Genomic DNA, 288,358 nt, shown 5'->3' on the forward strand with positions numbered 1-288,358 from the left:
AACTATTTCTCTAATCGCTTTCTTATTTTTCCTTTTCTTTTTCCCCTCCCGCTTATCGTGAGCGGTCGCCTTACCATTTTTCGTTTTGATTTTTGATTACTTGAATTAAGACACAAAGTATGTATAGATACTGGGTGCGACTGCGCATTGATTTAAATCAATGTGGAAAGTTGAAAATTTATTCTGGATCCGGGATTAAAATCTGCTTATTAGACACATAACCTGTCTACATTTTTTATTTTAATCTTTTTTTTCGCCTACCCACTCAGCCACTCTTTTTAACCATGCAAACTATTTCTCTAATCGCTTTCTTATTTTTCCTTTTCTTTTTCCCCTCCCGCTTATCGTGAGCGGTCGCCTTACCATTTTTCGTTTTGATTTTTGATTTTTGTTTTATTTTGTTGCATACATTTTGTTGTCATACAATTTAAAGCAAAGTTAAGAAGATTCGAACCTGAGACACTTCTATTACCAAACTACGTTGGTATACATGTGTTGTGTGTGACAGCACTACACTATATTAACAAACAATATAAAGCAGAATACAATCAAACTGAGGCCAACCTTCCAGATATACAATACAAGAACGACGACAACTCGAAAACATCAATAAATTAAACGCAGCCCGGTGTCAACTCTACACAGTGGGTTTCGGGTATGTCTTTGTAGAATACATTCATGCTCAATTTTCCATTTCGAGATTCAAATCTCAATCCAGTATCAGCTTTTCCGGTGCTACCCATTTGCATGCAAGACCCATGAATACAGTAAGTAATTAGTAAAGGTCTGACGATATCTGGAAAGATGGTTGAAATGGCTCTGAGCACTATGGGACTTAACTTCTCAGGTCATCAGTCCCCTAGAACTCAGAACTACTTAAACCTAACTAACCTAAGGACATCACACACATCCATGTTCGAGGCAGGATTCGAAACTGCGACCGTAGCGGTCTCGTGGTTCCAGACTGTAGCGCCGGCCGGCCGATATCTGCAAATGGATTGTAACTGATTGTGTCGTTCCTATAAGAAAGTCCAAAAGTCAAACATATTTTGAGACCATCCTAAAAAAGGTAGTCAAAGAAAGTCCTCTGATCCATTTAATCGAATGTGTCTTTGACAGGAGAAAGCAGATCGCAACCAGGTGGAGGATCCCTCCAGGAGGTATCACGTGGGGTGGAACTCGGAGATAGAAGGCAAGAAAATCTCGATTTAGAAGCCACACATCTGCAGAAGGTGCGCATTCCAGGCGGCGTTCATCCATGTCTGTCGCACGACACCACATGCACATTGGGGAGTCAGCTAGAGCAATGTTGTGCAGTCTTTGTCTCGTTGGAAACTTTTCGTTAACGATGAGGTACCAGGTGGCGCGGATCTCCGTCGTAAAATATCGTTGGTGGATCGCTAGCCACACCATAGGCCACGCCACTCCTGGCAGGCATTTTTTCAACCACATCAGCTAATCGTATACATCACGCGCCGTAGGAACCATCGTACAAGGGAGATTCGTATGCTCATAGCTGTAATCGACAACAAATGTTTTGATGTGGGAGAGCTCAAGTGCAATGTGAGCGAGAGCAATAGGGGGCAGGCAGGACGGAGGCGCCAGCTCACCAGTCAGGAGACTTGTGAAACGATGTCGATGATAAGTCCACATCTTGATCGTGGTGTTGATATAAAGGGCCGTTGCTTGTGCTCGAACTTTGATAACTCCCAGTCGTCCACTGCGAAGGGGAGAGTGAGGGCTTCATATCGGATCTTGAAAAGAAATGCATTACTAACAAAGTACCCAAAGGTTGCCTGGATAAACAGTGCCATCGCCGCAGCCGTCAGCAGTATCTGCGGCAAGTGAGATATCCGACACGCCATGTGTGTGTTAAGGCAACGGCCTTGCCGCAGTGGATACACCTGTTCCCATGAGATCACCGAAGTTAAGCGCTGTCGGGCGTGGTCGGCTCTTGGATGGGTGACCATTCAGGCTGCCATGCGCTGTTGCCATTTTTCGGAGTGCACTTAGCCTCGTGATGCCAATTGAAGAGCTACTCGACCGAATAGTAGCGGCTTCGGTCAAGAATACCATCATAACGACCGGGAGAGCGGTGTGCTGACCCCACGCTCCTCCTATCCGCATCCTCTACTGAGGATGACATGGCGGTCGGATGGTCCTGGTAGGCCACTCGTGGCCTGAAGACGGAGTGCATGTGTATGTTAATGAAGGCCACCCTTTGGACCCACATCTAAAGCTCGGAGGAGGTGGCCTCAGACGCCCGTGTGAAGAACTTGTAAGAGGCATTTATAGTTCATTGCCATTGAACGGCGGACATCATTTGTAAATAGAATGCCCAAACATCGAATTGTGTCCATCGTCCACAGTGGGGCCACAATCCTCTATCGGAGCCCTCTGCCGATTTCCACAGTACAGTACTTGACCATGTTCATGCCGCTGCCTACCACATTCCTATATTGCCCAGTCCATCCTATTGTCATCTGTATTTCCTCCTCATAACGGGTGAAAAAGGCTAGATCATCTGCATAAGCGCTGCACCGGAATGTGTGTCGTATGAGCGTGATACCTGAAAGGTCTTGTTTCAAACCACATACTTACAGAAGCGTCTCCGTCATTGCGAGAGGACAGCCCTGTCGAACTGAACGTAAGATGTGTCCATCCACCTAGCATTAATCATCACCCTCGATGGAGCACCATCGAGAATGCTCATGATCAGGTGGGTAGAGGCAGCTGGGAAGGCCATCCAGGAAAGAACTGCTCACCTTATCGAGGAGGTGATCAAAGTCCACGGAGACAAAGGTACCATGCAACACAAGGGCGATCACATTGTGACTGTCCCTAAGCGCCTCCTAGATAGTACCGTTCTCCTCCAAAGATGTTTGTTCATACGAGATAAATTCGTGCACTACTCGCTTAAGGCGCATCGACAAAAGTCTGGTAAAGATCTTGAAATCACAGTTGAGGAACATGATTGGATGGTACTGTTCAATCCGTGTACCACCAGCTGGTTTGGGCACTGGAGTGACAAGACTTTCCATGAAAACTGGCGGAATGGGGACCACTGATGGCAGAAATTCTTGGTACGTCTCCTTCCACCACAGGACCATCAGATTCTTAGATACAGTAGAATTCCAGCGGAAAGCCATCTTGTCCTGCTGATTTATTAAGTGCCCCTTGTCAGGGGGGTCCATGACATCACAGGCGATGTCTGCCTGGGGCGTCACCAGCCTACCATCTCGGATATTCAGAATGTGCACCAATTTTTGACTTCTTGGTCGTCGTTCGGAGACAATGTGGTTCTTGTATGGAAGTTCTTCACCGATCCTGTCCTGGGATCTCGTTTGCATCACAACACCTTCAAGCCTATGGCGGGTAAGGATGAGAATCTTCGATTTGACCTGATGGATCTCCGTCTGGCAATCAGGAGATGGTGGAAGTGCCGTAAGTTCCTGGAGAAGTGCATAATAGAAGTCCATCATTTGTTGGTGACAGAGCAGTCTTTCTCCACCATAACTAACCAGTCCATGTCGTAAAACTGGTTTGATACATTCCAATCACCACTGAAGCTGTGATGAATACCGCAGCGGTCGATGTTCACATGAGACCCACGTACTCGCTATGGGATTCCTACATTCCTGATCGTGTAGGGGTGCCACATTCTGTTTCCATAAATCCTGACTTCTCCAAACCGTCTGCCACCAGAGGTCGGCCATGCAGGTGTATGCACTATGGTCTGAGAAAGCCGTGAGCCATTGCTCTGCTGCTAGAAATGCCATTGCAAGGTCAGAGGAGAAATAGGTGCGATCGATTCTACTGGGTGAGTGACTGGTCACGTAAGCATAGCCAGGGCTATCACCATGTAATAATTCCCAAGTATCAACAACACACAGGTCTTGTATCAAGAGGTGCGGTTCGGTGCATGAAGTGTAGTTTAGTTGTTGGTCTTTCTGGGACAGCAATTATGATGTGGTTATAATGGCCTAAGAAGGGAGGCGTAAGTTCTGCCACACAAAAACGTAACCAGTCTCTCCTTTTATCGGTCCCAGAAGAGGCGTAGACATTAACAGCTCGAGTCACCTGCATATCGAAAGCCAGTCTCAGTGACGATGGCAAATACACTCCTGGAAATTGAAATAAGAACACCGTGAATTCATTGTCCCAGGAAGGGGAAACTTTATTGACACATTCCTGGGGTCAGATACATCACATGATCACACTGACAGAACCACAGGCACATAGACACAGGCAACAGAGCATGCACAATGTCGGCACTAGTACAGTGTATATCCACCTTTCGCAGCAATGCAGGCTGCTATTCTCCCATGGAGACGATCGTAGAGATGCTGGATGTAGTCCTGTGGAACGGCTTGCCATGCCATTTCCACCTGGCGCCTCAGTTGGACCAGCGTTCGTGCTGGACGTGCAGACCGCGTGAGACGACGCTTCATCCAGTCCCAAACATGCTCAATGGGGGACAGATCCGGAGATGTTGCTGGCCAGGGTAGTTGACTTACACCTTCTAGAGCACGTTGGGTGGCACGGGATACATGCGGACGTGCATTGTCCTGTTGGAACAGCAAGTTCCCTTGCCGGTCTAGGAATGGTAGAACGATGGGTTCGATGACGGTTTGGATGTACCGTGCACTATTCAGTGTCCCCTCGACGATCACCAGTGGTGTACGGCCAGTGTAGGAGATCGCTCCCCACACCATGATGCCGGGTGTTGGCCCTGTGTGCCTCGGTCGTATGCAGTCCTGATTGTGGCGGTCACCTGCACGGCGCCAAACACGCATACGACCATCATTGGCACCAAGGCAGAAGCGACTCTCATCGCTGAAGACGACACGTCTCCATTCGTCCCTCCATTCACGCCTGTCGCGACACCACTGGAGGCGGGCTGCACGATGTTGGGGCGTGAGCGGAAGACGGCCTAACGGTGTGCGGGACCGTAGCCCAGCTTCATGGAGACGGTTGCGAATGGTCCTCGCCGATACCCCAGGAGCAACAGTGTCCCTAATTTGCTGGGAAGTGGCGGTGCGGTCCCCTACGGCACTGCGTAGGATCCTACGGTCTTGGCGTGCATCCGTGCGTCGCTGCGGTCCGGTCCCAGGTCGACGGGCACGTGCACCTTCCGCGGACCACTGGCGACAACATCGATGTACTGTGGAGACCTCACGCCCCACGTGTTGAGCAATTGGGCGGTACGTCCACCCGGCCTCCCGCATGCCCACTATACGCCCTCGCTCAAAGTCCGTCAACTGCACATACGGTTCACGTCCACGCTGTCGCGGCATGCTACCAGTGTTAAAGACTGCGATGGAGCTCCGTATGCCACGGCAAACTGGCTGACACTGACGGCGGCGGTGCACAAATGCTGCGCAGCTAGCGCCATTCGACGGCCAACACCGCGGTTCCTGGTGTGTCCGCTGTGCCGTGCGTGTGATCATTGCTTGTACACCCCTCTCGCAGTGTCCGGAGCAAGTATGGTGGGTCTGACACACCGGTGTTCAAATGGTTCAAATGGCTCTGAGCACTATGGGACTCAACTGCTGAGGTCATTAGTCCCCTAGAACTTAGAACTAGTTAAACCTAACTAACCTAAAGACATCACAAACATCCATGCCCGAGGCAGGATTCGAACCTGCGACCGTAGCGGTCTTGCGGTTCCAGACTGCAGCGCCTTTAACCGCACGGCCACTTCGGCCGGCACCGGTGTCAATGTGTTCTTTTTTCCATTTCCAGGAGTGTATATCCCATAGGTTATCTCTATTTCTTCTCGCCCAAGGGCAGCCGTTTCACTGCCTTCCATAACAGCAGGGGTGACGTAAGTAACAAACCCGTAGAATGTGACTTGTATCTGTTTGCAGTGCCGCTACATATGTGAGAATTAAAGATGTTGAGGTGGTGGAAGATATCAGATCCGTTGCTCGGAGCTGGACAGTCTGTCACTGCAGACACTCTGAACGTTGCTCTCTTTTCCACAGCCCCAGCAGGTCTTTGGCTGGCCATCATATATAACGCTCGATCGCCCCTGATGTAGAGATGGAAAAGAACATGCTTACTGTGTTCAGTTCATACAAGATGCACTTAATTCAGTATAAGGCAGGTGGTATATTGTGCCCACTACACCGTGACGTGGCTGTGAATCGTTTCATAGGGCCTAAGTGCAGCCCCAGCATCGCCTTCCAACACTTCAAATAGAGGTTCGAACATGCGAGACCCCCTCAAGATCCACAGTAACTGGGCCGATGTTGCGTTTGAATATGGGAACTCGAGCCCGTCTCTCCTCTTTCCAAAAAATGCGTCGCATGCAGCATCAGTTACTAATTTGAAGTAAACCATGCTGCTCACAAATGAGAGGTGGACTTCAGCAAGATCGGTAGAAGAAAGCTTCACGTCGTCTTGAAGAAATGGTTGTGTTTGAAACACTTTGGGACATGCATATTCATTTGAGAAACAGAATTTCAGTGCCGATTTTCGGAAGGAATTGGCCGTTTACTTCGACAGACACTCTCTCGCGCGAAAGCCGCTGTAGCACATAAGCACGTAGAAAACGCGCGCCGCGGCGAGGACGTAAACAGCCCCGTCCGCGCCGCACTGCCGACGACCACAGGCCACTAAGCCACCCGGAGACAGTGGCCATCGCAACAGCATTGACTACCGTAACACTCCTCCCATCAGGTCCAAATTCTCAATTTATTCGCAAAGTACGAATGTAGCGCCCCTTGTCCAATATCTTCATCACCTGCGGCATTTCGCGGATTCCCGTAAGAGTTTGAGCCTGGTGTGTATCCGTACTCAAAAGATCATTGGCCGCTATCAACTTCATTATGCCCGTCCGAAATAACACATGCCTCATATAAATACTTGAATACACGTTTTCTTTCTTCCCAGTTTTATTAGTGATACAATTTGTATAATACATATGTCTGTCGGAATATTGTTTTACAGTTACAACTTAATGCTTCAACGAAATTACACTTGTAATTCCTGAATGTGATATGAAAATGAAGGAAAGCCATAGGTTGCTAGAATTGTTGAGTGAATTATTGTGTGTAGTATCTAACAGGTCTGAACATGGTTAAAAAAACACTTTGGAGTATAGATAAGCAATTGCTAGCGCTACAATGCTTTATAATCGATCCTGCTTTAAAGTTCAAGTAAGATTCTATTTGCATTTGCACAACTACAAACTGAGAAAACAATATTGTTAACAATTCTAGGAGCGTAGGAAGAAAGCTTCGCCAGTGGGAAAGCGAAATACCACAACAACACTGAAGAGCCAAAGGAACTGGTACACCTACCCAACATCGTGTAGGACACCCCGATCACGCAAAAGCCTCACAACACGACGTAGTATGGAGTCGACTAAGTTCAGAAGTAGCGCTGGAGCGAACCGATACCATGAATCCTGCAGGGCTGTCCATCAATCCGTAAGAGTACGAGGTGGTGGATATCTCTAATGAACAGCACGTTGCAGTGCATACCAGATATGCTCAATAATGTTCATGTCTGGGGAGTTTGGTGGACAGCGGAAGTGTTCCTGGAGCCACTCTGTAGCAATTGTGGACGTGTGGGGCGTCGCTTTGTCCTTCTGGAACTGCCCAAGTCCGTCGGAATGCACAATGCACACGAATGGATGCCGGTGATCAGACAGGATCCTTACGTGCGTGTCACCTGTTAGAGTCGTATCAGGGGTTCCATATCACTCCAACTGCACACGCCTCACACTATTACCCCCGCCGACATTGAGTCATAATGTTGTCTCCATACCCGTACACGGCCGGCCGCGGTGGCCGTGCGGTTCTAGGCGCTGCAGGCCGGAACCGCGGGACTGCTACGATCGCAGCTTCGAATTCTGCCTCGGGCGTGGATGTGTGTGATGTCCTTAGGTTTAAGTACTTCTAAGTTCTAGGGGACTGATGACCAAAGATGTCAAGTCCCATAGTGCTCAGAGCCATTTGAACCATTTTTTTAACCCGTACACATCCATCCGATCGACACAATTTGAAACGACACTCGTCAGACCAGGCAACATGTTTCCTGTCATCAACAATCCAATTTTGGTGTTGACGTGCCCAGGCGAGGCGTAAAGCTTTGTGTCGTCCAGTCATCAAGGGCACACGAATGGGTCTTCAGCTCCGAAAGCCCTTATCCACGATGTTTCGTTGAATGGTTCGAATGCTGACACTTGTTCATGGTTCAAATGGCTTTGAGCGCTATGGGACTTAACTTCTGAGGTCATCAGTCCCCTAGAACTCAGAACTACTTAAACTTAACTAATCTAAGGATATCACACACATCCATGCCCGAGGCGGGATTCGAACCAGCGACCGTAGCGGTCGCGCGGTTCCAGACTGTAGCGCCTAGAACCGCTCGGCCACCCTGGCCGGACTTGTTCATGCCCCAAGATTGAAATCTGCAGCAATTCAATGAAGGGTTGCACTTCTGTCATGTTGAACGATTGTCTTCAGTCATCCTTGATCCCGTGCTTGCAGGACCTTTTTCCGGCCGCAGCGATTGCGGAGATTTGTTGTTTTATCGGATTCCTGGTATTCACGGTACACTCGTGAAATGGTGGTACGGGAAAATCCCCAATTCATCGCTACCTCAGGGACGTTGTGTCCCATCGTTCGTGCACAGACTGCAACACCACGTTAAAAATCACTTCAATCTTGATAACCTGCCATTTTAGCACCAGTAGATCTAACAACTGTTTTATATAGGCGTTGTTGACCGCAGGGCCGTATTCCGCCTGTTCACATATCTCTGTATTTGAATATGTATGGTTGTAGCAGTTTCTTTGGCGCTTCTGTGTAGTATTTGTCCGTAGCGTAAAGAAGGACAAACGAACATACCTGCAAAATTACTGACGAATATTCTTAGCATCGGTCGGAAACGGCTATGTTAGACAACGGATGTCTGGCACAGTTGTTAGATCGGTTTGCTGCTGCTGCAATACCATGTTATTAAGATTTAAGTGAGTTTGAACGTGGCGTTATAGTCGGCGCACGAGCGATGGGACACAACATCTCCGAAGTAGGGATGAAGTTGGGGTTTTCCCGTACGACCACTTCACGAGCGTACTGTGAATATCGGGAATCTGGCAAAATATCAAATTCCCGACATCGCTGCCGCCGGAAAAATATCCTGCAAGAACGGGATCAACGGCGACTGAAGAGAATCGTTCAACATGACAGAAGAGCAAGCCATCGGCCAATTGCTGCAGATTTCAGTGCTGGGAGATCAACAAGTGTCAGTGTGCGATCCATTTAACGAAACATCATCGATATTTGTTTTCGGAACCGGTGGCCTACTCGTGTACCATTGATCACTGCGCGACAAAAAGTTTTGCGCCTCGCTTGGGACCATCAACTCTTTTGATGACTGGAAACAAGTTGCCTGGTCGGACGAGTGTCGTTTCATATTGTATCGATCGGATGGGTGTGTACGGGCAAGGAAATAACCTGATGAATCCATGGACCCTGCAGGCCAGCAAGGGACTTTTCAAGCTGGTGGAGGATCTGTAATAGTGTGGGGCGTGTGCAGGTGGAGTGATATGGGACTCACGATACATCTAGATACGACTCCAACACATGACACGTACGTAAGCATCCTGTCTGATCACTTGCATCCATTCATGTACATTGTGCATTCCGACGGACTTGGCCTGTTCCAGACGGGTAATGCGACACTCCACACGACCAGAATTGCTAGACGGTGGCGCCAGGAATACTCTTCTGAGTTTAAACACTTCTGCTGACCACCAAACTCTCCAGACATGAACATTATTGAGCATATCTGGAATGGCTTGTAGTGTGCTGTTCAGAATAGATCCACTCCATCGTACTCTTCCGGATTCATGGACAGCCCTCCAGGATTCATGGTGGCCATTCCCTCCAGAACTACTTCAGACATTAGTCGAGTCCGTGTCACGTCGTGTTGCAGCACTTCTGCGTGCTCGCGACGGCCTTACACGGTACTAGTCAAGTTTACCAGTTTCTCTTGCTCTTCGATGTACCCTCACAAAACATTTTCTGACATTTAAGTTTACATTTGATATTAACAATTTTCTTTTTTTCAGAAAAGCTTTCTTGCTGTCAAAAGTCAATATTTTATATCCTATTAATTTCAATCGTAGTCAGTCATTTTGCTGCACAAGTAGCAAAACTAAACTACTACTTCTAGTGACACTTTTCCTGTTCTAGTGCCCTCAAAACCTCCTGATTTAGATCGACCAGTGTTCTAACTCTCTTGTTTCGCTGTTGTTGATGTTCATCTCGCAACCTCTTTTCATGACACTATTCTTTTCATTCAACTATTCTTCCAAGTCCTTTGTCGTCTCTGATCGAATTATAATCTCTACAGCGAACAGCAAAGTTTTAATTTCTTCTCTTTGATGTTATATTCCCTTTCCAGTTTTCTTCTTGGTTTCTTCCACTGCTTGCTCAATGTACTAAAATTCATATAACTTCTGGGATAGGCTACAAATCTGTCTTCCTTCGTTTCCGGTAACGGTTTTCCTTTCATGTGGCTCGTCTCTTATAACTGCAAGTTTGTTTCTATACAAGTGACACATATCTTATTGCTATCTTACATCTAAATTTTTGGTTTTGCAATGAGCAGCACTTTACAATTTGTGTTGTGGAAGTATAAATTCATAAAAGGGTCGTATTAATGGTCACATTATGCTGGTTTGCAATTGGTGACTTCGTGTTATTTATCAACTAAAAGTTTAAGCAGTGAGCGTAATTTTAAGGCTTGAGCTGTAGAGATAGAAACTTAGGTAGATCGTAGTAGTAGCCGCAGTATACCGATTTCCAGCTGGTTATTTTGAGATAATTATGAAAGAACTATATGTTTTTCACTTCTAAGCCGGTGATATTAAATTGACGTTTTAATATAACTGTTTGGGACATACTTGTTCAGCAGCTGTACTTAAGCCCCATGGCATTTAATATTAACATCTACATCTACATGATCACTCTGCAGTTCATAATTACGTCCCTGAAGAGGATTTATCGAACCACCTTTAAACTACTTCTCTACTGTTCCACTCTCTTTACGTGTTAGCTCTGTTTTCTCGAATTTTATTGGAATAATCATTTCCCCCTATGTAAGCGGGCACAAAAAAAAATATTTTCACATTTAGAAGGGAAAGTTGGTGACTGAAATTTCATGACCAGGTCTTGCCAAAGTGAAAAATATCTTTCTTTTAATGACTGCCACCCCAATTCAGTATCATATACCTGCCATTGTCTCCATTATTTCGCGATAATACAAAACAAGCTGCCCTTCTTTGAGCTTTTTCGATGTCCCCCATCAATCCTATCTGATGTGGATCCCACACCGCACAGCAATACTCCAGAAGATTTGCCTCCACTTCCACTGAGGTTTGACAGATATAATAAATTAATACATAATGCTTTATGTGGTGTGAGTGAACATTCAATGAAAAGAGCAGCAGAAGAAGCAGTAATCTTGTCTGAGAATACAGACATTGTAGCAGCATTTGATGGATCTTGGCAGAAGAGAGGTCACACTTCTCTGAATGAGATTGTAACTGCCACATTTATGAAACTGGTAGGATACTATATTATGAATGTCTAAAAAAAGCACTGCCAGGGTAGTTCAACTAAATTTATTGGCACCTATGTTTGTGTAAAGAACTTTGATGGACCATGTGGAAACATGGAAACGAAAGGAGTTCTAAACATTTTTAGAAGATCAGAGTTTAGCCATGGTATGAGATATGTAGGCTACCTTGGGTATGGAGACTGTAAAGGCACACACAACTGTTGTTAATGACAGACCATATGGGGACACTCTGATAGGAAAACTTGAATGTGTTGGGCATGTACAAAAAAAGAATTGGAGCTTGGCTGGGAAAATTATGTAAAGACTTCAGTGGAAAAAAACTGTCAGGTGGAAAACAGGTCATCTTACTAAAAGTGAAACTGATTCTTTGACTCAATATTATGGACTAGCAATAAGGAGAAATGTAGTAGATTTGTAGAACATAAAACGAGCTGTTTGCGCAACATGGTTTCACAGGGTGTCAACAAATGAGATCCCATAGCATTGTATGTGCCCAAAAGTGGAAGATTCGTGGTGCAAGTACTGGTTGAGCAATGCTGCAGGAATATAATATACCCACAAGCATTCCTCATCATTTGCTGTAATGGGTCAATTAGGCCTATACATAGGGAACTGACAAATAAAAATCTACTTAGGAAATGTATGCATGGTCTCTCTCAGAATGCAAATGAAAGCTTCAGCAGCTGTATATAGTAGAGAATACACAAACCTGTATTTGTTGGGCTGACAGTGCTGAAGATTGGTGTAATTCATGCAATAATAACATTCGATGATGCTGCAGTTTCAAGGATCATCCAGATCATCCAGATGGGAAAGAATATGGCATCATCTCTAACTGCTATTGATAACTGGCGCTTAACCGAAGCAGAGAGAGTGGCAGAAGCTGCTACCAAGGAGTCAAGGATAAAGAAAAGAATGAAGAGAACTAGTATATATAAAAATATTATAAAATAAAAATATATAAAAAAAACTTTTGGTAAATTCAATAAAAGGGAACCGTTTACAAAGGATCAGTATGGGAAAATATTGACCAACAAAAGTGACATACAAAACAGATGGAAGACATACTTTTCACAACTTCTCAACTGCAATGACCCACACTCTTACTTTAAATTCGAAGAACCTGCTACAATTGACACAGCTGATGCAGTAAAGGAAATACAGCAAGCAATAAAGAAATTAAAGAATAACAAGGCTTGTGGCGAGGACAAGATATACACTGAGTTATTAAAGAATGGAGGTCCACAACTGGAATTAGAAATAAAGGCGTTAATAGCAACAATTTGGGAGACAGAAACCATTCCTGCAGATTGGAAAACTGCAATTGTCTGCTCCACATTTAAGAAGAATGATCCACTTGTTTGTCATAACTACAGAGGAATTGCCTTACTGAATGTCACGTACAAAATCTTGTCGAGCTGCCTATTAAACAGGCTGATACCAATAACAGAAGAACTGATTGGGGACTACCAATGCGGTTTCCGCAGAAACAGATCCACTTTAGATCACTTATTCACCCTAAGACAAGAAAGTGAGAAGGCGTGGAAATTCAATGTAAATGTCCACATATTATTCGTAGATTTTAAAAGGCCTATGATAGCATACACCGACAGACGCTCCTAAATATGATGAAGGAGTTTAAAATAACTTCAAAATTAATCAGATTAGTTAAAATGTGTATAGATGAAACTTTATGTCGCATAAAGACACCGGTAGGAGAAACTGAATAATTTATGGTGTACTCTGGGCTGAGACAAGGAGATGCCGTTTCAACTATTTTATTTAACCTTGTCCTAGAGAAGATCGATAGAGAATTTTCTAAAACCAGTCCACAAGGGATCCAGCTACAGGATGTGAACATTACAAGACTTGCCTATGCAGATGATGTAGCACTAATAAGTAGATCCAAAAGGAAATTAATCAGAATGATGCAAAGTTACTACAAAATTGCTGAGAAAACAGGATTACATGTTAATGAAGAAAAGACAGAATACCTGCCCATAAGTAAGAAAACCAGAAAAAGATGCACCTCTGACTGTATATGGATTCAATTTCGAGTCCGTTTACCACTTCAAGTACCTAGGAAGTCTTTTTAGTAATAACAACAGAACAGATATAGAAATAGATGTCTTTTTATCAACAGTAAATTAGATACTTTTTAGTTTCATCAAAATTCTAAGAAAAAGATCACTTAACAGTAACTTCAAAATCCGCTTATATCAATCGACCATTATACCTCTGATGTTGTATGGGCGTGAAACATTAACATTTAGAAAGAAAGATGAGGACGAACTGTTAATATTCGAAAGAAAACTACTAAGGAAAATTTATGGACCTGTATACGATGAAAATAACATGGAATGGAGAATAAGAAGAAATGAAGAATTAAGAGGGCTGTACAAACACCATAACATCGTCGAAGTGCTCAAGAGGTTGAATTGGGCAGGCCATATAGCAAGAATGACAGAGAATAGACTACCTAGAATGGCATTCAGCAGAAGAACAATAGATGGAACGAGAGGAAGAGGGAGACCCAGAATTAGATGGCGGGATAACATTCGGGAGGACACAACTAGGATGGACAGCAACAGCAACTGGACAAACAGTGCATTGGACAAGCAGAAGTGGAAGAGGCTCATAGAGCAGACGTATGGTCGATAAGGCCATTGCCAGATGTGAAGTAAAAGTAGTTAAGTAAGAAAGAGTACGCAGGATAAGTGAACAGGAGGACAACTGGAGTTGGCTACTGGAATGTTCTAAACGAGTATAGTGGTAAGTTAATAAATCTGTAAATCTTCTTTTGCAATTTACCGAAAACTTGAATTTTTATCATTCAGGTACACTTTTCTCCTAAATGACTGAAGTTAAACTCACAAACATTGGTACAGGTATTTAGAATTACCTCTTCTACCTCTCTTGTCAACTATTTTCTGAAAAATTTATAACATGATGATGATGATGTTGGTGATATTTGAGCTACATTTTTAATATTTTTGTTGTAGTAAAATAAATTACTTGTCTTTTTTCGCAGATCAGCATCAGGGAACGAAACTGGAGGCATAAAACACTTATGTGAATGTTGCCTGTACTTTCTTTTTCCAAGCTGTGCAGTCAGTGGTACCAAAGAAAATTGTACCGCAGTGAAATAGTGTTCTGTTTTTTATACTATTATAAATATTATTGTCAGTATCAAAATATAATAAATATCTCAATGATTTTTTGGGAAATGCTTTGACTAATGACCTTAATTGCGTGTAATAATTTTGAGCTATCTCTCATTTATAGATCAGTTGCACTATCAGGGTGAAGATAACGCTAGAAATGCAGCCCGTTCAGGGGCGTGTTCCCTTAATGGTCATGGGGATGACTTCACACTTTTAATGATTTAGAGTCGACTGCCACATTTTGCACCATACAGATATCTTGTATAGAAAGTTTTGCAATTCGTTTTGATCAATATGATGACTTTACATGACGGCATTACCTACAAATAGTAGATAAGGAACAAAAGACTACCCATGATTTTCTATCAGTTATTACGATCTGTGAACTTTCTGACAGGAAATGACGAATCCAACATCACATTTAAGACGATATTCCATAGGCACGCAGTTTAATTAGAAGTCGTTTATAATGAACTACGTCAAAAGCCATCTCGTAAACTAAATACACCTTGTCGATAACACTCTTTACTTCGTGAGAGTAGAGCTGATTGTGTTTCACTAGAATGATATTTTCTAAATCCATGTTTACTTTTGTCAGTAAATAGTTTTCTTCTAGGTGATTCATAATGTTCGAGGGCAGTATATGTTCCAAAATCCTACTGCAAAGCGATGTTAGAGAAATGGGTCAGTAATTCAGCGGATTACTCCCACTGCCTTTCTTTGGTACTGGTGTGATTTGCGTAACTTTCCAGTCTCTGCGTACAGATCTTTCTACGAGCGAGTGATTGTATATGATTGCTACGTATGGAGCTATTGTATCAGCATATTCTGACAGAAATCTCACTGATATAGAAGCTGGACCCTAAGCCTTGCCTTTCTTAAGAGTTTTAAGCTGCTTCACTACACCGTGGATATCTACTTATAAGTTACTCACGTTGGCAGTTGTTCTTGATTCTAATTCTGGAATATTTACTTCGTCTTCTTCTGCGAAGGAATTTCGGAAAACTGTGTTTAGTAACTCTGCTTTAGTCGTTCTGTCTTCAATAACATCACCATTGTTATCGCGCAACGAAGATATTGATTGTACCTTCCACTGGTGTGCTTTACATGTGACCAAAATCTTTGGGTTTTCTGCCAGATTTAGAGACAGAGTTTCGTTGTGGAAACTATTAAAAGAATTTCGCATTTGAAGTTCGCCCTAAATTTCGATTTCTGTAACTTCAGAGTTTTGCGTTCTTTTAAATTTGGCTTGCTTTTCTCGTTGCTTCTGCAATAGTGTTCTCAACTATTTTGTGTACCATGGGGGATCAGTACCATCTCTATTTGGTATATATCTCTCAATTTACATCGGTATCATTTCTTTGAATTTGAACCACATCTAATCTACGCTTACACAGGTTGAAAGGATTAGACACTAGGTTTTAGGAAGGTGTCAAGCGAATTTTTTTCTTCTTTTTTAAATATAATATGCAGGATGTTTCAAAAGTGATGGTCAATATTCAGGGATATGACAGGAATGATCATTCGAAACAAAAAAGTCAAGAATACATGTGATCTAAAACGCATACCTTAAGAGCTATAACCAGTTCTTGATCTTCGACACCATAAAACAAATCTCTTCTGCTGCTAGCTCTTTGCTTTCCATATTTTGGGAAGCGGTAGTATGGACCAAAACAAGAAAAGAATGTCCAGTGTACATCTGTAACACATACCTTAAGAACTATGAGCATTCATTCATCTTCACTATTTTGAAATACAACTCTTCTAAGGAACAACTGCTCATAACTTTAAAGGTATGCATTTTAGACCAGATGTTTACTGGACATTTCCTTTCTTTTTTTGATCCATACTACCACTTCCGAAAATATGGAATGCAAAGAGCTTGCAGTAGAAGAGATTTGTTTCACAGTATCGAAGATCAAGAATTGCTCATAGCTCTTAAGGTATGAACTTTAGTGCCCATGCTTACTTGACATTTTTGTTTCGAATGATCATCCCTGTCATGGCCCTGAATACTGACCATCACTTTTGAAACACCTTGTAACAGTGTGATTCACGAAGATATGCAAATATTTTAATATCTTATTCTACAAGTAAAACTAAAGAAAAAAGTTCATATAAACATAGGTCCGCAAATGATCAGTTACGGAGTTAAGGCTAATAAAAGATTTTGCGTCAAATTTAGCAGATTCGCTAATATGAACCCATCACAAAACTATACGAGATTAAATAAAGCACCATTTTCATTTATTTTGTTGTTATTGATCTGGCGAATCTAATGAAACATGCCCCAGACGTGTATCTGCAGTAGCTTTCCATAACATCCAGAGGAGCAAAGATTATTATACAAGTAAATTTGTTTACTCTCCATTAATAATGTAGAAACGTTTATGTCATTGTTGGCTACCTTTAGATAATTGTTTCAGTTGTTTCCTAACCTTGACACGAGTTAGTTTTCTGTACCACTTCCTTAACACTGAGCTTTGTTTTTTCCGGTTTAACTTGAATTCACGTGTTCTATTTTATCAATAAAAGCACATTATCTGACACATTCATACAGTTTCAGTTAACGTTATCACCATCCTTTTTCCAAAATTAAATTCTCTGCGACTTCCGTTGAAAACTTTGTGCAATTGTCTGGAATTTAAAAAACAAAATGTGCCAAGTAGGTTATAAGTTAGACAGTTTACGAAATTACGTCTTTGCTTCTCTAGATGTTCTGGAAAACTAATGCAGATACACGTCTGGGACATGTTTTATTAGATTCACCAGACCTCTTTGCTTCTCTGGATGTTCTGGAAAACTACAGCAGATAACATCTGGGACATGTTTTATTAGATTCACCAGACCAATAACAACAAAATAAATGGAAATAGGTCTTTACTTTAAGCTCGTACAGTTTTGCGATGGCTTCATATTAGCGAAGTTGCTAAATTTCGCCGGCCATTGTGGCCGAGCGGTTCTAGGCGCTTCAGTCTGGAACCGCGCGACCGCTACGGTCGCAGGTTCGAATCCTGCCTGGGGCATGGATGTGTGTGATGTCCTTAGGTTAGTTAGGTTTAAGTAGTTCTAAGTTCTAGGGGACTGATGACCTCAGATGTTAAGTCCCATAGTGCTCAGAGCCATTTTTTTTTTGGTAAATTTCAGGTAAAATCTTGTAATAGCGTAACTCCGTAGCTAAGCATTTTTGGACTATGTTTATACGGACTTTCTTCTTTAGTTTTACGTGTAGAATAACATATAAAAATATTTGCATATCTTCGTGAATGACCTAGTATAATCTGTCTCTCCCTCATACAGTTTAGTACGAGGGCTATCCACAAAGTACATAACGTTTTGGAATTAAAAATAAATAAAGTATTGGAAATTTTTTTTATTATATACAGATGAAAGCCACACTTAAATACTACTTTATAACATAGTTGCCATTTAAATTAAGGCACTTATCATAGCGATGGACGAGCTTGAAAATTCCTTCGTCGTAATATTCGGCCGCCTGCGCCTTCAACCACGTGGTTACCTCTTCTTGAAGCTATGCGTCGTCATGAAAACGCTGCATAGCCAACCACTTCTTCATTGCTGGGAATAAGTGGAAGTCGCTCGGTGCCAGGTCGGGAGTGTACGGCGGATGAGGAAACAACTCCCACTTAAAAGCTTCGAGAACTTCACGAGTGGCATTTGCCGTGTGGGCCCGGGCGTTGTCGTGAATCAGCAAGATCTTTGAGTCCAACTTTCCCCTGCGCTTGTTTTGTATTGCTCCTCTGAGGTTGTGCAGAGTTTGGCAATACCTTTGAGAGTTTATTGTAGTGCCTCTTTCCAGGAAATCCACAAAAATCACACCTTTTCTGTCCCAAAAGACAGTCGCCATCACCTTCCTTGCCGACATTTTCTGCATGCATTTCTTGGGTTTTTGGGGGGAATTTGTGTGCCCCCACTGCATTGACTGCAATTTTGTCTCGCAATTCACATGCTTAACCCATGTTTCGTCACCAGTAACTATGCGATCGAGTAATGAGTCGCCATCTTTCTCGTAAGCGTCCAAAAACGTTAACGCTGCAGCCATTCACTGATTTCTGTGAATCTCGGTCAAGATTTTTGGTATCCATCTTGCACAAAACGTGTGGTAACCAAGCATTTCGGTAATGATTTCGTGCAACAAACTTCGTGAAATTTGTGGAAAACTCAGAGAGAGTTCCGTTATTGTGAAATTACGGTTTTCACGGACCGCGGCATCGACTTTTTCGACAAGTTCGGCAGTCACTATGCTGGGTCTTCCACTTCGCTCTTCGTCGTGAACGTTAGTTGGGCCATTTTTAAATTTTATGACCCATTGATGCACTCCACCTTCAGTGATTATGTTGTCCCCATACACTTCACAATGCTGCCGATAGATTTTTATCGGTGTACAGTTTTTTGCAGTCAGAAACCTTATTACAGCATGCACCTCACACTTCGCGGCATTTTCAATTAACGCTGACATTTCAAACTGTCACAGTAACTCAACGGAGTACAGCACGAACCTCTCACTAGCACGGCAGGATGCCGACTGAGCGGCGGAATGACATGACACCAAGATGGCCGCGCAGCCCCGCCCCTAACGGACACAAACGAAAACGTAATGTACTTTGTGGATAGCCCTCGTATAACAGTTCTGGAAACCAAAAGTACTACTGCTGATAACATTTCTCTACACTCATCGAGATTTCAAAATTGGTCTGTAACAACTTGTAATTTAGCGACAAAGTTACGGAATCAAAAATGAAATAATGACTTTAAGACGTGTCTGTGAAATACAGACTGGAAAGACGTGCACCACACACTTGACGTCAATTTAAAGTGTAATGTGTTCTGGAACATACATTTCACTTTCCTTATTATATAGTATTTGAGGTACGAAGATACGGAGACCTGCTGCTGAACATTTCAATAATTCTCCATGGCAAAGTATCACATACAGTTGTATTCCAAATACTGTTTCAAACAGCTTCATTAATTGCTCGTCTGTGAAGGAGTCGAAGTGAGAGGTGGATTGCAAGCGATATCGCCGCCAGAGATCCATTATTCATCTATTTATTTCGCCTTTAGTACTGCAACCACAGTCTAATACATACAGCCACGACACTCTCTGGTGCGAAAGTTGTTACCATTTAACACAGCTGGAGCGACGATAGCGCTTCAAGCAGACAGAAAGCAGGCATACACATGCGTCGTAAGAGTAATGTTTGTTTTTAATAATTTCCTACATAATTAAGAAAACAGATGCTGCATTTTTGCGTTCCAAGCATCAGTAAATTATCAAGACACACGAACAATCATGAAATACACTATGTGATCAAAAGTATCCGGACACCAACAAAAACATACGTTTTTCGTATTAGGTGCATTGTGCTGCCACCTACTGCCAGACACCTGGGTAGTCATTAGACATCGAGAGAGAGCAGAATCGCGAACTCACGGACTTCGGACGTGGTCAGGTGATTGTGTGTCACTTGTGTGATGATACGTCTGTACGCGAGATTTCCACACTCCTAAACATCCCTAGGTCCACTGTTTCCGATGTGATAGAGAAGTGAAAACGTGAAGGGACACGTACAGCACAAAAGCGTACAGGCCGACCTCGTCTCTTGACTGACAGAGACCACCGAAAGTTAAAGAGGGTGGTAATGTGTAATAGGCAGACATCTATCCAGACCATCAAACAGGATTTCCAAACTGCATCAGAATCCACTGCAAGTACTATGACCGTTAGGCGGGAGGTGAGAAAACTTGGATTTCATGGTCGAGCGGCTGCTCATAAGCCACACATCACGCCAGTAAATGCCAAACGACGCCTCGATTGGTGTAAGAAGCGTAAACTTTGGACGATTGAACAGTGAAAAAAAGTTGTGGGAGTGACGAATGACGGTAAACAATGTGTAGGCAGGGGTGGGTATGGCGAATGCCCGGTGAACGTCATCTGTCAGCATATGTAGTGCCAACAGCATGCATAGGAGCCATTTTTTATTTATTGTCGATTTTTATGTCACTGCGCACACTCCCTATCATAAAAACTATGTGGCAAATCAATATAAACGTTAGTATTCGCACTCATCGTATATCACATTCAAAGGTGTGGCTTGTTGGCTGCTTGGGACGCTGCTTTCGAGTCGTAGTGTCGCGACTATTATGTCAGACTATGAGTGCAACAGCGCGTACGTGAAACACTTTGTAAAACCTGTGACATCAGTGTATGGTGATATCTTAGCAGAATAATTATCTTTGACAGCTCTAACAATTCCAATATAAATAAAAGTCTTTGGGTGAGCGATGTTTTAGATTTTTTTATGTCCTTCACTCTAGAAATGGAATATTCTCAACAGAGGTAAGCTAAAGTTATCTCATTTAATACAAGATTTAAAGAAGTATACAATTTTGTATTGTGACTCAAAGTAAATGTTTTGGACAGTACCAAGGAAATTCCATCCCATAACATTGCTAGCACGCCAAACAATAACAAAAACTTTTCCCTTACGACAAATATAACTAGACAAATGAACAAAGAAGTTTTATATGGCTGGCAAACTTGATAATAATATTAAAGTATGACTGAAGGTGACAGGACATTCATAGACCTCATCGAGCTCCGTAGAGAGCTGATTAATATTTTATTGACTATATAATACCGTTATTTTCGTTGACAAAGACTCGTTTACTGTCTCACATCATTCCACTGAGGATTTAATTTCCGAGGACATTGTCTTATTACGTTTCATATTTTAGTTTTAGCTGTAAGATCTTATTATCTTCAAAACGGCTGCAATGAATTTTAAATGTGCATTTAAGTCGCATGCCGCTGTTGGTAATGGTTCGCGCAATGAATAATAGGAGTTAAACGCGATGAGTTTTGTGTCGGAAGTAGGTAGCCAATGAAATTCCCGTTTGTAATTTCGTTTGCTTTGTAAATGAAATTATCGGATATTTTGTTTCACTCGTAGGAAATTAATTTGCCGATATTTTGTTTCACTTGCAGGAATTTAAGCTGTGCTATTAAGTTCGTGGCTAACGAAACCTGATAAATCGTGATATATTAGGAAAAAGCAGTTACATATTTGTGACAACCAAGACTATAAATTTCAGCCTTACCACACTCTCGGAAATTGTGATATTCGGAGAAAAAACAGCCAACTGTTTGTGAGAGCCAAAATTGTCAGATCGGGTGATTCTCACTGGTTGCGACATACTAATCACCTTATTGACTACGACCATCGTTAACAATTTGGCACCAACAGCACGCAACGAAAGTCCAGTGACACCGTAAAAGCACATTATCTCTATGAAATTGTAGGCTAAACGCAAAAGAGCCTACAGAACTAGGGACTCGAACATTAGAAACATGTTAAACTAATATCTGAAACTGATAATAATGTCAGAACCTGCAGGGCGGCTGTGTTTTATTTGAATGTGATAGTCCCTCACACACACCTCCTCTCCCTTCTCCCTCCCCCTCATCCCAAAAATTTGGGATGTTGTGACAGTCTGTTCTGTCGTGTATTTCAGACCTTGCTATCTCTAATCTGGGGATGGTGTAGGTTGCGCATTGATGCAATATTTATTTTAGTTCTATGGGTTTCTATCAACACAGAAGTAGAAGGGTCGTTTGCGTTCCATTTGTATGCCAAATACGTAAATTTTTCATTGTTTCTTGTGTGTTTTGTTGTAATTGTATGCGTGCAAGAGATGCTGAATCAACTGAGATTTCACGTTGTCAGATGTACCCGACCCTCTGTTGTTTACCTGGCACGTGTGTTTGAAATGCGTCTTGCATTTTTCTGTCCTAAAAGGTGCTGAAAACTATGCGTAAAGCTAAACAAACGCATCTGTAATATAAATATACATGTGTATGTTAAGACACGATAGCCAGGAACCAAGGGAACTCACACCTGCAGAAGACCTGTTGTTCTGGTGTCCAGTGGAGTGAAGCTCCAATAATTTCCACGTTCATGCAAACAGTTATAGAATTAGTACCTGGCATTGAGGGATGTAGTCTAGTGAAGAAAAACTGAGCGCATTAAAATGTAACATAAGTTACTGGCGCATATTGCTGTATCAACAGCTGCTGCTCTTTCTTGTTACCTAGACGGACAGATTTCCTTTCACAAATCCAAACTACCCATATTTACCTGAAGTTCTTGTGCTGTTACGTGACTTCAGCCGTGGAGGAAAAGTATCGGATTACATGTTCAGTTAAATGGAAAAAATCATTTCCATCCATAATGTTTTGTTTCCGTTTTTCTTCCTTAGAAACCATCCACTGCTCCGTGATTGTTGGGAAAGCTACATTGAAGGTCCTATCCCTTCAGTTTTATTATGCTATTACAGAAATTCTTCTTTGGATATTGTCAGCGTCAGTGAGACAGTTCCCTAACACCCACCTGTGAGGAAGCAATTGACCCCGATGTGGCCGGTTCAAATCCTGGTGACGGAAAAAATTTCTCCACCAGCAAGTGTAGGAGAGGTGGTGGTGCAACTTTCCTGATCAGCAGAGTTTGCGCCAGTATCCTGGACTAATTCCCAAATCTCTATGCGGTATCTCAGTAATCAGAACATGTGACACCTGTCAGATGGGAGCCGGCCAGAGTGGCCGAGCGGTTCTGGGCGCTACAGTCTGGAACCGCGCGACCGCTACGGTCGCAGGTTCGAATCCTGCCTCGGGCATGGATGTGTGTGATGTCCTTATGTTAGTTAGGTTTAAGTAGTTCTAGGGGACTGATGACCTCAGCAGTTAAGTCCCATAGTGCTCAGAGCCATTTTTTTGTCAGATGGGGATGTAGAGTTTGTTGTCTTCCTCCTTTATGCTATTCGAGAGGAGTAGGTTCTATAATGTATGCCAGCAACTGGTTCGACCCTCACCTTTCCTCGTCATTGTATGAGAAGCGATCAAAAAGTTTCCGTTTGATGGCATTGCTGCAACATGTAAACAGTATAGCGCGACTCCGATGCGGGCGTATAAGCACCAGCATGTAGGCATTCGTTTCTTTCCGACGTGCCTGCGGTGAATGCGGAAACGCGAACTATGGTGACATTATTAGCAAAGGCGTCTAAACAAAGCCAGCGTTCTCTTATTCCTTTCTTGGCTGCTGAAGGACTAACATCTGTAGACATCCATCGAAAAGTGATGAATGTGTATGGTGCTGCATGTTTGTCGAAAACCACAATTGTAGAATGGTGCACCAAGTTTCGTGCTGGTCGCGATTTAACACAAAACGCGTATCGATCTGGGAGTTCAGCCATAACTGGGAAGCACAAGTGGGAGATATTCCAGCAGCCGGCCTATTGTCCTGATCTCTCCCCATGCGAATATCACGCCTCCGTTCCCTTAAAGAAGGCCTTGAAGGGTCAATGATTCCTGTCAGACAGAGATGTGCAACAGGCAGTTACGGAATTATTCACAAAGCTGCACACGGTTTTTCACGAAACTTTTGTCTTCAACTTGGTGCGTCACTGGGATGTTTGCCTCGATGCTCATGGCAATTTTGCCTGATTGGCATACCGATTCCGCGCTGAACGGCCTTCTAACTGAAACTTTTTGTTCGCCCCTTACACAACACAAACACTTTGTGCACACCCTCGTTACAATCACTTAACCTCAACAGATACAGTTTAAACACAACTCTCAAAAATCTTGATGAAAGTTGGCCTTTTCCATTAGTCAGCTGAACCTACTCCCCTTCGTATCCCAGCCTACAGTGCCACAAGATTCTATCCTTTCTTTTTCTAAATATTAACACTACAACTTAAAAAGTAAACAATTTAATGTATTGCTTATCCTTATTTCCTACAATTACATGTGATACATGGCGTGCCTGTATCGAAGGTGGGTAAATTCGTCTTTTCGTCAGTCACTATCTAAGGTGTGAACGAGTCAGCAAGGTGGTCTTTGAAGAGAAAAGAGAGGAATCCACAACTTAACATGGATTATGAACCATGTTGCACCAGAAAATTACTAGGGATAAGATTCTTTTAAGTGGTAGAAAATGCCCTTTTATCAATCTGGTATAAAATCGCAAATTGTTGGATTGTTCAATGATGCTTCAGACCACAGTATCTGTTGTGTGGTCTGTATCAAAATAAGAAGCCTTGGGTTACCTCCTTCTACACATAGATTGTCGCACATGTCGTAGATTTTCTCTGCTTCATAAATAATAAACCCAAAAACTAGGATGGGTACTTCTCATTGTATTTTATACTGGTGAACTGGAAACTAAATCAACTTTTTTACACCGAGCGAGGTGGCGCAGTGGTTAGCACACTGGACTCGCATTCGGGAGGACGACGGTTCAATCCCGTCTCCGGCCATCCTGATTTAGGTTTTCCGTGATTCCCCTAAAATCGTTTCAGGCAAATGCCGGGATGGTTCCTTTGAAAGGGCACGGCCGATTTCCTTCCCAATCCTTCTCTAACCCGAGCTTGCGCTCCGTCTCTAATGACCTCGTTGTCGACGGGACGTTAAACACTAACCACCACCACCACCACCACCACCACCACCAACTTTTTTACCTTCACCAACATATCTGTGGCAGCCGTTTTAAATGTTTTGGAGTCTTTTCGATTTAAGATTTGTAATGTAATTTGTTTTGGCTGCTATATGTGTTGTCAAGTGATCATGAAGAATATCTAGTAGATGGGGGGAAACACCTTCCATAGAATTCATAACGGTCTAAAATGTCCACTCGCTGATAAAGGCCCAGCCAACATATATTACACAGCTGAATAGTCTATGAGGCCAACCGGTTTTTGTTACTGTAATAGCTATACTAATGACACAATTGTGTGCATATTTACTTATAATTAGAATACCCATTTCTGAAGAAAACAGGTACTGGATGTGAGCGAGTGAAAACGCTTGAGCCAAAAAGGAACAAATTTTGGTTGCTAAACATTGGTAATTATTTAACAGGAAAATCAGAAAGGAAAGGTAAGCACACACCCTGCAAATGAATAGAGATACAACTATACTACGAAATTTTCTGTCATTCCGGTCGTGTAGTTCTGTTAGTAATGACTGAAAGTAAGTCTTTCTCCCAGTAACCAAACACGCTAACTTTTCTGGCAGTTATTATTTATTTTATATAATTCAGTTACATGTAACACGTATAAAAATGATAACATAAATGCAGAACATACAATGATACAGTTTCATGAGCAAATGGAATAATTAAAATAGCAGAGGATAATACAGAACAACCGACTGACATAGAAAGGCCAGAAAGCCTCTGTAAAGAGCTCTCTCGTGATGCCTCTACTCAGAAAGCTGTTCTTTGCTGCTTATGAAGATGTGTGCAACGTGGAAAGACGTGTTGTGCGTGCGATAGACAGTAAAATCTCAGTGCAAGGCGTCATCACAGACTCGGCTAGCTAATAATCACAACCTGTCTTTTAAAGTGAATTCTGTGAATGTAACGCCTCACAAGGCAGATGCTTTAGACATACACCAGCTGGTAAGGGTAGCAATCTGCAGAGATCAGTTATATGAGGCACTTCAATGCTTATCAAATCAAAACCGGCAGTTCGCTCTCCACAGATCTCAAAGCATTACTAGCGCGCAAATACTATATTTTGATTAAACTATTGTTCTACTGATTATAGACAACGCAATATTCTTCTGAACAACTGACGTTGAGGTGAGCTTAGGTAGGCAACACTGTTACTTAACATTCATCGGTGTGTTCGATCATTATAGCTTATGCTTTGGCAATATCAGGCATGCGCCACTTTTTACCCTCAATTATTTTTGTATTTACACCTGTATGGGTCATTAAAGCAAGAACAGTAATTCACAAGTGCAAATGAGCATCTGTAATGACTACTTCTTGGTGGTTCAACGGCGCATTAATTAGATAAAACACTTCCCACTGACGTTTAGATCCCAATGTTGAATCTCCTCATTGACCAGGTAACGGCGATGGAGCTGTTATACTCACTGCTTCAGTGGATAATCGCACGCTATTGTGTTTATGGACTTGTTTTTTAAGGGTCCGTTCTATTTGCTATCACAGTTTATTTTTCGTTATTTCAATTCTAAACCTGGTATTAGTGCGCCTTCACTTTCTTTAGTCCTTAAACATTCCTATGTCTTAGGACTCTGTAGTAGCTATATGAAGCAACTTGTACGTTTTTGCGACCTGTAAACGATTCATCAGGTCTGTGCCAGGACTCTTGTTTGTACAGTATCTATTCCTAATTTACGGTGAAAGACATCTGAATCGGAGGTGACAACTTAAGCATTGGCAGTGATATTTTAATAGTACATTAGCGGTCTTCCCTGTGGATGCCATAGACAGTCGCCAGCTAAGGTTCTTTTATTTTACGCGATTTGGATTCCACAACATATGTGTTACTTAACAGAGAAATACCAGTTCTTGATATGGTAACGAAGAAACGAGTAACGCGCCGAAAGCTGTGTAAGTATTTGCGCTATCTTTCGGTAGATATACTACTGTGACTTAAATGGTACTGGCTTCTGTAACTGGTCTCCATGCAGATGTTTCCCGAAAACTTATTAAGGAAAACATATCAGAAGTAAATGTGCGATAAAGCCGAGAAAATTCTAACTTCGGATCCAATATGTCACGGGAAAGTGTTGCATCGTTTTATGACGCTGCATACGGTACGTAATTAGGAATTGCTAGTGATTACGGAACACTGCAACCACTCGTTGTTACACAGAATCAACTGATGCTCTCGAACCAATTGCGCGAAAGGCATATTCCGTTTTGGGTATTTCCCTTATCGGTTGCTTTCGGTAGTGAAAGTGGAATGTCACGGACAGAATCCGGTTTTGTCACCGCAGACAACTTTCCACTACCGGAGTGTATATAGAGCGAGCAACACGTGAAAGTTGTCACGCACAGTCTGAAGAGAGTTTTCCGGCAGGGGGCTTTCGTTATGCGTAGGAACTCCCAAGATGGGCTGGGCATCCAATAGGAAGTGGCTGTCTTATAGTGCGACCGGAAAGGGACTATCAGTGATAATTACAACTTGTATAGCAAATTCAAGCGATGAGTGGCACAGCTACTGAACATTGCCTTTGCATTAGACCGCATTTTCGTTAGGATGACGCAGGAAGAATTAAGTTACCTCTTTACAGTTGTCTACAGGTGCAGTTCGTCAAATTCGTGTTCTAAGTATATCCTGAACATAGTACTCATGGTTGCCTATTACAGATTACGTATTATAAATTTTTGAAAATATTTTTTTTCTAGGCGGTGAGAAAGTCCATTGCGCGCTCGTCCACGCGTAGAGAGCTCGGTGGCGGCCGTGTTGTGGCGGCGGCTGCTCAGTCGATGGTGAGCTTCCGGAAGGAGCCGTCGACGCCGAAGAGGTCGTCGTGCGTCTTGGGCCGGCCGGGGCGCTTCGACTCGTCGGCGATCATCTTCTCCTGCTCCTTGAACCACGGAGTGTACGACTCCATCTTCTTCACCCAGGCCTCTGCGGGCAGAAGAAAGACACACAGTGGCATAGATCAGTGTCCTCTCTACGTTACGAACCTGAAGACAATTAAGATCGATTCACATTGACAGAACGGAGAAATGGTTCAAATGGTTCTGAGCACTATGGGACATCTAAGGTCATCAGTCCCCTAGAAATAAGAACTACTTAAACCTGACCTAAGAACATCACACACATCCATGCCCGAGGCAGGATTCGAACCTGAATGGTAGCGGTCACGCGGTTCCACACTGTGGCGCCTAGAACCGCTCGGCCACAGCGACCGGCTGACAGAACGGAGAGGAAAGCGAAAAAATTTCACAATACATTTGAAGTGGCAGCTTTTATCGACGGAATGGGACGAGACGTCATCGGCACTGTTTCTCGAGATGGAAGTTCTTACGTTGATGTTCGTGGGAAACAGTGATGTCGCCTCTAACATACCAAGTAATCCAATTTACGGTGGATTTCTGTCGAAATGGACAAATGGGATATCAAAGCGACCATCTTGATATCTAGGTTAAAAAAAAAACTGAAAGGAAATAATCTAGGTTCTTGGAATTACTCAGGGTAATTGAGAAATAATTAATGATATCAGAGAAAACTGGAATATTTCATTAACGGCTACTAATAACTATTAAAAGACGTGTACGACTTAGATATTACGCGCATATAATTACATTCATGAAAAAATTGCGGAATTCTCTTATTTCTGTTGCAAAAATAAGATAAATATGAAATTGCAGCGTAAATGGCTACTTCTCTGCTTTCTCTTGGTCTATACACTTTTAATAACGGGGTGTACATAAAGTCCGGGAACACTTTCAATGTTTTATTGCAGAAGAAACAAACATTGTACACATAACATACATATGTCATTTTGAAGAGAAACCCTGAAACCTTTTTTTTTTTTTCATATATTCCCCCTCAGCGTAGTTTGGTAATTTGCCGCTAGTCAGAGCTAGTTGCAAAACATGGCGAGTTCAGGTGCGGAGCGAGCTTTCCGTGTGTTGGAGTTTGACAAAAACAAGTGTGCTACAGCTGTTCAATGGATGTTTAGAACCAAGTACGGTAAAAAGCCACCAACAAGAAAGGCCATTTTCTACTGGCACAACAAATTTGTTACGACGAATTGCTTGTGCCCGGCAAAGAGAAGCAGACGTTACAGTGTGAGTGAAGTGAACGTGGAGCGCGTACGAGAGACCTTCATAAGTAGTCTAGAGAAATCGGTGCGTCGTGCATCCTGTGAACTCAAAATGTTTGTAAAAAAAACTTTCAGAGTTTCTCTTCAAAATGCAATATGTATTACATCTGTACAATGTTTAGTTCTTGTGCAATAAATAATTGAAAGTGTTCCAGGACTTTATGTACGCCCTATAATAACATAAGGCGCGTAAGAAAGAACTATACAACTTTGGAATGATATAGAAATTTATTTAGTTCAGTGTGACTGCCATTTGTGATGCGACGAACATCTCACCGGTATTCAATTTTATCCCATACTCGTTGCAGCAAATCGGGCGTAACTTGTGCAACGGCAGCGTAGATTCTATTTTTCAGGACGGCTGGTAGGGGAGAAACTTACACACAGGCTTTAATGAAACTCCAAAGAATGAAATCCAGTGGAGACAAGTCTAGGAAGCGAGGTGGCCAAGCGACTGGCCCTTCACGGCCAGTCCACTGATCTGGGAAGCGATTATCGAGCAAACCTTGAACTTCCGTCAGAAAATGGAGTGGTGCACTGTCTTGCCGGTAGTAAAGCACGCCATATAAGTCATCGTCATCGATCTGTAGAATCAAAAAATGTTTTCAAGTATATCCATATACACATCGAAATAAGTGTCCAAGGAATAGAAAAGCAACTGGAATCACTCAACAGAGGAAAGTCCACTGGACCTGACGGGATACCAATTCGATTCTACACAGAGTACGCGAAAGAACTTGCCCCCCTTCTAACAGCCGTGTACCGCAAGTCTCTAGAGGAACGGAAGGTTCCAAATGATTGTAAAAGAGCACAGGTAGTCCCAGTCTTCAAGAAGGGTCGTCGAGCAGATGCGCAAAACTATAGACCTATATCTCTGACGTCGATCTGTTGTAGAGTTTTAGAACATGTTTTTTGCTCGAGTATCATGTCGTTTTTGGAAACCCAGAATCTACTATGTAGGAATCAACATGGATTCCGGAAACAGCGATCTTGTAAGACCCAACTCGCTTTATTTGTTCATGAGACCCAGAAAATATTAGATACAGGCTCCCAGGTAGATGCTATTTTCCTTGACTTCCGGAAGGCGTTCGATACAGTTCCGCACTGTCGCCTGATAAACAAAGTAAGAGCCTACGGAATATCAGACCAGCTGTGTGGCTGGATTGAAGAGTTTTTAGCAAACAGAACACAGCATGTTGTTATCAATGGAGAGACGTCTACAGATGTTAAAGTAACCTCTGGAGTGCCACAGGGGAGTGTTATGGGACCATTGCTTTTCAAAATATGTATAAATGACCTAGTAGATAGTGTCAGAAGTTACATGCGGCTTTTCGCGGATGATGCTGTAGTATACAGAGAAGTTGCAGCATTAGAAAATTGTAGCGAAATGCAGGAAGATCTGCAGCGGATAGGCACTTGGTGCAGGGAGTGGCAACTGACTCTTAACATAGACAAATGTAATGTATTGCGAATACATAGAAAGAAGGATCCTTTATTGTATGATTATATGATAGCGGCACAAACACTGGAAGCAGTTACTTCTGTAAAATATCTGGGAGTATGCGTGCGGAACGATTTGAAGTGGAATGATCATATAAAATTAATTGTTGGTAAGGCGGGTGCCAGGTTGAGATTCATTGGGAGAGTCCTTAGAAAATGTAGTCCATCAACAAAGGAGGTGGCTTACAAAACACTCGTTCCATCTATACTTGAGTATTGCTCATCAGTGTATGATCCGTACCAGGTCGGGTTGACAGAGGAGATAGAGAAGATCCAAAGAAAAGAGGCGCGTTTCGTCACAGGGTTATGTAGTAAGCGTGATAGCGTTACGGAGATGTTTAACAAACTCAAGTGGCAGACTCTGCAAGAGAGGCGCTCTGCATCGCGGTGTAGCTTGCTCGCCAGGTTTCGAGAGGGTGCGTTTCTGGATGAGGTATCGAATATATTGCTTCCCCCTACTTATACCTCCCGAGGAGATCACGAGTGTAAAATTAGAGAGATCAGAGCGCGCACGGAGGCTTTCAGACAGTCGTTCTTCCCGCGAACCATACGCGACTGGAACAGGAAAGGGAGGTAATGACAGTGGCACGTAAAGTGCCCTCCGCCACACACCGTTGGGTGGCTTGCGGAGTATAAATATAGATGTAGATGTAGATGTACACAAGACCAGAGACAGTTTTCTCCACGAAGAAGAAAGGGTCGTATACATTCAATTTGCTAAGGGCTGTCACGAACATGTTCCAGGGTTGCATGTGGATTTTCGCTTACCCGTATTCTGCAGTTGTGGGTTTTCACCATGGCACTGATATGAAATGTTGGCTCATCGCTGAAGATTATTCTGTTCAGGAATGTCTCGTCACCCTCTGTCCGTTCCAACATTCCCCCACAGAATTCCCTTAGACCAACCCTATCTGCATTACTAATGTGATGTGCCATCGCGAAAGAGTCTTTTGTCGAATGCCAGTCTCACGAGACCCACAACGCGTTGATTTCTGTGAACTAGGGGAAAGCTCTCCCTAACCTGTTCGACATAATTATCAGCACGCGAGCAACCTGGTGATTTATCTTGTCGCAGTGAGCTAATCGTCTCAACAAAGTTATTGTGCTAAGGGTAAATTGTAGGCTTGCGTGGAGATATGTAGCACATTCGGTGCGAAATTTACCTCGAAGAGTTGCTGCAGAGTTAGTTTCATGAAACCAAAACACACAGCGAGCGCACTTCGCACCAGTCAAAGTAGTCATTTTTAACTGTGGACTATGCTGGCGCCCCTGGTATCGGAATGGAGTACTGATGCATGTTTGAATAAAGCTTGAAGATTTTTGCCACAAAATGACATCGACCGACACTGTAAAAAAGAAAACAGATCACAGAAACATTTGACGCACCTCTTTTCCTGTTCATAATTTGGAACATCAAAGGCACATGGAATATTTCTCTAATCTACGAGCGCTGTCCAGAAAGTAAGCTCCTATCGGCCGCGAAATGGAAACCACTGCGAAAATCCGGTAAAGCTTTGCACAGATGTTTTGGGCAGTGTCTCTAGTATGCTCGTCGATCATGTCGCGTCGCTCTTTTCAGTTTTGAGTGAACAGTGAGCACTTAAAGATGCGTAGGGAATAGCGTCTCCTGCCATGTTTGAGGGCCTGGTTAGAGATTTCGCCTGTGGCATGCAGCCCACATGACGCAACTGTGGAGCAGTTCCTTCTGCATGCCAATTCTCGGCCGCACACTGCAGGGGCAATGAAGACGCTCCTGCAACGTTTGCAATGAAAAGTGTTTGATCACCCACAATACAGCCCGTAATTGGCTCCCCCTGAGTCTCATCTCTGATCACAAAAACCGCTGGCTATGAAGACAAAATTTTTCAACAGACAACGAGCTGCAGACCAGTGCAGATAACTGGCCGTAAGCACAGGTGGCTGCTTTCTATGACAAGGATATTCGAAAGTTGATACAACACTGTGACAAAACTCGAAGTTTGAGGGGCGACTATGTAGAGAAGTAGGTGGAAGGTGTATCTAACTGTTGCAAATAAAACGTGTTTGGTTTTCACAGTGGTTTCCATTTCGCGATCGATCGGAACTTACTTTCTGGACAACCCTCGTATATTATTTTTTACTTTTAGACAAATTGTATGACAGAACATATGAACGTCTCTTCCTTAAAAAATAATGTTTTCTTTGTCTTCATTTTATCGTCACCTTTCTTTTCGTAATAGATGCTGAAAGTCCCATGACGAATTTGACTTTTTTCTAGGGGTTTTTCGACAAAAGAGGACAGATACCTCAAAGCGAGAAATGATTCACATTTTCAATAAATACACAAAGAAGAATCCTACACTGCGACTTAAAATCATGTACTGGCGAATCAGTTTTTAATTAATAACATGGACTTTGCTGAGGTGTGCCGGATTTATTATTGTATCAATACAGATAGCCGTACTGTGGAAGCAGACACAGCGGAGGAATGTCTGTGGAGAGGCCAGACAAACGCGCGGTTACTGAACAGCAGCCTTTTCAATATTTGTAGGGCAAGAGTCTGTATGATTAACTGATTTAGCAGTGTAACATTTAGCCAATGTGACTGGATATGTTGGTAATGTGAACTCCCGAAAGAAAGCCGTAGCTTTTCCCGACGTCATGCAATTCTGCTGTACGGCTTCATGATGATGACGTCCTCTTGCGTAAAATATTCCGCAGGTAAAACGGTCAGCCCACAAGTATCTCTGGTCGAGGCCACACAGAAGGATGCCATCATTAAGATATAGAGGCTTTTTAAATGTGATTTTGGAGAAGAATGTTAAGAATTAGATGGGTAGATCGAATAACTAATGAAGAAGTACTGAATCAAATTCAGCAAAAATAAATCGATGGCATAATGTGACTAAAACAAGGAATCGGTTGACAGGACACATCGTGAGGCGTCAAGCAATCGCCGTTTTGGTAGTGGAGGGAGTATAGAGAGTAAAAATTGCAAAGGGAAACAAAGGCTCGAATACAATAATGAGGTTCGAATGAATGTAGCTTTCAGTAGTAATTGCGAGATGAGGAAACACGCACATGATAGCCTGACGTGGATCAAGCGATGTTCATACTGAAGACTGCAACAACAAAAACAACAATAACAATGACGATAGCAAACTTTTCTTGACAATGAAGAAGTCAGCTCTATTGAAGGAGAAACTTACTGTTGTTTTTGACGTTATTTAGTACATAGGAGGAAAATAAAAACAAAAGAGAAGGTTAAAAATGTCGTATTGCCTTATGTGTTTGTATATGTCTAAGTATGTTTTCTCTAGCAAGTGAATATAGATTTTCTGAACTGTTTTTACGACACTTTTCCTATCGTTTCACTTCTCAGCGGCTTACCATACAAACTTTATAGTCTATGGAGCTTTCTGTAGCCATTAATAAATTTCAGCATTGCTAATTACTTATTTCTCCAATATTATTCGGACATCTTGTGTCGAGAATGGCATCTCAGAACCTCAGTTTCACCGTTCGACTGAAGTGACGTTGGGTTGGCGTTCCGTCTGGTGTGAACACACCACGATTAGACGCTGAATTAAACGTGCGTTCTGTTCTGTCCCATTCACGTTCTGTGAGAATCGGCTTTTCATCGGTCATAGAAGGATCACAGAGAAATTCGGAAAATGCGAAATACACAAACGACAGTGTTTTTGATAACGAGTGCAAAAACAGTGGGAACAAAAACAAAAATGGTTCAAATCGCGCTGAGCACTATGGGACTTAACATCTGTGGTCATCAGTCCCCTAGAACTTAGAACTACTTAAACCTAGCTAACCTAAGGACAGCACAAACATCCATGCCCGAGGCAGGATTCGAACCTGCGACCGTAGCTGTCGCGCGGTTCCAGACTGTAGCGCCTAGAACTGCTCGGCCACTCCGGCCGGCTTGGAAACAAAAGGAGAACAACTTACGTCAAAAGATCCAAGCCATCACTTAAATATATTACCATGCACCAGTGATTCTCAGTCTGTGGGGCATGCCCCGCTAGGTGGCGTGATAACACTAAATGGAGGGCACGAGTTCACAGGAAAGAAAAAAATATGAATTAAAAAATTGATTAATTTACTGAAAGGAAAGCAAAGCAAAACACATTCTGACATAATAAAAAATTAAAATTCACAATTACACTGATATAATGCACTTATAAATAAGACTGCGTTAGTGTTGCACAATGCTATTAATAAGTAATCTTTCAATACTAAACTGAAAACAAGTATAATAATTACTAGAGAATCCCTTGGACCTGGATTGCAGGGCAAAATTTTTCGACTAATGTTAACAGTAGACACTCTGAGTTCTTTTCCTATGTTTAGCTGAGATCTATATATTGTCTTCAAAGCAGTCAATGCCAAAAATCCGGTTTCGCGAACGTGGATGTTGACAATGCTAATAGTACACGAAATGCTCGTATTCGGTGCAGAAATCTCATCATCAAGCCTTGACGAAATTCGAATATCGGTTCCTTATTGCATTGTCTTTTGATTTCATCAAATGCCATGAAGTCTATAAAGATTTCTCCTTCGGCAGTTGAGAGACCTTGGGGGATAATTTGGGGCGGAAAAAAAGAGGATGGTGGTGGGAGGATGGCGATGAAAATTATTCAATAAAATTGGGTCGCAAATACTGAGAGATTGAGGAACGCTAGCTTACATGGCTCAGAGAATACAGAAACAAACGGATCATTACAACAACGAATACATAATGAAGCAAAATTGGACCAAAGAAGTAAGGTTGACGGACATTTTTATATGTATTTTACAAATCTCATAGAATATTTGTTTCCAATGTGTTTCTATTGGCTCCTTCTGCGACCGATTAGAGATCGACTCACATAGAACGAAAAAGGAACGGAACACAACGGAAGGTGGCTACTGAGCGGGTGGTACACGAACAGACATCCAGATCTTTCCATGTGGAACTTGGATTACACAGGCGATAATTTTGATGATACCGATACTGTACGCGATGGTTTCTTTCTACGGGATCGCGGAGGATTCAGGACTCACCTCGTAGACGAATGCAGCTTGGAAAAAAACTGATAAAAACTAACGAGCAAGGGAGTGGGCATCTAACCGAGCAAAATTTTTTAAACATCCGTGTCATAAAACAACAGCTAACCCTCGACGAGCATACGGAAGTTCGTTCGATAAGCGAACGTGATTGGGTGGATCTGGCAGTGCGGTTTTCTCCGACTAAGCTGATATACTTGTCAGATCATTCATGCTCGCTATACATTACCAAAAATTCTAGTATGTGGTCTTTAGAATCCATTATTAATAACATTGCCCCTTACAGTATCACATATAAACTATTTTACTGTAATTCTGCTCCTCTTATTGTTGCTCGTTTTATAATCTACCTTCACACTGTAAACATCATGGAAAATTCGCGAATGATCACCTGTGGATGGGAACTGAACGTTTTCCCACCTTTCACTTATCAGCCGAAACCGTTATCTTTAACTAATTTAATTACTAACTGCTTTCTTTAGCATAACAAGTATTAGCCGGCGTAGGCTGGATTAAATGAACACATTTCGCGCGCTCGTTATTGGTTGGCTGTCGTTTTGTGGCTCTAGCTACTCCGACGGTTAATTTGCGATTTATGACTATTTTGAAACTTCTGTTCGTTTCGACGTTCGACGTTCCCTGTCGTGCTCTTGCCTTCTTGTTTGGTTCTTTTTCTGCACCCGCTATTTTAAATAGCAAAACAATTCCGAACACTGTGTGAAAAGATATATCTTCCGACCTACTTTCTACATATAATTGCCTTGGTAGTCCTCCTCGTGATCTAAATCTGTAGTCACTGAGAAGAGATTAACAGAAATGCCATTCACTTATTGTGCGCTTGATAGTCACATCATTAATAGAGCAACCCATAACTGTGAATGTCATGTTGTTGTTTGTGATAATTAGCTATGCATTACACATGGTTAACCAAAGCGACACACATCCACCCCAACGTTTCAAATATTTTTCATTCTCTGAAACTGCATTTTCATGTTTAGTACCATGTAATGTATCTTATAAGTCACAACTGTTTTGTGGTTTTTCTTTACTTTTAGTGAAAAGCAGTACTCACGGTGGATGACATCAATGGGTCCTGCGTCTCCACCGTACTCTGCAGGCAGCATCTCCTTGGGCACGTAGTTGTACAGCGTATCCAGCGAAGTGTGCACGAAGATCTGCCAACACACCACACAACATTAGCCAACAGGAACCTCCCAACAGCCTTATTTCCAAACACGACGCCAATAAATACACTGACATTCAAATCGTACATTCACTGATGAGCCAAAGCATTATGATCATCAGCATAATAGCTTGTTTCTCCGTCTTTGGAACGAAATTCTCCTTGTCCCATGTTAGACAAAAAGTAGGCACAGCAGAACATTATACGCACTATCTCCTCTGCTGATATCTTCTTGCTCATTTAGACATTTTGGCTTACAAATTTCACCAGAACAAAAACAAAACAAATGAAAAACTATCCTTAGACCCCTATAGGATTCTAAAATATAGACGCGTTAGGCCCTTTTGATTCCGACACACAGTGAAATTTATTTAATAATCACAAATTTCGACTTAGAGAAATTATAGAGGAACTTTAAAAAGAATAACTGCTTCGACGTTACCAAAAGGGGATCCACAACTAATAGTGGAGTGCTAATCCAATTTACGTCTTTCTGTGCATTGTGCTGTCAACCACCTGGGAACAAAATTGTTTGTGTGACTCTGACTACTAATGGGACAACGCATATAGCTAGATTTGTGGTCGTTATCTACGCATTTCGACAGTGGTTTTGTTAGAGTTCATCGAAAAATCAATCAAAACCCTCTTGCTCAAGTACACAGTGACTACGAGTTAGAAGTCCTATGATAGTTACTCAAAACGAATTCCGTTTAGTCTTGCAAGAAAGATAAGCTGACACTGATAGAAAAGATGAAGAAACATTACATTAGATTCAATCAAAAATACATTTGAGCGTATGGTTAATAAATAATAAATAATCCCAGTGAGAAGCCTTTCGTAAATTGTTGCTGTTGATAAATTTCATCAGACAAACAGCAAGTCAGTCGAAGTTATATACGTTTATCTAGAATACTAAATATAGACAAAGTACATGGAATGAATGCTTAAAATTTAACTAAAATTTATGTTTCTTGCAAATTATAACAATATTTAATGACGTACCGTAGTGAACGAAACTATTGAGTAAGAAAATTTAAATCTTCAGTAAAATCTGCTTATTATGCCACAAGTACAAAGTGCGTGGATACTGAAATATCATCCGTTCGATGAAAAATGTGGGATCATTTAATGATGAATTGCTAATGTTATTTAGTATTAGTTTTCTAAAATGATGGAACCATGAATCACATGAATAGCCGTACTCTACATAAGTAACCAAGAAACAAAAGAGTTACATTATCTTGAGTATTTCTTCAACAATATGATGCCTGTTGCAGGATTGGGAAAGATACGCAAGTTACTCTTTCGTTTTCGCCATATTCACCACCTCTCTTACTAAACAACTCTCCTGTTCTTGAACACATTACTTTAAATTATGACTGTAGCTTCTGCGAATACTGGTTTGGTGATTTGGGTGATTCGGTTGATGTCTGCTTTGACTGAAGTATCTTACTTTCCGTCACGTTACTGTTATCGTAAGTTTCACCAACTGTTAAGTACAACCTCCTGAATCCTGGAATACAAAATGAGCAAAACACATAATTCAGAATGAGTTCGCAGAATAGACGACGACGCTGGTGAAAACAGTTTTCCATTGTTCTGCGTGAACTCACGATCTCCTCGGTTTTAGCGAGACGGAAGGGATGGGACTGGTTGTTCAGACGTATTGTGACAAGGTGTAGCCTGTCACTGCGTCCCGTATTAATAGCAGACCCTCTCCGAGTCCTCTGCTATTCGCAGCACTCCGTAATTACAGCAGAGTACCACTACAGTAGCACGCTGCGTTGCTTAATGTGGGGGTCTGTGACAGCAGCGACCTGAGAAACAAGAAAGCGGCTCGTGTGTGCTGTGTCTGAAACAGTGTATACACGGCAGTATAGTCGCTGTCCTCTGTTGATTGTATTTCGCAAAAAGATAAGATAAGTACAAAAATACAGAAAAAACCTTTTCCTGCGCTCTTTCAGTGGTTATTTATTATATTTTCCATACGCGATCTAGGTCTCGAGTTATTATTCCTTTGTCTAACATTACTGGCAAAGATGCTGTAATAGTTGTTAGAAACGTAAATAAACAAGAATCATTTTGAATAGCTGCTAAATGAACAATCAGATGTCAGTTACTCTCTTGTTGCCAATATTGCCAAAATGGACAGCAAGAAAAAGGGTGATTGAGCGCCTCATCTTTGTTCACCTATGTCCCATTAATGTTTACAAGTTGTTGTACATGTCGAATATTATATTTGTTCGTCACATCTGTTGCAAAATATTGCACAGAGGTTGTGGATGTTGCTTGGTAATGACTATGATGTCGAAATTGGCCTACAGCAAATAAACTGGGAATTTTACGCCCCATGACACACGACGTTTCTTTTGAAAATGTCCTGCCGGGTTTGAAGCCGATTGCTATTGACAAGACGTGACCCTCGTCTGCATTCGCTATCAGTTAGCAAAATGGCTGCCAGTGGCACATCGTTCTTCGCAAATACGTTTGACGGTCCGTGTTGATACACTAACGAAAACAGCAACTCCATTCACGTTGAGGTCATCGGTATGTCCAAACATGATAACTCCTTCCTACCTCTCTGTTGCGTCTGCACGTGGATCCATCTAACCTCTCCGTTTGCAAACAACCTATTGGCACGTACATCCTCTGCCATGACTTAGCAGTAGTTGCCAAAATGTGCCTACGGGTTGGACAGTGGGTGGAGTCGTGACAGAAAACGAGAACGAACCACAGGTAAACTGCAAGGTGAGGTAACTGCGGTGATCTCTACACTATGTGGATGGAGAACTCGATGCTTGGAGTATAAAACTCTCGCCTGCCAAAAGATATCTGTCGTCTGGATAAATAAACATATCAGTGTTGTGTAACACTAAAGGCCTCCGGTTGTTGATGTACAGGATAGAGGTACTGATCCGCAAGGGAGTACAGGGTGGCGCAGACCCGACTGGCAAAGTCCTACCTTGAACATTGGCCATGTGCATTAGCTTGTATTGGGTGACAGAGAGGCGAAGGGTGAAGGAAAGAACGCCATTTCATACGCCAGTAGTAACTGAGGCGTTGGAGCGTACTACATCGTGTTACCTCAGTTCGTCGCCATTTCCGCTTAGCTGAACTGTTTTGAAGACAGTGTTCAATGCGAAGTATGGAGCTCCGAGAGCAGAGAGTGAGGGAAGGAAATGTAGTCCTCAACGCTTGGTGCCCCTGCAGTCTCGCAGTTTAGGAGTGAGTTGACGAAGTTTATAATGAATGCTTAGGAAATCAACGTTCATCGTTACAAACTGCAAATTGTTCATAAACGTGATTCCAGACCCAAGGAAGTAAGAGTCACTTTTTGCACTGCCATAATCAATCTAGTAACCGAAAAACCCTGCTTCCTTGTATTATTCGTTCATATCCACCGAAGCCAGTGTCCATATTTGGGGTCTTGTCAAGAAATCGAACACGCGGTACTGGTCTTCCGTGAATCGTAAAGAGTTGCTTGAAAAGCCGTTGCACTCTCTCAAAATGACAGTTGGTGTAGATTCGGTGCACTGGGACTGTAGGCCCATATTTTTTTTCAAGAATAAGATGGAAACATAGCGTCTGTTACTTCGGAACGTAATGTCTCTATGTTGGAAAACTTTGTTCACTCTAGCTTACTTCGGCTTGACACTGATCGGAAGACACTTTACTTTCAGCAAGATGGTGTAACAGCCCACACTGCGCGCAACAACATGGCCGTTATTCGAGAAATGTTTGCAAGCGTTATCACTCTCGTTTCGGAGACACCGTTTACCTCTTCGGTCACCCGATGTTACTGTCCAAAATTTTACAATGGGGTTTCTTGAAAGAGCGTTTCAAACAAGCAATTGCTGATGAGGTTGAGGCAATTCTCGATACCCATGGAGGCACATGTACGATAACTTCCAGAAGAGCTTACAACAGTTCAATGATTTAAATGGAGGCCATTTTTCTGATGCAATTTTCAAGAAATAATTTCAGAGCAATGGATAATAAACGGCATATTTCAGAGTATTTATAAACCATTTCGTCTTGTTTTCTATACCATTTCATAATCTACGATCATTTTAAATGTTCAGCTCGGCGCCACCCTGTATTTAATGCACTAGCATGACAATATATTACTCTGATTTTTAATTTCTGTTCTAGGTTTTATTTTAAAACGGAACCAGTTTTGTTATCCTGTCTAGTGTAACCGTGTGATAGTTGCTGTTCCATAGAACACTATTAATTTTGATCGGGAAGAAATGAAAATGTAACACTGGAAGAACTAGCTACTTACCCTGTTCCTAATCTTCTCCTTTAGGAAGGGCTTGGCGAAATTGATGATGGTGTCCACCAGCGGGTGTACGTTAATCACGTGTACTTCCTTCAGCTTCACTGGGTATGCTTCCTGAAAGCAAGAAAAAGAAATCAGTAACATTAAGGGAAGTGTAAGGGAAGGTACGTTGAAACGGACATTCTACTTGCTTTCAGTCACGAATCCACCTCATTGCAAACTTAGAGAACTCTCAATGAAGCTACAGTCATTAATTTTGTTCCAAGCGCAGTACGAAATTGGAAAAGCAAATCCGTAAATTTTTGTTTGATTGCAGACTTCAGTATTATTGAGGTGTTGCACAAGTGTTGGATGAAGCACCTTCTAATTACCACATCTGTCATTAGAGTCTCGAGATCGAATTGGGAAACATATGAGATGTCGAGCGAAAAAAAGTACGAGATGAAACTTTAATGTGATCCAGGATAAGTTAGTAATGCATGGTTTCGAGTCTCCGTACAACAACTTATTTTAACTTGTTGCCAGTTTTCATCACGGAATATATGTCCCCAATGAGTAGAAAATTGTCTTGTTGACATACCCTTCTCTCTCTTCTCAGTGAAATAAAGTTACCTCGTGCATTTGGTCTACGGTAACTTACAATGCGTAAAATAGGACTTTCACTCACAAGTAAACAGTATGCACATCTTTTTCTTATTAGCCAGCCATTCGCTCTGCGTTGAGGAAATAGCAGAAGACTGAATTATCTCGAATTCACGTATTGGGCGTGGTGACCTATGGTCGTGAAAATGGCAACTGAAGTTTTCGCTGACTGATGTGATGAGAGATGACTCGGTTTGAACAAGTGGAACATCTCAGATCCAACGTTATTTATCGAAGACGAATTAGAATGTACATCGAAGGAATTACGAATGTGTTGATCCTGTTTAATGATGTTATCCATGCTCTCTTTCAATGCGTAAATGATGGTAATTGTTATACCTGAGCCAAGGTAGCCCCTGAGCGCCGGCAACCCATATTACACGACAGAGGATGAGGTTGTCTATGCCCAAGGCGTACTAAACGCGCCATGGTAAACACCGGCTATTTACATACAGTACATGATAATGGAAACAGACATTCCGAGCACATCTTCCTGCAGGGGGAGCTCGAGCCACGGCCTGCAGGAAGTATCACTATGCCAAAACCTGATTGGCTGAAGACAGCTATATAGGGGCTAGAACCAGCCCCGAAGTTCAGTTCCCACCGGATGCCGACCGCGTGTACTGCGACCGTTGAAGATTACGTCTTCGTCTCGGAATTGGACTGTTACTAGAGTGTGAGTGTGTTACCACGAACCTTTGTGGAAAATTAGAAGAGAACTTTTGTTTGCCTCAATTTGGAGACTTTTACTGGCATCGTTATTGTTACCTTTCGTTTGTATGTTCAGTCATCAACCTTGTGAACCTACATCAATAAAAGTTGTGTTTGTGAAAAATTGCGAATTGTCAGTTACAACAGTAATACGTCGCACATATCTGAAGATGTTATAAATACACACATAACTGTTAATCACTACTTATGGCCACCTGACAGTCACCCACACTCAACAGCGACATTTAACACAAGGACATCACACTTCGCAAAGGAGCGGTCCCACTGTGCGCGAAGAAAGAAAAACCTCTCCAGTTAGGAGGCTGAACATACCCCTCGGTGACTCACAGCCATCATTGCCATGCGGGTAAAGCAGACAGCAGATTTAGGCCATTTGAAATCCGCGGATCAATAACTTCAGTTGGAGCTAAGTAACGAATAAAGCATTGCTAATAGAAACTTGCCTCGAAATGCAGTGCTTGGGCGTCTACATTCATGCCTACCATTCATGTCGATAGCGATCTGTCTCAAAATGGACCCTGTGGACGCAAGTTGACGATTGTTCGTAATATACACTTTGAAAAATAGAAAAAAAAGACGCACCACGAAGGAATTATCTGAATGGCACGAAAATCGGTAGATGTGATCCAAACGCACACACAAAAAATGATTTCAGTGTCAGAAAAATTTGATGATTTATTCAAGAGTATGAGCGTCACAAATTGAGCAAGTCAGTAAAGCTTCTGACCCTTATTCGGCTTGGTCTTGATTGAAACAGGTGTTGGATGTCCTCCTGAGGGACGTCCAGGCAAATTCTGTCCAACTGGAGAGTTAGATTGTCAAATTCTCGAAATAGTTGGAATGCCCTGCTCATTATGCTCCAAAATTTTTCAAATCGATACAGATCTGGTGACTTGCCAAGTCGAGGCAGGGTTTGACAAGCGCGAAGACAACAGAGGAAATTCCCATCGTGTACGAGTGAGCATCATCTTGCTGAAAAGTAAGCCCAGGATAGCTTGCTATGGAGGGCAACAAAACTGGGCTTAGAAAATCGTCAACAAGCCGCTATGCTGAAAGGATTCTGTGGATGACAACCAAAGAGGACCTGCTATGAAAAGAAAAGTTTGTCACCACAGACCATCACCACTGTATGTCAGGCCGTATGACGGTCGATAGTCAGGTTGGTATCGTACCACTGTCCGGGGCGTCTCTAGACACGTCTTAGGGCTGGAAACTCAGTGACTAGAGTAGATGATAAGTCCAGCTTCGAACTGGCCAGAGAAGAAATATCTTCGGACGACTCAGACAGAGGTGGGATACCAAGCTGACTGTCGTTCGTCACGTGGCTAGCAGCCAGGAGCGATGGTCTGGGGTGTCATTTCTTTTCATTACAGGATCCCTCAGAGCATCCTTGCAACACAGCGGTATGTCGACGATATTCTACGCCTCGTCTTTCTGCCATTTATGGAAAGCCATGAGAGACTCTATTGCTTGTCTTCGTTTCTTGCCAAACCGCACTGTAGCGACCAAGGTCGCCATATCTCTCCCCATTTGAGACTGTTTGGAGCATAATGGGCAGAGCCCCCAACGATCCTGGGATTCTGTCGACCTAACGGGCCAACTGTATAGAATTTCGCACGACATTCGTGAGGAGAACATCTAACGACACTTTCAATCAATACCAAGCCGAATAACTGCTTGCATAACGGCCAGACGTGAACCAATACGTTATTGACTTGCTGAGTTTGTGACACTCTTCCTCTTGCATAAATTATACAAATTTTCTGGAATGGTAATCATTAGTTTGTCTGCCCATGTAGGCCAAACCTATCGATTTTCCTCCCGTTCGGATAGTACCATCGAGGTGCATTCCTGGTGGAGCGTGAATCATACTCGTACCTGGACGCAGACGAGGAACTTCTTGACCATGGAGGGGGTGAACTTGGCGAAGTAGGCGGGTGTGGCGACCGACGCGTCGAGCACGTAGACGTCGCCCGCGACGCCTGTCTGCTCCTCGAGCAAGCGGATGTCGCCCACCATGAAGATGAGCTTCATGCCGTCCGCCACCAGCGGGCCCTGGTAGTCCTTGGTTTTGCCGTTCATCACGATCACGCGGCGGCCGTTCGGCGTCAGGCCAGGCAGCGGCGGGAAAGCTCTGCAACCAAAACAACATCCGTGCTAAACGCTTGAAGACACGGAGGATTCAATGTCTGTGTCACATTATTATCACGAGTGCCTGGTAAACACCTGCAAAGCATCACAAACTGTTTGCAGATGACGATGCCGTTTACTGTCTAGCAAAGTCATCAGAAACTCAAAACATATTGCAAAATATTTTACACCAGATATCTGGCTCATGCGAAATGTGGCCATGGACTCTGAACGATAAAGCATGTGAGCTCCTCCAAGTGAGTGTCAAAACTATTTCATCAAATTTAGTTTTGACTATAAACGTTGACCATAAACAAAACATTAAGGAAAGGCAAACCTACATTTCTAGCATTTGTAGACTTAGAGAAAGCTTTTGACAATGTTGACTGGAATACTCTCTTTCAAATTCTAATGGTGGCAGGGATAAAATACAGGGAGCGAAAGGCTATTTACAATTTGTACAGAAACCAGATGGCAGTTATAAGAGTCGAGGGACATGAAAGGGAAGCAGTGATTGGGAAGGGAGTGAGACAGGGTTGCAGCGTGTCCCCGATGTTATTCAATCTGTATATTGAGCAAGCAGTAAAGGAAACAAAAGAAAAATTCGGAGTAGGTATTAAAGTCCATGGGGAAGAAATGAAAACGTTGAGGTTCGTCGATGACATTGTAATTCTGTCAGAGACAGCAAAGGACTTGGAAGAGCTGTTGACCGGAATGGACAGTGTTTTGAAAGGAGGATATTATATGAACATCAACAAAAGCAAAACGAAGATAATGGAATGTAGTCGAATTAAGTCGGGTGATGCTGAGGAAATTAGATTAGGAAATGAGACACTTAAAGTAGTAAAGGAGTTTTGCTATTTGAGGAGCAAAGTAACTGATGATGGTCGAAGTGGAGAGGATATAAAATGTAGACTGGCAATGGCAAGAAGAAGAGAAATTTGTTAACATCGAGTATAGATTTAAATGTCAGGAAGTCGATTCTGAAATTATTTGTATGGAGTGTAGCCATGTATGGAAGTGAAACATGGACGATAAATAGTTTGGACAAGAAGAGAATAGAAGATTTCGAAATATGGTGCTACAGAAGAATGCTGAAGATTAGATGGGTAGATCACGTAACTAATGAGGAGGTATTGAATAGAATTGGGGAGAAGAGGAGTTTGTGGCACAACTTGACAAGAAGAAGGGACCAGTTGGTAGGACATGTTCTGAGGCATCAAGGAATCACAAATTTAGCATTTGAGGGTAGCGTGGAGGGTAAAAATCGTAGAGGGAGACCAAGAGATGAATACACCAAGCAGGTTCAAAAGGTTGTTGGTTGCAGTAAGTACTGGGAGATGAAGAAGCTTGCACAGGATAGAGTAGCTTGGAGAGCTGCATCAAACCAGTCTCAGGACTGAAGACAACAACAACAACATAAACAATACAAATTTAAATGTTTTTGGTTCAGCTTAGGGATTACAATAACGAACAACTTAAATTGGAATCATCACATAGAAAATGTTGTTGGGAAGGTGAACAAAAAATTTCTTTTCATTAGCAAAACACTTAGAAAATGCAATACATCTGCTGAAGATATTGCCTTCACTACGCCTGTCGGTCGTCTTGTGGAGTAGTGCTATGTGGTATGGGACACTTACCAGATAAGACTGACGGACAACATCGAAACAATTCAGAGAATGGCAGCTCATTTTGCATTTGGACGAAATATGGGACAGAGTGTCACATATATGCTAAGTATGTTACGTGTCAATCATTAAAACAAGGAAACTTTCCGTTTCGGCGAGGTCTTTTAGCATTACTCGAAATGTCTAAATAATTTGCTGTCTCCCACTAACATAGAGAAAAATAATAACCAAGATAAAACATGAGAAAACGGGGAAAGATTTCGGCGTTCATTCTTTTCCCGCGTGCTATGCGAGAGTGGAACGGTAGAGACGTAGTCTGAAAGTGATTCTGTGAAACCGTTGCCGAATAGTAAAGCATGAATTGCGAAGTTACCGGGTACATGTAGAAAAAGGATGGTGAGATAAATATTCAAATCGTGTGTGTCGCATCTTACATATAAACTACGAGTGATTACATCCTCGGCTCTCTCAAGTAAACGAGTGGTCCAGAAATAATCTTTCGTAATCTTTCACTCTGTACAGGAGTGAGTTACGGTTCGAAACTTTTTCGCAGATTAAAGGTCGAATGACAGTGGAGGCCAACGGAATGGATCAGAAGTAAACGTGACCGTCAAATGGTGGTGTATTCACAAAAAACGCAACGTCACTTTGCGTAGCGCAGCAAAAAAATCTGGTAGTCCGGTTATTGTACGTCTACCATCTGTGATACAAAAAGTCAGAATATAGTATCAGAATTAAGAAACTACCAATGATAGGGTTTTTTTATGCCCGAGGCAAAATTTACAACCGGTGTTGTTGACAGTTGACATAGGTTGTATGGTAAATTTTCACGCTACAGAGAAATCAGCAAACAAGAAATGTGACGTCCAAATATTTCAAAGCATCAGCATTTATTCACTCGATAAAATATATACGAAGGCCATTAAAAAAAGCTTGTAAACAGAAACTAGTATCTTTATTTCAGAAATATTGCCCAGCACTGTAGGGCTATTTGTCCCACTGTGGCACAAGGCGGTGAATGGCCAAGAAAAAAGTGTAGATATAAATGAGACTTTATAAAAACTGGGAATATTTGTCAAATAGGAACATCCGCGATCCTTATACAGATTCCATACAAAATTATCTTAATTTTCTCCAGTCTGCAGACCGCTGCAGCAAATTAGACAGTTTTTAGGACAAGAGTCACGTAAACAGCCAAAAAAAAAAAAAAATTACTCTGTCGAAACAAACACGCGTAACAGAAGTTCGTAGTTAGTAACGTGCCGATTAAAACTGCAAGTCAACGGCAGTAACAGAGTAACTCCAAGGGATGAAAAGAGACATTGCTAGGGAAATTAATTTTTGAAACAAAAATCTGCAACATAAATCTTTCCACATTCAGTCTACAACCTGTTCCTACACTAGTGTCTATTTCCAGACTGAATCAGAGCATAGTTATATCTTTCAAATGAGGGACCGTACGCGGTAGAATTCGTAGAGGGCCGGCCGGAGTGGCCGTGCGGTTCTGGGCGCTACAGTCTGGAGCCGAGCGACCGCTACGGTCGCAGGTTCGAATCCCGCCTCGGGCATGGATGTGTGTGATGTCCTTAGGTTAGTTAGGTTTAATTAGTTCTAAGTTCTAGGCGACTGATGACCTCAGCAGTTGAGTCGCATAGTGCTCAGAGCCAATTCGTAGAGGAACAATTCGGCTTGGTGTTCGTTATCACGAAGAGAAACTTGTACAGACTACCATTCCGTTTTTCAGCAAAGTGTCAGTGCGACGTGAGAGGATGTGTAAACAATGACAGTAGCTTATGTGTAAGCAGCTGTTACGAAAGAGATAGTAAAGACTTGGAGTCAGCTGTGCTGGAGATCGGAAAGTGTATGGCGTACGCTAGACCAAGGAAACCTGTGTACTACACGAAAAGTGAAAACGTACGGTAGTAGTCTTCGATTACAGCTTTAATAACCAAAATTAGCCTGAAAAACAAGTGCCACCAGCCACTTGCGGAGATACGTTAGTATTTGTCGTCAGTCTACTAAAGAGACTGTCTAAGAAATACTTGCGAGCCTTATACTGGATTACTGCTCAAACGTGTGGGCTGCATAGGTCGGACTAATGAAGAAATCTGCCTTATAGGACGAATGACTTTGCAAACAGTCACCGGGATATTTTCGACGCGTAACGAATGTGCCGAAATATTTCGGATGCTTGGTACTTGATGAAAGATGTCTCCCCAAATATCATTCACGAAGTGCTCGTTCCACCGCCCCCCCTCCCAACCCCCCCCCCCCCACCCCCACCCCCCGGCCGTTCAAGAGTGGAACGGTAGAGAGACAGCTTGAAGGTGGTTCATTGAACCCTCTGCCAGGCACTTTATTGCGAATAGCAGAGTAATCACGTAGACGTAAAAGTAACACTAGAGGTATATAAGTAGTCATTTTTCCAACTCTTCAGCCGTGACTAGAAATAGATGTAACTCAACAATACACCATCCGTCCCAAAAGACTGATTTTATTCCTAGCCTAACTACAGTGGCAAATTGAACTAACACCTGTGAACAACAGATCTGCATTCAACCAGTCAATTGTGAACAGGCAAGTATTACATAGTGCACATGCGACCGTAGTGTGTCAGTGTCGTTGTGTCACAAACTTCGATGGAGCAACAACTCTAAATGAAGTGTTCAAGACATTCTACAGAATGTTCTCAAGAAGATAATAATGAAATTACAATGAAATGAATACCCTTAGCTGCATACAGGCGTTGATATAAGTCAACGGGGACAGCTGAAAATGTGTGCCCCCCCGATCGGGACTCGAACCCGAGATCTCCTTCTTAGATGGCAGATGCTGTAGCCATTTTTTTTTCAAATCTCATTTTGTTCGTTTTCGTTCGTTGCATCTGCTCGTGGCGGACGTCGCAAGACACCCGTTCATTATATATATATATATATATATATATATATATATATATATATATATATATATATATATATATATATATAATCGACTTTTCGTCACCAAACGAAAGAATCAGCACCATCACAGTGAAATCAGCCAATAAATCCTACACAATAATCAACGCACATGCACCGACTAATGACTACAACAGGAAAAACCCGGACGGAACTGATGACTTCTGGACGACAATGGAAGAAACTATCAGAAAAATTCCTGCACATAGAGTCAAAATAATACTGGGAGACTTCAACGCCAAACTCGGAAAAGAAAAGATATACAGACATATCACAGGAAAACATACTCCACACAAGGAAACCAACAAAAACGGAAAACATCTGACAGACTTTTGCAAAAGCCACGACCCCGCCATTATGTCAACAAAATTCAAGAAACCAACACGAAAACTTAACACATGGAAATTCCCCAGCGGAAAGCAAGAACTACAAATCGACCACGTAATAGCGCAGAAAGACTCACAAAAAGAAATTTTGAACATAGACACCCGTAAAGGCTACTTCGACTCAGACCACCACCTACTACAGATCAGGATTCGTCTTTTGCCCAAGAAAAAGCTCCAGAAGAATAAAATTGTTAGACCAGATCCAGAATACGTTACTTTAAACCAGACACAAATATTACACAAAATTAAAATGGAGAAAACGACAGACTGGACACAACTTTCACGAAGAATCCGAGAGGCCATGAAACTAGCACAAGCACCACGAACACGGAAACACCGTTGGTGGAACCACACATGTGACCAAGCTATTGACCAACGAATCAGTGCATGGAAAAAATTTAGTAGCCATAAATCCCAAGAGAATTGGATGAACTTCTTGAAAACACAGAAGCAATCAAACAAAATCATTCGCAGTGAAAAAGACAGTATGACAAACGGCGACTGACAAAGATCGAATCGGACTTCATGAAGAAAAATACAAGAAACTTCTACAGAACGTTCAGAGAAAATATGACTGGATATCAACCACCCAACTTGTGCTTCAGAAGACCGGATGGAACCCTAGAAACCAATACCAAAAACAATTGTGATATTCTGGCAAAGTACTTTGAAAAACTGCTCAACACCGACCCCCCCCCCCCCCCCCCCATGGAAGAAATGATGACAGAAACGAGCACATACAATCCAGATAGTGAACCTCCAACTCTAGAAGAAGTTAAAGAAATAATAAAGTCACTCAAGAATCGTAGAGCACCAGGAGAAGATGGCATCATCGCGGAAATCTGGAAGTTGCAAGACCCAGAACTCACCAAAGACATCCACAGGATCTTGGAAGACATCTGGAACACCATGAAAATTCCTGGCGACTGGAAAACTGCCCTGATACACCCACTACACAAAAAAGGTGACAAGACTGACCCGAACAACTACAGAGGAATATCCCTACTACCGGTCACATACAAGATCCTCTCTAAAGCTTTACTGAACAGACTAGAAAGCCAAACCGAGCACTTGATTGGGGAATACCAAGCAGGCTTCCGTAAAGGGCGGTCTTGTGCGGAACAAATTTGGAACCTGAAAATGATTTTACAACACAAACAGAACCTGATCATTACCTTTGTTGACTTCAAAAAGGCGTACGACTCTATCGACCGGAAAACTCTCTTCATAATTCTAGCAGAATACAAAGTAGACAACAAAACACGGGCTATCATAGAGCAAACTTTAACCAACACGACCTCCAAAGTAAAGTTCTGTGGGGAACTATCAGAGCCCTTTGAAATTCGCACAGGTGTCCGACAAGGCGATGGCCTCTCACCTCTCCTTTTCAATCTGGTGTTAGATAAGGTCATAAAAGAATGGGAAACATCACAACAGGGGATAACCTTAGGAAACCTACAGATTAAATGCCTGGCTTTTGCAGACGATTTGGCGATTGTCACGAAAGGTATAAAGGAAACAAAAGATGCTATTGAAAAACTGCACGAAATCGCTTCCAAAACTGGACTACAGATCTCTTACGAAAAGACACATTTTATGAGCACAAAGAAACTCTCATCTCTGAACACAAAGTATGGCACGATTTACAAAACGGCAAACTTCAAATACCTCGGTGAAACACTACAAATGAGTGGACATAACAGAGACTCAAACGAAGAAAGAAAGACTAAACTGGACAAGGCATACAAAGTAGTGTGGAATCATTACAACAAGAAGTCTATCTCACAAAAAGCCAAATTACGCCATTACGACACGGTGGTGCTCCCCGAGGCACTATATGCAGCAGAGACCGCACTAATCCTAGGGCATACACGTACCAGACCATTAGAAAAAGTAGAACGGAAAATACTTAGGAAAATATTTGGCGCAACTAACAACAATGGAATATGGATCAAGAAACCTACAGAGGAACTGTACAAACATACGGAGACAATCACAGAAAAGATTAGAAAACGCAGACTACAATTCTATGGACACCTATACAGAATGCCATCACACAGGCTGACCAAACAGATCTTTGAGTGGGTAACCACTAGAAACAACAAATGGGTGGCAGAGGTAGAAAACGACCTGAACCAGCTCAACATACCAGCAGACACAATAAACGACAGAATAAAGTTCAGAAACATCATTAAGAAAAGTAAACTACATGAGATACAATGCGACAAACGAACAGGCATAAAATGGACCGAAGAACGCAAGCAAGATCACAGCCAGAAGATGAAAGAAATATGGGCAACCACAAAGGCAATCAAGATGAAGCCGAAGACACAAAGCCGACAAGAAGCATGGACAGAGGACCGGAAACAGAAACACAGCGAGCGAATGAGGGAAGTTTGGGCAGCAAGGAAGGCAGCAAAAGGAACTGGCCATGTAGTTTAGTCCAAATGCGCTCTTTAAGGGCAAAACACCAATAATAATAATAATAATATATATATATAGTCCCGCACTATATTCATAGTGCCCCTGCCCATCATACTCATTACTCGCGGCTTTACCGCCGATTCCCGTAAGAGTTCGGGCACTGTTTGTGCATCCGCACAGAAGAAGATGGTCATATATGACGATAATAATGTTTGCAGAGTTTGTCCCGCACATCTTGACTCTGCAAACAAACTAACGTAGCCTGGAAGTCAGCCATGACTTGATTGAAACGCAAAACGCGGACAATCCTCTTCTAGAAATAAGCACCACGTGTGACTAGACTTGGTGTTATCAGTACGAACCTGCCACTAAACGACATAATGCAGAAACTCGCATGATGAGTCAACACTGTGACGACATAACAGGCCTTCTAGCTAGTGTGGCGGGCGAATGTGTCTAAAGGAATGACTTTTATAGTAGTTTCACATGGATGTATGAAAGTTACGTGTGTTGTACGCTCGTGCGACATCTTGTCAAAAGTATCCGTAAACCACCATGTCGTGCGGAATCAGCTAAATCCACGAAAGGCGGACCCGCAAGTATAAATGGTAGCAGCGAGTGTCGTGTTGTCGGTAGACAAGCAGTGACATTCCTATGTAGAATGGAACTGGCCTCTGCCTGTCGCAAGACGCGACGCACCGCCATAAAAGAAAACGTCGAATATCGTGTTGACAATAGAGTAGCAGTGACAGCGGAGTAGGTCGGTTAAGAGAGCTCAGTGACTTCGAACGTGGAGTAGTCATTGGATGTCACCTGAAGTCGAGCAGGGGCATTTCAGCCCTTCTAAAGCTGCTCAAGTGAACTGTTGGTGATGTGATTGTGAAGTGGAAACACGAAGGAACAAGCACAACTACACGAAGATCAAGCAGACCTCACGTACTGATGGACAGAGAGCATCGAGCATTGCGGAAGGTTGTTGTGAAAAGTCGCACCAAGTCAGTGGAAAATATCACTCATAAGTTCCAAAGTGCTGCCAGCAATCTAGCTAGCAAGGTCGAGCGTAGTGAGTTAAGCAGAATGGGGTGGAGTGGTGGAACAGCTCCACACATTTCTGTAGTCATTGCTAAGTGACGGTTGAGTTGTTGCAAAGAGCACCGCCACCGTACAGTCGATGTCCGCAGACGAATGATTTGGAGTGATGAATGGCGCTTTAGTCTGTGGCATTTTGGTAGAGGGCTTTGGGTTTGGCGAATGCGAGGAGCATGTTACCTTCCATAATATCTAATGCCAACTGTGAACCTCCTCCATACTTGGAGGAGGTGGTGTTACTGTATGGGAGCGTTTTTTATGGTTACGCTGTGTATCTTATTGCACTTAAGAAAACACTAAACTCGGGAGGATATGGACAAATTTTACAGCCTTGTGTAATGCATACAGTAAAGGAAAAGTTCAGAGACGATGGTTGTTTGTATCATCACGACAAAGGTTGGTTGGTTGGTTTGGGGAAGGAGACCAGACAGCGTGGTCATCGGTCTCATCGGATTAGGGAAGGATGGGGAAGGAAGTCGGCCGTGCCCTTTCAGAGGAACCATCCCGACATTTGCCTGGATTGATTTAGGGAAATCACGGAAAACCTAAATCAGGATGGCCGGACGCGGGATTGAACCGTCATCCTTCCGAATGCGAGTCCAGTGTCTAACCACTGCGCCACCTCGCTCGGTCATCACGACAAAGTACCGTTTCATAAGGCAGCTTCTGTTAGGCGATGGTCTGTGGACAATAACATTCCTGGAGTGGACTAGTCTGCTCAAAGACCCAAACTGAACTCTATGGAACATCTTTGGAATGAGTGATAACGTCGTCTTCCCTCCAGAGCCCGACGTCCAGCATGACTATCTTCTTGGGTTTCGTCTCTTCAGGAAGAATGGACTGTCATTCCGCCACACGCATTCAGACACGTTACTGTAAGTGTCCAGGTACTTTTCAGCAGATTCTAGACTACCTAAAGGGGTGTTGCGATGCGTGCAGACACTTACACGTTGTCGAGGATCTCCTTCAGCTCGGGCCGTGTGACGTCGCGGTCGGTGAAGAACTCGGGCAGCGCGGCTCGCATCGTGAAGTACATGTCCAGTTTGCGCTTCGTCTTCTCCAGCGAGAACTTGCACCCGCGCAGGAACGTCATGATGCGCTGGTCATCTGCAGGACAAGGAATAACGAATAAAAGTAACCGAGCATCGTTTATATAGTCTGTCATGATGTTGGTATCAGTGATATAAATTCCAGTTAACACTAACGGTAATCATATACACATTGTACAAAAATTTGTTAGGCAAGGGAGATATTACAGTCTCTAGCTTTGATAACGGCCGCAATAAATCACCAATTTTCAAACGGTGTGCCAAATCCACCTGAAGCCCTTGATAGATAATTCATCTCGTAGAGATACCTCAGTGCGGAGATATTAACTGTTAAGTTTCACCCGCTGTTCAAATTAGTCGCAGAGACTCGTCTTGGGGTTAAGAGTGGCTGATTTACCAGGCTAGTCGAGGTGAGGAGCAAGCCTGACTTTGCGTTAAACTATTAAGCTGGTGCATAAGTTAGCAGCGTTTTTGTTTTACATGTTCGCATTACGGTTGCTATGGTTTTACTTACCAATTGCCTTTTTTTGTAGTTTACTGTTGCCATTTGATTTTACGTATTGACATTTGGTCATTTGCAGATACGAAGTGGCGTTGTGGACGCTAGAAAATGGAGTGTCAGATGGAGAAATCGGAACATTTCCGACATATCCATCTGTTTTTGTTGAATTGGCGGCCGCTGTGGCCGAGCGGTTCTAGGCGCTTCAGTCCGGAACCGCGCTGCTGCTACGGTCGCAGGTACGAATCCTGCCTCGGGCATGCGTGTGTGTGATGTCCATAGGTTAGTTCGGTTTAAGTAGTTCTAAGTCTAGGGGATTGATGACCTCAGATGTTAAGTCCCTTAGTGCTTAGAGCCATTTTTCTGTTCAATGGAGGGATGATAGCAACGGAGGCAACTAGAAACATTTGCGTCATGTTTGAGGATAATGCCACTGGACAGAGAATGGCAAGAAAATGGTTTTCTCGTTTTAAGGAGGATCTTTCTGACATTAGTAACTCTCCACATTCAAGAAGACCTACATGGTTTGATGAAGATCGTTTAGACACATTTATACACAATGATCCCCCGTGAGTGTACACGTGATGTGGTAGGTGAGATAAATCATGATCTCTCCATCATCGTACGACACTTCCATCTAATGGCGGAGTTTAAAAAATCGGGTTATGGTCAGCCTATCGCATTCCCTACACAAAATCACAAAAATCACTGGGTTGCCACATATGTATCTCTGCTTGCTCATTATCAAATGGTTCAAATGGCTCTGAGCACTATGTGACTTAACATCTGTGGTCATCAGTCCCCTAGAGCTCAGAACTACTTAAACCTAACTAACCTAAGGACATCACACACATCCATGCCCGAGGCAGGATTCGAACCTGCGACCGTAGCAGTAGGGCGGTTCCGGACTGAAGCGCCTAGAACCGCTCGGCCGCTCTGGCCGGCCTGCTCATTATCACTGGCTCATGAACAATACCCACCATTTCTATCCTGTATCGTTACTGGTGACGAGAAATGGTGTCTTCATACTATCATAAAGAGAAGAAGCAAATGGTACCTCCCTGTACAAAGACCTGCACGCATCCACTAAAGATAATGGTATGCATCTGGAGAACAGTGGCGGTGTGGTGCACTAAGAATTACTTCACCGCCCCTGGTAACTGAGTGGTCAGCACGATTAAATGTCATACCTAACGGCCCGGTTGCGATTCTCGGCTGGGTCAGAGATTTTCTCAGGGACTGGGTGTTGTGTTGTCCTTATCATCATCATTTCATCCCTATCGACACGCAAGTCGCCGAAGTGGCGTCAACTCGAAAGACTTGCACCAGGCGAACGGTCTACCCGACGGGCGGCCCTAGCTACACGGCATTTCCAATTTCTTTACCGGTGTGTAACCATCAACGCTGACATTTATTATCAACATCTGTGACGTCTTGCAGACGCAGTCCAAGAAAAACGACCAGGAAGGCTGCGTGAAGTGATGCTAATCCACGACAACGCCCGCCCGCATTCTGCTAGAATGGGAGGAAACCACTATAAAGGCGTTGGGTTAGGAAGTCATTGTGCACACCTGATCTTGCGCCATCAGATTTTCACTTTTTCCGCTCTCTATCGAACAAGCGTCCTTCCTTTCCAGATGTAAATGCGCTCCGAACACGCCTCGACGAGTTCTTCGCCTCAAAAACTCGTGATTTCTACAGTCTCGGTATCGAAAGGTTACCCCGGCGTTGGCAGATTACATAAACAGTGAAGGAGAATATATTACTGAAGACTGAAGTCTCTGTTACGTATATCTGATTTGTTTATCAGACTTACGGAGAAATGCTACGCACTTAAGTAGCAACCGAACAGACTGTCAATAATTTAGTTACAGAAGTAATATACTACAGCAGTTACTAGTGAATGTATAACCTGACTCACTCCACAACCTCGAGAGCTCATCTTCATGATGGCGAATGAAGAAATGTTAGGGGTTATTATATCGACTGATATATGCAATTAAGATGCCCCTGGGTACCAACCGACAGAAACAGGCAGCAAGAGGTATCTCGTTGGTAAGGTGCTCACAAGTTGCTCTCCGATCAGAGCAGAGCTGGGAAGTTTTTCACAGACAAACTATCTAATGTGGAACGTGTGGGAGGGCTTATCAGCATCCGTCTATTCTGTTCATTTCAATGGCACATTGTTTTGGTTCAACAGACAAAATCAGCAAAAGGTCATTAATAAGAAAGAAATGTTTGCTGACGTGGAAAAGTTAACTGTGTTGTAACATTAGTCCATGGAGAAGTGCTGACCGCCAAAGGACGCATTTCTAGCAATGGGATGTATTACCACAAACCACGCTGGAAGGCCAGAGTCACAGTATTGAGATATGTTGTGTTTGCTATCGTATGCAAACATCCACACCCTATCCACGATTGTCGTGTGAACGATTGAGTGACATCATTCATTACATGCACTACCAGCGACAATCCTTCTGGTGTGTCTTACATTCTTACTATATCCTGTAAGTAGGCTGTTTAGGTTTTTATGTTGGTAACGCCATGTAGCGCTCTGTATGAAAATCACTGGCGGTGCTGTGTGCAGTCTGTGGCTGGTTTGCATTGTTGGAATTTGCTATTGTAGTGTTGGGCAGTTGGCTGTTGACAGCGCGTAGTGTTGCGCAGTTGGAGGTGAGCCGCCAGCAGTGGTGGATGTGGGGAGAGAAATGGAGGAGTTTTGAGAGCGGATGATCTGGACGTGTGTCCATCCATTGTAAGACTGGATGTCATGAACTGCTATATATATAATGACTTTCGAACACTATTAAGGTAAATACATTGTTTGTTCTTTATCAAAATCTTTCATTTGCTAACTATGCCTATCAGTAGTTAGTGCCTTCAGTAGTTTGAATCTTTTATTTAGCTGGCAGTAGTGGCGCTCGCTGTATTGCAGTAGTTCGAGTAACGAAGATTTTTGTGAGGTAAGTGATTCATGAAAGGTATAGGTTATTGTTAGTCAGGGCCATTCTTTTGTAGGGATTTGTGAAAGTCAGATTGCGTTGCGCTAAAAATATTGTGTGTCAGTTTAAGCACAGTCATTTATAATTTTTCTAAGGGGACGTTTCAATCCTTACGTGTAATAGTTCCAGGGCACAATTTACACGAATACCCTGATCCTGACTAATACGTAGCTTTGTGTAATCAGCTACGTACCGTATATGCATAGTATTATCAACTGTTAAGTATTTATTCCATTGACTCGCATTGTGTCGGTGCTCTCGAAGTTCTTTTACCTTTTGGACGTAAGTGTTCATTACTATGTAAGTACATAATGGTATTGCGTATAATAGTTGGGCACGAAACTATATTGACATATACGCATAAGAACAGGGTTCATGAAGCACACGATCTGCTTTCTGGGAGGCGCGGTTGCAGCGAATTAGAGTCGAATTGTCGCGTCCTCCTGTGCGGAAGGAATTCCTAACGCGATCGTCGTCTGCACTGGACTTGATGTGAAACGATGTGCAATCGGTTTTGAACTCAGTGTTTGTGTTTTCCGTTCGGTCTATTGAGTAGTAAACGGTGCCAAGGAGATGAGAAGTCATCAGCTGGTGTCACAGCAGTCTGAAACAATTAAACTGGAGCGGTTGGTTCCAGCTGACAGGAGCAAAAGAAAGCTAACTCCACCATTTGTATTCGGTTTTGTTGGACGGGTAACTCGTGTAATCGGCTCACGACTTGTATCCATTCGCGTCACATTTAACGAGTTCTATCTTCTGATACACTGTTACGTATAAATCTGAGCCATAGTCGCCAAGGTCTCGCCTTTTCACGCAATGCAAATCCATCTTTAACAACAGAAACGAAACTCTTCACTCACGCGAACTTTCGACAGTCATAGACACTGAAATGTCGCACTTATTGCACAGCCCTCGTCCTTCCCAGAAAGGACACCAAGTTGCAAAAATACAGTTTCTTTTTCCAACAGTACTGCTGAACGGCTTCGCCTTCGTTTTCTCAGCTAAGAACAGCACATTAGAAGTAGGATACATTCCAGCATATGTTCTTCATTTCTTTTACTACACACTTACTCAAAACAACGCAGAAAACTAAATTGTTCAAACACTCATTACGGCTGTAAGCAAGATTCGGTTAAACATTGAGCACATTCCTACACGGCCTGCAAAGCTCACACTCAATGTTGACTCAATGAACATCCAACAAATAATATTTTGTAGCTTTGTTTCGGCTACATATTTTGTAGATAGATAAGGTAGTTAGTGTGAAGGTCATGTTGAGGACCATTCTTTATTATTGTCATTGATAAAACAAGTTATGTTTCGTTTAATGGGAGGAAAAGAAAAGCTCGGCAACACGAAATTACTTCCAAGGAAGGTATCTGTTTACTTAACAAATAGTAGAATTTTTTGAGTTTATTGGATTCTGGTCTCTTACTACTTTGTTGATGATCCTTTACCGATAACAAGGAATTAACTGCAGTACAATACTGATGAGTGGCAGTTAGCCCTAAATCAGTCAAAATGTGATTTAATACAGATGTGTAGGAAAAACAATCCTCTAGCGTTGTAATACAGCGTTAGTGGTGTGATGCTTGACGCTGTCATATCGATTACAAATCTAACCGTACCGCTACAAAGCGACATGAAGTGGAACGAAAACGCAAGTTTGACGGTAGGGAAGGCGAGTGGTGCACTTTGGTTTATTGGGAGAATTCTGTGGAAGTGTAGCTGATCTCTAAAGGAGGTCGTGCACAGCACAATCATGCAGCCCGTTCTGAAGCACTGCTCCAGTGCTTGACACCCCCAAGAGGTCAGATTAAAGGGAGACAAGAAAGAAATTCAAAGGCATCCTGTTAAATTTTTTACCGATAGGCTCACTAAACATGCTAGTATTTCAGAAATGCTCTCTTAACTCAAATAGTAATCCCTGGAGGGAAGAAGACATTCTTTTAGCGAAACACTGTTGAGAAAGTTTAGAGAACCAGCAGAGCTGCAACAGACTAAAGAACCATTTTACTGCTACCAACATACATCTCGCGTGCGGGTGGCGAAGCAAGATAAATCAGGACTTGTATGGATGGAACCATATAGACAGTGGACCGTCCCTCGTTCCTTTTGTGAGTGGAGCAGGAAACGGAATAACTAGTAGCAGGTACAAGGTATCCGCAAATACAGGAGGTTCGGCGGTAGTAAAACGCCCCACTCGCCTTGGAACAACTTCTCTACGGGACGCCAGCCGTGGCTCAAACATCATCGTTTCTTCTGTAGTATGAGCTGAACTCTGTTTCTTGCTGCATTATTTGTATTGAATCTTCGTTCTCTTGGTGAAATATAAGCGGAGTTAATCTTCTATTTACTGTGTTCACTTGTTCTCTAATCATTTCTGCTCCTGTCCAGCTTTCCTATGACGACATTTGCCACGCCACTCTGTGGCCCGCCTATTCCTACCAGTGTGTACTAAGAGGTACAAAGTACCCTCCGCCATGCACCGTACGGTGACTTGCGTAGTATGTATGTAGATAAAGAGAGAGAGGGTTGTACACTTTTATCTGTCTTCACTTTAGTTGCACTGATTTTGCAATGAGCCTTTTATTTTTGCTGACATTCTGAGGAAGTGTTTGTCACGAAGCACGATAAATCTCTTTAAATACTATGTTTTCAACAGGTTGTCGAATATTTCCTTTTGTCACTCTCTACATGTTTCTATATTGTGTTTAAATCTCAGAGGAATACTGCACACAGAACTCCCTGTTTTATCCGCTGGTGAATCTTATAGGTTCCAGAGAAAAGGAGTTCGTTCTGAGTAAGAAATGACGTGGAAATATCCAATATTACTGGTTACTGGTCCATTCGTTCAGCCCACAACTTTGGACAACATTTCTCGTGACAAATTGAATGTGACCGGGCCTTGTAGCAAGACTGAGTACAATTAACAATATTTTAGTACGATTTTTTGTACTATATTGGAACATTTACTTCGAGAATTGTTACGAAAATAGAACCTGCACTTATGGCCATTTTGAAGATTTCTTCCACAACATCAAAACAATCGTCCCTCAGCTTTGACTAAACAGTTACACGTGACTCGATAAATACACGAACCAATATGCTCAGCATTTCGACATTCACTTTTAGGTTCCCATGTAAACACAGGCAATTGGTGAATTATATACTTGCATTAGCGAAATGTGGTAACTATTAATTATTGGCTCTAAGCAATATTGGACTTAACATCTGAGGTCGTCAGTCCCCTAGACTTAGAACTACTTAAACGTAACTAACCTAAGAACATCAACACATCGATGCCCGAGGCAGGATTCGAACCTGCGAACGTAGCAGCAGCGCGGTTCCGGATTGAAGCGCCTAGAACCGCTCGGCCACATCGGCCGGCTATTAGTTATTTATTGTACACATCAGCTGGTGCACAGGTCGTGACTTAAAAAAAAAGCAAATGCTGGTGGTGAATAAACGTAGTCAAACTGAGTTTTACACAAAGAGAGATAACGCCTAGAGGGCGTGAGACACCATACTCTTGGCCTCACGCAGAGCCACTGCGTACCTAAACCTCTGTTCACGTTTAATTTCATTACGCTAACGGACAAGGCGTCTAGCTTCAATAGACGGGAAGTTTTCAGCTAAATCCCAACGAACAGGAGATGGACCAGGGGATTCTCAGTTACATACATTCGGGAGAGGCTATGATAGAGGATGTGTGATACAACATGAAGAACCTAGTAAATTATTCAGTATGTTTTATTTACATTAACTCAGTCAGCTATTCCGAATGACTTAACAAAAAATTAGTATGAAATTATTAAAACATTAATTCTTGCGACAACTGTCGGTCCAGTTGTCAATGGCTATCCTTTTCTGGTCACTGCCTGCCGCTCTAGCGGTGCCCTGGCTTCAACAACGTACACTGTTGTGCGTGACATAAGACGAATGTTTTAATTTTGACAGCTAATTCACTACTCTTCTAGTCTGTTACGTACATGTCATTTCATGAGAAAGAGACCACTGACATTTTCATACGTATGTAATAACCTATCTGTAGAATTATATAGGTTTACCTGTTTTTTCTATTATATTATACCTGACACTGTGTATTACATTTGTTTTGTCTATACTCCGCTGCATAAATGCTTTCCAGATATGAAGATGGAAACATTGATTACAGACACCGGTTGCCGAGAATAAAAGTTATTGAGAACGAAGCCTTTCGCGACGGCACTGTTGTATAAAACAAAAATGGTTCAAATGGCTCTGAGCACTATGGGACTCAACTGCTGAGGTCATTAGTCCCCTAGAACTTAGAACTAGTTAAACCTAACTAACCTAAGGACATCACAAACATCCATGCCCGAGGCAGGATTCGAACCTGCGACCGTAGCGATCTTGCGGTTCCAGACTGCAGCGCCTTTAACCGCACGGCCACTTTGGCCGGCTGTATAAAACATCCTCGGACTTCTTTCAGCTCAGGGTAAAACATCGAGCTTTCCACGATTACCACCACCGTCTGCGTCAGGAGCAGCTAATTGTCAAAACTGCTTCTGCGCTGGCCTTATATAGCCCAAAGAGGGCTTCTGATTGGTCGGCAATTATGTAATGCTGTCGCAGATGGTGTCAACGTCTGCGCTAGTGGCGCCACAGCTCCCGTCGTAGCGTAAACATTGTGACGAATATCTCTGGATCTTCTCTACATCGAAAGCTCGCATCCATGCAACGTTAAGATTATATCTGCTGCCACTATTGAAGAGCTTCTCACATGTTCTTATTTCTACAGCGTCTTTAATTACAGAGTACCAGTATATGGGAGCCTGGGACAAAACTTTTGCTTCGTCAAACAGTATTTTGTGTTTGCTTGTGAGTTGTGCTCAGCAACTGCAGATTTATCCAGTTCTCGATTTTTAATATGTCTTTGATGTTCTGCACAGCGGATGGACTGACCTATATTATTGCTTCCGCAATGACAAAGGATGTTGTAAATCCCAAGAATCCTGAGGCCGAGACTGTCCTTAACAGGGTGTTGCATCACTTTTCTCTTCTTAGGAGCCCTGAAAATACATCTGATACCTCGGCTTCCAAGAACTCTGCCTACTTTGCTGGATATTGCTCCGCAGAAAGGGAGGAATACAATCGGTGGCTCGTCACGTGAATGTTCAACATTTTAAAGTTTCCCTTTCTTAATTTCGGAATCCACGCGGTCCTCGTAATAAACGGTTTTTTCTCTGTGTACCAATCTATTTAAATGTGCTCTTTTGTGGACGGAATGGTGAAAACTCTAGGTGCTAAGATGCAAATCAGCGTGCGTCGGCTAGCGGTGCAATGAATGGCCGCTACGTCCATCTGACTATCGATGCTCCATAATAACTAAAAACGGCAGCCGTTCCTCTTTCTCCGTCTCCACAGTGAGCTGCGTATTTCGGTGTATGCTATTCACACGTTCCTGGAAGTGCTCAAGTGCTTCTACGGCGTGTGACCAAACCTCAAAATGTTCCACAAAAGAATTTGCTGGAGACAGCGGAGAGTTCATATCCACTCCCTCCGTTATTTCTCCTCAAATTTACCGCCGTACAAGAAGTAGGTGGTAGTCAGAACATATAGGAACAACTTTATCGTTTCAGGAGGAAAATGCTCTGTCAGCAGTTTCAATGTGTCCTCCTCAGGAACTTTCGTAAATCGTGAGACCACATGCAGGCTGGCTAAAATATGGTTTGGGCCAATTGTAATCTGTTTGATCTGTTTCCACAGTCAGCTTATCCTAATGAAGGTGATGGAGATAATAGTCGAAAGCTCGAGATTTCACCCTTAACGGACGCGCCAAGAAGTCCGAGAATGTTTTATACAATAGAAGTTATTATTAGCAAGCTTGGCAAAGAAGTTTATCTCCACTTAGATATTATCACAGATCGATCCTTGCTTCTCAGAATGAGTAAAATAAAGGGTATCGCTATTTATCGAAAAGTGGCTCCATCGATACTTTCGGAAACGTCGCCAATTCTGCAATGAGAAGGTGCACGCTGCGCTGAGGCGGCATGACGGACGTACCCTGGAAGTCGGGGAGATGCGGCTGCTTGGCCAGCCAGTCCTTGATGTGCTGGAGCGCGTCCTCGCGCGTGTTCACGTCCTCGTTCAGCTCCTTGCGGATGTGGATCTGCAACTCCGGGCTCGGCTGTACCAGCGTCATCTGCAAAACAAACCAGTGGTCACGTACAGGTAGGAAAGACGTGACAAATAAATGCTAAAATGTCACATAATTAATCATCATAGAAGATTTCTACATCACAGAAAAAGTGCAATCAGAAGGAGGCAAGGAAGATTAGGGTTTTAACTCCCCGTCGAGGAAAATGTCATTAGGTACGGAGCACTATGTCGAGTTAGGGAAGGAAATCGGCGGCGTCATCCACGGTTTTCCTTACGCAGTTTAGAGAAATCACAGAAAGCCCAAATCTGGATGACGTCCGTCTAGGATTTGAGCTGTCCCCATTCTGATGAGTCCAGTGTCTTACGATTGCGCCGCCTCCCTCCTTGATGCCGTTCGTCAGGACCCTTGCGTAATCACACCGAAAAAACAAACAACACGTGCGAGTGGGAATAACGTTCTGAGGGTTCCTTACCAACCTAATCGTTGTTGTTGTTGTGGTTTTCAGTCGAGAGGCTGGTTTGATGCAGCTCTCCATGCTACTCTATCCTGTGCAAGCTTCTTCATCTCCCAATACCTACTGCAACCTACATCCTTCTGAATCTGTTTAGTGTATTCACCTCTTGGTCTCCCTCTACGATTTTTAACCTCCACGCTGCCCTCCAATACTAAATTGGTGATCCATTGATGACAGTTATATAGAGAGCTCATCTTTAGGTTTCGATGAGTGAGTTTGCAAATATCGAAATATGAGACATAAATGCTCGTATTCTTTGACTAGTGTTTTTATACTTCCAGAGCACCGTAGACTTTAGTACGTGTTCTAAATTTCAACATGATATCTCTGTCCCTTCCTAAGAAAAAGAGAGTTTGAGTGAACGGACAGACAGACGTGTAAAAGAGTGAGCCTATGATGATGTTTGGTTTGTGGGGCGCTCAACTGCGCGATCATCAGCGCCCATACAAAGCCACAGTTTTTACACAGTCCAGTGGAGCCACTGTCACGAATGATGATGATGAAATGATGAAGACAACACAAATACTCGGTTCCCGGGCAGAGAAAGTCCCCAACCCGGTCGGAAATCGAACCCAGGACCCCGTTTGCCACATCTTTTTCATCTTTTTTGTCGTATTTGGTTGTAGTGGACGTCACATGACATCCGTTGAAAGTTCGTTATTGACCCCTTCACAGAGGCCAGACCAGACCTAATGCGCTGACCCACCGTGCCGGCCACTAGGCCACGAGCTGCTTGTGAGCCTATGAGGGTTCCGTTTATACCGACTGAGGTATGGAACTGCAAAAACTAATATTTTTGGTATCTATAACAATAAACTTGTTGGAAAATGTAATCAATAATGAAAGCTGTGAAAACAACAGTAATAAAATATTATACAAGATGGTCAGAAACAGTCTGAAAAACTTGTAAGGATTTTAAAAACTAGGTTGTGCTAGGATAGAATTCTTAAGAAAAAATTTGATACGCTGCGCCCTTTTGTGCGTTAATTATCACTGAAATTAGCCAATCAGGCTGTTGCGCAGGCAGATTACAGCGGCCAGCCAAATGAAATTAGTGTCAATTGTTCTCAGAGCGTGGATGACTGCACGCGAGACCGCTCTGCCTTTGGCTACGCTTCGACCCTTACTACCGTCCCACGTTAAGTTTTTGCATGGTTGTCTCGTTAGGTTTTAGGAAACCAAACGAAGCACACGTTTGGTGACACCGTCTCTCGCGGGCCACTTGAATTTGCTCCCACAATCGCCACATTGGCTAACTTCAGTGCTAATTAACTCGGAAACGGTACAAAGAATTGATTTTTTTCCTAAAAATTATTTCTCAGCACAGTCTGTCCTGCAACTGCCTTACAAGCCTTTCAGAGACTGCCCGGCATATACATGTCTTGATCGCAAAAAAACACTTTTATTCTAAGTGGCGACCGATTTCGACCCGACCTGAATCATCTTTGGACTATACTCTAGTGATCACGTGCGGGTACTAAGGAAGGAAGCAGGAACGGGATATACCAGCTACTGTTGTTGACATGTAACCTATTGCGCACAATTTGAGTCGTAACACGACGTTCTGTGATTGCAAGAAAAGCATTATTCAAGATGGTGGCGTTGCTGCCAGGGTTCCTCCGGGTCATAATCCGTAGGTAGCGGTCATCCACTGCAGTAGTAGCTCTTGGGTGGCTTGGGCGAGGCATCTCGCCGACAGTCCCTTCTCTCTGTATCTCCCCCATGTCCTAACAATATCGCTTCGGTTCAGTCTTAGTTGCCTGGACACTTCCCTTGGTGAGAGCCCTTCCTGGCACAAAGTAACAATGCGGACGCGATCGAAATGCGGTATCGACCGTCTAGGCATGGTTGAACTACGGTCAACAAGGGCCGTGTACCTCCTTCCTGGTGGAATGACTGGAACTGATCGGCTGTCGGACCCCCTCCGCCTAATAGGCGCTGCTCATGCATGGTTGTTTACATCTTTCGGTGTGTTAGTGGCATCTCTGAAGAATCAAAGGGACTGTGTCTGTGATACAAAATCCACAGCCCACGTCTGTCTTCAGGAGTACGGGGAACTGGGGTGATCCTAAACTTTTTTTTGACGTGTGTAGTTACATAGCTATCGCTGCTGCGCCCGATATTGTTACAAAGATTATCTGTGAAAACAATCCCACCAGCTTTTTAGACGAAACGATGCTTCAGTTTCATGCTTGTGAGCTTATGAATCTGGCGACATCCCTAATGTATTAGTATCTTTCTTTTAAACAGAGGCACAGTTCCTATTACAGATTACTAGGGAATGTAGAGGGGGCTTAATAGACAATGTTTTGATAATGGGTCGATGCCCAGAAATGCGCCGTTTGGAAATAAAATAATTTTGGACTAAGACAATGGTTCTGAGAAAATGGCACTTTGGCAGCTAGGAGTGTTGATTGTGGTGCTCCATGGACGCACAACAGGGTTTGCGGGCCGTGTGTGAGAGCAGGCGTTGCAGATACACCTTGTGCAGCGAACAACAGGGTCACCACGTGGAGCGTCTCCTGTAGTACGTCAGAGCTGCCTGCTTACCGCGCAGAGAGAGATTTGGAAGTGATGCGAAATTCAAACTTACTTTACTTTCAGACGATACATTTCCGGACATGGGTTCCCCATGAGTTCTGTATCTACTGAGTGCCTTCTACAACCCCTAGAATCTTGTAATAAGAGTTGTGAAACACCGTGTATAACTAAAATCACCTTTAGGCTCTAACACGTTTAAGTGGATGAAAGTAGCCGATATCGATTGACAGTGCAACCAGTGAGTTCTGGAATCAGTCACCGGTTTAAAGTACAGTATATGTTCGGAGCGACTTAAGGTGAAATAATTGCATAAATGTAACCGAAGGTAAGAGAGATATCAGACTTACTTCTATTGGGAGAATCTTAAGAAAGTGGAATTCTGGCGCGAATGAGGTCGCTTACAGAAACACCCTTCGACCAAAACTTGAGATAAGCATCGTTCGATGCCCTGGTACCAAGACTGACAAACAGAAATAGAAAGGATTCAACGGACGCTACGCGCTTCTTTGTGTTTTCGTTTAATCACCACGAGAGAGCTGAACTACTCAACAAGCTGCAGGGGAAGACGCTAAAAGAAAGAACTATTGTCACAAAAATCAGAGTAGCTACATCCCAAAATACATCAAAAATTGTATTACATGCTCCGACAAACATGATATGTAATGACAATGATCGTAAAATTCATAACATTCGTCCTTATGCATGGAAAATTCGACAGTCTCTCTTTTCACGTACCATCCGTGAAAGAAACTGGAATGTAAGAATATGAATCATGTACACAACACACACTTGGCTACACGTCTTATGGTGATTTAAGCTGTATATACAGTATGCAGCTGTTGGGTCAGTAAAAACTCATTGAGACAATAGACGTCAAACGGTGCAGCAAAGATTCATCTTCCGCTGTAGCTGGTCTTCTGCTGTGGTCAATCTCGGAAGTACTTCGAGAGGATATGATATCGCTGCTGTTAAGGCAGATGTGAACTCGTTGTACTTACGTTATACCAGGTAGCTTCTACAAGCAGACGTAATGTCCAGGGTAATGACCAAATCTGCAGCTTTCTGGTTCTTTAAGTGAGCGTTTGTCAATGCTACTTGCCGTCGTTTGCTTGAGCAGCACGTTCAGGCAATAAGTTTACCGTTGAAAGTATGTGAGACGTGCTCGCTTAGTGTTTCGTCTGAGAGGCTGCTCCACCAGTCACTCGCAATCAAGTTCTGAGTCGCTCCGACCAGCTGCTGCCCCCACATTAGCCTTACGAATGACTTTATGTGCACATTGTATCTCAGTTGTTAACGTAGTGAAGTAACAGTCTTTCAAGACCCTGGGAAATAAATTAACACTAAGTCCGTGACTGACAAGGGGCCTTACGAACTTTTCCTCAGCGATATGATTGGTATTGACAGGGTGTGTAGGGCACGCGGACTTTAACATGTGTAAACAGGAGGAAGCAACTTTCAACCGCTTTCGAGAAGATCGAGTATGAAAATTTTATACGTCCTTATACACTTTGTATGAACACAAATATTCAAGCAGTCTGCAGTTGGGGGAATAAACGTGCAGTGGCAGACGCGCGAGCTCTCTAGATCGAAATTCGCTGCCCGTACTTTTTCTTCATTCCCAAGTATTTATAGCACCAGCTTCATTATGACACCGCATACTATCAATATTCGACAACACATTTATTATTTACGTAGTATTTATCCTGGAAAAGGAAAAAAAAATATTTTTTCGTAAAGAGATAGGCATCTCAATTACGTATGTACCAAGTTTCGTATCGTCCACCATTGCCTGTGATTCTTGCTGTTCCTTATCAATTGTCAAGCAGTGTAGATGTACCATAGAATCGGGCGGGTAAAACTATAGAAACTTTGTATTACACAGAGGGCTATCAAAAATCTTTCTTCCCACATACAATTCGCATATGGAATAGGCAAAGGGGAGGGGAAGGAGAGTGGAGGTTTACGGCTCTGCTCCCTGCGTACTTTCAAAGCCCACCACACATTGGCTTATACTGTAGCTCTTGATTGAACGGCCCCAGAGATTTGCGCGGACGTAATGGAGTTCCGGGTGTAACACGTGCGGTATACTTTCATAACAGAGAGCGCTCTCCTCTCACTTATAACTGGAAGCAAGCCTGAACCCGTCCGGTGAGTTCCTTGTTCTCTGCCATGGTGGATCAGCTTGCGGCGCACTGCCTGATCACCTGGGCAGAGCACGAGCTTCATATCTGGCGGTGAAAGCTGAAAACCCGGAACCAGGACTCCAGTCGGAAAGATTCTGCGTACAGCGAACAGAAGCATGCAACCAGCAGGGCATTATGCTCGGCTACATTTCAGGCAGTTTCTTAGAAAATAAAGGCTGTCGGAAATTTCCATCTTTGCCTCGGGTATTCCTGTGGCGAAACTGCTTCTACAGACTGTGTTGCCACAATAACTACATCTACGTTTAACTCCGCAAAGTACATCGCACTGTTTGACGGAGGAATCATAGGTTACGATAACTGTTCGTTCAAACAAAGCATCACCAAGGAGAAAAACGTACACTTCCAAGATATCCGCGCTGAAATCGATCCCTCGTGACTATTGGGTCGTTATTCTGATAGTACCTAGTTATGATGTTCTGAATGTACAATTTATAAACTTCGCTCGCCCTGGTCGTTTGTCATTCACTCACTTCACTGCAGCTGCCTAATGCCCCAAGAGCTAACAGGGGATATCTCTCGGCTCTAGCGAGAAGTTGTATTTAAACATTCGTACACAGACTCATCTCACATTTCTAACGACGCCTGCGAGGGCGTGTCATTATGTTGCTCTTGCAAAAAAATGGCTCTGAGCACTAGGGGACTTAACATCTGAGGTCATCACTCCCCTAGAACTTTGAACTACTTAAACCTAACTAACCTAAGGGCATCACACACATCCATGCCCGAGGCAGGATTTAAACCTGCGACCGTAGCAGTCACGTGGTTCCACACTGAAGCGCCTAGAACCGCTCGGCCACATGTTGCTCTTGCACCGCATGCAGTCTTTATATATTGCAAAAAATTTACCAAACTATTGATTGTAGGAGCCTATTAAATACCATGTCTGTCCAAAAAATTTTGGACCATCCGTAATTTCGCACCAATGGTGTTATTGATTTGGTGGAAGAGACCAAACGCATCGGATTAAGGAAGGATGGGGAAGGAAGTCGGCCGTGACGTTTGAAGGGAACCATCCCGGCATTTGTCTCAAATGATTTAGGAAAATAACGGAAAACCTACATCAGGATGGCCGCACGCTGGATTGAACCGACGTCCTCCCGAATGCGAGTCCAGTATGCTAACCACTGCGCCACCACGTTCGGTGATAATGGTGTGTTGGAGCAAACCTTGTTAGGCATCCCTGAACACGTCTGTGTTTAATGTGTAACTGTGGGAAGTTTCATTGTTGTATGTCTGTTAGTTATTGTGCAGTGTGTATTGAGTAGGCCGGAGAGTCATTGTCCAAAGTGAGGGCGCAAAACAGAGCACAAGCCAATCGACATTAGGCCGAAACCCACAATAGTACGCTTGACAGTTCCAACGGCTGTGCACACTTCGAAGTATGTTGATCTTTGGAAAAGACATTCGTTAGAATAGACTCTCACTTAGGATGCCTTTAAAGAGAGAACTATCTTACGAAACATTGTTTATTCATAGTATAAATTCATCGATTGGCGTGATAACTATTTTCAACAAACAATTGGATTGCCGATTGTAAAACCACAAGCTATCAAATACAAGACTGACTTTGAATGAAATGCGCCGAAGGGACAAGAATGACGAAAGATAGAGATACTTCTGCACTGGACTTCCTGTTGAAGACCTCTGCCTTAGACGGCTGTACACCATTCTCGCTTGAGATTTCTTAGTGACTACTTCTGCGCAACACTTAGTTAAAGATAGTACTGAGAAGACAACTAATCCTCAGTAATATCAATTTTGCGAATGCATTTTGCCTCCGACGCTACGGACCTCCGCTGGTATGTCTGTGCAATAATTCATATTTTGCAAGACAGTCCCAACAGTCCCATTATCGTTTGTTTTCTGTAGAAGCGATCGATAATATCAACAGCTACAGCTGTAAGACGTCATTGTTATCCGTTATTGACGGTGTGCGACTGTATTTGTTAGAATGTGCAGTGCGCTGGAGAAGATAAATGTGTTGATACGTCCAAAGACTAAAGGTGGCAGCGTGTTTATCTTCCTGGTTTTCCCCTTAATTACACGTACAACTCGCTTCCACTACACCAGCAGCTGTCTTACACTTCAGTCATTCCTGTTTCGTTTACATAAACAGTGATCACTCACGTAATCACGGAAAGCTGCGAAACGTTGTTCTAGCACACTGCATTCATCGGAATGTTCTCTCTGTGTTCTGAAATCTATTTGTGGCTAAAATGGTTCAAATGCCTCTGAGCACTATGGGACTTAACTTCTGAGGTCATCAGTCCCCTAAAACTTAGAACTACTTAAATCTGACTAACCTAAGGACATTACACACACCCATGCCCGAGGCAGGATTCGAATCTGTGACCGTAGCAGCAGCGCGGTTCCGGTCTGAAGCGCCTAGAACCGCTCTGCCACACCGGCCGGCTATCTATTTGTGCATTAAATATTACATAAATAATATTCGGTACAGAATCTGTTAATGTTTCTCTTAAATATATCTAGAAGTGTTCCATATTTATTTATACTTTATTTTCTCCCATAAGTGACGGTGTGCCACATGACTCACATTAAATTTCCAGGTACGTAATACTTTGGTCTAACCGTAGATGACAGGAAAATCGCTAGAAGTGTAAACCGTACACAGTACAGCGCTATTTCCCAACAATTCTCATTAGGGGAGCGTGACACATAGAACGTGATCATAAATGTGGTATCGATAGTTCCGATGCCATAGCGTAGGTTGGCACTACGAGAGCGGAAGATCTTCGCCGACCATAGCGCCCTCTAGCCGGCGCTGTGCAGCTCTCGAGCGTCGCTCCACTTTCGCCGAGTTCATGTAGAGCAGATGGCCGAGAACCACCGCTTTAGCTTAGCTTGCTATTGAGACTTTCTTATCTGGACTTTTGCTGCACACCTATGTGCTCATTTCCTAAAGTTATGTATCCAAGTGTATAATTCGGGTTGGACTATAGTAAAACCACTTATACCTTACTGCAGTACCGAAAGCTTTACCTCACCTGCTCCTACTCACTTCCTACATTCGGCTTCTCTGTCAGCTTTCAGGAGCAGACCCATGCGCCTCCTTCCAAGCGCGTTACAGAAATAAAGGACAACGCTGGAAGCCGTGGTATCTGTGGAGATATGGTGTTAACACTGCGGATATTCATGAGCCATTGGTGGCAGTGCGTTGAGAGTGTGGACCGTCACGAAATGTGCTCTTGCAACATGATAGTGCTCGACTCCGGGGTGCCATTCCTGAAATGCGGTAACACGCACTGTCACACCCAGTGTGTTCTCCTGGCTTTGCCCTGTAATGATTACCACTTATTCGAGGCTGTGAAGAAACCTATGTGCGGACATCATTTCGCTGACGTCCAGGAATCACGAGCAGCTGGCCTATGGTGGGTGCGACAGAATCAAAGAAATGTGTCAAGGGGGGCCTACAGAAGTTTAAGGGGCGAAATCAGGAGAATGCGGTGGGTGTGGCAGTACGTGGAACTTCATTTCAGCGAGGGCAGTCGTGGTTTTCTGATACGCATGATAACGAGCGTTGTGCGGCAATAGCGCTTTTCGTAATGGTGTACGCTCTCCACACACTGCCACCATTCGCCTGTGAATGTCTGCACCGTTTACAGCCTCCTTCGACAGAAACCTCGTCTACCACCGCCATTCTTGATGATCACCCTCCATGTTGTCCACACACGTAATGACAGCAGTTGGGAAATTGGACTTTACTGCCTAGTTATTCTCCTGCCACCTACGATCAGACCAAAGTACAATAACTTGTATGAGGAGTCAACAGGTCCACCAGATGGTTCAAATGGGTCTGAGCATTATGGGACGTAACATCTGAGGTCATCAGTCCCCTAGAACTTAGAACTACTTACTGGGCGCTACAGTCTGGAGCCGAGCGACCGCTACGGTCGCAGGTTCGAATCCTGCCTCGGGCATGGATGTGTGTGATGTCCTTAGGTTAGTTAGGTTTAATTAGTTCTAAGTTCTAGACGACTAATGACCTCAGAAGTTGAGTCGCATAGTGCTCAGAGCCATTTGAACTACTTAAACCTAACTAACCTAAGGACTGCACACATCCATTCCCGAGGCAGGCTTCGAACCTGCGACCGTAGCAGTAGCGCGGTTCCCAACTGAAGCGCCACAGCGGCCGGCGGTGCACCAGAAGCGGGGGAAAAAATGAAATGTAAATAAACATGGGACGCGCCAGACAGTATGTAGATAACACAACGCTTATTACAATGAGAAGCGTAGCAAGTAAACATGTTATAACGCTACAGCTATTTAGTGCACATTTGATTAACAAACTACGTGAATAAAATTTAAGAATATGCAAGACGTAACGACATTCAGCACTTCATTTGTTTTCCCAATGTTGCGAAAATATTCTGCTGAAAATTTCAGTCAATTCGTTTCTGTGATTACTAGAGGAAATTGTAACTTGCGGAGCGTACCAAGAAAACTGCAGAACATGCTGTAGCGAAATGTGATAATGAGCGGCCTCTAGTTTTTAGATTGTGGACTCTACATTACGAATTCCGACTTCTGCAGACGAAAATTCAAGGCATGCGCAAACCTTCTCCCATAGCTCCTGTGAGCTGAACGGCTAAAGTAGTTTCTAATACCCGTGGACGCGGATAATGGATTTTCATATGAGGTACAAGGTCGCAGATCTTTGCACATGAGTTGGTTTGAAGTATTTGCTTTGCGGAAGATATGTGTCCAATGCAGCAATAGTAACTGCCCACGGACTACTCATTAAAAACATCAGTGCACCCATCTAGAAACGACTGCAAAATGAATAGTCTATGGAACACCGATTTAGTTCTTTTTCTTTTTCTACACTTCAACGTACAGGCACTTGTGCCCGTTCCGCCTTCATTTCTCACTGCAATTTAGTTCTGGATCTTCCTACGTCCCCTCTTCCACTTGTCAGGTAAAGCATGGCCTTATCTGGCATTCTCCCTACACTCTTTCTCTGTAGGTGATGTTCTGCCAGTACTTCGCCTCCTACCTTCCAAACTTCACAGAAGCTTTTCTGCGAACCGTGCAGAACTAGCACTCCTGGAAGAAAGGATATTGCGGAGACATGGCTTAGCCACTATCCTTTCTTCCAGGAGTGCTAGTTCTGCAGGGTTCGCAGAAGAGCTTATGTGAAGTTTGGAACGTAGGAGACGAGGTACTGGCAGAATTGAAGCTGTGAGGTCGGATCATGAGTCGTGCGTGGGTAGCTCAGTTGGTAGAGAACTTGCGCGCGAAAGGCGAAGGACCCGAGTTCGAGTCTCGGTCCGGCACAGAGTTTTAATCTGTTAGGAAGTTTCATATCAGCGCACACTCCGCTGCAGAATGAAAATCTCATTCTGGAAACATTCCCGACTCACTGCCATACAGCAGCACCGGTGTAGTCACACTTTCATAAAATTTTAACTTCGTTTACTCCCGCATTTTGTTTTGGAATGATTTGTGTATCATTCTGCATATAGACTGATATTTTTAATGTGGTTTTGTATATCCTTGTACTTAACATATCTTATATCACGTTCCAATACATTACATCTATAGAACCTATAAATACTATTGTTTTTGTTGGTAACTGAACGTGGTGATAAGGCTGATGAATTGTTGAACCTGTCTGCCCTCCGATTCCCAATCAGCTGGAACCTTCTAACTCGCTTTTGGCTTGACCATGGCCGGCATCGAACTCCATTTCGTCTAGCAGAGGTTTCCGATAGCTAAAAAGAACATTTGTAGGAGGCAACAGGGGAATTCTACAGATAAGAAATATTAAAATAAATAAAAATAAAAAAATTCTGGTAAAAATTGAAATATATTGTTTCAAAATCGCATTGAAATGCGACGTAGCCTGTTGCAATTTAAAAACGGGTTACTCCACTCACAGTTATACCAAATTTGGGATAAAAAAAGTCTTGCTACACGTCAAGACAAAACAAGTAACTGAAGCATAAACGAACGTCTGAATAATTCATCTAGCTCCTGCTCAAAGCGTCCGCTGAGAGTTGCGTAAAAATGATTAGTAGCCAAGGGCACCGAGATGACTGAAACCCAGGTAGGAGCGCCACAAATTGCCTAAAAGGAAAACCATGCCTATGTTTACCACGAGTATCGGTCGTGATGCTAACGGTTGTAAATCACAACCGAAATACTCGCGGCGGTGTTGCGGATCTGAGCTGCTCTAACACGGGCTGTGCAGTTCCTGATGCTACCAAGAGCCGGAACTGCGCACACCGAAATGAAGAAGGCGGCAACACCGGGGCTAGGGAGGATAAACGACCTGTTCCAAACAAGAGCTGCAACCGAGTGAGACGGCGAGCTCCTCTCTCTACACTTTCGTTAGCGCGGACGCCGCACCACAGTATGCATCCTCCAGCGGAAAGAAGGAACCGTAGCCGATTTAACCAGAGTGGCAGTGACGATTTCTTGCGGCCAGCGAAGCGGAACCTCATAGCTCAGATACTGAGAGGACATTGGAGAGGCGGGAGTTCCGAGAAGCGCGGGATGGTCTAGTACTCCTCCGATGCAAAGTAGCCGTGGTAGGAATTTACAAGTAAGGATTCGCTCATCCTTTGCGGATTTTCGCCATATCGTAAAAAAAAATCTGGAATAATTAATCCGGGGTTCCGTTAAGTTACTCTGACCGCACGAGATGACAATCCTCTGATTACGAAAACCCGTGGCGGCCTTTAATTTGCCGGTAAAATTGGTTTGATACCGTTTATTTCCTAATTAATCGCACAGACTTTTGTAATAATAATCAGACCAATCCGTGATCTTGCTCTGAGCACTATAGGACTTAACACCTGAGGTTCAAAAATGGGTCATCAGTCCCCTAGAACTTAGAACTACTTAAACCTAACTAACCCAAGGACATCACACACATCCATACCCGAGGCAGGATTCGAACCTGCGCCTAGAACCGCTCGGCCACAACGGCCGGCAATCCGTGATCTGTTGCGATCGATTCGTCATTTTGTGGGCAATTCGAATCTGCGATCGGAAATGGAAATTATTTTTCATTTTATCACTCTCTCTTTGTCAGAAAGCTGGACTGGAGAGCAGTCATTTCTTCTGCGCTCCTTGTGGTAGGTTAGAGTAAACTGTCTGCTCTACAACCTGCTGAACTAGGGTATCGTCTGTTGTTACTATTCTTGAGCGGGTATGGTGTTTCCTTTGATAACCAACGATTTTAGTTATCTTTCCCTTTTAGCTAATTAATGTACTTTATACATCTCTTTTGGTAGATCATCTTCACATTCTTCCGAAACTGGTAAACCATATGCATAAATAAGGGTACTAATACATTTATTTCACTTAATCTGCATACCTCGACTTCTTTCTTGTTTCCAGTTCCTAATCAAATCATTCGTCTATACATTAAACAAAGTGGGCTACAGCCCTGTTTAAGTCCCGTTTAGTTCCAGGTTTTAAATACCGAGATGAGATCTCAATTAAAGATGTCACCAGAAAAATCGCTCGAAATGGTTCAAGTGGCGAGTGACTGTAGGGGGGATTCTCTTTCCTTAGTTAACTGCCTATGTGGCTGCTGCCTCGTGTGCGAAACTCTCCAGGCCTTGGTCCACAGAAAAACAAAGCTTGGCAATAAACGAGCTGTTCTGCTGTTTGCTGACGCTGTGATAGCACTAACGAACAGCACCTGCCTCGGGAATAACGCTATAACATGCGGGCCGCTCATTTATGGAATTTATTTCTGGTATATTTTAGTTTCTACTGAAAAACGGAATGTAAATTTATATTCTGCTATTGCTACAATGTTTCTTCTACGTTCTGTGACTGGTCCAACTTTTAAACAGATAACGATGATATTAAAAAAAAATTCAAGCTTATATCGAATCGAAACATGCACAAAGAAAGGGAGAGTATAGTCCGGTTTTTGCAGTTTCTGTCAAAGTAAATGGTCGAAATGTGCTTGGAGTTTTCTAAGCGGGCTCTGAGAAAGTTTAATCGAGTATACAAGATCTATATAACGTTCACTAACATTTTGTATTTCTCATAAGTTTAAAACTACTTTAGTTAATAGAGGCACACTGTACTCTAGAAATAACACGATCGCCTTAGTTGTAGGAAGCATTTGAATTAGTTAATCTAACTAAAACATATTTCAAAATACCGGGGTGGTAACTGAAACAGCAGTTATTCAAGAGCGCAAGGTTGACACTGCAGGTAGAGGATGTCAGAGTTTTTCTCTGTGAAGAAATGATGCGCAAAGTAGCCTATACAAGTCCATGTTTGGTACAGACGCAGTTTCGTTGATGACAATTGCTTGCAAGATCTTTGTTACGTGATCACAATTTAATCACATATTTTTTAGTTAAGCATTCCTCCTCTCTAATGCCGCTATGAAACTCTCAGTCATTACAAACAAATTCATCTCTAAATCAGCGTTCTTCTTTCTTAGTGAAAGCTCCTCTAAACTCTATGTTCCTTTATGGATTTCACGTTCATTGAAACGTTCCTCCTTTTCTTCTGTTGCGCTTGATGTGCTATCATAGCCGCCGCTATTGCAAGGCGATCTACACTATGGAAATGCATCACTCTTAAGCATTCCTTTGCGTCGCAAATTTAGCAAGTCGGTGATATAATCAGTTTCTTTGAAATGTCAGTAGCATATCCTAGAATCTTGCAGACTTGCATGGGAGTGAAAGCAGAAGGCACCACTTCGGATCCCTTAGTGTTACGATTGTTAGACTTACACCCAATACCATCATAAACCGCCACTGCTTGCACACACTCTAAAACACTTTCACTTGCAAATCACTCGCAACAGAAGAGTGCCAAGGCGAGAACAACTCTCACGTGATCATACAGCCTCCAACATACAAATATTGGCACGCAGTTTTCAGTTCCGACGTCATGCGCACAACGGCAAAAACGCGTTTGCTTCTGCGCAGCGTTTCAGCCCCCCCCCCCCCCCCCCCCCCTTCCACCGCCCCTAGCCGTCCTGGCACAGGTTCTTGTCTCTTAACATGCCCGCGGCGCCGGGCCTTGAACTTTCCTGTGCGAGATGAAGGGCGGGCAGCCCGCTTTTTGCCCACTGTGACGTCACACAGAAGTTCCCCAGCGTCACGCGGGGTGCGTCGACATCGTGTTCTCGCTAGCTGAGGACAAGTTTCTCCAAAGTAGTTCCCACAGCCTGTTTTACTCACGAATACGTTCCATCTTAATGCGGCAGTGCCAGGAGGTTCAAAAATGGCTCTGAGCACTATGGGACTTAACATCTATGGTCATCAGTCCCCTAGAACTTAGAACTACTTAAACCTAACTAGCCTAAGGACAGCACACAACACCCAGCCATCACGAGGCAGAGAAAATCCCTGACCCCGCCGGGAATCGAACCCGGGAACCCGGGCGTGGGAAGCGAGAACGCTACCGCACGACCACGAGATGCGGGCTGTGCCAGGAGGAATGGGCAGCATTCAGGAATATGACAAGAACGATAATTTGTAGCAAAAAACTTCGTTTGGACATAATGTCCTATTCCGAATGTTTCCGAGATAGAGTACATTTCATGTACCTTGTTTTTGTATTATTGAGACATTGACAGGTTTGCACACGTACAACTGCTACCAAACGTCACAGCATATGCTGTTCAAAATATCAATTGAAAAATACGTACTTTTAATGCATTCACCTCTAAACATTACCATACACATCACACGACAGCTGTCGCACAGCTCGCAATAAGTGTTCGAATATCCCACAGTTAACTGCAATGCAAGTTTGCTCTCTTGGAAGAACATCTTGTTTTGGTTGTCTGAGCACCTCTGCACGTTTCCTAATAAGAGCAGCATCGTCCATGATGCGACCAAGCTCTCCATCTTTCACCTTTCGTTTGAAAACTTCAAACTTCATTCAACGCCATAAACAAAGTTCTTATGATGCAAGGTCTGGCGATCTTGGTGGCCAGCTAACTGTACTACATAACCGGTCCAGCGATTATGATAAGAGCGGTTGCAATGTACCCTCACACATCTGGGTAGATGTGTTGGGGCTGCGTCAAGCTGGAAGTGCATTCTGACCAAGAGCTAGTCCTCAAGGCTTACAAGAAACGAATTTTCCAAAAAAATGCAAGCAATTCTTCCCTCTCATTTACTGTTTTAAAATGGCTGGACCTAGCAACAAGTTACCGATCAAGCCGCGCCAAACATCGATCGAATAACGAACTTGGGAACTGTCTCCACGGTAGCATGTTGATTTTTCTGTGACTATCAGCGAATGTTTCGTGTGTAGCTGATTCCATTCTGTGTAAACGTGGTTTCAGCGGTGAATAGTATTAATGGAGGAAATGACGATTGCTATTTAACCGGTGACAAAATACAAGTCGTGTGGCATTGACGTCAATGTGACACGCTATATGTGAAATGAGTACTAGTTTTTCGCATGTAATGCACTGCAAGAGTATCCTACCAACAGTACACTAACATGACAGCCGCGAGTGAGATGGGCAAGACACTAGATGTTAGTCTTTCCGGGGCAACCAGATCGTGGTTGCACAATGTACAAGACCCTTCAACTCCGAGGTGGTGCAGACACTTGTGTTTTGACGTTCCATCCTGCCAAAAATGTGCTGTAATTACACTCATGTTCATAAATTAAGGATAATGCTGATAGATGGCGAAACAACGCTCTGGTGGGCGGTTTGCGGGTTTAAATCACCTCGGGGTATGACCATGCGGTGCATTTGACCTGCGGTCGTCGCGCAGTGGCACTGGCAGCAGTCCACATACGCAGAGGTGTGTCAGTGTATGTCAGAGTACGGTGCAGCGAGTAAGTGTGCAGAAGTTAAAAGACGTGCTAGTGGTGACTGTGTGTTGAAAAAGGCTCAAAGAACACATATTGATGACGTTATGAGGGGTAGAATATTAGGGCGACTGGAGGCTGGTCAAACACAGTAGGTCGTAGCGTGGGCCCTCTGTGTGCCACAAAGTGTGATCTCAAGATTATGGCAATTATTCCAGCAAACAGGAAACGTGTCCAGGCACTACAGTACGGGAAGTCCACAGTGTTCAACATCACAAGAAGACCGATATCTCACCATCAGTGCCCGAAGACGGCCACGGAGCAGTGCAGGAAGCCTTGCTTGGGACTTTACCGCAGCCACTGGAGCAGTTGTTTCCTGACACACAGTCTGCAGATGACTGAACAGACATAGTTTATTCGCCCGGAGACCTGTAAGGTGCATTCCACTGACTCCTGGTCGCAGGAGAGCCCGTAAAGCCTGGTGTCAAGAACACAGCAGTACTTGGTCTTTGGAACAGTGGTCCCTGGTTATGTTCACGGACGTGTCCAGGAATAGTCTGAACAGTGATTCTCGCTGGGTTTTCATTTGGCATGAACCAGGAACCAGATACCAACCCCTTAATGTCCTTGAACGAGACCTGTATGGAGGTCGTGGTTTGATGGTGTGGGGTGGGATTATGATTGGTGCATGTACACCCCTGCATGTCTTTGACAGAGGAACTGTAACAGGTCAGGTGTATCTGGACGTCATTTTGCGCCAGTATGTCGGCCTTTTCAGGGATGCAGTGGGTCCCACCTTCCTCCTGATGGATGATAACGCACAGCCCCACCGAGCTGCCATCGTGGAGTATTACCTTCAAACAGAAGATATCGGGCGAATGGAGTGGGCTGCCTGTTCTCCAGACCTAAACCCCATCGAGCACGTCTGGGATGCTCTCGGTCGACGTATCGCTGCACGCCTTCAAACACTTACGACACTTCAGGAGCTCCGACAGGCACTGGTGCTAGAATGGGAGACTATACCCCAGCAGCTGCTCGATCACCTGATCCGGAGTATGCCAACCCGTTGTGCGGCCTGTGTACGTGTGCATGGTGATCATATCCCATATTGATGTCGAGGTACATGCGCAGGAAACAGTGGCGTTTTGTAACACATCTATTTCGGGACGGTTTTTCGAACTTATCACCAATACCGTGGACTTGCAGATCTGCGTCGTGTGTGTTATCGTGTGTGTTCCCTACATGCCTCTGCTATTAGCTCCAGTTTTGTGTAATGCCATGTTGTGTGGCACCACATTCTGCAGTTATCCTTAATTTATGAGCATGAGTGTAGTTACGCTCGCGGAAAACCGCCCATGTGAAAACCATCTCCTTTGGGCAACAACGTGCTGACGACAGAGCATTCTCTCGACTGACATGGAGTGTAACAGCAAAGACAAGGAGCGCGGTGCACCAAATACATTTACCGGTTGTGTGCTGCACAACAACCTGGACAGGGCCCTTCTATCTAGCCTTAGTCTGGAGTACAGAACAACCACCTCAAATGTGTCCTTGGCTCACTACTGTTTAAAGAGATCAGTATAGAAGCAGGGACATCGCTAATTCCCCCCCCCCCTCCCACCAAAGCATGGCCTGGTGAGATGAAGCAGAAGTTTTCCACTGTTAATTACCAATAGCAGGTTAAGAGTACATCGTGAACCACAGAAGATAAAGCTGCTCGCTTACCAACAGGGCATGAAAAAGTTAAGAAACTTCGGCTTTAAAATCCAGAAGGCGGTGATATCTAGAGAACGATTATGCGCTCGGATTGGGGAAGGAATCATCGTGTAATTTGCATTCATCGAATGTAGGAAACCATGGAGAACCTAAATCCGGAAGACCGGATGCAGATTTAGATTTTCTTCCCAACTGGAGATCCAGTGTCTTCACAAAAAAGCGGCCTCGCCCGGGCGTTGTTCGGGCAGATGGTGGAGGTATACTCGTGTGACAGATGTTTACACTATATAAAAGTGAGGCCCTGGATATATCTGTGTACTGTTCAGCGGTGAATGACGCAGGAATCGACTAGCTTATCATGTGCATTCCTTCTTTTGTCTACACTGGTGTCAAACACGTGATACGTACCAACAGCGAGGCAACGCGTCACGTCAACACTCTATCACTTGTCATACAGGTTTCACGAGCACTTCACAGAGATGAGCGTATGTGCTTGCATGGTCCCCACGTCTTCTGAGCTCAATCGTATTGAACCCTTCTGGCATGTCATGACACGAGATAAGTTCTCATTAGGTCCAGCTACGCCCTAAATCAGAACGTTATGGGCAACGGTTTACATATCTTGAATCAAAATTATTTTTTAACTCTCGTTGGTTCGTAGATTTTCAGCTCTTCGCGTCAGGGCGAATGAGAGTGCTACTTGCTAGTAATTAAGTGTCTCTGATACGATTGCTACCTGTGCAGTAAATGGACTTTCGCAGAAAATGCACTCTGCATACCTTACGCTTGAAATATCTCTCACAGAAATAGCATACGCTAGTAGGTCCTAGAATATCGGTATAAACTTGTGGTGTCACCGCCAGACACCACACTTGCTAGGTGGTAGCCTTTAAATCGGCCGCGGTCCATTAGTATACGTCGGACCCGCGTGTCGCCACTGTCAGTGATTGCAGACCGAGCACCGCCACACGGCAGGTCTAGAGAGACTTCCTAGCACTCGGCCCAGTTGTACAGCCGACGTTAATAGCAATGGTTCACTGACAAATACGCTCTCATTTGCCGAGACGATAGTTAGCATAGCCTTCAGCTACGTCATTTGCTACGACCTAGCAAGGCGCCATTATCAATAGATATTTAACTTGTGATGCCTGTACCGTCAGACCGATGTACACCACTTACGGATTAAAGTTAAGTATTACATCAACTACGTTCTTTATTTGCTACTATTAATTCCCTTAACTGTTCCAGACCTCGCGCCAGCCTGCGTGAGCTTAAGCGGGTGCCTTTCGGCTTCCTCTCATAGTCACTTGGCTGTCTTGCCAAGTCACAACAAAACTGTTCATAAAATTTTTGCGCCAACTTTATAACTGCGAAGTTTATGTGCTTGGATTCAACGGTAGCTGGGAATGAAATAATAAGCCTCACTAAAGCAAGACAGTAAGCAGCGTACGGGCAGTCTGCTCAGAAGTGCACTTCTGTAGCTTCGTAACATTCAGTGTCGCGTTCTTCCATTTTAAAACGACTGGATCCTCTTTAGCACGCTTTTCTCAAAATATTCTAGTCTTTGTTCCTCAGTGTTGTTCCAATTCTCACCGGCGAGCCTCGTTAAGTCGTTTAGTCGTAGAGATGGCCCTAGCAACGACTCATTGCAAGCTGAAATAGCTCCCAATCATGATCAATGTGCTTCATGTGAGCAGATACCGGAGGCCATTCCATCCGGTTGATTTCTACCTCCTGGAGATCGTTATGCATGTGGTGAGCGCTGTGGCCTGCTCATTATCTACATGAAACATGAACTTATCGCCAAAATATTGACAGTAGGGCATTACATATTTCGTCTGAACAACTACCTACGTTAGGAATCATCACGCGGATAAAACAGACAGGTCGTTCAATCAGAAGTATGATTAACAGTGGCCGTTAAGGGAATTCAACTGACGGAACGTATTTTTACAAATAAGAGTGGAGATATGATTGAGACGTTAAACGAAAAAAAGACTAGAAATTTTTGCTACAACTACTGCGAAATTCAAGACATTTTCTAGTGGAAAAAATTTTGTCTGTAATGGCGAAATACAGAAGGTTAAGCTAGGAATGTGTCTTTAACGCAAGTAAAGCTATACCACGACTGTTGGTGATTTCTAACAAACGCTATGTTATAGGTCTTCGTACTGGATAAAGACTATCGAATAACGTATTCTCGTTTAGCTTTCTATGCGTTTATTTTACTCATAGACATCAAGCATGAAACATTTACACGAATTTGCACATTTATGTTCACATTTGGGTCATGTTTTATATCCATGTTGCGTAATTGGACCACATTACAAAAATATACCGGGTGTTTGTTTTCACTGGAGACAGTTAAGTGACTCGAAAATTTTGCATCGTACGAAATAAATGTTCAACGTGAAAAGTCAACATTGGTAAAGGAGACATCTGTCCGTGCCACAACTGGCCGTATCCTAACCACCCATCCTTTCATTTTCAAATAGGAACTACCAATTTTTATTGCATATTCGGATTCTTCGCCAAAAAATACGTCCTGTTTACTCCAACCACTGTTTCACATTCGCGGTAGATAGCTCTGTAATCGACAAATTTCAGGTGTGCTTGTTTTTGCAAACAACAGACGCATTTGATTCTATATTTCATTTTCGATGTAAATGTAAACCTTTTTATTCAAACAATTGACATTTACATTAGAAATTTACTAGAGTGTGGCAAATTTAGTTGTACAGTTCAATATAGTCGTTTCAGTGTATGGTAGAAACTACGTTTAGCGTGATCCAGGGACAACGACTTGGATGTAATAGTTTGGTGTTCACATCGGGATGCCTCATTTCGGTGAGTCCCTTTGCCCTCACCAAGTGGGAGCTTGAATGTCATGGAAAATGCGCCTGTCGCTATCACTTCACGCATATATTGCCTTATTACAACGGTTGTGCTTTGTATTGTGCCTGTAGTCGCAAGTCGCATAGCGGCCAGCGTTGAGAGTTCACGGTGGTTGAATGGAAGCTCACAGTCTGACGGCGAGGTTTGAGGGCGGCCACCGAAATCAACAATGTTTGGGGACTCGCCACAGTCAAATCCGTGGGAAACAGAAAACGACATTTCCATACAAGTAGCTTATTTGTTAGAAATGTCAACGTCTAACCCTATTATATGTACTGTACAATCACATTGGGAAACTAAAGTAAATTTAGAACACAAGTATCAACTGTCAGAACACAAAGGTTTACACTTACATCTTAAATGAACTGTAGAATTAAATGGGTCGGTTCTTTGAATTGCAGAAACATGCGCACTAGATATTTGCCAATTACAGCGCCATCTACCACGAGTAGAAAACTATGGCTTGAGTGAACCGTACGTATTCTCTGGCGCAGAATCCGAATATGCAATGAAAATTGAGAGTTCCGATTTCAAAATACAAAGTTGGCCCCGATCACAGAGGAGGGACACTTAGGAGGTGGGCAGTTGTAGCACAGAATGCTGTCCCCTTCACAAATATTGACTTTTCACCTAACACATTTTTCTCGTACGATGTGTCGTTTTCGAGGTATTTAGTTGTCTCAAGTTAAAGCAAACACCGTGTATAATCTCCTTCAGATCCAAAGCGACACATATCCAGAACCAATGCAAAAAGACAGATCGTTAATTTTGTGAAGTAGCGAAACATTAATTACTCACGAAGAAGAAGGGCCGTCACGACGGCACGGCCGAAATGCGTCACGCTGATTCTATTGTTCAACTGTCACTGAAACAACAAACTCTGTTTAACTTATTATTAGTACCATTTCTAATGTCAAGTTGTTATTACGATCAAGTTGATTCAGATTATTTCGTATTCCAGTTATTTAGTGATTGGACTATATTCCAAACAATCTGTTTCAGGAGGATCTTAAGACATGTGATTCGAGAAACGTTGGCGTCATTTACCTCCAATGCAAATCAGCACGCCATTAGAGCTGAAGATGATAGTTGATTTTGAAACAAGGTGGACAAAAAGCTAGTGCAAGAATTTTAGGTTTCTGTGTAAAGTTTATATTGCGCTTCTTCAGCACATCAAATGTTCTTACGACATCATAGCGCCTGGTTATGAAAAAACTTTGAGTCTCCTATAAGGAGACTGTTCCATAACAGACGAACTTTTTCGGCGGGCTAAAGCGCGGATCGGAGCGAACAGAGACGGTGGCCTCTATTCTCTGTGTTTCCTTTCTACCGCTGCTTTTTATTTACTATCCCTACGGACCCTGTGAAAGCCGTTAACCACTTAGCGACAGAACGATAAACGGCAGTAACGGTCTTCTAGGCACACTATGCGTGCCTCGCTTCTTAGGCTGTGACAGTGAGTCTTACCTTCACTTAGGGAGTACAATGGATTTTGATTGTAGGAACATTCGTCACAGTAAAACAGTATAAGAAATACTTTTCAAGTATAGTATAAAAGTGCTAAAAACAAAGCTCATAGGTGAGATATTATTTTATAGATACTAAAATGAACTGATGATGAACGATGTTCTGAAAAACTTAGCCACATCACGTGACAGCAATTACACTCCCGAAGGAAAGTGCGTTATTTACATTCAACATTATTGGATTCTAGCTCGTAGCCGAACAGCATTTAGTTGCAAATTACCGTCTACACTTAAAAACATTTCATTATATATATTATAGACACACACACACAATCATGAACAGATTCCAGTCAACTACCAAGACAGCTTCCAGAACTATTTGCGGTACGTTTTTTATTTTATCTAACCCACTAGTAGGATAGTTTCTTCCCATTACTTCGTTTCTACTTCTCTGAGTGCAAAATCAGCTTTTCCCTTTTTTACAGCTGAAGAACAAACATAGAGAGAATTTTTTCAATCAGGCTAAGACGTTAGGAGGAAGACACAGCGGAAGCGGAAGCGCCAGAGCTGGAAGTAGCTACATTATGTGATCAAAAGTATCCGGGCAACTCCAAAAACATACTTTTTTCGTATTGGGTGCATTGTGCTGCCATCTACTGCCAGGTACTCCACTTCAGCGACCTCAGTAGTCATTAAGACATCGTGAGAGAGCAGAACGATGCGCTCCGCGTAACTCACGGACTTCGAACGTGGTCAGGTGATTTCGTGTCACTTGTGTTATACGTCTGTACGCGAGATTTCCACACTTCTAAACACCCCTAGGTCCACTGCTTCCGATGTAATAGTGAAGTGGAAACGTAAAGGGACACGTACAGCACAAAAGCGTACAGGCTGACCTCGTCTGTTGACTGACAGAGACCGCCGACAGTTGAAAAGGGTCGTAATGTGTAATAGGCAGACATCTATCCAGACCATCACACAGGAATTCCAAATTGCATCAGGATCCACTGCAAGTACTACGGCAGTTAGGAGGGAGGTGAGAAAACTTAGATTTCATGGTCGAGCGGCTGCTCAAAAGCCATACATCACGCCGGTAAATGCCAAACGACGCCTTGCTTAGTGTAAGAAGCGTAAACATTGGACGATTGAACAGTGGAAAAACGTTGTGTGGAGTGACGAATCACGGCAATGGGTATGGCGAATTCCCGGTGAACATCAACTGCCAGCGTGTGTAGTGCCAACAGTATAATTCGGAGGCGGTGGTGTTACGGTGTGGTCGTGTTTTCCATGGAGAGGGCTAGCACCCTTGTTGTTTCGCGTGGCACTATTACAGCACAGGCCTACACTGATGTTTTAAGCACCTTCTTGCTTCCCAGTGTTGAAGAGCAATTCGGGGATGGCGATTGCATCTTTCAACACGATCGAGCACCTGTTCATAATGCACGGCCTGCGGCGGAGTGGTTACACGTCAATAACATCCCTGTAATCGACTGTCCTGCACCGAGTCCTGACCTGCATCCTATAGAACACCTTTGGGATGTTTTGGAACGTCGAATTCTTGCCAGGCCTCACCGACCGACATCTATACCTCTCCTCAATGCAGCACTCAGTGATGAATGGGCTGCCATTCCCCAAGAAACATTCCAGCACCTGATTGAATGTATGCCTGCGAGAGTGGAAGCCGTCATTAAGACCAAGGGTGGGCCAACACCATATTTAATTCCAGCATTACCATTGGACGGCGCCACGAACTTGTAAATCTTTTCAGCCAGATGTCCGAGTACTTTTGATTACTTAGTGTATGTACATCCCGGAGCGAGAAGAGATTTTCGTGATGATTTGGCCGCAAAGTGCAGTACCGTTCATGATGACCAATCATATGTGGTATAAATCCAGAACCTCTCAGCAGTTCTCGAGAAGTAAGGGCATTGTCGAGTCGCAACGTGAAGTCTGGCAGTCTCCTTTATGCTGTTCAAGAGGATTATGGCTATCTGCCGATATATGCACAAAAATGAAACTACATTCTAGATGTACTCATCGCGGAGGAAAGAACACTCAAGTCGCGTAGGGAAGGTAACCCAAGTGAATGAAGGAAGAGTTTTCAATGCTTCAGATTTTTTTTATTCGCCAGCACAAAGCCGGACGTGTGCAGTTTTATGTATTTATAGATGTAGTTTTAATGTGTCAGGATTTTTCATCCGTTCAAAAATTTGTTTTAAGACAGTCAGTGACGTGAGTGAGAGATAAGTGTTTGGAGCACATATCGTGACACATGGCTCTTGGCTGCACTTCAGGTGATATTGCAAAAAGGCCTCTTCTCGAGACAAGAAGTGAAGGCGGGGGTCGTTAAATTCAAGCGTGGCGGAGAAGACAGATAATGTCAGTCACAGATCTCGCTCTTTTAGCACTAATGGCATCGGCTGTTTTGAGCCCTAAAAAAGAGGGTGTGGTGCAAACCTGGAGATATGAGGGCACTTAAGAGTCAAATTTTTGTGTCGTTTTTGAGGAAGGAGCGAACCTACAATACCAGCTGTGTTGTCAATATACGAGAGGCCGTGGCAGGAGGTTATTTGAAGACGACCTCCTAGAATAGGTCAACGATATTCGTAGTAGGACCGGAGATCACTGCAAGACGGGCAGCGTTTGGGGGGAGACTTGTCGTACGACCATCTCCGTGAAGTATGGGCCACCGTTTCCGATGCTGGAGTCCGCGCATACCAGTGTGGTTACTTTAGCCACAGCAGACAACGCTGCAGTATGCCGGCAAACTCTCCGTGCGAAGCGAAACCCTGACCCAGAGGTTCCTCTGATTTCTCCCACTCTCAACGGAGTTCTGTGCGTTTTAACCGTCATAGCTTGTGCAATGAAATTCATTAAGAACGTGTGCAGTTTTTACCAGGGTTCATTCGTGTGTTCATGAATTATTTTACACGGCGAGTCCAAACAGCAAACTATGAATTGCTGTCTGCACATTACTTGCAAGTCTGAAATCGATCTACTGTCCCACTAACGCTGTCCAACCCTGGAAGTGCGAGGAATTGCTGGAAGTTAATACCTCCGAATTTTTTACTGTGCTCTCCCTATCGGTTGAAGTATTCCATGTCACTCACATTATTCGGTCCAATTTCTCTCTCTCTATAAAGGGTTCTGACTTTAGTGTATAAGATGACAGTGTGTAATGTAACTGTGTCGCGGCGTGAGCAGCAGCTTACTGTAAGCGCATTTCTAACGGCAGAAAACATGCCTCCAATTGAAATACATGGAAGAATGAGAGCTATGTACATTGATGATAGCATCGCCTTCAGAAATGTGTGAAGTTGGATAGTCGTGCTCGTAATGACGGAAACTGTGGTGCTATGTTCAATGTGTGTGACAGAGCTTGCCGGCCGCGTTGGCCGTGCGGTTCTAGGCGCTGCAGTCCGGAACCGCCGGACTGCTACGGTCGCAGGTTCGAATCCTGCCTCGGGCATTGATGTGTGAGATGTCCTTAGGTTAGTTAGGTTTAAGTAGTTCTAAGTTCTAGGGGACTGATGACCTCAGATGTTAAGTCCCATAGTGCTCAGAGCCATTTGAACCAAGCCATTTTGACAGAGCTTCATCTGTTTCTAAAATTTAAAGAATACCTTCGAGGACTTCACTTTGGTAGTGATGAAGCTGTGCAGGTAGAGGTGAGGTTGTAGCTCCGTCACCAGAGTTAACCATTCTACAGCGAAGATGTCAACAAACTGGTCTCTCGTTAGGAGAAACGTGTTCGTCGCCATGGTGACTGTGTTGAGGAATAAATATGTAGACATGAAGAATAAAGATGTGGAATTTTAATAAAGTTTATTTTATTTAAGATTATTTATGAGTTTCCACATAAAAAAATCGGATCCATTACTTTTCAGCACTCCCTCGTGGGATCTAACCAGTGCCCTTTGATTACTACTTCGATTAATGTGAGCCGATACTCTTTCGGAGAAATCGTCGAGTAACATTAATCTGAGGACCGTCTGTTATTTATAAGCATCAGCTAGCTGTACACGAGTAGTGAGCTGAAGTAATCAATCAGCCATGAGCGTTCGATTAACGTCAGCCAACGATTCATCACAACTATTTCTCTTTCGTTGCAGTCTCATGTTAGTCCGCCTCCTTGGTTGTCAGTAGATTGTTCCTGCTGCAGTTAACGCGTTTGAGCATGGTAGTGCAGTGGTTTAGACATTTGAATCACGATTGTAAGAAGCAGGGTGGAAACCTCTGTCCGCACCTCTGCACACGAATTTCCTTTTTTTTCTGTGTCACTTCAAATGAATAGCCAGAAATCAATATGGTTGCTCCAAAAATGCCACTGCTTATTTCCTCTCTTATCTATGTCCAAACGAACGAGCTCTTTCCAAAGATACTGACGTCATTAATCAGCTAACCTCTTTGCTTAGTTTCTTAGGCAACAGATGCTTTCATACAATCATTGATTGTGGTTAGGGTCCGAGTAACCACTATCACACAATCTTTCACTAAATCCATCCTTTTTTAAGTACCTCAAGTAATAGTATAGAAATGTGCAGCGACAGTAAAGACATTAAAGTTAGCTGTTCTGAGTATGAACATCTGCCAGTACCAATGTGTATGTACCCCATCTTCGCAACGTATTGTGCATTCTTCTGTCGACGACTGTTTTTGCAGTCGACGTTACCATAAAAACAGTTCGGCGTATCAGTGTCAAATGTTTCCAGCGCCAAGACAATCTCTTAGCTCTGGGATGTGCAAGACGGAAACGACTATAGAGAAATCATCGCGTCGTGAGAACGATACAGCAATCACTGTAAGTTGATGCCGCTTTGGTTAATAAACGGACAATAACTTTACAGCATTCAACAGTGAAATTCTAATAGTGACGTTGGTTAAAAACTTGGGCTACCGTTCAAGAGGAGTTGGATTCAAACCAACATTCGAACGACTTGATTTACAATTTCCCCAATTATTCTGCTGAAAAGTTCTTTCAGGTAGACCATAGTCGAATTAAATATTCGTCTACCTCTGTGTTGATGTCTGAATTCTAACTTACCTTCCATACTTATTAGAGGATGCGACAATAAATTTACGGGGGAATATGAACTTTTTGAATCTGATATTGAAAACAGACTTGGGAATAATTTCCTTGCTAGTGAATTAGATGAAGGCATCACTTGCTTTGAATTGGATTTGTAGAATCAGTGAACACAAAATCTTTAGAAAAGTCTAAAGGTAAATAAAACGAGGTGGAATAAATAGCGAGGGTTTCAGAAATAGGAACAAATAAATCCAAATAAACTACTGTTACTTTCAAAGAAATTATCGGAAAACCATCGCGTAAAACGACTATTTTGGCCGCGCGGAGTGGCTGCGCGGTTTAGGGTGCCTTGTCACGGATTGCGCGGTTCCTCCTGCCGGAGGATCGAGTCCTCCCTCGGGCAAGGGTGTGTGTGTGTTGTTCTTAGCATAAGTTAGTTTAACTTAGTTTAAGTCGTATGTAAGTCTACGGACCGATGACCTCAGCAGTTTGGTCCCTTAGGAATTCAGACACATTTGAACATTTGGACTGTTTGGCAAACGCATCTGTGCCTATTGTAAGTTACCATGAGGTATAAGACACCTTGCACTGATGGGTGCAGTATACTAAAAGGCTTATCAGTACGAAATAAGGAAAAATCCTCCGTGTAAAACTAAGAAGTTCTCTATAAAATTTTCAACTTAGTATTTTGTTAGCTCTTATTAAATGGTTCAAATGGCTCTGAGCACTATGGGACTCAACTGCTGAGGTCATAAGTCCCCTAGAACTTAGAACTACTTAAACCTAACTAACCTAAGGACATCACACACATCCATGCCCGAGGCAGGATTCGAACCTGCGACCGTTGCAGTCGCGCGGCTCCAGACTGTAGCGCCCAGAACCGCTCGGCCACTCCGGCCGGCTAGCTCTTATTACACTTGTATTGCCAGTTTATAGGTAAACGCTAATATAAGGAAGGAGGTGTGCAAATATTTCTGGCTTTAAGGATGCAAAATAATTACAGTTACAGCATTTATCAGTTCCACTTCATTTATACTGCGGCAGCACCATCGCCTCAGAGTACTCCACGTCAGTACTTTTCACTGCCGTATGAAACTGGGGCTCATATAACTTTGTTAAAAGGTGGTCACTTTCTGAAATAATAACTTGAAAGGAAAAATTCTGCCACAGAGAGCGCGAGGGTAATCGATGGGTGGCAATCGATACTGGCCAAAAATAGATGACTGTGGCTCTAAGATTCGATGTTGCGACATATGACTTTGTCGAACAAAATTACCAGCTGTTTTGAATGTTAAGAACCGTAACGTACCAACAAGAATAATAGATTTCGTTATGATACATACCAGAGTTCAACTTACACCTACAATTACCATTATGTAGATTTTGAACTACTTAAAATATTCGCCGTTTCAACATGGTTTTCAAGGGCGCAAAGGTTTTGCATCAGTATTATTTAATACGTACATGTTACTGGGGCGTGAGAAGATGAAAAGGTACCTTACAGAATAAACCGGTATTTGAATGGTTATCAAGAGCTAAATGTAATGAAACTCGTACCTTAAGAATGTACTTGCATTTCATCATTTGTACCATACACGAGTTACTCTTAAGAAGGAATAAAATATGAGTAGTCTTTGATATACCATCGAAAATGACCGCCCGTTAACGGACGTAAAGGCTATTCCAGTGCTATTTCCTTTGCTAACTCTTGTATATTAAGAAGGCTCGACGTCGTATTCATGGGACTAATCCTACACTAACAGCGAAACTATTAGAAATAATGAGCTACTCTATGAAACACATAGATACTTATGTGGGATAAGTTCACTATGATTGATGTACAACACAGAAAATTATTTCGTATATATATATATATATATATATTGTTTGTATTTCCTAGTTCTGCACCAAAACACATGTGTTTTCAATGACAGCTACATCTACTTTCTTAAATAGTGAATAGAGCGTCGAAAACAGCTCAGGTACGGTAATGTACTTCGAAAGTGCTCGCACTTCACTGCTTGAGCAATGAAGGCGCGATTGCAGACCAACTTTTAAATGAATAAGTACAGTGTAATTTTTGCGATGAAGCATTTCAATCGCGCAACACCGGGTTGTGGTTAATTTTCTGGAGGATACTAGCGTCTTTAATTATTTCGCTCGCCGTGGATGTCGTAAGATCGCCCAGTCTTGCTCTGAATATTTCATGCCGAATGCTTCGTAAGAATATTTCGAGGATAGGCTTCATTCAGACTACTGCCATGGTGTTATGGTATTACACTGTCCTCCTCTGGAACAAGCTATCGTGCACTTTGCACACATTTCGATATCCTACTGCATTTAAGAAGCAGCTGAACCATTTCCTTCTGTCACTCTCACTACTTATACCTAAAATAGTAAACATATGGCGAGTTTATCTCTGTCAAGTAAATTCTTCCATCTTACTTCTTTCTCTCTTAGTTTCTCAATCATTCGAGCCGCATTCTTCATCTCCCTTCATTACTTGTATACTCTCATATTCTTTCCCCGCTCGTCATTACTTCTATGCTCTCATATATTTTTTCTTTCCGCCTTTCGCTTTTGTTCTCGTGTCTACTGCTGCCGGTGCTTTCAGTGGAAACTAACCTGCTTTTGGATACATACTTCTCCATGTCCTACGAGTACTAATGTAAAATGGTCACAGGTGTTCTGTTTCAAACAATGAGTACATATCACTTCCACTTTAGAGTAACTAGACTTTTATTTTGAAATGGAATCAGAGTCTGATTCATGGAGATAGATACGTAAAACAGGGCTGAAACTTCAGCAACTGGATACATAATCCAGCCAACGCTTTCGGCCATTTACCTGCAGCGCTAAGTATTGAGTTTGACTTGGTTTTATGCACGAGACTTTATGTGACAATCCTTTACTCTTTCCCAGTTCGCGTAATTTTTTCTACAGCATTATTCTGTTAACATAACTGAGTAAGCTAATTGTTAAGCTCCTCTCTCGCCTAATACGACAGACATCACTTGTTATCTCCGTATTATACCACATCAATATGTCTCCCGTGCATCAGTTTTATAGATCCAGTTGATCACACAACAGACTGTACGAGTAGTTTAACTACCTAACAGTATGAAAAGAAGAAAGAAACCAAAAAAGCTATTACAGACGTCATTGCATGAAATCGCATATTTTATATTCGTAGAACACTTAAAAACACCGCAAACGTCTGTCTACATTTTTTTATTTATTTATTTTTCAGTCATCAGTTTCTGACTAGTTTGGTGTGGCTTGCCACGAATTCCTATCCTCTGCCAACTTCTTCATTTCAGAGCAGCACTTGGAACATACGTCGTCAGTTATTTGATGGCTGCATTCCAGTCTGTCTTTCCCTACACTTTTTACAGTCTACAGCTCGCTCTAGTATCGTGGAGGTTAATACCTGATGCCTGAACACATGCCTGTCAACCTTTCCCATCTTCCTGTCTGTATTTTCCACGCGTTTCTTTCGTCGCCGACTCTGAAGAGAACGTCCTCATTCCTTATCTTGCCAGCCCACCTGATTTTCAAGACTCTGCCGTAGCACCATATATCAAACGATACGATTCTCACCTGCTACTGTTTTACCGCTGTCCACGATTAACTACCGTACAATGCTGTGCTTCAATCGTACATTCTCAGAAATTTTTCCTCAAATTAATGCCTACGTTTGACACAAGTAGACTTCTCTTGGCCAGGAATGTCCTCTTTGTCTGTACTAGTCTGCTTTTTATGTTCTCCTAGCATCGTCGATCATGGGTTACTTTGCTTCGAAGGTGGCAGAATCCCTTAACTTCTTCTACTTTGTGGTCACCAGTTTTGAAGTTTTTCGCTATTCTCATTCCTGCTACTTCTCATTACTTTTGTCTTTTTCCGGTTTACTTTCAATAAAATATTATATGGTATGGTTCAATTACCACATCCAGAAAGTAACAGCAGAGGAAAAGCAAGTGACAAGTGACCACATATATACAGAGAGCAACTCTACTAGCTCTAGCAATGTCAAATAATTAACACTCACAACAAGCTGGCTAAAACCAAAACAGCAAAAATTTAGAGTAAATATAATTAAATTTTAAAAGTGAAGAAAAGAAGCCAGGCGGAAAGTAAGGAAGCGGTTAAAGAACGTGCTTCACGCACATTCATTACAATATATATATATAAACAATGAAACCAGTGACCATATATAGCACAGTACCATTCAACAGAACGCAGTAATACAGCAGAAAAACTTACAATTTGCAAGCTGTGATAACAAATACATGAAGTGCTGTAAAGAGAAAAGCTTCCTTATCATAAACACAACATCACATGCAGTGCAGTAGCAACAAATTTTGTAAGCAATGTACACACAAATATACATGCATAATGGCTGAGAGTACAAGTGCTTGTAAACTACGATTTGCACCTTAAAAATCCAAGAACTGCATATATGCAGATCACAAAAGAAGAGCTATGATAAAATGAGGCGAAGTGTTTATCGCAGAATATAAATTGAATTTACTCAGATGTACATAAAATATCCTCAAAATAGCCAGTAATGCAGATACCACCATTTGATTTCATTTTCCTTTAGGACGCCTAGTTTTTTTCTTATCTGTGAGGCTTCAATAAAGCTCTATTTGTAGTTGTTTTATAAATAAACTGCTCTTTATTTGCTGAGATATAGTTCAGCAAGTTTATTCCACATTTTAGGATCCAGTAACCATAACTAGTTTTTAATAAGGTACTGATTTTTAAAGTACTATGCTCCTGAACACTGTACGTTTGAGGAGAGGCTGTATGAGTGTATATGGGAAATAACAGATAACGTCAACATCACTGCAGAACAGACAGAATGCTCACGAACAAATAAATATCTTTTTTAGCATCAAGATAGTAAAAAACAAGGTTATCTTAATAGATGGCGAATTATTAGCGGACTTCCTTCGGTAGCGTATGTGGTATTTGACTCATATGTTTGCACCACTGTCGAAAAGCAGTACTGAGAGCTGGGCTCTGTGACTGTGATGGATGTCCATCAATCTCCAGATCAAATATTGGCAGCTCCAGATGACAGTTTGTAAACAATGAAATCTCCTCTAAATTCCATCCACATTATTTTATGTTTGGCAGTTAATTCACAAATCGGGAACAGGTCTTCTGTAAATCTTTGTTGGATGCTGGAGTCGGCACTGTCGTTGATCATCTCTTTCATTACATTGATATCAATCTCAGGGACAGTTATCGAAAGCGTGTCGGCATCTGTCACATTTGATGGAAGTCCTCTGTCGTTATGCTTGTTGACAGTCGACTCCAACGTGGCATACCATTAACTGTTTCCTTGCCGTCCCGAAAGCGATTGATTCAATTGCGTTCTGCTCATGGTTTCTGTTCTGTATACATCAAATAAATCTTTATCGCCTTACCTCAGATAACAAACCTTTACTAGTTTCCTTTTACTGTATTTCTATATATGTTGATAAAGTCACTATGTCCGTCTGCCTGAAGCAAACTTATTTGCTTCAGCCTGTAATGTTTCCGTCTGAGGAGACAGAGACACTGATTCTCCTGGAAATGACGATCTAAATCGGTTGCCAAAACCACTGTACGGGCAGTAGGCCCAGGTGGACATCCAACATGTTGTTAGCCTGTAGCGTCAGCAACGACGGTAATAAAAAAGAAAGATTGAGGTGTGCGATGAAAATTCAGTGTGAATTTTCAGTGATATGATTTTATGATGACACTGCTACCCTCGGTGAAACTGAGAAAGAATTGCAGGACGGGTTGAATGGAATGAACTACCTAATGAATACATGATGTGGACTGAGACCAAACCGTAGGGAGACGAAAGTAATTAGTTGCAGATATTAGAGTAGATATAAACTTAGTATTAAAATTGGGGACCACGAAAGAGACAGAGGACTTCTGCAACCTTGGAAGCCATATAACACACGACAACGAAGCAGAGAGGACATAAAAATTATACTAGCTCGTGCAAAGAGGGTATTCCTCGCCAAACGGAGTCTGCTAGTATCAGATATTGGTTCTAATTTGAGGAAAAAGTTCTGAGGGTACGTTTGGAGCACAGCATTGTATGGAAGGGAATCATAGTCTGTGGAAAAACCGGAAAAGAAGAAAATCGAAGTGATTGAGATATGGGGCTATAGAAATATACTGATAATTGGGCGATCTGATAAGAAGGTAAGAAATGAGAGGTTTTCAGCAGAATCGGTGATGAGATGAACTTGTGGAAAACTTTAACAAGAAGAAGGGACATAACCACAGGACATTTACAGAGACATCAAGTAAAAACATCCGTGGTAGTTAGGGGGAGCTATAGAGGGTAAAAGATGTTCAGGATGACTGAGCTTGGAATAGATCCAACAAATAACTGAGGTGGAGAGCTTGACACAAGAAAGAAATACGTGGCGGTCCGCATCAAACTAATCAGAAGACTGATGACCCAGAAAACAGCAGAGGGCAGCCTCAATAGTACCAGTGAGGTGTCAATCGAAGTCATCTGACAGAATTTAAGAGCGTGGGATTTTTCAGATACTGGCTAAATAAAACTTTATTGAAGAATAGGCCTTTTCTTAGAAAGAATCGTGCTTGGCAAGTATTAGTTTTTGGCGTGTGAGAGGTGGGCGTTGTCATATAACCCTGCCCCTTTACCTGTTGATTCACGTATGATACGCAGAAAAAAAGCTGCTCCGTAGGTATGCTACTGTGAAAGAAGTTCTCTAATTTTTTCCATCTTGATCGTCACGCGATGTATAAGATAGGAAGAACAATAAATTTTTCTACTCTGGATCGCGACTCTGAAGTTTGAGAGTAAGGCTCATTACGATGCAGTGTGCTCTCAAGTTGATTAAACAAGGTCGTCGCGAAATGCGTGACTACTCTTCTAATCTTTTATTTTTCCTCCGTCAGTCCAATTTTGCAGTGGTCTTAGAAGGGCGATTAAAGCAGAGGAGACACCTTCATGCATTGGGGCTGTAACTAGAAAATAATAACACAGCAGCTTTATAATAAAAATCAAATCATGAAAAGTCTTCAACAGGAAGATGATGTCGAATGTTTTACATATTCGCAGGACTGCACACTCGTAAAAGTGGAGGTGTCTCATCAGACACGCCCATTGCTGTAGCTTTCACAGTACACAGCATTCTGTCTCTGTACCAAGTAATGTACGCGCAAAATCTAAAAAGAAACCATATCACCCTGAACACAATTTGTAATTTAACAATTGTTGTTTCTTTTTTCGAGCTTGAAACAACAACTGATTTTTTCTAACACACATAATTTTTGCTTCTCAGGTGTATTTTCTACAGGAAAGCGCTTTTTTTTAACTACAGATAACGATTAATGACATTAATTTATTTAGTTTCTTTCTCAGCTAGATAGTCCTCTATTAAAGATGTCCGTTTACGTTTGTTGATGACTTGCCTAAAACTGCTACTCGAGTATTTGAAAGCGGCAGTTAATTTGCTGTCAAAGTTAGATAAGGCAACATCCAAACAAGGAAATACGTTTTGCCGTCTGAACAGAAAAGTCATAAGCGAAGGACCTTTCGCAAGGGACGCAAATTACCTACGTAACTATTCTCTTTGTTGCTCGTGATGCGGATCAGGTAATGGCCGTCTGTATGCCTAAATCACACAAAGACGCTTGATAGAAAAGCGGTAACTGAACAAGAAAATGAAATTATGGTCAATAAAGCGCCAGTGCCTTTCCGCATTATCGTAATCTCGTACGTAGAAGCGTCCTCGTGGAAGTCCGTCAAAGTTTCGGATCACTATGAGTTCATCAATAAAGTAACCGCCTGTCAACTTTAAGCAAAGTCGATGTTTCCACGAAGTAGACCTCGTAGCTCTTTACTTAGTATTGCGAATACGTCATTAGCGCTCATTTGACGGCCTGATCGTTCAGTGTAAGGCTCAGCGCGCTTACTTGCAGGACCGGGAGTTGGTCTGGATCGAATCCACTTCCCTCACTACCGTCCGCTAGTCTGGTGCACCGACCCGCCCAAGTCTGGCTTCCGGGCGGTTTCCCCACGTCCGTCAGCAGAATGCTCGACTGGTTCCCCATCTCCGCCTCAGAAACAAAGCACACAAACAGTCAAAACACGGGAATGCTCACTACAATATTTACATGCTTTGAGGTTAGGTGGCGTGATCAACTTTCCTCCAGCCTTAGGTGGCGAGAGGGAGAGTACCATGGCCACAGAAGAACAACAGTGTTAAATACTGATAGAACATCATCAGAGACCTAAGTTAGGAGACAAGAATTAGACTACATTCAATACTGTCCGTGTTTGTTAATTTGTTATAATAATTTATAAAAGTGGCAGAAAGATGAAAACCGAACTCCCACCAGAACGGGATGATGGAATGGTTCCATTCAAAAGTAATCACCACACGCTTCAAGATATTTATCCCAATGGGAGACGAGCCGATCAATTACTGTTTCATAGAAAGCTATCGGCTGCTGACGAATCCACGTCCGCACCTATTCTTTCACTTCCTTGTCCAACTGAAACCTAAGTCCACACATGTCTTTCTTCAGGTCGTCTAAGATTTCAATGTCACACCGTGAAAGATCCGGGCTGAGCGGTGGATGTTGCAGTGTTTCCCAAGCAAATCGCCAAAACGTACCTTCGTCCAACTGGTACTGTGGGTGCGGGTGGTATCGTGGTCTGCTCGTCGAGTTCCTCGACCGTGGAACAACAATCACTGCGACGCGCCATAAGTCAAAACGCCCGGGAATGCTGTCGGACTGAATCATCCTGTTGCGCGATAACGCCCGCCCTACAGTGCCAAGCGGACGAAGATTATGCTTCATCGATTTGGTTGCGAAATAGTGTAACATCCTTTTTAGAGCCCGGGTCTTCCACCGTGTGATTTTCACATCTTTGGTGACCCGGTGAAATACCTGCGAGGACGCTGGTTTCAGTCGAATGAGGATGTGCAAGAGTGGGTCCGGTTGTGCATCCGTCAGCGGCCGACTGCGTTCAAGAAACAGGAATTGATCGTGTCGTCTCCCAGTGGAATAAAAGACTTATGATGTGTTGTGACTACTTTTGAGTGGAACCATTCCATGATGTTGATGATATTGGTTTGTGGGGCACTCAACATCATGGTCATCAGCGCCCATACAAATTCCAATCTTTCCATTTCCAGTTTCACCACTACCCGAATGTTGATGAGATGATGAGGACAACACAAACACCCAGTCCCCAGGCGAAGAAAAATCCCAGACTCGGCCGGGAAACGAAACCGGAACCCCGTGATCCAGAAGTAGCAATGCTAGCCACTAGACCACGTGATGCGGAACCATTCCATGGTACTATTGTGGCGAGTATTCGGTTTTCATTAATGTGCCCATTATACTTCCGCACTGTAGACTCCTAAATAATGTATAAGTAAATAAAAGTGAAATCGAATAAGAAAACACACGAACATAAAATGAAAAATCAGCTTCCCGAAATAACGTTCCCATGTGAATCAATTTGACGGAGGAAAATAAATATTTTTATTTAGCTTTCTTTTGTCTATTCAGCCGTACTTTTTTTTTATACTTACAGGTTATCGATTTTTAAAGTCAAAAGGCTCCATCTTCAAGACTACAAAAATGTGGGAATGGGTCTACCTCCAAAACATACATCTGCTCCTATGGACCCAGAGTAAACTGTTTACTATTTATCAACAAGTCTTAATTCACATTAGTTGAGGCTGATACATGAAAAAATGTTCCATCACCGTCGCTATAATGAGATGGCATTAGTATATTGGGAATATAGATCGGGAAAAGATGTGAATAAAGATATTGATTTTCCTCCGTGAAGCAGTGTTCCTCTCTGCTGCGCAGTTGTTTAAGGAATGTTCCATTTGCAACGTCCTTCAAAGGGCAAGGGGTGTTGCTGGTTATGAGCTTCTGGTTATACGTCGATCCGTGGTTAATGTGGCACAGTTATCGTGATGTTGCTATCCAGTGAAGGTGATGAAAATTTCAGACACCTAATGAGATACGTATGTATTAGCATTAGGCTGCTAAAAGAGAATACCTTCCTGACGTAGTAGAAACAGCAACGCAAGAGACTGGATCAGGTAATTCATGTATTCTATACTGTTGAGAGATCACTCGACTAACACGACAGGCGTGCCGAGCAGATGACCTTGTGTCATCACTTCATCCATAGTGCCCAAACATTGGTCCTGTACGTTGCTGCCTGATATACTCAAGTAGCTGCCACTCCATTCGTTGCTCTGGCAGACGATGCCATGGCAGAATATGCTCTCACCACCAATTACAAAGCTGCGTTCAGTCACCCTTCCAGTTACTTCCTTCGTTACACCATAGGACGCGGGCTGGGTGGCAGCGAGAAGAGAGAAAGCAAGAGCCAGTAACCCAGCTAGAAGGAAAAGATTCTTAACTGTGCTAGTTGATACTCTTGAGCACAACGTTGGTTATAATTTGTGCCACAATTACCATGCGATTAGCAACATCTATTTCTTTAAAGCTGCGACCCAAGTCTGAGGCCATTATGTCCACATTCAGGATGGCGAGGATGTACACCTTTCTCGGCCAACCAGCACTGGTCCACAGCTGATCCATCCAAGCCAGAATATGGTGCTATTCCTCAGAAGTGTCATCAAATCATCCGGAAGTCTACGAAATGATCTCGCTGATGTGTAGCTAAAACGGCACTGCTTGAATGAGTGAAATACCGTTGTCAGTAGCTCAACGTTTTTAAGTTTGATACATGTTTTCTACTACGTCCACAGCACAGCGTTTTCAGTCATTTTTATTTGGCAGATTCTCATATACAGTGCCTCATCCAGTGCCGTGTTTCCACTCTACGTCTTCAAAGGCGTACGTTTTTCATTTTTCTGTAGTGCAGAAAGCCGAATGGTGTACCACAAGCACTGGAAGTTAATCCCAAGGTTCCCATTCAAAATATTCCTGGTTCTTGATTTTTTTCTGTATACAATGTCTTTCATCCGGACGTCATGTTTCACTGTACGCTCATATTAAAAATCTGGCTGAGGTGTTACTCAAGTAGCGTGAAATAGTTCTACCAAAAAAACAGTGGATTCAAGTGCTAATTTACTTGAATATGAAAAAAAATTAATGTAAAAAAGTAGTCATATGTGCCAAGAAGAGAAATTTGCTCAGTAGTTGAAACGTACTGTGCATCAATTATATAAATATACTGAAACAAACAAATATTGCACTGCAATAACAGAAAATTAATGCACTTGTAGTAGTTATAAGTTTTAGTGGTTAACAAAAACATCAATCTGTGCGGTTGATCCCTGCGGAGGTTCGAGTCCTCCCTCGGGCATGGGTGTGTGTGTTTGTCCTTAGGATAATTTAGGTTAAGTAGTTCAAAATGGTTCAAATGGCTCTGAGCGCTATGGGGCTCAACATCTTAGGTCATAAGTCCCCTATAACTTAGAACTACTTAAACCTAACTAACCTAAGGACATCACACACACACCCATGCCCGAGGCAGGATTCGAACCTGCGACCGTAGCAGTCCCGCGGTTCCGGACTGCAGCGCCAGAACCGCTAGACCACCGCGGCCGGCCTAGGTTAAGTAGTGTGTAAGCTTAGGGACTGATGACCTTAGCGGTTAAGTCCCATAAGATTTCACACACATTTGAACATTTTTTGAAAAACATCAGTAAAGCTTCCAAGCAAACTTCTTGTGGTAGTTTGTATTGGATCTGTGACTGCGCTTTCTTTGTAAGAGAGTCTGTGGCTGGTTGGACTCGTTGTTGGAAGTTAATCGCCAGTAGTGTTGGGCAGTTGGAAGTTAGTCGCCAGCAGTGATGTATGTACTGTTGGGCAGTCGGAAGTCAACAGCCAGCAGTGATGGATGTTAGATGTGAGAAATTAGCATTGATTGAGGGTAGAGGTCTGCAGTGTTAGTGTAGGCTAACGATCTGTACATGTTCGAATTGGAGATTGAATATTATTCATGATTATATACCTTTGTACTAGATGACAAAGACGATTTATGTTCGTGTTTGAACTGAATGTCAGATAATTAAGGTAAAAAATACATTATTTGGTTTGCAACAAAATCTTTCCTTTGCTAACCACATGCCTATTAGTAATTAGTGGCTTTAGTAATTAGAATCTTTTATTTAGCTGGCAGTGTTGACGCTCCCTGTATTACAGTATTCGCGTAATGAACATTTTTATGAGGTAAGTGTTTAATGAAATGTATAGCTTATTGTTAAGATTTCTTTTTAGTCAGGGCAATTCTTTCGAATTAATTGCACTGCTGGCCATTAAAATTGCTACACCACGGAGATGACGTGCTACAGACGCGAAATTTAACCGGCAGGAACAAGATGCTGTGACATGAAAATGATTAGCTTTTCAGAGCATTCACACAAGGTTGGCGCCGGTGGCGACACCTACAACGTGCTGACATGAGGAAAGTTTCCAGCCGATTTCTCATACACAAACAGCAGTTGACCGGCGTTCCCTGGTGAAACGTTGTTGTGATGCAGCATGGACTATCAGCTCAGAGATCATGGCTGCGGTTACTCTTGACGCTGCATCACAGAAAGGAGCGCCTGCGATGGTGTACTCAACGACGAACCTGGGTGCACGAATGGCAAAACGTCATTTATTCGAATGAATCCAGGTTCTGTTTACAGCATCATGATGGTCGCATCCGTGTTTGGCGACAACGCAGTGAACGCACATTGGAAGCGCGTATTCGTCATCGCCATACTGGCGTATCACCCGGCGTGATGGTATGGGGTGCCATAGGTTACATGTCTCGGTCACCTCGTGTTCGCATTGACGGCACTTTGAACAGTGGACGTTACATTTCAGATGGGTTACGACCCGTGGCTCTGCCCTTCATTCGGTCCCTGCGAAACCCTACATTTCAGTAGGATAATGCACGACCGCATTTCTGGATACAGAAAATGTTTGACTGCTGCCCTGGCCAGCACATTCTCCATATCTCTCAACAATTGAAAACGTCTGGTCAACGGTGGCCGAACAACTGGCTCGTCACAATACGCCAGTCACTACTCTTTATGAACTGTGGTATCGTGTCTAAGCTGCATGGGCAGCTGTACCTGTACACGCCATCCAAGCTCTGTTTGACTCAATGTCCAGGCGTATAAAGGCCGTTATTACGGCCAGAGGTGGTTGTTCTGGGTACTGATTTATCAGGATCTATGCACCCAAATTGCGTGAAAATATAATCACATGTCATCTCTAGTATAATATATTTGTCCAATGAATACCCGTTTATCATCTGCATTTTTTGAGCAGTCAGATTGCGTTGCGCTAGAATATTGTGGGTCAGTGTTGATATGATAAGAAAAGTAAAGAGAAAATATTCTCAGTACATTCAGCTTTACTCAGCTATTTCAGAGTCAAATAACGTAGAAGTATCATCTTCTCACTCATTCTGCAATTTGAGTACAGACACACTCATTTAAATAAAGACGTTTCAGTTTGCTGAACGTTTCGATAAGAAAGATCATAGCTAAGGAGTGGTGGTGATAGTGGTGGTGGTGGTTGCGTGTACCGTGACAGAGACGCAGCAGCAGCAGCAGCAGCAGAACCGGTAGTCCGGTCTGCAGTTACTGGAGAAAGTGGCGAGCTGCGCCGCGGGCCGGCCGCAGGCATGCGGCTAAGCTCGCATCCGGTTCCGCCGCGGCCACGCACGTGCGGAGAGAGTGACTGGGCATACTCACGCACAACGCTCGCGCATACACGCGAGCCGGTCCGCGGCCAGTCGCGTGAGAAAGTTACGTGCCACCGACTGCCTGTGTAAGAAGCTGCGAACTTCCCGTCTGCACCTATACCGATGAACCGAAATAATATGACCGCCTACTTAATAGCTCATTTGTATGTCTTTGGAAGGAAATACACTACTGGCAATTAAAATTGCTACACCAAGAAGAAATGCAGGTGATCAACGGGTATTCACTGGACAAATATATTATACTAGAACTGACATGTGATTACATTTCCATGCAATTTGGATGCATAGATCCTGAGAAATCAGTACGCAGAACAACCACCTCTGGCCGTTATAACGGCCTTGATACCCCTGGACACTGAGTCAAACAGAGCTTGAATGGCGTGTACAGGTACAGCTGTCCATGCAGCTTCAACACGATACCGCAGTTCATCAAGAGTAGTGACTGACATATTGTGACGAGCCAGTTGCTCGGCCACCATTGACCAGAGGTTTTCAATTGGTGAGACATCTGGAGAATGTCCTGGCCACGGCAGCAGTCGAACATTTTCTGTATCCAGAAAGGCCCGCACAGGACCTGCAACATGCGGTCGTGCATAATCCTGCTGAAATGTAGAGTTTCGCAGGGATCGAATGACGCGTAGAGCCACGGGTCGTAACACACCTGAAATGTAACGTCCACTGTTCAAAGTGCCGCCAATGCGAACAAGAGGTGGCCGAGACGTGTAATCAATGGCACCCCATACCATCACGCCGGGTGATACGCCAGTATGGCGATGGCGAATACTCGCTTCCAATGTGCGTTCGCCGCGATATCGCCAAACACGGATGCGACCATCATGATGCTGTAAACAGAACCTGGATTCATCCGAAAAAATGACGTTTTGCCATTAGTACATCCAGGTTCGTCGCTGAGTACACCATCGCAAGCGCTCTTGTCTGTGATGCAGCGTCAAGGGTAATCGCAGCCATGGTATCCGAGTTGATAGTCCATGCTGCTGCAAACGTCATCGAACTGTTCGTGCAGATGGTTGTTGTCTTGCAGACGTCCCCATCTGTTGACTCAGGGATCGAGATGTGGCTGCGCGATCCGTTACAACCATGCGGATAAAATGCCTGTCATCTCGACTGCTAGCGATACGAGGCCGTCCAGCATGGCGTACCGTGTTACCCTCCTGAACCCACCGATTCCATATTCTGCTAACAGTCATTGTATTTCGACCAACGCGAGCAGCAATGTCGCGATACGATAAACCGCAATTGCGATAGGCTACAATCCTACCTTTATCAAAGTCGGAAACGTGATGGTACGCATTTCTCCACCTTACACGAGGCATCACAACAACGTTTCACCAGGCATCGCCGGTCAAGTGCTGTTTGTGTATGAGAAATCGGTTGGAAACTTTCCTCATGTCAGTACGTTGTAAGTGTGGCCACCGGCGCCAACATTGTGTGAATGCTTTGAAAAGCTAATCATTTGCATATCACAGCATCTCCTTTCCGTCGGTTAAATTTCGCGTCTGTAGCAGGTCAACTTCGTGGTGTAGCAATTTTAATGGCCAATAGTGTATTATCCTGTACACAGTAGCCTGCGAACCCTACCTTCTATGAAGAGTGGCGGACGTGCAACTGTTTAGCGCCTATTAGTAGTTTCATTGTCCTTCTACCTGTTCCCCACGACAGTAGCACGTGAACATTCGACCAGTGTCGCCGTTTTCGAGATACTCCTGCACAGGCTCTAAGAAATAATAATTTGCCCTTTGTCAAAGTTGCTTATCTCGATGGATCTCCGCATTTGCAGCCTATATCTTGGCTACGGTGCTCCTCCGTCCCTGTCCGCTCCGCTAACATACTTTTGCTAGCGTATCACGGGCCCGTAACGCCACCTGGTAGCATTCAATGTCGCGGTGGACAGTGGTCATAATCTTTTGGCTCGTCAATGTATAAATGACTCACCGAGTAACTTGACGCAACAGACAACAAACTGGGTGACGTTTCCGTCAGACTGGGAAATTTTTCTTTTTGCGGTGGGTCTTAGAAAGTAGATCACGTTGTAGCATCTAACATTAGTCCAGTAATAGTAGTAGCAGCACATAAGATCCACCCCTGCACTTCTAATTTAAGAAAGTACGGTTCGGGAAAGACAATCAGAAGTGGAGCAGATTTTATAAAAAATATTTAGGACTGCAGAGTTGATACAGGATCTGGGAACACATGGTTTGTAAAATAGTAATATAATATTCACTGTACCGATTGCCTTTTATCTCTCTTGAAGGCTCGCACAAAAATATCTGAGTATGCTGCGTGTTATCTTTCCTATCATTAACATTATCATACTTGATCAATATCAGTTAGATCCGCCTATTGGAGTAGACTATTACAGTGGGGTCTACCGACTATTAACATCGGCTTTTCTCTAATGGGGGAACAGAACTTTCATTATAGGCTCTCTGTACAGACTGCAAATTAATACTGCTCGTCTTGCACTGCGGAAAGGAAAACATTCAAAGAACGAAATTCCGTGAAATCTAAACGTCCAGGAAATGGCAACAAGTCTAGAAAGTTACGAGTTGTGCTTCGCTTCCTAGCTACTCGCTTGGGGGCTTACGGTTTGACCGCTTGCAGAATACATTTCAACCAGGAAGAAGAGGCCGTTCACGTCATGACCACAGCTGTTCCCAAAAATTTCATCTGATAAATTTCGTTGGTCCACAGGTACAATCGATAAACCATATGATGCTGATTAAAACAAAACAGAATGAGACTTCCTGGCAGATTAAAACCGTGTGCCGGACCGAGACTCGAACTTGGGACCTTTGCCTTTCACGGGCAAGTGCTCTACCAAGGTAGGAGACGAGGTACTGGCGGAAGTAAAGCTGTGAGGACGGGGCGTGAGTCGTGGTCAGTTGGTAGAGCACTGAAAACAGAATGAGGAAAATCTCTCCACTAACAACGACAACAAAGACTAACTTTCGCGAATGTAGGCAGAAATGACGCGCCCTTATCTAGCTTCCACACCTATCTTCACAATCGTAATGTTAAACAAAATAGTGGTAATGGCTGCACTCAATGATTTTATATCTTATGGATTTTGGAGGTGTAAAAGTTGTGATAATTTTTTGCTATTATAGATCTCAAATTAACTGCGTGGCAAACGTAAATTTAAATTTTTTTGGACGAGTACCTTCCAAATTATGTTTTTCCCTGAACTATACCTTCTTGGAAGTTATGTCAAAACAATGTACTAAACACAAGCCTGATCAAAGTATTATTATTACAGTAAATTATTATTGTTATTATATAAGATTGACTAATACAAGTATCAATTAATAGCAATATATTGCAGTATTCCTACCATTTTCTACCAAATCCCTCTCTTCAGTGCACCATCCTAGCTTACACCGCGACGCTCCATTGTTTCGTTGACGCGGTCTTTCCAACAGCATCTTGGTCTGCCGTGTTTAAGTCCCACAAGTCATTTCCTCTCAATTATTTTCTTTCGCTAATCCTATCGGTGTTTCAGTTGTATTCATTGTAGCTCTTTCTTCATCAGTACATTTTTTTCTCCATTCTTGATATTCTAACACAAGGTGAGTGCGATCTCCCGTTAATGATACCATAAATATGACAAATGTGCACTACAGATGATTCTATCAAAAACCGAATAGTTGGTAGTGAATAGCGACACAAGATTTGAAGTACACATCAGTGACGGAGCAGTTATGAGACAGGTAAAATACCTGAAGTATCAGGGGGAATATATTGACAAAAGTTGACTGGACAATACGAAAGTAAAATGCAAAGCACAGCTAAGGAATATCAGGAAGGGAGATGATAAACTAAATGGCTGAATCTGTCCTTTGATACGGATAAAAAATTTGGCTTTTAAATGCTCACAAATAGACCGATAATTCTCAAAATTGGATTATTTATTGCAGTATATTAAAACTATTTATATATCTAGTTCTTATTATCATTAAATCATAGACATCTGTACACTTTCTGACAATCTAAATTGTGTTGAGAGGGAGGGTGGGGAGAGGAGACGTCCCCCTCTCCAGAGCCGATTACTGGGGCCCACCTGGAAGAAATATGGAGCCCAATTTGCTTCAATAGTAAAGAATTTGGCACTCTTGGCGATTTACGTGCTTCAAAGCAGCGTATAAAACGAAGTTCAAATGGTTCAAATGGCTAACCACTATGGAACTTAACATCTGAGGTTACCAATCCCCTAGACTTAGAACCACTTAAACCTAACTAACCTAAGGACAACACACACATCCATGCCCGAGGCAGGATTCGAACCTGCGACCGTAGCAACAGCGCAGTTCCGGACTTAAGCGCCTAGAACTGCTCGGCCACAGCGGCCGGCTCAAATGAAGTCACCCTAGTCATAGGCTACATGATTCACTATCAGTCAGCACGTCGTTGTGATGGTGGACTGTTGCAGTAGGCTTTTCATACTGGGCAACCACGTCATGTAACGAATAGGTTTTATTCTTAACTGACAAGGTCAAATAATGATTTAAATGTTTATAAATGAACTTTTCAAGGAAAGGAAGGTACTTCCTAATTTAAGAAACACATTTCTCATACTTTTCCTTACCGCTGCAAAGGGGTCTCGACATAAAGGGAACAACACTATAAACGCAAGACGCCGTAGCTAGTAAATTACGTTTACAACATGGGAGTCGCAGTTGGCCTCGTATATTCTGAGAACCGGGGGCTCAAAATCCTATCGGACAGTCTACAGTTTGCGTTTTCTGAGTTCCCTAGGTTAGGCCAGTTTCCTCTCCTATAATCCTCCTATGGTGCTAGTGATTTGTCTCTGACTCCACCATCAATGAAACTTCTTTGTACTCACCAAGCATTTAATTGAGATACAGTGCTACTTTAAGAAATCCCAAAGCTACTTTAAAAAATCACAAACACTTTGAGAAACGCAAGGAAATGATAATAAACGTATCGAGCATTCGCTTTTGGTTGGGAAAGATTAGAATTACAGAGTGGTGGGACACAATAAGGCGTTGCGATTGAGTAGCAATGATATAAGTTAAACAGATTAAAATCGTATCATAGTTATATGCCAATTTCAATCGTTACATTACTTTCCTACTGAAGTCCGATTCGTTTAGACGTTAAAAATGCATTGTCGAGGAATAATGTTCGTAATTTACATGTCTGCCTGTTTCTAGTTTGAAACTTAAAGGATAGTAAAACAAGAGGTTATTATAGTCTTCATTATAACTGGTTCTTTGAAATTTTGATGGTATGCAGCATATTTTTCTGCCTGATGTTTCCTATGGTATCGCTAGGGACATCCACAAAGGCTATGAATACTGTTGGTTGATTCTACGACGTTATAAGCTTTTAGAAAGGGCAACACAATGCTCTTTACATCTCTTAACTAGCTGAAGCAGTAAACAATCATTTTAATCTAAAAGAAACAGTCAAGATCACCTTGTAAAAGGGAAACACATTTAACAGATGCACTAAGTATATCACAGAATTAAGACACTTGTAAAGTTTAATAATTTGATAATCGAGGCATTATTTTCATTAAGCACGTCTGGAGAGATATTTCCTATGGGGAACGCTAGTTCACGTGATATCCACACCTCCTACTCCGAATGACAGACACGATTTCTTCTATAGGATGCCAGTAACCTGATACGTCATACACCGAAAAAATTGGTATTTACGACGACATCCTCATTTTGTTCGGAAACCAATATCTCTAAACACGAAACTCGTTGAGAAGCTATATGAACTGCTAGTCGTCAAGATCGCATACAACGACCTATCGTATTCATGCCAAAAATGGCTCTGAGCAAACCCTACCTCGAAAACACACTGCTCTAGCTGCACAAACAGCATACAAACACATGTGAGTCAATACGTCTACGAAAAAAGAGACGATACACGGCAGCAACGGTTAATGATTTCAGATTGTCGAAAATAAAGTCTTGTCGCCGCAAATTACTATATAGTGTGTATAGTACTATGAAGAGCACTAATATTTGCTAAATAAGATTGACAACGATTGGAAACAAGTCGTTACCTCTGTCGAAACCCCCGGTACCAGCATTATCCGCAAAAAATGTCACGTTGCTGTGCCTACGTCCTCAATTATTTGTTTGATGTATTCTAATTTCTGTCTTCGTCTACAGTTTTTACCCTCTGCGACTGCCTCTAGCACCGTGGAAGTTATTTCCTGATGTCCTAACAGATGTCCTAACATCCTGTCCCTTCTCCTTGTCAGGGTCCACGTATTCCATTCCTCGACGATTCTGTGGAGAACCTCCTCATTCTTTACCATGTCAGTCTACCTAGTCAACATTCGTCTGTAGCACCACAACTGAAATGCTTCGATTCTCTTCCGTTCCGATTTTCCGACAGTCCATGTTTCATTGCCATACAATTTTGTGCTCCAAACTATATCTTCAGAAACTTCTTCCTCGAGTTAAGGCATGTGTTTGATATTGATAGACTTCTCTTGGTCAGGCATTACCTTTCTAAAAGTACTAGTCTGCTTTTTATGTCGTTGGTCCATCCATCATGGGCTATTTTTCTGCCTAGGAAACAGAACTGCTTAACTTCGTCTACTTCGTGATCCCTAATTCTGATGTTAAATTTATCGGTGTTGTCATTTCTGTTACTTCTCATTACTTTTGTCTTTCTTCGACTTACTCACAATCCGTATTTTGTACTCATCAGACCGTTCGTTCTATTCAACAGAGGCTGTAATTCTTCTTCACTTTCACTGAGCGCAGCAATGTCATCAGCGAATCTTAACACTGATGTCCTTCTACCTGAATTTTAATCCCACTCTTGAAACTTTAGGGGTGAAAGAGTACATCCCTACCTTACATCCAACATCCATTTTAGATCTAGTACTTCGTTCTTCGTCTTCCAGTCTTATTGTTTCCTCTTGTTTCCTGTACGTATTGTACATCATCCGTCTTTCTACATAGCTTCCCATATTTTTTGAGACCCGCTTCAGTAGACATTAAGATAGTTGTGTCCACTCTTGACTTTCATGAGGGCGGGAATACTACTGAGCACACTTCCACTGAGGTACCTGAACAGCTGTGTAAGAATCGTAGCCCATTATTCCTCAACAACCGAGACCAGAGACGGTAGTAATTTGGACGCTCAGGCCTGGAGCCAAGTCGACGTTCTAACTCACCCAAAAGGCGTTCCATTGGGTTCAGGTAGAGATTCTGCGCTGATCAGTCCAGGAATATTATTATCCGCAAACCACCGTCACACAGATCCCGCTTTATGACAGGATGGACTGCATGCATTGTGACACAAACCACCACCGTCTACGACCTATTCCTCTAATGTACGCTGTGCACAACGCTGCAGAATGTGTTCATATCTTTCCGGCTTTAACGTGCTCGTTAGCGCAAAAGTGGGACCACACTCTAAAGATGACAAACACAATGCCGTAATACCATTTCCTCCGTACTCCACTGTGGCACAAAACATGGCTGGTAACGTCCCAATGCATTCACCACACCCAAACCCTTCCATAGGACGCCACAACGTATAGAGTGATTCCTAACTCCAAATCACTCGTTTCCAGTCACCCGCTGTCCAGTGACGTCACCCTTTGCACCACGTCAAGTGTCTCGTAGTATTTATCACAGAGATGTGTGGTTGATGAATAGCTTCTCGACTATTGTACTCCATTCATTTTAACTCCCCACGCGTGGCCACTGTGCTAGCTGGACTGCTGGTGGTATTTTGGAACTCACGAGTCATTTCTTCCGCTGATTTCATGCGATTTTGTACACCCACTATTCGCAATGCTCGACGATTCCAGTCCGTCGCTGGGTGATGTCTGTCTAATCTTCGGTTAGCTGCGGTTGTTCCTTTTCGTTTCCGCTTCACAGTCAGATCACCAACACTCGGATTGGGGAGCTTTGTAAGGATTGGAATGTGCGTCTTGGATTTGTTACTCATGTGATATTCAATAACCAGACCTCGTCAATGAGCTCTCGTAACCTCTCCATTCTGGTATTACTACTTATCTGCCGAAAGCCTCTTAGCCACAAATAATCCTGATCTAATAGAGAGCGTCATGACGAATACAAGGATTAGTGAACACAAGGTCATTGTAGCGAGGCTCAAAACCATATCAACCAAAACCACTAAAAATAAAGACAATATATATATATTTAAAACAGCAGAAAAAAATTCGCTTGATGCCTTCCTCAGAGAGAGTCTCCATTCCTTTCAAGCTAATTATGTAAGTGTAGACCAGTTATGGCTCAAATTTAAAGATACAGGATCGACAGCAATAGATAGATTCATATCGCATAAGTTAATAAGAGACGGGACTGATCCACCATGTTACACAAAACACGTCAGAACACTGTTGCAGAAGCAACGAAAAAAGCATGCCAAATTCAGAACACTGCGAAATTCCCAAGTCTGGCCAAGTTTCAAGGAAGCTCAACATTTAGTGTGTACGTCAATGCGAGATGCTTTTAATAATTTCCACAATGAAACATTGTCTCAAAATATGGTAGCAAACCCAAAGAGATTCTGGTCGTGTGTAAAGTACACCAGTGACAAAAACCAGTCAATACCGTCACTGCGCGATAGCGATGGAAATGTTACCGATGATGGTGCCACTAAAGCGAAGTTACTAAGTACAGTTATCCGTAATTCCTTCACGAAAGAAGACGAAGTAAGTATTCGAGAATTCGAAACCAGAAAAGCCGTTAGCGTGAGTGACATAAAAGCAGATATCTTAGGTGTTGCGAAACAACTCAAATCACTTAAGAAAAGCAAGTCTTCCAGTCCAGATGGTAAACCAATCAGGTTCCTTTCAGAGTATGCTGACACAATAGCGCCTTTCTTAGCAATCATATACAACCGCTCACTTGACGAAAGGTCTGTTCCTAAAGACTGGAAAATAGCACAGGTCACACCAACAGTGAAGAAAGGAAATAGGAGTAACCCATTGAATTACAGATCCATATCACTGACCTCAATTTGCAGTAGGATTTTAGAGCATATACTGTACTCGAACATTATGAATCACCTTGAAGAAAATGTCTTATTGATACATAACCAACACGGATTCAGAACATATCATTCTTGTGCAACACAGCTAGCTCTTTATTCCCATGAGGTAATGAGTGCTGCCGACAAGGGATCTCAAATCGATTCCATACTTCTAGGTTTCCAGAAGGCTTTTGATACCGTTCCTCAAAAGCGACTATTAACCAAAATGCGTGGATTATGGAGTATCGTCTCAGTTGTGTGACTGGATTCGTGATTTCCCATCAGAGAGATCACAGTTCGTAGTGACAGACGATAAATCATCGAGTAGAACAGAAGTGATATCTGGCGTTCCGCAAGGTAGTGTCATAGGCCCTCTGCTGTTCCTGATTTACATAAATGATCTAGGTGATAATCTGAGCAGCCCCCTTAGACTGTTTGCAGATGATGCTGTAATTTACCGTCTAGTAAAATCATCAGACGATCAATTCAAACTACAAAATGACCCAGAGAGAATTTCTGTATAGTGCGGAAAGTGGCAATTGGCACTAAACAAAGAAAATTGCGAGGTCATCTACATGGGTACTAAAAGAAATCCGATAAATTTTGGGTACACGATAAATCGCGCAAATATAAGGGCTGTCAATTCGACTAAATTACGAGCAACTTAAATTGGAAAGACCACACTGATAATATTGTGGGGAAGGCGAAACAAAGACTGCGCTTTGTTGGCAGAACACTTAGAAGATGCGATAAACCCACTAAAGAGACAGCCTACATTACACTTGTCCGTCCTCTGTTGGAATACTGCTGCACGGTGTGTGATCCTTACCAGGTAGGATTGACGGAGGACATTTAAAAATTGCAAAGAAGGGCAGCCCGCTTCGTGTTATTGCTCAATAGGGGTGAGAGTTTCACTGATATGATACGCGAGTTGGGGTGGCAGTCACTGAAACAAAGGCGGTTTTCTTTACGGCGAGATCTATTTACGAAATTTCAATCTCCAACTTTGTCTTCCGAATGCGAAAATATTTTGTTGACACCCATCTACGTAGGGAGAAATGATCATCATAATAAAATAAGAGAAATCGGAGCTCGAACGGAAAGTTTTAGGTGTTCCTTTTTCCCACGCGCCATTCGAGAGTGGAATGGTAGAGAAGTAGTATGAAAATGGTTCGATGAACCCTCTGCCATGCACTTAAGTGTGAATTGCAGAGGAACCACGTAGATGTAGACGTAGAACATAGTACCTTCTGGCCTCCTTTAGTGGCCACAATAGTGGAATAGGGAATTTCAAGATAAATCTTGCGACAATATGTATCTTCGCGGTACATTTACGAGAAAGGCAGAGCCGCGGGAGACAGGACACTGGGGACTTTCAGCGCGGTAAAATGTCCTGATGCTTTTTTAACACGAGTTGCGTGACGGGAGGTCGGGGAAAGGCCGTCCCCGGCTCCCACTTTCTCTCTGGAGCCGCCAGACGCCGTCGCTGCGCCTCACGTTTGGGATCTCGCCTCCAGCGTGACTCACGTCGAGAACATTCCGCAACACTGTCTACTGTGTACCAGCACAATCTCCCGTGTCGTTTCAGGGCCTGGGAAGGTCGAGTGAAGCTCCAACACTGATAAATACTAGTCCTTACTCAGCTCCATCTATCGGCACCCGCGTCAACCATGCAGTCAGTTTAAAAAGAAAGGAACACGGTTGAGTTTTCTACACGATAGCTTCATAAAAGAAAATACATGTTTTTTTAATAAATCGCTTTTCAGTGATTTTCAGGTTTCACATGTGATGTGACACGATCTCCATCTGTTTTACTGCAAAGGCCGCAGTGAATTGTGTCGCAGAGGCTGTGCAAATATGCTTCTCAATGTAATGGAGACGCCTACACCCGGAAGAACATCATCCTTATATTACATTTAGGAGATAAAAGTAATGGGGTAGCGACATGCACATATACAGATGGAGCCAATATCACGTACATGTGGTATAGAAGGGCAGTACATTCGCGAAGCTGTCATTTGTACTCATGTGAAAAGGTTTCCGACGTGATTATGGCGGCACGAAAGGAATTAACAGACCGTGAATGCGGAATAGTTGTTGGAGCTAGGCGCATGGTACATAAAATTTCGAAAGTCGTTAGGGAGTTCAGTACTCCGAGATCCGCAGTGTGAAGAGTGTGCCGAGAATACCAAATTTCAGGTGTTACCTTTCACCATAGACGATGCAGTAGCGGACGGCCTTCACTTAACGACCGAGAGCAGAAACGTTTGCATAGAGTCGTCACTGCTAACATACAAGGAACACTGCGTGCAATAAACGCCGAAATCAACGTGGGACGTACGGCTAACGTATCCGTTAAGACAGGGCGGTGAAATCTGGCTTTAAAGGGCTGTGACAGATGACGACCGACGCGAGTGCCTTTGCTAACAGCACGACATCGCCTGCAGTGCCTCTCCTGAGCTCATGATCATATCGGTTAGCCCCTAGACAACCATAAAACCGTGGCCTGGTCAGATGAGTCCTGATTTCAGTTGGCAAGAGCTGATGGTAGGTTTATAGTGCGGAGCAAACCACACGAAACCATGCACCCAAGTTGTCAACAAGGCACTGTGCAAATTGATGGTGACTCCATAATGGTGTGGACTATGTTTACATGGAATTGACTGGATCCTCTGGCCCAACTGAAACGATCATTGACTGGAAACGGTTATGTTCGGCTACTTGGAGACTATCTGCAGCCATTCATGTTCTCAAACAACGATGGAATATTTATGGATGACAATGCACCACGTTACCGGACTACAGTTGTTCACGCTTGGCTTGAAGGACATTTTGGACAATTTGAGCGAATGATTTGGCCACCCATATCGCTAGACATAATGTCATCTAACCTTTATGGGACATAATGGAGAGGTCAGTTCATGCACAAAACCCTGCACCAGCAACACTTTCGCTGTTATGGACGGCTATACAGATAGCAATATTTCTGCGGGGGACTTCCAACAACTTGTTGAGTCCATGCCACGCCGAGCTACTGCACTACGCTGGGAAAAACAGATATCCCATAGCTTTTGACACCTCAGAGTAATCATCCACATGCTGTGAATGTCATTAATTCAGTGACAGGAATACCGGCAGTGCTGTAGGAACCATGTGGCATCTGCCTATGCACACGTGGATAACAGATAACAGCTCACATGTGCGGCACTGAAGGAGGAGGATGTACCAATATTGTCGAGCACCGTGTAGTCTTATCGTAAGCAGTCATATCCAGGGAAGAGTAATGCTGAACGAACAAAATTTGGGAAGAATCTATGGACTTGTGCTAAAGAAATGCACACACTCGCCAAAGATCGCAGAATTGGCTCTGAGCACCATGGGACTTAACTTCTGAGGTCATCAGTCCCCTAGAACTTAGAACTACTTAAACCTAACTAACCTAGGGACATCACACACACCCATGCCCGAGGCAGGATTCGAACCTGCGACCGTAGCGGTCGGGCGGTTCCAGACTGTAGCGCCTAGAACCGCTCGGCCCCCCCGGCCGGCGATCGCAGAATTGTAGGTGTAAAATTTTTGCAATTGTTATCAGAAGCAGTAATTCTACAAACTAGTGTCATGGGGTTAAATCCAATATCTTTTTGCATCACTGCTCTAATCTTATCTTTCTACAGCTGCTAATGATTCACTTCTTTAACACCTGAATTTTTGTAAAATTTTGGATACATTCGATTCTCGTAATCTAATTTCAAGTATCTTCTGATTTCAGCAACGGCTAACTGTACTCTTTTCTATGGAGTTAAAAATGGCGATTTGGCAAACAGAGGTGAGATTATCGCTGTGAATATGTTTCACTTTAACCTTAGCATCGGGGTCGAGTGTGACGTTATACGCCTTTCTTTCATTTTTTCTGTGTCACAACTTTCATTCGCATACTTTTCGCTCAAAAATTACATCTGTTTCATCAAAACTGTAATACAAGGGAAGTAAGTATGTATATTTTATGATTCACTTTCGATTTGGCCAGTCTGAGCGCTACAGTCTGGAACCGGGATCCGCTACGGTCGCAGGTTCGAATCCTGCCTCGGGCATGGATGTGTGTGATGTCCGTAGGTTAGTTAGGTTTAATTATTTCTAAGTTCTAGGCGACTAATGACCTCAGAATTTAAGTCGCATAGTGCTCAGAGCCATTTGGCTAGTCTGCTTCTATGCGGTTTACAATTAGCAACAAATTTCTACGTCTCTCCTCTGTTTATTCCCAAATAACTATTAAAAACACAAGAACTACATTTTGTAAACGTAAACGCCAGTCATTGGTTAGGTCTTATGCCTGTTTCGATTGGCCGACTGCTGCGTACAAGGCAGCTCGAGGAGCGATCTGTGATCGTTGAACATGTGATCAGCGTGTCGCCAGCCCCTTCAGCCGTTATTGACAGTAGGTAAACCCTGACGATGTCGCTGCCTTGTTATTGAAGCAGATCCTCATTCGTTTGTGATACGTTGAACACCGTATAAAAACTAAGAAAACTTTTTGTGTTATATATATTTTTCATTTCTCTTGGGAATGATCTATGATTTTAGTCATTTGGACGAACTACATTAAAAGCATTTACTGTGCTGAATTTCAAATATTTATCACAAACTCCCTCTCAAATTCTGAAGGTGACCAAGGGTAAAATACAAGGAGCGAAAGGCTATTTACAATTTGTACAGAAACAAGATGGTAGCTGTAAGAGTCGAGGGGCATGAAAGGGACGCACTGGTTGAGAAGGGAGTGAGGCAGGTTTGTAACCTATCCTTGATGTTATTCATATGTATATTGAGCAAACAGTAAAGGGGAAAAAAAAGAAAAATTGGGAGTATAAATTAAAATCCATGGAGAAGGGACAAAAACTTTGTTTGCCGACGACATTGTAATTCTGTCAGAAACAACAAAGGACCTAGAAGAGCAGTTGAACGGAATGGACAGTGTCTTGAAAGGAGGATATAAGATGGGCATCAGAAAAAGCAAAACGAGGTTGATGGAATGTAGTCGAATTAAATCAGGCAATGCTGAGGGGATTAGATTAGGAAATGAGAAACTTAAAGTAGTAAATGAGTTTTGCTATTTGGGGAGCAAAGTAACTGATGATGGTCGAAGTACAGAGAATATAAAATGTAGACCGGCGATGGCAAGGAAAGCGTTTCTGAAGCTGTGAAATTTGTTAACATCGAACGTAAAGCTAAATGTTGGGAAGTCTTTCCTGAACGTATTTGTCTGGAGTGTAGTCATGTATGGAAGTGAAACACGGATGACAAATAGTTTACACATGAAGACAATAGAAGCTTTCGAAATGTTGCGCAATAGAAGAATGCTGAAGATTGGATTGGTAGATCATGTAACTGATGAGGAGATACTGAACAGAATGGGGAGAAAAGGAATTTGTGGCATAATCTGACTAGAAGAAGGGATCAGTTTGTAGGACACATTCTGAGGCATCAAGGGATCACCAATTTAGTAATGGAGGGCAGCGTGGAGGGTAAAAATCGTAAGAGACCAGGAGATGAATACACTAAGCAGATTCAGAGAGGTAGGTTGCAGTAGTTACTCGTAGATGAAGAAGCCTGCACAGATAGAATTGTATGGAGAGCTGCATCAAACCGGTCTCTGGAGTGAAGACAACAACAACAACAACATCACAAACAAAAGCTACGACAGAAACACGACATCAGCCACATATCATACGAACGGCGAGCCAGAGTATCACACGTTGGTGTCCAGGCTCAGAGCTTTCAATATTTCAAAGGACATTTTCAAAGCCGCTATCTAAGACACGTCGAAAGCATAGCAGTTTAACGTCAGAGGTGTAGAGTTGCACAGCTGGATGAACTTTGTTTATCGTCCAGTGAATCTCGCGACACCCCGAGATGGAAAACGACAGTGCAGGATTTGTGATTAATACGCGGAACTGCGCAGCTGTAAAAAGCAGGAAATGCTGGTCACCTCTGGTAATGAGTTATCACGCATTCGTTCCCAGAGACGCTGCCGCGTCGTGTGTAAGAAAAGCGGCTAGCCAGAGTACGGTACAGGCGGGAGCGAGGTCTGGCCTTGGTGTCGTCCGCTTGGAAGCCTCCCAGGAAGTGTGCCGCGCCGCTCGTCAATGGGCGAGCCGCAAGGACAGCCCAGCACACGTGCCCTGTCACCGACTACAGACCCCACAAGCTCTCATCCGCACTCTGCGGTAGCTTAGGTGCTTCTTCCTGCCCCTTATCTGAGCGATAGATAAATAATAGCCATCCGACTGTTCAAAGAAAAGAACGTAGAATTAAAGTAGACATCACCGTCTCTATTACATTATACATTAGTGGGAAGTGAGACGAGACTCCACTGCCACTGAAAGGCAAACATGTTGCTTCTTTTCGATTCTCGGACGCTTCAAACGATTACAACTGGTTCATTGGGCATGATGCCTACTCAGAACATACGCGTAGAATTTAAGCAATGGAGCGATACAGGTGTGATCATGGTGCAGCAACAGGCAACTTTGATCACACCTTACTGAAATGTGCAGTTTGTGGATCCCTGATGGCAGAAGGGAGGTACTACTGCAGGAAACTCCCGACTACGAGGTGCTGCTTGATGAGACGTAATCCGCGAATGCATCAGTCGCAGTTTTCTCAGAAACTGTCGAAAACCAATGTGTTCACCAGACAATGCGTACCTACGCCCGAAATACACCACGTGCTATGGAGAAACTTAACGAAACTAGATGTAGAGTACGTCATTAATTACACAGATGGGGAAACTGGAAATGATTCAGCACAGTACACCGCCTACGTACCTTTGGATACACTATGTGCATGAAGCTTGTACGAAATTAAAATTACATGCGAAGTACCATTGTCAACGAAGACAACAGTTACTTAGTAAGAACGTAGTTAATGATGTTAGCTGTCTCTGCTACATATTTTGATAATAGTGTAATAATTCTCTTTTATTCCTTAACTATTTTTCCATTTCTCCCTATTTCCTCCCTCATCCTTCATTTATCATCATTATCGTCACCATCGTAATCATTGTCACCGTAATTATTATTTTCTAACGTAATATTAAGTAGTGGGCTACTTAAAGGGTAAACGGTCAATATATGCCGTACTTTGAAGTTTATCTTAAGAAAACTGCCGGAATGATTATCTATCGACAGGGATCGAGAACTTAACACCAATCTAATATCGGAACTAACTACAAATAAAATGTTCTTATATATGTACTGCACGTCTTAGCTCGGAAAAAAAGATCTTATGTAAGAACTTACAATCCCTATTAGCACTCTTAGTGATGGACTTCTTTAACTATAAGTAGAAGAAATGAAAAAAATGTGCTATGTATGCAAAGCTGTGGATTATCCTTACAACACTCCGTATGCCACAGTTTTCTTTTGTAATTAACGAAACGTATTTGCATCATTTTCTGTGGAACATATTCGCAATACCGCTTGCTACCGTAGGAGCCCAGATTTCTCTAATTTTATGTTCGTGATCCTTATGCCTCAAGTACGTTGGTGATAGTAGGATCGTTCTGCGGTCTGTCGCAAACGGCAGTTCTATTAATTTTCTCAAAAGAGTTCTGCGGAAAGAACATCGTGTTCCCTCCAGGGATTCGCATTTGAGTTCACGGAACGTTTCCTTACTAATAGCCTATTATACGACAGTAACGGTGACAAATCTAGCAGCACATCCTTCGGTTATTTGGATGTCTCCATTCATCCTATTTGGTGGTGGTACTAATCACTCGAACAGTGCTCAGTAATGGATCCCACAAGTGTTTTGCATCCAGACTCCTTTCTAGACTGAGCTATACTTTCGCAAAATTCTCCCAATATACCAAAGTCGACGATACCCAAATACATCCACTGTTCTTAACGTCCGCGCACGCCTGTAGCTACTGGGAACTGTCGACGCGCCACACGTGCTGCCCGGCACGTTCAGGGCAGGCTCCTGCTGGTTCTGAGATACGATTCCGTCCACGTTACGGCTGCTCAAGGCTGTGAGGCACCCTGAGGCCAGACAACTGGATTCGCTGTCCGTACAACGTGAGCGGCGTCGCGCGTGAATGGCGACGCTTCACGCGTGCAGAGGGTATGTCTCGGTTAACAGAGCCGCTCGCTTTAGTGGTATGTCTTGCAAATGATCTCCAAAAACAGTTCATGTTATGCAGAGTGAGTTTTTCACTCTGCAGCATAATCCACGCTATACGTGATTGCTTTAAAGTTCAAACAGTGAATAGTTTTTTTAAATTTAAATGTAAATGTTAAAACTATTAAAATAAAACTGAATGAAATGTCCTGTAGTGGCAAAATCCGACACGCTCGTGTACATTTGCACACAAACACAGTAGCTGACAACATAAAATACGAGCGTCCCGTGTGTTTTCGTAGCGTGTGCTGTGGCTGGCGTCCAGGTCACAACAGAGCCCAGTACTTTCGTGAATAACATCTACGATGGGTATTTTGTTGCTTGGCATAGGCCGACAAGAGCATATTTTTAATCGGAAAGTGTACAATTTGCGACTTAACACACACCTGATATTCATCATTAATGATGGTCTTTTTATCAATTAAGGATGCTTTGTTTTTATCAAATGCGAAGGGGAGAAAACTTTACGTAACCACGCCAGCTGTTACTCTGTGGCATTCTGTAACCTATAACATGACATTTGTATTTTTACAGAAGACGTAACGTAAAAGTTGCGAAACCGGTTGTGTGGGTTTATACGTGACCTGAACAAATCAGCTACAGCGGACATTTCTTTCAGTTTTCCTTTAATAGCTATAACACCTGTACTTAAAAAAAATGGTAAAGCAATAAGGTGTAAACATTTTAGCTGTGGTAGCCCCAGTTTAAAAATTATCTGTATAGTCTGTATTGTTCTGAAACTTACGGACAGATTAAAACCTCGTAACATACTGGGAGTCGAACTCAGAACCCAACCGCTCGTGGGCAACGTTCTTGACTTCTTAAGTATCCAGGTACGACTGAGGACTTCGCTACCCATTGCCCCTCCTCCTCCCCGCCCTCTCCCCTCGTTTTCACACATTTACTTCAGACAGGAAATTTCAAAATAGCAGGCACTAAGCTGTATACATTCTGAAGATAATACTCTATATCATGGCTCAGCCATTTCTCCGCATTCATTCTGGAGTGCAAGTTCATGAAGCTGTTCAGGAGACCTTCCGTAAAGTTGGAAAGTAAGTGAGAGATAGTGGTACAGGCAAAGCTGTACGGACTGATCGTAAGTCGGTTAGAATATTACCCGAAAGGGCAGTTTCCAAGTTCAAGCCCCTCTCTAGCACAGAGGTTTCGAATCAGAATTTCTTGTATATCAAACCTAAAGGTGCTCTCCGCCATGGCTTTCTAGTATTTATATATGCTGCCTATCAAAAATAAGAAGCACACACAAGACACGACCGGATATCAATGTAACTTCGTACACGTTCTCACCATAGGCAAATATGTAAATGATTGGAGTTGCAACTCTGTGTGACAGGTAGAACGGTAACCAGAGTCCATTAGCGTTGTTCGTGTTTAGTGCTGTTACCAGACCTGCTAAGGTATATAAGGAGCGTGAAGAGCACCAGGTATTGATTGATGACTCTCAAGGAGACGGAAAAGTAACCTACACGTGTGAGACAGCGCTGTAACCTCCGGAAACTTCGAAGAAAACTACTGAGAAAGTTTAGAGAACCGGCATTTGAAGCTGACTGCAACATTCATTTCGCGTAGGGATCACGATGATGAGATACGAGAAATTAGGGTTCCTACAGGGGCACATGGTCTGTCGTTTTTCCATCGCTCTATCTGCGAGTGTAACAGGAAAGGAAGCGACTTGTTGTGGTACATGACACCCTCCTCCACGCACCGTACGGTGGCTTGCGGCGTATCTGTGTAATTATAGATGTAGATGTAATAAAAGCCGGACTCACAAACTGATGGTGAGGTGACTGGAATTCTTTCACTCTTTAATTTATTAATCTACTGTAAGACATTGCAGTACTTCAGGATAGAGGATGAGGAGCTTGGACTCCGAGTTCGAGCGTGCAGTACATGGTCTACACAAGATTCCAAGTTTCCGCAATGAGCTACTTGTTCCTATACCAGCCCTGCATTGCTGCTGACTGAATTACCACCTTCTGCCTTCAACAGAATATTAATAAATTTATCGGATACTGTCTTAATACGTTGTTGTAATTTTTCTGAAGATATTTGCCAGAAAAATCCAGGAGACAATATAGCATCATGGTCCAGCACTTCTTCTACCACTGCATCAGGGACGCATTACGCTGTTAGAAAGAAAATAAGGAAACGTAAATAAGAACACGTAGGATATATTACTTAGTAATAATATTAATACTACTGATAATGGATGGACAAATGCTTTCTCTTCTTGTTATTCTGACTGCAAGTTGATCTCTCTTGCTGATGGTGAATCATACTGCTCCCTTCACTATGGTGAACAGACCCTGAATGACGATGCTCATGGCCGGCCAGGGTGGCCGAGGGCTTCTAAGCGCTACAGTCTGGAACCGCGTGACCACTACGGTCGCAGGTTCGAATCCTGCCTCGGGAATGGATGTGAGTGATGTCCTTAGGTTAGTTAGGTTTAAGTAGTTCTAGGGGACTGATGACCTCAGAGGTTAAGTCCCATAGTGCTCAGAGCCATTTGAACCATTTGAACGATGCTCATGCAGTTAGGTTTATGATGAGGAAAGGGGTGAGGGAGGAAGTGGGGCGGTTGATTCTTTGATTCTTATTGACCCATGGGCAAGGTTTCCCGCCCACCTATGACCTTGGTACCTGTCGGCCTCATTTTCGTGCTATGTTTGATAGGGGTATCACTGTGGGTCTCCATTTGGGCGACTCATCGATAGTGAAACATACAGGTATTTGAGAAATTCGAATCTGACAGTGGCCCGATGAACTGCATGAAACATGAGGGCGGGTATTCGTCCCGTTCGTATTGACAACGTCTGACCATCACGAGGGTGGATCGCTATATTGTGCAACATGCACACCATAACCTCTTTTCACATGCGCTTGAGATCCGAGGATAAGTAAAGGACTCCTGTAACATCCTGTATCATCCCGCACTACTGGTCAGAGGCCAGCAACAGCCGGCAAGTGGATTACAGTCCGAGGTACAGCCTGTCGTTAGCAGATCAACACAAACTGATGCGTTTGGAGCGATTCCGCGACCAGGAAGCATGGACTGCTGATCAGTGGCATCCATTGTGTCGGCGATGAACTGTGCTTCTACACTACCCCAGGCCACCATCGTCTGCAATAATGGAGGCGACTCGTGGAGACATCCCATTCTGCTAATGTTTTGGAGCGACTAAGCGGTGTTGCTCCTGCGTCACAGTATGTTAAGCAATCGGGTATGACTTGACTTTAAGGCTGGCAGTGATGGAGAGAACTCTCACGGCAGAACGGCTCGTGACGGATATCCTGCTTTCTCACGAGTTACTTCTCATGCGACAATATCGCGGAGCCGGCCGGTGTGGCCGAGCGGTTCTAGGAGCTTCAGTCGTGAACCGCGCGACCGCTACGGTCGCAGGTTCGAACCCTGCCTCGGGCATGTATGTGTGTGATGTCCTTAGGTTAGTTAGGTTTAAGTGGTTCTAAGTTCTAGAGGACTGATGACCTCAGATGTAAAGTCCCATAGTGCTCAGAGCCATTTGAACCAATATCGCGGAGCCATTTTTGAACAGGGCAATCCATGCGCGTGTCTTTACCAACTGTCTTTTAATGTTTAGGTACATCCCGCGGCCAGCATGATTCCGCGATCTGTACCCGATAGAGAACGTGTGGGACCAACTCGAACTTCATCTCCATCCCACAGTATCTAGGTTATCATGGAACAGTTATAACAACTGCCTGCCATCTTGCCTCAGGAGAGAATACAGTGGCTTTATGACACCCTTTCCTGGCGAATCAGTACATGCGTAAAGGGCAGAGGGGATCCAGCGTCATACTGATAAGTGGGCTAATTCTGCCAAGTTTTTGTAAATCCGACTTGGTAACGTGATCACTGAAATAACATCACTTACCCTGTGACGTTTCATTTCGTTTCCTGCTCCCCTTCTTCTTACTCCACATTTTGTCACACTGTGTAGATGTAGCGGCCAACGGCCTTGCCGCAGCAGTAACACCGGTTCCCGTCAGAACACTGAAGTTCAGCGCTGGGCTAGCACTTGGATGGGTGACCATTCGATCTACCGAGGGCTGCTGGGAAGCGGGGTGCACTCAGCCCTTGTGAGGCAAACTGAGGAGCTACTTGACTGAGAAGTAGTGGCTACGGTCACGAAAACTGACATACAGCCGGGAGAGCGGTGTGCTGACCACATGCCCCTCCATATCCGCATCCAGTGATGCATGTGGGCTGAGGATGATATGGTGGCTGGTTAGTGCCGTTGCGCCTTTATGGCCTGTTCGGGTGGAGTTGAGTATAGTTTGGTAGATGTAGCACTCGCTACACTAGCTCGTTCTGACCTCACTGAAACGCATAAATTTCTGGGTAGGAAAACAATATGTAACACAAGAAAGAAAGAATTGGTGACTGTTACTGCAGGCATCGCCCTTTGGTTGTGGTGCTGTTACTGCAGGCATCGCCCTTTGGTTGTGGTGCTGTTTCTTTGGTTCCAGTAACCTGCGCTATCCTTTTATGACCTCGAAGTCTGTGCTACGATATCATTTACACTGTCTGCTATTTGTTCTGTGCCTCGGTGTTGTTATTGCCTTTCCTCTTTTTACAGTATCCTCGTCTGTCTAAAGGTTTGCTTGCTTTTACGAATTTGTATGTCGTTTATCGTAGTCGACGAAGCGATGTCAGAAACGATTGCAACGTTTAGTTTAACCTCGATGAAGTTTGATAGTACTGGAACTATTGACTGGATCTCGAAATTCCATTAGCTTCTACGATTCTCTGCAGACGAACTTTTCTTTTACTGGAAGGCGGTATCACAGGACAATTGCTACAAACTACTGCAAGGCTTACAGGGAAACCAACTCTTGGAGCTAAGACTCGTACCTGACCTTTAGCATATTAAATGTGTCATGGAACACCTGCGATATTTCTTTTAGCAGGCCGTCGGCGGTAATTCATAGACTTCCCCAGAATGTACAAGCACGTAGGAGCGTTCGCACAAAACAATGAAAGGTGCAACAGTTACGTGAATTTGCTAGTACGGAAAATAAATTTCCGATGGCGTTCACTAGAAAAAGTCTAACGCTCGACAGTTCATCTGCAAGGGAGATAACTCAACGCTCACTGCATTTTAGGGTGCAAATTATGCACGAAGACACTGTTTTTTTAAAAGTTCTTTTCCGTTGGCGTTTTGGCTAGTTTCGAACACCTAGTCTCATCTTCAGAAGGCGACATTCACTTTTTACACGCTGCGCGACATTGGCGACATCTCCTCTGTTTCTATGCTGTCTGAGAAATGCTTTCATACAGTAAATATTTCTAATGAGTAAGAACTGATGAATTAATCAGAAAACGACTGCATGCAGTACATATGACGATTCCTACTGGCAGAAAAGGCAGTTTCACAGGAGAAGCCGATTTATCTTCTCTCGAGTTGTCGCTAACGTTAGAAATATTTGTCACACACCCCAGACGTAGACTGTTTAGCTCTAAATGTAATGGTACGAATATAGGCGCAGGTGACCTCCCATCGCTTCAGTAAAATAAGAAATTTTGTAAAACAATCAGTGACATGTTAAACAATAAATACGGCCACGAAAACTTAAAAAGCTTACAGGGTGTTTCTTGTTCGTCTTTCCTGGACATTTTGCAAGTCACATTGCCAATAGAAAAGGACAGAGCACATACGAGAAATTACTGGTTACTGTATATTTGGTTTTCGTGTAGGGTGTACACAAGAGCTGGCGTACTTCATGCTTATACTTGCGCTACTGACTTTCTATGTCACATTTTCAATCACTTTAAGCACTTCATTCTTTCGGTTTAGTTTGACTGCCACAAGCACGACCAAAGACGAAATTTTGTAGTTTCGAAAACGAGAATATGAATTAAACACCGTCATAGAAATAGCTGAATGGATTATTCAGTAACAATATATTAATGAAATATAGCTAAACGCCCCTAAAGTTTCATCAATTAACGTGAATCACACTGAAATTTCGCAGCTGACTCGCACAGCACACAGACTGTTGTCTATCTGATGCTCAAGTATCAGGTTCAAAATGTAGAATGCCGACTACTTCAAAGATACTTCTGAAGAAACTAATCTGAACCTGCCTTCCGTATTGAGCGACTTAAAAAGTAAGAAGTAAATAATAAATTCTTTATTCAACATTTCTTAAAAACAGGCCACCAGCTTAGCTCTACCTTTAGGAAGTGGCCTTTGTGCTATTAATACACTCTGCTCTGTAGTAGTAACAATGTAAGGTCTTTGCCTTGTTGGACAGAATTCCTGTTATAGAAAGTCTCCAGAAAGCTAACAAGCTGTGTGATGGAAAAGCGGCGAGCAAGCTAATGTTAACTATGTGTCTCATGCCGGAAGCATTAGGTGTAAAAGTATCGCGGGAGATTAGTATCCTTAAAGGAAGAATTTTTCCGCGCGCAGGAAGTGACGAAGCACAATACTTCCCAGATTTCTTTATCTCGTTCTTACCTAGCGCTGCGGAATGGCTGAATATCGCAAGGTAGCGTGGAAGAGAAATTTCGGAGCCTGACGCAACAGCTCTGGTTAAGGAAGAAAAAACAGTGCTTGTGTAAAAGAAAGCGACAGCTGATGGTTGGACAAGTCGGGCCGGAACCGCTAGAGGACTTTCCAGAAACGGACCATGGCTGCTGAGCTTTCACTCCACACCTCACACACGCACTTCCATTTCTGCAATATCTGCCGACGCAGCTGCCATTCATGTCTGGCTACTGTGACGTTTGTGACTAAACATTTTCAGTTGGATAATACGAGTAATTTTGCGACTCGAAAATAATTTGTGAGGTCCAGGCTGTAGGCCTATCTCTTCAACCTACTGCATCCCAATAAGAGGTAGTCTTCCTGGCATTTACATTTCAGCGTGCGACTACCACTATCAAAGCCATTGCTACCATATTATTTCTTTTGGAACACTCAACTCAAACAATGCAAGCAGGGGTAGTAGTGACGCACGCACCTGAAGCGAGGAGGTAATTTCGCAGAAGATCAGTAAAGCGTTAGAAACGATTAGTAAATAATGATCATTGTACCCGCTCGTTAGTTGCTAAAATGTCTGGTAACTGCTTATGCATTCGACAGACAGGTGATACAAGGACTGGCCAAGACGTTACGTGAAGGCATCCTGACACGAATCGGTCGTCGGCAGCTGAAGCCTATGTGGAGATTTTGTCCCTCTTCAATTCTGCTGGAAATTAGAATCGAAGGCGATCTGACTCTCAGACTGTTGATCCCCGCCAATGACTGCAGAGGTGATGTGACGTCATTCGTGTTACACAGTTGTGGCCTTGCAGTGCGGTGGGTTGTGCGTTTGGGACCATTGCCTCTGCGATACTGAAGAATCACTCTAGTTGCTGTTGACCTCCAAAATCCGACTTCTTTTGCGAGGGGTGTTCATAAAGAGACCGAACTTTAAAAATTGTGCTACGGCCACTTGAGTATACCTCGTGGTAAGCTTACGCAACAAACTGCCGTTAGTCTGGTTTCGCTATGACCGTTAGATGCCGAGCTACGGTTGCCGAAGTGAGCTAGTGCTGTCCGTCAGATTGCTGACAAAGTAACAGTGAAAGAACATGAAGAACTATGTGTGTATGTGTTACTAAAAAGATGCCAAAACTCTTACAGAGGTCTCTCTGTTCAGAAAAAGCGCACGTCGGTCAACGACCAATCTCATGTTGGATGGTTGGTTGTGTTCGTGCGTTTTTTATTTTATTTTATTTTATTTTTTCTCCCGCTAGGGAATTTTCCATCAGAAGTTTCTACCACCTGGTCAGATGGTAAACAAGGATGTCGGGCAACTAATTGTAGCGCGTTTGAGGAATGTTTTGCACAGGAGGCGACCTGAATTCTGAAAAAAACAGACTTAGATGTTGCCTTATGGCAATGCGAAGGCTTACAAGTCTCTCCTTGTCCGCAATATATGGCAAAACATCAGATTACCATCCACCTTATCTTACGGAAATAGACTTTTTCCTATTCCCAGACTTCAATCCACGTTCAAAAACCGTCGTTTCCAAACCACGGAGGATATTCAGAGCAGCGCTACAAGAGACCTGCGTGTCATCCCAGAATGTGCGTTCCAGGAGGCTTTCCAAAAATGGAAGAAACATTAGGAACGATATACTGCCAGTGGGTGTAGTGGGGACTACTATGATGAGAGCAGTTCTTAAAATATAGTGCAATGAGTAATAAGGAAGTTACAAACAAAGTTTGGCCTTGCTTTGAACAGCCCTCGTGTAAACTCCGATACGCTTTGACTCATGCGTCTCGTATCGATTATCGTGGCACGTGCAATGTCAGTTAACTAGCAACATGCTGTCATGTTCACTACACACCTATCTGTAACAAACTGCTCTGCTATCTCGTCTTCACGTGCTCCAGACGCCGCATCAAACCGAAACATCAGGGTGTCACACAGGACACATCTTCAAATGGGACAACCATCACGCGACTTTTAGGAAATGATTCAAATGGCTCTGAGCACTATGGAACTTAACATCTGAGGTCATCAGTCCCCTAGAACTTAGAACTACTTAAACCTAACTAACCTAAGAACATCACACACATCCATGTAAGAGGCAGGATTTTATGTTGCGACCGTAGCGGTCCTGCGATTCCAGACTGAAGCGCCTAGAACCGCTCGGTCACAACGGCCGGCCGACTTTTATCCTTTCAGGATGTCTCTTGTTTTGAGGGGTATTTATTTTTCCCAATTTTACGCTTATTGAAACTTGGCAGGCAGCCGAAGTCAATTCGCAACGTTGAGCGGTGCTGCCGAGTAAGACGGCAGTGAGCAGTATGCCGATTCCCATGGAGGTAGAGGTAGCAACCGGTGCACATTGCGTGATTTCGAACCATAAGCCGTGCGAACGGATTCTACTAGACAGAAAAGATGCAGGGAAACCAATAATGTTCTGGTGCGAAACGTCGACTTTATTTTATTAAATAATAATTATTTAAGTCCTCTTTTGACGTAATTGGTACTAGGAGGAGGCTACAGGTCTCCAGGCTTCACTAAAATGATAACGCTATTCAGTAAACCCATAAATTCAATAAAAAAATGAATATTGTTAACTTACCGAAGATGTACGAAGGACTACGAAGAGTTTTGATGTGAGCAAAATGTTTCGGCTGCATGCCATGCTCGTCAGTCCGCGGTAGGACGTACTCTGAGCCCTTTCGTATGTGAGAGTAGGTGACAGAATGTATTCAGATAATGTTCATATGTAATATTCGGCATTACCACGCCCTCGGAACTTCTAAACTTTGTGGAAGGAATCGTTTCACGATACTAAACTCTTATTGTTTTATGGTGTTCGCAAATGAACGCATTGTAATGGCATCCCGGAACTTATTTCATAGAAACTACTCGTAGATACCCAAACCACTAATTACAATCACAGGTCACCCGTTCACCTCTTCTGAAGAATTCGTTGCGCTACCAGATCTGCTTTTGGGGACATCATCTGTAAGATCTTGACAGAGTACAGGTACGACTAAACCTCACGTGCCGATTCACTAAGGTAATCCAAGGAAATACCTTATTAACTGGCGGAGTTTCCGGTGGGAAGAATTGACCATCATACTGTACGTCACCTGTACCACTTTCTACGGAATCGCAACAGACTGAGAAACTTGTATGGGGGTTCAAATACGCGAGAGGAGTTTGCAGTGGTCACCACTATCCAGCCAATACTAAAACTTGAATAGTTATTGTACTAATTAAATGTTATTTATTATTGCGACATTACCATTCACGATTTCGTGTGGTTTGACTTTTCTCTGGATGCCTGCTGAGGGATAAAGGAGAAGGAACGTAAACCACAGATCTTACAATGCGCATTTCAGAACCATTAGGTAACGATATGCTGCTAAATACTTGGGCATAGTTTCTTGTTTGAATCGTGGAGGAAATATTACAAATAAAAGGAAAAAGATGTCACAGTGAAGCTGCGCAAGTGACAGTGACAGAAAGTAAACAACACAGAAGAATCTCAAAACCGAATTTCACAGCATCTGCCATAAGAACGAAATAAATAACAATACATTTCAAGCAGTGAAGCTGTAGGTACTATAATCAAGACATTAGCATTTTGAATCTGGTAAGTTGGAATAGAGGAAATTAAATGGTTTTGTTCGTTGAGAGGCAAAATTTCTCAAGTGATTTGAGAATAGGAAAAACAAGAAGCAGAGTAAAACAGAAGAATAAATTATTACTTTTTCACAGAAAAATTAATTTCTAGGCGTCAAAACTCGTGATAGGAATCAAAAATATTCTGATGTTACACATTTGGAATTCAGTGAGCCGTGTACGTAAAGCACCGTACCTGGATAAATTGGAATGAGGAGATTCGAATCGTTTGAGATGTCGCGCTATGAAAAGATGTTAAACGTGAAAGAGACGAATAGATGTAGAAGGGACGAGGAGCAAATAAAGTTTTAAATCTTCTCCAGGAGAAGCGAAAGGGAAATTGAGCAAGTCATAAAGTACTCCCAGGCAAGTTAATATGGTAACAGTAAACGAAGTAAACAGTATAAAAGGTGTTGATAGATGACATAAAACGCAACATAAACCATCATTAAGGAAGAACTGCATTGTGGAGTTGTTGGATGACAAGTTCTCTTCCGGATTTCTCTTCTCAGTCGGAAATATTTTATTTATTTGTTTGTTCACAGTTCAGCCGCAAAAATGAATTTATAAAGAGTGTTGTTATTTATTGTTTGTTGATAACGGCGGTAGACGGGGAAGGGCGAAATTTGATGGTGGCACATGGGCTATAGATCTTGAATACCATCAAGCGATGTCTGGCAACTATGCAATCATTGAACGAAGAATGTTACACACCCTCTCTCCGTGGTAAATTATAGAGACGTTTGGAATTTAACCCTAGGGTATACAGGCCGGTGATCAGAAAAAGTACGCCATCATCGCTGTTCCTTTAAGGACCAAATTTTAGAGACGAAAATTTCTTCCACAAGCAGTATTCGAACCAGCTACGGCCAGGACAAGCGCAGCACATCTAACGTGTGTTAGTGATTTCGGTTCAGGAGGCAAAGAAATACTGCAGATGATGTTTGTAGTTTAAAAGCATTCAGAGAAGAAGAACAATATTCGGGGTATCGTGAGATGTGGAGTTACGTGAAAGAAGTTGAAAGACTCAGAGTACGACGACGGGAAAAGAAAGATTGCGATTTAACATCTGTCGGCTACGGCGTCAGTAGGTTCGAGGTACAAGCTAGAATTGCACAAGTATGGGACGGGAATCGATTTTAGTCTTTTCACAGGAACCAGATCTTTGTTGATTTTGGGGAATCAAGTTAAATTTAAAACTGGACGCTCTGACTCTCTTTCCAAATGGGTCTCAGTTGTCTTGACGACTTCATCAGGAACTGGATATCACTGCCACTAGAGATGAAAATTTCTCCTACAGCTAAATTTCGAAACGGCTGCAACTAGATCATGTGTCACGACTTCAACGTGTGTTAGCGATCTAGTCTGCCGACAAGTGTACACACATCAAAAAAAGCTTTGCATCACCCCGGATCCCAGACCTCCAGAAGACAGACGTTGACTGTGGATATCGTATCACAGACGCAGTCCCTTTGACTATTCAGAGATATCACTAAACCCTACCTGGGTGTTGTGTGATGTCCTTAGGTTCGTTAGGTTTAAGTAGTTCTAAGTTCTAGGGGACTGATGACCATAGCTGTTAAGTCCCACAGTGCTCAGAGCCATTTGAAACCCTACCAAAGATATAAACAACTATGCAAGAGCAGTGCCTATTAGGCGGAGGGGCTCCGACAGCCGATCAGTTCCAGTCATTCCACCAGGAAGGAGGTACACAACTGGTGCTGTCTGTAGTTCAACCATATCTAGACGCTCAATACGGCGGTTCGATCGCGTCCGATTGTTACTTTGTGCCAGGAAGGGCTCTGAACAAGGAAAATGCCCAGGCGTCTCGGTCTGAACCAAAGCGATGTTGTTCGGACATGGAGCAGATACAGAGAGGAACTGTTGATGACATGCCTCGCTGAGGCCTCCCAAGGGCTACTACTGCAGTGGATGACCTCTACCTACGGATTATGGCTCGGAGGAAATCTGACAGCAACCCCACTATGTTGAATAATGCTTTTCGTGCAGCCAGCCACAGGACATCGTGTTACGACTCAGTCTGTGCGCAATAGGCTACATGATGCGCAGCTTCACTCCCGACGTGCATGGCGAAGTCCATCTTTGCAACCACGACACCATACAGTGCGATACAGATGTACACAACAACACGCCGAATGGACCTCTCAGGATTGGCATCACGCTCTCTTCACCGATGAGTGCCGCTTATGCCTTCAACCAGAGAATCGTCGGAGACGCGTTTGGAGTTAATCTGGTCAGGCTGAACGCCTTAGACACACCGTCCATCGAGTGCAGCAAGGTGGAGGTTCCCTCCTGTTTTGGGGTGGCATTATGTGGGGCCGACGTGCGCCACTGGTGGTCATGAAAGTCGCCGTAACGGCTGTACGATACGTGAATGCCATCCTCCGACAGATTGTGCAGCCATATCGGCGGTATATTGGCGAGGCATTCGTCTTCTTGGACAACAATTCGCGCCACCACCGTTCACATCTTGTGACTGACTACCTTCAGGATAATGGAAATGGGAATGAGCGTATGGCATCGCTGGCCGGGAGGCCCCTATTCGGGGAATGGCATCTCTCGACCAGAGTGGCCAGCATATCCTCCAGACATGAACCCTATCGAACATACCTGGGATTGATTGAAAAGGCCTGTTTATGGACGACGTGACCCAACAACCACTCTGAGGGATCTACGCCTAATCGCCGTTGAAGAGTGGGACAATCTGGACCAACAGTGCCTTGGTGAACTTGTGGATAGAATACCACGACGAATACAGGCATGCATCAGTGCAACATGACGTGCTACTGGGTATTAGAGTTACTGTTGTGTACAGCCATCTGGACGACCACATCTGAAGGTCTCGCTGTGTGGTGGTACAACATGCAATGTGTGGTTTTCGTGAGCAATAAAAAGGGCGGAACTGATGTTTATGTTGATCGCATTTACAATATTCTGTACAGGTTCCGGAACTCTAGCAACGGAGGTGATGAAAACTTTTTTTGGTGTATGCAGTTGGATTAAAACAAAAAAAAAAATGTCTTTGGGGAAGATTTGTCAGGACGGAAAGAGACAGAAGGATGACAGTGAAGAGTGATGCAGATGGTTGAGATCGAAGTGAGGGAGAAGTTTCTCACAAAACTACTAGGGAACAGTCGTGGTTACGTCGAGTGCGTTGCGGTCCGGCTGTGATTGTCGCCGCGTACAAAGCGTCTGCCCGACGCAACGCTCCTAGGCGACGCCATGTTGCGCAAGCCAGGAAGAGAAGCAGCCGCTTTCTCCAGTGGATGACGCAACGCAGTGCCGCCCCTGGCCGAGTTCCAGGGCTCCAGGTGACCGGTGGCCGGTGCTCCGGGGATGGGGCCTCTCGGCCCTCCAGCGCTGACCCGCCAGCTCCACAGGCCGGTTCCAGGAAAATCCCAGCCGCAAACAAAAACTGCTAGTAGCAGCTGACGAGTAGCACTGTTTAGTTGTTCAACTGCTATTACGAAATAATGTTAATCACAATGGTAACTGTAATGACAGACTTTTTTTTAATTTATGAGGCATTATAAGAGTATTATACTTCTTTTATTTTACTGGGAATTTAATCAGTTGTGATGAGGTCCATTCAGTATGAGGAGATTCTTGTACAAACAAGCATCGACAGTGACATACAATCAGCCATTGCAGCGTCAAACCGAAAGCCTCGAACCCTGGCTGAGAGTCACATTAACATTCATTTGTTTTTATTACTTTAAAGTGCACCTGTTTGTCTGCCGTGACACGAACGATCCCGGAAGAAGAGTCGTGTTCAGCTTTGGTAAACAGCGCTGCTAATCAGATATTACTAGTAATTGTGTTTGTGGCTGGGATTTCCCTAGTGCCGGCCTGTTGCCATCACCCCGTGGATCTAGCGAGCGTTGTTGATAGTCAATAAACAGCACAGTGTAAGTGGGTGATGAAACTGGGTGAAACGCTCCATAATTGTGACAGAATCCCTTTCGTCAGCAGGCCAGTGTGGCCGTGCGGTTCTAGGCGCTTCAGTCTGGAACGGCGTGACCGCTAGGGTCGCAGGTTCGAATCCTGCCTCGGGCATGGATGTGTGTGATGTCCTTAGGTTTAAGTAGTTCTAAGTTCTAGGGGACTGATGACCACAGATGTTAAGTCCCATAGTGCTCAGAGCCATTTGAACCATTTTGAACCCTTTCGTCATGGACCAATTCAATTGGCCTCAGATTGTTCGGGGAGTCGACCTCAGGACCACTGGGTCAGCAGCCAATAGACCTAAACATTAGGAAAGCAACTAACAATACCACAGCATATAATGGCAACAGTCAACCAACCGCTACCATGTGAAAAAGTATCGGCTTTATTAGTACTAAAACTTAGTACTCCTCCTACGAAAACACATGTTCCATCCACAGCAGTGAAAGAGCCAGTGCCTTTCAGCTTCACTTTATTCTTGGTAACTACAGATGCTGTAGTAAAAACAACGTTATCAATGGCTCCTTGTCTCAATCAAACGATAATAAGCTGTAGTATGCTAACTTATTTTGTGCCAGGAAAATGTGCAGCAGTGTGTCATGAAGAAGTAAAAAAGATACGAGCATAGAGTTTTGCTATATATAGGATGTGTTGCCAAACGAGTGACAACTGCAGTTTTCGTAAGATAATGTGAGATTCTGCTTGCGATGTTCGACTAGTTTAAAAATAAAAAAAAGGTCAAGCTCTGTCGTCAGGAGCCGAGACAAGTTGTGAGCGGTCAGTGGCGTCCAGGTCCTGCTGACCCGGTTGGTGGCACCTTGAGAAGGCCGAGGGTGATCAAAGTGTATTCAATCGTTCTATAAGAGTACCGACTAGGTATTTTAGAAAAAGGTACCAACTAGTAAATCGATGACACATTTAAATCAGTTTACTGATCATTGCCACAAGCAATTTGAAACCGAAACAGATCGCCGTCTCTGTGTGATAACACTGGACATACTATCGGTGGCAGTGCTGCTGGAGCAGAGTTATTAAACGCAGCCTTCCGAAATTCCTTCACCAAAGAAGACGAAGTAAGTATTCCAGAATTCGAATCAAGAACCGCTGCCAATTTGAGTAGGGAAGCAACTTGAATCACTTACTAAACGCCAGTCTGCCGGTCAAGACTGCATACTAGTTAGGTTGCTGTCCGGGTATGCTGTTGCAATAGATCCATATTTATCGATTATATACAGCCTCTCACTCGATGAAAGATGCGTACCCAAAGACTGGAAAGTTGCAAAAGTCACACCAATATTCAAGAAAGCCAACAGGAGTAATCCACTAAGTTACAGTCCCATATCATTAAGGTCGATTTGCCGCAGGATTTTGGAACGTATATAGTGTTCGAACATTATGGATTACCTCGATGAGAACGGCCTTTTGACACTCAGTCAACGCTGATTTAGAAAACATCGTTCTTGTGAAACACAACTTGCTCTTTACTCACCGAAATGTTGAGTGCTATCGATAAGGGATTTCAAATTGATTCCTTATTTCTAGATTTCCGAAATGCTATCGGCACCGTACCTCACAAGCGGGTTCCAGTCAAATTGCGTGCTTATCGACTATCGTCTCAGTTATGCCACTGGATTCGTGATTTCCTGCCAGAGAGGTCACAGTTCGTAGTAATTGATGGGAAGCCATCAGCTGAAACATAAATGAGTTCTGGCGTTCCCCAAGGTAGTGTTACAGGCCCTCTGCTGTTCCTTATCCATATAAACGATTTAGAAGACAATCTCAACAGCCGTAAAGGCATCAAAAGATCAGAACAAATTGTAAAACGATTTTGAAAAAATATTTGTGTGGTGTGAAAATTGGCGACCGACCCTAAATAATGAAAAGTAAGAGGTTATCCACGTGTGTGCTAAAAGGAATCAGTTAGACTTCGGTTACGCGATTAATCAATCAAATTTAAAGGCTGTAAATTCAACTAAAAACCTAGGAATTACAATTACGACCAACTTATATTCGAAAGAACACATAGAAAATATTGTGGGTAATGCGAACCGAAGACTGTGTTTTATTGTCAGAACATTTAGAAGATGCAAGAGTTCTACTAAAGAGACTGCCCACACTACACTTGTCCGTCCTCTGCTGTGCGTTGTGGGATATTTACTAGATAGGATTAACGCAGTACATCGAGAAAGTTAGAAAAAATGGCAGCATGTTTTATATTATTGAGGAATAGGGGAGAGAGTATAGAGGATTTGGCGTGGGCATCATTAAAAAAAAGACGTTTCTCGTTGCGGCGGGATCTCCTAACGAAATTTCAATTACCAACTTTCTTCTCCGAATGTGAAAATATTTTTCTGACGCCGACCTACGTAAGGAGGAACGACCATAATAATGGAATAAGGGAAATCAGATCTCGCACGGAAAGATACAGGTGTCTGCTCTTTCCGAGCGCGGTTCGAGAGTGGAAGGTGGTTAGACGAGCCCTCTGCCAGACACTTAGGCGTGAATAGCAGCGTAGCCATGTATAAGTAGATGAGGATGTCTTAGGATGGCTGCAGTACACTAAGTCAGTGCTGACCATATTCCATGCATTCTTTAGTGTCACTTCTTTTGCTGGTGGGTAGATCGGAGTGGGGAGGGGGGAGGGGGAGGAAGGTACCAACAGCCTGCCGCAATGGTAACACCGGTTTTCATCAGATCACCGAAGTTAAGCGTTGTCGGGCTGGGCTAGCACTTGGATGCGTGGCTATCCGGTCTGCTAAGCGCTTTTGGCAAGCAGGGTGCGTTCAGCCCTTGTGAAGCAAATTGAGGAGCTACTTGATAGAGAAGTAGTGGCTCCGGTCTCGTAAACTGAAATACGTCAGGGAGAGCGGTGTGCTGACCATATGCCCCTCCATTTCCGCATCCAGTGACACCTGTGGGCTGAGGATGACACGGCGGCCAGCCGGATTCCTTTGGACCTTCATGGCCTGTTAGCAAGGAGCTTAGTTTTAGGGGGAAGGGCGACAGGAAGGACTAACCTTGCCAGATTCGTAGATAACCATGCCGGCGCTGCGCCGTTGTGGGACAAAGGTCCAAGCAAGAGAAGTTTCTAAGATGCATGAGCTGTTAAACTGATTGTGCAATGGCACAGCGTCCTTTAATTTCTACCATTTCGGCATTCTATGCAAACACGCCAAACTAACGTTTTTAACGGATCAGGGTGTGTTTGAGGGTGTATATTACAGGTTAGGAGTATTTTTGTTACTATTCCGCCATCTTCAGTCATAATATTTTGTTTTACTATTTTAGTCCAACGCATTTAGGAGCTACAACATCCTTTTTAAGAGCAACATTGATATTTTTCCGCTACGGCTGGTTCTGTTTATCATCATCCACCCATGAAACTTCTACATTCTAATTGGGTGAGCTGATATATGAAACAGATGTAACGCCCAGAAACGTATATTCAGTCTTCGAAAATGCTGTTTGAGCTTCGAAACGCTTTGGACAAAGATATGAAAGTATACTATTTTCACTTGAAAGTTGTCTGTCAAATACACACTTTCGGTAATCAATTACACTATTATTTTATTTCCCAAGTGAGTCATTGACTGCAAACGGTTTGGTTAAATTGTATAGTCTTTCAAACTTGCGGCAAGTCACGTGTTCAGTTCCGGTTCCATGTGAGTTAAACGCACCGTTCCCCGCCGAGCGAGGAAGATAGCATATAATTTGGGATGGTCGCTCGTATGGTGTTAGCAATGGTGTTGTTTTAAATGTTTTAAATGGAGCCTGCAGCTGTGTTTGATTTTTGGTGAGGAAGTTCATGTTAAAATTAGCCATAGGCACTGTCCATGTCCAAATTTATCTCCTTGTGCATTCGTGAAGCACGTATATTTCACGATGAAATTTTCACTGATTTACCTGGAAGAGTTGCTATGAACGCCACGAATGGGGATAGATCCCACATGCAGTTTCAAACGAAGACTGATACAGAATCCAAATGCAGTCATTTGCTCCGAAGCTTAGTTCGATCAACTCAGTCACGTTTGTAGTCAGTTTAGCTTATTAAATATTTTGTGCTGTGTATAGGAATAGATTCACGAGATGTTTGCATACTTGATTAACGTACCACATGACTTTGTGCTGTTCTGATGCCATGTGTTTTCTGTTCATTTCCTTTCTTCTTTTTCATTAATTGTACAGTGTGGAAGCTAAATACTTTCTCTGATTTCCACTCCCCTAATTTATGTACGTAGAAGTTGGCGTAATCTTAACTCTGCCACTATTACATGATCACGTGTAGTGAGAGGTAACCTTTCTCTCTTACAGTCTGATGCATTTCGTCTAATTTTTCGCATCTCAGATGGCATCCTCTACTTTAGACACTATTTATCCTAGTTCTTTACATTAATTTCTTAGGTAATATTGTAGGTGTTGACGCCGAAGCTTCTCGAAGAGACGCTAACGTGATTTTATAGAAGTGTATTTGTTCAGTTTTACACGTTTGACTGTCATATTTATAGTATTGTGTCTATATCCCCATGGCAGTGTGAGCAGCTCTAAGTTGGATTGCTATAACACAACTACCGTTATCGTATTATGAACTGTTTTTGGGTTCAGTTTAGTTCAACTTAACTGACACAATACCTGCTATTTTTACTTGTAGCCGTTAATGTGCAATCCGCTAGATTAACTTTCCTTTCTCATGTCATCGTCAGAAGTTGTTAAGTAATTTACAACAGAGGTTATAACTTCATAATATGGCGTAGTTACTTCAAATCAGAGCATGATGGGCTTACTTGACACTAATAAGCCAAATTGTAAACAGAAGAGACATTTCACAGACTAAAGACGTCGTATTATTAATAAAGATATGCATAAGTATCACTAAAATGTGATTCAAGATAACTTTTCAAGATACTTCCTACTTTCAGCCAAACAGTCAAGCAAATTTAAGTTAAAAAATATGATACCAACTATACACAAAGAGAAAACGAAATCCACGAACTCTCAACATCGATACAAGTAAAATTCCTTACTCAGCAGTGAAGTGAAAGAGGGTCATACTTTATAACAAACATGGGGTGAACCAGCTTCCTCGAGCAGGTTGTCGGTTTTTTTAAAATGACGTAACATACAGACGCGTGCACTACTGACGTGGAATTCTTTTCTTTTAAGACATTATTGATTGTTTCGTGCTTTGAAGTTTGTTTTTTATTCATTGTCATTGATTTTACGCTGGACGGCGTAGCACACGCTATAGAATCTACACCAAATCGTAAATACGCCAAGCTGTGTCTGTGCATTTGTTCGTAATGTACTCGTAGTTACATTGCTATCTATACCTAACATTTCGTATTCTGATTTGATCTTGAGGCGTAATTGTATTAGTAGCGAATGAGACTATGTTCCCCTCGCTTCTGTGTATACCTTTACCTGTAGGACCAATTGTAGTAAACCTATGTGATGCTCAAGTCAACCAATTCATTGATTAATGTTTTACAGTTACAAATAATTCAACAGTATACTATTAGAAACGGTTTGTTACTTAATTTTTACATTTACGCAGTTTATTAAAGTACTTTACAGCTACATTTTTCTATTCCTGACTTTTTTAAACAAAATACCCATCACGATCCTCAGAAGCGATGTGCCTTGTGGGTTACTGCCTGTACGAGAATTTTAGAGCATTTGAAGCAATATTCGATAATCGCTGCTCGTATCAAGCCTAAAATCGAGTATGCGACGACACTGGAAAACCCTTCAGGGTTTTAAAATTATGAGATATAATTTCATTCATGGTAAAGTTTAAAATCCCTCAAGATGTGTCTGTCTATATATCTCAAAATCCTCGTCTCCAATGGAACAGCGTAAGACAAATGATGTAATCGGTAGTCAGGGGACACAGATATTTCTGTCACCACTGAGCGTTACCTGAGAGGTTTGCAAGAATTAATTGCTCCTTAGCTGCAATTTACAACAGTGGTAGCTATTTATTCATGGTTCAAGTATCAAACACACGGTCGACTCGATGATTACTGTATCCATGAAACAATTTGAGACGTACTAATTTTTCATTTTCTTGACTGTTTCTTGTTCATCTGTTCTCTTCAAAAGCCCACTATCCGAAATGGACTACTTTCTCTTTTTACCTGCTTTCCATTTCCTGTCATCAAGGCAAAAATACTATTAAAAGGGTGAGACGTCTCTACACACGAACGTGGCCGACGCTATTGGAGACGACATGCTACGGTGTTTAACTGCCACTCTTCAGCAACGCACAAAAAACTGCCCGGCATGGGGACCGTTATTCGACAGACAACGTATTGAAGCACTGAGCGGTAACCGGGATTTTTAAGACCGCTATTTGAGCTGCTGAGATACAACAGACATTCTAGTTGGTACCTCTAGCTTTGAACTCAAGGTAAACTAGTGACTTCACAGACGTGTATCATCTTCTTTCTTCCTTGACACAGAGGACAGCTTGCAGATAAAGGCATGTACCGCGCTCCGCTACAATAATTGATGAAATGTATTCGCAGTTGCGAATATAAAAAACCGTCAGCCTTATAAGGGAATGACAACAACGAAAATCAGTGCCGAATCGGGCCTCTAGCCCGGATTTCCGCTTAACGCTAGCGGTCGCCTTTAAAGCTTTGGGTACACGGCCAGACCCAAACTTCCTGCGTCACAACCTGTACTCGCACCCACATTATATAATTCCCGTGCGGGGGACGATATTTGAATTGAAAGTCGATGTCTGATACCGGCGGATAAATACGATCTACATCTACATCTACATTTATACTCCGCAGGCCACCCAGCAGTGTGTGGCGGAGGGCACTTCATGTGCCACTGTCTTTACCTCCCTTTCCTGTTCCAGTCGCGTATGGTTCGCGGGAAGAACGACTGCCGGAAACCCGCCGTGCGCGCTCGATTCTGTCTAATTTTACATTCGTGATCTCCTCGGGAGGTACAAGTAGGGGGAAGCAATATATTCGATACCTCATCCAGAAACGCACCCTCTCGAAACCTGGACAGCAAGCTACACCGCGATGCAGAGCGCCTCTCTTGCAGAGTCTGCCACTTGAGTTTGCTAAACATCTCCGTAACGCTATCACGCTTACCAAATAACCCTGTGACGAAACGCGCCTCTCTTCTTTGGATCTTCCCTATCTCCTCTGTCAACCCGACCTGGTACGGATCATACACTGATGAGCAATACTCAAGTATAGGTCGAACGAGTGTTTTGTAAGCCACCTCCTTTGTTGATGGACTACATTTTCTAAGGACTCTCCCAATGAATCTCAACCTGGCACCCGCCTTACCAACAATTAATTTTATATGATCATTCCACTTCAAATCGTTCCGCACGCATACACCCAGATATTTTACAGAAGTAACTGCTTCCAGTGTTTGTGCCGCTATCATATAATCATACAATAAAGGATCCTTCTTTCTATGTATTCGCAATACATTACATTTGTCTATGTTAAGGGTCAGTTGCCACTCCCTGCACCAAGTGCCTATCCGCTGCAGATCTTCCTGCATTTCGCTGCAATTTTCTAATGCTGCAACTTCTCTGTATACTACAGCATCATCCGCGAAAAGCCACATATAACTTCTGACACTATCTACTAGGTCATTTATACATATTTTGAAAAGCAATGGTCCCATAACACTCACCTGTGGCATGCCAGAGGTTACTTTAACGTCTGTGGACGTCTCTCCATTGAGAACAACATGCTGTGTTCTGTTTGCTAAAAACTCTTCAATCCAGCCACACAGCTGGTCTGATATTCCGTAGGCTCTTACTTTGTTTATCAGACGACAGTGCGGAACTGTATCGAACGCCTTCCGGAAGTCAAGGAAAATGGCATCTACCTGGGAGCCTGTATCTAATATTTTCTTTGTCTCATGAACGATACTGCAGTGTCTCTGTTGTTAAGAAGAAAGATGCACGCATGTCCGAAGGAACAATGCATCGTTCTTCTTAACAACAGAGACACTGCAGTACCGTAAATGATCGTTCAGTTAGTGTGAGACAAGCTAAGCCGCCGAACTGGTATACGTTTATAAAGTAAAGCCTTCTTCCCACGCTAAGACAATTGCACAACAAGAGTGGCTCGTTGTCAGAAGAGAGTGCATGTTCTGCGCTTTCTGCAGAGAGTTCCGCTGTGGCACGGATAATAAGTAAATCACAATGTGCGATTGAAATGATTCAGCTACTGGAAATTTACTCGAAAGTTGAAGTACCCGGTACAGTACTACTCACGTGGGCAAAAGCGCAAATTACACAAAGATTCACCGTTAAATTCTGACGGTACGTAAACCAAATGCAATGTCGCGCCCAGCTTTAGTGAGACAGTGCCAACAATTTGACCAACGCTGCACAGACGTGAGTATAGAGCACCGACATCGCCCATAGACGACAATATCTAGGCAGTCGAGGAAGAAAATCCGGCGGAAAGAGATTTTCCGACGCTCCCTGACCACGGAGCGGATTTCTGTAGTCGAGGAAGTGACCGACTAGTAAAACGTTCAAATAGTAGTTTACAGAAGCTAGTCGACTCTGTTGAAAAGTATTACTATACACTAATGGCCATTTAAATTGCTACAGCAAGAAGATGACGTGCTATAGACGCGAAATTTAACCAACAGGAATAAGATGCTGTGATATGCAAATGATTAGCTTTTCAGAGCATTCACATACCAAAAAAAAAAAAAAAAATGGCTCTGAGCACTATGGAACTTAACTTCTGAGGTCATCAGTCCCCTAGAACTTAAAACTACTTAAACCTAACTAACCTAAGGACATCACACACATCCATGCCCGAGACAGGAATCGAACCTGCGGCCTTAGCGTCGCGCCGCATTCACACAAGGTTGGCGCTGGTGGCGACACCTACACTGTGCGGACATGAGGAAAGTTTCCAACCGATTTCTCATATACAAACACCAGTTAACCGGCGTTGCCTGGTGAAACGTTGTTGTGATGCCTCGTGTAAGAAGGACAAATGCGTACCATCACGTTTCGGACTTTGATAAAGGTCGGATTGTAGCCTATCGCGATTGTGGTCTATCGTATCGCGACATTGCTGCTCGCGTTGGGCGAGATCCAATGACTGTTAGCAGAACATGGGATCGGTGTGTTCAGGAGGGTAATAAGGAACGCCGTGCTGGATCCCAACGGCCTCGTATCACTAGCAGTCGAGATGACAGGCATCTTATCCGCATGGCTGTAACGGATCGTGCAACCACGTCTCGATCCCTCGATCGGGACGTTTGCAAGACAACAGCCATCTGCACGAACAGTTCGACGCCGTTTGCAGCAGCATGGACTATCAGCTAGGAGACCATGGCTGCGGTTACCCTTGACACTGCATCACGGACAGGTGAGCCTGCGATGGCGTACTCAAAGACGAACCTGGGTGCATGAATGGGAAAACGTCATTTTTTCGGATGAATCAAGGTTCTGTTTACAGCATCATGATGGTCGCATCCGTGTTTGGCGACATCGCAGTGAACGCGCATTGGAGGCGCGTATTCGTCATCGTCGTACTGGCGTATCACCCGGCGTGATGGTATGATGTGCCATTGCTTACACGCCTCGGTCACCTCTTGTTGGCATTGACGGTACTTTGAACAGTGGACGTTACTTTTCAGGATAATGCACGTCCACATGTTGCAGGTCCTGTACGGGCCTTTCTGGATACAGAAAATGTTCGACTGCTACCCTGGCCAGCACATTCTCCAGATCTCTCACAAATTGAAAACTTCTGGTCAATGGTGGCCGAGCAACTGGCTCGTCACAATACGCCAGTCACTACTCTTGATGAACTGTGGTATCGTGTTGAAGCTGCATGGGCAGCTGTACATGTACACGACATCCAAGCTCTATTTGACTCTATGTCCAGGCGTATCAAGGCCGTTACTACGGCCAGAGGTGGTTGTTCTGGGTACTGATTTCTCAGGATCTATGCACCCAAATTGTGTGAAAATGTAATCACATGTCAGTTCTAGTGTAATATATTTGTCCAATGAATACCCGCTTATCATCTGGGATTCTTCTTGGTGTAGCAATTTTAATGGCCAGTAGTGTATATGTGTGTCTTTTTGAAATGCAGCGCAGCATTCAATAAAAGTTAATTGGCCCGCCGCAAGAATGTGTAGCTTACTTCTAGATTTTCCGTCTTATAGCAGAATTGTGCAAATCCAAGTACCATACTGAACTGGACTTCATGACAAGAGGATATCGAGAATTTGTTTGGCCGTTCTGATTTAGCTTTACTCAAATAATCGTACGGAAGCCAGGATGGGTATTCGACAGTTAGGCAGCAACCTCATCCTCAGTCTCCGTAAATCTCCTACCCCACCCTCAGTTTATCCTCGACACTAAATGCATCGTATACAGAACTGTCTCCTTGATGTCAATAGAACGCTAAGGTCTATTTCTCATCGTCCCATACTTCAGCTAAAATATCGATAACACAGTAGTAAGTGCCAAGCTTCCGTGCGGGAGACGACCTTCGGATCAAGCGAGTATCGAACAGCAAAGGCGTCGTGTGACCTTTAGGTTTGCATCTGAGCGTATCTGCTAGTGTCTACAAGTACAGTGTACCTTGGTTGCGTCCTGCATTCACCAGTAGCTGCTGTCAATAGTCAAGGAAGGGAGCTTGTAAACCCTACGTTTAAACTACTTCCTCAGTGAAGGAAAAAATTTAACTCCAGAATTAACATACTTGATCATTAAGTACAAAAGATTGCTCTTATTTGCCATACAACGTCCAACCTATTACGTAAACACCTTATATCTCCCCGTCGACAAATTGGAGATCAATGATTCGACATTAACATTGTTTTTACAGATTTCGCCTGGAGCAGAAAGTGGAAAATGCATTAAAAAAATAAGCTGGGCTAACCACAACAGATTTCTAGTCACTGTAACAAGCAACTTGTAGTCTCACGTTTAATCTCCAGCGGAGGCAATGTGGTGGAGCTCTTTCGGTTGGAAAGAATCAACAATGTGCGCAGTAGCCGACATAGTGTACTCGTGTTCAGAAAAAGTGAAGTCCTGGACTCCTTCCACATCTATATTTCTCCTCCGCAAGACATCTGACGGTGTGTGGGGGCGGGTACTTCTGGTACCATTACCTTATCGCCCCTGCCCTGTTCCGTTCGCAGATAGCGCTTGGGAAGAACGATTGTTGGTAAATCTCCTTATACGCTCTACTTTTTCGAATTTTCTCACTGTGGTCATTTCGCGAGACGTATGTGGGAGAAGTAATGTGTTGTCTGATTCTTTCTGGAACCTACTGTCTAGGAATTTTAATAATAAAACTCTCTATGGTACATAACGCCTCTTACAGCGGTTACCACCGGAGTTTCCTAAACATCGTAACGTTCCCTCGCCGGCTCTACTATCCCGTGATGAAACGTGCCGCACTTCGTGGGTTCTTGTCTATGCCTTCTATTAATCCAACTTGGTAAGTGTCCCAGGCTGATGGGCAACACTCAACAATCGGCAAAACAAGTTCAAATGGTTGAAATGGCTCTGAGCACTATGGGACTTAACTTCTGTGGTCATCAGTCCCCTAGAACTTAGAACTACTTAAACCTAACTAACCTAAGGACATCACACACATCCATGCCCGAGGCAAGATTCGAACCTGCGGCCGTAGCGGTCGCGCGGTTCCACACTGTAGCGCCTAGACCCGCTCGGCCACCCTGGCCAGCGCAAAACAAGTTTTTCGAAAGCCACTGCTTCCGTTAGTGAATTACATTTCCTTAAGAATCTTCCTATGACCGTGTCTGGTATCTGCTTTTCCCACTGATTGTTCTATGGGCTCTTTTCGCTTAAGGTCGGTCCAGATGGTTACGCTTAGATATTTTATGGTAAATACTCTTTCCAATAACTTGTCATCAGTAGTGTACTTCTACGGTAATTGATTTCTTCTACAACGTATGCGCCGTAAGTTACATAGCCGCCAGAGACTGCACCCTTCACCAATCCTCTGCAGCTCATCCTCCAGTTCACTACAGTCTTCTGGCGTTTCTACCTTCTCATAGACAACCTCATCATCTGCAAACAATCTCATAGAACTTCCGACGTTATCCATTGGATTATTTACACACGTTGTAAACAGGAAAGGTCCACTTATACGTCCTTGCGGACTCTTGAAACTACCTAAATATGTATCGATTTTGTTGTATTGAGAGTGACGTGTTGAGTTCTGTCTGCAAGAATATCTTGAACACAGTCATAAATCTGGTCCGATGCTCGGTAGCCTCGTTTTATTTTTTTTTTTCACTGAAAGGCAGTGCACAACTGCAACAAATCCCTTCCTGAAGTCAGGGAACACGACATCAACCTGGGCCCCGATGTTTGCGGCACTCTACATCTTATAGATGAACAGAGCGAACCGACTGTCTCAAGATCTCTGTGGAAACCTAATCGTGGTTACTCTAGATCACTTCGGAAAATCGGAAATGGTCCTTAAAAATAACACAGGCGCCTCTTTCCTCTATTTTTGTCCAGCTAAACACACGAACGAATGACACGCCAATGATAAGATTGTTTAAGATGGAACACAAGGTTCGGTGACGTTAGGCAGACACATCGACCATATCGTTTTAGAAAGAAAATCCTAGCTTTTCTTTGAAACAATTGAGTAAAACGACCCAAGACTTAACTCATAATGGTCAGAGTCCAGTGTTTTCACCTATGTGCCGTCTCACTGACACGAACCATTATTCGAATATTGAGGTAGCATTTTAATCATGCAACTGTCCTTTCAACACTGAATGAGTTTTACGACCTTACTGTTTGTTCGCACAGAGCACAATGTTCTGTTTCCTGATACCACACGGCCCCACAGTTTCGACTATCTGTTACTGACCGTCATCGCAATGGCTAGCGTAGCGTTATAATGCTCATTAGCATTATTGAAGCCAAAAGCTGAGATGTTTTTCAGACACAAACATATTATCAGTTTCCTCCCCGAGATGTGGTATAATGAGAAGGATTCAGCTGAAAACTACCCTAAATCAAAATTCTATGCCTATTCTGTCTCTCCTATATCGAAAAAAGCGTACATCTTCCAGACCAAGTTCAGAAATTGTATGTAGCCTACAAAAATGGATTTCTCAACACGTCTTGAAAGATGTAGAGAACTAATTCATCACACAAAAAGGAAATAAGATAAGAAATAAAAAGTTAGCACTGTAACTGAAAAATGATCGAATAAAAGGGACAAAAAATTTTTCGATGAAGCACTAGGAACAGGAAGGTCTTGGGGAGTGAAGTGTGAAGTACAAACTGAGAGGTAAAACAAAACCTACCCCTATTATACGTTAGTTGACAAACTGCACGTTTTGGTGCCAGACACGAAGATGAAACCAGTAGTCAGTAGTAAAAGAAGAGACCCAGACGACGACTGCTTGTTTATTGTAAGAATTAAAATCTATAGAAACAGGTAAGATGACGAACGCCTCATCTTTCCTTATAGCGGGAAGTACAAGTTGCATTTTTCAGGAATACTGCACGACTTCAAGGCCCAGTGCACTTCCGTCTTGTAAAAACTTTCGCTGTGATTGCAGTTTCATATACAATTCGTTTAAGTTTCGCTGTTATATAGTCAGTTACTCTTTATTATTTTCTGTACTTAAGTGCAAAATTAGTGCTGAGTATACATCACAGGGGCCTTCCAGATTCCTGCATTGCATATGCAGTAGGAAAAGATCTTTCAGCAATATTGTGACTATTTTCGTCTACCACTTCCTGATGATAACGGCTTTCAAATTAAAACTCTTGAATACTTAGTGCTCTGCACCTTGTAAATATTTCTTAAGTCACGTCTTGTAAACACATCATTTGACAATTATCTCCAACTTGACCAAGGAACGTCACCGTTTGAGTTTTGACAGCAGTAACGTACACAACAACTAGTGTACTCTTAGATGACCATCAATTTGTACATTATAAGGAATTGAGTAACAAGCATGTCATTGACACAGAGATACATAACATACGCCACTGACCATGAGTTCTACACTCGAATACCGATTTGATTATCAGCATTTTAAATACAATTAACTGTAGTTACGAAATACCCTTTATCAAAATGATTTCAAATTAGCATCCACGTTTTGCAAATACGTAAACCATATTAGATGTATTGCTTGAATTTATTTAGGTACTATAGTGAAGACATTAACAACTGTTTACGAAAAATAACACAGGAGAGCTTCTGTAAAGTTTGGAAGGTAGGAGACGAGATACTGGCAGAAGTAAAGCTGTGAGTACCGGGTGTGAGTCGTGCTTCGGTAGCTCAGATGGTAGAGCACTTGCCCGCGAAAGACAAAGGTCCCGAGTTCGAGTCTCGGTCGGGCACACAGTTTTACTCTGACAGGAAGTTTCATATCAGCGCACACTCCGCTGCAGAGTGAAAATCTCATTCTGAAAACAGAATATTTGGCAATTTCGGTATGGAAATGTTATTAGTGAAATGGGAGTGTAATCACGAAACGTAAATATATATTTTACAATGGTTTGTATTCACGGTGTCCTAGAGACTTGCTGAAGTTGATGAATGACACACACATGTATGCAAGGCTGCCCGTTATAGCGTTTATTTTTATTTTGGTATGACCGGTATTGTGTTTGCTTTATACTACCAGCGATGTATTTTGTCGTCAAAGACACTGGTAATGTCTGTTAGACGAACAGGTGCTGAAAGCTCGGTGAAAATTAAACTTCAAAAAAGAAAAGCCTGCTAAATTTCTTTGAGATCACAATAAGAAATCAGTAAATACTGTAGTACTTAAAGCAAAACTGTGAACACGTTCCATAGCATACAGAATTTTGTATATGTTTGAGTGTAACTTCCATAAGATCTCTGGAGACGGGCATGTGACCATATACCGGTCCATCCAAAATAACAATAAACAATGACACAAGGGGTCTTGTATAGATATAGTCATTTATCAATATTTTAGAGTATTTGTGAGGTCACTTTTCAAATTGTTTCATGTTTCCTCCATTACATCCTCTCGATACGGTCGTATATTGTTTGGACATTGTTAAAATGGGAATAGTACTTAATAAAGATATATTCCTGCAAGCAGAACATGATGTTCTCTAAACAGTATATACAAACTGTGAAGCCTTTAGTCAAGAAGTTAAGAATATATCAACTTGTTTCACGTCTTCGATTAACTTGAGAGGAATATTGGGCCACAAATTAATATAGGATTTCAAATGCTGACTGCATATCAGTGTCCCAATAACAAATACCTAGACGTATTGCAGGTACTAAAATTAATAGGTCTGATAATAGTGATGGTAATAGTATTATCAGTGATAACTTCCTTTAATCATAGTCGTCATTTTCCGGATCTTGTACATTAACAACAACAGCAAAACACGGCTTATTTTGAACCAGCCCAGTGCACACAACAACTACGAAGAGGGTAGAAAGACTTTCAGTCACACTGTTCATGAATGAGAATATCCCCTCCCTCCCCCCTAACCCTCAAATGCAGTAGCAAATATTTGGTTTTTCTTGATCGGAAAGGAGGATGATTAAGGTTCTAGTCCAGTCGACGACGGGATGATTAGATACGGATCTTTGGTAGGCATGGGGCACAGCAGTTTCCCTAACTCACAAAAAGCTCAGTAAAATTAGCTAATTGTGGCTACGTTAGCGTTTTGCAGGAAGAACGTGGCGGCGTCACGATATCTGTGTTAGCAAATAAACGCCGGGTGCCGGTGTGTTCGGTTACCAAAGCAGTGCGCGGTGAAAGTGCTCCTTTCGCACTCTCGCATTCAAGTCTCCCACTGGCGGGCCGTTTCACAAGTTGTCATCACGCGACCGCGTAACTAGAAAGCTGTGAATGATATCGCGAAATGTGCGCTCTAAATGCGAGGCTTTACGTGGTGACTGACACATTTAATAGTTATTGTACGTGGAAACTGAAACATATATATACAGAAGGGTGTCCCGAAAAAACAGTGATCTTGTTTTATAAAAAGATCACAATATTTTTAATGCTATGACTGTTTCCAGCTGAATTCGATGTAAAGACCCCAGATAACTATTTCCTATTATTAATAACGTTCAATGAACTGGCATAAGTGGAGCTCCCTGTAGTTGTAAAAGTAACATTTTTCAGATATTTGCAACAATATCACTTAGCATGTTTAAACAAATGAAGAGATTTTGAATTACTTCCATGTCATGGTAGAGGTGAATCGTAATTAATTGTTTTCAAGGTAGGAAGGGCATTAACTTTACGTATAGGCCATGACTATAGCCTAACTCTTAATAAACGAGTTGATACATCAAACGGATAGGAGGATGTAAGATGAACATCAACAAAAGCAAAACGAGGATAATAAAATGTAGTCGAATTAAATGAGGTGATGCTGAGGGAATTGGATTAGTAAATGACACAAAGTAGTAGATTAAGTTTGTTATTTCGGCAGCAGCATAACTGATAATGGCCGTAGTAGAGAGGATATATATAATGCAGACTGGCAAGAAAAGCGATTGTGAAGAAAAGAAATTTGTTAACGTCGAATATAGATTTAATTGTTAAGAAGTCTTTCCTGAAAGTGTTTGCATGGAGTGTAGTTATGTATGGAAGTGAAACGTGGATGATAAAGAGTTTAGACAAGAACAGAAAACCGAGCGGGGTGGCGCAGTGGTTAGACACTGGACTCGCATTCGGGAGGACGACGGTTCAATCCCGCGTCCGGCCATCCTGATTTAGGTTTTCCGTGATTTCCCTAAATCGCTCCAGACAAATGCCGGGATGGTTCCTCTGAAAGGGCACGGCCGACTTCCTTCCCCATCCTTCCCTAATCCGATGAGACCGATGACCACGCTGTCTGGTCTCCTTCCCCAAACCAACCAACCAACCAAGAACAGAAAATAAGTTTTTGAAATGTGGTGCTAAGAAGAATGCTGAAGAGTAGGTGAGTAGAAGATGTAACTAATGAGGAGGTACTGAACAGAATCAGGGAGAAGAGGAATTTGTGGCACAACCTGACTGGAAGTCGACAGGACACATTCTAAGACATCAAGAGATCGACAACTTAGTATTGGAGAGAAGTGTAGTAGGTAAATACTGATAAGTAACTCTGTCCGGAAATGTACAATTTGGGTATAAAATCAGTTTGATGGTCGTATCACTTACAAATATCCCGCCTTACGGTACGCACGCATCACACGCTATTTTCTGCCGACTACAACAACGGCGGTTAGGAAGTGGTACATTCACAGCTAGGAGGGTTGAGCGTGGTGCTCCATGGACGCGCCGCACTCTTCATTTGAAGGGGACATCCTTTGTCACGTGGAAGATATGTACTCGAAACTTTGCCCATGCTGCGGCCTCCTGAAGAGCACTCAGGTCAGATTTTACTGTCTCCACTGTGAGCGTACCTTGAAGTGGAAGATTTGAAATTGATCCGTTGTTGAAACTTACCTTGCATCCAAACGGTACCTTTCCAGATGTGGGTACCTTATCATAACTTTATCTACTAAGTCCCCACCTAGAAGCCTGTAATGGGAACAGCGAAACACCCTGTATTTGCAGAAGCAATCAGTGCTCAGAGGTTAAAAAAAAGGTCTGCTGTGAATTAGTCGTTACTACAAAGGACTAGTAATCACAGGGAACAAGGTTCAGACATGAGCCAGTCCTCCGCGCCTAGATTCTCCTTGATTTACTTAACCACGTCTATTAAAGAAGGCCACGACCTATATTTAGTGTTCTCGACAATTCTAGTAGTGGTTCGTATCTTCTGACGCTACAGACAACTGAACGTCGCATAATGAGCTGAAGATCAAATGTCTTGGATGTTACCGAGTGAGATGCAGCAGTACTTATAGCGTTCGCACTGGTAAAGGCCTCTCGATCATTAGCTAACAAAGAAAATATAAAAGAGGCAGAATTGAATTCATGCACTGAAATTTGACCTATGACATTTTGTGCATTCATTAAAACGCGAGTTCTTCACTCCTCCATACAAATGCACTGACTATCACTACCAATCAGACTTGCTGGAATCCGAGGAGACTAATGTGTATTCCTCTCGTAAATCAGAATGTTGCCTCATCCGAACGAGTGTTAAAGTATCCACCAATAGTGACGCCAGAGGAGAATCAAGACGGTAGCCGAATGAGCGAAAGGAGATTGTACAAGTGGAAGAGACTCCACTATTTTTATAAGAACATTTTAGAAGATAAGTAGAAATGTAAAGGAGAAAGGACAGATACTGCAGTGGCATAAGAGTCAGGTTGTTACACTTAAGATACTCGATTCATGTGCGGAACGAGCAGACTTTTGGTATCCCATGATTTCCATAAACCATCTCAGGCTATATCCGGGGTCATTGTCTTAACAAGACATCGGACAATTTCCTCAACCCTGTTCGTCCCTCTGAGTTTGCGCTCCGTCCGTGATTATCTTGAATTAGACCATACAACCTCTGCTGTCAATTATCTAGATCGTTCGGTGAATCAAGGATAGATTATAATAGCAGAAGTGATGTTAGAAAAACAATGAACTTCTATGAAGAACCATCTAGGAAAAATCTGAATTATAGGTTGACCTAGTCTCCTGATTGCTAGACCAAATTGTCAGCTGCTGAATTAGCAATCCTCAAATACGAACTGCCACAGCACAACGCTAACACTTTTTTCCGTGTCTCATAAAGTCACTCCGGAAACCTGTCAATTAGCAGGAGAGTTTTCCTAACGAAGCAATGTCATCCTCAAATCTATATACCTCTTGTAAATAAAGTATTAACACTTTCGGAATATTCCGTCGGTACTTGAACGAACGTGGACATATTAAAATATGAAATAAACATATCTGATGATCCACAATAATATTTATACCATAGGTCGTTGTGAACCGGCTTTCCGCTTTTTAAGTTGTCTAAGGGTGGCCTAGAAAGCCGAAAGCCGGTTCACCACGAACTGCAGATTAAATTTTTTGTGGAACATGAATACTGTATATTTGGGTTTTTAACGAAAGGATTCTTTAAAGAAAATAACTTTTTCACATGATATCGAAAGGCTTTGCACAGGTAACCCAGGAATGTAACTGTAATGTTTTGCAATGTCCATTTTTGCAATAATGAGCACACTGTGTATTGTGTGGCAGAATACAGTCGCACACATTTCGCATCAATAGTTTGATACATTAAGTGATTTGGAAAGGAGGAAATTAGTTGTTCAAATGTGCACTAATGCTCCAGTTGGCCTGTCAATTAATAGGTGAAAAGTTTTCTTTTATTTGTATTATTTCAACATGTCTACACACGCCTTCACACTCGTGTTGATTAAAGATTTAGATGGCTAATAAAGTTGCCACAATTATTTTTGTTTCTATGATAAATACTTAACAATTGTGAAAAAGCCTGTAATGTGGAATCACGAAGACGCACAACAGAAAATACACGGTAACGCAAAAACCGTCAGGTGCCAAACCACCACGATGTTGTTACTGTTGGTGCGGCAGCAGCTCAGCGTAGGGTCATTGTGCCAGATGTCCACTGTAGTTAGTTAATCCACAGAGGTGCACATCGGCCAAATCTTCATCAGAAAACATCACCATGCTGCAGTGTTTCACAGTCAGCATAAAACTAACGCTGGCAGGAAGACAACTCCGAGACAGAACCGAGCAATACGGACTGAAAGCTTGAAGGAGAAGAGTAAAGTGGGCATTACTGTTGTCGACACCAAGTTTCAGTGCAGTACAGATACAAAAACAATAGGAATAAGAAAGCAAACAAGATGTAACTACATTGTAACGAGCACCGGAGGCCACGAGACATAACAAAATACTCAGAAAATATCGCTGAATAACCTGAGAAATTTTTGTAACTGGAGTTTTGTTCCATGTTATAGTGGGTGCCATCCTATCAATTGCCTGTAGTCATTTGGGGTAACCACTGAAAAACTAAGTCAGAATACCCAGGCAGGAATTCGAACTCCCCTATCACAACAAGTGAACCACCTTGGTCGGTGGCATCTGCCAACATGAGGAATTAAGACCCACAGTGCAAGTATTTGGTGTAAGGCAATATCTCTAACAAAGAGAAAGAGCCCGATGGAATCCAACTACGAGATAAATGAAGAACATCTTGAGCACATCACATCATGTAAGTTTTCAGGCGGTATGAAATGGGACGATCGCAGAAAATTTGTGTTAGGGAAGAGACAGAGAAGATTTGCATTTGTTGGAAGGCTCTGGGAAGAGGAGACGCTTCTGTAAAGGAAGTACCGTACAAGATACTACTGCAACTTCCTGTAAAGTATTGTACAAGTATTCGAGTCCTCATCAAGTTGGCATGACAACAGAGATCGGACGAATTGATAGACGCGCCGTTTGCATCGTAGCAAGCCTATATGACTCATACAGCAGTGCAACAGAAATGCTTGGGGAACTTAAATAACAATCCTTAGAAGAAAGAAGACGTATAGTTCTCACTAAAGCTTGAACACTAAGTAAAGACATTAATGAAATATTTTAAACATACAACTGTTCGTAAGTTAACGCTAAGATAAAGGTATATATTTCTACAGGGTTAAATTACGAAACATAAACTCACTGGCACAGTCAGCTAACAAACCCCATCACATCTGAGATTAATGTATTATATTATGTAACTGTAATGCACCTGATGATGGAAGCATGCTGCTGAAACGCTGCTTGATAATAAATATTAGTAAAAAGTGACAGAAGCAGTAAAAAAATATTTCAAAAAATTTATAATACATTTGCTGACCGAAACCATTTACATTCAATATGAATAAATTAAAGTATAAATCTAGACATCTACTTTTCGAAGAAAATTGTGCGACCGTCGCACACCTCCTCTAGAGATCATGCGAATGCCAGAGCTTACGGCATCTACAGAGACATGTAGGCAGTCATGTATCGAAAGAATTATCGATAATATTATCGATAACATTGGTACGAAGAACCCTGCACCAGGTATTCCACAGTGGCTTGTGGAGAATTTATGTAGATTTAGATTGCTTAGCCCATTCACAAATCCAGCAAGAGTCTCAATTACTGTTACGTCTTAACGCCCTTTTCTGTCCATAGATCACGAAACACAATGGACCCCTTTGATCTGTGGCTTCCGCAAATGAATCTGTGCTAGCTGATCGTCCTCCAAGCACACTTCTTACCTTACCTTCTGTTGAAGTACTTTGTGGTATAGTGCCTGATGATGAGTTTGCGTTTGAAACGTGGAGCGTTGTAAGACAGTGTGGCGGATCTCTGGTATTCGTATCGGATTTTCCTGTACTGAGTGGCTGGGCAGGTACGGGCCTTGCCACTGATGGAAACACGTACCTTTGAGGTGTTGGTGTGCTCGCCGTGCCTTGGACTGGTGCTGAGGGCGTGAGTGCAGCAACGCGCTGGACTGCCGGGCTGGGACTGCTCGGAAGACGCTCTGTGCGGGCCTTGATGGCTGGGACGTTCTCCCCCTACCTCTTCCCCTCGGCGCTCGTTCCTACCTGGCAGCTTTCTCCGCCGGCACGACGTGGGAGGAGTGGGGAGTGGAGAGTACGGAACCCTGGCCTTGCTGGTCTGCCGCTTCTCGGTCTGCTGGAGGCGCTGCCCTCCCGGGTTTACCCAGCCGCGGCAGGAGTCTGCTGACGGGCTCGGCTGCGTACAGGGCCTCAGGGACCTCACTCTACTTCCGGTGCCTGGTACCTACCCACTGAATGACGTATGCGGTGCACTAGTTCAGGTGGACATGCAAGCTGAAGAGGGAATACTGCATCTGACGATACCTTTGACCCCCAATGTCCAGTAACAGTAGAATATCTACATCAGCATCATCTAAATCTACATCTCTACTCCGCAAGGCCCCGAAAATTGTTCCAGGATCATTAACGTTCATTTAGTGTACCAATGGGCCTCCACACAATATTAATTCACTACTGGCTATTAAAATTGCTACACCAAGAAGAAACGCAGATGATAGATGGGTATTCATTGGACAAATATATTATACTAGAACTGATATGTGATTACAAATGGTTCAAATGGCTCTGAGCACTATGGGACTTAACTTCTGAGGTCATCAGTCCCCTAGAACTTAGCAGAACTTAAACCTAACTACCCTAAGGACATCACACACACCCATGCCCGAGGCAGGATTCGAACCTGCGACCGTAGCTGTCGCGCGGTTCCAGACTGTAGCGCCTAGAACCGCTCGGCCACTCCAGCCGGCGACATGTGATTATATTTCCACGCAATTTGGATACATAGATCCTGAGAAATCAGTACCCAGAAAAGCCACCTCTGCCCATAATAACGGCCTTGATACGCCTAGGCATTGAGTCAAACAGAGCTTGGATGGCGTGTACAGGTACAGCTGCCTATGCAGCTTCAACACGATACCACAGTTCATCAAGAGTAGTGACTGGCGTGTTGTGAGGACCCAGTTGCTCGGCCACCATTGACCAGACGTTTTAAATTGGTGAGAGGAGTATGTGCTGGCCATGGCAGCAGTCGAACATTGTCTGTATCCAGAAAGGCCCGTACCGGACCTGAAACATGCGGTCGTGCATTAGCCTGCTGAAATGCAGGGTTTCGCAGGGATCGAATGAAGGGTAGAGCCTCGGGTCGTAACACATCTGAAATGTAACGTCAACTGTTCAAAGTGCCGTCAATGCGAACAAGAGGTGACCGAGACGTGTAACCTATGGCACCCCATACCATCACGTCGGTGATACGTCAGTATGGTGATGACGAATACAAGCTTACAATGTGCGTTCACGGTGATGTCGCCAAACACTGGATTCATCCGAAAAAATGACGTTTTCCCATTCGTGCACCCAGGTTCGTCGTTGAGTACACCATCTCAGGCGCTCCTGTCTTTGATGCAACGTGAAGGGTAACTGCAGCCATGGTCTCCTAGCTGATAGTCCATGCTGCTGTAAACGTCGTCGAACTGCTCGTACAGATGGTTGTTGTCTTGCAAACGTCCCCATCTGTTGACTCAGGGATAGAGACGTGGCTGCACTATCCGTTACAGCCATGCGGATAAGATGCCTGTCATCTCGACTGCTAGTGGTACGAGGCCGTTGGGATCCAGCACGGCGTTCCGTATTACCCTCCTGAACCCACCGATTCCATATTCTGCTAACAGTCATTGGATCTCGACCAACTCGAGCAGCAATGTCGCGATACGATAAACCGCAATCGCGATAGGCACAATCCGACCTTTATCAAAGTCCGAAACGTGATGGTACGCATTTCTCCCCCTTACATGAGGCATCACAACAACGTTTCACAAGGAAACGCCGGTCACCTGGTGTTTGTGTATGAGAAATCGGTTGGAAACTTTCCTCATGTCAGCACGTTGTAGGTGTCGCTACCGGCGCCAGCCTTGTGTGAATGCTCTGAAAAGCTTATCATTTGCATATCACAGCATCTTGTTCCTGTCGGTTAAATTTTGCGTCTGTAGCACGTCATCTTCGTGGTGTAGCAATTTTAGTGGCCAGTAGTGTAGTAACCCCAGACTTTCCGTAAATTACATTATTTTCTCTAATTAAATACTATCTCCAAAAAGCTGCATAATCATTCAGTCGGATCCTGCTATGGTTACAAAGTGATACAAAGATTGGCAACTAGCCATAAATGTTCAGAAATGTAAAACTGTGCACATCACAAAAAGAAACCACTTTTAGCATCCTGCTATAAAATCAGTCAGTGAAATCACGCAGGTACGTGGGAGTAACAATTTGTATGTGCACGAAATGAAAGGATCGTGTAGATTTAGTCGCCGGTAAAGCCACAGCAGAATCCTGTGCATTGGTATAATACTAGGAAAATGCAATCATTGTACGAAAGAGATTGTCTACAAAATATTCGTGTTACACCCATCCTTTAATATTTCTGAAGTGTACTGGGAGCGTACCAAATAGAACTAACAGACAATATCGTACTTATGCAAAACAGGGAATAACGAACTACTGCATGTGCGTTTGACTGGCAGGAGAGAGTCAAGGTGTTGCTGGCAGAACTGATCTTGCAGACGTTTGAAGATGGACACATACTATTATGAGGAACCCTATTTAGAACGTTATATGAAACAGTTTTGGATGAGGAATTTGAATATATAGACTGTAAGGAAAAAAATGACGCTCCACGAACGAATTGTCCAAATAGGACGGAAATCGGTAGACGTGATGTACGTGTACAGATAAACAAATGAAAACAATTTCAGAAAAAGTGAGTGGTTTATTGAGGAGAAATAGACTCAGAAATTGAGCAAGCCAGTAATACGTTGGTCCACTCTTGCCCTTATGCAAGCAGTTAGTTGGCTTGGGACTGATTGGTAGCGATGTTGGACGTCCTCCTGATGGATATCATGCCATATCCTGGTCCAAGTAGCTCTTTAGGTCTTCGGAATTCCTAGATGTTTGGGAGGGGGAGAGGAGGGGGGGGCTGCCCGTAACGCCCCTAAAGTTCTCAGTTGGGGAGAGATCCATCGACCTTGCTGGCCAAGGCAGGACTTGGTCATTACGAAGACAAGCAGTAGAAATTCTAGCCGTATGCGGACGGGCACCATCTTTCTGAAATATAAGGCTAGAATGTCTTGCCATGAAGGGCAACAAAACAAAAATAATGTTCAAGTGTGTGTGAAATCTTATGGGACTTAACTGCTAAGGTCATCAGGTCATCAACCTAAATTATCCAAAGGACAAACACACACACACCCATGCCCGAGGGAGGACTCGAACCTCCGCCGGGACCAGTCGCACAGTCCATGACTGCAGCGCCCCAGACCGCGCGGCTAATCCCGCGCGGCAGGCAACAAAACAGGGCGTATAATACCGTCACCGTAGCACTGTATTGTAAGGGTAGCGCAGACGACAACGAAGAGGGTCCTGCTATGAAAACAAATGGCACCCAAGACCATCACTCATGGTTTTGGGCACTCAGTCCAATCGAGCCACTGTCACGAATGATGAGGATGATGATGAAATGAGGAGGACATCACAAACACCCAGTCCCCTGGCATAGAAAATCCCCAACCCGGCCGGGAATCGAATCCGGGACCCTGTGATCCAGAAGCAGTAACGCTAGCCACTAGACCACGAGCTGCGGACGAGTAGGTCTATTGATGTTCGCAAAGCGAGAAATGACTCTGCCTGCAAACATTTCGATCAGGACTCACATGAAATGGCGCGCAGTATCGGCTGTTGTCCAACCTTGGTGGAACAGTTGGTGACGATGGGGATTGACTTCATCGCGCAGAAATGTTTGCAACGAGGCTATACAACCCTCAAAATTTACCGTTACATTATGGCTCCCATTTTTAAAAAAATTACGGACTAAGAATGCACCCGGAGATAATGGCGCCCAGTACTGCCACATTTGCACTACGCATAGGACGCTCCAGCAATTCACGAGGGGTGTGTGCAGCCCAGAACCTGTAGTTCTCTTCGTTTACATACCCAAACGAATGGCCTCATCTGACATTATTAACCAGTTCAGAATGTCCTATTCAACGTGTAGAAGCTCCAAGAACTCCTTGTAAAAGTGGAGACTCGTCGTCTTGTGTTTTCACTGGTGTTATAGAGGATTTGGATCTTGTACTCACGGTAGGGCAGATCTTTCTGCGGGACATCCGTCGACTTAAGTGCGATACCTTGCCGGCGAGCTGACCGTGGAAGATTATGCAAGATCGCATCCTGTACACGATTTGCATTTTTCGCTGTGCGTACCGAACGAGGATATCCTGTAGGTCTACTGTCCCTCACAGTCCTATCTTGGCGCCATTTCGATAGCCATAGCAACAGAGTATTGTGAGTAGCGGTATCACGTCGACCAAACGTGAGTCGAAAGTTGCGTCGCGCAGCGGTGATAGAGTCTCCCTTAAAGTGCTGTACCGCCGTAATGCGGCATTCCACGGGCCAGCGCTCCATCTCAACTGAACTCCTGACAACATGTTCAAATTGGTTCAAATGGCTGTGAGCACTGTGGGACTTAACTTCTGAGGTCATCAGTCCCCTAGAACTTAGAACTACTTAAACCTAACTAACCTAAGGACATTACACACACCCATGCCCGAGGCAGGATTCGAACCTGCGACCGTAGCGGTCGCGCGGTTCCAGACTGTAGCGCCTAGAACCGCTCGTCCACCCCGGCCGGCTGACAACATGTGCTCTGGCTATAATACTGTGTAGTGCCGCGTGGTGTATATACTACGAATGAGAGAGTTTCGAAATAGTCATTTGCTTGTGGCGCATCCTATGTATTTTTTTTAACAGTAACGGCTTTGTCTCACTTCCTTGGGATGCTCCTGACATTATCTTTACCCATGTAGAATTTGATCCGTTAAGTTCCACCTTCAAATAAGTCCTGAGTCTAGCAGCAGTTCTGGTCTGGTACTCGGTAAGCTCGTATTTGGTTCGCGACACTGCGGAACTGCGTCGAATGCCTTCCTGGAGTCAAGGATCATGGAATCAACTTGAGTTCCCACGCCTTCGGTGTTCTGTATCTCATGGACAAACAGAGCAAGCTCAATTTCGCAAGATTTTCGTTTGCAGAATCCGTGTGCAAAAAAAAAAAAAAAAAAAAAAAAAAAAAAAAAAAAAAAAAACACACCACTTACATAGCTCGTCATTATGTATTCTTCATCAAACTGTGCAGTCCATTAGAAATAAAGTACACCAGCTTGAAGTTGAATTAGTCTTAGAACAGTACGATGGTACGAATTACAGAGCACTGGTGTAATGACAATGAATTGCAACGTAAGGTGCTGTCGTAATATGAATCAGCAACTTGCTAATGTAGAACTGTTTTAAAGTGCGGAGGTTTTATATTAGGGACGTCAACATTTTAAAGCTATAAGAGATCTGACTACAATTGACGTAAATAAACATTTTGAATAGGCAGCCTCTGAACTAACAAAGTTAGACATTTACACCACGTTCCTAAATTATCCGTCCAAATTAAAGCAGGAAGTAGAGAACATCAAAGCAAATATACGCTGATGGGAAAAACACCGCGACACCAAAAAATAAGTAACGTAGAGTAATAAAATTTCGGGATACGTTTTTCTGGGTAATATATTTAATTGACCAATATTGCAAGATCACAGGCGCGAGATAAGCCATTGTAAGCGTGAAATGCCAGTACATTAATTACCGGCGTAATTGCAGAAATGTTGAATGAAAGCGTACAAACGCTATGCACTGTATTCCACAAGTGCCGAATATCGGTTTGTGGGACGGTGTTGCCGGCCAGAGTGGCCGAGCGGTTCTAGGCGCTACAGTCTGGAACCGCGCGACCGCTACGGTCGCAGGTTCGAATCCTGCCTCGGGCATGGATGTGTGTGATGTCCTTAGGTTAGTTAGGTTTAAGTAGTTCTAAGTTCTAGGGGACTTATGACCTCAGCAGTTGAGTCCCATAGTGCTCAGAGCCATTTGAACCATTTTTTGGGACGGTGTTCCATGCCTGTTGCAGTTGGTCGGTCAACACAGGAACGTTTAATGGTGTTTGAGTATGGCGCTGTTGTTGTCGTCCGATGATGTCCATTATATGCTCGACTGGAGACAGGTCTGCTGACTGAGCAAGCCAAGGTAACATGTCGACACTCTGTAGAGCATGTTGGGTTACAACAGCGGTATGTCGGCGAGTTTTATCCTGCTGGAAAACAACTCCTGGAACGCCGTGCATGAATGGCAACACAACAGGTCGAACCACCAGTCTGACGTACATATTTGCAGTCAGAGTGCGTGGGGTAACTACGAAAGTGCTCCTGCTGCCGTACGAAGTCGCACCTCAGACCATAACTCCCGGTGTAGGTCCAGGGTGTCTCAGAAGCAGACCGGTTGGTGGCAGACTACTGACCTATCCCTAACAACCACACGCCGATGACTGGCACCGATGCAGAACTAGCTTTCATCAGAAAACACGACAGACTTCTACCCTGCCCTCCAATGAGCTCTCACTTGACACCACCGAAGTCGTAAATGGTCGCCTGGGGTCAGTCGAAAACAACGCACAGGGCGTCTAGCTCGGAGCTATCCTTGAAGTAACCGATTTGTAACAGTTCGTTGTCTTCACTGAGGTGTCAGCTGCTACTCAAACTGCTGCTGCAAATGCAAGACCGCTACGGTCGCAGGTTCGAATCCTGCCTCGGGCATGGATGTTTGTGATGTCCTTAGGTTAGTTAGGTTTGAGTAGTTCTAAGTTCTAGGGGACTAATGACCTCAGCAGTTGAGTCCCATAGTGCTCAGAGCCATTTTTTTTGCAAATGCAATACGATGCGGCAGAACATTACGCCGAACACGATGCTCTTCTCTCTCAGTAGTGCCATATGGCCGTCCGGTGCCCCGTCTCCTTGTGACCACACATTCTCGTGAGCACCGCTGCCAGCAATAATGTACAGTGGCAACATTCATGCCAAGTCTTTCTGTAGTGCCGTAGGAAGGAACATCTAGCTTCTCGTAGCCAAATTACGCAACCTCGTACAAACTCAGTGTGGTGTTGAGAGTGACATCTTTGTCACCTTAAAGGCTTTTTTGATTAACAGCAACTCGCCACGTCCATTCGCAAAGCTAAATAACGCTCACGACCATTGCTGCGTGTATTTTAAGCACACCAGATCTGATTTATCATAGTAGCGCTACTAGCAACGCTTTTATGGGACTCGTATGAAATCTGAATAGACATCATTTTTCAAATGTAAAAACGCCGGCCGAAGTGGCCGTGCGGTTCTAGGCGCTGCAGTCTGGAACCGCGAGACCGGTACGGTCGCAGGTTCGAATCCTGCCTCGGGCATGGATGTGTGTGATGTCCTTAGGTTAGTTAGGTTTAACTAGTTCTAAGTTCTAGGGGACTAATCACCTCAGCAGTTGAGTCCCATAGTGCTCAGAGCCATTTGAACCATTTTTTCGAATGTAAAAACACGCCTACCAAAGTTGGTTTATGTCGCACAACTCCTTCTTGCTGTTCCGATTCTTTTTTTTTTCAGTTATGGTACATAAGGTCACTGACGTCAGTTTCTGATACTAGGGACGATTTACACAGAAGGTAGTTTAATGCACGACCATTGGCCTGCACGCGCGCAGTAAACCGTCGGACAGTTCACTATAATGTCTATTCGAAGATTCCTGGTATGTCATGCAATAGTACCAGCGGCAACGGCAATTTCCACAGCTGTATCGTACACCAGCCGCTTCATATGCCCACAGAGGACGAAATATGGACACTTGAGGTGGGGCACTATCGATTCCTGAAGGTAGCTCTTGGATTATTCCTCACAGCAACGCTGAAATGGGTGGGCGCCTCATCGTGCTGGAAGTACATCCTCCAGCAGTTCTGGAAACTCGTGTTCCAAGCAGATGCGATATCTCCGTCCGTTTAGGCGGAATGGAAGAGTGTATGATCCAATGAGCCTATACTGAGAATGCCAGCCCTCACATTAATACCAAATCACTGTTGATTGGTGCGAGGTCGAGTACATTGTGGAGTTACATGTGCCCAAACATGCTAGTTGTGAACATATGCATGTAGGTACACATTCGCAATCAGCCACACCGACACTACGGCTTACGTCAGCTGAAATGTTCTCTACCATCAGAAGTTAACCTGGGATAATTATTATGTTCCTTATCGAACAATATTTTTGTTTTAAGGTTCTCTGTCTCCCGTATGGATTTGAAGGAATAGTTTCGGAACACTCTGTATAAGAAGTTAATCATTTTGTGTGTGTACCACTCACCCAGTAGTGATGTGGGCAGTTTATTCAATAAACTAAATGAAACCTTGGAAAGATCTCAACCCACAAAACTAACCCAACAATGAGTGGAGACACGAATGTTAACACAGATCTTGAGGGTGAACTTACTAATAACTTCCTAAGCATTCTAATCACTCTTTGCGTAACAGAAATGGTAAATACTACTTCTTGCGTATCAAACAGTTTAGCGTCAGTCTTATAGCAGGTACTTACAGATATCAATACGGAAAATTGTAACGTATTTATATCAGCCTTTCTCATCATTGCTGTCAGATAATGAAGCGAAAGACAGGCTTGGTAAAACCCGCAAAACTGCAGTGCTACAAAAGGATCTTCTCGGAACGTGAAATACATACTTTTTCTTGACTACTGGTAAATCAAACCTGGGATGATCTGAATATGGAAAACAATGTAGATAGTAAGGAATAATTTTCAAAAGTAGCCATATTCACAACAGAAGGTAAGGAAGACAGATGGATAACTGGGCATCGTCGAAAGTTCTCCCAGACACTTAGATTTTTCACTTCTTTACGAAAGCAGTACTCTAGCAGTAATCTAGCCCACACTTCTTAGATTACTGTCACAGGTATAAAAAAGGAGAGTGCTGTTTGCTGCAGATAACTTATTCAATGTCAAAAGAGTACATAATACAGAAAATAAAAGCAAAGTAATGTGGGATGTCATAGAAGAAGAATCTGGAAAAGACAGGCTCAAGTGTAACGACATAAAAATTAAAGATGGGAGTAGAATGATAGAACATCCTCAGGAGTTTGCAGATTTTGTAAATGACTACTTCTCTGGTATTGCGGAAAATTTTTAACCAGATCTCCCTAAAACACACGCAGCAACCACAATTACTCAGACGGCAAGCACAGTGGCAGTATTTCCCACAAAAACTCAGGGAGATTATACAGAAATAAAAAAATGTCAGCAGTTACGCATGAAGTTCTAGTCTGCGTTTTGAATGCGTGCTGGCTGTGTGTTTGTCTGCAGTTTAGGCCTTCTTGGGACGATTGAAAGGAGGGACCGTATTATGATTTCCCACGGTGAAACGGTTTTGCGAGATCTAATTTAGTATTTCGGTATTTTTTCTGTCGTTTTCTGGTTTGGCCACTAAGCGTCTGAAGAAATCATTTCGATCTGCTTACTGTTTTTACGTAAGATCAAAACTTGTAATAATTCTTAGTCTGATCATTTGGAAAAAAATCTAATTTAAAGTTCACTGAAAGCTTCTCACGTTGCCCTCGTTACGCTCATTTTCCCTTCGTTCGGCTGTTACTTGTTAACTAGTATTTGACTTCGCTAAACGCTCTCTTTGCTTTCGTAGCAACCTCTTCACACAGCTAACGAACAACTGTGGATCTTTCCCGTCCCTCAAAGCCTTTCTCAGTACAGATTGATTAAAGAGTACTGAAGCACTCATTTGAATTTTATTCATTTGTGTTCCACGCCATCCTTGTCAACGGCTGAACATTTTATGTTAACTATTCAGATTCTCTGTAGTTTGTATCCTGTCCGTCTTGCTAACCAAAATATTTTCCTGTCTACATTACTGTAAAAATATTCAAAATTTCAAGGTCTGTGTTCAGTAGCACCAGAGAATAATATGCGCGTACTGAGAGGTTGTAGTGTTAGTAGTTCATTTGTCACGTCATCGGCGATCAGATAACGGTCAGAAGTCTCTCTGTTTTTCCTCAGGCATTAAATGCGTTGACATTAAAGATGAAGCGTGTATATAACATTCATTCTGGACTACAACCATGCCCCACTGGCAGAAGGTGAACAGCGTTTACAAAATTCTTTCTAGAGTACAGCCAAACCCTACTGATAAGAGGTAAACAGTGTTTACAGCATCCATTCTAGACTACAACCATGCCCCACTGAAAGAAGATGAACAGTGTTTACAACATTGATTCTAGAGTACAACCATGCCCCACCGATAAGTACGCACTTCTGAAAAACTGTAGACATTTGAATGGAATCGTACTGTGGGCTTGTGGGAACATGGATAGACTTATCGACGGATTGTTGCATATCTTGGGCACAATGTATCGGGGGTGTGTCGCTGCTTTAAGGAGTACTCTATGGAACGTTAACACGACTGTAGACCAGGTTCTGCACGCCAGCGTAGTACAGACTCACCTCAAGATCGGCGGATTGTTCGAGCAACAGTGCCTGAGCGATCTTTATCCAGGTAGGAGATTCGGGCAGTTGTTGCACGTGCTGTGTCGCTGAGGAACATCGGAAATCGTGTGCTTGCAGCAGTTCTAAGATCACGTGTTCCCCTGGCCCGGCAGCCACCGACACCTCCACACCACCAAGCATGGTTACTCTCGTAGTGAAAGACTAGGCAGGAGCCGACCGTTGTGGCCGAGCGGTTCTAGGCGCTTCAGTCTGGAACCGCGCGACCGATATGGTCGCAGGTTCGAATCGTGCCTCGGGCATGGATGTGTGTGATGTTCTTAGGTTAGTTAGGTTTAAGTAGTTCCAAGTCTAGGAGACAGATATCCTCAGATGTTAGGTCCCATAGTGCTCAGAGCCATTTGAACCATTTTGAACTAGCCAGGAGAATGAAATGACACTCTGCTGTCGTCTTCGGTGATGAGAGTAGGTTACGTGTGTATAAGAGTGATATACGTATACGGATACGGCGCATACCTGGTGAGAGGCATGTTTCGGATTTAACATCCATACGACACACAGGTCACACCCCAGGCATCGTGGTGTTGGAAGCCATCAGTTACAACTAGCGGTCTCATTTGGTGTTTCTGAAGAGAAAAGTAAGGAGTGCCCGCGACAGTGATACCCCCGTGCTACTGCCATTTCCTCGGCAGCGAGGCGGCGTTCGTTTTCAGCAGGTCAGTGCACGTCCACAACTGAACAGAAGTGCAGATTACTCGTCCTTCAGAGACTGCAAGAACCACTCCCGAATTGTTACGAGGGGTGCAGGGTGGTTTGTGCAATCTATTTCAGAAAACCTTTGCTCCTTTCTGCTCCTTTCCGTGCGAGAAAACTCGCCTGCGTTGTTGTCAGAAAGGGCTGGAATGCGTGCTCATACGACCATTTCGACACTCCTTGCCGTGACATGCGTGTTTCATCTGCTCTGAATTTATTTTCATGTACTCCTACAACGATGAACAATCTGCCACATTACTTGCTAATAAAATGACCTTGTCCTTACGGATGTTGCATATTTTTCCGGCATTATTCAAACAGTCTTTGGAAACCCCGTAAAGATAGACGCTAGCCCGATGTTATTATCAACTATGTCTTCCTCTTCGTTAATTGATGCTAAATATTCGGATTTCTTTGTTACTAGAAGGTCACAAGCTGGTTCTCTAGTTATCATACAAAATTATTTTTCAGACAAGACATTCAGACCAAATTGACACGGATGCCCGTCTCTGGCATCAGTTTTGATTGTATAACTCTGCCATTACAGCTGGAAAATCGAAGTCTCTCACCATCACAATAGTACGATCAGAAACCTTACTCGCGACTTTCTGCGAGCTCTCTCTGAAGTGCTCTACCACTAGAACTCCTGACACAGGTGGTCTGTACAAGCACGCGATTGTCATTTTTGACCGATATTACATTGACGGAAAAAAATCGCAACTGCAAAAAATAATGTATATGTAGTAAAAGGATTTCGGTAATACTTCTGTCTGGACAGCCAACGGCCTTGCCGCAGTTGTAACATAGGTTCCCTTCAGATCACCGAAGTTAAGCGTTGTCGGGCTAGGCTAGCACTTGGATGGGTGACCATCCGGTCTACCGACCGCTGTTGGCAAGCGGGGTGCACTCAACCCTTGTGAGGAAAACTGAGGAGCTTCTTGATTGAGAAGTAGCAGCTCCGGTCTCGGAAACTGATATACGGCCGGGAGAGCGGTGTGCTTACCACATTGCCGGCCAGTGTGGCCGAGCGGTTGTAGGCGCTTCAGTCTGGAACCGCGCGACCGCTACGGTCGCAGGTTCGAATCCTGCCTCGGGCATGGATGTGTGTGATGTCCTTAGATTAGTTAGGTTTAAGTAGTTCTAAGTTCTAGGGGACTGATGACCTCAGATGTTATGTCCCATAGCGCTCAGAGCCATTTGAACCATTTTTGCTAACCACATTCCCCTCCACATCCGCATCCAGTGACTCCTATGTGCTGGGGATGACACGGCGGCCGGCTGGTACCGTTGGGCGTTCATTGCCTGTTCGGGAGGAGCTCGGTTTATCCGTCTAGATTACATATTTAAGTGATTAACATCGAAGGATCATATGTTAATTTAAGCCCGAGATAAGCCATTCAAAATGTGAAAAGGTGGTGCAGCCGCCAGATTGTTGAATGTAAGCATGGATATGTGCAAGCATTGTGTTGTACAAGTGCAGGATGTCAGTTTGTGGGATGGAGTTTCATTCCTGTCCCACTTGGTAGGGCAATATAGGCTGCTGTTTGTGGATGACGCTGGAGTTTTCGTCCGATGACGTTCCATGTATGCTCGATTGGAGAAAGATCCGGCTATCGAGCAGGGCAAGGCAACATGTCGACACTCTGTCGGGAACACTGGGTTACAACACGGCAGGACAACGTCTCGAATCACCAGATTGATGAACTGATTTGCAGTCAGGGTGCGTGGGATAACCACGAAAGCACTCCGGCTGCCATACGAAATGTCACCCCAGAGCATAACTCCAGGTATGGGTTCAATGCATGCAGACAGTTGCAGTCCCTCAATAGGCCTCCACCTACCCAACGCATGGTCATCACTGGCACGGGGGCAGAATTAGCTTTCACGAGAAAACACAACAGATCTCCACACTGCCCTCCAATGATCTCCTGCTTTACACCATCGAAGTCGCAAATTGCGGTGGTTTGGGGTCAATGAGATGGACGGCACTGGGCGTCTGGCTCGGAGTTATCCTCGAAGTAACCAATTTATAACAGTTCGTTGCGTCACTGTGGTGCCAACTGCTGCTCGAACTGCTGCTCCAGATGCAGTACGATACGCCAGAGCCATACGCCGAACATGTCTCACACTCTCGGTAGTGTCACTTGTCTGAAGCCCCGTCTTCTTGCGAACGTGCATTCTTGTGATCGCTCCTGGCAGCAGTCTTGTACATTGAATACATTCCTGCCAAGTATTTCTGCCATACCGCAGAAGGAACAACCAGTTTCTCGTAGCCCTATTACCTCAGTGATGTGTTCATAATGGCGCCTCTATTGCCTTACAGTCGACTAGCGTCAACTCACAACGTCCAGTCTCAGAGGTAACTAACGCTCACGGCCGTTGCAGTGTGTATTTAAAGCAAACATGATTGGCATCCTCATAGTGCTGCTACTAGCGACACTCATATACGACTGGTGTGAAGCTGGAATAGACTTCATCTTTCAGACTTAGAAGCACATCTACCTACTTTCGTTTATGTCGCACAACTCATTGTTATGATTTCTTTCCGTGAGTATATTTCACTTCAGTGGATATTACTGAATTCTTTATGGCAATGCATACGACACCACAATTAGTGTCTAACCAATCTGTGGTGTCACCGCCAGACACCACACTTGCTAGGTGGTACCTTAAATCGGCCGCGGTCCATTTAGTACATGTCGGACCCGCGTGTCGCCACTGTGTGATCGCAGACCGAGCGCCATCACAAGACAGGTCTCGAGATACGGACTAGAACTCGCCCCAGTTGTACGGACGACATTGCTAGCGACAATACGGACGAAGCCTTCCTCTCATTTGCCGAGAGACAGTTAGAATAGCCTTCTGCTAAGTCCATGGCTACGACCTAGCAAGGCGCCATTAGCCTTACCTAGTTTGAGAGTTATCGTATAAATGTCTCAAGAAGAACGTTGTAAACCAACAAAGAATAAAGTTAAGTATATTCCAAAGCTACGTATTTTCTTGATAGCAGTCATAACGTATCCTGTTCCAGACTTGACGCCAGTCGGCGTGTGTGTACGCGTGCCTTTCGGCTCCCTTCTCAGTGTGGCGTAGCTAGCTTGTTACGCCACAACACAATCATTGCGATATATATTCTGTTCTGAATTTAGGAGGCTATTCACCTCCCGTTTCAACCAACTTCTTGTTCCTAATAACTAATATTTACCTTATGGCAGGCAATATGAAGTAGCAGTACATATAATTCTAAAATATACTAATGGATAACCCCTAAATTATATAGTATGTTCTGGAAGTTATTCAGTTTCTTATTAGTTTTGTAAGTTAATGCCGCAAGTTGGTTGCTTCGATCACAAACACTATACGATCAAAAGAATCCCGACACCCCCAAAAACATACATTTTTCATTTTAGGTGCATTGTGTTTCCTCCTACTGCCAGATACTCCATATTAGCGACCTCAGTACTCGTTAGACCACGTGAGAGAGCAGAATGGGGTGCTCCGCGGAACTTCGAAATAGTCAGGTGATTGGGTGTCACTTATACGTATGTACGCGAGATTTCCTCACTCCTAAACACCCCTAGGTCCACTGTTTCCGATGTGAGAGTGTAGTGGAAATGTGAGAGGACACATACAGCACAAAAGCGCACAGGCCGACCTCGTCTGTTGACTGACAGAGACCGCAAATATTTGAAGAGGGTCGTAATGTGTAATAGGGCGACATCGATCCAGACCATTACACGCGAATTCCAAACTCCATCATGATCCACTGCAAGTACTACGATAGTTAGGCGGGAGGTGAGAAAACTTGGATTTCATGGTCGAGCGGCTCCTCATAAGCTACACATCACGCCGATAAATGCCAAATGACGTCTCGCTAGGAGTAAGGAGAGTAAACACTGGACGACTGAACAGTGGAAAAACGTAGTGTGGAGTGACGAATCACGGTACACAATGTGGCGATCCGGTAGCAGAGTGTGGGTTTGGCGAAAGTCCGGTGAACTTCATCTCCCAGAGTGTGTAGTGCCAACCGTAATATTCGGAGGCGGTGGTGTTATGGTGTGGTCGTATTTTCGTCCAGGGGAATTGCACCGATCGTTGTTTTGCGTGGCACTATCGGAGCACGGGCCTACATTGATGTTTTAAGCACCTTCTTGCTTTCCACTATTGAAGAGCTGTTCGGAGATGGCGATTGCATCTTTGAACACGATCGAGCACCTGTTCATAATGCACGGCCTGTGGCGGAATGGTTTCACGACAGTTAACATCCCTGTAATGGACTGGCCTGCACAGAGTCCTGACCTGAATCCTACAGAACGCCTTTGTGTCGTTTTGGAACGCCGACTTCGTGGCAGGCCTCACCGACCGACATCGATACCTCTCCTCAGTGCAGCACTCCGTGAAGAATTGGCTGCCATTTCCAAAGAAACCTTCCAGGACCTGATTGAACGTATGCCTGCGAGAGTGGAAGCTGTCATCAAGACTAAGGGCGGGCCTACACCGTATTGAATTCCAGCATTACCGATGGAGGGCGCCACGAACTTGTAAGTCATTTTCAGCCAGGTGTCTGGATACTTTTGATAACATAGTGTATCTGCTAGATCTTTGATATCTCTTTGCTGGGTATTCTTGCAGTATGCGGTCTACAATTTTTTCAGGTTTCCACTCTCATGTGCCACCGACATTGATACATCTCACCTACAGTGATCAGCCGGAACATCATGACCACCTACCGAATGACTGATACCTTTGGCAGTTGTAACAGCGGTGACGCATCGTGGCAAGGAAGCAATGAGACCTTTGTAGGTCGCTGGTGGGAGTTGGCTCCACATCTGCACACACAAGTCATCTGATACCTGTAATTTCGGGGAGAGGGCGATGAGCTGTGATGCCACGTTCAGTCACATCCCAGATGTGTTCGACAGGTTCAGGTCTGACTAGTTGGGGTGCCAGCACGTCAATAGGAACTCGCCACTTTGTCCCTCTAACCAATCTACCACATTGCTGGCCTTGTGACACGGAGCATTATCTTACTGAAAAATGCCAGTGCCGTCGGGAAACATGATCGTCGTGAAAGGGTATATGTGGTCTGGAACCAAGGTACTATTCTACTTGGCCATCACGGTGCCTGGACCCATGAATGCCCACGTGAATGATCCCCAGAATATAATGGAATCGCCGCCAGCTTGTCTCTGTCCCGCAATAAAGATTTAAAAGAGGTGTTCTCCTGGAAGACAACGCATTCACGCCGTTCCATCACCATGATGATGAAATTACTGTGATTCATCACACCATGCAAAGCGTTGCCACAGCGCCAACGTCCAGTGTCCACTACCACTAGCCGATTTTAGTCATAGTTGCCGATGTCGTGGTGTTAACATTGGCACTTGATTGGGTCGTTGGCTGCGGAGGCCCATCGTAAGGAGTGTTCGGGGCACAGTGTTCAGACGCACTTGTACTCTGCCCAGCATTAAAGTCTGATGTTAGTTCTGTCACTGTTCGTCGCCTGTCATGTTTTACCAGTCTGCCAATCCTACGACGTCCGCCACTTGTAATGAGGGGTGGTCGCCAAACGCCATGACGTCGGACGTGGTTTCACCTTGATTTAGCCAAGTGTTGAAGACACTCAACACAGCAGTCTTCGAACAATCAACAAGTCGTGCAGTTTCCGAAATGCTCGTGCCAAAATTCCGGGCCATCGCACTCTGCGCTCGGTCAGACTCAGATAGATCGCGCTCCTTCCCCATTCTATACAATGACAGCACACTCACTGGTACTACAGTGCATGCACCGTACGTGTGTTTGACTAGCAATCATTCCTTGCCAGTGACTCTTCCATCGCCTGGATGGGTTTACATCGATAGCCCATCGATGGTCACAATATTCTGCTTGATCAATATACACTCCATGCAGTTGCACCTCGTATGGGTTACTCTAATTCTATTCAACCTTGTCCACACGTTCCTAGCGTGATTCATTCCCGGAAGTTCTCGCATGGGGAGTGATTGACACTTGTTGCCCATCTTCTCTCCATTTTTCGGAATTATCGAAGTTTGCTTCTGTGATGTTTTCTCATGCCTGTTTCCTGGACTTCAGTCGACGTTTTAGTATATCGTTTGTTATAGCAAGGTTTTGCGGTCATTTGGGGTCACAATATTTATTTGACTCTAACCAAGATGACTGTTCTCTTCTTAGATCAGATGGTGCAGGGTTTCTGAGCAATGGTAACAGTGGTGTGGGGGGTAGATTTGAGGTATCAGTTATTATCCTCATGGTTTCATTCGGATGTACGACCAATTATTATTATTATTATTATTATTTTTATTTATTTTTCGTGGACACTTTTGAACCTCACAGTGTTCTGTGGTCGAAGAGATCAGAGCAACTGCTGCTGTTCGAAGACACTTTTCAGTGGATCCCTTTGCTGTCCCAGTAAGTTTTCCAACGATGTAAATTGTATGTGGGTATTATCATTTTTAATGAACTGTGCTAATTCTGAGAAGTAACCATGGATGTTCCTGCAGTTTACATGTATCACATTAAAATATTATTACGTAATCAACTTCTGTTTCGACAGGGAATTCATCAATAACCCTAACGAGTGTTTCTTCTTGCGTAAAAAGAACCATGTGTACGCCATTTTTACTCTCATGCCCGAATAGCTGCTGCCTCTGTATTTCTTTTTCAGATGAAACCTATTCATAAGCACATCATCTTCGTCATCCGATATCAACATTCAGCATGTAATATCAACAAAGTAGCACATCTGCTCGAAGTATCCAGTCACAAACATGAAATTTTGTACAGTTCGTTCTCATTTTCTTAGATGCTCATCAAGCATTGTTCACTTTCACCTTTCACTGGTGAGATAATGAGATAGAGTGAGAGAAGCTCTACGCAACCGTTCCCTGGTCAGCAAAGGGAGATGTTTCAAATCTCCTGTGACTTCTACAGATCGAATCTGCGAATTTGGTTTCGCACTCTTCTTGATGCCAAGTGGCGTTCATCGTTCGTATCTCATACGCTAAAATACAGAAAGGGGATTCAGAGCGTAAACCTATCTCCGAAAATGTCAGAGTAGCAGGGTTTAATACGTCTCAAGTACTAGTTGCTCGCTGACTTTCGCGCTATACACTTCGTTCCTTGGTCTATGGAATAATGCGAATTAGTTCGATTTCAACATCAAATTTCTCACTGAGAGTTGCTATAGTATAGTGCTCTCTATTAACCCATTTAGACCTAGCGTAATATAAACGTCACATAACATTCAACCGTTGTTTTCTCTTGTTGACAGGAATGTATATATTTGGAACACCAATTGTTATAAGTCACACTGTTAAGAAAGCTCTCATGTTGATATTTAAGCGTGTTTCCGCAAGAAGAAAGCAGGAAGACAGTGTCTGGTGCCTCAATTACTGAAGGCTTTTTATGAAAAAGATTATGTCTTGAAATAATAAATAAGTATTATTTTCTGTCGGAATATATCACACAATATTGTTAAAACTTTTGCTTGATTATAATGTTAAAGGTGCTGAAATTTATGACATAGATTACTCACAAAGTGCAAGTCATTATTATCGTTACTAATCCAAATTTTAATTCAGTGTTGCACATATATTACTCTATATAGAACAGTAAATATAATGATTCTTTTCTCAGAGGCTTGACTGTGCATGAAATTCTTGCTGTTCTCAAAGAGGAGGATGAAGATGCAACGTATATATTTATTGAGCGCCCTGAAGCCATTGTGGAGTCAGATGAATATCAGTTTGGATGTACCAGAAACTCTATACATCTTAAAAACTGTAATCAGAGTTTGAGGAAGGGAGAATCTGAAAAGTGATAATGCTTTACTTCCTGAGAGTTACCATAGTAATTACAGAACCTTCGCTATATTTCAGTGCTTTGAGCTGTTTTGAAACGATTAAATAATGACTCAACAAATACGCTTTGTTCAAGAACTGCCCAGCTCCAAAAATGAGACATGAATACATAAATAACAAAAAATGATTACTGTTGGCTAAACACAATGTAAACGACAGGGACTGATTTATATTATTTATTGTCATGTACTTCACTTAATACGTACCTACTTCTGCCTAGCGTGACATGTATGTTACACTCTCTTTTGCTTAAATTATTAATTACTTTTTTGTTTATCTTGTTGTAGCTTCTTTGATGAAAATAAACAAATAAATATCTCCCATGTAAAATTCAGAAGTGAAAGTTAATTCAGGCAGAAATGGATTAATGTTCTTCGAAAGCGTGCTTTGGTTGATCATATTTAGTATCGACCAAAATTTTTTAGGTGTGCATCAGTTCTTCTCCAAGATATACATATATTTAATATAACTTTTGGTGGGCTAGTCTTTTCAGTGACTACAACCTCTAAAATATAGTACTTGATGCCGATGTACCCCTCATACCATCAGACTATATGTTTAAATTGTTAGTTAACACCTAGCAGCTGCTGATAGGCTCTAAGTATTTCCACAACATATTACGTTACTCTCTCTTTGTTCTCCCCTCATACCTAGCGAAATTTTAGGTTGTCTCGTGATCCGTACTTTGGAACCTACGTGACTAAAAGCAAGTATACGAATTCAGAGCGTTCCGGTTTTGTGTCCAACTTAGCAACGCCACGAACGTATGTCCCAACATCCTTCAGAAAAACATCAAAAACGTATTTCTTGGGTTAAGGGCTGAACTGATTCTGTAAGCATTCCGCCTATAGCCTCGCTTACTATTCATCGTTAAGCTCCGACCAGTGACAGGACAATAGTCACAAAGAGATACAGTTCCTTCTGAGATAAGTAGCTTTTGAACTTACTTCCGGCTCTTTTGTGTTACTTCTTCATTCAAGCACCTACTGCTTCGTGAGGCAGTTGTTACTTTGACCATACCTTCTAAAGACAAAGGTTACGCTATTCTCGCCGGCAAGGACTAGAGGCACATGATGATTCTGTCTGACGCTTATTTTTATTCTCCTTCTTCAAAAAAATACCATCACATTGGCAGAGTTAATGTTACCGTGAGGAACTTGTAGATTTAAAACCCCTTTCTTAGAAATGTACAGCATTATATAAATTGAAAGTTCTTGGGAGAATGCGATCAGTTGATGAAGAAAAAGAAATGGCATTAAAGTCGGAGCTAAAATGTCTGGCAGCGTACGCTGTTTACTCCAGATGTATTGCTTTCGTTTCAGTGCTGTTGTGAGGTTTCCAGCTTTTCGCTGAAGAAGTCTTTTACGAAAAGTCGACTAGTACGACATTGTTAGAACTTTAGCGCAGGAAAATACTTGCAAACGTGATAGTGAATCCCTTTCTCAACTCAAACTACATGAAGTGAGGAGCTGAAAGTCTATCGATATATTCACTCAGTCACAAAGGAGCAAATTTTCTCTAGGTTTCACAGTATTTGTTATTGGGACGTATGTGCTTCTTGTCATATTAAAGATTTGGAATGCTAGTAAATAACTGTCAGTCCGAAGCAACGCAATATGAAGACAAGGGAAAAGCACTTGTGTTTCTGGTGTGTTGGTTGAACTTACATTCGACAGAAAATCATCTTGTTTAACCGAAAGGCTTTGTTGAATGATAGGTTACACACTGAACGTAATTTAAGGAACTAAGGCAAATATTTCTAAAACGTTGTTGATGAGGTACCGGTACCCCCCCCCCCTCACAACCTCCATTGATTCTTTAAGAGTTAATCCCCTATGTATAAAACGGCTTCAGACTTCTGATTACTCACAAATCAGGTAATGGCGTTAACCGTTTGACGTTTAGCATGTAAGCGAGAAAAAGTTTAGAAAAGGTCTGAAATTAATTTGTTGGAAGACTCTAAGCGCTCTCATTATCTAGTACAGGAAGAATATAATCTGGGTAATTTGCGCTCCCTTTAAAGGAAAAGCTATCTTTTCACGCTGCTCAATGTTTATGGATGCCGTATCTCCTGAGCTGGTGTCGCACAATGATAAAATTTTGCAGGTGTGGTATATGTGGATACTATCTGTAAAATGCATTGCGAATAGAGTTAGAAGCAAAAATGTATAATAAGTGGAAACGTCATGCTTGACGATGAAGGTTTACTGGCTGAACGGCGAAACAGCAGTAAGCGATGAAGTAATTTCCTTTCATACTTTTCTGGCGTGCCAGTGAGAAAAAGTTTCGTAATGGCTTAAAATTATGTGTAGAGGTTGGTGGAAGTGCTGTGATTCTCAGATACCGGATGAACATAGTCCAGGTAATTTGCACACCATGAGTAACACAGCCTCAAGACTTATACGGTTTTTAACTATAGTGCTTGTCTTATTGTGTTATAACTTTCGCATAAAATTATTCTCTTTAATGAGTAGAGTATGACAGAACTTAAAATTTCCAAATTCGGACACTAATTGCATAAAATAGTGAAAATCGTGCTTTTGTTGCCCTAGGAAGCTCTTAGATAGGCAACCAGCAACTGGATAGTGCACCTGGAACAATGAAATGGGTTAGCCATTTAGTAATATACGAGGGTTATTTGGTCCGAATTGTCGTATCTTAGCGAATGAAGTGCGAACGTTGAAACGTGTGTGCACACTGACTCCCAGCATGCCATGCTCGTCAAACGACGCCATTTGCATTCGTACTGTCGCAGTGTGCTGTTTTCCTTTTTTTCCGTTTTTCAGCGTCAGTTCAAATTGTTTAAAACAACTGATCAGCTCGCCGACTGTGATTTACGGTCAGTGAGTCGGTTTCTGATGCAAAGAACGTTGTACCAACCGAAATTCATCGACAGGTAATTGAGGTGTATGGCCCCAATACAATGAGTTGCAGTAAAGAGCTCCCAAGGACGAACAGTAAAATGTCCATGATCGTCCGTGATCAAGCCCATCATCAGATTTTGTCAAACTTATTGACAAAAAGATTCATGGAGACTTGCGATTCACAATTTCAACTTCAGCTATTGGAATTTCTGAATGTTGATGGAACAACCTTCCAAAAATTGTCTCTGAAACTGTGTGCTCCTAGGCCCAGCCAACGTACGATGGTCACAGGCGCTCCACCGAACTGTCAGTGGAGGGCCTGTGACCATCGTACGTTGGCTGGGGCGAGGCAGCACACACAGGGTCGAGATAAGTAATATTACTGACTTGACACATATGTACCGTGTATTTATAAAAAACTTTTATGGGGTCTTGACGCTGTTGGTGTTGATTTTAGCCTCTGACTATGCCTAGTTAGGCAAGCTGTTTTATATTTACCCACGCTGAAACCTAGGTAAACACCAGGTAGTTTGTGCAATCGAGGCAGATTTTTCATAATTATTTCGATACTTGCTATTGCTGACGGGGTGTTCCAGCTATCTTGTCCATCCAAAATATCTCTGGAACAATAACAGCTATTGGAAAACGACTTTCACCGGAATCAATGTAGGGCTGTGGGCCATGAATGTACATTTTTGGAAACATTCTAAAACGAAAGCATATGTGTTTTTTAACACAAACTTATGTTTTTTTAAATGGACCTCTTATATTTTTTCTTCAGCAATCCACAGCATGACAAAGCACATACACAACGCCGTTGATTGCATCGCAATATTCCTATTACATCCCGAGATATTGAGACGTGAAGTTGACGCTTGAAACACCCGACATGCGCTGCTAGCGCACGTCCTGAGGCTCAGGCGTGAACCCCATGCTGCCCGTAATCGCGATGTGATTGACATGCGTAATCACACTTCCATACTTATCAAGAGGTCCGAAACGAATAATACGGTCCGCTGCCATCCTGCATTAACGTCGTACATTCCAGCAGGTAGTTATCCCATAGGCTAGGGGTGATGCGGTTCTGTAACATATCTGTGTACTGCAACGTTAGTCACAAAGTTAACTTCGCTTATCGTTAATCCGTTACTAAAAAGGTAATGCCGTTCAACGTTAAAACTTTACTTTACTGTAGATCTAGCGCAAGTGACAGTTAATCATTCACTAGTAATAGTAAAATTCATGTTGATGGTTTTACTGAAACGAGCAAGTGGACTAAAAGTTTTACCGTTGTTTAGGTAAAAATGTTTTGATTTGGGAAGTTCAGGTAGGACATAGAAGATGAATGTAAACATGTTTAACCAATTAGTTTTATTATCACATAATTATCAATGTTATGTTTATCTAACGCGTTAAATGACAAATTGTTGCAAACAAATGTTTCTTAACATCACTGGGTAAAATGGCCCTTTGTAGAAACTTCCACTGTGATACCAGCACTACATACTAAACATAGCGTTCACATCTCATGCTCAAAGTGATGCCCATTGGCTTGCATACGTAGGGTCACTCTGCGGATGAAGGATTCCCTACTTCGTGCTACTGTTTCCTCTTTGATGGCTGTACAAGCATCAATAATGCGTTGCTTCATGTCCTCTGCTGTTGTTGGTTCATGTTGGTAAACAGCATCCTTCACTGCTCCCCAAAGAAAATAATCCAGCGGTGTAAGGTCCGGAGATCGGGCAGGCCACCTAACTGGGCCATCTCGTCCAATCCACCTACCAGGGAACTTACGGTTCAGAAGTCGTCGTGCTCGTAAGGCGTTATGTGCAGGGCATCCGTCATGCTGATACCACATGACCATTCTCCGGTTCAGAGGTACGGTGTCCAAGAGAACAGTAAGATTGTGTCGTATAAATCTGGAGTATTGTCTGTCATTTTGGATGCCATTTATAAAGAAAGGTCCGATAATGGTATCTCCAATAATCCCACACCAAACATTAACTTTCCACGGACGTTGATGCTCTACCTGACGGAGCCATTTTGGATTGTCTGCGGACCAATAACGCATATTCCTCATATTGACAATTCCTTTGTTGGAGAATGATGCCTCGTCGGTAAAGAAAGCATCTGCAAAAAAAATTGGATTAGTCAGAAGTTTTTGCTGAGCCCACCGACAAAATGTTACCCTATTTCGGAAGTCATTTCCATGAAGATCCTGGTGTAAATGAACATGGTAAGGATGAAATTTATGACGTTTAAGAATACGCTGTGCACTTGATTTGGACAGACCAACTTCACGTTCAATTTGACGTGTGCTGATTTGAGGATTCACAGCTATGGTAGCGAGCACAGCAACTTCAGCACGTTCATCTGTGCGTGTTCTAGGACGATGTCGAGGTCTTGGATTTAAGCTTCCCGTTTCAGGTGGACGAGATGTGAGACGACCAAACATCCGGCGCGAAGGCGATGGCTTGTCAGGGAATCGTCCTCTGTACAGTCGTTCTGCCTGAACAGCATTTCGTCCACCTACAACTGGGTACAGTACAGGTATGTAGAGTAGGGTAGAAAACAGAAATATTAACTTAATAATCATAATGTTCGCTAACAGTACTATCAACAAACAAGCAATCTCATAACGCATTTCCCGTCAACGTACATTCTCCATAGATCAGCAGCATTTCTACCATATCTCCATGTGTGTACTTTATACCGTACAGTATAAGTTCCACAACACAACGTTTATTCACAATGTGTACTACCTCCGTGCCGTCACTAGATTACTGTGATGCACGACTACACTGGCAAGCGGTGTACTGCACGCCAAAGCAACAACAAATGGGATGCTCGGAGGGTGGTGGAGTACAGGAGTTTGCATGGGTCGCAAATCATAAACAAGGCGAAGTGGTAACTGTGGCAGTAGTGGGAACTACGTTGGACACTTGACTAGGTAGAGCCAGGCCCTGCGCGACAGGCACAATGGGTCATATAACGCATTAGATAAACCTTATTTTGGGTGTGCAGGATAAATAAGACAACCTGACGGGTGTACACCGATCGGTACTGGTTCATATTGTGTACGTAGATACGTAAAACGTGCAAGAGGGAAACCATTATGTGCTTATGAGAGTTGATGGCAGCACGCCGTATTATTCGTTTCGGGCCTCTTGATAAGTATGGAGGTGTGATTACACAGGTCAATCACATCGCGATTACGGGCAGCATGGGGTTCACGCCTGAGCCTCAAGACGTTCGCTAGCAGCGCATGTCGGGTGTTTCAAGCGTCAACTTCGCGTCTTAATATCTCGGGATGTAATGGGAACATTGCGATGCAATCAACGCCATTGTGTATGTGCTTTGTCATGCTATGGATTGCTGAAGAAAAATCTAGGAGGTCCATTTAAAAAAAAACATAAGTTTGTGTTAAAAAAACACATATGCTTTCGCTTAGGAATGTTTCCAAATATGTACATTCATGGGCCCCAGCCCTACATTGATACCGGTGAAAGTCGTTTTCCAATAGCTGCTATTGTTCCAGAGATATTTTGGGTGGACAAGATAGCTGGGACACCCTGTTATTGACTTGACATATATATACCGTGTATTTATAAAAAAAAATTATGGGGTCTTGCCGCTGTTGGTGTTGATTTTAGCCTTTGACTATGCCTAGTTAGGCAAGCCGTTTTATATTTACCCACACTGAAACCTAGGTAAACACCAGGTAGTTTGTGCAATAGAGGCTGATTTTTCATAATTATTTCGATACTTACGATTGCTGGCGCGCTGCAGTGCTGTGTTTGTCTCGTACTTAGTGCTGTCGTTGTGATGCTGTTGACCGACACAGCACTTATAACTGTCTCCTACATAGCCCTTCCGTACGTATCTTTTTTAAGTTCTGAAAGCATCAAAACAAGATTAGGGAATTACCACAGCGTTCACTATGCAAACGGTGAAATGGGATCCTGTTTTTCTGCATAGACGTGGTATTCTTCTAGCGTGTAGCCAACGGTGATAACCGACAGGCAAGTGTCTGGAAAACCGAACGTCATCATCATCGTCATCATCACCTCACAGTGAGCACTACTGGCACAGAGGAGCGAATGTTGATGCGAGTGGAAGATGATCTTGAAATAACAGTTCGATGAACTGGAATGCTGTAGGTGTAAACCACGCTCTTACCTGGTCATTTCAGAACGTGCAGTTGCTTTATCCTTATCACTTACAACGTAAGTTATAAAACTGCTAGGCCAGATTATACGTTAGTGACCAGTAAATTTCGCAACATCAGAGCGAATAGCAACAGTAAAAATATTTTACTTATTGTATGTATAGGCCATAGTAGGAAGAATACTTGAATAAATCTATAGGTGAACTGGTGGTCGTAAAGGATGCATACCGCATTACACAGATGTGCCACCTCTGGCGGCAACAGCGGCTCTAACATGATTAGGCACTGAGAGGAACTGAGCTCGGACATTTGATGCTGCATCTGCTCTGTGTCAGAGTTCATTACTGGCAGTGGCTGGCTTGTTGCGCTGTACCAGTTTCAAAGCGATCCATGACCACATCTTTTCAATGGGTGAGAGATCTGGAGAACGTGCTGACGAGGGTACCAGACAAACATCGACGTAGCCGACCTCTCTCCTCTCGCTGCCGCCATGTCAAGCAAAACGGCAACGATTGTCACTGAACTGACAGTCCGTGGTGCTCCAGACATCACCACACTGTCCTTGTGGCTACTCACTGAATGACCGAGTCACGAAGAGTTGCCAGAAAGGTAAAAAATAATCGTCTAAGTACGAATACTAGCAACAAGCTATGTAATTCAGACGGAGGCATACAGAATCAATCCCTTCCGCTAGTTCCGCTAGTTCCGCTGATTGAGGATTGGACGCAGTAGGCGACACAGTCACGCACCACGTGTGAGCAAACCGACCAAACACCGTATATTGAGGCCATCAATCGACAAGCGTGGCAGAGTTCCATCCAGCAGCAAAGTTCGACCACGACCGACGCACTACGGAACGGGCACCTCGGATTATTACCAGCCGACAGCACAAACTGTGGGAGTGAGTAGTTTTATACTCAGTTACACCTGTAAACTAGAAAGAACTTCTAAGACTAGCGTGTACTAGTATGTAACTCTCGATTGCGGCTAGTATATTTTTTTTGTACATCTGTCTGTATGTGCCTATAACTAATTATCATGTCCATTTCAATGTGTTACAAAATCTATGGATTTATTTAGAGCAGTAGTAACGGCACCTTTCATGATTCATGATCTAAAAACCATCTTTAGACGTTACTGTGCATTGCCTAATCATAATCGAGTTTTCAGCTGTTGTGGCCACTTGTTATGGTAATTTGCAGGAGCATCTTTGATGTTAATGTGTCATCTGTGTTTCGCTCTACGTTAAGTGTGTCTCAGGACCCAAGTCAAAAACCAGTTCAGTGTCTTCGGCATGCTCACGTAAACGTGTGATAAAGCATTAAAAGCAGAGCAAAAGCCAACTTTGAGTCTCATTCCTATATGAACTGCGTATTCAGCTCTTTATCCTGGGACTGAAGTCACTTTGTACTGTCTCCAACCACAGAGACCTTAAGAACCTCAGCTGAACCTCTGTTGCTGTCTCAACCCCGCATGTAACCGTTCGTGTCCTAAAGGTGGAGGATTATTCGTGGTTACAATTTCTGTGTTTACACATTGCCTGCGTCTTCGTATTACAATGACCTTCAGACGTGTACGAAATGTCTAAGCTTAGGGGTTGTGGATTCCTTGAGAAACGGACGTTTTGATCGATCCTGGAGGCGTGCTCGGATAGCCGAAGTGGAGGTGAGTATTCACAATAGGCGGTAAATCAGATTCGAGTCTCGGTCCGGCACAAATTTGCAAGTGTCGTAATCAGCTATCTTCAATTCAGATTAGCAAGATGCGAATCCATTTCGTAATAAAAGACGAATGACGTGGAATCCCATATTGCCTACAGTCTGATAGTAAGATTCAAAGTAAGTATTTTGCAACTCGTGTTGGGTTACGATACTTACGCTGCTGTAAACGAGCCCATTTTCTGATTCTATCTGACGTGGCAGTAAGAAGCTCCATGCCTGATCGTGTAGCAAGCTCACTATTTGATCAGAAGTATCCCGACACCCCTACGTAATATGGAGCTGACCACTAGCTGTCACGAGATGTGGACCCGCTAGTATAGAACTAAGTGGAAAGTGGTGTTGTGAGTAGGGAAGCAGTACCACCAGAATAAGTGGGTCAGGAAGGCTCAGTGACTTCCAGCGATGTCACCCGAATAAGAAATGCATCAGGGGCATTTCTATCCCCTTCTAAAGCTGTCCAAGTAGACGGTTGGTGATATTAAGGAACAACCACGGATAAAACAATTCCAAGCGGACCTCAAGTACTTACGGACAGTGACCGCTGAGCACTGCGGAAGGTAGTTGTAGAAAACCGCGTGAAATCAGCGAAAGGAACCACTAGTGAGTTCCAAAACGCTGCCACAAAGATTTCGCGAAGGCTTTTAAAAAGAGTGGGGTATGATGGCCGAGGAGCTCCTCATAGACTGCGGATGTCATTTTCAATGGAGAGAAGTCTTCCGAAGTAAGAATGATTTCAGGTGTGCCGCAGGGGAGTGTCGTGGGACCGTTGCTACTCACAATATATATGTGGATAACATCGGAAGTTCACTGAGGCTTTTTGCGGAGGATGCTGTAGTATATCGAGAGATAGTAACAATGAAAAACTGTACTGAAATGCAGGAGGATCTGCAACGAATTGACGCATGGTGCAGGGAATGGCAATTGAATCTCAATGTAGGCAAGTGAGTGTGCTGCGAATACATAGAAAGAAAGATCCTTTATCATTTAGCGACAATATAGCAGGTCAACAACTGGAAGCAGTTAATTCCATAAATTATATGCGATTAGGCATTAGGAGTGATTTAAAATGAAATGATCATATAAAGTTAGTCGTCGGTAAAGCAGATGCCAGACTGAGATTCATTGGAAGAATCCTAAGGAAATGCAGTCCGAAAACAAAGGAAGTAGGTTACAGTACACTTGTTCGCCCACTGCTTGAATATTGCTCAGACGTGTGGGATCCGTACCAGATAGGGTTGATAGAAGAGATAGAGAAGATCCAACGGAGAGCAGCGCGCTTCGTTACAGGATCATTTAGTAATCGCGAAAGCGTTACGGAGATGATAGATAAACTCCAGTGGAAGACTTTGCCGGAGAGACGCTCAGTAGCTCGGTATGGCCTTTTTTGGTTTCGAGAACATACCTTCACCGAGGAGTCAAGCAGTATATTGCTCCCTCCTACGTGTATCTCGCGAAGAGACTATGAGGATAAAGTCAGAGAGATTAGAACTCACACAGAGGCATACCGACAGTCTTTCTTTCCACGAACAATACGAGACTGGAATAGAAGGGAGAACCGATAGAGGTACTCAAAGTACCCTCAGCCACACGCCGTCAGGTGGCTTGCGGAGTATGGATGTAGGTGTAGATGTAGAGGTGTAAAGAGCGACGCCACTGGAAAAGGGATGACTGGAAACGGATGATTTGGAATACTGAATCAAACTGTGCGTTGTGGTAATTCGATGGAAGGATTTGGGCTTGATGAATGAATGTCAGGGAAACGTTACCTGTCATCATGAGTAGTGGCTGCATTGAAGTATGCAGGTGGTGATCTTGTGAAATGGGGATGTTTTTATTGGTTAGCGTGTGGTCCTATTACTCTCTTAAGAAAAAGGTAAATGCGGAAGAATGAGCACACATTTTAAAGCATTGTACGCGAATTGTGAAGGAACAGTTCACACACAATGACTGGTTGCATTATAGTGATAATGTACCCCGTCATAAAGCAGGGTCTGTGACAGAATGGTTTGTGGACAATGATATTCCTGGAATGAATTGTCCTGACGAGAGTCCCGACCTGAACACAATGGAACGTCTTTTGGACGGCTTAGAACGTCGACTATCCTCCAGACTCCTGAGCCTAGTATCACCAGCTTCTCTTGTTTCGGCTCTTGCTGAATAATGAGGTGCCATTCCTCCACAGGCATTCAGGCACCTCGTTAAAATTGTCACCAGCAAAGTTCAAGGCATCTCAAATGGGCAAGAGTGGACTCACCTCATTTAACGTCAGGTAAAAGCTGTCTGTTGATCAGGCAGTGTACGTCCTTCCGGACCCTTTTCTTGAGGGATGGGGGGTTGGGTTCTTGAGCTATGGCTCTCTTGCAACAATTGATTAAATATTCACATGGTAGTCATGGTGTACCCACCAACACGCAGCAATACCGGGAATGATGAACACAGTCTCGAGAGGGCAAGTTCCTTCCGCTGTCGTATTGTCACCAGTGCTGGTAGACGTTTCTCGTTTCTACGTGAGGTAGTGGCGGCACTTTTGAATGAAATCTCGGTTGCGTAATCTTTCGTTGTACAGAAAATGTGTGCAGCAGCAGTAGTATTTATTTTATGCGATTACACTGCAATGTTAACCATTTGCATACCCAAGCTTGTCGTGCACTTCTTGGCAATTTGACGTTTGTTCCACACCGTTTACGTAGTGCTGCAATCTTCGTGGTCGGCAGTGCAATTCTGCCAATGAATTCAATGAAAACCTCTAAAGATGCAAATTTCATAACTTTCATTTATTTCCGGATGATGTGAAACCCATACAGATGGGGTTCGTTAATTGTCACATTAGTCACGATATATAAAAGGACGTTACTCGAGCGCTTTATACGCTTTGGGGCGCCTCTCCCTTCTTCTGCACTCCATGAGATAGCACCTAACACTGTCGCTGAATTATAGATTCATTGGTCGAGGAGATAGTGTAGTGTATCTTCCCCTGTCACTTGACTTTAATCTGTTGCAATTATTGCTACGAGAACATTAAAGTCGTTGGTGTATTGCACACTCACGGAGAAGTTGCACAAGTAGAATGGTCTACGGCGTTAATGTGAGCAAATCCGAGGGCGGCCAGGTGTGCTTGTACGAGTTCGTGATGGAAGGACTACTAAAGGATGGATAAGAACGAGTCGTAACCACATTGGGCACCTTGTAACGTCTGGATAGAATCGGGGATGTACTGTCTATCACTGTCCTCCTACCAGATAGAAAGAAGATTGGGTTTAACGTCCCATCGACATCGAGGTCATTAGAGATGGAGCACAAGCTCGGATTGTGTCAAGCATGGGGAATGAAATCGGCCATGCCTTGGAATTTGTCTGGAGCGATTTACGGAAATCGCGCAAAACCTAAATCTGGATGCCCGGACATCTGTTTGGAACACCCACCCCCCTTCTTCACAGAATTCGAGTCCAGTTTGCTAACCACTGCGTCACCTCGCTCGGTTTCCCTAACAGACAGAATGCCACCCTTACCCGTCAATATTCTGTCCCTGTACCGCGAAGGCGTCGAGTATCTTCCCTTATTTTGTGTTTCGTCACCTAACTGACAGTTTAATTCCAGGAAAAGGGACAATGGTAAAGCTCCGTGTCAATGGCAGCCAGTAAAAGCGTTGAATATATTTTAGAAACAGGCGCAAATCCGAGTTATTCCTGTCACAATTTTGAAATTATATTTTATTTAGCAGTTTTATCTGTGTTAGGAACTGTCCTGGACAGCCGTTGTGGCCATGCCACGCACGTTTTAACGAAAACGTGCGTGGCAAAAGACTGATGGCACTCAGGCGACAAATTAAGCCTTATATCGAAAGGTGCGCTTTCTACAGTTTTATAGGAATTCTTGCCACATACTGAACAGTTCTATCTTTTGTAAGAAATTGGGTTAATTTTTTAAACATCCTGTACATTAATAATACAACGGCTATCGTAGTACGTGTTGTTGTAGTCTTACATCTGCTCCCTGCCGCCGTTGGATAAGCAGCTCCCAGCAGAAAGTCCTATGCTCCTAGCTCACGTATTTGTTACATAGTTTAATTCTTAATTTCTTTGCGTGTTTTTGGTACTTGCATTGTTTAATTCATAAATTTCGGGCGTATTATAGTATTTGAGAGTTGTAGCATCGCGTTTTAGTACCTGAATAGTGTAAAATCGCGTAGTCTCCTTCCGCCGCCGAGTAGTATGTCAGCAGTGCGCAAGTAGCAGCATTACTGCATTTACTAGGCAATCATGTATTTTAATAACCGTTTAAATTTTGTGTCGATTTGTTTGTGCTCTCTGTAGATTAGTTCAGACGATCTTTGCACAACAGCTTTTAGCATGGATAGGGACTGCAACTGCTGTGTTCGGATGCAGGCTGAGTTGGCATCCCTTCGCTCCCAGCTTCAGGCAGTGTTGGCTTCGGTCACACTGCTTGAGGCTGTTGCCAATGGGCATCACTGTGGGGGTCCGGATGGGGGTTTGTCGGGGACGGCCAGCTCGTCCCACGCATCCCCCGATCGGACTACGACTGTGGCTGCCCGGGATGCTGCCCACATTGAAGCTGGTCCCTCACTTGTGGTAGAGTGGGAGGCCGTCTCGAGGTGTGGCAGGGGGCGAAAGACATTCCGGAGGGCTGAACGGAAAGCATCTCCAGTTTGTCTGACGAACCGGTTTCAGGATCTGTCTCAGGCTGATACTGATCTTCGGCCGGACATGGCTGCTTGTCCTGTTCTAGAGGTTGCCCCTCAGTCTGCAAGATCCGGGCGGTCACAGAGGGTGGGCTTACTGGTAGTTGCGAGCTCCAACGTCAGGCGCGTAATGGGGCCCCTTAGGGATCTGGCAGCAAGAGAGGGGAAGAAAACCAATGTGCTCTCCGTGTTCATACCGGGGGGAGTCATTCCAGATGTGGAAAGGGTGCTTCCGGATGCCATGAAGGGTACAGGGTGCACTCATCTGCAGGTGGTCGCTCATGTCGGCACCAATGATGTGTGTCGCTATGGATCGGAGGAAATCCTCTTTGGCTTCCGGCGGCTATCTGATTTGGTGAAGACTGCCAGTCTCGCTAGCGGGATGAAAGCAGAGCTCACCATCTGCAGCATCGTCGACAGGACTGACTGCGGACCTTTGGTACAGTGCCGAATGGAGGGTCTGAATCAGAGGCTGGGACGGTTCTGCGACCGTGTGGGCTGCAGATTGCTCGACTTGCGCCATAGGGTGGTGGGGTTTCGGGTTCCGCTGGATAGGTCAGGAGTCCACTACACGCAGCAAGCGGCTACACGGGTAGCAGGGGTTGTGTGGCGTGGACTGGGCGGTTTTTTACGTTAGATGGCCTCGGGCAAGTACAGAAAGGGCAACAGCCTCAAAGGGTGCGGGGCAAAGTCAGGACATGCGGGGACCAAGCAGTAATCGGTATTGTAATTGTAAACTGTCGAAGCTGCATTGGTAAAGTACCGGAACTTCAAGCGCTGATAGCACCGAAGCTGAAATCGTTATAGGTACAGAAAGGATAGATTGCATGCAACCGGTGGTGGCGTGTTTGTCGCTGTTAGTAGTAGTTTATCCTGTAGTGAAGTAGAAGTGGATAGTTCCTGTGAATTATTATGGGTGGAGGTTACACTCAACAACCGAGCTAGGTTAATAATTGGCTCCTTTTACCGACCTCCCGGCTCAGCAGCATTAGTGGCAGAACAACTGACAAGGGAACCTCCCCATCGCACCCACCTCAGATTTAGTTATAAGTTGGCACAGTGGATAGGCCTTGAAAACCTGAGCACAGATCGATCGAGAAAACAGGAAGAAGTTGTGAGGAACTATGAAAAAATAAGCAAAATATACAAACTGGGTCGTCCATGTATAATATAGGCAATATTAAGGGGAGTGTGAGACCAGGAGCGCCGCGGTGCAGTGGTTAGTGTGAACAGCTGCGAAACGAGAGGTCTTCAGTTCAAATCTTCCCTCGACCGAAAATTTTAACTTTTTATTTTCAGTTTATGTGACAAACTCTTATGTTTTCATCACTTTTTTTGGAGTGATTATTACATCCACAAGAAAACCTAAATCGGGCAAGGTAGAAGAATCTTTTTACCCATTCGCCTAGTGTACTAGTTAGGTGGGTCGACAACATATTCCTGTCATGTGACGCACATGCTGTCACCAGTGTCGTATAGAATATATCAGAAGTGTTTTCCTGTGGAGGAATCGGTTGACCTATGACCTCGCTATCAAATGTTTTCGGTTCCTATTGGAGAGGCACGTCCTTTCGTCAACTAATCGCACGGTTTTGCGGTGCGGTCGCAAAACACAGACACTAAACTTATTACAGTGAACAGAGACGTCAATGAACGAACGGACAGATCATAACTTTGCGAAAATAAAGAAAGCAAAATTTTCAGTCGAGGGCAGATTTGAACTAAAGACCTCGCGTTCCGGAGCTGTTCACGCTAACCACGGGACCACGGCGCTCCTGGACTCATATTGCCCTTAATATTGCCTATGTTACCCATGGACGACCCAGTTTGTATATTTTGCTTATTTTTTCATAGTTCCACACAACTTCTTCCTGTTTTCTCGATTGATCTGTGTTCAGTTTTTCAAGGCCTATCCACTGTGCCAACTCATAACTAAATCTGAGGGGGGTGCGATGGGGATGTTCCCTTGTGAGAGAAAATATGGAACACATTTCACATAAATTTTCTCAGCATGTTATAGCCTTAGGTGGAGATTTCAATTTACCAGATATAGACTGGGACACTCTGATGTTTAGGACGGGTGGTAGGGACAGAGCATCGAGTGACATTATACTGAGTGCGCTATCCGAAAATTACCTCGACCAATTAAACAGAGAACCGACCCGTGGAGATAACATCTTGGACCTACTGATAACAAACAGACCCGAACTTTTCGACTCTGTAAGTGCAGAACAGGGAATCAGTGATCATAAGGCCGTTGCAGTATCCCTGAATATGGAAGTTAATAGCAATATAAAAAAAGGGAGGAAGGTTTATCTGTTTAGCAAGAGTAATAGAAGGCAGATTTCAGACTACCTAACAGATCAAAACGAAAATTTCTGTTCCGACACTGGCAATGTTGAGTGTTTATGGAAAAAGTTCAAGGCAATCGTAAAATGCGTTTTAGACAGGTACGTGCCGGGTAAAACTGTGAGGGACGGGAAAAACCCACTGTCGTTCAACAACAAAGTTAGGAAACTACTGCGAAAGCAAAGAGAGCTTCACTCCAAGTTTAAACGCAGCCAAAACAGCCAAAACCTCTCAGACAAACAGAAGCTAAACGATGTCAAAGTTAGCGTAAGGAGGGCTATACGTGAAGCGTTCAGTGAATTCGAAAGTAAAATTCTATGTACCGACTTGACAGAAAATCCTAGGAAGTTCTGGTCTTACGTTAAATCAGTAAGTGGCTTGAAACTGCATATCCAGACACTCCGGGATGATGATGGCGTTGAAACAGAGGATGACACGCGTAAAGCTGAAATACTAAACACCTTTTTCCAAAGCTGTTTCACGGAGGAAGACCGCACTGCAGTTCCTTCTCTAAATCCTCGCACAAACGAAAAAATGGCTGACATCGAAATAAGTGTCCAAGGAATAGAAAAGCAACTGGAATCACTCAACAGAGGAAAGTCCACTGGACCTGACGGGATACCAATTCGATTCTACACAGAGTACGCGAAAGAACTTGCCCGCCTTCTAACAGCCGTGTACCGCAAGTCTCTAGAGGAACGGAAGGTTCAAATGATTGGAAAAGAGCACAGGTAGTCCCAGTCTTCAAGAAGGGTCGTCGAGCAGATGCGCAAAACTATAGACCTATATCTCTGACGTCGATCTGTTGTAGAATTTTAGAACATGTTTTTTGCTTGAGTATCATGTCGTTTTTGGAAACCCAGAATCTACTCTGTAGGAATCAACATGGATTCCGGAAACAGCGATCGTGTGAGACCCAACTCGCTTTATTTGTTCATGAGACCCAGAAAATATTAGATACAGGCTCCCAGATAGATGCTATTTTCCTTGACTTCCGGAAGGCGTTCGATACAGTTCCGCACTGTCGCCTGATATACAAAGTAAGAGCCTACGGAATATTAGACTAGCTGTGTGGCTGGATTGAAGAGTTTTTAGCAAACAGAACACAGCATATTGTTATCAATGGAGAGACGTCTACAGACGTTAAAGTAACCTCTGGCGTGCCACAGGGGAGTGTTGTGGGACCATTGCTTTTCACAATATATATATATACAATATATATATATATATATATATATATATATATATATATATATATATATATATATATATATATATGTATATGTGACCTAGTAGATGGTGTCGGAAGTTCCATGCGGCTTTTCGCGGATGATGCTGTAGTATACAGAGAAGTTGCAGCATTAGAAAATTGTAGCGAAATGGAGGAAGATCTGCAGCGGATAGGCACTTGGTGCAGGGAGTGGCAACTGACCCTTTAACATAGACGAATGTAATGTATTGCGAATAGATAGAAATAAGGATCCTTTATTGTATGATTATATGATAGCGGAACAAACACTGGTAGCAGTTACTTCTGTAAAATACGTAGGATTATGCGTGCGGAACGATTTGAAGTGGAATGATCATATAAAATTAATTGTTGGTAGGGCGGGTACCAGGTTGAGATTCATTGGGAGAGTCCTTAGAAAATGTAGTCCATCAACAAAGGAGGTGGCTTACAAAACACTCGTTGACCTATACTTGAGTATTGCTCATCAGTGTATGATCCGTACCAGGTCGGGTTGACGTAGGAGATAGAGAAGATCCAAAGAAGAGAGGCGCGTTTCGTCACAGGGTTATTTGGTAAGCGTGATAGCGTTACGGAGATGTTTAGCAAACTCAAGTGGCAGACTCTGCAAGAGAGGCGCTCTGCATCGCGGTGTAGTTTGCTGTCCAGGTTTCGAGAGAGTGCGTTTCTGGATGAGGTATTGAATATATTGTTTCCCCCTACTTATACCTCCACAGAGGAGATCACGAATGTAAAATGAGAGAGATTCGAGCGCGCACGGAGGCTTTCAGGCAGTCGTTTTTCCCGCGAACGATAAGCGACTGGAACAGAAAAGGGAGGTAATGACAGTGGCACGTAAAGTGCCCTCCGCCACACACCGTTGGGTGACTTGCGGAGTATAAATGTAGATGTAGATGTAGATGTAGACTCGTTTTGTGCAGCTCTCCACGCTTGTTTGTCCTGTGCAGGACTCGTCATCTCCAAATAACTACTGCTACCTACACTGATGAGCCAAAACATGATGACCAGCTGCTTAATAGCTTGCTTGTCCGTCCTTAGAACGAAACACATCGCTGATTCTGCGTATCAGATATCCAACAGTTTGTTGGTAGTTTTGTGGATGTATGTGACATCAGATGTCTACGTACAGCTCGTGTAATTCGCGTAAATAACGGGCCGCTGATTTGCACACTCAGTGAAGGCACCCGGTAGCAACCCAGATGGGTTCCACAGGATTTACATCAGGCGAATCTGGTCGCCGAGACCTCGACTTGAGTTCGCTGTAATGCTCCTCAAACTGCTGTAGCACGGTTCTAGCTCCGAGATACGGACAGTTGTACTGCTGAAAGATGACACCACTGTCGGAGAAGACATCAAGCATGAAGGGATGTAGGTGGTTCGCAGCTGTCAAAGTGTCTTCGATTACTATCACAGGCCCCATGCAAGCACAGGAGGGTGTTTTCCACAGCATAAAACTCTTACCACCATCCTACGTCCATGGCCCCACTGCACGTTTCGAGCGGCCTTTAGCCTCAATGACGGCGTTTTTGGAGACGATCAGCGACCTAACATAGCAAAAATGTTGTTCACGCAAAGAGCCGACACGTTTCCTTTCGTCGACGGTCGAATCACAATGATCCTATGCCCACTACAATCGTAACTGAATGATGTCGTTGGGTCGACATGTAAACACGTAGGAATGGTCTGCTGCAGAACTCTACATTCAACAATGTACGATGAACTCTGTGCTCCGAAACGTTTGTGCTTGTACCAGAATTGCTCTTTCGGGAGAGATACCATAGATCACCATCTATCATACTACTTCGCAGAGGTAACAAGCTTCCGAACCTCAACTTCCGTAAAGAGTCGTGAACATCCAAGCATTGAGCGCCTAATAGTAGTTTCACTGCCCTTCTAGCTATTTCCAGGCTCATGACAGTATCACGTGAACATTCGACCAGCTTCGCCGGTTTCGAGATACTCGTTCACTGGCTCTGCATAATAATAATCTTCCCTTTTTTAGCAGGTCATATCTTCGCTAATGCGATCCCCCCTCCCTGTCAGCTCCGCTTACTTACCCTTATTACCGCATCAAGTGCTCGCAATGACACCAGACGGCATTCAACGTCGCGGTGGGCAGTGGTGATAATGTTTTGCCTTGTCAGTGCATGCGTGTTTTAACCTTCTTCTGTAGTCATGGCTTGGTCCCCCTCTATAATACTAACTCTTCCCCCGCCCCCTCCCTCCTCTCCCTGTCCGCTCGTTATTAAACTGATTATGCCTCAGAATGAGTCCTGTCAACCGATTGCTTCTTTTAGTCAAGGTGTGTCACAAATTTCCTTCCTCCCCAGTTTGATTCAGTCTCCCCCCATTAGTTATCCTCTGCGCCCATCTAATCTTCAACATTCCTCTATACTATCACATTTAGAAACTTTCTGTTTTCTTCTTGCCTGATCCGCTTATCGCCCACGTTTCACTTTCGTAATGCAACTATCCGAGTACGTAATCTGGTAAAAATTTCAGTAGTTTCTATATTAGATCTTATTATTAGTCTGACAAGGGGACCTTTTGGGTTCGGAAATTAAGTTCGGGGTGAGACTTCGCAGGTTAGTGGTATACCTGAAGGTTGTCTACTCATAGAAGTCTTAAAGCCCACTATCTAGAAAATTCCCTGAAAAAGGCCTCTAAAGTTTTAAGCATAGCTCATACGCAACCCATATATAATCAGAAGTAGCACTGTAGCATGCAGGTGAAACAGCTCAGTCAGTAGCGTGCTAGAATGTCAAACGGCCAATCCCAGTCCGATACTATTAACAGCCCCGACTTTATTTTGTTTGCTCAATTGTTTTAAAAATTATAACCAGTGTTAATTAAAGTATTATCAATGAAATCATAAATAATTTTTTTAATGAAATGACTGTCACAGGCGACTTAAAATGTGAATTACACTCGTCAATACTTTCTTTATAAAAAGGTGAATAATTTAAAATGCATTTTAATGGAGGCAAATTAAAGCGTTAATTACTGTCATTACAATTTTATTACAAAATTGGGCGATATTATAAGCTGTGGAAAGGTTACAAATATTCGTTGTAAATTCGAGGAACCAGTGTCTTCGTGGAAAATAGATTATGGCTGTTGCCCTATTGTATACAGCAGCGCGGGGTAAGTGGGGTAGCCATTCGGTCTGGGGAGCCTTGTCACGGGGCGCGCGGATCCCTCCTCCCCCCCCCCCCCCCCGCCCACCACCCCGCCTTCCTCCCCTCGTCGAAGGTTCGAGTCGACCTCAGCAGTCTGGTCCCTTAGGAATTCGAATGAAGTAATCCTTTAGGTCACACAAAGTGCCTTTGTTAAAAATGGTTCAAATGGCTCTAAGCTCTATGGAACTTAACGTCTGAGGTCATCAGTCCCCTAGACTGAGAACTACTTAAACCTAACTAACCTAAGGGCATCAGACACATCCACGCCCGAGCCAGGATTCGAACCTGCGACCGTAGCAGCAGCGCGGTTCTGGACTGAAGCGCCTAGAACCGCTCGGGCACAGCGGCTTGCTGACTTTGTTAAAGCAATACTATTGCGTACTTGTTATCTATGTTACTTTTGTCCAGAAAGCGACCGTTTCGGGCTATTCTCTTCTCTTCGTACTTTTAGTGAAGGCTATTCCTTTCCCTGAGGACATTCAGGAGAGCTTCAGTATTTGTTGCGTGGAGATCAACCACAAATGTAGAGCATGACTTTCGAGAGATTGGAGTGTTCTGTACTGTGAAATATTGTCGGAATTTTTACAATACTGTGAATTAAAAATGTCTGTCAGTGAAGACATCAGGAAAGACCAGAAGCTGCAGGTCCGTTGTGCAGTGATCTTGAAAGATGCGGTTGCTTACTACAAAAGCTTGCACACTGCAAATAATTTGATTGCATCGGAATCTTCAACGACAGTAGCAATGTTGATGAGTGAAGAAATTTACGGACGTACTATGGATTGTTGGCCGAAAAAATACTTGTGACTGATGATGGACTTGCTCACGGAAATGAAAACTGAGAAGATGAACCTTTCGAAAAGTACAAAGACAGCAGCTAATCGGATGAGTATGAACCAGAAGAAATGCAGGCAAGAGACGTAGACCATCTTTCTTCGGATAACAGAATTAAAGTTGTTAAATTCACAAAGCCTCACCGCACATGGGAACTACAAACATTAAAAAATAAAAAAATAAAAAATAAATAAATATGCAGCCGGTTAAGAAAGCGGGAACATTTACCCGAATGGAAAAAAAAGAAATATCAGTTCCTGGACGTACAATATATTCGTTTTGTTGAAGCCCGAGAGAATTATTAACAAGTGACTACACAACATTGGGCTTTAGCAGCAGCATAACAGTTTACAGATTTTTAATTTAAAGCTTATGACAGCGGGATTCATTGATTTAAAAATAAGCATGCAATTCGTCAGCTATAAGTGACAAGATCTATTACAAGAAAAGAAACAGCGACGATCGAAGAAACCTTGGCTGCTCCAAACTCTTTTCGATCCCAGACAATAAAATTGATACCGAATTTCAACAAAGATTTTGTTAACAACACTGACCAAATAGGTATTTATTGCACGGTACTTAAAAATTCATTTTGCTCTCTATTTTTACGATTCTCTGACAAAATACTTCAATTTCCGCCGGATTTTCTTTGCAGGATGGCAGTATCAGTCGGTGTACAACAGGTCCCTGGCTGTCAAAGTAAGCAAAACTGCTCGTATTTTCGCCGAAAGACACAGCATGAGTAAAGTGACGCATACATACACCGCTCAACGTGCTATTCCTCTGCCTGAAACATTCAGCCTCAAATTTTTGTTATTACAAGACGCAACTGGTAACTTTGGTCCCGGAGTTAAAAAATAAACAGTAAAAGAATATTAGCAAAATAATAAAAAATGTTGTAATAACGTCTTCGAAAACTGGGAAGCTAACGACAGAACTGTACAGTGAGTTTCTCAACCGGTTTTTGAAGTCTTATGTGGGTCAAAACGGTTTCTGTTAATTACTGATCCCTGGGATGGACAAGCGAACCCTGAATTATACGACGAAATGTTTCAGGATCACGCGAGATCACCAACATGTATAATTAAAGTGATTCCTCCTTAATGTACTTCACTTGTTCAACCATGTAACGTTTGTTTTTATAGACAAGTAAAAAAATCTGATCAAGCGTATACATAAATATTATTTAAAATAATAGAGAAATAAATTCTCGTGAAGACAGTATAAAAATATAATCGACAGTCCATCACCAGCTGTCATCGTCAAATTTTAAGGAAATGATCCGATATGCCTGGTATGCTTCCTGGTCTAATGATGAAAGAGTAGTTTTCAGGACTGTCAAAGAAGTATGTTATTTAATATATCTTTTAAAAAATCGTTGTTCCTGTAAAAAATCATCCTCCACAAATTGTGCAAGATGCCAAAATACTTTTTGTTTTCAATATTCTTATGACAATTATCATTATAGTGCTTATCAAGTGAACATGATAGCGCAAAACTATTATGTAATTGAAACTCTACCCAGAATTTTGTGACATAGGTAATTAATTTGCCACCATTAAAATGCTTTTGAAATTATTCAACTTTTTAAAGAAAATATTGATGAGTGAAATTCACATTTGAAGTAGGTGTGACAGTTATTTCATAAACAAAATAAAATTATTTATGATTTTATTGATAAACTTTAAGTCATTAACTTTATTTAACATTTGTTATATTTTTAAACAATTTTTAAAAATAAAATGAAAGCTTATTGGCAGGTAGGCAGGATCTAACCCAGATAGGTCGCATAACAATCCAACACATTATTGACCTGTTTTCTTTTATTTTTTAAAATCTCGTTTTGTTTTTTATTGACCGTTGTATTTGTTCATGGCGGACGTCCCATGACACCCGTTCAAATTCAGCGTTGATCCGTTCACTCTTGTTTTTTTATTACAGAGTTACAGAAAGGCTGATAGCTCTCTGACCGAACACGCTCAGCTACAGTGCCGGCTATGAGCTGCTTCACTCATCTGAATGACTTCCTGCTCATGACGCATATAACACGTATATGAGGTGTGTGTGAGCTACGTTTAAAACTTTAATGCCCCTTTTTTCGGAATTTTCTGGATAGTGTGCTTTAAGACTTCTGTGGGTGGACACGCTGGAGGTATACTGCTAAACTACGAAGTCTCATCCTGAAGTGAATTTCCGAGTCCGGAAGGTCTCCTAGCGAGTCAAAGGCATGTAACTACGAATAGTTTTTAGTATAGAAAAATCCAAATTTGCGCAGTCCACGAAACATAAAATCATGATATTCCTTACCTACAGACATAATGAGTCAGAGAAGACTCACAGATATTTAGGAATAACAATGCGCTGATCTATAAAACACAGCGACCACATCATTTCAATTGTAGGCAAATAAACGGTAGGTACAACTCGTTGGTGGAACACTGGAAAAATGCAATTTGTCTGCAAAGGATATTGCATACAAAACAGATGTATAACAGATTTTTTACTGCTCCTCAGGTTTTATGATCTGACGCCAAGAGAGAATGTGAAATGGACACTAAAAAGAGGTGTTTCAATGGTCAAAACCTTGTCTGGCTCGTCATGGTGAGTAAGAGAAATGTGGAATAGTATTAACTGGCAGGCACTTCTACATCTACATCTACATGATTACTCTGCTATTCACAATAAAGTGTCTGGCAGAGGGTTCAATGAACCACCTTCAAGCTGTCTCTCTACCGTTCCACTCTCGAACGGCGCGCAGGAAAAACGAGCACTTAAATTTTTCTGTGCCAGCCCTGATTTCTCTTATTTTATCGTGATGACCATTTCTCCCTATGTAGGTGGGTGCCAACAGAATGTTTTCGCAATCGAAGGAGAAAATTTGTGATTGAAATCTCAAGAGAAGATCACGTCGCAACGAAAAACGCCTTTGTTTTAATGATAGCCACTCCAATTCACGTATTATGTCTGTGGCACTATCTCCCCTACTTCGCGATAACACGAAACGAACTGACCTTCTTTGTACTTTTTCGATGTCATCCATCAGTCCCATGTGATGCAGGTCCCACACCGCACTTTTCGCACCATACAGATGTCTTATCTAAATCATTTTGCAATTCGTTTTGGTCATCTGATGACTTTACAAGACGGAAAATGACAGCATCATCTACAAACGATCTAAGACGCCTACTGAGATTGTCTCCTACGTCGTTAATATAGATCAGGAACAATAGAGGACCTATAAAACTTCCTTGGGGAACGTCAGATATTATTTCTGTTTTACTCGATAGACTTTCCGTCTATTACTACGAACTGTGACCTTTCTGACAGGAAATCACGAATCCAGTCGCACAACTGAGGCGATATTCCATTTGCACTCAGTCTGGTTAGAAGACCCTTGTGAGGAACGGCATCGGAAGCCGGCTGGAAATCTAAAAATATGGAATCAATTTGACATCCCCTGTCGATAGCACTCATTACCTCATGAGTATAAAGGACTAGTTGTATTTGGCAAGAACAACATTTTCCGAATCCGTGCTGACTACGTGTCAATAAATCGTTTTCTTCGAGGTACTTCATAATGCTCGAATACAGTATATGTTCCAAAACCCTACTGCAAATCGACGTTAGTGATATAGGAATGTAATTCAGAGGATTACTCCTACTTCCCTTTTTGGGTATTAGTGTGACTTGAGCAATTTTCCAGTCTCTAGGTACGGATGTTTCTGTGAGCGAGCGGTCGTATACAATTGCTAAATATGAAGCTATTGTATCAGCATACTATGAGGGGGAACCTGACTAGTATACAATCTGGACCGAAAGCCTTGGTTTTATTAAGTGACTTAAACTGCTTTGCGACACCGAGGATATCTATTTCTATGTTTTTCATCTTGGCAGTTGTTCTTGATTGGAATTCTGAAATATTTACTTCGTCTTCTTTGGTGAAGGAGTTTCGGAAATCCGTGTTTAACAACTCTGTTTTAGTGGCACTGCCATCAGTGACTTCACCGTTGTTATTGCGCATTAAAGGTATTGATTGCGTCTTGCCACTGGTGTGCATCATGTATGACCAGAATCTCATTGGGTTTTCTGCCAGATTTAGAGACATAGTTTCGTTGTCGAAATTACTGAAAGCATCTCGCATTGAAGTACGCGCTATATTTGGAACTTCTGCAAAACTTTGCCAGTTTTGGGGATTTTGCGTTCTTTTAAATTTGCATTCTTTTTTCGCTGCTGCTGCAACAGCGATCTGACCCGTTTTGTGTACCATGGGGGATAAGTACTATCACTTAATAATTTACGTGGTATATATCTCTTAATTGCCGTCGATACAATCTCTTTGAAATCATTCCACATCTTTTCTACACTTACGTGATCAGATCAGAAGGAGTGAAGACTGTCTCTTAAAAAGGCGTTAAGAGCATTTTTATCAGCTTTTCTAAATAGATGTACATTGCGTTTCTTTTTGATGGTTCTATGTGTTACGCTATTCAGCCTAGCAGTTACTGCCTTGTGGTCGCTTATCCCCGTATTCGTCATTATACTCCCTATTTGTCCAGTATTATTTGTTGCTAAGAGGTCAAGTACGCTTTCGCAACCATTTACTCGTAGAAACACGCCACACATGTCACGAGAACCTGCTGGAAAAAACCTACTTTCAGGAGAGAAAACTCAAATATTCTTAGGCTTTAATACCATTGATAAAATTGAGTAAACAGTTTCTCGGATGGAAACGTCAGTCAGTCAGTCTTCCCTTAGACTCTCCGTAAATGAAACTGCAATAAGTCTTCACATATGGAACAACTAATAAGCATTCTCTGGCCATTGCTTCCTAGTGAACTGTATGCTCTACAAATGTTGAATAGAGTGTAGAGCTCTTAAAGTGTACTGCGCAAAAAATACATCTTGCGCAAAAAAAGAAAAGAAAATCGCTGTCTTTCACTTCCCAGTCGATATTTTTTCCACGTTATTCCTGTCTGTGCAAGTAATAGCTTAATATATATCTGACTATATTAAGCCACAATACTGGAAATCATCCGACATTATATTTTACCTCACTGGCAGTCTGCTATTTTGTTGCACCTTAAAGTAAGCATAAAAAAGAAATCATAAGCAGAAGAAAAAGTAGATCAGTGAAAGAAATGGTGGAGGTAAAGCACTGGTATTGTAACCATTGGTCGCCGGTTCTATTTTAACAAAACCAAACTTTTGAACTGAAACGAAGATTGCCAAATCATCTTACAGGAGAACTCGCAATTGCCCTCATGTACTATGTACTGACAACTGCATCACCTTGGATAAAATGTTCCAAATGGAAAATAATTCTACATTCAGATCGTCGGGAGGGGATTACTCTGGTAGAAATTTAGAAATCGTTATCCCAAAAAAGGTTTAAGCGCCGTTCAACGTGTAGAAGCATGCAATGTTAGATCCCATAATAGGTTAAGGAGGTTAGGCAATTGTAAAACACAAAGGAACGGGGGGAAGTTACGTGTAATGTAAATTCCATAAATTCGATGGCAAGCAAGAACAGGACTTGTGGTCAAGTAAGACCTTGTTTATAAGAACAACGTCAAAGAACAGAACAAAGGAATAGTATTAATAATGCACAAATTAGGAATGCTGGCAAACTATTATGAACAGCATAGTGAACACCTTATCGATGCCAGGACACACAAAAAAGAACAGCAGCCACCACAGTATACAGCTGTACGAGTATGTGACTGTGGTTCCGAGCATGATGAAGAGATTTAAAAAAAATATGTATGATGAGATAAGATAAATTATTCGTATAGTTAAGGGACGTGAAAATTTAACTGTAACTGAGGACTGGATTTCGATGATAGGAAAACGAAGAGCATAAGAAATAGTAAGAGAACACGAAGTGAGGGAAAAGGATGAAAAGTGAGGTCCACTGGAAGAATTGTACACTGGGGATGGTTTAATAAATGCAAACACTAGGTGTAAGAAGCGTGAGTGAAGGTTGTATGAGTGGAAGATATCTGGAAAGGTCGCAGGTACATTAATAACGGTAAGACAGACATTCAGAAACATTTTAAACTGCAACACATTTTCAGGAGCAGATGTGGATTCGGACTATAGTTTATTGGTTATGGACTTAAGAATTTGCAGAAAGGTAGGAAATTACGAAGCTGAGATCTGGATGAATTGAAAGAAGGAAGTGCTGTTCGGAATTTTCGAGCAAGTATTAGCCAACAATTGGCTGAGACAGGGGACAGGAATACAATAGAAGGCGACTGGATAACGTCCAACGGAAAAAAAAGAGGGAAGGCTGCTGAGAACCAAATAGGGTAGAGGGAAATGCTTAGCTCTAGAATTATGCACGAATATGGAAAGATGGATGCCATTTATATGAAAATTAAAGACACTTTTGCAGAAAAAAGAAGCAGCTGTATGAACATCAAAACTCAGATGACAAGCTATTGCTATGCTAAGAAGAAGAAAGAGCTGTAAGGCGGAACGAACACATAAAGGTGCTATAGAAGGGAAATGAACCCTAAGGTAATATTATGAATGCTAAGAAGAGCTGGATGAAGATGAGATGGGAGGTATGATATTGGAAGAAGCAAGGACCTTGGAACAGACGACATTCTTTTAAAATTACTGACATCCTGATAGAGTCACCGTAACAATACAATTTCTACCTACCATGCAAGGTATATGAGACAGGGTAAACTCGTTTAAACTCATAGAAGGCTACAATAACACCAATTCAAAGGAAGACAGGTGCTGTCAGTGTGAATATTATCGACCCATCATATCAATAAGCAATGTTCGCAAAACACTAATCCAAATTATTTAAAAAGGAATGGAAAGACTTCAGACTGATTACCACCACCACCACCAAAACAACAAATAACAACTACATACGGAAGCTTACCGGCAATCGTGATACACGAATTGACCTGCAACAAGCAGCACGGTGGCTTCCGGAATATAGATGTAGATGAAATGGCTAGCAGTGAATAGCTTCATCAAACAAGTCTTCGGACTGAAGACCACGATAACAGCATTGAAAATATAAAACTACTGAACAACATTACCTTAGGGGAAGCTTTAGCAAAGAGGCCCGACTTCGGTTGAAGACCGTATTCCAGCTAGTATTCAGCATATTGCAACCATAAAGAGAAACGCTTTGGTGGCTTAAGAAGATACTCACTGAAAGCTAGGCCTGTTCTACATCATAAAAATATCTCTTTTGATTTGTGTGTGTGTGTGTGTGTGTGTGTGTGTGTGTGTGGGAGGGGGGGGGTGGACTGATGTGACGTCACCGACGAAAAAAGTCAGTTCAGACAGAAATTCGTTATTCCTAAAGGACGGATATTGACAACGATTTCTTTCAAAGGAACCACGCCGTAATTTTTAGTAGGGAAACGACAGGAATCTTAAATCTGGTTTAAGGACACAGGAATTTGAATCGCATTCCAACATAACGTAAGTCGACTGTTGAGTATAAGTAAGATGTTGAGTCTAAGTAACAGGTGCGATGTGCTGTTAGTGAAGGCCTTTGAGCAACCCAGTAGCGTGCGTTATCGGTGACAACCCACGGAACTGCGGTGGACGTCTGATTCGAGATTTAATTATGTGTACTACCCCGTCGATCGCGACTCGAGGTCATAGCGCAGGCACCGCTCTCCAACGGTCCCAGCATTTAGCTGAGGCGATTTAAGAGAATCCCCCAAAATAGCGAAACTAGTATCTCTGATTATAGCGCTACTACTGAATTAGAGTTCTGTGTGTTAACCAAAGGGACCCGAACAAGCTGCGATCGAGCTGCTTTCACCAGAGACAGAAGAAAGCTGGAAACCCCACTGCTACAGCTGAATCACTCCCACACGGATACGCTAGCAAACAAGTGAAAAACAAAAAGATCTCTTAAATAGGTTTCTAAGAACGGCTGACGAAAGAAATGGAAGCTGTTGGACAAAGGCGAAAGTGTCTAGTACTTATACATCCGTTTCAAAGCCAGTTCTTTCACCCCAGTGGATACAAGATTAGACACTCGCTTCTTTCTGCGAGAGTGCAAATAAGAATTACTGGCCATGTGATGCTGCCGCCGTTTTGATAGAGCCACCTTAGGTTAGAAACACGAGAGGGAAAATGTTCACGTACTACATTCCTAATAAGGAACTGAATCCATTCAAGTGCTCTGAGACACTCATGGTTGAGCATGACATCTGAGACTGCATGTGATGAAAATACTGACTGCGAAGAATGTACGAAAGTTAAAGCGAAGCAGCTATCAACCTCTCAGCAACTTTTGTTACAAAACAGGGTTTTACTACGCATTGCTCCGTCATAGCTGAAAATTTCCGTCGGAAATCCAGGTTTAAGTTCGTTTAACACTAGTGGTAGAATGATTTCTTTGAAATACCATCGACAGTTTCCTTCACCATACCTGCTGAAAATGAACTTGTGCTCTGTTTCTAAAAGCTTCGCCATTCTCGTCCATCCTTTTAATTGAACTTGGTTATCTCTGAGAGTCATCTCATTCTGCAGGATACAAGAAAACCTAAAGTTTAGCTGGCAATGAAACTCAGGTAAAAATTTTCATTCTTTCTACTTACGATTCGTATTATAGGACGTGAACGGCGCGTTAACTGCTAGACGGGCTTCGAATCTCTCTCTGTTGTATTTTCAGACTGACGCTGAAAAATAATTCATATTTGATATCTGTAGCTAACAAATTCTGTTTTTTTTTGAGTGTGTCCTGGAGCCATCTTGATCAGTTTGAAGAAACAAGAATCGATCTGCATCACGGTGTACGAACAACTACTATGTCATAATAGTTACATTCACAGATTTAGTGAGAAACGTCTAAAAAGGGAGAGAAACTGTAAGACATCACTTCATATGGAGGATTAAGGACCATGACTTTTTATGCAGGTAAACATTCAGCACCAAACATTTACGTCAGCTAGCCAGGGGACGATTTTGTTCAATTTCCTACACTTATCTGGCAGAACATGAAATCTGATCGCAAATTAGAGAATTATGAACACATACTAACACGTTATTATGGCCATTCAAAATGAAACGAGCCGGAAGCGGTAAAATAAAAACCGTTGAGGAGATCCAATGCCAATGCCTATAGAAGAAAGTGTGGACCTTACAAGAGCGCCGAGGCTCCACACCCGCTGTCAGGGGAACATGGGAGCACACCCACGTGACAACGCAGCGAGCACGTACGTGTATCGACTGTTCACTACCGTCAGTTGTGCTGAAAACAGAGGAATGGAGGCTTTAAAAGAAGGGGTGTTCAGTGCTTCCTCAATGCCGAAGCAAATCGCGGAACCGAAATTCATCAAACAATGTCACAAGTGTACGAAGAGCACCGCATGTCCATTGCAAGGATCATGGCGTGGCACAAAGTACGCAAAGAAGGGCGGATGACGCACGATCTGGAACGACATACCGCTTTACGGATACAACTGTTCACCAGGTGGCTACCCTCATTATTGAAGACCGGCAGTCATTGCCCCAGAGGCCGGACTGAGCACGCAATTGCAATGGAGATTCATTAAAAGGCGGGTAACATTAAGAGTACAACGGGAATATCACTGTTAAATGCAGAGGAGAGGCGGATAAGTGGAAAGAGTACATTGAAGGCCGCTATGAGGAGGAAGATTTATCTTGTAATAGAAGAAGAAACAAGAGTAGATTTAGAAGAGATAGGGGATCCAATATTAAAGCACTCCGTCTTATGGCCACGAGTGGCCTACCGGGACCATCCGACGCATTGTCATCCTCACTGGAGGATGCAGATAGGAGGGGCGTGGGGTCAGCATACCGCTCTCCCGGTCGTTATGATGGTATTCTTGACAGAAGCCGCTACTATTCGGTCGAGTAGCTCCTCAGTTGGCATCACGAGGCTAAGTGCACTCCAAAAAATGGCAACAGCGCATGGCGGCTGGATGGTCACCCATCCAAGTGCCGGCCACGCCCAACAGCGCTTATCTTCGGTGATTTCACGGGAACCGGTGTATCCACTGCGGCAAGACTATAATTTAAGAGAGTTTTCGATGACTTAAGATCAAATAACACAGAAGAGATTGATAATATTCCATCAGAATTTCTAAAATCATGGGGGGGGGGGGGGAGGGGGGGGGGGGGGGAAGCGGCAACAAACCGACTATTAACGTTGGTCTGTAGAATGTAAGAGTCTGGCGACATACCATCCGACTGTCGGAAAAATAACATCGACACAATTTCGGAGACAGCAAGAGCTGAGAAGTACGAGAATAATCACACAATCAGCACATGCATCCAAGTTGCTAACAAGAATAGAATACAGAAGAATGGAAAAGAAAATTGAGGATGTGTTAGATGGCGATCAGTTGGCTTTTGGAAAGGTAAAGGCACCAGAGAGACAATTCTGACTTTGCGGTTGATAATGGAAGCAAGATTAAAGAAAAATCCAGACACGTTCATTTGTGGAACTGGAAAAAACGTTCAACGATATAAAATGGTGCCAGACGTTCGAAATTCTGAGAAAAATAGGGGTAAGCTACAGGGAGAGACGGGTAATATACAGTATGTAGAAGAGCTAAGAGGGAAGAATAGGAGTGTACGACCAAGAAGGAAGGGTTCGGATTAAAAAGAGTGTAAGATAGGGATCTAGTCTTTCGCTCTTACTGTTCAATCTCTACATCGAAGAAGCTATGATAGAAGGAAAAGAATGACTCAAAAGTGGAATTAAAATTCAAGTTGAAACAATGTCAATGAACCATTTGCTGATGACATTGTTATTCTGAGCGAAAATGAAGAATAATTACATGATCTGTTGAATGGAATGAATAGTCTAATGAGTACAGACTATGGACTAATAATAAACCGAAGAAAAACGAAAGTAATTGGAAGTAGCAGAAATGAGAATACCGAGAAACTTAACATCAGGATTAATTGTCACGAAGAAGATGAAGTTAAGGAATTCTACTATCTATGCAAAAAAAAATACCAATGACGGACGGAGCGAAGAGGACATAAAAAGCAAACTAGCAATGGCAAAAAGGGAATTCGTGGTCAAGAGAAGTCTACTAGTATCAAACAAAGGCCTTAATCGGAGGCAGAAATTTCTGAGAATATCCTTCTGGAGCACAGCATGGACTGCGGGAAAACCGGAACAGAAGAGAATCGAAGCATTTGAGATGTGGTGCTACAGACGAATGTTGAAAATTATGTAGGCTGATAAGGCAGGGAATGAGGAGGTTCTGCGCAGAATCGGAAGGAAAGGAATATGTGGAGAAGGGACTGGATGACCGGAAATCTGTTAAGACATGAAGGAATGACTTCCATGGTACTAGAGGGAGCAGTAGAGGGCAAAAACTGTAGAGGAAGGCAGAGACTGGAATACATACAGCAAATAATTGAGGATGTAGGTTGCAAGTGTTACTCAGAGAAAAAGAGGTTGGCACGGGAGACGAGTTCCTGGCGGCCTGCGTCGAACCAGTCACAAGACAAAATAATAATAATAATAATAATAATAATACACTGCTCTCCGCACACCTGTTTCAATCATCAATGGATTTTCGCTCCCCGCTCTCCTTCTGTTATAACATCCCTTTGCTGCGTTTAGTGGACGGTCGATGCGTGCATGTGCGTGCTCTGCAGTCACGTGGGCGCGCGCCCATGTCCCTCTAGCGGCAAGTTTGGGGCCTCTGCGCTCTCCCTCTCGTAAGCTCCACATCTTCTTCCATAGGTAATGGCACTGCGATCCCTTCAGCGGGTTTGCATTTTAGAGCCTCCGCCTTGTTTCATTTTGAATGACCGTAATACGCTACACTTACTACTCATACATCTACCTTAGCGTCATTGCATTATTGTGACATCGCACTTACGAATTTCTTGCAAAATAGGTTACCTTTAAATAATATAGTGAAAATATTGGTTGTTACTAAAAGGGGCATGGAATATGTAAGAAGAAATAAATTGTAATTTCAGGATATACTTTTCATCGGTAAAGAGTCTATGTTTCAAGTCTATAATTTTGCATTACAAGCGTGGTTCAGCAGCTGATGTTCTTTCAAAAAGGTTCATGGCAGATGATTTATGAGGCATTTATGATTACTAATACAAATGTTACCTTTAATTTTCCGTTATTCAGGCATACCTATCGTACCATTCCGAAGTAAGCTCTGGCACTTTTAGTTGAATTTTCTTTCGTAGAAGCACACAGTTCTCGTGTGTGGTGGTGCTAGCAGTTTACACGTAGCAATCACCGTTCGACCACCAACTATGACAGTATTATGTTCCTATGTAAGAATGCTTATACGGATATGAATTCAATTGACCTGGCTCCTGCTTGCTTAATGATTCGCCTTGTAGCCATGATCTTAAAACAAAAAATAATTATATTATTTAATTTATTTACTATGGACTTTCTTGTTTCCGTAAAATGTGTCCAAATCTGTAGGATTTACTTTCCTTTCTTTGTTACAAAGTTTAAAACGTTAGGCTAACAGCTGTTCTAATTTTTAACAGTTTTCGAAGTCTGGGTAAAAAGCTTGATCCTTACTAGAGCTAGATTTACAATGAGTCATACATATACAAAACACAAGCTAGAGAAATGTCACTACTACACAGTAAAACCCAAACTATATTAGTGTGAAGTCCTAAAAAATGGCTCTGAGAGCTATGGGACTTAACATCTGAGGTCATCAGTCTCCTAATACTTAGAACTACTTAAATCTAACTAACCTAAGGGCATCACACACATCCATGGCCGAGGCAGGATTCGAACCTGCAACCGTAGCAGTCGCGCGGTTCAGGACTGAAGCGCCTAGAACCGCTCGGCCACCGCGGCCGGCTGCAAAAGTCCTCCTAAAGAAATAAATTAAGCCAGAAGCAGCGTATCGTATTGTAAATGAAATCAGATCTATTAGTGTCCCTGATTTTGTTATCATTGTTGTTATTGTTTTTGTAGTCTTCAGTACGAAGACTGATCTGATGCAGCTCTTCGTGCTACTCTACGCTATGCAAACCTCTTCATCTACAAATACCTACTGCTACCTACATCCTTGTGAATCTGCTTACTGTATTAATCTCTGGATCTCCCTCTACGAACATTTACCTCCTCCCCCTCCCCCTTCGCACTTCCCTCTGATACTAAGTTGGTGATCCCTTGATATCTCAAAATGTGTCCTTCCAATCGATCCCTTCTTCTAGTCAGGCTGCACCATATTTTTTTCTCCCCAATTCTTTTCAGTACCTCCTCATTAGTTATGTGATCTACCAACCCAACCTTCAAGATTCTCCTGTAGCATCATATTTCAAAATCTTCTATTCGTCTCTTATCTAAACTGTTTATCGTCCATGTTTCACTTCCACACTTGGCTTCACTCCATACAAATACTTCCAGAAAACGTCCTAACATTTAAAGTTATATTTGATGTTAAAAAAACTTCTCTTCTTCAGAAACGGTTCTCTTGCCACTGCCAGTCTACATTTTATATCCTCTCTACTTAAGCCATCATCCGTTATTTTACTGCCCAAATAAAAAGACTCATCCACTACTTTAAGCGTTTCATTTCCTAATCTAATTCCTTCAACTTCAGCTGCTTTAATTCGACTACATTCCGTTATCCTTGTTTTGCTTCTGTTGACGTTCATCTTATATCCACTTTTCAAGAATCCATACATTCCGTTCAACCACTCTTAAGCCCTTTGCTCTCTCTGACAAAATTACAATGTTATAAGAAAAGCTGAAGGTTTTTTATTTCTTCCCCCTGAACTTGGTTCCTTCTCCAAAATTTTTCTTTTGTTTCCTTTACTGCTTGCTCAAACATTCCGTTCAACCACTCTTAAGCCCTTTGCTCTCTCTGACAAAATTACAAAACATTCCGTTCAACCACTCTTAAGCCCTTTGCTCTCTCTGACAAAATTACAATGTTATCAGAAAAGCTGAAGGTTTTTATTTCTTCTCCCTGAACTTAGTTCCTTCTCCAAATTTTTCTTTTGTTTCCTTTACTGCTTGCTCAGTGTACTGATTGAATAACATTGGGAATAGGGTACAATCCTGTCTCACTCCCTTCTCAATTATTGCTTCCTTTCCATGCCCCTCGACTCTTATAACTGCCATCTGGTTACTGTACAAGTTGAAAATAGCCTTTCACTCTCTGTATTTTACCCCTGCTATCTTCAGATTTTCGAAGAGTGTATTGCATTCAACACTGTGAACAACCTTCTCTAAGTCTACAAATACTATAAACGTAGATTTGACTTTCCGTAATCTACCTTCTAAGATAAGTCGTAGGTCAGCATTGTCTTCGTGTTTCTATATTTCTCCGTAATCCAAATTGATTGTCCCAGAGGTCGTCTTCTGCCAGTTTTTCCATTCTACCGTAAAGAATTTTGGTTAGTATTTTGCAACCTAGATTTATTAAGCGGATAGTTCGGTAATATAAACACATGTCAGCACAAATTTCTCTGGAATTGGAACTATTATATCCTTCTTTAAGTCTGAGGGCATTTCACCTATCTCATACATCATCCACACGAGATGAAGAGTTGTGTATAACATCTATTGTTACCCCAGTCAAATAATATTAATAACAACGGTAACGCGAAGGCAAAACTTTTCCTTCTACAATTTCATATTTCCGTAATATTTTTGTAATAAGCTATCTATTTTCTTTGGTTACCGCACGAAGTAAAATATCAGACATATACTAACTCGCAAGTCAGAGATATTAGGCACTGGCGAATTTACTGGTGAATTTACTACGATGTGTCAACGATACCGCTATAAATATTATTTTTTTACATTAAGAATTTTTCTTGTTATTAACGCATATTTTCTTTCACTGCATTGTTATGGCTAAATTCTAATCTGACTATGTTTGTATCTTTATTAAGTTAACACTCCTACAAGGTATACGATTGCTGTCCTTGAAATATATTTTGTCTTCGACTTTCTTTGTCCTTTGATCTGATTAAAGTAACAGTATTCTTGCTTTTCTTTCTCTGAAAATATGATTTCAGTTTCATGTACGAGAAACAGCTTGCTTTACAGACAAGTCTAACTAGTGAATAAGTAAATCAAAATTTGACATTTAACACAGGATGAAATTTTGTTGTCACTACAAGCCAATACATACACTGACATTGAGTTTCATAGCAGCCCAGTCATAACTGGGCCTTGCTTACAAAAAAATTTGCAATGCCGCCGCCACTGTATCTCTGTCAGCAAAGACTATAAAACAAATCTTAGCCTCTACAAGCGTCGGCTTTTAGCAAACTACTCGTCGCCATCAAATGTTAGAATGAAGATACAAACACGACCGAGCTTATGAAGTAAATGAGTACTAACACTGTAGTTCGAGTTTTAATGGTTCCATATTACTTTTCAGAATGGCAAAGAATTCTACCAAGAGTATTTTACATTTAAACGTTATTGTTATGTGCTTTTGAGTCTGTCACAAGCACTCAGGGCAACTATACAAAATCTTTGCTACACAAAATAACACAAACCACTTGGAATAGATATGGCTCTGCAAGGCAAATTTGTTCGCACCGGTGATAAAACGGACCTCTCTCCGGTCAGAATCTCTCTTCCAATTACCGTTACCAATTAACTTCGAGTTGCCCTGGTTGGAATGATCGTGGGTTTTCCCAGCCTAATTTGCACCTATTTACAGGCCCCTTAATGATCACAAGCATCGAGTTCTGTTCATCTACCCCTTGGAAAAGAACAGCATATACATTACTTACTGTAACAGCTTATATTATACAATCGAGTGTACGTCGTTAGCCTGACCTAACAACCTATTGCCTGCGGCTCTAAGTAAACTCCAAAATCAACTTACCCGTATGGCATTCAACTAAAAGGCGACCTCAGGTCCAACATCTCCACAAGACTTCCCTCATAGATTACTGTCACTCAACACACACTGTACCTCAGGAACCACTTAAAACCAACAAACGAACAGCACTACTAGTACTTTTAAACAATAAGTTAATTGTGCAGACAGCCCTCTGAGAAACCTACATCGTGCTTGTAATATATTCTTTGCAACCACGGAGTTCCTGTATGGCTGTCTAACCTCGGCATCAGCTTCTTGCCGCCTCTCCTCCATATTTTTCATCTAGAACACATTTGGTACAAACTTTTACATCAGAGAAACCAAAAATAAATCATATAAGAATTATTTTACTCATCGTAATCCACTTACTGTTGACCTGAAGATTGGACGATTATTCTATTCGTGGCACCAGACACGCAAATTGTTGCATGTAAAACTATATCCCTATTATTTTCACGATAGTCGATGTTTTAGCGTGTTATACAGAAAAATATGGTCGTGACTGTTTCTTGTTGCATTTGCGCTGTTGTAAAGAAAAAGCGAGAGAGAGCTACACCTCTAGTCTTTTACTTCGAAAAGTAATTAAATCGCTGAAAAATCCAAAGGTGTAAAAATACTGAAGCAAACACGCTACACGCATAAACTTTTACTATTTGTACGTTTTTAGAAATTACCCATATGAGTTGTGCATATCTTTGGAGAATAATGATGAATACGCTCTTCAGATGGTTCTATTTCATCTCCGAGAACTAATTCTTCGAGAGAAACTTTTCATTGTAGGAACATAGAGTATTCGAGCTCCAGGTTTCATCAGTATCGAAAACATGAAGATTTAATCGAATTTTCGTTAACTGTAGTTTCATTTCTTAACATTTGCTACTCTTCATGTCACGCAGGGAAAATATCATACCTAATGCACAAATACTGAATTTTTGTGCATCTAAATGTCAGCAAAGAAATGCTACTTTAGAAATTATATTTCTCGATCCTTCTGGATATCGCTAAATGATTATGGGGAGTTTGTAATGACTATCCATCGCAATAAAGCACAATGAATTTGATTACTACATTTTACGTAATAATATGCGCGTTTATTTTGAAGACCAGTTACTCCGCACGACGTGTTTCATTGGAGTTTCCGTCAGAAGATGAAATTGTCATTGACCTTTTCTTCATACATTTTCGTCTGCAGAATTGTACAACGTTTTCTTTTTGAAGCAATGATGTATTTTCCAACTTAATAATCATCGTTTCCTGAGACTCGATTGTTAGAGACGATCACTGGTGTGCCCTTCATTATCCACTATAACGAGTCGCACTCGTCTAGCATTGCCTTTTTTTATATAGAAATAACCGATACCATGTATACTATCGATTCCTGCATAGGTTAAAATTATCTCAGCTGTTTCACTAAAAGAATGTATATGATATTATATACGATGTATTATACGTCAGGTTAAAATATATAAAAGAGGGGTTAATGTGTTACTATCGATATGTACTAACATTTAAAATTATCCTTCTTTTAAGAATAATTGAAATTAAAAATTTTCTGGCATACTTAAAATCCTTATTGTTAATTGCGAAATCAAACGCTAATTATTAAATTTGTCTCTGGATTTATTTATGAAATAATGATGTAATTTGATAAAGATTCTTCTCCTGTTGAGAAAGTTTGTAAACTCTTTGAACATTGTGAGTACCGCAGAATGTAAGTAGTTCTGGGCATGCTTCAGATGTAAGAAGATGTTTTTATAAGTTTGTTGCAAACAATGTAATTATTGGTTTTAGAATTTGGAAATTATAAAGTAGTTGTGATTTAGATGAATAGAACAAAATAAAAAGATATTGATAGCAACAGGCAACTTCTCATCAGTTATTTCAGCCTCAAGAACACGCAACGTCAAATCAAAATTTTCAGCAGCAAGAATATTCTCCTCAACACAACAAGATTTTGAGCCAGCAACAACAATAAAAACAAGATAATCAAGAGAAGTAAAAAAATTTCTTCCTTTGTAATCTTACTCCTCTAGAAGTTTTCAAAATTTGTGCAAAGAAGGAGAACTTGAATGGTGAAGTGTGGGAGGGTAAGATTATACCACGACTGCTAAAATAGTATATAGTATTATTCATAATTGTCGACTTTTCGTAAGTTGTTCTGTTACGACATTCGAAAAAAAGAGAGATTCGTTAAATATCCAGTTACATATAGAAAATCTTTCCATCAACAGGAAAGGTTACTGAGTTTCTGTAAATGTTGAAAAATGTAATGTCATTCACTTCTAGCTACGTAAAAATAAAATATCCTTTGATTACAAAATGAAACCGTCACTAGGTAGTCAGTCAACACCTGTTTGTAATATTTCTTGTGGGAATAAAATGAATCGGTCATATGGGCTCATTCATAAGTAAAACGATGCGATATTAGAAAATTCCAGTGCCTCTACAAAGAGAATTGTGATAGAAACATGTATTCGACCTCCGCTGAAAATAAATATTGTAGTAACCAGTCACTTTTATCAGATTAGAATTTCCACACTAGGCGTTTAGGAGGACTAAATCTCCGCCACTAGGTAAATTTATGTTATGTAATACAACATTTATATTTTGTGTGCGCGACTTCTGGGTTACATGTGGCCCTCTTTGGCAATAGAAGACTAAAACGATTTCACTACAAAGCTCAAGGTTATATGGATATTTTGATTACACAGGTAAATAGGTTGTTGAGAAGGATGTGTGATGTATCCCCAGTGTTATTCAGTCACTGAGCAACCACTAAAGGAAACTAAGGAGAAATTTGGATAGGGAATTAAAATTCAGGGAGGAGAAATAAAACCTTTGTTGTTTGCCGATGACATTATAATTTGACAGAAACGAAAAGGACCGGAGGGAGCAGTTCAGCGAAATGGATAGTCTAGCAAAAACATTGTACTCGTAAGATGAATATTAACAAAAGTAAATCAACACTAATGGAAATGCAATCAAAATAGACCAGGCGGTGTTGAGGGAATTAGATTACGAAACGACACACGAAAAGTAGCTCATGATTTCTGCTATTTAGGCAGCGAAATAAAACGTTGGAAGTAGAGAGTATACAAAACAGAGACTGGTGATAGTCTCAAACGCATTTCTGAGGATGAGAAGTTTGGTAACATCGAATGTAAATTTACGTGTTAGGGAATCTTTCATAAAGGCATATGGAGTGAAGCCTTGTACGATTGTGAAACGTGGACGATAAGCAGTTCAGACAAGAAGACAGTAGAAGCTTTGAAAATGAGCAAGTGCAGTACAGTCTTGAAAATTAGATGGGTAGGTCGAATAACTAATGAGGAGCTACTGAACGACATTGAGAAAAAATTAAATTCATGGCTCAATTTGACTAAAAGAAGGAATTGGTTGTACAACACATCCTGAGAAATCAAGAAACCGCCAGTTTAGGAATGAAAAGAAATTTGGAAGGCTAAAAATGTGTAGGGAAACCAAGAGCTGATTACAGTCGCCAGGTTCAAATGGATGCATTTGCCATAGTTATGCAGGAATGAAGAGGCTAGCACAGGATGAACTAGCGTGGAGAGACGCTTCAAACCAGTCTTAGAACTAAAGAAAAAACAACAACAGCAGGTTGACAGACCACATAATATTATTTACATTCAGAATGATTTCATCTGTGTAGTCGAAACATCCACATAACTGTGAGTTTTGTGGGGAATTAGTTTCTTGTCTTCTGCTGCCAGAATGTGCTACCGTTACCAAGATACATGCCTTATTAATTCACATAAGTGCACGTTGGTCTCCCAAATGAATAGGGGTAATTGAAATGTGATAAATGTGATTGGTCACAGTAGTATGTATTTTTAAATATTAGTCACAACTCTCACGGTGAAGGCAAACTTATAGTGGTCATCTTTAAAGTTAAAATGGATGTGTGCGTTAGAGATGTTGGTGGATGAAGTAACATGATTCAGAGGAGATCAGCCAAGGAGGTAATAGGTTTATATGAAACGAAGTTAGTCAGCAGTATAACAAAACAACTTAAACCGATAGACACGTGACATAAAGCGCCTATGAAATCACAAATTAGTAAATGTCTGGGGCTGGTTTCAGGGAGAAAGGTAGACATTCTTCTACACTTGGTTACCGCACAGTCGGCAAAGGTGTGTCAAATTAATAATACCTCTCACAGAGCCATATAAAAGGTCATTTCTTCCACGGTCCATCTGTACATATAAATGTAGTAAATATTAATACGAGCTATGAAAATATGAAAAATGATCTCTGCTACACTTCTTACTGCGATTTACAAACTTTAATTGGTTGTTGGGGTACTGCAGAACGTGTAACGAATCGGAAATATCAGAGTAGACTGGTTTAGGTCGAAACATGTTCATGTTTTACGTATTAAATCCTGTTAAGTTACTGTAACGACCGTAACCCCAGGGAGATTCCTCAGTACTCATAATTTATAGTGCTGTAACACTGTGTGGAAACGTCTCAACTGACGGCAAGAGCAACTGGCACTATTTCTCCCGACATCTGTCAAAACGATCAGTTCTTCGTACAGGGTTGTAGTTATTGAGCTGTATGAAATAAAATCGTCATAATTTCTGAACGATTTGCGTTAGTACGTTAAAACCTCACGACTGGGCGCGGGGCATGATGGGAGTTGGTATGGGCATGCGCATAGGACGGTTTAGCGACGAAGCCCACTTTCATTTTGATGAGTTCGTCAATAAGGAAAATTGGCGCATTTGGGTGATTGAGGATCCGCATTTCGCGATCTAGAAGTCTCTTCACGCTCAACGGGTGACTGTGTGGTGTGCAGTGTCCAGTCACGAATTAATTGGTGCGGTATTCCCTGATGGCACTGTGACTGCCGAACGGTGCCTGAAGGTTTTGGAAGATAATTTCATCCCCATTACCCAAAGTGGCCCTGATTTTGACAAGATTTGGTTCTTGCAAGACGGCGCTCGACACCATCGAAGCAGGAGAGTGTTTGATGTCCTGGAGCAGCACTTTGGGGATCGCATTCTGCCTCTGGGGTGACCAGAGGCCACTGGCATTGGCCTCGATTGGCCGCCATATTCTCTAGATCTGAACACAGGCGGCTTCTGTCTGTGGGCCAAAGATAAGGTGTACAACAATAGCCCCCAAAGCCATTGCTGAGCGAAAGACAGCCATTCAGGAGGTCACTGGCAGAACCGATGTTTGGACACTTCAGCGGGTCATGCAGAATTTCGCTATTCGTCTGCGCCACATCATCGCCAATGTTGGCAGGCATATCGAACACGTCATAACCCAAATCCGAATATCTGTAGTGACGTTTGCATGTTGAATAAAGTGCGTGCACGCCATAGTGTGTAACTAATTATTTTTTATATAGTTCAATAATTTTCACCCTGCAAACATGGCAGTAGTAGAAGGAGCACGGTAGGAAACTGTCTGCAGCATTCTTTCTCCAGTGGTGGCTGACTTGCTCCAGTACTGTGCTACCATTTCTTTCCCTTTTTTCCTACGCCGTAACGAATTGTGTCGGAGACAGTCCAATGGCATAGGGTCACGTCTCTGGCTCGCGAGTTTGCTAGATTTCTTCTAATCGTAAAATTCGTGTTACACTGTTAATGATACTCATGTTGTCTCTTTGTTATAATGTATAGGTACACGACACAACCCATTTCAGTCTTTCATCTCAAGTGTCTTTAGCGTTTCATGGACTGTGGTAGACTGTTTCCGGCTAGGCGAATAGTCACAAGAGGTTCCGCAAACAAGTGACGTTGTTAGTTGCTTGCTTGCAACTTTTTTGCCTGCTTGTTACTTCGTTTCTCCCAAGGATTATTATTGAAAGTTCGGAGCATCTACAGTGTTTAAAACAGTACGTCGCAGTATTTTACCTCCAGTATGGCGGCGCTTTGTAAGAACAATTCAGTTGGATAACTATTTCGTAGATGTGGAAAAAACATTAGGTGGCAAAAATGCCGTTATAACTGCTCGATTCCTATTTGAGCTAGGAACACGGAGTAAAAAGTTTTTGGTTTAGCCCGAACGAGTAACCATTTGTATAGCTTTGCATTAGTGTAGCTACGTTACAGTATATTAGGCAAGGTTTGAACGACGAACCCATGCTAACGTCCAGGCAAAGTGGGAGAATCGATCAATTCCTTTTGCACAAGATTACAATTGGGCTGAAATTAATGCTCAGCTAATGGAACTATTTGCATACGCGCTGTTCGGATTTTACGTGCAGAAACATATAAAAACACATTTTTCTGGGAGGCTTTTGAAGAGCACCACTTCATTCTTTAAACTTGTACGAATCGGTTCCAACTCTGCAATGAGGTAGACGCGAAGGTAGATAACTGGGTAAAGTCAGGACGAAATATTTTGTAGACAATAATATTTATCCGTTGTCGAGATAGGGGTGTTTATATTCGAGTTAAATGTAGAACGTAAAATTCATTCTTACGTGAATTGAATGCACGGAAACAATTTAAAGTGAATAAAATAAATAAAAAACGAATTCTTACGTTCAAATAGGAAATTTGCTTTCAAAAATCTAGCTTCATTCCGAGTTTACGTCCAATAAAAGGTTTCTTCTGAGGTTTTTTATGCGCTCCACTTGTATGTTTCATACGTGTACGATTCGGTACAAATTTCTTAGGATGATATACATGTAATTAATGGTTGTCCTGTCGTTTTTTGAAAGCTTTATCCGGAAGCTGATTCGAAAAAACAGGTACCGGTTCAGTCGGCGTCCGAGCCAATAAACATCTACGTCAGTTGCCAAGCTACGGCGGTCTAATGTCAAAATTACGATAGAATAAAAGTTCGGAAACAGAATGAAAATTTCTGCTATCATATAGCACAAACAAGGCAAATATGTTCTGGACAGAGTTAGGGATGTAAAAGGAGGGAACTAGCTTTTCAACTTCTATGGCAGTTTCAGAGACAGCTTCAGAAACGTTTAAATCAAAACTTTAGACATATTTGCACTTTTAAAGAGTTTACCATTGTTACCCAGCGCAGTGAGCTCTCTTAGTTGCAACGTGTTGGTACACCAGCATCTTGCAATTTGTGGGCTAAGTGCCTCATCCTGTGCCCAAAATCGAGAAGATTTCCCAGTCGTAGTGAACAGTACATAGTATGACATGGCTGTTGAGTTACATGTAATTGCTAAAAAGTTTTTTTCTGAGGAGATAAAATTTGCGATTACTTCGTACCTGGCCGGACGCTAAAACGATTTTTTGACTTCTGGGTGGGGCAGGGTTGATTTTATCCTTGATCGGGCCATTTCCCTCCCAAACCCACCTCCTGTTACATGTATAGCGAGGGGTGTAAGAACAAACAAATCCAGACTTACACTGATCAGCCAGAACATTATGTTCACCGTCCTACTATCGATATAAACCCGTTTAGGCGATAACAGCGTCACCTGGCGAGGAATGACTGCAGTGAGCGTGCTGTCCGTGAGTAGAAAGGGGAAGGCTTGCGATCTATCTGAGTTTGACCAAGGTTAGATTGTGATGGCTTGGAGATTCGGCAAAAGCATTTCGAAAACTGCATGACTTTTCGGGTGTTCAAGGAGTGCCGTAGTAAGTGTAATCAAGACGTGGTGAAGCCACGTCATGACGTCGTGGGGTTGGCCGGCCATCCCTCATTACAGATGTCGGGCTTCGTAAGCTAGACGGACTGATAAAATAGGACAGGTGGCGAATTGTGGCGAATCTGCTTCAGACTTGAATGCTGGGCAGAGAAAATGTGTGTCTAAACACACACTGCATCGAACACTCCTAGCGATGGGCTTCCGCAGCCGACGACCCGTTCAAATGGTTCAAATGGCTCTGAGCACTATGGGACTTAACATCTGAGGTCATCAGTCCCCTAGAACTTAGAACTACATAAACCTAACTAACCTAAGGACATCACACAACACCCAGTCATCACGAGGCAGAGAAAATCCCTGACCCCGTCGGGAATCGAGGCCGGGAACCCGGGCGCGGGACGACGACCCGCGCATACGTCACTGATAACACCACGCCATCGGCAACTAAGACTGAAATAGGCTCGTGACCATCGACATTTGGCGTTAGCGCAATGGCAGGGCATTGCATGGTCCCATGAATCATGACACCTTGTTCATCACGCAGATGGGAGCTTCCAGGGAGCAGCTCCTTGACGTCTGTACTGCGGAACGGAAATACGCTGGTGGTGGCTCCATTATGCTCTGGGGAACATTCACGTGGCCATCGATGGATCGAGTGGAGCTCGAAGAAGGCACCATGAAGGCCAAGGAGTACCGTACTCTCAATGCAGACCATGTACACTCTTCATGGCTATCATGTTTCACGACGGCAATGGCAGTTTTCAACAAGACAATGCGCTATGTCATGAGGCCAGGCGTGAGATGGAGTGGTTTGAAGAACACAGTGACGAGTTTCAATTGATGTGCTGGACGCCCAACTCGCCATATACGAACCCGATCGAATACCTGTGGGATGTGACTGAACGTGACGTCAGAGCTCATCGCCCCCCTCTGTGGAATTAGACTGACTTGTGTGCGCAGATGTGGTGCCAACTGCCTCCAACGACCTACCAAAGCCTCAATGCTTCCATGTCACGACGCTTCGCCACTTCTGTTCCAGCCAAAGGTGGAGAAACCGGCTATTGATAAGTGATCGTAATGTACTCGCTGAAGAGTGTATATGCTTCTAGAGAGTGGGCTGTATCTACAATAGAGAGTACTGGAGAGTGCGTTTTCAAGGAAAGTACGCCAGATCTTTCATGATGCATTCTGCTGAATGAGGCGCTAGAACTGAATTCACTATTGCTTCAGTTTTGGTACGTCCAAGCGAGATTTTTTATGATACAGATGAGTCATGGAAAATTTCTCTCAAGAGTCCACTGGTACAGTCCACAGATTTATATCTGCTGTGGTGAAACACAGTATAGTAAACAAGAGTTCCATCAGCACTTATATTTGTGTCCTGTTTAGCACACAGTTTTCTAAACAAAATTCTCACTTTACTTGACGAACTTGTCTCTAACACACTTCATATGTTTTTCTGTTTTCATGTGCACTTCCAGGTCTCTGGCCCCATGATTTCCTATAATACATAGGTCTATGGGCCACAAACCATATATTCTCCTTCCCATGGAACTCTTTCAGGACGAAAGATCGGATGTTATTCTCGGAGTTTATCCTTAAACGTGCATTTCCTCTTTGGCCTGATGAGAATTTATCTTAAGTAAAATTGAAACAAAGAATAATGAAAACGCACTGTTCAGCTAACGCATGAAAAGATCTTCGCTTACAAAACTGGACTTCATTTTTGTGCCACAAGCTGTATTTTGAAAATCACGAAACTTACCCAATAAAGGAAAGTAAATATTCAGCTGGATGATCAACAACTTCGCTAAAAATACGTCTATCACACAAAAACAAAGTGCACATAGACGTCACAGCGATACTTTGACCAGAGATACTACGTATGTTTGAAGCAGCTATCTCGAAGCTGAAAAGATGAAAACGTAATTTGTACGCAATATAAATTGAGATTTTCGGTTTTCTGAGCGTTACAGATCGATTTTAAGCTAATAACAAATAATATAATCCAATTACTGAAGCAAAAGGAGCAAAAATCAAAAGCTCTTCATTCGCAAAACTTAAAACTGCGGTCATTAGCAGAAATCGCAAAAATGTGTGCGGATGCTACGTTAAACGTAGAAAACGAGGACATGTCCGCGTAAATGCGGACGGCTGTTAACCCAGTGCAACGGAGCACTGTCGAGTTGTAATCAGACAACAGTCACCTGCTCTGTCCCGAGATATCTAGAGTTTCACGTCACAGAACACTGGAACAATTACCATGTTTGTTATGAATAAAATTTATTAATAGAGGATCACTATGCAATTTAAGGTAAAGTGGTTCATCATTGTACTTGTGTTGGAAGTTGACAAAAATATATTGATTTTTAATCACATAGTCTTACAATCCCGATCAGCATTTTCGACTGTTCACCGAATAAAGTGCTGGTCCGGCTGGTAATACCAGTGCACAACAGAAAAGAGAAAGCGCAGACGACTTCTAGGATAAATTCCACATTTATGTGTATGTTTTTGCCCCGTAATCCTGTGTAGAGTGCACACAAAAGGGTTCTTCGTACCAATATTAGTCAATTTTCGTCCCATTCCGTTTGTGTGTAGAGCGAGGGGAAAAATGACAATTTATACATGGTGTTCAAAAAACGTGTTCCGTGTTCTGAGCACCGGCAGTACGTCAAGTAAACATCGGCTTTAACATGCATGCCTCAATAGCTGTGAGCACTTGTTCATGTTCGTTATTGCGAAACGCATCTCTTCTGCTGAAAGCTCTCTGCTAATACAAGCGATCTACAGAACGCAATAAAAGAACGAATAAGCAAATGGAGGGCCAGGGGAAAAACCAGATAAGCCACTTTTTTCGAAACTGATCTGTTGCTGCAACTCAATTAGGAGTAATCGTACGCGTCTGTTTAGGGACTAAAAATGGGAAAATACCAAACGACTCCCGGGATATTAGCACTGAAAGTTTTTCTGTAAGGGGAAAGAGCCAGGTAAGTCAGACATTCAGGGGAAAGAAACTGCCAAGTTAGTGTTGACTCATCCGGCCACGAGAGGAAAGAGCAAATGGCATCCTTATGTTTCGCTCCTCCCACTCTCGCCCTCCCCATGGTACTGGAGGCAAGGAAAATCAAAATAATGGTGGATATGTTCATAGACTTTACAAAGTATGGTCTCCCGACAAATATAACAACCTGTGACATTTACTTTAAGCGGCAACTTCCGATGTATTCGTTCAAATCCATGTTCTTGCAACAGCCGAATCCTTTTATATTTGTGCTAAATGCATTACGAAAAATTTCGGGAAAGAAGTGACGTCGTTTCTTTTCCACTTCGACACTCCTTTCTTGGATAGGGGTGTTGAAAAGCTGTAGGCAGGGTGTCCCAGGAGGAAAGGTTAATATTCAGGGATATGACAGGAAGGATTATTCGAAACAAAAACGTCTAGTAAATATTGGGTCTGAAATGAGTACAGTAATAGCTATGAGCACTTCTTCTAATTGTTTTTCTTGTTCTTCTTCTTCGAGACCCGGATACAAATGCCTTCTACTGCAAGATTTTTGTTTTCCATATATTAGTTAGTAACATGTTCCATGATAATTTTGCACTATAGATCGTAATGATGTAGAATGAGTCATTGTACATTCACATCGCAAATTAATTTCTACATCGGCTGCATTCTGGACATCTGTAATTTATTTTATTTTATTGTTTTACAAATGAAAAATTGTACAGATTTGAGTTAGCGATTCCTACCCACCACCTTTTACTCATTACAATAACAGAAATTCTTCTACAGAATAGAGGGAGTTGTCAAGGAGAAACTATCTCAGTTTGTTATCAAATTTTACTCTGCTGTGTGTCAAACATTTTATATCACTGGGTAAACGATCGAAAATTTTTATTGTAGCATTGTGCACCCCTTTTCGTGCTAAAGACAACCTTAGTGTGGAGTAATGAATGTCTTTTCTCTTTCTGTTATTGTAATTATGTAGCTCATTGTTCCTCATAAAGTGTAGTGGATTATTTACAACGAACTACATGAGGGAATAAATATACTTTGAAGCAATAGTCAGAAAGCCCAACTCCTTAAACGAATGTCTAAAAGATCATCATGGATGAGCAACCGCATATTATTCTCACTACAAGTCTTCGCACAGTGAAGACTTTCTTTCTTAAAGATCAGTAACCCAGGAACACTATTCCATAAGAAATTATTGAATGAAAATAAGCAAAACATGTCAACTTATTTATTTGTCTCTCTCCAAGATTTGCAATGATTCTAAGAGCAAATGTGGCTGACCTAAGTTTTAGGAGTTAGAAAATGTGTTCCTTCCAATTTAAATTCTCATCGATATGGATTCCTAAGAATTTTAAATTTCCCACCCTATTATTATTTCCTCATCAAGTGTTGCACTAATCATTGGTGTAGTACTTCTAGAAGTGCAGAACTGAATTTGTGGCTCGTTTTAAAATTCAGAGTGAGACCATTCCCAGAAAACCAGTCAATGATACTTTCAAGAACTTTGTTTACCATTTCTTCTGTTTCTGTATGCATGCTTCAATATATTACAATACTAGCGTCATTTGTAAAAAGAAGTAATTCTGGTTGTTCTATACTAGACAGAAGACAGTTCACATATTTGAGGAACAGTAGTGGACCTAAGATTGAATCTCGAGGAACTCCATATGTGGTTTATTGTTGCTTTTTCCCTAGTCATAATTGTGTCTCTAGACCATAATGCGCAAATTACGAAGTACAACTTCCAGCATTCTTTTCGTTAGATATGACATGATTCATTATTTGGCTATACCATCAATCCCAGAAAAATGTTAATTTATCTAGGAGATTACTGTGATTCACAAAGTCAAATGCAATAAAGAGGTCACAGAAAGTATGAACCGGCTCTATTTAGTTATTTAATGCTTATTAAATTTGATCAAGAACATGTAAATGGCATTCTTAGAAGAGAAACCCTTCTGAAACCCAAACTGACTTGCTAAGGATGCTATTGATGTTAAGGTGAGATACTATTCTAGAATATGTCATCTTCTCAAAAACGTTGGACAATGATATCAGCAGTGAAACAGGTGGGTCATTACTGATATCTCTCTTAATCACATTTTTTTAAAGAGGTGTTTAACAGTCTCCCTGGAAAAGTGCCTTGAGCTAGTGACGCATTACGTATTTCAGCTAAGACTGGGTTTATAACATGGGAACAAATTTTTAGTACTCTGTTGAAAACACCATCAAAGTCAGATGTGCTTTTGTTTTTGAGAGAGTGTGTAATTTTCTTAATTTCAGAAGGAGAAGCTGGTGATAGACAGAATTTTATGGAAGTTAAATTTTCGACATACTGCAATAATTTTTCTCTTTAACTGTTTGTCCCTATGCTTGCTACTATGTTTAAGAAATGATTATCAAATGCTTTTGCTACCCGTGACTCATATTTTACAGCCCTTCCAACAGTTCAATAGTGCTATTGTGTTGTTCTGTGGCTGGTTGTCCTGTCCCTCGCTTCACTACATTCCATACTGTTATAAATTTGTTCTCTGTAGTACTGATTTCTGACATTATGTGCATGTTTTTCGATATTTTAGTAACCTTTCTTAGTAATTTCGAGTATTTTTTGTATGTGTAACTACTGTAGAATCCCTACTTCTTCTTGCCAAAAGATACGTTTCACCTTTCATCCCTCTAGTAACCCATGGTCTTTTACCTGGTTGTTGTGTCCTTTTTCTGACTAGCTTCTGCGGAAAGCTGTTTTCAAGTAATAATATAAATTTATCATGGAACAGGTTAAACTTTATGCTATCATTTCGTTCATTATAAGCTACATCCCATGTCATCTCCTATTAACTATTCCTAAAAACATTTGTCCTGGGGTCATTAATTATTCTAACAGATTTTTACTGAGGAGTAGCCTTACTCTAAGGCGCTTTGTTATTTATTCTAATTCAGAGAGGCCTTGCGAAAACACTTATTTTTTATTTTCAGAATCATCAAAGAAAACATAATCAGTTAGGGTCCCACTGTCTTTCCCCACCTGTGATGGAAAGTTAATTACTGAGGACAAAATAAGGTTTTCATATCATTTTTCCTATCAGAATCCTACAGAAAATATAAAATCACCACAGGCAATTAACTGCTTGCTGGTGTCTGACAGGTAGCAAAGTAAGGAATCCAGATTCTTCATAGACAATTCAAAATTTCCCAGTGGAGGTCTGTATACAGTTAAAAAATAAAAGTGAACTAGTTCTCCGCATTAATTCACAAGCACGCACTTCTACGTGCTAATCACTACAAAATTTACTTGTCATGCCTGCCGGTGTGGCCGTGCGGTTCTAGGCGCTTCAGTCTGGAACCACGTGACCGCTACGGTCGCAGGTTCGAATCCTGCCTCGGGCATGGATGTGTGTGATGTCCTTAGGTTGGTTAGGTTTAAGTAGTTCTAAGTTCTAGGGGACTGAGGACCACAGATGTTAAGTCTCATAGTGCTCAGAGCCATTTGAACCATCTACTTGTCTTAATCTCTCTGAACTTGTGCTCTTTCTTAATGTATATAACAGTTCTCCAATTCTTATGCTACTTCTGCTTGAATAAGCTACAATAGTGTAATCTTTTGTATGTAACTTATCTAATCTTGTGGTAATGTGGTACTCAGTCACAGGATGTATAGCCTTTCAGAGCTCTCTAAATTCTCCAAACAGATGAGGAGCTCTTCTACCTTACTACTCTGTCCTCTAATAATTTGATGAAATTCCAAGATTTAAGACTTTGTAACTAAAAGTCTAAGATGCTAACCTTGCCTAGGGTATTGGATGAGACACAGGTGGCAGACAGTGGATGTTCTATCAGATATGGTGGACAGCTGCGAATACAAAATAAGCAGTCACGGACCAACGCAAAACTAAACAAAAATCATATCAACGCACTTTTAAAAGAATCCTTCTTAACAAAAACCTGGCTGTCACCCGATACAATTATTGGGGAATTTCAAATCGATCATGCAGCAATTTTATACCCTAACTATCAGTACATTTTAAATGTCCAAGTTAGGAAAGGGGTAATATTGTTTCTGATCATTATTTAACGCAAATAAAAGTAAAACTTCAGCCTCAGAAATTCTTTAAAACAAAAAATGTTTCCGAAAATTTGACACCTCAAATAACCCCAAGTCTAACAAGTGAACTTGACAAAAAAAACCACAGTTGGGAAAGCCTAGAAGAAAAGTTCATCAAAACAGCACAGAATTTAATTTTGCCTCGAAAGAAACAAAAACACCCTTGGCAGAACGCGAATTGTGAAACAGCAGTTAAATCTAGGCATGAGGCATTCAAAAATTGGAACTGCAGCAGAACTGAAAAAAAGCACAAAACCTTTCTAACCGTGAGAAAAGAAACATCTAAATTACTCCGACGAACTGAGAGAAACTACGAAAATGCTCAGCTTTTGGAAATCTAAAAAGATTTGCAAAAGAAGAATCCAAGGAACTTTTATAAAACATTCAAAACAAAAGTAACCGGTTACCAACCTCAAAGTCTTTGCTTCAAAAATGAAAACGGCAGAATGGCTCTTAACACCCAGGAAAATTATAAGGTACTTACTAATTATTTTGAAAAACAATTGAACTGTCCAGACCCAGCGAATAAATTCCAACCTCAGCAAACTAATAACACCAACCCTAGTCTAAAGCACCTGAGGAAATCGAAATAACTTAACAAATTAAGACACTTATAAACAATAAAGTATCCGAAGAAAACGGTATAATCGTAGAATTACTAAAATCACCTGGCCCTAACACTATAAAAGAGACCACTGAACTAATAGGACACATCTGGCAAACTGAGAAAATACCTTAGGACTGGAAATCTGCCCTAATTCATCCATTGCATTAAAAAGGGGATAGAACCGATGTGAATAATCACAAAGGAATCTTTCTCCCGGTCATATACAAAATTCTCTAGCAGTGTTTACTTTATCGAGCCCAAGAATAGCTAGAACCTAAAACTAGTGAATTCCAAGCGGGCTTTAGACCAAACGGATCCTGTCCGGAACAAATTCTTGCTTTAAAACTAATCCTCAGATACCAAAGGATTTCTAGTAACAATATTCTATGTACATTTGTGGATTTTAAAAAGGCTTACGACTAAGTTGATCGTGAATCTCTTTCCCATATTTTAAAGAAACAAGTGCAAGATAATAAAACTAACACTGCTTAAGGAAACGTTAACAGACACTAGATCTAGAATTAAATTTATGGGAGAGATTTCTGAACCATTTGAAATAAAGACTGGTGTTAGACAGGGAGATGTAATCTCTCCATTACTGTTTAACTGTGTTTTGGAAAAGGTAATTACAGAATGGCGAGAGCAAAATTCGATTCAAAATGTAGACAAATCAGTCAAGTTAGGTAGAAATGATATTAGAGTAGCTCGCCTTTGCAAATGATCTGGCAGTCTTAACTAGGGATGTTACCAAAGCTCAAAAACAAATTGAAATTCTGAAAGAAGTTTCGGAATAGGTAGGACTACAAATATCATTAAAAAAACGGAATACATGACATGCAACAAACAAGCACCAAAGTTTTTGAACACGAAATATCGAAAAATAAAAAGGGTATCTCAGTTTAAATACTTGGGGGAAATAATACAAGAGAACGGTCTGGAAAAAGCTCCAAATGAAGTTCGCTGTCAAAAGATGGCAACTGCATTCAGATTAACACGAAATATTTACAATAAAAAATCACTTTCTAAATTCAGTAAACTTAGACATTACAGCACTGTAATCAGATCTGAATGTCTTTATGGAGCAGAAACTTTAATTTTAAATAGGAAGAGGGGTATTGAAGAAATTCAAAAGAAAGAAAGAAAGATTATTAGGAAAATGTTAGACCCCAGAATTAATGATGGAGAAACTTATAGGCTGGATGGACACATTAAAAGAATGACACGCACTAGGTTGACAAAACAAATAATAGAATTCTACGAAAAGAGAAGTTAGGCCAAAACTGAGCGAATGAAAGCAGCCGGTATAACTTAGGCAGACCTTACAGATAGGAGAACATACAGACAAAATATATTTGATTGGAAAGTTGGTCAGAGGGAAATTAGAAAACGGACTGGAACACCGTGGTCTGACTAAAGAAAGAGACTTCATTCTGAAAGGATGAAACAAATTTGGGCACGAAGAAAGGCCAATCATCAAACGTGACATTGACGGATTGTACCTAGTGTGGTCCTTCAGGGCCCATATGTGATTAATAATAATTTGATGAAATAAGCTAACCTTACTTTTCTATTCATTATTAAACATTTTGTGGGGCTCTCCTGCTATTTTCACTTCTTTCAGAACACGGTGCCTGAATCTTGATTCTAACCTAAAAAAGATGCCCCTCTGACACCGATAACCACAGAGATCTTGCTATGTGTGACGGTGGCCTTCCGTATGTTATCTGCAAGAAGCTCAGCCAACCTATCTTTCCCTCTCCTATTCAGGTGTAGGTCATGTCTAGTATATCCCCATCTCAAAATTGTAGCAACAAGCACTGCACTCATATGAGATTTCGCTTCAGTCAGCAGAAACCTACTCAACGTATTGCTCACACGGATCACAGTTGTATTCACCCAGGTCTGGTCATGACGTTGCAGAACCTCCACAAAACTCTCATGTGTGCGTGTCTGTGTGTGTATTTCATCCAGATCGCCACTTATACAGCAATTACTGTTCTTAGGCATGTTGTTCCCTGCTCCACCAACTACAAGAACCTGATCCTCCTCGGTAAAATCTTTGCACAGATTACCTATGTCCTTTGTCATCTGGCTAAGGCTACAACATGGCTTCATAATACTTGTGACCTGGTACCCTGTCTCTAATTTATTCTGTACCATCTGGACTACACCACTCCCATGACTACTACTTAGCAGTAAGACTCTTTTTCTTTCTAGTCTCTTTCAATACCGATCTATATTGAGTTGCTTTGCTAGAAGCTCCTTGCACCCTACTGTGACCTACAGCTGGAAGAGGCCCTTCCCCTCCTACTTCATACAACAAGTCAAAATTGTGGGATACTGGTAGCTAAAATGTAGATGAACTTGAAGAGATGTTCCCTTTCACTCATTGCTTGTCGCCTTTACCCAGTTTCCAAGACCTTTTCCCCCTTAAACCTGTCTAGTTCCAATTTCTCTTGGTCTAATTCAGCTTGATGGGAACAAATTTTTGCCTTCTCTTCGGCGATTCTCCTGTCTTTCATGCAAAGCCTTAGCCTCGTTGAGTCCCGCAATCAGTTGCCCACTACAGTCGTCCAAATGAAGCTCCAAGCTACAGTCTATGCATGCCACTCACTCTTTGTCTATCCAAAGGAAACAACACCACTTCTCACGCATTGCAACACAGATTACACGGTTTAAAAGCAGAAATAAATCACTTAACACACTTTACACTACACGAATTTTCGTTTCTAATAAGCAGCAAAAATTAGGCCTACAGGTTAGCGCTTCAGGTGCACATAAAACGTAAAAAGTTATTTATTTCCGCTTACAACGACAACTTGGCACTCACTCAACTTCAGCATCCATTGAATTATGTTAACCACAACAGACTGAAACTTTATTGTACGTTAACAGAACGTAAACTACCGACAAGTGCGAAATATTCTAAATCAAACAAATTAAGGTTTATGCTACTTTCCGGAAATATGAACTTAGCAGTGAATGGACATGCTCAAATTAAATTGTTTGAGAGAAAAACCGAACAATTAAGCTAGATTCTCTAAGTTGTGCCAAAACGTAAACAAATGTGCTATTACAACCCCACCTCACGATCTTTTCGCGTTTTCTGTACTAATACCTACAGGAAAGCGTTCTCTTTTATAGTAACTTTAACAAAAGCGCTTATACATATCTTTAATGAGTAACTTGTATTAAGCTGCTATTAAAACCTAAATAACTTATCTTTACGAGAGCGCAAAAACGTTAATGTCCTGTCGGGTGCAGGGCTGCCAACTACCAGTCAAATTAGTGCCCAGCAGAGAATCAAAATTAAATTTCCTGAGCGTGACCGTGAAAACAGCTGAAGATTTCAAGAAAGTGATAGAAGTATCCGGACGTAAGCCATCTCCTTTGACTCAGGTCGGTGTTGTTAAACGAGAGATGTGAAACACTGACTCAAGTGACGCTACAAAATGCCCTTTCAAAACTCAGCCTGTTGAGATATTGTCTAAATGCAGCCACTCCCTGCTGCACTGTCAAACGACTCATCGCGGACGACAGGAAACTGGCATCATAAGGAGACAATGGCGATGTCACTCAGTGGATGGGCTGTTGAAACTGCCCGTATCTGCTTATAATGCTACGTTTAACTTCAGAATTTTGCTCTTATCTAGTGCTCAATAGCTCTGCAATTATCTTCTGTTCTCTCTAATCTAACAACGAACAGTTCTGTTCTTTATTCAGGATTTCCTTACTGTTTCCAGGCTAAATTACAAAGATTTACAAAGCTTGATTAAATTTCCCGTCCTGATGCTGTCACCTTCTTCAGTCTGCTGCTCCACAGTTATATATATACATGATAAGAGTACCATCGTTGTAATGTCACATCTAGAAGTTCGCGTAGACGTGATTATTATGTAATTATTGCGTCTGTTTCGTTCGAGCTACTTTTCCTTTCTCTTTGTAAATTTTGCATTTTGAAAAATTACTATATTCTTGGAACACTCCAGACGGCGATATTTTCACGTTCGATGCATCCAAGATATTTTCTTTAAGAAATACAAAGTACAATGTGTTCTTACAGGTTGATATAATCACGGTTCTGACATTAAAATCACTTTTTCTTGGGTTTCATAAACAACTAACTTTCGTGGTTCATTCCCCACGCCCTTCAAATGAAAACACGCCATTCCGTTACTTTGAAACAGTTGATATTGTAATGTAATCTGCTTGCTATATTATGCAACCTTCACTTGTGAGCCATCGCTAAAGGAGATGTCCATTTATTGAAAGTGATGATTCTGTCCGACGTCTTAGGATATAGCACATTCTCTGAAAAACTCCAATCCGGTAATTGATACACTGGCAGGAATCGTTGATACATTCCTGTGGTCTTTGTACATCATCAGTGGAGCTTGTATTCACCAAAGATTTCAAGTGTCCCCAGAAGCAACAAATCCAAGGGATTAAGATCGAGGGAACGAAATGGCCGACGTGTTGGACTTCCCTGACCAATCCGTTGCGCGTTAAATGTCTATGTATCACTCAAGAGTTCCAGAGTGCTCCCAGCAGTACAGCTAGCACGGTCAGTGTTCGCAAGGAGTGAGAAATAATGATCGAGCACAAATTTCACAAGTCCTACCTTTCTATAGTCGATGATGAGCAATACATGACGTGGTGTAAATGGCGATGAGACTGGACTGCAGAGGGCTGGATACGACGAGTAATTTGGACTGATGAATAGTGCTATACCTTGTGGCAGTGCGATGGAAGGGCTCTGACGTCGCGATAGTCTGAAGAACATTACCTGCGACGACGTGTGGTATCATCTGCGAAGTACGGAGGAGGTGGTGTTACGGTATAGGGCTGTTTTCCGTAATTAAGATAGGTGGGTGAGGGTCCTTATTGCGCTTAAGGAAATGCTAAATTCGGAAGGATATGAACACATTTTAGAGTACTGTTTCTGTGTGCAGCAGAGAAACAGTTCGAAGATGATGGTAGTTTTTATCAGCATGCCGACGCTCTCTGTTATAAAGTGGTATCTGTGAGGCATTGGTTTGTAGACATTTCTGAGATTCATTGGACAACAAAGGACTTAAGCTGAAGTTCTTATTGAAAATGAAATGAAATGATGGTATGGCATTTATGGCCAGGAAACTAGGCCGCCAATCTGCAAGTCCTTTCAGTTGACATCACACTGGGCAACTTGCATGTCGATGAAATGATGACGGAAATGGAAATAAGCGTTTGGCGTCATTGGCCGGGAGGCCCCTTACGGGGCAGGTCCGGCCGCCTTGGTGCAGGTCTTCCTACTCGTGCATTCGACGCCACATTGGGCGACCAGCACGGTGAATCGAACTGGGGCCATAGGACGGCGATCCGTCACTCTGACCACTCAGTTATCGGGGCGGACATGAAATGATGATGAGGACAACATGACGCCCAGTCCCCGAAAGGAAAAATCTCCGACACAGATTTGAATCGAACTTGGGCCTACTGTATGGCAGTCAGACATGCTAACCACTCAGCTAAGAGGGCGGACATGTTCTTATTGAGACATCTTGAAAACAACAAAACTGTGTACAGTGTCAGACTTAAGGGGGGATGTAATGGATTTTGATCCAAAAATGTTCTTGATTTAGACAGTTTAATCTATGTTCTGTGTGAATTTTATCGTGATAGCAGCTTTAGAAATGCCTTTAAATTGTTAAACTGGTTAACACTGCACTGGCGGCCGCTCCCACCTTTTCTGACATTTGGGAAACCTCTTGCTTCAGCGGAATTTGTGTCAGTGTGAATGCTATTTTCTTTCGATATCTTTGGCTGACACCTATATCTCTGGCTGACATCTATATCTTAGCATGAAAACTTTCTTAAATGTGGTTTATTTACGTTTTGACAATTCTAACACATATTAGTAGGTGGAAGGTTGAATTCGCAAACCTTTACGTGGAAATCAAGATTTATGCATAATGCGTGGTGGAAAAACTATGTTTAGGAAACGGAGGTTCTTCAGCATCGAAACTTGGGACAGGAGAACAGACTTATTTATTTAGAGCTTCTGTGTCAGGCTATAAAGCTTTCAAGTTCATGTGTTAGCTGTAACATTACGGAATGCATGATTGTTGTTGAAGAAAGAAGAGTGGGAATACATTTACACATCAAAAATAAGAGTTTGTGTTTGTGTGTGTGAGTGTGTGTGTGTGTGTGTGTGTGTGTGTGTGTGTGTAGCGAGTGAAGTGTTGTGAAACAATGTGTGTGTAGTGTGTGCAGTGACTGATAGTGAGGTATGAGTGAACAGTGTGGTATTACATTATTTAATAAGTTATTTGTAAAAAAAGTATTTTATACCAGGAGTAAATCTAATGATTGTCTCCAACTAAAAGTCTGTAAATATGTGTGTGTACGAATTAATTTATTTCAATTTGATCAAAATTTTTAAATACTTTGACGTGTCCTATATCCTTGTAAAAAGAGATCTACGGGTGAATAAAGCTACTTCTACTACTACTAATACTATGAAATTTTCAGGAACTGTTCGCAAGGCATTGCTGTCTCCCTGGAACTAAAAAGTTTGAGATACTGCAATTACACTCTGATTTTTAGATGACTGTATGTAGAAACAAAAGTTAAATTTGGATGTGCAAAATTAAAAACTTTTTTAATCATACAGTTTTGTACCATAAATTAATAACTGTAGTTCTGTGGTCTTATAACCTTCTCAGGACAATACAATAAATTTTTTCAGATTAATTGCATGATTAGAATTTGAGTTATGGCTTTTTATAAAAAAGACAATAAAAAATTAAAAATTCAGATTTCTGGCAAAATATGAATCCTGCATATTTATAATATTTTTCCGTTAAAACATGGCTCTTTTTCTCTTCACATGCCAAATTTTAGACTTGTGCATTAGTAAATATGGCTGTAATGATTCCTTAAATAAATGTTTACATTTTACATTACATCCCCCCTTAAACACGTTAACGTCCTTATTGGTCTGTTACGCTGTGGTGGAAGTTAAGTAAGTTACTTTTAATTAGATCATTTATCTATACAGGCCCAGTAATAAGGAAGCTACGGTCGACGATTCGAAATATTTGCTTTCTCTGTTACTCTTCAGGGACTCCTTTAATGACCATGATGAGAGATGATGGCTTGGTGAAAGTTCTGAAGCGAAACTAGCAGCCGGCCTGTGTTACGAACATCCTGGACCCTTCCAATTCGTTATGAAGTGCGGTGTTCCTGTATTCATTAAGATAAGTGTCAGTGAGTTACCCAAAGATGTAGCTTTCTATTAGCCTAGGGTTCCCGTAACAACAGCAAATGAAAGACAAGAAGCTTATACTTTTCTAGTGCCTCAACCTTATTTTACTTCCTGTGACCAGTCTTGCTTGACTTTTAGTTTCTCTTTGAGGAAGTATTAGTAGACATCTGTCACATGTAACTTACGTTTCAGGTTAATATTTAATCACACACTTACACCCAATATTTCTAGCCACCATCAATGAAGGTTATAACTGAATGAATAAAAAAAAATAAGTAAATAATTTGTATGTTATGTTCTTACAACATGTAAATATACCACGATGACCAGTAACAAAGATACCGTGCATACCCTGTTAAAGACTTTGTTATCATTTTAAACGAATGAAATGTGTTATACTGCAAACAGAGCATGCTTAGCCTAAGTGATTATCATACATAGCAACTACCGTAGAAATCTAGTCTACATTCTGTTCGCTGCAATTATTGTACCATAACAATGGGCAAAGTTTTGACAAAGGTATTACTTTGTAAGAACACAGCACCACAGCTGCTCATTCTTAAATGCTATAACACGGGTTAATATGCAACAGATAACTCTGTAGAGTGCTGCCATTAGTGGTGGAAAACACAAGTACGTACATTACACCTGAGCTGGTCACAAAGCTATGTAGTTTCTAGGTAGAATATCATGTTTATGGATATCTTGGAAACTTTCCCCTATTGCCTAACTGAATGCATGTCGATATAAGTAAGTTAATTTACCGACCATTCTGTAAAAAGGTTAAAGTTTATTAAAATGTTCTTCAGCCACTGGAAAGCAAAAAGAGTTGTTTCCGTAGATTAAAGGATAGCTTTGGGGCAGCACACATACATATAGAAACTAGTGTAATAATTGAAATTATAGGTTGGTTAGTTGGTTGATTTGGGGGAGGTATGAAACAGCGAGGTTATCGCTCACATCGGATCAGGGAAGGATGGGGAAGGAAGTCGGCTGTGCCCTTTCAAAGGAACCATCCCGGCATTTGCCTAAAGCTATTTAGGGAAATCGCGGGAAATCTAAATCAGGATGGCCGGATGCGGTTTGGAACCGTTGTCCTCCCGAATGAGAGTGCAGTGTGGCAACCACTGCGCCACCTCGCTCGCTGAAACTGAAAAAAAAAACAAGTCTCAAGTAATTAAACCAGGAACGTTTATTAATGATTTATTAAACAACGACCATCTTTTATTTCCGAATATACATGTATGAGGTTGGCGGATAAGATCGTAACGTTATTGTTTTTCATGTTGGAATTTCCCTTGCTATGGGTCTATTTATCGATGGCCATTTTTATTCGTAGTTCACTGTTGCCATTTGGATTTACATGTTGTCATTTTATCATTTGGAGATAACAGATGGAACTGTGGACGCTAGAAAATGGAGTGACAACTGGAGAAATCGGAACATTTCCGACGTATTTTTGTGTTTGAGTTCAGTGGAGGGGTAACAGTAACAGAGGCAGCCATAAAAATTTGCGCTGTGTTTGGGGATAATACTTTCGGACAGAACACTGCAAGGAACTGGTTTTCTCGTTTTAAGGCGGATCGTTTTGAAATTAGTTACTCTACCCATTCAGATAGATCATAGATCGTTTAAACCCATCAATCCACAACGATCTACGTCAGTGTACCCGAGAACTGGCAAATGTGATGAACTGTGATCATTACACCATCGTGCAAGATTTGCAAGCAATGGGGAAGGTGCTAAAATCGGGCGAATGGGTGTCGCATGCTCTAAGCTAAAATCACGCAAATCATCAGGTGGTCATATGTGCATCTCTGCTTGCTCTCCATCAATTGGCTCGTGAACAACAGCGACCATTCTTATCTTAGACGCGGTGTGGAGCACCACGAATTGCTTCCCCGAGGTGGAACCATCACTGCTGACATTTACTGTGAACAACTGAGGCGTCTAGCGGGCGTAAAACAACAACAACGACCAGGAAGACTGTGTGACGCGATGCTACTCCACGACAACGCCAGCCCGCATTCTGATAGACTGACAAAAAGCACTATACAGCAGTTGGATTGAGAAGTCATTCTGCACCTGTCATATTCACCTGATATTGCGCCCTCAGACTTTCGTTTTCTCCGCTCTCTATCGAAGAACCTTCAAGGAATTTCATTTCCGGATGAAAATATCCTCAGAACATGCCTCGACGACTTCTTCAGCTCAAAGGCACATGTTTTCTACAGTCGCAGACATGGAAGGCTACCCCAGCGTTCACAGACTGTTGTAAATATTGAAGAACACTTGATTATTGATGACTAAAGTCTCTGTTATGCATCTTTCTTTCTTTCTTGGGGCCTTTAGGCCCCTTCAACACTGCGTCGGCCGTGTTACTATTGAGTTGGCTGTGTTAGTTACAGAGGGTGGTCGGATTCCCTTCCTGCCGCCACCGTGAACTCCCCGGGACAGAATTAGTGTACCCAAGATGTCTGCGTCTAGTGTAAGCCTCTTAATTGTGCGAATGCTTTTCAAATGTCTGCGAGTCGTGTAACGAAGGCAGAAAGTGGGAAACAACCCGGTATTCACCTAGCAGGATGTGGAAAACACGCTAAAAACCACATTCAGGTTGGCTGGCAGACCGGCCCTCGTCGTTAATCCGCATGGCGGATTCGATTCGGGGCTGGCGCGCCTACCCGAGTCCACGAAGCAGCGCATTAGCGCTCTCAGCAATCCTGGTGGCTCAAATTCTCTGTTATGTGTCTCTGTTGCGTTTATAGTTTATGAAAAAACGCTACGCACTTATGCACCAACCCAATAACGTTGTTTTTAAATACACTCCTGGAAATTGAAATAAGAACACCGTGAATTCATTGTCCCAGGAAGGGGAAACTTTATTGACACATTCCTGGGGTCAGATACATCACATGATCACACTGACAGAACCACAGGCACATAGACACAGGCAACAGAGCATGCACAATGTCGGCACTAGTACAGTGTATATCCACCTTTCGCAGCAATGCAGGCTGCTATTCTCCCATGGAGACGATCGTAGAGATGCTGGATGTAGTCCTGTGGAACGGCTTGCCATTCCATTTCCACCTGGCACCTCAGTTGGACCAGCGTTCGTGCTGGACGTGCAGGCCGCGTGAGACGACGCTTCATCCAGTCCCAAACATGCTCAATGGAGGACAGATCCGGAGATCTTGCTGGCCAGGGTAGTTGACTTACACCTTCTAGAGCACGTTGGGTGGCACGGGATACATGCGGACGTGCATTGTCCTGTTGGAACAGCAAGTTCCCCTGCCGGTCTAGGAATGGTAGAACGATGGGTTCGATGACGGTTTGGATGTACCGTGCACTATTCAGCGTCCCCTCGACGATCACCAGTGGTGTACGGCCAGTGTAGGAGATCGCTCCCCACACCATGATGCCGGGTGTTGGCCCTGTGTGCCTCGGTCGTATGCAGTCCTGATTGTGGCGCTCACCTGCACGGCGCCAAACACGCATACGACCATCATTGGCACCAAGGCAGAAGCGACTCTCATCGCTGAAGACGACACGTCTCCATTCATCCCTCCAATCACGCCTGTCGCGACACCACTGGAGGCGGGCTGCACGATGTTGGGGCGTGAGCGGAAGACGGCCTAACGGTGTGCGGGACCGTAGCCCAGCTTCATGGAGACGGTTGCGAATGGTCCTCGCCGATACCCCAGGAGCAACAGTGTCCCTAATTTGCTGGGAAGTGGCGGTGCGGTCCCCTACGGCACTGCGTAGGATCCTACGGTCTTGGCGTGCATCCGTGCGTCGCTGCGGTCCGGTCCCAGGTCGACGGGCACGTGCACCTTCCGCCGACCACTGGCGACAACATCGATGTACTGTGGAGACCTCACGCCCCACGTGTTGAGCAATTCGGCGGTACGTCCACCCGGCCTCCCGCATGCCCACTATACGCCCTCGCTCAAAGTCCGTCAACTGCACATACGGTTCACGTCCACGCTGTCGCGGCATGCTACCAGTGTTAAAGACTGCGATGGAGCTCCGTATGCCACGGCAAACTGGCTGACACTGACGGCGGCGGTGCACAAATGCTGCGCAGCTAGCGCCATTCGACGGCCAACACCGCGGTTCCTGGTGTGTCCGCTGTGCCGTGCGTGTGATCATTGCTTGTACAGCCCTCTCGCAGTGTCCGGAGCAAGTATGGTGGGTCTGACACACCGGTGTCAATGTGTTCTTTTTTCCATTTCCAGGAGTGTAGTTCATACAGTTGCTCAGAATACTGTATTAATGTGTCATGATTTTGTTCTGTGTCATACAACTAAGCTCCTAAATAAATGGTCTCACAGTTTGATGTAATTATCTTTCTTTGACAATAACGTGTCAATGTAACTGTTGTGACGTGGTTCTTTTTCTCATACATTTCCACTGAACAGATACGTAAATTAGATTGTAATATTTTGTTTAATTCCCTTGCTTGATTCAGACAAATAATTTTTACAATCATATTTCCTTTCAATGACTATAGACATGTAATTATTTGGATTTTACAAAGATCTGAAAAATAAATCTCGCCAAATTGAAAAACTTTAAGATAGATTTTGTACAGATAAAACAAAATTCGTAAAATGGTCAAATTTGTAACAAAGTTAAGACCGTGTGTCGCGAAGAAACGCTCGTTCAGCTCGTATTTTTGGGAGACTGATTTAACTGTACTAGCTTTATACTTACAGCCACAATGTTTCCCTCGTTGGTGTGTAGCTTCATGAAAGTTAATATCCCATTTTCCGAATGGTTCATCTCAGAAAAATATGATTGATATTAAAATTAAGGGGTAAAGGTTACAAAATTCCATACAAGTGAAAATTAAACGTCTCAGTAAATATTTTTATAAAGTTATGTTACAAAAACTGCAAAAACTACCACGAGGCTTCTTGCTTTTACTATATCGAGGAACAGTGAATGGAAGAAACCTAGAAAATCGTGTATGGATAACTAAAACTAAATAAGCTGCAGATGATGGCTACTTGCTGGAGCTAGCAGAAATAGAAAAAGTTACGTAACATCTAATAAAAGATGCCTCGGGTTACAATGTGGGCCTGCATCACAGATACTACTGTTATGGGTTTATGCTGTGCAGCAAGGCTTGTAACGGAGTGAAAGGACTGTTATTTCTACTGGAAAAATTACACAAACAGAAATACTCTGACGGAGACAGAAACCACAACGCGAAGAAGGAGTTGTGCGACATAAAAGAAAGTTAGTAGGCGTGTTTTTACATCTAAAATATGATGTTTATTCAAATTTCATGCCAATCACATAAGAGTGATATTAGTAGTGCCACTGTGTGGATGCAGATCAGCCTTTGCTTTAAATACGCGCTGTAACGGTCGTGAGTGTTAGTTACTTTTGAAATTGTACGTGGTGAGTTGATGTTAGTCAAGAATGCCTTTAAGGCGAGAAATACGTCATTGTCAACACCTCACTGAGTTTGCACGAGTCGTGTAATAGGTCTACAAGAAACTGAATGTTTCTTCTGCGATATTACATAAAGACTTGACAGGAATGCCACTACTGAACATTCTTGCTGGCAGCGGTGGTCACGAAAAGACCGGACTCTGGACGGCCACGTGTCACTACCGACAGACAAAACCATCGTGTTCGGCATGTGGCAGCCAGACGCTCTGTGATGTGCTTTCCGCTGACCACGCCCCACCACCGTTTGCTACTTCAGTGGTGTAAAGTGAGAGCTCACTGGACGGCAGGATGGAGGTATGTTGTGTTTTCTAATGAAAGCTGGTTCTTTCTCGGTGCCAGTGATGGCCGTGTGTTGATTAGTAGGAGACCAGTTTCGGGTCTACAGCCAACCAGTCTGAGTGCTAGGCACACTGGATGTACAACTGGAGTTACGGTCTGGGGTGCGATTTCGAATGACAGCAGGAACATTCTCGTGATCATCACAAGCACCCTGCGTGTCGACTTGTTGCCATTGGCTGTTCGATCACCAGAGCTGTCACCAATCGAGCGCATGCGCGACATCGTCAGACAACAACTATCCAGCGTCATCCACAAACAGCATTAACTACCCTTGTAGAGACCTACCAAGTGCTACGGGTATTGAACTCCATCGCACAAATTGACATCCGGTATCTGTACAACGCAATGAACGCACGTTTGCAAGCTTGCATTTGACACTCTGGCGGCTACACTGGTTATTAATGTACCAGCATTTCGCATTTGTAATGGCTTATCTCGTGCTAACATTAATTTGTGATCTTGCTATTTAATCACCTAAATATGTTACTTAGACAAATGTATTCCCTAAATTTCATTACTCTACATAAATTATTTGTGGGTGTTGTGAATTGTTTTCTGTGAGTGTAGTTTACGTTGTTGCCATAGTCTTCACTCAGAACACTTGTTTAGTGCAACTCTCCACGCTGTTCTGTGCAAGGCTTTTCATTTCTGCGTAACACCTGGAACGTATATCTCTTTTAATCTGCTTACTGCAGTCGTGGCTTGGCCTCCCGCTTTAGTTCCCCTCCCCCTCTCTTGCCCCCTTCCCTCCCCCCCCCCCCCTCACAGTCCCCCACATTACCAAATTGACTATGCCTCAGGACGAGCCCTCTCAACTGATTGCTTTTTGATACATAATTAACACGGATTCAGAAGATATCGTTCTAGCTCTTTATTCCCATGAAGTAATGAGTGCTGTCGACAAGGGATCTCAGATCGATTCCATACTCCTAGATTTCCAGAAGGCTTCTGATACCGTTCCTCACAAGCGCCTATTAATCAAATTGCGTTCATCTACATCTACATCTACATTTATACTCCGCAAGCCACCCAACGGTGTGTGGCGGAGGGCACTTTACGTGCCACTGTCATTACCTCCCTTTTCTGTTCCAGTCGCGTATGGTTCGTGGGAAGAACGACTGTCGGAAAGCCTCCGTGCGCGCTCGAATTTCTCTAATTTTACATTCGTGATCTCCTCGGGAGGTATAAGTAGGGGGAAGCAATATATTCGATACCTCATCCAGAAACGTACCCTCTTGAAACCTGGCGAGCAAGCCACACCGCGATGCAGAGCGCCTCTCTTGCAGAGTCTGCCACTTGAGTTTGCTAAACATCTCCGTAACGCTATCACGGTTACCAAATAACCCTGTGACGAAACGCGCCGCTCTTCTTTGGATCTTCTGTATCTCCTCTGTCAACCCGACCTGGTACGGATCCCACACTGATGAGCAATACTCAAGTATAGGTCGAACAAGTGTTTTGTAAGCCACCTCCTTTATTGATGGACTACATTTTCTAAGCACTCTCCCACTGAATCTCAACCTGGCACCCGCCTTACCAACAATTAATTTTATATGATCATTCCACTTCAATCGTTCCGCACGCATACTCCCAGATATTTTACAGAAGTAACTGCTACCAGTGTTTGTTCCGCTATCATATAATCATACAATAAAGGATCCTTCTTTCTATGTATTCTCAATCATTACATTTGTCTATGTTAAGGGTCAGTTGCCACTCCCCGCACCAAGTGCCTATCCGCTGCAGATCTTCCTGCATTTCGCTACAATTTTCTAATGCTGCAACTTCTCTGTATACTACAGCATCATCCGCGAAAAGCCGCATGGAACTTCCGACACTATCTACTAGGTCATTTATAGAATTTCTAACACTTATACTCATATTCGATGTAAAAATCTACTCTTTTTCGGGGAAGAATTTTATATGGAGTATCGTCTCAGTTGTGTGACTGGATAGGTGACTTCCTCTAAGAGAGGTCAGAGTTCGTAGTGATAGACGGTAAATCATCGAGTAGAACAGAAGTGATATCTGGCGTTCCGCAAGGTAGTGTCATAGGCCCTCTGCTGTTCCTTATTTACATGAATGATCTAGGTGATAATCTGTGCAGCCTCGTTAGATTGTTTGTAGATGACGCTGTAATTTACCGTCTAGTAAAATCATCACACGATCAATTCCAATTACAATATGATGTAGAGAGAATTTCTGTATGGTGCAAAAAGTGGCAATTCGCACTAAACAAAGAAAAGTGCGAGGTCATCCACATGGGTACTAAAACAAAACCGATAAAATTTGGGTATACCATAAATTGCACAAATCTAAGGGCTGTCAATTCGACTAAATACCTACGAATTACAATTAAGAGCGACTTAAATTGGGAAGGCCACATAGATAATACTATGGGGAAGGCGACACAAGGACTGCGCTTTGTTGGCAAAACACTTAGAAGATGCGACAAACCCACTAAAGAGACAGCCTACATTTCACTTGTCCGTCCTCTGCTGGAATACTGCTGCGCGGTGTGGGATCCTTACCAGGTGGGATCGACAGAGGACATCGAGAAAGTGCAAAGAAGGGCATCACTTTTCGTGTTATGGCGCAATAGGGGTGAGAGTGTCACTGATATGATACGCGAGTTGAGGTGGCAGTCACTGAAACAAAGACTGTTTTATTTGCGGCGACATATATTTACGAAATTTCAATCACCATCTTTTTCTTCCGAATGCGAAAATATTTTGTTGACACCCACCTACGTAGGGAGAAATGATCATCATAATCAAATAAGAGAAATCAGAGCTCGAACGGAAAGATTAAGTGTTACTTTTTCCCAACCAGCATTCGAGGGTGGAATGGTAGAGAAGTAGTAAGAAAATGGTTCGATGAACCCCCTGCCAGGCACTTAAGTGTGAATTACAGAGTAACGATGTAGATATAGATGTTAGTCAAATTGTATCACTGTAGCACACGTTTCTTTTCTCCCATGCGCGATTCAGTAGCACATTATTAGTTATTCGATCTACCCACAAAATCTTCAACATTCTTTCGTGGCACCACATTTTAAAAGCCTCTGTTCTCTTGTTGTCTGAACTGCACATCCTTATTGTTTCACTTCCGTACAAGGCTACACTCCGGATAAATACCTCCAGAAAAGAATTTCTAATACTTATACTCATATTCGACGTTAAAAATCTTCTCTTTTTCGGAGAAGAATTATTGCTGCATTTTATATCCTCTCTACTTTGGCCGTCAACAGTAGTTTTGCTGCCCAAACAGGAATAATCATCTATTACTTTTGGTGTCTCATTTCCTAACCTATTTCTCTAAGCATCACCTGATTTTGCTCAAATTTGTTCCATTATTCTAGTTTTACTTTTCTTGTTACTCGTTTTGTAATCTCTTTCATGACACTATCCATTCCGTTTAGTTAATTTTCTAAGTTATTTGCAGTCTCTGGCAGAATTAAAATGCAGGTTAAATTCTCCCTGAACTTTAAATCCCGGTCGAAACTTCACCTCGGTTTTCTTCAGAGTGTGCTAGTTGCACAGATTGAAAAATAGAGACGTGGCTCTCTCTCTTCTCAATTTCTGCATCCCATTCATGGCCCTTTGACTCTTATAAAACCAATCTGGTTTCTGAACGCGTTTTAGAAAACTTTTCGATCTCTATATTGTACTTCTGCTATCTTTAGAATACCGAAGACTGCAGTCCATGGTCAAAGCTTTCTCTGAAACTTCAAGTGCTAATATCTAAGTTTACCTTCCTTCAAACTCTCTATTAAGGTGAGTCGTAGTATCAGTATTAATCTTATCCGACATTGCTTCTAACAGATTTTCTATTCGTCAGTACGTCTGTGTAGTCGGTGTTTTCCAGTCATGTCTTTTTAAATACTTGGTTCCGTAATTTTGACACCTGCAAGTACCTGACTTCTGTGGAGTTATGAAAACCACATACCGTTTCTTCTCATCGCTACAGTGGCTAGACAGGTCTGTGAAAAAAAGTTGGACAGTGTAAATATTGGGACTTTGTACGGGCGCTGATGACCGCGCAGTTGAGTGAGCTCCCCACAAACCAAACAACATCATGAACTTTTCATGGCTACATTAAAGACGGAAATATCCGTATCAACTTCGCTTTCTAAAATTCTGGTATCATAGGTTTAAAAGGCACGAATTCAGCGGCGATTAGTAGTTTCGAGGTGGTCACAGTATTTAGAGCTCAGGATTTATCCGTTTTCAGCATGAAACCAGTTTCTGCCTTATGTAGAAGTTCGTGATTTCACACCCAAATGAGGAAATGCCATGTCGGTTAAGCAGGAGTGTTGCACCATTATTGGTATAAGGGGCAGTCAAATGAAAACGAGGCAGATGGAGAAAAACAAGTAAACGGTTTATTATTGAAAAATTTATCGCCACAACTGTTAATACATTAATCCCACTGTGAGACAAGATGGCCAATGCGTCCATTGAAAAATGTTTGCAGTTGACTACGAGCCCACATGTTGCCAAGCTTGTTTCGACTACGCTATAAAAGATTCGCTGGGAAGCCCTTACACATCCTCCATTCAGTGCCAATCTCTTACCATTAGATTTTCATATTTTTGGAGACCTGAAGAAGGAAGCTATGCTTGCCCGGGTACTGTCAACGTTCCGTTTGCGTACTTCTTTTTAATCTGTCTTGTTTTCATTTGACTGTCCCTTATACTTTGTGCTGTATAGCATATTAAAGCTATGTGGAAGATTTTCGTACGATAGAATGTTATGGCGACTAAAATTCTGTTTATTTTTAAAACTAGTTATGTAACGTGTGGATAGTTAAGCACGGTCGTGCACCATTTTGTACCTTGAAACGGATGAAGATCTCCTACCAAAGTGATAATTGTAAATGAAATGAGTTTCTGTAAAGTCTTGGCAATATTCCTTGTCTTCAAAATATGTGTTAGCTGCCAATAGCTTCTACTTCAAAATGTTTTCAGCTTGTAACTGGTTCTTCATAATACTTTATCTTAATTCTATTTCACTTGCTGATTATTGGTTGGCAGTAGAGTAATGCTGTAATACACAGTATATTGAATACTTTACTGCTTGGTCTTATGCTCAGATTGAGCAACGTGTGAAATGCTATAACACTGCCTCACCTTTCTCATTTCTGTCTCGCTCTCATGTTCTTCGATTCTTATAGTTGCAATCTCATTATCATACAAGTTTTATATAACCTTCCTCTTAACATATTTTTCTGATAGGTTCAGAACTTATAAAAGGAGAAAGGCTGGCGACAAGAAGGGCATCCGGCCACCCTCTACAACTAACAATGAAAATCTACAAATTAATATGCCGACCCCGTAAAGATACGGGATAAGGGACGGGAAAAAGAAAGAAAAGGTAGCAGAAGAGGCATGGAATAATGTCGTTATGTTTTGATACATCAGAGCAATAGATACTTTCTTCAAAGAATTCTCTTTATAATGAAGCTAACTTCAAAAATCGTGAAAAGATGAATGTAAAAAGCACAGGGGTTGTACAAATATATGGAAAACATCCATAAATGCATGTTTGAAGATAAATGTAGGTGCTAGCCAAACCTGCAGTTTGCGCTATTGTATTTGCCCACGAACAGCACCTGTGCAGTATCCTGAATACATTGCAAGTGTCACTTGGGCTCAGAACAGTGTTTTGTGTAGTCGTGTCTCCTAGTTAAGTGAACTCGAAAGTGGAAAAATTGTTGGTGCTCGTATAGTAATGGTAGGTGTTTCTGTAACCAAAGTAGGTATTTCTGTAACCAAGGTAGGTGTTTCAAGAGGTACAGTACCAAAATTTACACTGAAGTGCCAAAGAAAATGGTATAGACATGCGTATTCTGATACACAGATACGTAAACAGGCAAATACGGCGCTGCGGACCGCAATGCCTATATAAGGCTACAAGTGTCTGATGCAGTTGTTAGATCGGTTGCTGCTGCTACAATGGCAGGTTATCAAGATTTAAGTGAGTTTGAACATGGTGCTATAGTCGGTGCACGAGCGATGGGGCACAGCATCTCCGAGGTAGCGATAAAGTGCAGGTTTTCCCGTACGACCATTTCACGAGTGCACCGTGAATATTAGAAATCCGGCAAAACTTCAAATCTCCGACATCTCTGCGGCAGGAAAAAGATGCTGAAAGAACGGGACCAACGACGACTGAAGACATATGTTCAACGTGACGTAAGCGCAACCGTTCTTCAAATTTCTGCACATTTCAATGCCGGGCCATCAACAAGTGTCAGTGTGGAAACCATTCAATGAGACATCATCGATATGGGCTTTCGGAGCCGGAGGCCCACTCGTGTACCCTTGATGACTGCGCGATACAAAATTTTACGCCTCACCTGGGGTCGTCAATACCGACACGGACTGTTGATGAATAGAAACGTGTTACTTCACTTCGTGGAGGAAATACGACTTGAAATACACACATCTGTGAGATATAATCACGATCGTACCCAGCTCACTTCTCACTTCGGGCTAGGAAAGCACTCACCCATCTCTTTCCTGGTCGCTTCATAGTACCTGAAGCAATTGTCTGCTGGCCTGCAGGTTCGCCTGATTTGACACCACCAAAAATTTTTCTGTGGGTAAACTCAGACATGAAACCAAGTTCTACCGTCCCAAGAGGATTTAAGGATTCGCACTGTTGCAGCATCTAAGCTGATATCGAAGAAATCTCTTCGGTCTGTACAGGAATTCTTGCACCAGAAACTACAAATGGGTATTACAGTAGACGACAATGATCGAATTAGAATTTAAAGCATTTTCCATTATCACATCATTTTCTAATTTCCTTTTGCTTTAAATGCGAACAATTTAGGTTAGACTTTACCGTGACTGTTATTGACATTAAATGAAAAAACAAGATTACTCTTACCAGTCACTGTTTATTTATCTCCGCGACACGTTTCAAAGGTTTAAACCTCCATCATCAGGTGGATTTACATTTGTTAATAAGACATTTGTGTGTGCGTTGTGTTACGATTTTTTGGAGGAACTAGTGGCACTGTCTCCAGTGTTCACCGGTTCCTTTCACAGTCGTAACACATGACATGTTTATTGTCATATTTTGTAAACAAACATGCTTGCTTGCTGTTGCTGATGTAATTTTGCAACGTAAGAGTGTATCTTTTCATTAAACATATGATACATTGTTATTGGTTCAAACGGCTCTGAGCACTATGAGACTTGACATCTGAGGTCATCAGTCCCCTAGACTTAGAACTACTTAAACCTAACTAACCTAAGGACATCACACACATCCATGCCCAAGGCAGGATTTGAACCTGCGACCGTAGCAGCAGCGCGGTTTCGAACTGAAGCGCCTAGAACCGCTTGGCCACAACGGACGTAATTATTATTTAGCATTATTTATATCTGAGTTCCCTGTTTTACAAATCTACAACATTTTTGAAGTACAACACTCTTTCAAGTCTCTGGAAGAGCTGTTACCGCAGTCAACGAGTGAATCGTTCTTAGATGTCACATCCTATGCCTTCTAGCTAGTGTCGTGTATCGATCCAACGACATCTTGTTAAGTGTGATACGTTCAAGTCAGAAATTAAAATTTTCTCCAGAAGTCTGCTTTTGTAGTTAGACTCACTTAGCTGCTGCAGACGGATTTGTCCCATTGTGACGCAACAGTTTCTCATACCAACACTAACCTCCCCAGGAGGCAGCGATCTGGTTCAGTTTTAAAACAGAAATATCCTAAGTCTTGAATATTGTAATATCTGCGAAAATAGTAATCGGATTTTGTAGACGGAAACGCCATTGAATTTTTCTCCTTTCAAACGAAGATACTTGCAGCACAAATTACTGCAGTTGCATTTTAGGAAGACAATTTGATACCAACATCTCTGTAATTAATGGAGCTATGAAAAGAGGTAATATGTAATTTACTGAGCTCTTTTCCGCAATTGAGTCTGATGAAAACGTATCTTAAAGTGTTCACAACATATCTGACTTTTTAAAAAAATTTCTAACCTATCCACCCAATAAAGGTATCCAATATTACGCACTTCGACCCGTAGAATGCCAGTTCTCCTTTTCGTGATTACTACATCCTCCTGAGTAGTATCCCTCCACCCCCCCCCCCCCCTCACTCCTCCGCCACTTCCCCCCCCCCCCCCCCCCCGTTCCTTTGCAGGAGATTCGAACGAAGTATTTTATTGAAGAGTGTGTTCTTCGAAAAAAGAAGTTTTTTGCATCATCTGTTTCTCATTTCTGTTTTATTCTTGTTTTAGAACTACGTTTTGCCTGTGTAGCCATTCCCACACCAAATCTTTAACAGCCATACAGTCTCATGTGCAGTCTGTTGTTGGCTTGTCTTCACAGCAGCAGCCATAGTATTCGGTTCAATACAGATAGTAGCACACAGACAAGCCAGAGCTGTGGACCTCGTTGCAATTAAAGTATTTCAAGAGGAAGTCATCATCATCATCATCATTCAACCATCCAGTACATATTCATATCCTCGGGAGATAAGATACTGATTGTCGTTACCAGTTGCTTTCACCTGGTCCCTGTGCCTACATAGAGTAGCGCCACAACTATTTCTTTCATGGCTGAGTAAATGCCACTACTGCAGCTAATGCAAGGAACAGGTCAGATCGGAGCCGGTCAGAAGCAGTTACAACAGAGGCTAACTACTGATATGGCAAGTGCTGGCTCCAAGGCATTGGGTTGCTCTCTACATGCTGCAACCGAGCGGTGGCACCAGGGGTGTAGTACCACTGACGCGGCAGAAACGCAGAGCCACTGCGGCCTGGGTGACCTAGTTGCTTCACATCCGAGCCGTGATTTCTTGTGTCTTACGTGACAGAAACCGATACTGTAGCAAATCAAGGATACGCAAAACCCTTATGAATACTCGTCATTTTAACTGATGCTGTAGCAAGACATGGATAGTCAAAGTTCTCATTAATACTCGTCATTTTAAGCCAAAGGTATCGCAGAATGGCAGCCGCTAGTCCTGAGGGGATACCTACGACTAGGGCGACCAACATCTGATCGTGTTTTTAAGGGAGATGGCCAGCATCTGACCATCATTTTAAGGTCACTTGCTAGTGAATCTGCTTCAAAAATTCGAATTTTTTCCGTCTTAAATCAATATTTAGAGTTTTTTGAACAAAATGGTGGTTAAATGAATCGATTCGGACATCGGGAACATCTTTAAAAACAAATTTCAATATATGTCGGTATACGGCAACGACCGTGTTTCCGCTGCGGTCGGATGTCAAATGCCTCCAAAGGGTTTGCAAATGTGTTGGAAAATATGCCTTATGGAAGAACTGTAAAATTTGAGAAGTTAGAGTGTGTTGGTCATGTCTAAAACAGGATGAGCACACGTTTACGTAAGCTAACAAAAGATATGAAGGGCGAAAACTCATTGATAGCAAACCAATTGGTGGTCGGGGTCTTCTTACTAAGGAAGAGATGGACAAACTGCAGCTCTATTATGGTTCAGCCATAAGAAGGAATCGAGACAATATTGAGGCCATGTAGAAAGCAGTATGGGCTCTCTTTTTCCATAAAGCTTCTACGGATGACCATCCGCAGCATGCTCTCTGCGACACTGGTGTAGACACATGGTGTGGATACAAAAAAGCAACAGCAAATGGTGAGCCTTATGCACACCATCACTCCCTGCCATCTGAGATACTGGAAGTAATTAAGCCTACATACAGGGACCTAAGTGACGCTAAGCTATTGTCACGGTGCTCACATGGGAAGACAAAATATTAATGAATGTTTCAACCATGTGATATGGGACCGCCTGCCTAAAACTGTGTTGGTTTCAATACCATGAGATTAGGTGTATTAGATGCAGTTATTTGCCTTAATGATGGGGCAGGTAGCAGATGTGATGTTTTAGAGTTGTTGGGACTAACCCCTGGTTTCAATATGAGACAAGCACTGATGGCAACTGATACCTTGAGAGTGACCGAAGGAGTGCTTGTGGCAACTAAAGAGGCCAGAATAGCAAAGAGGAGCAAGAAAAGGAAGAGAGAAGATGAGAAACACACAAACCAAGAATATTATGCAACTGGAGGGTTTTAAGACCAACAGAGGTGAGTAACAGATGAAATACACCTTTAAACTGAATTTCCTAAGAATCAAATTTTCTGACATGTTTATTTTATGAACAAAAAACTATTTGAGCTAGAGGTCTGAAATTTTTTGTGATATTTCAGGCTACCATTTGGATAAAAGTAGACTACAGAACCAACTTACTTTCACCAGGAGGAAAAATTCACCCTTATCAATTATAAAAAAAACTACCTTAATTTTAAAAGTTTAATTTTATAGTATAAAAGCTATTGATTGAAATCATTTGATTGTAGTCTGCTGTTTAGATGTCATAAATGTGTGCAGAAAGTTTTAAGCATCTAAGGAGACTAGTTAATAAGTCTATAGACTTCAAACGTAGACTGGCAGGAAAAATTTTAAATTACAACCCAGCATAAATGTTTATGTAATAAAGTTTATATCAAAGCTATTCTGATTATTCTTATAGCAAAATCTTCATCCTTAAAACACTTTCATTGGACTAAAATTTCTTTGTATTCAGAGTTCACATTATGTAGTTAGACTTTCATAAACTTTACGAAAATTATTTTTGTTTTTCCAGCTGTTCACTGGCAAGTTAGCTTAAGGGAGATTTAAGGGAGATTTAACTCCAGTAAACTTCAAATGCACTACTATAAGCACAACGCGTTTTATCCAGTAGATGACAATGCAGATATCAATATTTAAAAAAAAAGCGCTGTCATACCTTGTTTACTTTTACTCTACTATGTCATACGATATGATATTTTGGATTAACTCCACGAACCCAAGAATGTTTTTAAAGTCCAAAACTGTGTAATAAGACGCATCTCTAATGTAAATTCGAGAACAGGATGCCGAAAATCTGTTCAAAGAACTGCACATACTGCCACTTCTCAGTATATTTGTTGATTAACGAAAGTCGCTGTAAGTAATACATACATCTCTTTTTCTCTTTTATTGGTACTTCTGTGTAGGATCAATATTTTAAAAGTACATATTTTTGTTTCCTCTAGACATTGTGCTCATTCTCTAAAGATTAGAAGTGTCATCGATAACTCTTTAACTCCTTCCCCGCCCTGTGGATTCCATTGAGCCAAGCCGACTTCTTTCCGCAGTATCACGAACCAGAAAAAAGACTATGTCGACAATAGTATCGATTGTCATACGAATACCTTTTGATGTCTCTCGCCCAGGGAAATCGAGCTATTGATAGTACTTCGCGGGGATAATATTTATAACTGTAATCACTGACGAAAAATACAGGAGGAACAGGCGTTCACTAAGGGAACCACAAGGATTAAAAAAAGAAAGTGCTGTAGTACAGGGGATCCCGGGAAATAATGGAGAGCTGGTCTATGAGTCTAGGAGTCTGCATGGCTCAACAAGTCACCACCTCCGGACTCTGGCGCTGCTAGATGCGGTCTCGCAGCCTAAGCCAAGTCCAGTGCCATAGATTTAGTGCCTTCTAACCAGCAGGGCACCTGGGGGACTACTTCTGCTATTGCAGGTCTCCTATCCTTGAGACTAATCGCTCGAGCCAGAGGCCAGGCAATCACTCAGCCACCATTCCTTGTGAAGGACAAAATGGTTCAAATGGCTCTGAGCACTATGGGACTTAACTGCTGTGGTCAGCAGTCCCCTAGAACTTAGAACTACTTAAACCTAACTAACCTAAGGACACCACACACATCCATGTCCGAGGCAGGATTCGAACCTGCGACCGTAGCGGTCGCGCGGTTCCAGACTGTAGCGCCTAGAACCGCTCGGCCACTCAGGCCTGCTGTGAAGGACAAACTCCTTGCTGTCTGCCTCTCGTCGTTGGGCATACACTGACGCTGGTGTGACCCGTATCGTTCATAGTGGGACCATGGCTTGATTCGGTACGGCTCAGAGAGACTAAATCGGTGCAGCAGAATAATCTTTGGTCTGGAGTCCTTGCTGCTCCCTGCTGCGATCAGCACCCTAGCGGGTCTGGTGCCATCACCTCTCTGTCGGCTGCACGATACTGCTGACAGTCGCACCTCTGCACACGCCACCTACAGCTTACGTCCTGGGACGTTGACTTCTCCGAGCATCACCAGGAGTGCTGTTGCTTATTGAGTAACAAATGAATGAATTAACACTGATGTTCTCATGTTGATACCTCGAAGGACCATCACGCATCCATGCACCACTCCACTGGTACCCTGCCCATGGTGGTGTACTACCAGCTTCCTCAAACTAACAGTTCGACTATCCACTGTAGTGGCCACCAACTGCCAGCCATTTAACATGGTCAAGTCACATTAAAATGATCACTATCTATATTCGGCATCAAAGTCCGATAATCACTAACAGACGCCACCTGGCAGCACTAGCAGTGGTGGGAGTACGAAGACGGAGAAATCAGTGTATTCGATGCCTTCATCAGGAAACGGAGAGATTTATTTGACATCCAAAGGGGCATAATCGTTTGATTTTGGGCCAAGTGTGGAAGCATTTCCGAAATATCTAAGTTTGAAAACTCATCGTTAAAGTATACTGTGGATGGAAAAATAACGCTATCTAAAACGGGCGCTGAGGTAACTGTGGTGCACCTCAGATCATACATGACAGGTGGGAACAACGTCTGCAGAGATATATACGTGCAAATAGACGTGCAACTGTTGACTACTGATAGCCCATATGAACCAGGGCCTATCAACGACCGTTCAGCGGACGATGGTGTGTATGAGTCTCCGCAGGCACCTGTTTTATGCACCCATCCTGAGTGCTGTTCATAGGCGACGTAGACGGGAATTTGCATGCCAGTACCAAAATTAAACTTAATCTGAGTGCCGCCGACAAGTAGGCTTTTCAGGCGAATCACATTTTATGCTACTCTGGACAGATGGGCTATGGAGTAGCTGGAATGTAAGATCTGAAACCAACCACTTGCAACAGTCATTGGGAGGGTTCAAGCTGGAGAGCATGCCCCAGGTGATCTCGAAGGCATCTGCCACAAGGACAGTGCCAAGTATCGCACAGTTCGGAGTGTACATGCACAGTTCGAAGAGCAGTAGGATGAGTTTATTATAATCCCGCATTTAAACCCAGTTGAGAATATGTGGGACCACTTCGCGCTGTGGGTCTGAACTGGAAAATGTAGAGCAGCTGGCCACAGCTCTGGAGTCGGCATGGCTCCACACCCTGTAGATACCTTTCAGAACATAACTGACTCTTCCTGCACGTCTCGAAGCGTTAGGTACTGCAAAAGGTGGTTATTCAAGCTTTTGATGGATGGTCACGTTAATGTGACTGAGCAGTGTAACTTATGATTACAAGCTAGTTCTTCTCTGTATCGATAATTGTAGTGGAGTATTTTCTTAGCGCAATTATACACATATTAAAAAAGTTTTGCGTCACCCAAGTTCCCTGAACTCCTGAAGATAGATGTAGACTTTGGATATTGTACGACAGACACAGTCCCTTTGACTGTCCAGAGATGTCACTAAACCCGCCCAAAGATGTAAACAACCATGCACGAGCAGCACCTATTAGACAAAGAAGGTTCGACAGCCGATAAGTTCCAGTCATTCCACCAGGAAGGGGATACATGGCTCTTGTTGTCTGTAGTTCAACCATGCCTAACCTGTCAATGCCGCTGTTCGTTCACGTCCGCATTGCTACTTTGTGCCAGCAAAGGCTCCCAACAAGGGAAGTGTCCAGGCATCTCGGAATGAACCAAAGCGTTATTCGAACATGGAGGAGATACAGAGAGACAGGAACTGTCGATGACATGCCTCGCTCAGGCCGCCCAAGGACTACTACTGCAGTGGATGACCGCTACCTAAGGATTATGGCTCGGAGGAACGGTGACAGCAACGCCATCACGATGAATAATGCTTTTCGTACAGTCACAGGACGTCGTGTTATGACTCAAACTGTGCGCAATAGGCTGCATGATGCGCAACTTCACTCCCTATGTTCATGGCGAGGTCCATCTTTGCACCTACGATACCATACAGCGCGTTACAGATAGGGCCAACAACATGACGAATGGACTGCTCAGGATTGGCATCACGTTCCCTTCACCGATGAGTGTTGCATGTCCTCAACCAGACAATAGTCAAAGACGTGTTTGGAGGCAAACCGGTCAGGCTGAACGCCTTAGACACACTGTCCAATAAGTGCAGCAAGGTGGAGGTTCCTTGCTGTTTTGGGGTGGAATTATATTGGGCCAACGTATGCCACTGGTGGTTATGGAAGGCGCCGTAACGTCTGTGTGATACGTGAATGCCATCTTCCGACCGATAGTGCAATCATATCAGCACAATATTGGCGAGGCGTGCTTATTCATGGACGACAATTCGCGCCCCCATCATGCACATCTTGCGAATGACTTCTTTCAGGATAATAACATCGCTCGACTAAAGTTGCCAGCACGTTCTCCAATGATGAGCCCTATCGAACGTGCCAGGGATAGATTGAAAACGGCAGTTTATCGATGACGTGACCCACCAACCACTATTAACTATCTACACCTAATCGCCATTGAGGTGTGGGACATTCTGGAGCAACCGTACCTTGATGAACTTGTCGATAGTATGCTACGATCAATGCAGGCATGCATCAATGCAAGACGACGAGTTACAGGGTGTTAGAGGTACAGGTGTGTACAGAAATCTGGACCAGCATATCTGAAGGTCTCTGTGTATGGTGGTACTACATGCAATATGTGGTTTTCATGAGAAATAAAAAGGGCATAGGTGATGTTTATGTTGATCACTATTCGGATTTTCTATACAGCTCCAGAACTCTTGGATTCAAGGTGATGCAAAACCTTTTCTGATGCGTGTAGCAGTACCAACTATGTGTCACCCCATTCTGCATTGTTGCCAGATTTACTCAAGATGGCGGAACCAAGGTGTCGGCAATAGATAGGGTAACTTCGTAATGACGTTGTGGTGGGAAGTTCAAATTTTGGCGCGAAAATAGGTCAATTGGGCTACCTCCACTAAGCTAACCCCTCCCCTCCCCCTCCCTTCCTCTCTCACAGAAAATGGCGGGAAGTTCAAATTTTGTTGGGGAAAATAGGTCACTTGGGCTATCTCCAATAATCTAAGTCATCTGACCACCACCTCTTCCTAGGAATTGGCGGGAAAAGAACTCTGTCTGTGCTGGATAGGATGGACATAAGTCTTTATTTTGTATGCAGCGTTTATTAAACAATTAGAGGCAGTACCTCCATCCAGTGTGTTCACCACAAGGTCTGGTGTCCAAGTGACCTAGTACCATAGTACTGCCACCAGAGGGCACCATCATCCCTCCCATGATGTAATCCAAGATGGCGGTCTGGAGGGGAAAATGGTGGGAAAAGGACTCAGACTGTTCTGGGCAGATGCAGAGAGGAAGGGGTGTACTTCATTATTTCAGAACAATTTATTTAGGGACAGATTTGATATAGTATATTTATTACACTGACACAAAACACTCACCCTGACATGCTTGAGGTCGCAGTAAATAGTCTACAGACCTTCAAACTGCTTGTAAATAATGCAGTTCACTGATGTGCAGAGACGCAAACAACTTATAAATTACTGAAATAATGCAGTACAGAACATACAGACGTGCAAACTACCCGTAATTCACCGAAATAATGCATGTGTAACGTTAAGCAAACATGCTCAAAACCTTTAAACAGCGGAAAACAACGCAGTGCACAAACACTCATTGCATGTAAGAAAATGCTTTTGAACTATTGTGAACTGCAACATACAGTGAACTCTTCCAATGCGTGCACGCGTCATCGCAGCCGCTAGCAACTCCCAGATAGATGAATATAGGGGTGCAATATGTGGCTCTCAGGCCACTGCCGACAGCAGGTGAAAGTCATGTCTACAGTTAGAGTTCTTCAAGTGTTATACTGATGTCACATGGCTATGTGAATAAGAGGCAAGTCACCATCTGGGCTGCATGCACTTGTTTACTGTTGCTGGCACAGAACTCTCCACCTGTGATACTGACGTCACAGGTCGCACTATAGGAAACTGTTCCACGATAACATCGACTGCTTCCTGCCTTGTGATCCTAGCAGGACATGTGAGACGCACCTAGCCATGCACATTTCTACTGTGTCTGACGCATCACCTCAAAATGCTCTGGTAGTGACTCACCATCTAAAAGGTTCTCAATGTTACACTGACATCACACAGCTATGTAAATAAGAGCCAAGTTGCTTTTGTAGTAGCTTTCATGATGTCTCAGCTTGTCCACATGGAAAGTCTTGTCCTAACAGAAACTGTTTATGAAAATAGCCCAGAATAACGTCGAATGCATTCCTCTGATGGTCCCACTATGGCACCACGTCCATCATGTGTTACCCTTCGTGGAAATCGCTACATCCTGCTTTCTACATATGTCTCAGATACATTAACGCTCTCATCGCTATATAGAGGTTCCTACGTCCTGGCACAAAGGATGTCTTGTTAATGAAAGGACTATTCTAATCGGCTCTTACTGAATTTACCTTCTAAATTATCGATGCTGGCAGTGTGGAAGCACAGTCCGCCGTTTTCTTTCTGTCTGCAGTGGCAAAACTATTTTGTACAGATCGCCATATTGCACTGACAATTAAACCCTGCAAAAGTGACCTACAGATCGTCAAATACAGGGAGACACTTGATCAATTACACTGGTCTGCCACTGAGAATGGAAGCTTGAATATTAGAGCGTGACACTGATTTCCAACCCAGCAATGTATTACCGTGTACCATGTCTATGTAGTAAATGTACAATCTGTATCCTGTGCCATACAAAATCGCCCCTTTTGCATCATCCATATAGCTATCAACTGCCAGATACGCGTATACATACCACGAAGACAGACAGCATAAACACATGTACAGTAGGTATACTCCTCGCTGCATAAGATATTTCCCTTGAGGTCAGGCGGTCATCCACTCCCAGACGACCACTTACGCCAGAAGGATCTCAGTAGTAGGAGTCCGAACACTGTCAATACTCCCAGCATAGACATTCGATGTACTGAATCTTCTTAAATTTCTGCAGAGTATACACGCAACACACGTGGTCCCTAAGGCAACTCAGTGCAAACTGAGTATTAGTTCCTATGTACCCATCCAGTGAGCCAAATAATTATAAGCCAATAGCTTTCTCAGACTCTCTGAACTGGTGTGCAAAGGATGGCACGCTTACTTGCTGCTACGCTTTTTACAGCCATCTCCAGACTCACAAGAATATTGGGAAACAGACACATATTTATCAGTGTAACTATAATTAAATATTAGGATTGCTGCCGCAGTCTGACACCAAGCAATGTACCTGGATATGTCTCCTCTTTACGACTGTGATTCTAGAATGAATCTCAGTACCTATATCGCATATAATTTTCCATGCAAATATTTTTTTTTCATTTCCCTTGCGCCTATCAATGTGTTGAACCTATACCGCCCTCACGGCAGGACACACAATAGTGACCACCAGACAGTCACACATATACCGCGAGGACCGTTGTACAAATTTTGGGTCGCTTCCCCTCGGCACAATGGTGTCACCGTTTCTGGTCTTGACCCGCTTGCTTGCTTGCTTGCATGCTTTCTACACCAATCACCAGACTCTGAGATTACAAGAACACATGTATTTTCATATGGTTTTCCAGAATATTACACCATTTATGTGATACTTCTCAATATCAGGGACATAGTAATATCACTTGCATAGCAGTATTGCTCGTGTAACATAATTCTGGAAATATAGACTGGATATTATTTCTCTAGAAACCTGAAACTTTAGCAAAGTGGAGCTTGCTGTAAGCCAATGAGTAACTAGAAACTTATCATGTCTGCTAAGACCTTTAAGTGAAAACTATAAAAAAAAAGAAATTAGAGGAAACTGATATTTCCACTGGCGAATACTGATGTCCATGATTTAACAGATTTCAAATCAGCCTTATAATTTACAACGTCAAGTAAGTTGTTTCTCATGTCTAGAGAACCAGCAAACATGTCTTCCACCTGTCTTACACCTGCTAGATGCACACACCACACTCGATTTTCCCTCAACTAAATAAAGGCGTGAAAGTTGCAGAAACAGCCAACTGGACAATTTACAAGGGAGGGAATAATGGTTCAGCGTAAACACACATCCATATTGAATCTTCTCAAATTTCCAAGCTATCACGAAAGTATTAGTTCGCTATTCGGCCGTCTAGAGGACAACATGGTTCAGTCAGCCACATTGCAACACCCAAAAAGGCCACTCCTTTCGGAAAGCTCCTACTATTAGCCGGAAACGTGAATCATTCCCCATTCCCACCATAGGCTGCCGCTGGCGCGCCACGCACCCCTAGACAGAATCATTCTAGAAAACCAACCACAGATATATTTTATCACTGTACTTAAAATTAAATATTACGATCGCGGTCTCAATTGGACGACATTCGACAATGATTGATGTATCGGAAATACATCCCGCTGACAGCTGTGGCTCTGGAAAAGAAATATCCGTTCCATTATTATTACTTTGCTATCACAGTATTCCACGTCAAATCCATACCTTCCTTACGACTGAATATAGTCATTTCCTTTGCACATGTCAGAACATGCACACATACTTCATGAGCCTGATGCTCAAGGCGAACCAATCATGCACCCACTACTACTAAGTATAATACTCTACCAATAACTGATTGCTGGCGATACGAAAATACCGAAAGAAAATCAGTGATGAAAGTTTTTCCTGCGAGTTTGACAACTGTGTCTTAGAATCACAGGCATAATCATCTTACAATCTGCTAAACGTTAAAGAAACTCGACCTTATTACTATCACAATCGGTCTTGGTTCTACAGGTGCACACAAGTACCTTCGAATGAATTGGTTTTTCCAGACAAATACCGCGACACTGAATATAGACGGTGATCAATGGAGTGTATATTATCAGACCAACAGTGTGGTTACATGTAGCCCACGATGCAACCTTGTGATAAAATCACAGAATTTTGAAAGTGATTCGGCTAAGGAACGTGGTATGAAACCAGTATTTGCAACTCCGTCATGCCGCCGCTAGATATTTCTCCAGTATTTGTAATATATTCTGTCTCGATGCCACATCAGAGGTTCTGCAAGATATCCAGTGGGTTATAGGTGAAGGTTGATTGAGGAGGATCACAAACCAAAGACGGTGCACTGATTGAGATTGTAAGAAATGTACACAGGCTTTTCAGATATCCAGTGTTACAATCCCTGGTAAAAATGCTGTCTGGGATTAGGAATCAAGTCTTTCCATTCAACCACATACCTGCATTAGAGCCTCAAGAGAAATCCTTTAATGAATACAGTCACAAGTGAATTATATTTCTGGCACTCTCATATCTCGAAACGAGTCACCTTTTTCGAACCTGTCAGCTACAGTAAAATTTTAGATAGTCCCTATGCCTCCTACAACTGCTATCATTTCTGCAGCTTTGCACATGTGATCGTTTAAATTTAAGTCAGAACTACGTCACCTTTTTCGAACCTGTCAGCTACAGTAAAATTTTAGATAGTCCCTATGCCTCCTACAAATGCTGCCATTTCTGCAGCTTTGCGCATATGATCATTTCAATTTAAGTCGGAACTGAGCAGAAGTCAGAGAAAGCTGTATCCACCATCTTCTGCAACCCATGTAGAAACAGAGTGACCTGACTTAGTCCAACAGGACCGTGTTTTAACCACTCGGTGGAAATGGGACATGTTGTTGTAGCTTCGTCAACAAGGTACAATGTGTAAGGTCAGCGCCAAACGAAGCCTGCTGCTGCAATACGAGGTAGTATAAAAGACAGTACAGGAACTGGGGAAAGGACGAGGATTTTGCTACTGCATTGTGGTGTGTCCCCAAACTACATACCAGTACTGCTGTCCGAAGCAGATCCATGTTCCTCAGGGCCTATTCACGTCTATCAGTCCAAGAGACAAAAATTACGAACTATAAAAGCTCCACTAACTTCATCTGCTAGAGATATCGATAAGATTTTTACCACATCTCTCTCCTCCCATATATCGAAAACAAATACCATCTGCAGTCCAGCATCGAGCACATGTGACGATCCTATTAAATATACAGCTATTGATCCATTGCGTGGACCAGTGTAATGTTGCATCACCTGTACTGTAGGAGGATGATCATATCCTACAAACTATACTATAAGCCAAAGAGACCCTCCCAGGGTCGTTATTTGAAACATGGTTTTTTCTGCTGTAACATGCTTTGTACACTGCCATACATTTTGTTTTTTTTTTCGCCACGAATTCGAGGTCTGTGCCAGGTTCTAAACTGACATTAACAGGTTCATATCCATTGCTTCTCACAGAAAACTAGACGTCACACTGTATAAGTCACGTTGTTACTGCTACTTCCATAACACACTACAAACACTGGATGGTTTTAAATAAAAGACAGTTACAACATAAGGAAACTGAAAGGGTGTGGTGGCATTGTGGAGACTTTCCAAACTGCTGTCCGAGGGTAATTGATGACTTCTACATTTAAACTCATCTGTCACAGTGACAGAACAGCTGATGGCTCTCCCTTCTGTTTTGGCTGATTACTCATATTTCAGTCTTGTAATGCGATCACTGTTTCGGTGCTAGACATCCCCAGAAGGTGTTGCCCCTCCACCAAAACACTTTCTCCAACTCAAACAAGCGATATCAGTCAATCATTACGTGGTAACCAACAGCGTACGAGTAGACGGTTGGGATGGAAAAGACACCGTCGATGTAATGTAATAATAAGCATCACAGTTGACAGTGCAAACAATTTTAGCATTTTTTCAGTAATTTCAGCACCAACCAATGATGCAACAGCATGTTTCCCAATTTCAGTATCGTAGCTAAACCGCCCCTTCTCTACTTTTCGAGTATCGTTGCGAATGTAGATAGATGACTGTGCAGTATGTCTATTCATTGTTACCTCTCGAACACATACATCCTCAAAGTATACCAGTCAGTGCTCTACATATTTTTGGGACCTCGGGCACAATTTATGATCTATCTCTATATGCATGGGAGTCACAGCGCATTGTCACAGTCTTAGAATAAAATTAGAGACTGAAAGACCGCCTCGCACTGTCTTTGAGCAAACGAACCTGCAGCACCATTATTGATTTAACAAGTAGCCGACCAGAAATAGACCGCTACATTCCACGTATCGTGAATTAATGGAGCTTGCTGAGTCCTCACCCATCCAAGTGCACAAGATTTCTCGGGATACGCCCATGTCGAGGAGGTTAGCGCTCCTTATCGATGTATAGTAACAGATTTGAAAGTGTTGTGATGTAATAGCAGACGGTTAAGATGAACAAGAATGGGTGACTTTTATGCATGAAGGGGCTGCAGACGAATGGAGTTCAAAGTATTTTACGTAAATCAACTATGCTATAAATTTTAAAGTATTGTTCTAGTGTCTGGGATCAGTACTAGGAAGTTATTGGTAAGAGAATATAAACATATGAACTTCTAAGGCTACACGGTTCTGCACTTAAAACGGGCTATAATGTTAGATCGCTTGAGTTTCCGACCCATCAGTCATGTGGAATGCAGCACTGCTAATATTCCAGTGTGAAAAATATATTTCCAGCGCATGACATACATCCTTCTTGCAGGTTTCTCTACGATAATCTATGGTGACAAACTATAAAACGAAAACACTACTTCCTTAAAACAGCGGCTCTGTGTGATACACGCGCAATATAGCTTTCCAGATATGTATAGCGTCTGCTGTTCACATCCGATCACGGTTCAGAAATTATACTATGCCCATATCAGTGCTACACAGTCCTATATAAAATGATCGTTAGCAACGGAGAATACCTCTTAGAAGGAAACAGATAAACGCTTAGCAGCAGCGTCCAACATGTGAAATTATAAGTCATGCCGCCACTTACTTTCTAAACAGCACATCTGTCAAGCATATGTATACACAGGGATGGCAGTGTCTCACAAACACCTATTGCTAACTTAATTACGAAACTGAAGTATAGATTTTACACCCAAGATGCGACAGGGGAATGGAGTACACCGAATAAACCTTTGTTCGTTTAGAGGAATGTGTCACGTTTCATCACACATGAGATGGAAGTCCTCTGATGACTCAGAGGTTTACTGCTAACGATCGCAAATAGACACTGCTGAAAGACCCACACAGAACACACGATTGTGAACGAGTCGATTGCAGGCTGTGTCACACAACCGATGCCTCCTGACAGAACATCAGGAAAAAATGGTCAAATGACCTGCAGCAACTTCATCCCTCTCTCTTCTCTCTAGAATGCATCATCAGTCTACCATTAAATCGTACCTCGTTACAACTCCATCTCAACTGACCTCTCCATCCAGTCTATGTCATCTTTTAACGCAGATGCAAGTGCGTTTAGAGGCAGATGGTTCTCAGTCTTCCTAAAAAGTGTCAGATACAGTAGTCAATTCGCGTGTATCACTGTTACCTCAATAGACATACAGTAGAATGCTGCCTCGACGGAAAAAAGTGACTGTTTCCTTGGTTCCCTTCTCTCCCATGTCGACGTTTTCTCGAATTCCTCCTGCTGTCGCACACTTTTTCCCCAGTACAAATTATGCATGTGGTACCCATACACCCGATTTTCGAAACTTCCCCAGTACATGCAAATACCAACACTCAAAAGAAAAACGCTACACGAACTTATGGATCAACTTAATAACAACCAACATTCAAAATAAAAACGCTACATGAACTTATGGATCGACTTAATAAGTCGTGAAGTTGCTGTATTTGACGGTAAACAAATGGAAACACAAGGACAATTCACAGCATTCATTCAGTCAACCGTTTTCAGTTAAATGTTTGTGTGAACACAGTGTAAACTAACGAAGAGGAGGTGAAAATGCTTTTCATTTATGGAGAATGTAAGTTAGTTAAACAGTAACTGCAATAATGTCTCATCATTTACAATACAGGTCCATGTAGTACAATATTGTAATACTTTTAAACGATACAGTGTGCTCAGTAGAGGCAGCCCTTTAGCAGAAACTACATTATCATGACCTGCAGCTAAAGAGGGTTCACTGAATGAGCAGTGTGTATTTTCCTTATGTTCCCATTTTTTTACTGTCAGCTGCCAACTATCGTCATTTTCGTCGGCTGTTAATCGTATCCGAGTTCAGAGTTCCTGCGCAAAATGTAAGACAGCAGCTGAAGAAGATGTGCGCCAGTATTTACGACCTCCTTCTGGGGCGCACCAATTACTTGGGTCAATGTTTAGACTCTTTGGTTCTTCTTAAATTGGTCCTTGCAGTGCTTCAGAGGAGCACCTCGGGATATTCTACGTGTGCTCATTTTACTATATAAAATTTGTCGAGAACTTGCGTAGTTTCTCGTCCGCCAGGCATGCCCAATCCTTCTGAGTTGGTGACCATAACGGCGGATTCTAGACTATATATCTTTGCCTTCTCAAGAGCCTTACTGTTTGATACGAAGTCAACCAATTTGATCTTCATAATGTATCTAAGCTTCTGCTATTCTAGTTTCTTATGACCACTGCGATACAATGTCCAGGTTTCGCAACCACAGAATTAGGTAGGAACAGTAACTTCTCGCTACACCATCAGTTTGGTGCATAATAATCTTCATTCAGGAAGAACCGTCGTAGGAGACGTCCAAAAGCAACATGTGCGGCATGCATACATTTCTCCAATCTTTTTTCCGACGAGCAGTTAGTTGATAATATACTGCCTAGTTAGAGGAAGTGGTCTGCCTATTCCAAAGGTGTGCTGGAAATAGAGATATTGAAATCCGGAAAAGAAATTCCAGGAGCTGACTGTACTAGTATCTTTGGTTTTTGTATGTTGGTAAGGCCAAATCGTTTATATGCAGCACTGCAACAATTTACAGACAGTTGCAGCTCTGAGTGCGTGTGAGTTGGAGAAGCATTGTCGTAAGAGTACTGTAGTTCAGTTACCTGAGTGAGATTTGTGAACCTCTTAGAGCGCAGTCTGGACTGATTAAATAGCCGTGCGTCAGATCTGTACTTGACATCTACTCCCGCATTATTTGCAGACGATGTCTCATAAAGCATGGCTGTTAGGCACAAAGCGAACAATGTTGCCGCGTGAACACATCCTTCTTTATCTCATCAGTAGTAGGGACTTTGTCAGATGTTTCATTCTGGTACAGCATTTGCCCAGGCATTTCATCATGGAAAGCTTGAATGAGTTCAGGGCAGCCAAAAAGTTGTAAAACCTTCCATATAGCTTCTATGGACAAAGGCTTTTTCTAGGTCATAGATCACAAATAATAAAGGCTTATGTTGTTCCCTGCACTTCTGCTGCAGTTGTCGTGTACAGAAAAAAAAACAACATATCAATAGTTTCTTTGGAGGGGCGAAATCCGCACTGAGATTCAGGAAGTACAGTTCGGAAGAGGTCTGGAGACGATTCAATGGAATTTCAGCAAAAGTTTCAGCAGCCATGGAGAGCAGGGATATGCCACCGTAGTTACCATACATGCGTACATGTTCCGTGACAATTGTGGACTTCTTCATGTCAGCTGGTACCTTGTAGCTTACCCACATTAGGAGAAACAGGAAGCAGAATCCGATTCTTAAAGACAAGTCACCACTCTGAATGATCAAGAGAAGGATGCTGTCAGGTCCGGGTGCCTTTCTTGGATTCATGCTATCTAGAGCCTTGCTGAATTCATGAATTCTTGGCAAGAGTGCCGTGCTAGGCTGTGTTGGTTGTTGTGGGACACGTTAGAGAAAGTCGTAAGTAGCAGTAGAACTACGGTTGAAGAGTTAGCTGAAATGCTCTCTACAGCGATTTAGAATGTCGCTGTCACTTAGGATGGTAGTGCTGCCGGCAGGTTTCAGGGTTCCTGATGAGGAACGAACAGGCCCAAATCATTGAGTAAAACTGAAGTGATATCAGGTGTTCCCCAGGGAAGCGTCCTGGGTTCTCTGCTGTTCCTGATCTATATAAATGACCTGGGTGACAATCTGAGCAGTTCTCTTAGGCTGTTCGCAGATGATGCTGTGATTTACCGTCTAGTAAGGTCATCCGAAGACCAGTATCAGTTGCAAAGCGATTTGGAAAAGATTGCTGTATGGTGTGGCAGGTGGCATTTGACGCTAAACAACAAAAAGTGTGGGGTGATCCACATGAGTTCCAAAAGAAATCCGTTGGAATTCGATTACTCGATAAATAGTACAATTCTCATGGCTTTCAATTGAACTAAGTACCTGGGTGTTAAAATTACGAACAACTTCAGTTGGAAAGACCACATAGATAATATTGTGGGGAAGGCGAGCCAAAGGTTGCGTTTCATTGGCAGGACACTTAGAAGATGCAACAAGTCCACTAAAGAGACAGCTTACACTACACTCGTTCGTCCTCTGTTAGAATATTGCTGCGCGGTGTGGGATCCTTACCAGGTGGGATTGACGGAGGACACCGAAAGGGTGCAAAAAAGGGCAGCTCGTTTTGTATTATCACGTAATAGGGGAGCGAATGTGGCAGATATGATACGCGAGTTGGGATGGAAGTCATTAAAGCAAAGACGTTTTCCGTCGCGGCGAGATCTATTTACGAAATTTCAGTCAACAACTTTCTCTTCCGAATGCGAAAATATTTTGTTGAGCCCAACCTACATAGGTAGGAATGATCATCAAAATAAAATAAGAGAAATCAGAGCTTGAACAGAAAGGTTTAGGTGTTCGTTTTTCCCGCGCGCTGTTCGGGAGTGGAATGGTAGAGAGATAGTATGATTGTGATTCGATGAACCCTCTGCCAAGCACTTAAATGTTAATTGCACAGTAATCATGTAGATGTAGATGCAGATATTTCTTTTATTTCAGCATAAAAACTCCGCAAGTCTCTGGCCTTTGACAGACTTTCGAATACCTTGACTTTTTGTTTCCATCAGTTGTTGTTGATTGTTCTTATTTCAGTCTGACATTTCTGACTGAGCTCCTGAAAGTGTGCTTCCTTTTCCACGGAGAATGGATCTTGATCAAGAGATAGGTCAGCATCCCACTTGACATTTATGAAGTTCTTAATCACTTCATTGTTGTCAACAAACCAAACATTGTTCTTCTTTGCGTCAGAACCAATGACCTCCTCTGCAATCTTATTGATAGTGTTATTAATTTTTTTTTTAAGTGGACCATTCCTGTTCAACATCTATTGTGTTAACTGGGGCACTGCTAAGCCGATTAAAAAGTGTGTCTCGCAAGAGAGAGCGAACAGTTCTGTAGTGCTGGCCATTGGTGTTGAATGTTCCCCTGGAAGAATTCGAAAAGTAGGATCGTGCTTTGCGGTGGACGAGGTTGGCCAATCAACAGTTTGTGATCAGTCCAGCAATCGTCGATGTTTCGATCTGTGAATGTAGACGAGTTACTTTACGGTAGGTACCTGTATTGCGTGATAATACAGAAGAGTTGTGTAAGGTTTTTAATAACGTGATGGTTACGTGAATGCCACGCTCTAATGCGTTTTGGGCATATCTTGAACAGAGGAATTGGGTCAGCGAATAAAACATACTGAGCACTGTTACAAAAAGACGTGCTACTGTTCACATCCTCCTAACGAACCACGTTACAAGAAAGGCAACATTCACTTCATGCACTTTGTATTTTGTTTCTGGATAAAAAGTTATTTGTGACGGCCAAGATAAACGGAACAGCCTATACAGAGTGTTACAAAAAGGTACGGCCAAACTTTCAGGAAACATTCCTCTTACACAAAGAAAGAAAATGTGTTATGTGGACATGTGTCCGGAAACGCTTACTTTCCATGTTAGAGCTCATTTTATTACTTCTCTTCAAATCACATTAATCATGGAATGGAAACACACAGCTACCGAACGTACCAGCGTGACTTCAAACACTTCGTTACAGGAAATGTCCAAAATGTCCTCCGTTAGCGAGGATACATGCATCCACCCTCCGTCGCATGGAATCCCTGATGCGCTGATGCAGCCCTGGAGAATGGCGTATTGTATCACAGTCGTCCACAATACGAGCACGAAGAGTCTCTACATTTGGTACCGGGGTTGCGTATACAAGAGCTTTCAAATGCCCCCATAAATGAAAGTCAAGAGGGTTGAGGTCAGGAGAGCGTGGAGGCCATGGAATTGGTCCGCCTCTACCAATCCATCGGTCACCGAATCTGTTGTTGAGAAGCGTACGAACACTTGGACTGAAATGTGCAGGAGCTCCATTGTGCATGAACCACATGTTGTGTCGTATTTGTAAAGGCACATGTTCTAGCAGCACAGGTAGAGTATCCCGTATGAAATCATGATAACGTGCTCCATTGAGCGTAGATGGACAAAACTAAAATGAGCCCTAACATGGAAATTAAGCGTTTCCGGACACATGTTCACATAACATCTTTTCTTTATTTGTGTGTGAGGAATGTTTCCAGAAAGTTTGGCCATACCTTTTTGTAGCACCCTGTATATTTAACGATAAAGATTATCAAAAGACTTAGACAGTAGCTCATAAGTTCTGAGAACAAGATAAACAATGTGGCATTCTGTGAGTTAAACACGTTCTAAAAACGCTCTGCCCCAGAATAACTTGAAAAAACAATCGAACAGAGGGGGAGTTAGGTCGCTCCTGGCTCAAGCTCCCCTCCCCCCCCCCCCGGTTCCCCCACCTTCTCCACCCACCTCTCTCTCTCTCTTATTTTTTACCGGAGCGAGGGTCACCCGGTTCATAACGGACCTGACCGCAAAAAATCGGAGGGGCGTCTGCCAGACTATCTTGGAACGTGCTAAAACCGTTTTACGACTAAATCAGAACGCTCTGTACAGTATCGTGTTAGTATGTACCCATGCTGGTGATTGTGGTAGTACTGTGATAATTCCCAGAAGTTATAGTTGCCTGGTCAGGTGTAAAATGTAGAACAGTTATGGTAGAAGTGAAGGCAACTAGGCACAGTTACAAAGAGTGTCGAAAATGTAGTCCGATGCAGCAATCCAAAGCTTACAATTATATTGCCTCCAGCGTGGCAATGGCCTTCCATTGCACTTTCCACAATTTTCCTGCCTCTCGCTTAGCACCAGCATCAAGTATCGTCGCGTACCCAAACAAGGTCCAGGAAATTAGTCCACTTGAGGTGTAACGCCTTTGCATCGCGCCTGTGGTAGTCAGACGATAACACACAGCTTCATGCACACGATGAGTCATGGTTCTAGCACAACAGGTACAAGCTTACGATCGAGCAAACCTGTTAGTTCCGAGCAGTAACGGCTGTGTTAGTGTAGAGAAAATGAAGCAGGCGCTCAGTGGAAGTTTGTAAGGTATAACTCGCCAGTGTATGGTAGTGGAGAAACCGGAAACATTTTACAGTTCATTTCTATAGAGGGCGTTATTTCGATATTTGTAGGTTTTTTAAATTTGTTCATTTAATAAATTACTCAGTAAAGCTGATCTGCAGTTTCAAATACCGCGGGATTATGCAGTTTAATACTGATACCGGATTGGCTATGATGTACATCACTCAATTATAGGACAATACATTCGCGGCTATTATATGGGCTAAAGAATAGCTTTGGGAAGGCTACTCTAAGCTCCGAGATCAGCCTTCGTTATGTACCGACGTGAGTATAAAGAGCTCTGAGTAGATGTATTAACTTTGCGGAAATACGAGCTAAACTTGACAATGGGGTATCGCAAAGTAATTGTGAACGAGTGGGAAAGAAGAACACGTGAAATTCCGAATTTTATGCCCAAAGCATGACTTTTGAGAAAACTGATATTGTGCTAGTCAGTACTGAGAACTGAACGTTCAAAGAGGTCGAATTGTAGCATATTTGAGCGACCATTCTGTCACAGACAATCCGTTTTGTAATCTTTCGGTAACAAGTTTGGGCAAACACTATAAGCAGGCTGAATAAGAGTGACTGTGGTTGCGTGCAAATGACGGAACTGCAACGTCACTTATCACAGACTTGGCGGTGTTTTGTGTAAAAGAAGTATCAATATATCTAAGTGTTATTTGACTCAAAAACGCTCTCTCCGTCTGTAGCTCAGTTAATATGATACCAGGAAACTTACGATGCGATGCGGAGATACGTGCAGTGCAACTGGCTTTACTACGATTTCTCCAGTAGAGAAACTTTATACGTGTTCTGAGAGGTAGATATGGTCACTGGATTGCAGAATATGAAACCACTGCAAGATGAGTGGACTTTTGCTGACGGAAGAAATATTAAACAGCGCCATTGCACACATCTCCGGCATTTCTCAATACTTTTCTCGAACAAAACAATATAGCACAACTGATAATTTCTACGACCGGTCTAAGGCATTTGACTGTGTGAATCGCTATGTTCTCCCAGATAAACTTAAGTTTTACGGAGCTAATGGTATAGTCAACCAATGGATGACGTAATATCCAACCAAAAGAGTACAGGAAACCGTACTTAGTAATTCAACCAATGTAAATGGGGGAGAATCTTCTAACTGGGGTGGAAAAGCGTTTGGGAGTTCTGCAACACTCAAACGTACTGCCGCGATTGTTCTTCATGTATGTAAACGATCTTCCATCTAATATACAAAAACAGAATTAGTCTCTTTGGCGGATGACACTATTATTGTAATAAATCCAAGCGTACATACAGCAACAGAAGAAAGGGTAAACAGTGCTCTTAAAAGTACCATTGGCTGGTTTTCTGTGAATGGCCTCACAATCAGTAAAAACCGGATGCAACGTATTCAGTTCTGCACTTGTAGTGGTGTCACTCCAATTATCAGTGTAACAGATAGGGAAGAAATAATAAATAGGGGGTGTGCAAAAATTTTAGGTGTCCATATTGCTGAGAATTTGAACTGGACAAAGCAAATTTTATAACTCCTGAAACAACTTAGGTATAGAGTCGGACGAATAAAGAGGCTGACCAGCCACAGGAATGTTCTTGCTGGCCAAAAACAGTTTACTGGAATTGCTGCGTGACAAGGTGCATTGCTGTGATGTAACACCCAATTGTTTTTGGTATTTGGTCTCATGCGTAACCCTTTCGCACAGTCTTTTAAGAACCTCGCGGTGAAAGTGTTGATTAAACCCTTGGACTTGAGGTGTAAACTGTTTGTAAAAGATTTCCTGGTTGCCAAAAAAGCATACCAGCTTGCATTTGAGCTTCGATTTTCTCATCCTACCTTTCTTTAAGCTTTGAAGAACTTGGAGTGCTCCAATCCACATTCTGCTGTTTGGCTTCCGTGTCATACACAAACATCCAACTCTCGACAAAGTCGGTGAGACGTTCCAGAAAATAGGGATCATTTCAATCGATTCCAAAATGTCAACGCACCTGTCCCTGCTCATGTCCTGTTGGTTCTGTCTGAGGTTTCTCGGAAACAGTTTTCAGCAGATTTTTCTCATCCGCAATTTATTGGCCAATATATGACGAACGCTGGTGTGATTCAAATTCAACCCTCCCCCCTCCTGACAGTCAACCAATGATCTACACACAAAAGATCCCGAACTCTGTCAAGAACATTTGCGTCAGCTCTTTAAACCTAAAGCCTTCCACTACGAAGATCAGTTTCAGTTGACTGTCTTCCTTCCGAAGATAGCTCAAACCACCGAAATACCTGGGGTCTTGACGAAAGAATGATCTCGTAGGCCGGCCGAAATTTTGCAAATGTTTCCATTGCACTGTTTCCAAGTGTGAAGCAAACTCTTACCACACATGGTTACTCAAAGTTCGTGTCACTCGTTGTCAGAACGCACAAGCAAAACATTCTCCGCAAAGAAAAAAAAAGAAAAAAAAAAAAGAAAAGAAAGGAGCGGTCCGTATTAGTGTTCAGTTGATCCCATTCGACTACAAACTAAATTACAAATACAAACATCCACCACAACAATTACACACCAAGGTTAATTAAGGACTTAACGCTAAATTAGAAACCATGCAGTATAATGTCACTCCTCAACGAAGCTATGACACCAATAACCTTTCGCCATATTAGAGTATTACTGCGAGTTCAGTTACATACGTCAAGCCAACAACATCCATCCATCCTATACCAAGGCGAAAATCTATAGTATTCTCACAACAGATGGTAGAGAAAGTAGAGTCATTCAAAAATATCAGCAGACAAAGTGGAATACCTGGCGAAATATCCATAGCTCTGTATTGGCATCAAGCGTCCGGTCTATATAGTATCTAATCATCAAGGACCAAGTCCCAACTAGTGAGAAACACCACAACATCCACATGAGCCCCACACCCACCTGTAAGTCACGTGGAGACCTTAATTCACAGGTTCACCTGTGGTGCACCTGTGGCACAGATGCAAAGCAGACTGGCGATAATTCTCCACACGGTTCCGCACAACGTGGACATCATGGAACTAACCAGACCAGAAAAAATACCATATCCCCACAGGAAGAAAAATGCCGCCATTTCAGTTTTAGGTCACACTGCTGTTTACATTAACAATCGTCGCCATACAACGTTTGAAGAATGTTGTGCGTATATGGTATACGAAAATACAAAGATAAGAGGACAAGGAGATTACACTGACACGTACGGTAATATGTTGAAAATTTTGGTGCAGATGTGAATCAATTTATTTAAGTCACTATTTAGTACAAAACAACGTATCACAAGAACGTGAAAAACCAGGAAAACTTACAGAATGTCTCATGTTAATATAATGATTGTTTCTTATTTTTTCTTTATTTGGCAAGGAAGCAAATTTAATTTGTACAAAAAATACTTTAAATCATCAGAAGATTACTTGTCATCTACCTGCAAACAGATATCACTTGTCATACAAACGTGACACTGTTCTTTTAGTTGCGGAAAAAGGTAAGAAAAATATAAGAAGACAAAAAAGAAAATTTCTGTTTCACAACTATCCAGGAGAAGATTATTTTGTGAACAATGGCAGGGTATTGCTTGAAATTGAACAGCTCCTATCTCTACCGTTACAAATACCAACATCCTATATTTATATGCAAGACTAATATAATTTTAAACAAGAAAATTTCAAGATTTGAAAACTATCCAACCCATTGTGGTTTAGTGCACTGGTGTGAGGAATATTAAAGATTCTAAAAGCTATTTCATAAGATCCATGTGTTGTAATCTGTATACAAGTGATTAATTTATCCTGCGGTTCAGTGATGGAAATGGAACAATTTGCTACAGGGGAAAGAATTCTTCACTTAGTTACACTGCAAAAATAATTTTGGTGGCGTTGGATTTGACACCGATGATCCGCCACTTGTTGGGCGATGTCAACCGTCAGAAGTCATTATTCGACCAGCATTTCGGCTTGGGGTTGACACATGATGGCCTGCATTTCCCTCGTCTGTTTGTCGTTCCTGCTCTGTCTGGTTACTACAGACCAAGGAGTCATCTCGCAGCTCGTAACTTCGGCGTATCTACCATCCAGAACAACAAAGATGGATTCACGGTTAATCTAGATGCCCAGCAGTTCAAACCGGAGGAACTGATGCTGAAAGTGGTGGGCGTCAGCGTGGTGGTGGAGGCAAAACATGAAGAGCGTCAAGATAAGCACGGTTACATATCGCGCCACATGCAGCGTCATTATTTGCTGCCGAAAGACGTAATAACTGAACAGTTGCAGACGCAACTGTCATCGGATTGGCGTCCTCACAATCACTGTACTAAAGAAGACTCTCCCTCTAGCAGAGGGCGATGAGCACTCGTACAAGTTGTGCAGACGGGTGTTCCAGCGGTTACCAACCAGCAACAGCAGGGAGGAGAGAAGATGGAGCAGTAAATAATCAACTGCTTGTGTACAGACTCAGTTTTGTATTGATTGATTGATAATTTTTTGCGTTGTCATTGTACATTCGTTCATGAAATTCAACACTCATTTTTCTGCTTCTCATCATGGAGGTGTTATGTATGTGACACACTGCATTTAATGATATTTGAATCACTTTCGTTTTCTATAAGTGTAAAACAATACTTCATTCAAAACTATGAAAAAAATAGTGTCCGTCGTCGCTAACAACAAAACGTTCTCTCGAAAAGCAATGCATTTCAAATACGCCACGCCTCCACATTACATTCTAAAAAGGAGCGAAATATTTGCAAGGACCAAGAATACATATACGATCACTACTCGTTTCGCTAACAATGATTTGAGCTGTTGTATTAGCTTTCTGCCTATCCTCACCCTCGGAAATCGTGCCACACATTGAAGAAAACTGACAAACATTTACGAGAATCAAGGGTATAGACTTGAGCGTTACTGGTTTCTCTCGCAAAACAATTTATCAAGGGTATAGACATGAGCGTTACTGGTTTCTCTAGCAAAACAATTTAAGCTGTGCTCTCAGGTTCCTGACTAAACACACGTCCGTAATTCATGAGATATTTGGAATAAACCGCATATTTTATGTCAGTTATTAAGGCGAACACAGACAGCATTTAACAACAAGGCCCTCACATGCTTCGAATCGTGAACTCATGACGTCATACAGGACGTCACTGGTCAAATTCGACGAAAGGAGTCGGACTGTGCTCTTGATCAGAAGGTAGCAGGGACCGTCGAACATTGCCTATGGAAAGTTTTATGACAGTTACGACAACATGAAGAAGTTATTAATATAGTCATAGCGTAAAACAGGCACTAAATTCCAATTCTATTACAAAATGAGAAAAAGAGGGTAACTATAGACACCTGCATGTTTCCTAGTAAACGGACCACTTACAAAGTTATCATCGGGTGCATAGCCATGAACTCGAAGAGATTTGATCCGAATCATCCGTCGACAGCAGAAAGTGGTCGAAGATTTCTGGATTGGACGGAAGAAAGAGTACTTAATTCTGCTCGCTCTTAAAGAAGTTCACGAACACAAGGAGTTCTTCATGGGTACTGGCCACTGTTGTCGTTCTACGAGAGTTTGGCCTTCCATCCACGCCATATGCGGATGAAGACGCGTGTAGACGGTATTCATGAGGCAACTGACCGGAAGATAGCAGCTGGAACTCTTTAAGACCTAAAATGGTTGCACAATTTCCCATCCAGTTTAGCAGGTCGTTCCTCTTTAGACTGACCTAGACAATTTGGGGGAGTTGCTTATCCACAGTTTGCCGAAGGATTTCAGACGATGTTAGTGGAGTACGCAATTTGGTCTCGTAATGTATGATCTTGGATGTATATGCATGTAAAATGTGGCATTGGAATCACGATAAATTGTTCCTCTAATACACAGGCCGGCAAAAAATTGTCTACCCTATTAAGCCCACGCAGAAATGATACCATTCACCTATTTCCGTTCGTTATGTTTACAGAACAACAGCTTACGGTACGCTACATAGATCGCAAGCTACCTCATTTGATACGTTAACAGACCACTATTTATACCTACCTCGTGTACTTACGTATTAGTCTGACACTTTAACTTGTACGTTGTTCACGTATGTACCTCTTTAGAGAGAATATAGCGTTTTTTCAGCTCGGCCGCTTTGTGCAGTACGGACTATATCGTGACACAGCGCGTGTAACAATAGCTTCGGTCGTATCCGCGGTAACGTGGCCAGTTTGCCGAATACTTAAGTCGCCTGCCGGTGTCCGTAGAGACTAATCTTGCGTGAGGCTGGTATCCCCTGCTGCGGCGAACAGCTGGCTGAACATTCCATGTCTGGAACATATCACCTCTAAAAATTTTTGGAGTTTTATCTACAGCTCACCACTGCTATTACGTTCTGCAGTAACGTGTTTTGTATATGCTGTCGTTACTTGCTTAGGAGATATTTCTGCCGCTGTGAGTACACTTCCTCTCTCGCTGGTTGGAAGGAAAACAAGTGGTAAAGCTGAAGTACTGGTTTTCTGGTAAACAAGGACTCTGTGTACCTCGAACGAGACAGCAGGGGGCGTGTCATGTAACAACTCTGTCAATATTATTTAAGCAAACGGCAATAGATAACTGAGCGTTGTTACGTGCAGCTACAACACTTCGTCAGATTTTAAGGTGAGTCACCACTGATTTTTATAATTCAACAGAGTTGCACTTGTGGTTAATATCGCTTCAGAAAACATAGTTTCGTGTCCACTAGGCGCTTGCCATAGTACGCTGTCATGCGTGTGCTGTTACTATTTTGTGATAAGTTGGGGCGATTCCTGATAATTGACGTTAGTTTTGGGTACCTTAACAACATTGTCATAGAAAGGGCAACAATTTCGACACGTACTATTAATAAATGGATTATTTGCCTTGACCAGGATTTCGGACTATGTCATTTGCAAGTGATTCTTGTAAAACCATAGATTCCGTAATAACCAGCTTACCTTTAAATTATGTTCTGCTCTCAAAATATGTTTTAAAAACGAAATTGTTTAACAAAGTGTTGTAACTTTTCATAACTCACTATGAAGCATATCAATGCACTATTCCTTTTTAAAAGCACACTGACCTCCGGCCTATCATATTTAGATATTCCATTACTGTAATAACAGAAGAGTCTTCGTCATTTACGTAAAAGAGCGTAGTACTTCTCTAAGATTAGGTCATTGTGTCAAATCATGCCGGCCGCGGTGGTCTAGCGTTTCTGGCACTGCAGTCCGGAACCGCGGGACTGCTACGGTCGCAGGTTCGAATCCTGCCTCGGGCATGAGTGTGTGTGATGTCCTTAGGTTAGTTAGATTTAAGTAGTTCTAAGTTCTAGGGGACTTATGACCTAAGATGTTGAGCCCCATAGTGCTCAGAGCCATTTGAACCATTTTTTTGTCAAATCAGGTGTCTAGGCATGAACACACACATCGTTTTCCAAACGAATTACTTGTTGTAGCAACTCCGTCGAATCAGTGTCAAATATTCACCTGGTATTTGCACGGTTGAAATTATGTACACAAAATGACATGCATTCGAATGAAATTATTACAATAAGTATTACGTTCACATGTTCAGTGTGAAACATCCCCTTAGAAATATTAATGAATTACTGTGCTGATAAACCTCTTAAGTTATTTGATTTTCAAACAGCTGAGCAGAACTGAACGTACTCGCACATTTCTCTCTTTACTTATTCTGATCAACACTAAACTGACACACAATATTTTTAGCGCAACGCAATCTGACTTTCAATAGTCCCTATAAAGAAAGGCCCTGACTAACAATAACCTATACCTTTCATGAATCACACACCTCAGAAAAATCTTTTTTACTCGAACTACTGCAATACAGCGAGCGCCACTACTGCCAGCTAAATAAAAGATTCAAACTACTGAAGGCACTAACTACTGACAGGCATAGTTAGCAAATGAAAGATTTTGATAGAGAACAAACAATGTATTTACCTTAATAATATTCAAAAGTCATCATATGTATATCAGTTCATGATATACAGTATTTGAAACTTACTGTTTCTGATGGACACACGTCCAGATCGTCCGCTCTCATAATTCTGCCATCTCTCTCCCCACATCCTCCACTGCTGGCGGCTCACCTCCAACTGCGCAACGCTACGTGCTGTTCACATCCAACGGCCCAACACTATAATAGTATATACTCCAACAATGCAAAGCAGCCACAGACTGCACACAGCACAGTCAGTGATTTTCATACAGAGCGCTACGTGGCTTTACCAACATAAAAACCTAAACAGCCTACTTACAAGTGAATTCATGCTTGGGCACTGGGTTTGATATGTCTTAGTAATTCTCAACATTTGACGCTTGGAATGTGAAAACACTTCGGAAGTAACAATAATGTCCATTTAGAAAAGAATTATGGAATGACACACTTCATAGTGAGGCAGGAACAGCTATAGCGTTTTAAGCAATTACGCTTTGTTAAAATATCTTGTGGGCAGAATGTACGAGGATTGGAACTTTAGTAGTGGCAACTATTTATTTACAGCACGTACAAAATAGATACGTTTTTCAAAGTTTAACTGACCTTCAAAGTAGTCACCAGCATTGTGTATAACCCGTTGCCAGCGATGTGGAAGTCGTAGGGTACTCTTAGCAGTGCCAGTTGTGTTGACAGTTGGAGCGGCGCGGTCTATTGCCCGACGAACTTGTAGCAGTTCTGAAGCGAAGGGCGTGAAGTGTTTCCTTCAGTTTAGAAATCGAGTTGAACTCACGAGGGCTTAAGTCAGGGGACTGCAGTAGGTGGTATAGCACTTTAGCAGCTGTTCATTTTGGGAACACAACCTACAACCAGCTTAGAGACAGAAGAGATGACGCTTTCTGCAGGACCTGACCATCATTTTGCACGTCAATGCTCAAACACGTACAGTGCAAGCTCTTACTGATTTGTTTGACTGATGGGGCTGGTAAGTGAATAACCGAAATTCACAGATTTTATCCCACTCATTTCACTCCATTACATAAACGATGAATCCCTGGAACCTCTGGATGTGTCCTATTGGCCGATCAACATACACAGTCCACAAGCGAGATGTATGGTGGTGGCAGAAGAATTGTTCTGCAGTCAGATGCAGATGCGGTTCTCTAACCGCCCCCCTTTTTCTAATCGGATTATGTGATGAAATTCTCTTTTTCGGCATTTCGCATTCTTTATTAGTTACTCGAGCTACTTACGTAATCTTCAGTATTTTTTTGTAACACCACATTTTCAAATCTTCTATTCTGTTCTTGTTTATAGTGTTCGCTTATGTTACAAGACAGATCAGTCAGTCGCCCACACTGTTGCACCTGTTACTACGGAAAAGGCTGTAGGTAATATTCATAAGACATAAATGAATGGAAACGTGGGAAATATATTAAGGTGTTACTTCGTTTCTTTGCTGTAGTAACATTTATGTGAATGGAAAATGTCGGTTTTAGCAGCTCAATAGCATGTTTCTTCTCGTAATGGTTTTCATCAGTATGTACACCCAAAAAATTAATACATTCTACTGTTTGAACGATGTATGCGGCGTTTTCTTTTCAAAATTAAGCTAAGATCGATTTTCAGAGAAGCAGTTAACACTGTATTGTGTTGTTGTCTCTATAATATGATTATGCTTTGATAAAAACACTGATCTTGAAACTTCCTGTCAGATTGTCTCTATTTTTTGTTATTAACTAAAAACTCTCATTCTGTTTAAATGTTCACATGAAATTTCAAGACATGGACATCTTTTAAATTCTTTTTCTTAAACTAGAGACAGATTTTATACTCATCCGCAAAAAATTTCATTTCCCTTCTTCAGATAATTACACCAACATTTAAATAAGAACAAAAGAAAATAAAAACTTCCTCTATTTTGATGTTTACAGAATGAGATTAACCATTTCTTTGGAAGCTTAGGAATACAGTAAATAACCAGACTCACAAATAACTAGCACTGTAACAAAGTAGTATCCATTGGAAAGTTAAACATCAGAAATTGGAAAGCACAATAAAAGTTTCAAAAAAATATCACTCCTCCAACTACATTTCAAATTTTGAAAAGATCTTTCACATATCGTACTAAAAAATAAAATCAGGTCCTGTTACACGTACAACAGTTAAGTGAATTTTAATTTCAGGAATAATTACTTAATTATTGTCGAATCACAAATGATATTTCTGTAATAATTGAAAGATACATAAATGTGTGTGTGAGGGGGGGGGGGGGGGGGGGAAGCACTCCATAGGAAGTTATAGAAATACTGTCGGTATTTCGGGTAGCACATGATCTTCATATATCGTTCCTGTAAAAACATACATAAATCCAGTACCTTCTTTGGGCTATCTCTGAACAAACAGAGCACCGTCAGGCCTCGAAGCTACGTTACTGCATTTGCTTTAATACATGGATAGTAAGTCTCGTCTGGGAAGAATACAATCCCTGGTCCAGAGTCGCGTTGTCTCACTCGAAGAAAGAAAGCGAACATTTGTGTCACCAAACGCCACACTCCTGCCGAGGGACCGCATATGAGGTGGTGGTCATCATCGTCCAGAGTTTGCCATCGAGGGATCAAGGCGAATCCATCACATGACTCGCATGGAGTCTGGACTGGGTCACATTTTTACCGTTAACCATTGGGTACCACATTGCACGTGTCTCTGTTTCTAAGGAAACATGGCGTATAGATCGCTGTACGACTTGGCAAGTGACATGCGGATGCCTCCTCTCAATGGGATTGTTACGTCGTCTTTTATTTAGTGCCCGATAGATGTTGCGCGCCGTCGCAGGTCTGGTTTCCGGCAGAGCCATCCGAACATGATTGAATAAGGTACTGGGCCACCTCTGGTGCCATTCGAGAAACTGGTGCTAGATCTTCAATTAAGATTCCTGCAGACATGTCTGATGTCGTCTCCACAGTTTTAATATTGCGCTGCTGTATAGCGCCGCTGGTCTATCCTGAACATGTGCAAGACCCAGAGGTCAAGTGCATAATTCGCGACACCAGGTAGGTGTCAGTGTATGTAACCCGCTGGAGCATGTCTAAGGCCCGTGTGGTGTTCCCTTCGACTCCCGTCTGGACTGACTCTAGTTGTCTTTTATAGTTGAACGCCAACGGCTACGCATCTGTGCTCATGCCGGTTCCCGTCAGATTACCTAAGTTAAGCGCTGTGGTCGAGCGGTTCTAGGCGCTTCAGTCCAGAACCGCGCTACTGGTACGGTCGCAGGTTCGACTCCTGCATCGGGCATGGATGTGTGTGATTTCCTGACATTAGTTAGGTTTAAGTAGTTCTAAGTCTAGGGGACTGATGACCTCAGATGTTAAGTCCCATAGTGCTTAGAGCCATTTGAACTGTAAGCGCTGTCGGGCTTGGTTAGCACTTGGATGGGTTACCGTCCGATCTGCCGAGCGCTATTGGCAAGGGGGTGCACTCAGCCCTTGTGATGCCAATTGGGGGTCTACTTGATTGAGAAGTAGCGGCACAGGTTACGAAAACCGACAACGGCCGGGAGACCGGTGTGCTGACCACATGTCCCTCCGCATCTGCATCCGGCGATGCCTTAGGGCTGAGGATGACACGGTGGTCGGTAGGTACCTTTAGGCCTTCAAGGCCTGTTCGGACGGTGTATGTAATTTCGTTTGTTCTTATAGGTGCAACCCACTATGCGATATATCCTAGGCATTTCAGGTATTCATGAGTTGCAAAGGCTCTACATATTCTTCCTTTAGTCCAACACGGATATTCATCGCTAGTGACCTGTCCACAGTCATGCGCAGCCACTGGCCCTTCCATATTTGTCTATACCCCTCTAAAGCCACACGCAGTTTCCAGTCTGTGCCACCAGCACCAAGTCATCCGCATATGCTTTGCACTCAAATGTATATCCTCGCAAAGTCAATCCTGTCAAGCAGTTACGACGTCTGCAGAGTAATGCATCGAGAGTCAGTGCATATAATATTGTAGACAGGGGACACTCTTGCATGACCGATATCGCTACGATGAGGAATTTCGTCGTACGTCCATTGACGAGTAATTTGGAGGAATAATTTCGGAGTACCGCACCACGACAGTGATGGATGGTCGCGGAAACCGCATGTGCGTCAAGACTTCTGCAAGATAGGTATGGCTCACTCTGTCGAAGGCTTCATCACAATCGTTCTACGCTAGTGTCCATGGAGGAGGCACGTCTTTGTTAGAGCAATCAAATCGCGATATTCGCCAAGCGCCATCTCGATGTTGTATCTCCACCGAGCGACGCTTGATCGAGTGAGATCAATCAACGTAGTACGTATTCTCGGAGACACCCTGCCGATAGTCTGGTGAATTTTTTAAAGTCGCCTTTAAGAAGCCTCAGCGGTCGGTAATCTCATACCCGTGTGCCACCCGAGGGTTTGTGTATTGGAATAAAAGCCGGCAGTATGGGAACGTCAGGAGATATTAATTCGCAGCAAATAGCAGTCCATTGTGGGTGCCATCATATAGCTGGATGTCCTATAGAACTCCAAAGAGAGCCCATCTGGCACTGGTGATTTATTCGCCGATAGCCTACCAAGGCCTCTGCCACTTCCTCCTCTGAAATCTCCTCCATTAGTAGTGGTACCTCCTCTGGTCAATGGTACCGAAAATCGTATGCGTAACTCCGCTAATGGCCACCATATTGGTGTCCACTAGAGTGTAAAGTTGAGCATACAAAGGCGTTGCCTATTTCTTATCAGTCTGGAACCGCGCGACCGCTACGGTCGCAGGTTCGAATCCCGCCTCGGGCATGGATGTGTGTGATGTCCTTAGGTTAGTTAGGTTTGAGTAGTTCTTTCTAGGGGAATGATGACCTCAGATGTTAAGTTCCACAGTGATTAGAGCCATTTGAACCCATTTCTTGTTGCGATGTTATGAGTCTGTCATCATCCGTATCCATGGCATGTACCAGGGCTCGTTGTCGTCTCTATTTTCGTTGATAATGTGATAAATTGATAGGCGTTCTCCTGCAACCCAGTCTAGTGCCCGTCCCGTGGCCACTGCACCTTTGGAGTGGCATTATATGATGGATATACACTCCTGGAAATTGAAATAAGAACACCGTGAATTCATTGTCCCAGGAAGGGGAAACTTTATTGACACATTCCTGGGGTCAGATACATCACATGATCACACTGACAGAACCACAGGCACATAGACACAGGCAACAGAGCATGCACAATGTCGGCACTAGTACAGTGTATATCCACCTTTTGCAGCAATGCAGGCTGCTATTCTCCCATGGAGACGATCGTAGAGATGCTGGATGTAGTCCTGTGGAACGGCTTGCCATGCCATTTCCACCTGGCGCCTCAGTTGGACCAGCGTTCGTGCTGGACGTGCAGACCGCGTGAGATGACGCTTCATCCAGTCCCAAACATGCTCAATGGGGGACAGATCCGGAGATCTTGCTGGCCAGGGTAGTTGACTTACACCTTCTAGAGCACGTTGGGTGGCACGGGATACATGCGGACGTGCATTGTCCTGTTGGAACAGCAAGTTCCCTTGCCGGTCTAGGAATGGTAGAACGATGGGTTCGATGACGGTTTGGATGTACCGTGCACTATTCAGTGTCCCCTCGACGATCACCAGTGGTGTACGGCCAGTGTAGGAGATCGCTCCCCACACCATGATGCCGGGTGTTGGCCCTGTGTGCCTCGGTCGTATGCAGTCCTGATTGTGGCGCTCACCTGCACGGCGCCAAACACGCATACGACCATCATTGGCACCAAGGCAGAAGCGACTCTCATCGCTGAAGACGACACGTCTCCATTCGTCCCTCCATTCACGCCTGTCGCGACACCACTGGGGGCGGGCTGCACGATGTTGGGGCGTGAGCGGAAGACGGCCTAACGGTGTGCGGGACCGTAGCCCAGCTTCATGGAGACGGTTGCGAATGGTCCTCGCCGATACCCCAGGAGCGACAGTGTCCCTAATTTGCTGGGAAGTGGCGGTGCGGTCCCCTACGGCACTGCGTAGGATCCTACGGTCTTGGCGTGCATCCGTGCGTCGCTGCGGTCCGGTCCCAGGTCGACGGGCACGTGCACCTTCCGCCGACCACTGGCGACAACATCGATGTACTGTGGAGACCTCACGCCCCACGTGTTGAGCAATTCGGCGGTACGTCCACCCGGCCTCCCGCATGCCCACTATACGCCCTCGCTCAAAGTCCGTCAACTGCACATACGGTTCACGTCCACGCTGTCGCGGCATGCTACCAGTGTTAAAGACTGCGATGGAGCTCCGTATGCCACGGCAAACTGGCTGACACTGACGGCGGCGGTGCACAAATGCTGCGCAGCTAGCGCCATTCGACGGCCAACACCGTGGTTCCTGGTGTGTCCGCCGTGCCGTGCGTGTGATCATTGCTTGTACAGCCCTCTCGCAGTGTCCGGAGCAAGTATGCTGGGTCTGACACACCGGTGTCAATGTGTTCTTTTTTCTATTTCCAGGAGTGTAGTTTCGGCCTTAGCTCGTAGTACCGCCAGTTGCCATTGCGGAAAAGGCACTTGGTCGACGTATTCCGTAGCACCGTGAAATAGAAGTCCATCGCTGACGTCGCCAACCTGCCTGTTCACGACCATATGTCACCACTGCACGTAGCGCCGGTTTGGCACAATCCATCTGACAACGTAGGGTCGTGGGATACGCCCCAAGGCACTGTCCGCAAGATCGCCCAACATCTTCAGTGGCGTCTTGACAAGATAGGTATCTGAGGTCGATGAGGTTCATTTTCCAAGGACCGTGGCTACGCCACACCTGGTGCCACTAGAGGCGGATCAGATACATTAAGGTCGTATGGTCGGTGTAGGCTGCTGGGCACAGTTCCGCTTCGTGGACGTCAGCGTTAAGATGGCATGTAACATATATTTGGTGGAGACGACTTGCGGAATGATTCGTCGTATGAGTGTATCCAGGATCGAGGCCATGGAAATGCTCCAATGTGTCAACCAACCTGGACATGTTGGAACAATGGCTTTCCCTCTAGTTATGGAAGATTCCCAGGACTTCATTTCCCACCAGGTTGGAGCTCCGCCCCATTGGCACCGTGATGTACGAGGCTTTATGAATGACTCCCTTACTCAACGCTGGATCCGATCGCAGCGGACTTGAGGACCTGGCTCTGCACTTCTGGCCACCGAGATCTCCTCATCTCACACCCTGTGACTATTTCTTGTGGGGTCATCTGAAGCAATCTGTTTACGTTCCGCCTCTACCAACCATTCTGAACGATCTGCAGAACCGGATAATTGCTGCCATGCACTCAGTAACAGCAGATACACTTTCGCGTGTGTAGGACAAGTTTGGCTACCGCGTCGATGTTTGCCGTGCAGCCAACGATGGCCACACTGAATATTTATAAAATTTATCACATTTACAAATATTAAATAGTTGTTAAAAATTAATTAATTACAAATTATTACAAATTATTAAATTGATATAACAAATCATGGAAGAAAACTTTGAAATTTCCTCGTTTCATTGGTATAAAGCTTCTTCATTTTGGATTCGTTCTTGAATAAATAGGAAGTTTTGAAAATAGGTCCATCATTTAGCATAACCCAGTATATAAAATAGGTCCTTCACATATCTAAGGAATAGGAATGGACTTCAAATTCAGCCCTGCAGGTCTCTCTTCGCGATTCCTCCCCGGTCACTAAAATTTTAGTTCTATTCGATATTATTTAAATTATTCTTCACAGTGTTTTACAATTTTGTTGTTAATTATGTTTTTTAACAAGTTTCTTTCTAAAATTAGCACTCTGATGAAATGTTTTACTAAGGGGCTATAGTAAGCCACGGAATGAAACGTTTTGTACAAATCATAAAATATTCCAACTGCCAACAGCCGTATAAACAGGATCTTGCTGCAAATCAAGCTGACACCAGACTTATGTTATCGTACAATATATTGTAAGGTGGCTATAATTTTACACCTTACAAGCACCCATCCACATACTTTGCCGTGATCTACAAACACAATTAGGTATCATGTGATTGATTGTACATCATATATATGAATATATAATTGTTAACGCTTACTGCATGAAAGGTGATGGAGTGTCTTCATATCATACTAGTAGAGGTAATTACAACATAATGAAACTTTAATTGATATCAACTGTATCTCACTTTCCCTCATACAAAAACGTAGGTCTTCCCGAGACAGTAGCACATGACAAAGATGTCGACGTCACCATAAAAAGTACCTGCATGATTGCGGCAGGCGGAACTCAAGCCCTGGGTGGAAGGCCTACACAGGTGTGTTGGTCCTGCTTAAACACAGGAAGTAGCGAGACGGACGTTGGGACATTGAGCGCTGGGACACAAAGGAGTCGCGACCGGCTTGGGGTTGTAGCCGGACGGGAAGGATTTTTCTTCAGAAACCATGAAAATCTTGGACACAGATGAGAGGAACGAGCGTCATTTCGGAAACCATGCAGCCTGGGTTATTTCCAAGGATTTTTAATCAGAAGTATACCATTGTACGAGTATAGGTTTTTCCTCACAAAATTTCCGCGCTGGACGACGAAAGACTAAACTATGGTTGGTCGGCGTTCGGAAGAATGTGTAGAGAGGGAGAATATTCCGTGGTTTCGGGAATACGATTCGTTTTCGGAATTTCGAGGGTGGGGAGCCGAGCCTTGCTAGGAGGCCAGTGGTGGAGAGACGAGGTCTTGCGTTGTGAGCGCCCTTGTGTGACGGTCGCTCGGTATCAGCTTTGTTGATACAGACGGACTTGCTGTCTTTGCTCTCAGGGGAGTTTATAGCTAGAACAGTTAGGCACTGTACTATTGCGAACCTATACGATTCTGGACTTCACCTCCGGGTTGGAAGTGTCGTTGAGTACGCAGCGTTCAATAATTGAGAGCACTTCCTCTGCGTATACTTACGTTGAGACGTTATATGAACTCCGTCCTTGTGGCTGGGAGTTCGCGTTTCTCGTCTGTAGAACCCAGAGAGGAGAAGACAGTATATTAGAGTATACTAGTCAGAGGACCGCCTTCTGCCGTCCTAGTGTTTGAAAGAGTTTATTTGTGGCCGGAGTTTTTCCATCGCCACAGATGAGTGCGAGAACCATCACTTCGACGCACCGGACGCAGAACACATGGTTATATCACAAACTGCTTCGGCTTATTAGGTAAATAAAAGCTAAACACCTTTGATCACGTTTGTTTATTTCTACTGAGCCTCTACACCACCTCAGATCATCTTTGAAAGTAGTGTCTTCTAGTGTTTGGTACGTAGATGATGTCAGTCATTTCGCGTTATTGAAATTAGATTGTGCAGTCATAATAAGGGGCAGAGTTGGGAAATTGATTAGTAATTTTACTTAGGAAATGTAAAATTTGCAGTATAAAAAGTTTTTTTAATCCACAATAAATATATAAGCAGGAACAACGTTTATCATTTAACAGTATTAGTTGCCTTAATCATCCATTTATGTTAAGGTTGTAATTTATATGTTAAACTCCTTTAAGAGATCCTAAGATCTGCTTCAGAGTGTAGTCATACAGGGCCACATCTTCATTTTAGCGTTTATTATTTTGCGTTGCGCTTATTTATTTTTACACCCACCTGGAGAAGCATCTTGGAATATTACAACATAATGAAACTTTAATTGATATCAACTGTATCTCACTTTCCCTCATACAGAAACGTAGGTCTTTCCGAGACAGTAGCACATGACAAAGATATCGACGTCACCATAAAAAGTACCTGCATGATTGCTGTAAGCGAAACTGTGAGCAACGGAATAAATAAAATAGTTCATACTACCCCTATACTTCTAGTA

The 288,358-nt window shown here is 42.7% G+C and overlaps 1 protein-coding gene across 2 annotated transcripts; it reads right to left on the bottom strand.

The window, feature by feature from the left end:
• Positions 1–26,814: 26,814 nt before the first annotated feature.
• On the bottom strand, positions 26,815–157,825 carry LOC124544625 (alpha-tocopherol transfer protein-like). Of its 2 annotated transcripts, none has more exons than XM_047123226.1 (7): positions 157,711–157,825; positions 64,031–64,169; positions 54,380–54,539; positions 44,694–44,949; positions 41,445–41,555; positions 37,049–37,151; positions 26,815–28,232 (listed from the first exon to the last, which is right to left on the bottom strand). In XM_047123226.1, the coding sequence occupies exons 2-7, from the start codon at positions 64,167–64,169 to the stop codon at positions 28,081–28,083; spliced, it is 921 nt and encodes a 306-aa protein (XP_046979182.1). In that variant the 5' UTR covers positions 157,711–157,825; the 3' UTR covers positions 26,815–28,080. The 2 variants fall into 2 exon arrangements, with proteins under 2 accessions (XP_046979182.1, XP_046979181.1); XM_047123225.1 differs by lacking the exon at positions 157,711–157,825 and adding an exon at positions 99,228–99,380.
• Positions 157,826–288,358: the final 130,533 nt, after the last annotated feature.

The sequence above is a fragment of the Schistocerca americana genome, chromosome 8 (assembly GCF_021461395.2).
Source record: "Schistocerca americana isolate TAMUIC-IGC-003095 chromosome 8, iqSchAmer2.1, whole genome shotgun sequence".
NCBI classification, from domain to species: domain Eukaryota; kingdom Metazoa; phylum Arthropoda; class Insecta; order Orthoptera; family Acrididae; genus Schistocerca; species Schistocerca americana.

Excerpts from the sequence above, each read along its gene's own strand:
- LOC124544625 (XM_047123225.1), bottom strand. The coding sequence starts at position 99,365 with ATGGGGAACCAGTCGAGCATTCTGCTGACGGACGTGGGGAAACCGCCC. Across the intron at positions 64,170-99,227 it reads ACCAACTCCCGGTCCTGCAA|ATGACGCTGGTACAGCCGAG; the intron begins GTAAGCGCGCTG and ends TTTGTTTTGCAG. Across the intron at positions 41,556-44,693 it reads AGTTCCTCGTCTGCGTCCAG|GAAGCATACCCAGTGAAGCT; the intron begins GTACGAGTATGA and ends TCTTGCTTTCAG.